This window comes from Camelus dromedarius, chromosome 29 (genome assembly GCF_036321535.1).
Source record: "Camelus dromedarius isolate mCamDro1 chromosome 29, mCamDro1.pat, whole genome shotgun sequence".
NCBI classification, from domain to species: Eukaryota; Metazoa; Chordata; class Mammalia; order Artiodactyla; family Camelidae; genus Camelus; species Camelus dromedarius.
In genome coordinates, this window is record NC_087464.1 from 3550477 (window position 1) to 3838834 (window position 288358).

At 40.9% G+C, this 288358-nt stretch overlaps 1 protein-coding gene, 1 non-coding gene and 1 pseudogene across 2 annotated transcripts; 2 read left to right on the plus strand and 1 right to left on the minus strand.

The window, feature by feature from the left end:
* Positions 1-123514: 123514 nt before the first annotated feature.
* LOC105104257 (neuronal acetylcholine receptor subunit alpha-7) lies at positions 123515-228619 on the minus strand. The gene is made up of 10 exons (XM_064480498.1): positions 228518-228619; positions 228120-228259; positions 186034-186078; positions 175894-176003; positions 142848-142927; positions 138120-138287; positions 136947-137141; positions 135796-135882; positions 131994-132103; positions 123515-126929 (listed from the first exon to the last, which is right to left on the minus strand). The coding sequence occupies exons 1-10, from the start codon at positions 228561-228563 to the stop codon at positions 126408-126410; spliced, it is 1503 nt and encodes a 500-aa protein (XP_064336568.1). The 5' UTR covers positions 228564-228619; the 3' UTR covers positions 123515-126407.
* Positions 159394-159503, plus strand: LOC116149429 (U6 spliceosomal RNA). Its single transcript, XR_004133042.1, has one exon. It is a non-coding gene; the product is annotated as a U6 spliceosomal RNA (small nuclear RNA).
* Positions 164121-165520, plus strand: LOC105104256 (hsc70-interacting protein-like; annotated as a pseudogene).
* Positions 228620-288358: the final 59739 nt, after the last annotated feature.

Here is a 288358-nt window from a genome sequence, read left to right on the forward strand (position 1 = left end):
AAATGAAGCTATAAAGGAGAGCCAAGTAGAGTGGGTAAACTCATTGGCTGAAATGAGAACTGATCTAAAGGCCGTACAAAGCAGGCTAGATAATGCAGAGGAAAGAATAAGTGACCTAGAAGACAGGACAACAGAAAGCATCCAATCAGAACAGCTGAGAGAAAAACAAATCAGAAACAATGAAAACAATATATGGGACCTATGGGATAATGACAATCATGCCAATCTATGCATAATAGGGATTCTAGAAGGGGAAGAACAACCAAGGGGATTGAAAAGATATTGGAAGAAATCATAACTGAAAGATTCCCAAACCTAAAAAAGGAATCAGATATCCAAGTACAGGAAGCTCAGAGGGTCCCTAACAGGAAGAACCTAAATAGACACACACCAAGACATATTATAATCAAGATGGCTAGAGTCAAGGATAAAGAAATGATCCTAAAGGCAGCAAGAGAAAAACAAAGACTGAATTACAAAGGAACCCCCATAAAGCTCTCAGCTGATTTCTCTACACAAATACTACAGGCCAGAAGGGAGTGGCAAGATATATTCAAAGTCCTGGATGAAAAAAGATGAGCCTAGGATACTCTATCCAGCAAGGCTATCCTTTAGGATGGAAGGAGAGATAAAGAATTTCACAGACAAGAAAAAACTACAAGAGTTTAGCAACACTAAACCCATGCTAAAACAAATATGAAAGGTCTACTCTAAATAGAAAAGAAGGAGGATGCTACAAAAATGAGAAACTCATAACTGGAAAGGTGATAACTACCATGAATTATAAACAGAATAAACACAAAATTGTAAAAGAAGACATCTAAATCATTAAGACTGGGAGAGGGAAGCAAGAAAATATAGAGTATTTTTTTCTTTCTTTTTATTTTAATTTTTTTCTTCTCAGTAGGATGGGTTTGAGATTACATTACTATCAGTTTAGTACAAACAGTTATGGTAATACGTTAATAGACTTACAAAAAAGGGTAACCACAAGCCAAAAACTTACAAGGGAGTCACAAAAACTAAATAAAATTCATGATAATACAAAGGAAAATGACCAAGCCACAAAAGAAGAAAGAAAGCAAGAAAGAGGAAATTTTCAAATAAATGGTAAATATAAGTTCAAAATGGCAATAAACACAAATCTATCATTAATTACCATAAGTGTTAATGGACTGAAGGCTCCCGACAACAGACATTGACTGGCAGACTGGATGATAAAGCAAGAACCTTCAATATGCTGCATACAAGAGAGCCACTTTAGGGAGAAAGACACATATAGATTGAGAGTGAAAGGGTGCAAAAGAATATTCCATGCAAATGGAAAAGCCAAAAACGCAGATGTTGCAGTACTGATTTCAGACAAAATAGACTTTAAAACAAGGGCCAAATAGAAAGATAAAGAAGGACATTTTATAAGTATTAAAGGAGTGATATAAGATGAGGCTATTACACTCGTTAATATATATGCACCCAATATAGGAGCACCTAAGTACATAAAACAGTTACTAACAGAGATAAAGGGAGTTATTGATGGGAATACAATCATAGTTGGAGATTTTAAAACCACATTAACATCACTAGACAGATGTTTCAGACAGAAAATCAATAAGGCAACAGAGAAATTAAATAATACAATAGAAAAAGCAGATTTGTTGGATATTTTCAGAGCATTACACCCCCCAAAATATAGGATATACATTCTTTTCAAGTGCACATGGAACATTTTCTAGGATTGATCATGTACTTGGGCACAAAGAAACCTCAACAATTTTAAGAAGGTAGAAATTATCTCAAGCATCTTTACTGACCACAATGCCATGAATCTAGAAATCAACTACAGAGAAACAAAGGAGAAAAAAAAAAAAAGAAATCATGGAGATTAAACAATATGTTATTAAAAAAACCATTGGGTAAATGAGGAAATCAAAGCCGAATTGAGAAATACCTTGAGAAAAGATGAAACTGACCACTTGAAAAAACTGATCACTAGAAAAGAAATCGAATTAGCAATTAAAAAAAACCCTCCCTACAAATAAAAGTCCAGGACTGGACGGCATCACCAGGGAATTCTACCAAATATATAAAGAACTCATACCAGTCCTTCTGAAACTCTTCCAGAAGTTTGAAGAGAGGGACACTCCCAAACTCATTCTATGAAGCTACCATCACCCTGATACCAAAACCAGGCAAAGACACTACCAAAAAAGGGAATTACAGACCAATATCACTGATGAACTTAGACGCAAAAATCCACATCAAAATATTAGCAAATAGAATCCAGCAACACATAAAAAAGATTATACATCATGACCAAGTGGGGTTCATCCTAGGGACACAAGAGTGGTTCAATATATGGAAATCAATCAATGTAATTCATCCTATCAACAAGAGAAAGAACAAAAACCACATGATCATCTCAATAGATGCAGAAAAAGCATTCGATAAAATTCAACACCCATTTATGATAAAAACTCTCACCAACGTGGTTATAGAGGGAACATATCTCAAAATAATAAAAGCCATATATGACAAACCTACAGCCAGCATAGTACTCAATGGTGAAAAACTCAAAAGCTTCCCACTAAAATCTGGGACAAGACAAAGATGCCCACTATGACCACTCCAATTCAACATTCTCCTGTAATTCCTAGCCACAGCAATCAGGCAATAGAGAGAAATAAACGGGATACAAATTAGAAAAGAAGAGATAAAATTGTCATTATATGCCGATGACATGTTACTATATATAGAAAACCCTAAAAGGTCCACACAAAAACTACCAGACCTGATCGAAGAATTCAGCAATGTAGCAGCTTACAAGTTTAATGTTCCCAAATCAGTTGCATTTTTTTTTACACTGACAATGAATCAACAGAAAAAGAATGTAAGGAAACAATCCCCTTTAATATAGCACTGAAAATAATAAAATATCTAGGAATAAATCTAACCAAGGACGTGAAAGAATTATACACAGAAAACTGTAAACCACTGATGAAGGAAATTAAAGAAAACTTTGAAAAATGGAAAGATATTCCATGCTCTTGTATTGGAAGAATCAATATTGTTAAAATGGTCACACTGCCCAAGGCAATCTACAGATTTAATGCAATCCCTATCAAATGACCCAGGACATATTTCACAGAACTAGAACAAATCATAGTAAAATTTATATGGAACCATCAAAGACCTGGAATTGCCAAAGCGTTACTGAAGAGAAAGAAAGAAAGAGGCTGGAGGAATAACTCTCCCAGACTTCAGACAATACTATAGAGCTACAGTCATCAAGACAGCATGGTATTGGTACAAAAACAGACATATAGACCAATGGAACAGAATAGACAGCCCAGAAATGAACCCACCAACTTTTGGTCAACTCATCTTTGACAAAGGAGGCAAGAATATACAATGGAATAAAGACAGTCTCTTCAGCAAATGGTGTTGGGAAAACTGGACAGCAGCATGTAAAGCAATGAGGCTAGAACACTCCCTTACACCATACACAAAAATCAACTCAGAATGGATCAAAGACTTAAACATAAGAAAAGATACAATAAATCTCCTAGAAGAAAATATAGGCGAAACATTATCTGACATACATCTCAAAAATTTTCTCCTAGAAGAAATAATATCAAGAATAAACAAATGGGGCCTAATGAAACTTACAAGCTTCTGCACAGCAAAGGAAACCATAAGTAAAACAAAAAGACAACCTATGGAATGGGAAATATTTTTTGCAAATGAAACCGACAAAGTCTTTATCTCCAGAATATATAAGCAGCTCATATGACTCAACAAGAAATAAACAAACAACCCAATCCAAAAATGGGCAGAAGACATAAACGAGCAATTCTCCAAGGAAGACATACTAATGATCAATAGGCATATGAAAAAAAAGTTCAATATCACTATCAGAGAAATGCAAATCAAAACTACAATGAGGTATCACCTCACACCAGTCAGAATGGCCATCATTCAAAAATCCACAAATGACAAATGCTGGAGAGGCTGTGGAGAAAAGGATATCTACCTACACTGCTGGTGGGAATGCAGTTTGGTGCAACCACTGTGGGAAACTGTATGGAGATTCCTCAATAGACTAGGAATAGACTTACCGTATGAGCCAGGAATCCTACTCCTGTGTATATATCCAGAAGGAACCCTACTTCAAAAAGACAGCTGCACCCATATGTTCATAGCAGCACTATTTAAAATAGCCAAGACATGGAAACAGCCTAAATGTCTATCAACAGATGGCTGGATAAAGAAGCAGTGGTATACTTATACAATGGAATACTATTCAGCCATAAAAATGACAACATAATGCCATTTCCAGCAACATGGATGCTCCTGGAGAATGTCATTCTAAGTGAAGTAAGCCATAAAAAGAAAGAAAAATACCATATGAGATGGCTCATATTGGAATCTAAAAATAAATAAATAAATAAATAAATAAATAAATAAATAAATAAATAAATACAATACAATACAGAAACAAAGTCATAGACATAGAATACAAACTTGTGGTTGCCAGCGGTGCAGGGTGTGGGAAGGGACAGAGTGGGATTTCAAAATTGGTAGATAATGACATTCATATACATGATAGATAACAAGATTATACTGTATAGCACAGGGAAATGTATACAAGATATTGTGGTAGCTCACAGCAGAAAAGAAATGTGACAATGGATATATATATATGTATATATATACATATGTATATATATACATATGTTCATGTATAACTGAAAAATATTGCTCTACACTGGAATCTAACACAAGATTGTAAAATGACTATAACCAAATAAAAAAATGAAAAAAAATCTGACAGGTTCGAAGGAATACAATATGGGGAGAATTTCAGAGGAAATGGAATGTTTGGTGAGATACTTACCATGGAAGAACTGAGGGTATAGAGGTGGTGAAGGAGTAAGGGGAGAGGGAGTATTTTAGTGCTGGAAGTGAAGTCTGAGACAAACAAGCCACGGAAGGAGAGCCTGAGGCTTCAGAAACCCAGTTTTCTTTCCTTAGTCTGTGTTTGCTTCAGTCAATCTTATGACCCTATTTTATGACACATAATGTAAGCCTCCTAAATATATTTCAAAGGCTCATAATAATAAGAGAAATAGGTGTTCCATTCAGTTTTGGAGATTTTATATAGTTCTCCAATTTGGTTTCAAGAAAAGTAAGTTTGAGGATTTCAAATGATCTTCATAATGGCCATTATATATATATATATGAATTGTTTTTGGCCAGGTCTGTCCATTTCATTACAAATTTCCATGAGGAAGGTCCCTGGTTTTAAAACACAATATCAACTGTGGTTCCTGTTGCAGAGGTGTCCTCAGAACAGTTAGATAACTGGGACCCTATTTCTCAAAGGGTTTTCTGGAGAGTAAATGAATAATTTCCAAGCAGCTTAAAGGGTCAAACAGCTCAAATAGTTGAAAAATATATATTTCTCAAAGAAAACAGAGGAAAATATCTTTATGAGTTTAGAGCAAGGAGATTTCTTAAATAGGACATAACACCACCAACTATAAAAAATAAATAATAAATCTGACTTTATCAAAATCAAGAATTTCCATTTAGCAAAGCACAATATTGCAAGAATGAAAAAGGCAAGCCACATACAGGGATAAAATCAACAAAGCACTCTTACCTAAACTATAACAAGAAATTTTACAAATCATTATGAAAATGTTAACAATCTAATATAAAGTGAGCAAAATATGAGTCCAATATACTTGAACAGATACCTTACTGTCTAATCACCATAATGGCTAAAATCTATGTATTGCTGGTGGATGTGTGAATGGGGACACCATGTTGGTAATAAGTGCCCAGTACCAATCATGTACACCAACCGTATAGATACATTATTACAGGAGGTGCCAAATAGATAGATGATAGATAGGTAAGCAGGTAGAAAAATGATACAATCCATCAGTTTGAGGGTTATATAACCAGAATTGAAAGTGCTTACGCTTACCAAATGACATGTACAAAAATGATTGTAGCTGCATTATTCATAAGAGCCCCAAATGGAAATAACACAAGGGTTGATTAATAGAATAGTTAAATAGGTATATTAACAACATGAAGTACAACAAAATTATAAGCATTAAACCCTGAAACACACAACATTGTGGATGAATATCACAGATGTAAATTTGATTGAAAAAGGCCATACTCAAAAAGATACATCCTGTGTGCTTCCATTTATACAAAATTCAAAAAACAATGGCATCTCTGCTGGTGGATGTGAGAATAGTGGTTACCTTTGTGTGGGTATCAACTAGGAAGGAGCTCAAAAGTTCTACCGGGGTGCTGAAAGTATCTTACAGCCTGTTCTAAATGGTGATTACATATGTACATGGATATCTGAAAACTAATCCAGTTGTACAATTCAGATTTGTGGACCCTACTCTGTTAGTTATATTTCAATAAAACAGAAAAGAGAAAGAAAAGAAAGATGTGCAAGAAAACTGCATGGAGAGCTCAATAACATTACTGAAAAAGACTTAAATCATTACAGAAATAAACCATGGACTGAAATTGGATGACACAGTGCTGTAAAGATGTCAGTTCTCCCTAAGCTGATCTATAGATTCAATTAAAGTGTCAAAATCCTAGCAGGCCATTTGTGGAAATTTATAAGCTGAATCTTGTAAGGACATAAGAAAAACCAAGAACATCTTCAACAAAGTTGGGGAGTTTATCCATTGGATATAGAGTCTTATATAAAAGCTATAAGTATTAACAAAATACAATTTTGGCACAAAAATGGACAAAAAGATTGAAGTAAGAAAAGAGATTTAAAAAAGAAACAATATCTATCTATCTATCATCTATCTATCTATCTATCTATCTATCTATCTATCTATCTATCTATCTATCTATCTATCTATCTTCTATCTACCTATCTATCCATCATCTATCCATCCATCCATCATCTTCGTCACCATAGTATAATGGGGGAAAGATTGTCTATGCAGTAAATTGCACTGAATCCACTGAGTATCCAAATGGATAAAAAAGGAATCTTGAACCTAACCACAAACTATACACAGAAATCAATTCCAGATGGTTTATAGAGCAAAACATGAAAGTTAAAACTAGTTCCTAGAAGGTATCATAGAATAATATCTCACACACAAAAACAATTATGCCAAAAAGAAAGGATTGATAATGTTCAATTCAAGAAAATAAATAATTTCTGTAGCAGAAGACACCATTACAAGAGAGACAAGGGCGAGCCACAGATTGATAGAACATACCTGAAATCAAAATACCCAGACAAATTAAAGCAAGCTTCATTTTTCTTATTCAGCCACATAGTAACAATTACAAAAATAATTATGATAATGGTAACATGAGTAAAGGGACTGACATTTCTTGAAAATATGTTTCAGACTCTAAGTATTTTGCATGGGCTATTTCTTATAACTTTCCTAAAAACCTTAAAAAAATGGTATTATTTTTATTCCCAGTATACCAGTGAGGAAACCAAAGTAGAGTAGACTAAGAGATTTGTCCAAGATCACACAAAATGGTGGGACCTGAATGTATTCCTCTCTGGCTCTCACTGGAGAACCCTCTTCTGCTCTGAGACCCACCCACATCTGGATATATTTAGACCATTTACTATGGGGATCAGCGCAATATCCCCAATAGTTTTATCTTTCCTCCAAAATTCAAAGATGCCCACAAATGAGGGGCTTATTTCTTAGAAGTCAGGAACTTAAAACAAAATTTGTTTTCCATTTTGGGAAGTTTATCCTAATTTGCTTGGGTATCCAGTAGGCTATCCAGAACTTCCAAGATTGTAGGCTCCTGAATTTTATCAGGATTTATCTTAATTTTATTAACATCTACATGACATACCTACAGGGCATCACATGAGGAAAACTGAAGTCAAAACTGTATTTGCCACCTGGTCCCCAAGAATACTCACTCTGACCAGTGGAGACAAATGGTATTTGGAGATCCCAGGAAGTGCCACTAACTCTGTGTCAATATCCAGTCATTGAAAGGGGTTTTGGATATTCCCATCCAAGGCACAGGACTTCTTGGGATATTGATGGGATAAAAATTCAGAGGAAGAACTTGTGTTTCCTCAATATGCTTGCATTCCTCAATGTATTTGTGTTCTCTTTCCTTATATAACCTCTGAGTCTCTAGGACGGACCCTAATTTAGAAAACGGAAAGAGGCCATCAGTGCCAGATATCTCTTTGTCAGACCCAGGGACTTTATTCTTATTTTAAAAATTGGAGCAGAGAAACTCAGGGCTTTGGTTTGACTCATCTCTCTCTGCTCCTCCCAATAAGAGCAATTATAAACATTGGAAATAATAAAAGGAACAAATAAATTAGAACTCTGCAAGGTGGTCAAATAAAGGAAGAATGGTCAGGGACCCCCAGTCTTGAGGAACAAACTATAAAGTAAACCCTATCCAACAAGAGAGATGATCCAGACCCAGAGTTTCCCAATCCTCAGTGTAGCAACATAAGGAAGCCCAGGTAGGCTTATTCCTCCTCAGGATCAAATGGGAGTCCTGCCACTCACACCAGGTGAGCCCAGGGGAGCTAACAAGGTGGTAAGGAGGTCAATTGATTAGAAACTTTGTTAACAGCAGGTTATCTAGGATAAGAGCCCTCCTTTTCCAGCAACACTGAGACCCCTTCCCACCTCTCGACCCATTTCTTCTCTCCCCAAATACATGGTCCCGGGGCACTAACAGGGGGAATTGTTACAACAAGCAAACCAACCTGGAAAGTGCATGCCTCTCAATCAAGGTCTGACAGTCCCCTCCCCCACCAGGAGAGCCCTTTCAGCCTGGGGCACAGGAAAGGGGGCTCATCACACCACCACTTTGTCCCTGCATACCAGAGTTTCCCTTCAACCACTGAGAGACACCAGGCAACCCAGGTGAGGAGGTCCCTTCTTCATCCTCAAGCAGAACTACTGGGGCCCAGGACAGCTCTAGTGGAATGAGATAACACCAAAGAAACCAAAATGGCACTGCAAAGACTGAAGATTAGATTGTCATTGAAACTAAATCCCCCAAATTGGGGCAGGACTGCCATGATAAGCCTAAAATGGTGAATGCCTACTAAAAAAAAAAAAAAAAATCCAGATCTTTTAAATTAATATCGAAAAATGAACAAGAAACAAACAGAAACTTAAAGGACAAAAACTCAACTGATGCCAACACAGAAATGAATCAGATGTTAGAATTATCAGACAATTATTTTAAAGCAACCAGCATTAAATGATTCAACAAGAAATTAAAAAACATTGAAACAAATACAAAAATAGAAAATCCCAGCAAAAAAATAGAAGTTATGAAAAACGAATAAGAAGAATGGAAGAATGGAACAGAAAAAAAAAAAAAGCAATAAAATCTTGTTGGGTGAGCTCACTAGTAGAGTGGAGGTGACCGAGGTTATAATCAGTGGATGTGAGAACTGAATTCATCTAACCCACACAATAGAGTAAACAGACCAAAAATAATGAAAAGAAACTCAGGGACCTGCAGGACAATAATACAACATTCAACATTGATATTTTCAGAGGAGGAGTAAACCTGAAAGAGTATTTGAAAAAATAATGGCTAAAAGTCACACAAAATTGGTGAAAGAAATAAACTCACACAAACTTGGTGAAAGAAATAAACTCACAGATTCAAGAAGTTTATTACATTCCAAATAGAATAAATAGAAAGAAATCTGTACCAGGACACATCATAATTAAACTTGTGGAAACTCAAGACTAATATTGTATATATATATATAATATTTAAAGTAGGCAGAGAGAACTGACACATTACCTGTAAGTAATTTGAATGACAGTGGAATTCTCATCTGAAACCATGGAGACAGGAAAGAAAGGACACAACATTTTATCAAGTCCTAAAGAAAAGAATTGTTAATCATATCAAGTGTAACTATCTTTCAGGAAATGTATACTACTCATTGATAAAAAGAAACAAACTTGATTCACACAACAATCATAATGGATCTTAAAGAGATTATGCTAGTTGAAGAAGGTAGTCTCAAAAGATGATACACTGTCTGATTGCATTTATGTGACATTTGAGAGAAGACAAAACACAGTGTTATATAGAGGAGGTAGGTGGCCATTAAGAGGAGAATGGGGCTATAAAGAGATAAGGTGAGGTTATTTGGGGCAGTGATGACACTGTTCTTTATCCTGGTTGTTGTGTGATTACATAAATCTATACTTTTGTTAAAAGCCATAGGCTTGATAGAACTGTTCATCAAAAAGAACATTCATATTCACTCCTATAATAATTTACAGAATAATTTTTAAAGTCACATTTATGCATTTGACAAGCCATAATTATAAAGTTAAATTAAGATTTTAGAATGAAATGTTGACATACCAAACATGGATTTACATAAAGCCAGTTACCTTTTAACCTAGATAATTTTACATGAGCTGTCTAAAGTTTTTTTTTTTTGGTTCTTTTTTAAAAAATACTTCATTTTTTTGGAGCAGTTTTAGGTTTACAACAAAACTAAGAAGGAAGTATAGAGAATTCCCATATACCTCTTTGCCCCTACACAAGAATACCCTTCCCCGTTGTCAACATTACTCACCAGAATGAAATTTTTATTTTTTAACCAAGGATGAACCTACATTGACAAATTATAATCACCTAAAGTCCACAGTTTACCTTAAGATTCATTCTTGATGTTGCATATTCTATAGGTTTGGGCAAATGTATGACATGTATCCATCACTATAATATTATTCAGAGTATTCTCACAGCCCTATAAATCCTCTGTGCTATGCATATTTACCCCTCCCCCCACTCTCTCAGAAACCACTAACCCTTTTACTGTTTCCATGGTTTTGCCTTTCCACAATGCCATCGAGTTGGAATCTCACAGTACAGAGCCTTTTCAGATTGGCTTCTTTCATTTAATTATATGTATTTAAGATTCCCCCATGTCTTTGCATGGCTTGAGACCTCTTTTTTCTTTTTTTGCACTGAATAAAATTTCATTGTCTGGATGTACAGTAGTTTATTTATTCATTCACTTACTGATGGACATTTGGTTGTTTCCAAGTTTTAGCAATTATGAATAAAGCTGCTGTGAAATCCATGTCTAGGTTTCTGTGTGGACATAAATTTTCAACTTTTGAGGGTAAACACCAAGGAGTGTGATTGCTGGATCCTATGATCAGAGTATCTTTAGTTTTGTAGGAAATGACCAAATTGTCTTCCAAAGAGGCTATACCATTTTTTGGAGTTCCTGTTGCTCCACATCCTTGCCAGCATTTGGTGTTGTCACTGTTGTGGATGTTGACCATCTAATAGGTGTGTGGTGGTATCTGGTTGTTTTAATTTGCAATTCCCTAATAACATAGGATGTGGGGCACCTTTTCATATGCTTATTTGCCATCTGTGTATCTTCTTTGGTGAGGTGCCTATTAAAGTCTTTGGCCCATTTTTCAATCAGGTTGTTTGTTTTCTTATTGGTGGGGTTTAAGTGTTCTTTCTATATTTTGGCTAACAGTGATTTACCAGTTATGTCTTTTTCAAACATTTTCTCCCAGTCTGTGGCTTGTCTTCTCATTCTCTTGACACTGTCCTTGTCAGTGTTGAAGTTTTTAAATTTTAATGAAACCCAGCTTATCAATAATTTCTTTCATGGATTATGTCTTTGGTGTTGTATCTAAAAATGCATCACCATACCTAACGTCCCTTAGATTTTCTCCTATGTTATCTTCCGGGAATTTTATGGTTTTGCATTTTACATTTAGTTCAATGGTCCATTTTGAGTTACTGTTTATGAGAGATGTAAGGTCTGTGTCTATATTCTTTTAATTTTCTTTACGTGTTTGAATGTCCAGTTGTCCCAGCACCATTATTGAAGAGACTGTCTTTGTTTCATGGCATGTCCTTTGTCTCTTTGTCAGAGATCAGTTGATCTGTTTATGGGGACCTCTTTCTGGGCTTTCTGTTCTGTTCCATTGATCTATGTGTCTGTTCTTTCACCAGCACCACACCATCTGGGTTACTGCTGCTACACAGGTTTGAAGTCAGGCCCCATTGGTCTTCTGACTTTGTTCTTCTCCTTCAATACTGTGTTGACAATTCTGGATCTTCACCTCTCTGTATAATCCTTAGAAATAGTTTGTTGATATCCATAAAATAATGTGATGATCTTTTTTATTGGGATTATATGGAATCTATATATCAATCTGGGAAGAACTGACATCTTTACATTATTTAGTCTCCCTATCCATGAGCATAGGATATCCCTCCATTTTTTTTAGTTCTTCAATTTCATTCATCAGAGTTCAGTAGTTTTCCTCATATAGATATTTCACATATTCTGTTAGATGTATACTCAAGTATTTTATCTTTGCAAGTGTCTAGGCATTTTTACATTTCATTTTTATTTTATCTAATTTTAATCATTTTATTATTAACATGTATTTAAGATGTAAGTGCTTGGCCATACTGCTCAAGGTAATCTACATATTTGTCAGCCGAGGGAGGCTGATGTGGGGTTCTAGGAGGTGAGCGGCCCAAACAAAAATATGCACAAGGAGTTGCCATACTGCCAGACAGACTTTAGCCAGAGACACTATGGGATTAACAACACTTTATTGCCACAGGGAGGTGTGCTCACCTATGATGCATCTGTCCTGCTTTTTATCTGTTCTCTGCCAGCACATGCGCAATGTGAGTTTCTTTGTTCATTAGGCTTACAGAATATCTCTAGCGCATGCGTACTTCTATTTTCTTTGTTCTAAACCTTATATAATTGATGCATGCATACAGCAATTATATACTGCATACTACAAACATGCTCTGATCATGGCCTTGGGTCCCACAACCTTAACTCATCTCAAGGCCAGCTCACATTCCATCCCCTAGGTCATGGGGACCCTGGCCCACAGGGTGGAGCTTTGTGCTCAAAGACCACAACAACATTACAGAGTACAGCATCCTGCCAATACACTGGCAGCTACAATAGCCAGGACAGTTAGGCTCCATCTCCAGGAGGAAGACAAGGATGACCACCAATTCTTAAGAGAGTCTTGAGTTACATGATCTATGAGATCCAATTCCTGATCTATTTCATGCAATACCTTAGCTACTTCCTTCTGGTTGTCTGGTGTGTACATATATATATATATATACACCCACACATACACACAACATTCAATATGCAACATAGCACATGTGCCACCCTGGCTTGCAATGAGAATATCTAATGCCATTCTATTTTGTAAGAACACCTTTTACATCTGGGTAGTCTCATCTAATTCCTCTATATTTCTTCTAGTAACATTCAGTACAGCTGATATGTGCTGAGCCAAAGCTTTTACCTGCAATTCAACACTGATGGTCCAAGCACCAGGCAGGAACAGGACCATGGGATAAAACCACCAGGCTGCACGCTTCCCCCAGTGCCACCGGCTGTGCAGTGGGCCCCAGCTTGTGGGGCATTCTGTTAAAGTGGGCCGGATATCTCTGGGCAAGTAAGCTCTACCCCAAGTACAGTGCCCTGTTCATTTAGCTGGGAGTTAAGACCATCCATGGGTGCCACATACCCACAGGTACCCTGGTGGCAAGAAATCAGTGGGTTTTGTGCCAATTAGAGGTCGTCCATCCCACCAGGTGGAGGCATTTATGTTAATTATAAGTAATTTTGGCACATAGTTCTTCTGGGAGCCACCCTACTGTGAGGTTTTGAGCCTCGTGTTCAAACCACTGCTCAGTACAGAGAGGGCTTAAATTTCTCTCTTTTACATAAACACTATTCATCCATCCCCACCAATTCCATACAGTCCTTCCAATTGAGGGGGGGGGCATTGCCCCACTCACATCGGAGTATCTCTTCAATAGTCTGCCACCGCAAGTCCCAGGGCGATCTCACTATCCTGTTGGTGTTTCATCAAACCAATGTGCTCCATTTAGCTCTGAACACAGGGTGGAGGTGCCACGGCAGTCCACCTCCTGCATCTATGGGAAGTTCAGTACAGATCCAACAGTGAGAGACGTTGTGGACTCGTGCAAATGTGTGTGCCCAGGAGAACATATTTGCTGTTAGTCTGGATGGAAGGACAGAGCAGAGGTGGACACCACGATTGGCAAATCCCTCCCTTCTGGAAGGATACAAGTCACTTTCTCATCTTGTGAGAGTACAGTGGCAGGAAGAGCTGTTCTCCCTGGGTGGTGGTACCACACCAATCTGCTCACACTAGGTTGGTTACAATCTGGGAGAGCTTCAGGAGCTATCAGTGGAATTGCCCAAAGCCATAGGGCTTCTGCTCCTTTAAGTAGGGACACTCCTGTTTTCCCTAGGGTAACCTGTACATCAAACGGCCATTCCCCGACTCGTGGGGTTACTTGCAGGGCTTTCTTTAGCCTGTTGCCCCATGGTTCCAAAAGGGCTAGCCAGCAGCCTTCAGTCTGGACCTCATTCTTTCATGTCCAGGTGTCCTGTTGTCCCTAGTTCAACACCCTGGGGGCATGTAATATTAACACGTGTCCCACTATTGAGACATCGGAAGCATCCTGCATGGGCCCAATTCTGAAACTCTGAATAGTCCCTTGCAATAACTTTTCCAGTGGGCTCATACCTGTATGGCAAGGTTGTTTATTCAAAAGATGTACCACCTGTGGCAAGACATTGTTCCAGCCTCACCCTTGTGGTTTGACAGCCCTCAGTTTGTCCTTTAATAGGCCATGCACCATTCAATCATTCCCACTGCTTGAGGACGGTAAGACACATGCAATTAATATCATTTTCCTTGGCCCATTCCTGGGTCTGTTGGGCAGTAAAAGGGGTCCCTGTATCATGAAGTGGGGCAGGTTCCCCTGCCTTTTAAGCACTGTTACAGAGTCAGGGCGTGGATTTATACATTAATGCCATCCATATTTCCCATAACTCAGCCCATTGGCTGGATTGTCCTTCTCCTGTCTCATACCAGAAGGCCTCAGTGGCCAGGTGCAGTGCTACTGCAACCCAAGTTGGCAGATCACCCTTACAAGATCCATCTGTATACCAAGAAGTTCCTGGGGATGGCTCTTTTCCTTCACAAAAGGGACTGGGCACAGGGTCCACCCATTGTTGTGGGAATATCTCATGGCAGGTGCAGCAAATCTCACAGGCCCTAACACCTGCTACAACTCTGCAGTCAAGGGGCTAGCAGTGTACTTGGCTCTCTGTTACAAATAAGTACCCCACTTCATCAGAGTTGGGGTTTGGGCAGTTCCTGATCAGGGTTGCTTTGCCCATGTCTGTGCCCATCCTGCAATAGGGTATGTGGTCTTCACTTGTACCTCTTGCCTCCCCATCAGGAGTTCAGTGGCAATCAATGATGTATAAGTTGCTAGCAATTATTTCTCAAAGAATAACAATATCCAGCCCCTTTCCCCAACTGAAACCAGAATCCTACAGGCACTTTCCATTTCCCATGTTTTTGCCTGAAGCCCCAGCCATATCCATCATTGACCACACAGACTGTTAACCAGAAAGGGAGGCCTGGATCTACAGTATGCAGCACTTGCACTTGGGCCACCACCCTCTTAGTTTCAATAAATGCACATTTGGTTTCATCAGAGCAATTCCAGATTTCTCCCTTTTTAATCAGTTTATATAGGGGTTTGGCAATTTGGGTCAAATGAGGAATAAACATCTGTCAGTATCCCAGAAGACTTAAATAAGTCCATAACTGTTTAACTGTTTCAGGGCGGGAATACACCTGGATTTTGTCTATTACTGCTTTAGGCAGCACTTTTGTCTTACCCAACCAGACAACACCCAAGAATTTGACGGAATATCCTGGTCCTTGCACTCTGTCCTCGTTCACAGCCCAACCCCAGCCCACCAGGGCTTCTCACAGTGCTGTGGCACTGGCTTCCAAATCTGAAAGAGAATCAGAGGTTAGCATTATGTCATCTAAATAGTGGAACAAGTGAACAGTATTCAGTTTGCTCCATGTAGCCAGGTCCTGGGCCACCAGACCGTGGCACAGTGTGGGCCTGTGCAGATATCCCTGTGGCAACACAACAAATGTCCATTGTCTGCCTTCCCAGGTGAAGGCAAACTGTTCTTGGCTCTCAGGGGCTGTATCTATAGAGAATGCACTAGCCAGGTCAACCACATAGTGACAAGTACCCAGTTCATGGGACAGCTGGTCCATCAAATATGCTATATTTGGCACAGCTGCGTGCATGGGGGGAGTGACTTTGTTCAGTTCCCGAAAGTCCACTGTCATCCTCTGGCAGCCATTCAGCTTCCGCACTGGCCACACTGGAGAGTTATATGGGCTATGAGTAGCCCGAATTATACCGGCTTCCTCAAGCTTCAGAATAGTCTGTTCTATTTCCTCATGGCCTCTGGGCAATTGATATTGCCAGACATTCACCACATGTGGCCTGTGGCAAAATCAAAGGTGCATGATGAGGATGCCCCTATGTAACTGTTTTCACCACGTGAACTCTCAAGCGAAATTCCCCTTGAGTCATCTGTATTTGCAATCCTTGCAAAATGTCTATCCCCAGAATGTACTCAGCCACTGGGGATATATGCACTTCATATGCAGCAGGGGGCAGATGGCCAATGCCCCAAATCAGAGTCACTCATTTAACACATATTTGCTTGTTTCCATATCCTTCTATATCAACCCATGGTCCCCCCAAACACTCCATATTTCCATGCACAAATGTAATTTCAGCTCCTGTGTCTACTAGTGCCAGTACTCGCTGTTTATTCATGGGGGACCAGTGGATAGTCAGTTCAACATGTGGCCTCCAGTTGTCAGGGTGCCCCACGTCCTGAACACCTTGGCCTTCCTCCTAGTCTGGGAGGAAATCAGCAAAGGTCACCTCTCGGGCCTGATGGGAGGTTGGCAGTGGAGTATATTGTTGCTTAGGCTGTAATTTCTTCCATAAGGCCATCAGCACTTCCAGTGGCTGGCCATCTAATTTTACACAGTCTAACCCAGCTGCCAGTAAATCACACCATATCTGCTGGCAATCTAGCTTTTGGGGTCTTCCTAAAATTGGGGCAGTCTCCTTTTTCCTCCTCTGTGTGGACTTCCGTTTCTGAATCACGGCATGGGAGGAGGGTGTCTTGGACTCACCTTGAGTCTTGGCAGTATGCACCCCCTTTCAGCACACCTCTATGTCCCTGAGATGAGCCAGAGCCTCAGTTACTTCATGTATGGGGTGGTCTACATATGGTGTTAGTAGTGCCACCATAGTCCCAAACGTTCCCATTAGGCCATTAGCCAAAATCAAATCTTTCATTTGAGCTGTAAGGAGCTCATCATCTGGACTATGGAAATGCAAAACAAACATCATCTGGTGTGCACATTTCTCAGACAACTTGCACTAAGTCCAAATACATGGTCCATTTATTCACGTGTTCAGGCAAATCCCCTCCACTTTCCCACACAGTGAGTACAGCAGCCATTAACCAGCTTATCCGCATATGGTTGCCAGCATCAACATTAGACTGGGGAATAGTTTGCAGCCTCTGCTGCAGTGAGGGGATGGTTGTTATGCTGGTCAGCTGACCCATCTCCTTTGGAGATAGCTCAGTCTGGTCAGCCCCATCATCCCAAAGCCGCAGTAGCCATGTGGAGATTGACTCACCCATATGCTGCTTGCATTGCTTTGCCAGGTCTCTCAACTCCATTGATGTGTAAGACGTATAGATGGTTTGTCATGTCACTTGCCGTGGTTCCGTAGGAACTACCCCCCCCCCGAGCCATGGGCTCCTCCATTTCCACCAGCTGCCTCACCACGGGCCGTAGACACAGTGGAATGGAGGGAGGGGTGGGCTTACTGCTCTAAGGGGCAGTGGGACCAGAGCTATGCAGGCATAGCTGCTCTCAGAGGCAGCGGAGCTAGGACCATTCAGACACCTTTCTGCCATGCTGGGTCTCTGCTTGAGCTCCTCTTCTCTGCACTGCAACTCCTCCACTTGCATCTGTAAATCTCTCATGTCTTGGCTAGCATGCCATAAAACAGATAAGAACATCCAGGCCACCCTCCAGGCTGCCTATCGGTGGGCTAGTGGGACATTATTTTTTAACAGCTCCAACACCCTCCAGACATCATCTGGCCAGGGTGCCACTGTGTCCCAATCCTCAGGCTGAGCCCACGTCAGCAAATAGGCTGCCACCAGCTACCATACAGAGGTAGGGGGCCACTTTGCTTCCATTAGAGCAACCCCGTCAGGGGCAAGGTGTTCAGAGGGGGCACTCACCTCATCCTGCTCACAGCGCCAAGTGTCAACAGAGGGAGGCTTATGTGGGGTCCTAGGAGACAAGCAGCCCAAATGAAAAAATGCACAAGGAGTTGCCATATCGCCGGACAGACTTCAGCCAGAAACACTATGGGGTTAACAACACTTTATTGCCACAGGGAGGTATGCACACATATGATGCACCTGTCCTGCTTTTTATCTCTGCCAGCACATGCACAATGTGAATTTCTTACTTCATTAGGCTAACAGATTATCTCTAGCATATGTGTACTTCTGTTTTCTTTGTTCTAAATCTTATATAATTGACACATGCATACAGCAATTATACACTGCATACTACAAACATGCTCTGATCATGGCCTTGGATCTCACAGCCTTAACTCATCTCAAAGCCAGCTCACAATAATGTGATCCCCATCAAATTACTGAGGACATATTTTACAGAACTAGAACAAGCAGTCCTAAAATTTATATGGAATCACAAAAGACCCAGAATTGCCAAAGCAATATTGAAGAAAAAGAATGAAGCTGAAGGAATAACTCTCCCAGACTTCAAACAATATGACAGAACTACAGAAATCAAAGCAGCATGGTATTGGCATAAAAACAGACATAAGACATGGATCAATGGAACAGAATAGAGAGCCCAGAAATAAACCCACGGGCCTATGGTCAATTAATCTTCGACAAAGGAGACAAGAATATACAATGGATAAAAGACAGTCTCTTTAGCAAGCGGTGTTGGAAAAACTGGATAGTAGCATGTAAATCAATGAACTTAGAGAACTCCCTCACATCATACACAAAAGTAGACTCAAAATGGCTTAAAGACTTAAATATAAGACAAGACACAATAAATCTCCTAGAAGAAAACCTAGGCAAAACATACTCTGACATAAATCTTATCAATGGTCTTCTAGAGCAGTCTACTCAGGCAATAGAAATAGGAGCAAAAATAAACAAATGGGACCTAATTAAACTTATAAGCTTTTGCACAGCAAAAGGAACCATAAGCAAAACAAATGACAACTTATAGAATGGGAGAAAATATTTGCAAATGATGTGACTGACAAAGGCTTAATTTCCAGAATATATAAATAGCTCATACAACTTAATAAGAAAAAAACAAACAACCCAATCCAAAAATGGGCAGAAGACCTAAACAAGCAATTCTCCAATGAAGACATACAAATGATCAATAGGCACATGAAAAAATGCTCAGTATCACTAATTATCAGAGAAATGGAAATCAAAACTACAATGAGGTATCACTGCATATCAGTCAGAATGGCCATCATTCAAAAGTCTACAAATAATAAATGATGGAGAGGATGTGGAGAAAAGGAAGCCCTTCTACACTGCAATAGGAATGTAGTTTGGTGCAGCCCTTATGGAAAACAGTACGGAGATTCCTCAAAAAACTAAAAATAGACTTACCGTATGATTCAGCAATCCCCCCCTCCTGGGCATATATCCAGAGGAAATTCTAATTTGAAAAGATACTTGCACCCCAGTGCTCACAGCAGCACTATTTACACTAGCCAAGACATGGAAACAACCTAAATGTCCTTCAACAGATAACTGGATAAAGATGTGTTATATTTATACAACAGAATACTACTTGGCCATAAAAAAGAATATAATAATGCCATTTGCAGCAACATGAATGGACATAGAGATCGTCATTCTAAGTGAAGTAAGCCAGAAAGAAAAAGAAAAATACCATATGATATCACTCATATGTGGAATCTGAAAGAATAAAGAAAAATAAAGGACACTATGAACTCATCTACAAAACAGGAATAGACTTGCAGACATGGTAAACAATCTTATGGTTACTGGGAAAACGGTGTAGGAAGAGATAAATTTGGGAGTTTGAGATTTATAAATGTTAGCCATTATATATAAAAATAGATTTTAAAGTTTCTTCTGTATAGCATAGGGAATTATGTTCAATATCTTGTAATAACATTTAATGAAAAAGAATATGAAAATGAATTTTTATGTATATGCATGACTGGAACATTGTGCTGTATATCAGAAATTGACACATTGTAACCAACTGTACTTCAATTAAAACAAAAAAATATATAAGTGCTGAATGAACAGAGTAAATGCCAAAAATCTCTCTTTACTTCCAGACCTGAAATGAAAACTTCATTGATGTAGGTGAAATTATAACCCTTAAACAATAACTGACATTTTCAGAAGACTTTGCTGACAGAGGAAGGGAAAAATCTTGAACCTAGGATTGGTTTGTGCAATACATAGTGTGTCCAAAGAATAATAATTAGAATTAATAGATTCCAACAGCAATTTATGTAAAATAGTACATTATTTTGCACAACAAAAAGTGGTTATAAAAAAAAGAAGTCTCAGCCATTAGGCTAGGACACATTGGGAGATTGTAGTGGGCAGTGGGGTAAGATTGAGGACTGAGGACTGCTCTACATTGAGCTAAAATGGACAGATTAAATTTATCCAAGATAACAGAAGACTGGTTATCTATCTATCTATCTATCTATCTATCTATCTATCTATCTATCTATCTATCTATCTATCTATCATCTACCTATCTATCTATCATTGTTCATATATTAATCATCTGTCATCTATCTGCTTTTATATAAGGACAAACAAGAAATAGCACTGATCTAAAGGATTACAACATTAAAGTGATCAAGCAGTTGGCAAAAAAAGAAAGAGCAATGAAAACCTTGGAGATAATCAAGAAACTAGATCCATGGACCATTAGTATGGGATAGGAGACTGTTTGTCATGGAGTTTGGTGTGTGTTATTCCTCATGGCAGAGAATGTTTAGCAGGTCATAGGCCATGATATAATTAATCATCAAAATTTGTGACCCTTCATCAGACTCTTCCTTAACACCTTATGACTGGAACATGAAATGTGTAAGTCAAATATATTACAGAGAATGCATGACCATTTGAGGGCAATGCCACAAACAGAATTCAACTATCAGATGTTGTGTTTTCAATCTCTCTCTCTCTCTCTCTTCTCTCTCTCTCTTCTCTCACTCTCTCTCTCTCTCTCTCTCTCTCTCTCTTCTTTCTCTCTCTCTCTCCCTCTCTCTCTCTCTCTCCCTCTCTCTCTCTCTCTCACCTTCTCTCTCCCTCCCTCCCTCTCATGCTTGGCTACAGCTTTAACAATTTCACTGATGCATGTGAAGAACCAATTTTTGGTTTTGTTGAATTTCTATTGTTTTCCTAATTTAAATTGTATTGATTTATATTCTAATTTGTGTTATTTTCTTTCCTGGGCTTTCTTTAGGCTTATTTTTTTTTAACATTTTTATTGATATACAATCATTTTAAATGTTGTGTCAAATTCCAGTGTAGAGCACAATTATTCAATTATACATGAACACGTATACATTCATTTTCACATTCCTTTCTCTGTGAGCTACCATATGATCTTGTATATATTTCCCTGTGCTATACAGTATAATCTTGTTTATCTATTCTACAATTTTGAAATCCCAGCATATCTCTTCCCACCCCCCACCCACTTGGCAACCAAAGTCTGTATTCTGTCTATGAGTCTATTTCTGTTCTATATTTATGCTTTGTTTTTTGTTTTGTTTTATTTTGTTTTGTTTAAGATTCCACATATAAGCAATCTCATATGGTATTTTTCTTTCTCTTTCTGGCTTACTTCACTTAGAATGACATTCTCCAGGAGCATCTATGTTGCTGCAAATGGCATTATGTTATCAGTTTCTATGGTTGAGTAGTATTCCATTGTATAAATATACCACTTCTTCTTCATCCAGTCATCCACTGATGGACATTTAGGCTGTCTCCATGTCTTGGCTATTGGAAATAATGCTGCTATGAACACTGGGGTGCAGGTGTCATCCTGAAGTAGGGTTCCTTCTGGATATAAGCCCAGAAGTGGGATTCCTGGGTCGTATGGTAGGTATATTCCTAGTCTTTTGAGGAATGCCCATAGTGTTTTCCACAGTGGCTTTACCAAACTGCATTCCGACCAGCAGTGTAGGAGGGTTCCCTTTTCTCCATAGCCTCTCTGGCATTTGTCAATTGTGGATTTTTGAATGATGGCCATTCTGACTGGTGTGAGATGATACCTCATTGTAGTTTAGATTTGCATTTCTCTGATAATTAGTGATATTGAGCATTTTTTTCATGTGTCTATTGATCATTTGTATGTCTTCCTTGGAGAATTGCTTCTTTATGTCTTCTGCCCATTTTTGGATTGGGTTGTTTCTTTTCTTCTTATTGACTCATATGAGCTGCTTATATATTCTGGAGATCAAGGCTTTGTCAGTTTCATTTGCAAAAATTATTTCCCATTCCATAGGTTGTCTCTTTGTTTTACTTCTGGTTTCCTTTGCTGTGCAGAAGCTTGTAAGTTTCATTACATCCCATTTGTTTATTCTTGCTTTTATTTCTTCAAGGAGAAAATTTTTGAGATGTATGACAGGTAATGTTTTGCCTATATTTTCCTCTAGGAGGTTTATTGTATCTTGTCTTATGTTTAAGTCTTTGATCCATTTTGAGTTGATTTTTGTGTATGGTGTAAGGGAGTGTTCTAGCCTCATTGCTTTACATGCTGCTGTCCAGTTTTCCCAAAACCAATTGCTGAAGAGACTGTCTTTATTCCATTGTATATTCTTGCCTCCTTTGTCAAAGATGAGTTGACCAAAACTTTGTGGGTTCATTTCTGGGCTCTCTGTTCTATTCCATTGGTCTATATGTCTGTTTTTGTACAAATACCATGCTGTCTTGATGACTGTAGCTCTATAGTATTGTCTGAAGTCTGGGAGAGTTATTCCTCCAGACTTTTTCTTTCTCTTCAGTACTGCTTTGGCAATTCCAGGTCTTTGATGGTTCCATATAAATTTTACTATGATTTGTTCTAGTTCTGTGAAACATGTCCTGGGTCATTTGATAGGGATTGCATTAAATCTGTAGATTGCCTTGGGCAGTGTGACCATTTTAACCATATTGATTCTTCCAATCCAAGAGCATGGGATATCTTTCTATTTTTTAAAGTCTTCTTTAATTTCCTTCATCAGTGGTTTACAGTTTTCTGTGTATAATTCTTTCACGTCCTTGGTTAGATTTATTCCTAGATATTTTATTATTTTCAGTGCTATTTTAAAGGGGATTGTTTCCTTACATTCTTTTTCTGTTGATTCATTGTCAGTGTAAAAAAAAATGCAACTGATTTGGGAACATTAAACTTGTAACCTGCTACCTTGCTGAATTCTTCGATCAGCTCTAGGAGTTTTTGTGTGGATATTTTAGGGTTTTCTGTATATAGTAACATGTCATCTGCATATAGTGATTCCTTTACCTCTTATTTTCCAATTTGGATCCCTTTTATTTCTCTCTCTTCTCTGATTGCTGTGGCTAGGACTTACAGGACTATGTTGAATTGGAGTGGTGATAGTGGGCATCTTTGTCTTGTCCCAGATTTTAGTGGGAAGCTTTTGAGTTTTTCACCATTGAGTACTATGCTGGCTGTAGGTTTGTCATATATAGCTTTTATTATTTTGAGATATGTTCCCTCTATAACCACATTGGTGAGAGTTTTTATCATAAATGGGTGTTGAAATTTATCGAATGCTTTTTCTGCATCTATTGAGATGATCATGTGGTTTTTGTTCTTTCTCTTGTTGATAGGATGAATTACATTGATTGATTTCCATATATTGAACCACCCTTGTGTCACTTGGATGAACCACACTTGATCACGATGTATAATCTTTTTTATGTGTTGTTGGATTCTATTTGCTAATATTTTGGTGCGGATTTTTGCGTCTATGTTCATCAGTGATATTGGTCTGTAATTCTCTTTTTTGGCAGTGTCTTTGTATGGTTTTGGTATCAGGGTGATGGTAGATTCATAGAATGAGTTTGGGAGTGTCCCTGTCTTCAAACTTCTGGAAGAGTTTCAGAAGGACTGGTATGAATTCTTCTTCATATATTTGGAAGAATTCCCTGGTGATGCCGTCCAGTCCTGGACTTTTATTTGTAGGGAGGGTTTTTTTTTTTTAATTGCTAATTCGATTTCTTTTCTAGTGATCAGTTTTTTCAAGTGGTCAGTTTCATCTTTTCTCAAGGTATTTCTTAATTTCGGCTTTGATTTCCTCATTTACCCATTGTTTTTTTAAATAACATATTGTTTAATCTCCATACTTTCTTTTTTTTTCTCCTTTCTTTCTCTGTAGTTGATTTCTAGATTCATGGCATTGTGGTCAGTAAAGATGCTTGAGATAATTTCTATCTTCTTAAAATTGTTGAGGTTTCTTCTGTGCCCAATACATGATCAATCTTAGAAAATGTTCCATGTGCACTTGAAAAGAATGTATATCCTATTTTTTGGGGGGGTGGTTGTGTGTAATGCTCTGAAAAATCCAACAAATGTACTTTTTCTATTGTATTATTTAATTTCTCTGTTGCCTTATTGATTTTCTGTCTGAAACATTTGTCTAGTGATGTTAATGTGCTTTTAAAATCTCCAACTATGATTGTATTCCCATCAATAACTCCCTTTATCTCTGTTAGTAATTTTTTATGTACTTAGGTACTCCTATATTGGGTGCATATATATTAACGAGTGTAATAGCCTCATCTTATATCACTCCTTTAATACTTATAAAAAGTCTTTATTTATATTTCTATATGGCCCTTGTTTTAAAGTCTATTTTGTCTGAAATCAGTACTGCAACATCTGCGTCTTTGGCTATTCCATTTGCATGGAATATTCTTTTGCACCCTTTCACTCTCAATCTATATGTGTCCTTCTCCCTAAAGTGGCTCTCTTGTATGCAGCAAACTGAAGGTTCTTGCTTTATTATCCAGTATGCCAGTCAATGTCTGTTGACGGGAGTCTTCAGTCCATTAACACTTATGGTAATTAATGATAGATTTGTGTTTATTGCCATTTTGAACTTATATTTACCATTTATTTGAAAATTTCCTCTTTCTTGCTTTCTTTCTTCTTTTGTGGCTTGGTCATTTTCCTTTGTATTATCATGAATTTTATTTAGTTTTTGTGACTCCCTTGTAAGTTTTTGGCTTGTGGTTACCCTTTTTTGTAAGTCTATTAACGTATTACCATAACTGTTTGTACTAAACTGATAGTAATGTAATCTCAAACCCATCCTACTGAGAAGAAAAAAATTAAAATAAAAAGAAAGAAAAAAATACTCTATATTTTCTTGCTTCCCTCTCCCAGTCTTAATGATTTAGATGTCTTCTTTTACAATTTTGTGTTTATTCTGTTTATAATTCATGGTAGTTATCACCTTTCCAGTTATGAGTTTCTCATTTTTGTAGCATCCTCCTTCTTTTCTATTTAGAGTAGACCTTTCATATTTGTTTTAGCATGGGTTTAGTGTTGCTAAACTCTTGTAGTTTTTTCTTGTCTGTGAAATTCTTTATCTCTCCTTCCATCCTAAAGGATAGCCTTGCTGGATAGAGTATCCTAGGCTCATCTTTTTTCATCCAGGACTTTGAATATATCTTGCCACTCCCTTCTGGCCTGTAGTATTTGTGTAGAGAAATCAGCTGAGAGCTTTATGGGGGTTCCTTTGTAATTCAGTCTTTGTTTTTCTCTTGCTGCCTTTAGGATCATTTCTTTATCCTTGACTCTAGCCATCTTGATTATAATATGTCTTGGTGTGTGTCTATTTAGGTTCTTCCTGTTAGGGACCCTCTGAGCTTCCTGTACTTGGATATCTGATTCCTTTTTTAGGTTTGGGAATCTTTCAGTTATGATTTCTTCCAATATCTTTTCAATCCCCTTGGTTGTTCTTCCCCTTCTAGAATCCCTATTATGCATAGATTGGCATGATTGTCATTATCCCATAGGTCCCATATATTGTTTTCATTGTTTCTGATTTGTTTTTCTCTCAGCTGTTCTGATTGGATGCTTTCTGTTGTCCTGTCTTCTAGGTCACTTATTCTTTCCTCTGCATTATCTAGCCTGCTTTGTACGGCCTTTAGATCAGTTCTCATTTCAGCCAATGAGTTTACCCACTCTACTTGGCTCTCCTTTATAGCTTCATTTTCATTTTTGACAGATTTTATATGTCTAAACACTATCACTTTTTGTTCCTTCAGTACTTTGATCACTCTTTTTTTTGAAATCTTTATCTTGCAGGACTTCAACGTCTATTTCATTGATCATACTCTCAGAGGATTTCTCTTGCTCTTTTAACTGGGAGTGGTTCCTCTGCTTCGTCATCTTGCTCATATCTCTCTGGCACTGTGGCTTATGAACTATCAGTTATCTATTGTGGTGCTTAAAGAGTTTATTTATTTATCTATCTAAAGCCTATGCAGGAATAAAACTTAAAACAAGAGAGAGAGAGAATTTTAAAGGAAAGGAGACAAAAAGATTTGAAAACAGTGTGTAATCAATAATAGAAGATCATGTTGAAGCAGAAAAGCAATTGAGTTGAATGTCTTTTAAAAACCTTAAAAAAAAAAGGAGAAAAGATCAGAAAACAACATTTGAGACCTGTGAATATTCAATAACAGGAGATCAAAACTAAGAGAATTAAAAATGAAATGAGGTGGATTTTTTAAAATAATAATAATAAAAAGATTTTAAAAGAAAAATTTTAAAGGGATTAAAACTGTAAACATATACAACTTTTTAAAAAGTGAAGATTAAAAGGTAATAGAAAATAAAACAGATATAAAAAAGATTTAAAAAAAAAATGTTCTCCTGGAGACTGTACACTCTTAATGGTTTTATTGAGAAGCCTTTCTGTCTTCACCCTGTTTCCTGAACTGCACTTGCTGTTTTCAGAGGCCCTCCATTGGTGCCCTCGTCTGTGCTACTCCCAGTGCTTGTCGGCAAGAAGATCACGTCCCCTCCCAATACTGGGTCAGGTGCTGCTCTCTGCGGTGGGCAGGCAGGTCACTCCCCTTCCTGATGCCACAGGCAGATGCTGTGCTCAGGGGAGGCAGGCGGGTGGAACGTGCCCCCTCCCAGCACCACGGTCTGGTGCTGCGTTCCTGCCAGGAAGGCGGGTGGCCACCAGCACTCTCCCAGAGCCTGTCGCTCTGCTGCTCTGTGCAGATGCCTGCTCTGCCTCGGGTTGGCCCTCTATAGGTGGGCTCGGGGAAGACCGCAGAACTGCCCCGTCCCTGCTCCGATCCAAAACTCAGCTTCTTGCTTGTCTTGGCAGCGCATGTTCTCTGAGGTACCAGGGCAGAAATATCCTATCTGCCTTGGGCTGTAAACAAGTCTCAGTCCTGCCTAGGAGGCTGCAGAGCCCCCAGGTGCTGATTCAGGTCTCAGCCCCGCCCCCTCCCAGGCGCTAAGCACAAGAGTGTACAGTGGCTGTAGCTGCACCCCGCCTCTCTTCCCCTGAGAAGCACCAGTAATGGCACCGTGGGTCTGAGGAGACAAAGGCTACGGCGCCCCTCACCCCAGGGCACATCAGCAGTGTTGCTTTGCTGTTTTTTTACCATAATTTATGGGAAGCCCATGTTGTTCTGCTCTGTATCCCCTCCCAGTCATGATGCGCAGCACACTGCAGTCCCCCGGGCACCCTCAGTGCAGCCACCCCAGTCCTCCACCTGGCTCTGGCAGCCTGTCCTGGCCCCCAGCTGCCGGCTCGCATCTTGGGCTGGGTGTCATAGGGAGCCTTTGTGTCTGTTTAACTTGGTTCTGTCAGTCAAGCTGTGCTTCAGGCAGATCTGTGCCTTGGAGGCTCTTCCTCTGTCCCGCTGGCTTCTCCATTGGAGAGGGGGAAGTTCAGCAAACGAGTGCTGGCCCTCCTTTGTGGCTCTCTCCCCATGGGACCGGTCCCGCACTGTTTAGCTTTTCCTTCTTTCTTTCTTCCTTTTCTCTTACCAGATTTTTGGCGTCTTTGTCTTTTGAACAGTGTGATGTTCTGTCAGAGTTCAGCAGGTGTTCTGGTTGGCTGAGTGGGTCTGTAAATGTGAGTTTTGTTGCATTTGTGGGAGGTGGTGAGCTATGAGTATCCTTCTACTCCTCCCCCTTGCTTACATCTTGGTCAGTTTCTTCTTGATTCAATCTTGGTGGACTGTATGTGTCCAGAAACTTGTCCATCTCATCTAGGTTATCCAGTTTGTTTCCATATAGTTTTTCATAAAAATCTCATATGATAATCTGTATTTCTATGTTATTTGTTGTAATTTCTCCATTCTCCTTTCTTATTTTGCTAATTGTGCTCTCTTTTTTCTTCTTTGTGAGTTTGGCCAGAGGTTTGTCGATTTTATTTACTTTTTCAAAAAACCAGCTTTTGGCTTGATTGAGTTTTTCTGTTTTTTTAAATCTGTATTTTATTTATTTCTTCCCTAATCTTTATAATTTCCTTCCTTCTGCTGCCTTTTGGGATTTTTGTTCTTGTTTTGTAGTTCATTCAGCTGGTTGGTTAAATTGTTTGTTCGAGATTGTTCTTCATTGTTGAGGAAGGCCTGTATCACTATAAACTTCCCTCTTAGCACTGCCTTTGCTGTGTCCCATAAATTTTGTGAGGTTGTGCTTTCATTTTCAATGTCTCAAGGTATTTTTTAATTTCAGCTTTGATTTCCACATTGACCCATGGAGTTTTTTAATGAAATGTTGTTTAATCTCCATGCTTTCCTTTGTTTTTCTCCTTTGTTTCTCTGTTGTTGGTTTGTAGTTTTATGGCATTGTGGTCAGTAAAGATGCTTGAGACAATTTCTATCTTCCTAAAATTGTTGAGGTTTCTTTTGTGCCCAAGTACATGATCAATCCTAGAAAATATTCCATGTGCACTGAAAAGAATATATATCCTATTTTGGGGGGGTGTAATGCTCTGAAAATATCCACAAAATCTAATGCTTCTATTGTATTATTTAATTTCTCTGTTGCCTCATTTATTTTCTGTCAGAAAGATCTGTCTAGTGATGTTACTGTGTTTTTAAAATCTCCAACAATGATTGTATTCCCATCAACATCCCCCTTTATCTCTGTTAGTAATTGATTTATGTACTTAGGTGCTCCTATGTTGGGTGCATATACATTAACGAGTGTAATATCCTCGTCTTGTATCACTCGTTTAATCATTATAAAATATCCTTCTTTATCTTACTTTCTTTATGGCTTTTGTTTTAAAGTCTATTTTGTCTGAGATCAGTGCTGCTACACCTGCTTTTTTGGCTTTTCCATTTGCATGGAATATCCTTTTAATTCCGTTCACTTTCAATCTAGATGTGTCCTTCTCCCTAAAGTGGATCTCTTGTGTGCAGCATACTGAAGGTTCTTGCTTTATTATCCAGTCTGCCACTCTATGTCTTTTGACTGGGGCATTTAGTCCATTAACATTTACAGTAATTAATGTCATATGTGTGTTTATTGCCATTTTGAACTTACTTTTGCAGTTGATTTGGTATTTCCTCTCTGTTCCTTTCTTCTTTATTTTGTGGTTTGGTAATTTTCCTTAGTGTTATCGTGGATTTTATTTAGTTTTTGTGACTCCCTTGTAAGTTTTTGGCTTGTGGTTACCCTTTTTTTGTAAGTCGATCAACCCATTACTATAACTTTTTGTATGAAACAGATAGTAATATAAGCCCAAATGCATCCTACCAAAAACAAAATATTTAAAAAAGAAAGAAATACTCTATATTTTCTTGCTCCCCTCTCCCACTCTTTGTATTTAGATGTCTTTTGTTTACAATTTTGTTTTTACTCTATTTGTAATTCATGGTAGTTATCACCTTTCCAGTTATGAGTTTCTCATTTCTGTAGCATCCTGCTGCTTTTCTGTTTAGAGTAGATCTTTCAATATTTGTTTTAGCATGGGTTCAGTGTTGCTAAACTCTTCTAGTTTTTGCTTGTATGTGAAATTCTTCTTTTTTCAATTTTTAATTGATCTATAATCATTTTACAATGTTGTGTCAAATTCCATTGTAGAGCACAATTTTTCAGCCATACAGGAACATATATATATTCATTGTCACATTTTTTTCTCTGTGAGCTACCAGAAGATCTTGTGAATATTTCCCTGTGCTATACAGTATAATCTTGTTTATCTATTCTACAATTTTAAAAACCCAGTCTATCCTTTCCCACCCTCTGTTCCCTTGGCAACTACAAGCTTGTATTCTATGTCTATGGGTCTATTTCTGTTTTGTATTTATGCTTAGTTTTTCTTGTTCTTTTTTTTTTTAGATTCCACATATGAGCGATCTCATATGGTATTTTTCTTTCTCTTTCTAGCTTACTTCACTCAGAATGACATTCTCCAGGAGCATCCATGTTGCTGGAAATGGCATTATGTTGTCGGTTTTTATGGCTGAGTAGTATTCCGTTGTATATATATACCACTGCTTCTTTATCCAGTCATCCGTTGTTGGACATTTAGGCTGTTTACAGGTCTTGGCTATTGTAACAGCGCTGCAATAAACATTGGGGTGCAGGTGTCATACTGAAGTAGGGTCCCTTCTGGATATATGCCCAGAAGTGGGAGTCCTGGTCATATGGTAAGTCTATTCCTAGTTTTTTAAGGAATCTCCACACTGTTTTCCACAGTGGTTGCACCAAGCTGCATTCCCACCAGCATTGTAGGAGTGTTCCCCTTTCTCCACAGCCTCTCCAGCATTTGTCATTTGTGAATTTTTGAACGATGGCCATTCTGACTGGTGTGAGGTGATACCTCATTGTAGTTTTGATTTGCATTTCTCTGATAATTAGTGATATTGAGCATTTTTCCATGTGCCTATTGATCATTTGCATGTCTTCCTTGGAGAATTGCTTGTTTAAGTCTTTTGCCCATTTTTGGATTGAGTTGTTTGGTAATTTCTTATTAAGTCATATGAGCTGCTGAATATTCTGGAGATGAAGGCTTTGTCAGTTTCATTTGCAAAATTTTTCTCCGATTCCATAGGTTGTCTTTTTGTTTTACTTATGGTTTCCTTTGCTGTGCAGATGGTTGTAAGTTTCATATGTCCCATTTGTTGATTCTTGCTTTTATTTCTATTGCTTGAGTAGACTGTTCTAGGAGAACATTTTTGAGATGTATGTGAGATAATGTTTTGCCTATATTTTCCTCTATGAGGTTTATTGTACTTTGTCTTATGTTTAAGTCTTTGATCCACCTTGAGCTGATTTTTGTGTATAGTGTAAGGGAGTGTTCTAGCCTCATTGCTTTACATGCTGCTGTCCAGTTTTCCCAACACCATTTGCTGAAGAGACTGTCTTTATTCCATTGTATATTCTTGCCTCCTTTGTCAAAGATGAGTTGACCAAAAGTTGGTGGGTTCATTTCTGGGCTGTCTATTCTGTTCCATTGGTCTATATGTCTGTTTTTGTACCAATACCATGCTGTCTTGATGACTGTAGCTCTATAGTATTGTCTGAAGTCTGGGAGAGTTATTCCTCCAGCCTCTTTCTTTCTCTTCAGTAATGCTTTGGCAATTCTAAGTCTTTGATGGCCCATATAAAGTTTATTATGATTTGTTTTAGTTCTGTGAAACATGTCCTGGGTCATTTGATAGGGATTGCATTAAATCTGTAGATTGCCTTGGGCAGTGTGACCATTTTAACAATATTGATTCTTCCAATCCAAGAGCATGGGATACCTTTCCATTTTTTAAAGACTTCTTTTATTTCCTTCATCAATGTTTTATAGTTTTCTGTGTATAATTCTTTCACCTCCTTGGTTAGAATTACTCCTAGGTATTTTATTACTTTGGGTGCTATTTTAAAGGGGATTGTTTCTTTACTTTCTTTTTCTGTTGATTCATCGTTAGTGTAGAGACATGCAACTGATTTTTGAACATTAATCTTGTAACCTGCTACCTTGCTGAATTCTTCGATCAGCTCTAGGAGTTTTTGTGTGGACCTTTTAGGGTTTTCTGTATATAGTAACATGTCGTCTGCATATAGTGACTCCTTTACCTCTTCTTTTCCAACTTGGATCCCTTTTATTTCTCTCTCTTGCCTGATTGCTGTGGCTAGGACTTCCAAGTCTATGTTGAATAGGAGTGGCGATAGTGAGTATCCTTGTCTTGTCCCAGATTTTAGTGGGAAGCTTTTGAGTTTTTCACCGTTGAGTACTATGCTGGCTGTAGGTTTGTCATATATAGCTTTTATCATTTTGAGATATGTTCCCTCCATATGCACTTTGGTGAGAGTTTTTATCATAAATGGGTGTTGAATTTTATCAAATGCTTTCTCTGCATCTATTGGGATGATCATGTGGTTTTTGTCCTTTCTCTTGTTGATGTGATGTATTACATTGATTGATTTGCGTATGTTGCACCACCCTTGTGTCCCTGGGATGAACCCCACTTGGTCATGAAGTATAATCTTTTTTATGTGATGTTGGATTCTATTTGCTAGTATTTTGGCGAGGAATTTGGCGTCTATGTTCATCACTGATATTGGCCTATTATTCTCTTTTTTGGCAGTGCCTTTGCTTGGTTTTGGTATCAGGGTGATGGTGGCTTCATAGAATGGGTTTGGGAGTATTCCTTCCTTTTCAATCTTCTGGAAGAGTTTGAGAAAGACTGGTATGATTTCTTCTTTGTATGTTTGGTAGAATTCCCCAGTGAAGCCATCCGGTCCTGGACTTTTAGTTGTAGGGAGGTTTTTGATTGCTATTTCGATTTCATTTCTAGTGATCGGTTTGTTCAAGTGGTCAGTTTCTTCTTGATTCAGTCTTGGTGGACAGTATGTTTCCAGAAACTTGTCCATCTCCTCTCGGTTATCCAGTTTGATTCCATATACTTTTTCATCATATTCTCATATGATATTCTGTATTTCTTTTTTATTTTTTGTAATTTCTCCATTTTCTTTTCTTATTTTGCTAATTTGTTCTCTCTCTTTTTTCTTCTTTGTGAGTTTGGCCAGAGGTTTGTCGATTTTATTTACTTTTTCAAAAAACTAGCTTTTGGCTTGATTGATTTTTTCTGTTTTTTTAAATGTGTATTTTATTTTTTCCTCCCTAATCTTTATAATTTCCTTCCTTCTGCTGCCTTTTGGGATTTTTGTTCTTTTTTTTGTAGTTCATTCAGCTGGTTGGTTAAATTGTTTGTTTGAGGTTGTTCTTTTTTGAGGAAGGCCTGTATCGCTATAAACTTCCCTCTTAGCACTGCCTTTGCTGTGTCCCATAAATTTTGTGTGGTTGTGCTTTCATCATCAATGTCTCAAGGTATTTTTTTTTTTTTTAATTTCAGCTTTGATTTCCACATTGACCCATGGGGTTTTTTAATGAAATGTTGTTTAATCTCCATGCTTTCCTTTGTTTTTCTCCTTTGTTTCTCTGTTGTTGGTTTGTAGTTTTATGGCATTGTGGTCAGTAAAGATGCTTGAGACAATTTCTATCTTCCTGAAATTTTTGAGGTTTCTTTTGTGCCCAAGTACATGATCAATCCTAGAAAATATTCCATGTGCACTGAAAAGAATATATATCCTATTTTGGGGGGGTGTAATGCTCTGAAAATATCCACCAAATCTAATGCTTCTATTGTATTATTTAATTTCTCTGTTGCCTCATTTATTTTCTGTCAGAAAGATCTGTCTAGCGATGTTACTGTGTTTTTAAAATCTCCAACAATGATTGTATTCCCATCAATATCCACCTTTATCTCTGTTAGTAATTGATTGATGTACTTAGGTGCTCCTTCGTTGGGTGCATATATATTAACGTGTGTAATAACCTCATCTTGTATCAGTCCTTTAATTATCATAGAATGTCCTTCTTTATCTTACTTTATGGCCCTTGTTTTAAAGTCTATTTTGTCTGAAATCAGTACTGCAACCCTTGCTTCTTTGGCTTTTCCTTTGCCTAGAATATCCTTTTCCATCCATTCACTCTCAATCCATATGTGTCCTTCTCCCTAAAGTGGATCTCTTGCATGCAGCATACTGAAGATTCTTGCTTTATTATGCAGTCTGCCACACTATGTCTTTTGACTCAAGCATTTAGTCCATTAGCATTTACAGAAATTAATGATAGATATGTGTTTATTGCCATTTTGAACTTGCTTTTGCAGTTGATTTGGTATTTCCTCTCTGTTCCTTTCTCCTTCCTTTTGTGGTTTGGTAATTTTCCTTTGTATCATCATGGATTTTATTTAGTTTTTGTGACTCCCTTGTAAGTTTTTGGCTTGTGGTTACCCTTTTTAAAGTCTATTAGCCCAATAGTATAAGTGTTTTTATTAAACTGATAGTAACATTATCTCCAACCCATCCTACTGAGAACAAAAAATTTTGAAAAGAAAGAAAAAAAAAAAAAAAGGATTCTATTTTTCCCTGCCTCACTCTCCCAATGATTAAGATGTCTTGTTTTATAATTTAGTGTTTATTTTTAATTCGTGAGTTATCACGTTTCCAGTTGTGAGTTTCTCATTTCTGTTGCATCCTGCTGCTTTTCTATTTAGACTAGATCTTTCAATATTTCTTGTAGCATGGGTTTAGTGTTGCTAAACTCTTGTACTTTTTGCTTGTCTGTGAAATTCTTTATGTCTCCTTCTATCCTAAAAGATAGCCTTGCTGTATTAAGTATTCTTGGCTGCATCTTTTTTTCATTCAGGACTTTGAATATATCTTGCCACTCCCTTCTGGCCTGTAGTGTTTGTGTAGAGAAATCAGCTGAGAGCCTTATGGGGGTTCCCTTGTAACTCACTCTTTGCTTTTCTCTTGCTCCCTTTAGGATCATTTCTTTATCCTTGACTCTGGCCATCTTGATTTTGTTATGTCTTGGTGTGGGTCTATTTCGGTTCTTCCTGTTTGGGACCCTCTGAGCTTCCTGTCCTTGTATATCTGATTCCTTCTTGAAGTTTTGGAAGTTTTCAGTCATGATTTGTTCAAAAACCTTTTCAACCCCCTTTAATCTTTCTTCCCCTTCTGGGACCCCTATTATGCGAAGGTTGGCATGCTTTATATTATCCCATAGGTCCCTTATGCTATTTTCATTTGTTTTTATTTGTTTATCTTGTAGTTATTCTGATTGGGTGCTTTCTGTTGTCCTGTCTTCTAGGTCACTTATTCATTACTCTACTTTATCGAGTCGGCTTTGCACAGCCTTTAGATCATTTCTCATCTCAGCCAATGAGTTTGCCAGTTCTACTTGTCTCTTCTTTATAGCTTCAATTTCATTTTTGACATATTTTATTTCTCTAAACTCTGTGTCTTTTAGTTCCTTCAGTACTTTGATCACTCCTTTTTTGAAATCTTGATCTAGTAGGCTATCAATGTCTATTTCACTGATCTTTCTTTCAGGGGATTTTTTTTTATTCTTTTAATTGGGAATGATTTCTCTGCTTCTTCATCTTGCTCATACCTCTCTGGCACTGTGGTTTATGGAGTATCAGTTATCTACTGTCCTTAAGGAATTTATCTATCTAATGCGTATGTAGGAATAAGACTTAGGAGAAAAAGGAAAAAAGAAAGAGAGAGAGAAAATTTTAAAAGAATGGAGTAAAAAGGTTTGAAAACAGTTTATAATGGGTAATAGAAGAGCAAATTGAAGCAGAATACCAGTTGGATCGACACGTCCTTTTAAAACCTTTTACAAAAGTGGAAAAGATGAAAAGATGTATTTGAAACCTGTGTATAATCAATAACAGGACATCAAAACACAAGAGAAATTAAAATGAATTAAGAAGTAAAAATTAAGAGGGTAATAGAAAATAGAACAGATAAAAACAGATTTTAAAAAACGGGGGGGTTGGTGTCAGTGTTTTCCTGGAGACTGTGTGCTTTTAATGTGAAGTCTTTCTGTCTTCATCCTGTTTTGGAAGCTCAGCTTGCTGTTTTCAGAGGCCCTCCATTGACACCCTCGTCTGTGCTGCTCCCAGTGCCTGTCGGCAAGCAGATCACGCCTCCTCGCAACACTGGGTCAGGTGAAGCCCTCCTTTGCTGTGGGCGGGGGGGGGGGGTTACTGCCCCTCCCTATGAGGCAGTCAGATGTTGCAGACTGGCCAGGTAGGAGGGCAGGTCTCGCCCCCTCCCAGCACTGTGGTCAGGGGTTGCATTCCTGCCTAAAAAGCGGGGGGGGCCACCAGCCCTCTCCTGGTGCTGGTCGCTCTGCTGCTCTGTGCCACTGCATGCTCCGCCTCAGGTTGACGCTCTGCAGGTCAGCTCAGGGAAGACCGAGGAACAGCCTTGTCCCTGCTCCGGGCCAGAACCCAGCTCCTTGTTTGTCTTGGAGGAGAAAGTTCTCTGAGGGAACAGGATGGTAGGATCCTATCTGCCTCAGGTTGTAGACAAGCGTCTGTCTGGCTCTTGAGGCTGTTAAGCCCTTAGGTGCAGCTGCAGACTTTGCCCCCGCCCCAGCCTGGATGCTAAGCGGCGGAGGATATGGCAGCTGTGCCTGAGCCCCTCCTCTCTTCCCCTGAAAACTTTCTGCTGGTTTTCAGAGATGGGGGTATGCACCCTTCCCCCCAGGGCATATCAACCGTGTTGCTTTATGGAGGGCCCAGGTTGTTCTGCTCTGTGTACCCACAGCCATGGCACGCAGCCCCCTGCAGTCCCCTGGGGCTGCCTCAGTGCAGCTGCCCCCACCCTCCACCCAGCTTGAGCAGCCTGGCCCTACCCCTAGCTGCCGGCCCATGTCTTGGGCTGGGTATCGCGGGGACCCTCTGTGCCCATTTAACTTAGTTCTGTCAGTCAAGGGCTGGTCTGTACAGATCCGAGCCTCGGAGGCTCCCCCTCCATCCTGCTGGCCTCTCAGTTAGAGAAGGGAGACCCAGCGAATGAGCGCCAGTCCTCCTTTGCCACTCCCTCCTTGTGGGACCAGTCCCGCTCTGCTTTGCCTTTTCTTCTTTCTTTTTTCCTTTTCTCTTACCAGATTTTTGGCATCTCTATCTTTTGAAGAGGGTGATGTTCTGTTGGAGTTCTGTAGGTGCTCTGGTTGGCTGAGTGGGTCTGTGGATGTGAGTCCTGGTGCATTTGTGGGAGAGGGTGAGCTACGAGCGTCCTTCTACTTGGCCATCTTCTCTCTTCCACTTTAGGTTTAAATTGCTTTTCTTTCTCAAGTTCTGTTGTGGAAGCTTACTTTATTTTTATTCATTGTTATTTCCTAATATAATCATATATTCACTGAATGTTACAAATTTCCTCATAAGCACTGCTTTAGCTACATCTCACAATTTTAATGTATTGCATTTTTATTTTCATTTAATCTGAAACTTTTTTTGAGAATTCTTCTTTGGCTCATAGGTTATTGAGAAGTTTTCATTTTGTGATTCTCTTTATCTTTTACATTGTCTACTTTTTTTTCTGTTGAGTTCTTAACACTTTTATTATAATTACTTTAAATGTCCTCTATTGTACTCCTACATCTGTGTCATGATTGAGTCTGATTCTGATGGTTACTTTGTCCCTTCAATATCTGTTTTTCCTCTCTTTGCCTTTGACATGTTTAGTAATCTTTGGTTGAAAACCAGTTATTTGTATTAGGCACTAGGAACTGAGGTAAATAGTCCTTAAGTGTGAGAATTGATGTTAACATGGCTAGATGTTGGGCTGTGTTTAATGATTGTTGTACCTATAAGCATCAGAGGTTTCATATACCTTAAGTGTCTTTGTTTTCTCTTCTTTTGGCTTTTGTGACTTTTCCATATACTGTGTCTTTCAGCTTTTCAGCTGTAATTATTGTTTTTAAATGTGAGTCTTGTTGGTTCGATGAGAGGATGTGAGGAAAGACACATTCTATAACCTCCTAATTGTCAGTCTTTCCATAGGGCAGTATCTCACTGGGGCTGTCCCAAGTGTTTCCATCCCTCCCCAGGGGTGTGCTTCCCCCCCTGCCCCCCTACTCTGTTCCCTGGTTCCAGAGTTCGCAGTGTATTTCCGTGAAAACCTCTCTTCTGCTGACTATGATTTTTTTCTTCCCTAGGTGAAATAGGAAGGCTTACAGGGCTGAAGGGAGGAAGAATTCCTTTCTCCAAGCTTGGACTAGTTTTCAGAATGGAACTCTGCTGAAGACCTTCCCCTGGAGAGTAGGGCTTCTAGTGAAGCCTCTGGTTGTGTTTCTGAACGGGTTAGTCTTATCCTCTCTCTTTCAGAGCTGGGAGCTCACCTTTTCATAGTTCTCACCAGGAGGACACAGCAGGGTTCCTGGAGGGAATCCCCCTGAAACACTGAGTGTCCAACACTTTGTTAAAATTGTCCTTTTAGTGTTCCTACCAGTATATGACTCAGGAAAGTGTTGCACTTATGATTACAGTTTTAAAATATAGGCCATGAATCAGGACCAGACAAAAGAAGAAGTACTAAGGATGAGGTCCGGGAGGGACTCAAAAGCAAAACTTCCATTTCCTCAGTACATGTGATCTTCCTGGCACATTGATGTGTGACCAACCAAGATAACATACCTGAGCTCCAGGACTCTGAGTTTTTATCAGAGTGTAATTGCATGACTGAATCTTTGGCCACATTACTGAGCTCAGCCTCCAGCTTCTTTATGTGGACTCCCAGCAGATCAAGCCAATTGCACATCCAGCAAAGTCACAGCCTTCTGATCCCATGGTTGGTCTTCCTGCCACAACCACAGGTGAACTTCTAGCATTGTGTGGTGGCCTTGCTAGGAGCACTGGTTACTTTGCAATGCCCTTTTTTTGTCTGTATATCCATCTTTCTCACAATCCTGTGGCTTTTTCATCTTGACATCCTTACTGCCTGACCCCACAGGTGTTGGCTAACCATTTCCTAGAATAAAATGTTAGTAAATTCTGAGTTGCTTATTCAAAACTATCTCTTCGTGGAAGTCGTACCAGCGTGGCTCTGCTTTGCTTGTAAGAGAAATATGACTGTGCTGAAATGAAGTTTCTGAGGGGCAAGGCCTTTGTCATGCTCTGATCCTGTTCAGTGTTGACATCTGCTATTCTGAATCCTTCTTATTGCATATGGGATTCATAAAGACCTGTGGATATATCCCACTTTTCTGGGGTAAACCGTCATTCTTTAAGGAAGGCTTTATCAGCTGCAGAATAACCATGAGGAATAATACATTTGCTGTCCTTCTTGAACCCAAATGAGAAAATCATCTCAACTCTGTGGCCTATTACTATGGAAATCTTTGCAAAGGCAGTAAGGATGTTATGACATGAACAACAAGCAAGATAAATATCCAAATTAGTGGTTGTGACATCAAGCAGGAACATGACCTTTTTATTGAAATAGCAAATATAAATAAAGCTTGTCTAAAGTGTTCAACCCTTCTAAATTGGAAATCACACAGGGAATTATTTATTAGTAAACATAAATACATCTATTGCCTTTTGAAGGGTTTGGTAGCCACTTTTGCTTGTACAGAATTCTATGTATCTTGTCAATTGCTTAACCCCTCTTGGAATTAAATGCTCAGGTGTATTGGGACTATTATAGACTAGCATAATTTAGCATAGCACTGCATAGCACATAATAGAATAGAAAGATCTTCTTACATCAGAAAGTCAAAATATGTTCATTTTTATGTAAATACACATGTATCAATTAATATGTCTAAATAATGATATAAAAAGAACCAGCTAACTTATTTTTCCCATCTTTGTTATAAGGTTCCAGACAGTGTGATTTAGAGTTACTTTGCACAGGGCTCCCTCTGTGGCAATTTTGGGTGCAGTGGTTCCCAAAGTGGTGGGGTCTACACCTTATTTACTGTAGCATCACGCCCACAAGTGGACTCTCAGCTTTTGCCTTGACATTGGGGACTGATTCAGAACTGAAAACAGGGCATCCAATTTCCTGACCATGAGCTCCCAGAGGATGGGGTTACTCCTGTCCTCATCCCTGGACTCCTTCCCACTTCTCAATAACACAGAGACCAGTGACCACTTTGTAGCAGTCACTCGATAGAAGGCTGTTTAGTTAATCCAAATTTCCTATACACGTGAGGGGACTGGGGCCCATAACAATAGAGTATTTTGTTTTTGATTACATAGCACCTGACCTCTCGTGAAGTGTCAAAGGAATTACATATAGCTGAATAGAGATGAAAGTACAACATATCAAAGTATGTGGGATTCAGTTAAAGAATTGGTAAAGGGACATTTAAGGCACTAAATGCTTATACTAGAAAAGAGTAAAGGTCTCAGATCATTCATGAATCTTTCTTCCTCAAGAAATTTTTAAAAAGAAAAACGAAACACAACAGAAGAAATCTTAAGGAAAAATGAGATGAAAAAATCATTAAAATTTAAAACAAGAAAACAACAGAAAAATAAATAAAACAAAAAGGTGGCCTTTCAAAAAAAATTTTTTAATGATAAACCTCTTGCAAGACTGACAAAAATAAAAATAGAACGACACAGCACCAAAATTAGAAATGGAATAAGGATGTTACCATAGACCCTAAAGCCATTAAAAGGGAAATAACTGAATACTGAGGAAATACTGTTAATGATTTAATGCTTATAAATTCAACAACTTCAAAGAAATGGACTGATTCCTAAAGACCCCAAACTACCAAAACTCAACCAAAATGAGACAGAAAATCTTAATAACCCTAAAGATTATATAGAAATTTAATTTATAATTTAAAATCTCGTAAGAAATCTCCAAGCCCAGATGTTTTCACTAATGATTTCTACCAAACATTTAAAGAAGCATTAACACCAATTTTCCGCAAACTCTTTCAGAAAACAGGAAAGGTGGGACAACTTCCTAAAACCCTTCATGTGACCTGTGTTACTCTAATAGCACAACCAGAGAAGGACAGGATGAAAACAGAAAACTCAACATCCATATCCATCATGAAACTAGATATAAAAACTCTTAACCAATTATTAGCAATCTGAATCCAGCAATGAGTAACATGAATTCTACCCTGTGACCATGTGGGATCAGTTCCAGATATGCAAGACTGTTTCAACATCTGAAAATCAGTTAATGTAATCCATTATACCATCAAGCTAAAAAAGAAAAATCATATGATTGTTTGGATTGATGCAGAAAAAGCTTTTGACAAGATGTCACACTCATTCATGATAAAAAGTTTGGTAAGTAAAGGGTAGAAGAGAATTATCTCAAGTTGATAAAAATCATTAATCAGGAGACATTTTCAAGGGGCTATTACATATCCCAGAAGTGCTGGGTGGTAAACACACACAGCTTTCATGCTATTTACTTAGAGCTTTTACAAGTGTAATCTAAACTGAGCTATATAATAACACTATAAATTAAGCTATTTGAACCCCATATTATGAGAAACCAAGAGTGAATGTAGAAAACACCTTGCCCCACAGGGAATGAACAACAGCAGGGAAGTCAAAGCCAGTTCCTTGTTTCTGCATATCCACTGCTGTCTTGGCCCTATTCTTAACCAGAGTCTAATACCCAGTCTTAAAGTTAATGTTAGCCTTCTTTCTTCTGTAGGAAAAAAAAAATGTATCATTTACGATACTGGCGAAAGTGCAGAGATTTCTTTTCCACTACCCCAACACACAATGCCACCCGCTTGTGCTGTCGATGCTGTGAACACTAAACTCAAGCCAGAGAGTTGCATGTCCTCTACATCACAGCTACAGAGACACCTTTGTCCAGGTTTTTGGACAATTCCAAGAGTCAAAGCTCCACATGTGCCATACTGAAGTTTTCCTCCTTGTAATTTCGACCTGTGGGTCCTTGTCCCAGCCTCTGGAGATGCCAGAAGAAACAGAACTGCTTTTCCCATGATAGCTCTTCACACATTTCCAGACAGCATCCTAGGAGAAGTGGCTGGTACTGCAGGGGAACCTGTAGGCAGAAGATTCTGGGAGAAGATTTTGGTGCACTGGGACATGGAGGTGACAGCCTGGGGGGGTGTCTGGGTTCTGCTAGCAGCTGTCACATGACAAAAAGGAGACAGACTCACATTTGGAGAAGGGTGGTGAAATCACAGAAATGACAGTCTAGGAAACCATTTTTTTGTAATATTTGGGAAAATATCTACACTGGAAGTAATATGAGCACTTTGTTTTGAAGAACCTTTTTTCTATGTCTCCTGTGGTCCTGCCCACAGCCACGTAACGTGAGCAAGGCAGAGGTGGGAATGAGACCCCCACATCCAATGCTTCTTCCACACTTGCTTCAGCTCCCTAACTTAATTTCCTCTGGCTGCCCTGTCTGTGTCCCAGGCACAGACCAATTTAGGGCTGTCTACCTGGTGGACAGTTTATCATGTGGTAAAGATCACCATAGTGTTAAGGTTTCTTTCTCCTGCCTCCCCACCCCACCTGTCATTTCTACATCACTCTCCTTCCTTCCTTCCCTTTCCTAGCACCTGTCCCATCCCTGTTCCAGAGCTGCATGCCCCAGACCTCTTCGCCTAGAATCTGTTTTCTTTTTCTCCTGTTGCCCTTTCTCCTCGTCCCTCCTTTCCTTTCTTCTTCCCCTCCTAGCTATCAATTCCTTTGATCAATTTCCCAGTTCACTCAGCCACAGAATGATTGGTCGCTGCCACCAGAGGGCACTCTCTGACTGCCGCTCCAGTCTGCAAAGCTTAATAACCCCAACCAAGTGTTCCTGAAACCTGTTTCTGTCTGGTCCAGAGGAGGTTCTCGGAACTGCTGAAGGAGCAAAAACACCAAAAAGGGAACAGATTTCCCAGTAAGGATGGGGTTGCTGTGGTTTCACTCTATTGATCTATCTGTTTATTTTAACTCAAACAATACCATCTGTCAGAGAAACGACCTCAACTATGTAATTGTGTTTACTTCGATTGCTTTAAAGGATTGTTTCAGGGCTAACTTGGACAGAGATGCCCCCACCTCCAACTTCCTCCCTTTGGTCAAGAAGGAGCTTAGCTCTAGTCACTGTGGGATCATGCTTGCTTTTTCTAACAGTGCATTCTCCTAAAACAACGTATTTGGTAATCAAGATACCCTCCCAATGGCATTCCTTTAAAATCCCATAAGATTCTTAGTTTTCTCATCACCAGAGGGACAGTAAACTTATCAGCCATCCATCAAAGGTACAAGATTTGCCAAAAATGTGAGAACAGACTTATGAAAATCAAGTGACATTTGGTTAGTTGGTGTTGAAAGACCTGTGGCTGAAAGAAGTGAGAAAGAACATTTCAAGTTCTATATGGATTTTGAAAAGTCGAATTTAAAAATCTGCATCTCTGACTCGTGTGGGAGAGCCTCTTTCTTATTTTTCCATTTTGAATTTGGTTAGTTTGCTGTGAGGTTGATTGAGCGGATTTAGAAACTCACTCACAGATTATTACTTTTTTGTTCCCATCTTCCCTGGATTGAATGAATGAATTGGAGGTTTGTAAATGCTGAAGGAAATTGCTTAAAAAAAAAAAAAAAACTTTACACCCGGTTTCAGCCAAATTGTGAGACCCAAAGGATGGCTCATTTCCTACTAGGGATCATCAATTATTACATTTCAGAAGTTGGAGAGGGTACAGCTCCATGGTAGAGCGTCTGCTTAGCATGCACGAGGCCCTGGGTTCATCCCCAGGACCCCCATTAAATCAATAAATAAACTGAATTACCTCCCTCCTAAACAAATTAAAAAAAAAAAAAAGGCAGAAGGGAAGGGCTGAGTGTGCTCTTCTAAGGAAATGTGGGCCTCACCTCAGGGTCTCTGGGATCCTAGAAAAAGAGTTATTTCCTTGCTGCAGGGTTCGTGTTCAGCTGTCTGGGAAGTGTGAGGGGTTGCTATTCTCCAAGGTCACAGGTGGAATTTTCAAGGTTCTGTCTCTCCTGGCTTAAACCTCACCTCTCTCTGAATATGACCTTCAAATCAATTTTTCTGCTTCACACCGGTCTCTCCTAATCCGTTTCAATGACCCTGTTTGCACTCTGTGCTTGCAGAATGTTCTGCGTGAGAACAGTAACCACTTCTGCATGTAATTGGAAGGTCTGTTTGCAGTATGTAGTTTGCATAGTGAACATCTAGGCAGCCTCCCAGCCCACCCCCTTCATAATTTTACTCCAGTATGTCTCTAAAATGACAGGTTTACCATGACAACCCAGCATCCACACTGCACAGCAAGGGCCCAATGTGGCCCCTCCCTGCTGCCTCTTCTGTTAAGCCCCCAGGGATCCATCTGACTTGTCACTGAAGTGCTGGCACATTGGTCCCCGTTGATATTTGTTAAATTTCTCTGCTCAGAGTCAGATCTCAAAGATCATTTTCACTAAATTACAAAACAGCTCCTCTGACATGTCCCTGGAAACTGCAGCTTCCTGGCCCACGTGGAGGATGTGACAGGACCTCTGCGGATGTCACTAGGACGGCAGACAGAGCCAGTCTTGTTAGGCCAGCCTGCAGCACCCCCGTTTCCTTTCCTGTCATTATTAGCAATCCTGACAAGCTGTCACCTTGACATGCAAAGATCCTCTTCCCACGAGCGCTCTGACATCCTGTCTTCCTGAGCCTCTGTGCAGGTGCTAAGCCTGCAGCAGAGAAGGGTTGGCCCTTTGCAGACACCTGCCATCAGGTTCCACTCATTCTTGTAACAGGTGCTGATCGGGCACTTATCTGACGGCAGGCATTGGACCAGCATCGCAGGTACAGGGGCTTATAGCCAGAAATAACTCCCTGTCTGCAATCTCGCTGCAGTAGAGAACATTCAACAAATAATTGCATAAGTCACTTGTATTACAGGTGCTCAGGCCTAGCAGGTCACGGATTTGAGCAGACAGAAGAACACTCGTGGAGCCGTAGGTACCTGTGACGCGCCTTTACTGTGGGGCAGGGTGCACAGGCTTCAGTGGCAGTGGCGGTGGCAGCAAACAGTCCTGTCCACCTTATACAGCAAAGCACACCACCTTATACAACAAAGCTGGCATCCCGCTAATTACGTGAACCACGTGGCCTAACCATTGCACTCGTGCAGCCCAAAGTCATCATTACATAACAATACAGGGGTACTGTGCATGTGGGACAATATTGCTCAGTCACTGGGCACCAGACATCTGGTGAGGGAGCCTGGCTGACTCCATGTTCCCTGCATTCCACCCTTTCAGGGTCACTTGCCGTACAATCTACACGTAGGTGTCTTCCGCAGAAGTCCCTTGGTGAGGAAAGTGGACACTAGCATCCATAATCCACAGCAGCAATAGTCACCACAACAGCAGGCCACTTACACACAAGCAGATCCTCCTGAATGGCTACTGCCAAACATTCAGAGGTCAGTGATCCCCACAACTCTTGTAGGGGGTCTCCAGTCAGGTGTTCAGTAGCTGTTGTCTCTTTCCCCAAGGCTGTCAGAGCCTGGCTGATGCTATGGTGAGCATGTGGAATATAAACACAGCAACCTAACCCTGCAAGGTCACACATCCCGCCCTCTGAGGCTGTCAACATATCCAGTGCCACAGGATTTTGTAAGGCCAGCTTTCGTAGCTGGTACACCTCATCATTAAGAGGGCCCAGGGCCTTATGGGCCTCACTGAATGCCCTGGCCGTGTGCACTGCTAAAGTAGTGATTTCTGCTTTTGTCACTATGGTGGCCCCTTGCGGGGAAAAAGGGCTAACGGGTAACACCACCAAGGGGCACACCGTACTCTGTGGCGTGCCTTAAATGTTCTCCAATTACTTGGGCGGGTTTGTAAGGTAGGCAATACTTATGCAGGGAGAAATGGCCACCCTCATGTGCATTGGCCAGTCCAGTTGTGGGGAAGGTACAGCCAGCCATTCTGCCCACAGACCCAAAGGCTCCCATAAGGGACAGGCCAGGCCAAGCTACCACTCCTCTTTCCCTATCTCCCCCTCTGCATCACTCGGGTAACATTATTGCATAGCTTAGATGGGGTCCATCCGACATGGGCTCTTCCCTCTAAACTCTCAATGCAGAGGGGGATGGGTGCAACAGGTCCTACCATCTTGGCTGTCAACTAGCTGAGACCGTCCTATATTGACTATCCTACCCAGGGGTGAGTGCAATTTACACGCTGTCTCACCCCAGAAAACACCTTCTTTTTGGTTAAGTTCCATTGCTGGGTCAGTGTCATTCCACACCCTTAAGCAAGTCCAATTAGCCACAGTGGCTGATTTAACTATCTATGGGAGCCCATAACAGGCCATGTGGCCAACACAAAAGTCCCTTTTAGTATAGCAGCTCAGTCTGCCTGCCACCCCTGGTTAGGTTACCAGTACCCTGGGAGGCCACTGTCCTGTAACCCATGGGGTTACTTGTAAGTTAGCTTCCAAACCAGGCCCCCATGGTGTTATAAGGGCTACCCAATGCATGTGGGGGGCGCTGAATAGTCCAAGGCCAGGTCCACATTAGGGTCTGCCCCTTCTCAAGTCTGGTCTGTGCCGGTAGAAATATATTGCCTTGTGGTCTGAATCCAGGTTTCAGCAAAATATCCTTCATCTGGACTTGGAGCTGGACAGGTGCAGCAGTGTGATGGAGCAGTGCTGGAGCTAGGCCACTTCATCAGCTGCATTCATTAAGGGCTCACAGGACATCCCATAAACTTTTATAGTCTGTCCCCCCAGATTTGGCATTGTTGCTCTAGCCTGTAGTCCTTGCTTCAATAGGCCGTTGTACTGTCCTATAACACCTGCAGCCTTTGGGTTACAAGGGGCATGAAACCTCCACTCAATATTCATGTCCCACACACCTTTGCGCTTGGGGTCCAGTAAAATGAGTTCCCTGGTCACTTTCACTCACCAGAGGACGTCCATACACTGCACAAAGGCATGCTAGCACATGAAACATAGCCCCTTGATCTGGGTTTCCAGCCAGGGAGGCAGCTAACAGGTCTTCAGCACTGTCTACACAAGTGACAGCATAACAGCAGCCTTCAGAGCAGGGTAGCAGGCCAGTAATGTCCACTTGCCAGAGTTAGGGGGATTTGCTCCTGCAATATCTGGCCTGAAGTGCCTGGGGGTCACCTGGGGTGCTCTTTAGAGCATGTCACACACTGTTCACAGGCATCTGTACCTCTGTAAGGTCACTGGCAGACCCCAGGCATGCACAGTGGCCTACATTGTCTTCTGCTGCATGTGTAGCAGGCATCCGCGCAGCCATTGAGCCACATTGCTTCCAAAAGCTTTATCTCCTGGGACAGTTTCTAGCCATCGCACCTTTCCCAAGGTGTTGGCCTCGTCATTTCCCAGTTAGGCCAAAGGTGCATGTCCAGTCACATGGAACACAGTCACCTGCTTCTGGTGACCCAACTCCCATAGGTCCTGACACAAGGGCCTATGCATAATGGATCATTTATTCAAATGCAGGGTAGAGAGCCATAGGGTCGGTCCTCCATAGACCACCCAGCTGTCAGCACAGGCAGCAATAGGTGACAGTTCACTGGCTACAACCGACCATCCTGCATGGCTCTGCCCACTGACCACTCTGGCCAGTCCCAGTATCACACCAAATAGATCAGACTCAGGCTGGATGGCAACCGCCATCCCAGTCAGAGGCTGCCTTCAACTGGAACCACCTGTGTACCATGCACCTGCCAGCATGAGGGCCCTACCTTCTTAGTAGAGACTAACCTCCAGCTCTGTCTCCGAAGGGGACTTGGCAGAGGACGTACTGTCCACGTATGTCACTGGTCCCAGGACCTCCTGGAGCTCCACATGTAAAGGGCTAGTGGAAAATGTGCTCCGCTGTTGTAAGTATGCCTCCCATTTGCTAGTGTAGGCATTTGGGCTGTCCCACCTCAGAGCCTTGAGGTCCACCCTCTTACCCAGCCCACTGTGGGGTTGGTGGTTTGTTCCATCACCAGCATCATGCCAGTTATACTCAGCAGCCAGTAATGCCTCGTGTACAGCAGCCAATTGTTTCTCCACGAGGCAGCACCGGCTTTCTGCTCTCTCCCATAGTTGGGACCAAAACCATATGGGTTGTCGCAAACACTCTGAATGCTGCCACAGACCCCAGCCAAATCCCTCAGGAGTAACATGCAAAGGGCCGGGGCAGGATCAAAAACATGTAAGGTTTGAGCCACCTTGATTGTTCTCTTGGCATCAGCAAAGTCCCGTTCTGCCCCTGGGGTCCAAGCCCAAGTGGCTCCCTTACACATCAGGGTGTGCAAAGGCCATATCAACTGGACTAAGATGGGGACAGAAGCTCTCCGGTCCCCCAGCAAACCCAGGAAGGTTTGTAACTGCTTCACTGCAGTTGGGGTAGGATAGGCCTGTATCTTATGAATAACTGCATCAGGAATAACTTTAGTCTTACCTGCCCACATGACCCCAAAACCTGACAAACAATCCAGGCCCTTGCAATTTGTTCTCATTGAGTGCCCAGCCACATGTTTTCAGACATGAAGCAGAAAGGAGACAGCCTTCTCCAAGTCTGCAAGAGAATCACTGGTTAACAGAATAGCATCAATATAATGGTACCTGGACACTGTAGGTGGCCATCCCAGCAGGCTAGGTCAGAGGTTACCAAACCATGGCTGTAGGGCTATGTAAATATCCATGGGGTAGGACTGTGAACATCCACTGTTGTCCTCCCCAGGTGAAGGCAAATTGATCTTGACTCTCAGGGGCCATGGTCAGTCCAAAAAAAAAAAAAAATGCATTGGCCACATCGGCAATGAAATGGTAATTGCCCAGCTCACGGCTTAGCCCATCCATCAATTCGGCCACCAAGGGCACTGCAGCATGCAACGGGGGACCACCTTATTTAACTCTTGGTAGTCCACAGTCATTCTCCAACTACCATCAGGCTTATGCACTGGCCATACAGGAGAATTGAATGGACTGTGGGCCGGCTGTACAATACCCACCTTTTCTAATCCTGCAATGGTGCCTGTAATTTTGTCATGACCCCCCTGGCAGTCTATGTTGTTTGGTACTGGTGACCCGCTGGGAAACAGGCAACTGCATTGGAGGGTGTTTCGCATGTTGCTGCTCTACCACCTTCACCAGCCATACTCGCGGGTGGAGCTCACTAGTGGCTGTCTGTAGTCACAGGCCTTGGAGCACACCTATGCCCAGTATATATTCTGGTGCTGGGGAAACATGAACTTTGTATTCTGTAGGGGGAAATCACCCTATTCCAAGGGGCAATTGTAAAGCTTTCACCCAGATGCTTTTCCCCACATAGCCATCTATATACATGTATATATATATATGACACTGGGTATTGAAATTTATCCAGGTTGCTGTATAATAGGGTGCACTCAGCTCCCATGTCCACCAAGGCCAACACCCGCTGTACATTGTTCAGGGACCAGCAAACGGCAAGCTCCACATGCGGCTTCTGGTCCCCACCTGCCCCCTGTAGACAGGTTCCTCCACCTTCATCCGATTCAGAGGTAAATAAACTATCTCCTCTCCTGGGTATCTCCTGGGTAAGATATGGTCCTCAAGGTGCACTATTCATGTCCCCTGGGACTCCCTGGTGCCCTTCACAGGGGCATCCCTTTCCATGGGGATGAACCTCTGGTCCTCCCTCAGCCATTTGCATGACTCTAGTAGATAAGCATTAGGGTTTCTATCTATTTTGGCTTGATCTGCACCAGCCCTTACAAGGCCCACCCACATCTGAATGCCTGTGACCTTGATGGGTTTCCCGGTCTTCTTGGCTAACTTCCCCAGCTGTTGGGTGACGGCCCGTATGCCTCTTTGCAGATGATGGTACTTTGCTTCACCCAGACTTGCCACCATCGTGGTGACTTCACTAACCCTGTGCCCCACATGTAGCCATAAGGGACCCGAAAGATGTCAGGGGAGCATTCTGCAACACCAAATCCCTTGTTTCTGCTTCAAATCTCCCCTCGTCAGGACCACATGTATCTATACTGAGCATGGCCTGCCACATTCTCGGAGCACTTGCACCAACTCCCCATAGGGTTGCCATTTACTTACAGTCTCGGGCACATTCCCCGCATTGGCCCACACCATCTGCACCGTGGCCAGTATCCAATCCAATAAGGAACGGTTACCCTGGCTATTGCATCAGCTATTCTGCAGCCTTTGCTGAAAGGACGATGCAGGGTCGCTGAGGCATATTTCTCCATTTCCAGGGGAGTATGCATAATCTCTTCCACCCCTAAATCCCACAGGCATAACAGCCAGGCTGATAATGGCTCCCCAGGCTTTTGGTAAAGTTGCTTGCCCAATGCCACCAGCTCTGCCTGGGTATACAGGTGGCTCATAGGGAATTCAGTCATCTGCAGTGGGCCAGCAGCCTGCCCTCCCGGGGCCGTCAGCTGCTGCTGGTTCATCTTCTGTGTTAGCACTGCTCAGGCCCGCGATTGCAGCTCCTCTCCTTCTCCTCCTCCTCCTTTTCCTTCTTCCTCTTCCTCTTCCTCTACTCTTCCTCTCCCTCTCCTCTTCCTCTTCCTCTCCTTCTCCTCCTCCTCTTCCTCCCCCTTCTCAGGAGATATGAATCCAAGTGGGAAGAGGTGAGACAGTTAACAAGCTGATCAGAAAGTTATTCTGACACAGCCTAGAGCATATGATGCCAGTGATATGAAGAAAGCCCGATTACTTTAGAGATCTTAAATCTATAGTCACTGAAGTTATCGCCATGCCCATCAAAGAATTTGGACATCATGGCCACGATAAAAAAAAATAATTACTGCCACTTCGTCTCAGAGGGCCCAAATCAAGCTTGAGTTTTAAAGTACAAGGGAAAAAAAATGAAGATTGAATATAATTCCAGTGTTTTCAAGAGAGAGCTAGCATCACTGGCCCTTTGCAAGATGTTGGCTAGAAATCCCCAATATAAGTATGTTTCTCGTTGTGCCAGTGGAGAAGTCACAGAAAACCCGTTGTGAGAATGGATTGGTTTTTCTGAAGTGGTGAAGTCTGTTGGCCAAGAACCAGTTAATCCTCTTGAGAATGGCCAAGTCTTGTGCTTCTTTAACTCTTCTACTGCCTGCTTTTCATTTTGTGCCACTAGTTCTTCTTCCAAATGTGACTTTTTAGCACACCTAAAGCAAGCATAAAAGCAAGGCATCACAGAGCTTTGCAAGTTTACTTAATTAGGCTTTTAAAGAGTGAGTATGCAAAGTTACACTAAAGGAAAAGACCGGTACCAGGCAAGAACAAGACACAATTGCACCCTAGTTGATAGTGTCAATCCACTGAAGGGATAACGTGTCACTTACAAGGAAAGAGTCAGCATGGATTTTCCACTTTCACTATAAGACTTTCAGATTATCTTTGACTTTCCTTAAGTCAATATAAATGTACAATTCTGTCTACTCACAATCAATAGCCAAGACATGGAAGCAACCTATGTGTCCATCAACAGATGAATGGATAAAGAAGATGTTATATATACACACACACACACACACACAAATCTATATATATAAGAATATTATATATATATGAATGATATATATTGTAATATTACTCAACCATAAAAAAGAATGAAATAATGCCATTTTCAGCAACATGGATGGACATAGAGATCATCATACTAAGTGAAATAAATCAGACAGAGATAGACAAATATATGACATCACTTATATGTGGAATCTAAAAAAGGACATAAATGAATTTATTTACAAAACAGAAACACAGACATAGAAAACGAACTCATGGTTACCAAAGGGGAAGGCAGAGTGAGAGATAAATTAGGAACATGGGATTAGCAGATACAAATTACTATATATAAAATAGATAAACAGCAAGGTACTACTGGACAGCACAGGGAATTATGTTCAGTACCTTCAATACCTTGTAGTGATCTATAATAAAAGAGAATGTGGAAAAGGACATATATATATATGTATAACAATCACTTTGCTGTACATCAGAAACTAATACAACATTGTAAACAACTCTACTTCAATAAAAAATAAACAAATGTTCAGTTCTGAGGCAGTTAATTTTTTATTATAAAATGAATAATTATTTTGCTTTATAAATTGGTTTCCTGTCAGTGTGTTTTTGTGGATTCTCTTCAGTGATGAAACCAATTTTGGAGAAAATCAAGTTTTGATGTGGCAAATGAGGTGGAAGCCCTTGCAATGCTTGATGCAACTCAGCACCCCCGGGGACAGTGCCAGTCTGGGACAGGTGCCCACACGTCCCTCTGGCAGCATCCTCTCACCTGATGCCAGCCTGCTATCCACAACAGTAAGTTTTGGTGGGGGAGGGGAACTGCTGTCTGGGGGACGTGGGGAGTTCATGTGGTTTCTAACTGTGTCTGTGTTTGTGGAAGCAAAAACAAACAGACAGGCAAACAACAGTGGTGATAACACCAAATTCTGGCAAGAATGCAGAGTAACTGGCTCACTCATACACTGCTGGTGGAAATGGACAAGGGCACCAGTGCACAGTCCCTTTGAAAAAGAGCATAGCAGCTTCTTACAAACCGTTTGAAGTATACTTATGACACAATCCACCAGTGACAATGTAGGACACTTATCCCAGAGAAATAAAAAAATACGTTCACAGAAAAACCTGTACATAAATGTTCATAGTAGTTTATTAATGATCAGTAACGATGATTCACATGTCCCTCAGTAGGTGAATGGTTAAATTATGATCCATCCATACCATGGGATACTTTCAGCAATAAAGTGGAACAAACTATTCTTATACTAAAAACTTGCATGAATCTCAAGGAAATTGTATTGAATGAACAACAACAAAAACAAAAAGAAACAATCTCAAAAGGCTGTCTACTGTATGATTCCATTAGTCTAGCATCCTTGAAATGACAAAGTTATAGAGAACAGATTAGTGGTTGACATGGACTAGGGACAGAGAGAGAGGGCTGTGGCTACAAAGGCTATTAAAGGATGCACCTCTTTCATATCTTGACTGCGGTTGTAGTCACACCAATCTATAAATAAGATAAATAAGGTAAAATTATGTAGAACTAAATATCCCCACACAGACAAGTCAGTGCATTTAAAATAGATAAAATGTGAAGAAGGTTGCTGGATTGCTTAAATGCCAGTCTCCTGCTTGTGACATCGTAACTACAATTATAGGTTACAAATGGGTGAAGAGTACATGGGATCACTATTATTTTTTCACACCTGCACGTGACTCTGTAATTATCTCAAACTAAGAAGTTAAAAAATATATAAATTCATCACATTCTGGGCTCAAGCCTACCACTAAAATTTGGTGGTGACTTAGAGGTTGTCTCTGGAACCAAGGCTTAGAAGAATAGCCAGAGACTCTGAACAGAGCTATGGGTTTATGGGGATGGGTTATTCCATAAACTCATGGTTAGGGTGCAGAAGAGCAAACTTGAGTGTGGGTTTAAAATATTTCTATAGTTGATGTTTTAATAGATGCATTTCAGTAGTCATTATAAGGAGGAGGGAAAAAGAAGGAAAGGGAAAAAAGAAGGAAAGGAAGAAAGAGAAAGAAAAAGAAAAGGAAGAAAGAAAGGTGGGAAGAAAGAGAGAAGACATTAGAAAAATCACCATTTTGTAAACTTCAATAAAATAACTGATTCAGACAAGGATCATCAAGGGAGGCTGAAAAGCACTAGAGGAAATGTGGTGAGGAATGATGTATTCCTGCAGTTCCATAATATCACCCCATAGAGTGCTTGCTAATTAGAAAGGGAAAAACATACCTTCATGTTGGAACTTGCAGATTGTTGTTGTTATCAAATTAGCATCACTAACAGAGACTTCTTAACATTATGTGCCTCCTGATGTGATGTGATATAAAATACACAGAAGCTCTATTCTTGCCAAAAACCTTTAGTCTAAATCTAAACAAGTTTTGAATCTGATTTCCAAATTGCATGAGATAAGGAAAACAGAAGAATCAACCACCCGAATCCAGAATATGGAATACTGCATAAGCTCAGTTTCTTCAGTAAATGAACTTCATGAAAAAAGAAAAAAGGGAGAGGGAGAATGATATCAGAAAGATGGCAGAACAGTAGTTCTCTGCCATCATCCTCACAGAAATCTCCATGGATAAGAAGACCTTTGTGTAGCCCAAGCGTCCAGCAGAGAAGTTCTAGCGCAATGTTGTAGGAGAAACGTCCAAGAATGGATTAACTGAAGAGAGTAAGAGAAACGGATTCACTTCGCCTGCATCCCCCATCCCCCAAGGTGGCAGAGTTCAGTGCAAGAGAGGCCCCCTCAGCCAGCAGTTTCTCTCATAGAGGAAAGTGAGAGCATATGAATGAGTGACCAACTTCCCCAGCCATGAAGGATGGCTCCCCGGAAGACCACTTTGTTATGTCTTACCCACGCCAAGGTGACCTGCCAGGCTGAGGGGTGGAGGGAGGAGGCTGGGAGCACAATGGCCAGGGATGCTACTAACTTCTTTACAGTTCTTCCTATTAACCAATTCATGGACTCCATCAGGAAGCCCACTCATGAGCCACTGTGAATGCCTATGTGCAGATCCCCCCAGCTGGCCCACAGGAACCCCCAATATGACACACACACTTGACCGACACACCCATGCCCCTCCTGGCTGGCTTCCAGCACATGCTCCCGTGGATGGCAAGTGCAAGCCTATTTCAGATGGCTAGCAATCAACCCCAACTTTATGGAGTTGGAAGATGGCTCAAAACTTGAACATTTCAGGACGCTGCCCTAAAGGGGGAAAATGAGAGATTCTCAGCACCTGGCATGGCTTTGTGGTATTGAAAGAATGCATATAATCTCATCAATTTCCCTACAAGAGGCAACAAGCTGGAGTGGGCATATCCACAGAAAAGTTCTGAGAAAGCCTCAAAGTCCTTAGCTGGACTGGCCAGTGAAAGTATATCTTGAAGCCAGGCAGTAAAGACTAGAGGAGGTAATTGTTTTTGGAATGCAAAGACAGCAATGCAAGACTGCAAAGAACACACACACACACACATCAAGAAAATGTGACACTACCAAATAACACAATAATTTTTCAGTAACTGACCTCAAAGAAACAAATGCCTATGAATTTCCAGACAAAATTCAAAACGTTTGTTTTAAGGAAGCTCAGGGAACTACAAGAAAACATAAACAACTCAATGAAATTAAAAAAAAACACATGAATAAAATGAGAATTTCAACAAAAAGGCAGAAATCACTAAAAACCAGAAAATCTGGAGCTGAAGAACAGAATGAACAAAATGAAAACAAAAACAAAAACAAAAACATGGAATGGAGCATCAACAACAGACTTGACGAAGCAGAAGAAAGAATCCATTAATTTGAAGATAGGTCATTTGAAATTATTCTGCCAGAGAGAAAAAAGGAAAAATAAATTTTAAAAAGTGAAGAAAGACTATGTGAAAAAATTATGGGACAGTATCAGCAGAAAAAATTATAGGACAGTATCAGCAGAAAAAACATTTGCATTTTAGGGGTCCTAGGAGGAGAAGGGAGAGAAAGGGGCAGAAAACTTATTTAAAGAAATAATAGAGGTGGCAGTTCAAGACGGCAATGTAGGAAGAGCTTGAACTCACCTCCTCTCACAGACACACCAAATCTACACTTGCAAAAGGAGCAATTTCCTCTGAAATTGCCTGAAAACTGGCTAAACAGCTGCTTCACATCGTCAAGAGCCCCAGTGAGGCAGGTAGGAGAGGCTGAGACAGGTCTCACCATTAACCCCACCCCAAGGCAGCCACCCACAACTGGGAGGAAACTCACAGCTGGAACCTTCTCCCTGAGGATCAAAGGGTCCATAACCAATCAGGCACCCCAGCGTTTAAGACCTGCACTTGGAAGATGTATCACCAAAATACCTGCCTTAGAAAACCAAAGGGGGGAGCCCACACAAGGCCCAGAGCACTGCCTCACACTGAGAAATGCCTCGTAAAGGGCTCACACGCAGTCACTCATCCCATGGCCCAGACTTTACGTCAAAGAGTGTCTCCTGTTAACCTTAAAGTGTCAGCCAGAAGGGCCAGGACCTGTTGGGAGAGTCTCCAGGGATGGAGGCACTAACCGGGGTCACTGTTACACTCTCCTTCCACCTCGTAAAAGCCAGTGAGGGGACTTTTTTTTTTTTTTCTTAACAGGTGCCATTTTTACTCTTGAACCTGCAGAAGCCATCTTTGTACCCTACCTGCATCTTACTGAAGCCAGGTAGACACTCTTTTCCCCCCTTCAAGGATGCCATCTTCATGAGCTCCCTCTGACATGATCACTTCTGGAAGGGAGATTTTACAAGCATCTGCTACCCTGGTTTATGTATTTAGTGCCCCAGTTTTTCAGTCTGCAGCCCAGGGGGCCATTGCTTGACTGCCTGGGTCTGAACACCAGGGGGCTGGGGGCAGCTTGTGTCCCTGGGACCCATGAAACTGTACCAATTAGAGAGACAGATCCTGGCAGACTACCACTCCCAGGGCACTGCACAGATAACAGAATGAAACACCCCGTTTCCAGAGAAAGAGGCCTATTTGCTTGTCCAGGAGGTTTGGCCTGAGGGGCAGGCTTCTGGTCTGGCTCTTCTAGGGACCCACTGAGTGACTCTCAGAGAACAGAGGCCACTGGACACAACCTTTGGGTGCTCCCTTTGACTCGCTCCAGCTCACTCGCTGGTATTCACCAGAATGGAGCTTATAACCTTGTCTGATGCCCTGATTTTTGCAGCAACTATATGGGGACACCCGTACATTGCCTGGTTCTAGTGCCCAGAAAGACTTACACTTGTAGGGCCCACAAAACTGCAACCAACAGAGGAGCATTCTCAAACAGCTACCACCCCCAGGGCACAGCAAGAGGGAACAGATCCAGAACTCAGTCTTCTGGGGAAAGGGGTCTATTGGCTTATCATCATAGCTGCAGCCTGAGGGAAAGACTTCTAGTCAAACATATGTTTAAGGGCTGCCTGTAAGCCCCACCAGAGACCTCAGAAGGCAGGTGCTATCTTCATTCTGTCCCTCTGCAGTGGTCCAGAGCACCAGCATCTCTCAGAGGGCACATTTTACATGAGTCTGGTGCCCTGGTTTTTATGTCTGGTGTCCTGGTTTTGGCAGGTGTCACCCAGGGGATGCCATTTGAACACCTGGCTCTGGTGGCCAGTGGGACTTCTGTTCCCAATTTCCACAGGATTGTAACAATCAGAGAAACAGTTCTCAGCAGGCAACCACACCACAGGCACTGCACACCTCTAGACAGCAGGTACACCTGCACATTTGCTGTGGAAGAGGCCTGTCTGCTTGTCCTGGAGCTTCAGCCTGAGACGTAGGATTCATATTTGGCACATACTAGAGGCCCACGGAGATGCTCTCAGGGAACCTCGGCCAGAGGATGCCATCTTCACACTCTCTCTCTGCCTCACTAGGCTCACTGGTATCTCCCAGAAAGGAGATTATACACTCATTTGGAGCCTTGATATTTATGAATGCTCCCCAGGGGACAACTTCAGACTGCCTGGTCTGGTGCCCAGCAGAGCTTATGCCTGCAGTCCCACAGGACCATATAATATTTGCATACTTTAAAAGCTGCTGCCTGTGGGTCTGGCTTCCAGTCAACCAGAATCTAGGTGCTGACTGAGATATGCCTCTTTGGGACACTGACAAGCCTTGGCACACCCTTTATTGTTTGGATATATTAAAAATATAATAAGCTGCTTGGACAATCACAAAGGTCCAAGATACTACCAAGAGGTAGGGCAGGGATGAATGATAAGGGTCACCTCCAATATGAGGTTACTCCTTCAAGACTAGGAGAGGTGGCATTTCACCCAATACATAGAGTCAGACACAGAGTCAAGCAAAGTGAAGAAATAGATTAAGAAGTACCAACTGAAAGAACAAGATAAAAGCCTCAGGGAAAAACCCTTGATGAAACGAAGAGAAGTAATTTACCTGATAAAGAGTCCAAAGTGAGGGTCACAAAAATGCTCACCAACCTTGGGAGAAGAATGGACAAACAGAGTGAGAACTTCAAGATGAAGAAAAAATAAGAAAGTTCCAAATAGACGTCATAAGGCTGAGTTATTCAATTACTTAATAGAAAAATACACTCTAGGCATTCAACGGCGGGCTGGATGAAGAGAAGAAAGGGTCAGTGAACTCAGAGACAGATCAGTGGAACTCACCAATCACAGCAGAGAAAGAAGGGGGGGTGGAGAGACAGAAAAGGGGAGGGAGGAAAGGCAGGAAGGAAGAAAAGATAACTTAAGACACTTATGGAATGACACCAAACGGAGTAATATTTGCATTTGAGAATTCCCAAAAGGAGAAGAGAAAAAGAGGCAGAACACTTGCATAGCCTGGGGAAGGAAACAGACCTGTAGATCCAGGAAGCCCAGAGAGTTTCATGTAAGATGAACTCAAAGAGACACACACCAAGACACATTATAATTAAAATGTTGAAAGTTAAAGACAAGGAAAGAATCTTTTTTTTTTTGCATTTTTTATTGAGTTATAGTCATTGTACAATGTTGTGTCAAATTCCAGTGTAGAGCAGAATTTTTTAATTATACATAAACATACATACATTCATTGTCACATTCTCTTTCGCTGTGAGCCACCATAAGATCCTGTATATATTTCCTTGTGCTACACAGTACAATCTTGTTTATCTAGTCTACATTTTGAAATCACAGTCCGTTCCCAACCTGCATCCCCCTGGCAACCACAAGTTTGTATTCTATGTCTATGAGTCTGTTTCTGTTTTGTATTTTTGTTTTTAGTTGTTTTGTTGTTTTTTTTTTAAGATTCCGCATATGAGCGATCTCATATGGTATTTTTCTTTCTCTTTCTGGCTTACTTCACTTAGAATGATATTCTCCAGAAACATCCATGTTGCTGCAAATGGCATTATGTTGTCAGTTTTAATGGCTGAATAGTATTCCATTGTATAAATATACCACATCTTACTTATCCACTCATCTGTTGAAGGACATTTAGGCTGTTTCCATGTCTTGGCTATTGTAAATAGTGCTGCTATGAACATTGGGGTGCAGGTGTCATTTAGTAATAGGGTTCCTTCTGGATATATGCCCAGGAGTGGGATTCCTGGGTCATATGGTAAGTCTATTAAAGGTAAGGAAAGAATCTTCACAGCAGCAAATGAAAAGTAACTTGTTATGTACAAGGAAACCCCCATAAGGATATCAGCAGGTTTTTTTCAGCAGAAACTTTGCAGACAGAAAGGAGTGGCATGATACACTCAAAGTGTTGAAAGAAATAAAAATTCCAAGCAAGAATAGTCTACCCAGCAAAGTTATTACTCAGAATTAAAGGAGAGATAGGGTTTTTCAGACAAGCTAAAGCTAAAGGAGTTCATCCCCACCAAACTGACCTTACAAGAAATATTAAAGGGACTTCTTTAGGCTGAAAGAAAAGGACAGTAATTAGTAACAAGAAATTATACAAAAGAATAAATCTCACTGGCAAAGATAAATAGATAGGAAAGGTAGTGGATTAATCACTTTAAAAGCAAGCATGAAGGTTAAGACAAACGTAGTAACTGAAGTATATCTACAATAATTAGTCAAGAGATACACAAGATAAAATGAAGAAAAATTTGACATCACAAACAAAAAATGTGGAGGGGGAGAGTATAAATGTAGACCTTTAGAAAGTGTTCAAACTCAAATTGCTACCAGCATAAAAAAGATGGTTACATATACAGGCTGTTGTATGTGAGTCTCATGGTGAGCACAAAACAAAAACCTAAAGGAGATACACAAAAGATAGTGAGAAAGGACTCTAAGCATAAAATAGGGAACATCATCAAACTATGAAGAAAGAGAACAGGAGAGAAGAAAGGAGCAGGGGAACTACAGAACAGCTGGAAAACAATGAACGAAATGGCAACAAACACACACCTATCAATAACTGCTCTGAATGTAAATGGACTAAATTCTCCAATCAAAAGACAAAGTGACTGAATGGATTAAAAAAAAACAAAAAGCAAGACCATTACATGTTGCCTATGAGAGACTCACTCCAGATGTAAGAATACACAGACTGACACCAAAGAGATGGAAAAAGATATTCCATGCAAACAGATACCAAAAGAAAACTGGGGTAGCTATATTTGTATCAGACAAATAGACTTTGAAACAAAGACGAATAAGAGACAAAGAAGAGCATTACGTAATGATAAAGGGGTCAATTGTACCAGATTGTAACTATTATTGTCTGGGATTGCTCTCCTGTGAGAGCCACTCTCTGTCCCAGTTCCAAAATCTTTTTGTTTACAAACTTAATTTGGCTAAGTATTGAAATGTTTGGGCAAATTCTGTGTTCCTTGCTATCAGTGCAACTTTGGAATGTGTGAAGGAGGCTTCTGGCAATGTCTTAGATTCTGTTTCCCTTGATGTATATGGATACGTCCCTATTTCGGCAACAGTAAATTTGCTTTGTGGGAAATAACCAGACTTGGGAGCACTCACTGAAAAAAAGAGCAGAGTGTATCCAGTAATTAGTGTGCTTTTTTTCTTCCCATAATGAATTATATTTTCAATGAATAGGGTAGTCAAGGGTAGTCAAGTTACCACCACTTCTTTATTTGTTTTTATCAGATTTGAACTACTCAGTTTCTGCCATTCATCTTTATTTGGTCAAAAATAATTTTAATAAAACCCTGACAGTATCCCAAGGAAAGTATGTTATTTAGAGTCAGTTTCATATTACAGGCTCAGAGAGCAATAGAGTCCTCATGGTCCAAAAGAGCTTGGGAACAAAGTTGAGAGAATTTTCCCACAAAAAAAAAAAATAATAATTGTAGGACCTAGTAGACTGTATGTGCCCCTAAAAAGCCTATGGCATAACTCCCTATAACACAAGACCTCCAAGCAAGGAGGAGGTTGGTATCACTAGAACTCAAGGAGGGAGACTTTCTCCTTCCAACCAGGCAGATCAAAGTCTTTATCAAAGATAATGCCATTGGATCTGGCACTGAAAGAATAGGAAGCAACTGGAATATAAAAATGGAATAAACCATCAGCATGGGTATGTAATATACCCAGATACAAAGCAGATAGGAAACTAGAGTATTCCCAAGGGTGTGGGAGAGCCACCTCAGGAAAACATTACCAATATAAAAATCAACTGTGAGACTAAGTTGCATTTGCAACTGAAGAAATAGAAATTGAGTGGTAAGATTTGCCAGTGTTCTTGTTCTCTGGACCCACATGGGTCTGTGATAATTTTGCAGATTTTTATGACCCATGTGAAATGCACTAAAGGGCACACAATTCCCTGGGGACCCCACTGTGTCCTGGCCTCTCCTCCCCTCCACCCTCCTCTCCAGGTCACCTGCCCCCCACCCTCCACCGCAGGCTCCAGGTTTCCTTGCATTTTCAGGGCAGTTCTGTTTGGGGCAGCTAAACCTGCTCATTTAAGAATTCAGCGTCCTGCTCCTCAGCTCCATGGGAGTTGACGACCACAAAACCTGGGTGCCTTACATCAACAGACAGTAACTCCCCATTCGTGTCTATGACGTCTGCATGTTGGCTGTGTGTCTGACTCATGGGTCGTGTCTCTTTTGCTCCAGGGTCCAGGGAAGGAGACCCCATGCTAGCTGGAGAGGGAGATCTCTGCGTGGACCTGGCACCTGGCCCTTCTCTCCTGCTTCATCAGAAAGGCAGACACCTTGGGGTGGGCACATGTCCTCATGTGTAAGGAGATGCTGCCCTGATGTGGGAATGTAGAGGAGCACTGGGAGTGATGGCACAGTCCACCACACACTTGAGGCCACTTTCCCTGCTGGACAAATCCTCCCTCAGTGTTCCCAGTTTGAAAGATGTGGCCAAATTTCTCTCTTGGAATCCAAATTCCTCTCTGATAGATCCGGCTGTGCTCTTGCCAGGTTCCTGTCAAGAGGACTGAAACTCTGAACTTAAGCTCTGTGATTCCAACCCCTCCTCCACAGCGTCTCTTTTGCCCAACATCCCTGACAATGCAGACATCTGCCCAGAGTGCTGAGCTTTCAGACATCCTGATTGCTTATCCCATAGGTTTGGCTGGTTTCAGAGAAACCCTGTGAGTGGTGTCAGGTCCTCTCCACATCTCAGCACTCCATCACACTGTTGGGCTATTGTGTATTGATTTCTCTCTGGATACGGGATGTTCTGCTCAGCACTGGACTTCCTCCAGCAGTGACAGCTGCACTGCTGTTCTTGTGCCCTCATATCTGCCCCTCTCAGCTGCTGGCCAACTGGCCTCATCCTCCAGAGGCAACTGGGCTGTGGCAGCTGAGTAATGAGAAATGACACACTGCTTTGCATCAAGACTTGTCAAGAAACTTTCTGACTACTAATTCTGTGTAGCAGGTTTGAATTTTAATACACATCCTTAGGTGCATATGAAATAAAACTCATATATGGCTTTTGGTACCTTATGTGCTGGTGCCATACATAAGAGTGACACTGCCAGGTCACAGGGATGTACTTTTGCTCAAACTTGGCATACTGCAAAATAGCCTTCCAAAGGGATGGTGCCAATTTATACTTGCACCAGCAATATGATGCACTCCTTGACAGCCTTGAAATTTTAACCATCATTTTGGGTATGTAGTGTGATCTCTTGGTGGTTTCAATTTGCATTTCCTGATGACTAGCAATGTTGAGCAATTTTTGATAGGAACATCTATCATTTTAATAGCCTCATTTTGAGAAATGCTTTCTCAAATGTCTTCCGAATTTTTTAATTGAGTCTTTTTCTTACTGATTTGTAGAAGCATGCTGTGTAATCTAGATAGGGAGCCTTTCTCTGTTATGTGTGCCTGAAGTATTTTCTCCCACACTGTGATTTACTTACATTTTCATTATTTTAATGCTATATTTCAGTGAAGATATGTTCACCATTTTAGTGTAGTCTGATTTTTCAATCTTTTTTATGTTTAAAGATTTCTGTATAATGTTTAAGAAATCTTTTTTCTACACCAATGTCATTATATACTGTGTCAGAATATATTCTAAAATGTTTATTGTTTACCTTTCACATGTAGATTTAAAATCCATCTGGGAATTGTGTGTGTGTGTGTGCATGTGTGTGTAAGGCATGAAATAAGGATCAATTTTCATTTTTTCCATGAATCTGCAATTGACTCATCACTATTATTAAAATGACTATTCTTTATGCATTTATATACACTAATAACAAACTATCAGAAAGAGAAATCAAGAAAACAAATGTCACTAATAATTTCATTAAAAAAATAAAATGCCTAAAAATAAATTAACTAAGGAGGTAAAAGGCCTGTACAATGAAAATTATAAGACACTGCTGGAAGGAATTGAAGAAGGTACAAATAAATGGAAACATATTCTGTACTCATGGGCTGGAAGAATTAATATTGTTAAAATGTCCATACTACTCAAAGCAATCTAGATTCATTGCAATACCTGTCAAAATTCCAGTGACACTTTTTCATGGAAATAGGAAAAAACAATCCTAAAATTTACATGGAACTACAAAAGCCAAAAGAGTCTTGAGAAAGAAGAGCAGAACTAGATACATCCCACATCCCTTTTCAAATTATATTACAAAGTTGTAGTAATCAAAACAATATGGTACTGGCATAAAAACAGACACATAGATAAATGGAACAGAATAAAGTGCTCAGAGATAAGCCCACACATGCAGAGCCAACTATTCTTTGACAAGAACACATATTCTTTCACAGTGGAATAGAATCAAATGATGTCAGGAAAATGATATGCACGTGCAAATGATCTAAAGCCATAAAACTCCTAGAAGAAAGCATAGTGAAAATGCTCTTTAACATTGGTCTTGCTTATGATTTTTTTACCTATAATGAAGAAGAACAGACAACAAAATCAAAAATCAACAGTGTGACTACAACAAACTAAAGAGTTTCTATACAGCAAAGGAAACAATCAACAAAAAAAATGAAAAGGCAACATATGGAATGGGAATTATTTGATAACCGTATATCTGACAAAGGGTCAATGTCTAAAATGTATAAGGAAACCATACAACACAATTGGAAAAAATGCCCAGATAATCCAATCCAATTAAAACGGGTAAAGGACATGAACAGACATTTTTCCAGAGAAGACATGCAAATTCCTAACAGGTACATGAAAAGGGTCTCAACAGCACTAACTATGAAGGAAATGCAAATCAAAACCACAATGAGATGTCACCTCACACCTGTCGGAAAGGCTACCAACAAAAGGCAAGAAATAACAAGTGCTGGTAAGGATTTGGAGAAAAGGGAACCCTTGTATACTGTTGATGAGAATGAACATTGTTGCAGCCACAATGGAAAATAGTATGGAGGTTCATAAAAAAACAAATATAGAACTCACATATGATTTAGCAAGCCCACTTCTGGGCATACAACTGAAAGAAATGAAATCAGTATCTTAAACAGATATCTTCACTCCCATGTTCATTGCAGCATTATTTATAGTAGCCAAGATACAGAAACAACCTAAGTGTCTCCAGAGAGATGAATGGATTTAAAGAAATCTGATACATATTTTATACAGCATTACTCTGTATGTTTCATGGAATAATGAAATATTGTTCAGCCACACAAAAGAAGGAAATCCCACCATTTGTAACATGGATGAATCTGGAGGTCATTATGCTGAGTGAAATATGCCAGATAAAGACAAATATATGTGGTATCAGTTATACATGGAATCTGAAAAAAAAATTCAAACTCACAGAACCAGAATATTGAATATTCATTGTCAGGGATTGGATGGTGGGAGAAATAGTAGGATTGTGGTCAAGAAGTACAAACTTTCAGAATTAGTTCTGAGGATCTTATGCACAGCATGGTGACTATAATTAATAATACTGTATTGTATAATCAAAATTTGCTAAGAGCGTGGATCTTAAGCATTCTCATCACATGAAAAAGTAAGAAAAAAAGAAAGTAATTATGTGAAGTGATGGATATGTTAACTTGATTGTGGTGATTATTTCACAATGTATTCGTCTATCAAATAATGACAGTGTGTTCTTTAAATATATACAATTTTATTGGTCACATATATCTCAAGAAAGCTAGAACAAATTTAAACAGAAGAAAGAAAGAAAATTGAAAACAGAGAAGAGGAGAGAACATTCTAGATTAAAGAGATGTAATGACAAAATGTAATACATGAATGTAGATTTTCTGATTTTTTTCATAAAGGCGCATCTGGCCGATGGTTACCATATTGGACAGTGCATTTCTAGAAGGTGGTGAGAGATATGACACAGCGCATTTAGTTAAGAAGTCCTAACACTGGGGGATTATAAAGAAATGTAAACCTGTATTCTTTCAGGTACATCTTCAACATGAAACATCAGAAGTAAGAAAGGAGAAGCATTTTGGGTTTGGGAAGTCAGAATGCCAAAGAGAAGAAAATATCTTGGGGGAAGTCCTTATTAGAAGACTGCAAGCTCCAAGGAAGTCATCCTGCCAGTGATGAGGACGCAACCACCACTGGTCCTTCTGAAACCAAGTGTGGACGAGACAGAATCAGTCAGCCTGAGTCTCAGAGGTGTTTTCTGACCTGGATCCGGGTAGAGCGTGCTGGATGCTTTCCAATTGTAATTTCACAGGGAACAGAGCGGGTGCTTACTAAGTACCAGGGCTTGTGCAAGGCATTTTTTCCATGGATTACCTCATTTAATCTTTGCAACAATCCTCTGAGTTGAAAATGCAATGGATTTTCTATTAGGATTGTATGAAAGAAAAATCATCTCAAAGAGCTTAGGTGTTTAGACATAGAAAACAAACTTGTGGTCACCAAAGGGGGAAGGGGGGAAGGGATAAATTAGGAGTTTGGGGTTTGCAGATATTAAATACCATATATATAAAATAGATAAACAACAAGGTCCTACTATATAGCACAGGAAACTATATTCAATATCTTGTAATAGCCTATAATAAAAATATAAAAAGGAATATATATATATATATGTACAAATAAATCACTATGCTGTACACCAGAAACTCACACACATTGTAAACTTTAATTTAAAAATACATAAATTGCTTAGATGCTTTAGAGAAGCAAGAAGTTACAGCCAGAAATGAAAGAATGAGAGGCATTTTTCTTAAGAAGAGAGTGAAGATTCAAAAATGGATTCCTTTTTGGACATGTTGCCAACTGAAGAACTGGAGTCCTTAATGCCACATGCCTTTAAGACACTGAACTCTTCTGATGATCACCTAGACCCCTTTTTTGCCTTTATGAGATGGTAATAATTTAAGGGATCCATGTGAGCTTGGAAGTATTATGACTCCTAGTCTTTCTACATAAAATATGGATTTGAACAATGAAAATTTAGAAAATTCTGGCCTCTACATCAAAGTTACAGTTCTTAACTTCACATTCAGTTTTGAATGAATAACACTAATATGTGTATAGCCGACCTGTGATGCAGAGAGGGAAAACTCAGAGCAGGCAGAAGTAACAGCTGTTAACTCCTGAAAAATCGGAATGAATAGCGCGTTTGTTCTCTGATGCTGTTGTAGCTCTAGAACACCACTGTTAGTAAAGTGCATGAACAAACCACTTCCTGAAAGTTAGACAGGACTGTAGAGCATCAAGCAATCTTTCCAAGGTATCTGAAAGTGACAACTCCTAAAGACAAGTACGAAATGGAGGGAAAAAAAATCTAGTATCTCCAGACACTGGAGATGGTGTATAATCTTCAAATTTGACTGATATTTGGAAACTCTGTATGGAATACTGAACATCTTGTATTCAACGAGAGAATTAATTTTTCTGACCCTTTTTAAATGAAGAAAAATGAAACTCTTCCAAAGGATTATGTGACATTTCAGATAAACACAGAATAATTTATAAATGAAGGTGGGACGTGAAGCAGAGAATAGTCTAATGACCTGGAGTACTTTGTCATCTGGAGTCAGAAAAAAAAAAGCATAAAGCTGTGATGGTGACTGTCATGCCAGGAGTGGCTGAATCTCTCATCAGGGACTGTCTGGAATCACCATTACCCACTGAAATGGCTTCTCAGCACAATGAAGTATTTGGCCCTGTTGGTATTGATTCAGCGTCCTTAACAGCTGAGACAAATGTGCTTCATATAGATCTGAGCCTGGGGAAAGTGATTCATAAAAAATTAAAAGAATCTGTGATAGTCAGCAGGCTTCTTTTTACAAAGAACTCCTTTTGTGTCCACTTTGTCACCTTTCAGCTGCAAGACAATCTGCCACATTAAATATAATAATTTCACTGAATCTTGATTTTGAAAAATAACTTACTGGTTAATAGGTTGCTGATTTTTCCTCCTCTTTCCAGCTTTTTCATTGTCTTTCTTCCAGTTTTATTGAGATATAAGTGACATACAGCACTGTATAAGTTTAAGGCAGGCAGCATAATGATGCGACTTATGTCCTGAAATGATTATCACGGTAAGTTTAGTGAGCACCCATCATCTCAGATAGACACAAAATTGGAGAAACAAACAAATTTTTCCTTGTGATGAGAATTCTTAGGATTTACTCCCTCAACTACTTTCAAACATAACACACAGCAGTGTTAATTATTTCTCATGTTGTACACGACACCCCTAGTATTTATTTATCTTATAACTGGAAGCTTTGTACCTTTTGACTGCCTTCTTCCAATCCCCCCTCCCCCAACCCCCACCTCTGGTAACCACAAATCTGATCTCTTTTTCTATGAGTTTGTTTGTTTTTGAAGTATAATTGACCTATAACTCGGTATTAGCTCCTGTTCCAGCTTTTTAGGTTATTTCCAGACTGGTCAAGTTGTATAATTAGTGATAGAATCCAATGTGGTTGTTCATATTTTTTGAGGCTAAAAACAAAAACAGCGATTTTTTCTATCCCCAAGTTTAAGACGGCAATGTTAAGTTTTAAAAGAAGTTTTTGAAAGATGCAGCAGCCAATTCCATATTTGTGTTTAAAGTCTTCAAGGACAGGACGTGTCCTGTAACAAGCTTATCTGAGATCCTTCCCTGGTTGGGGATATTGACCTTGATAATCCTAAACAAATATTATCTCAGAGAATAGACAACAAAAAAAATAGTGAAGATTTTAGCAGCCCCTGATAAGACGTTACTCTTATGAGATCTTTGGAATACTCAAACTTTAAAGGTATCACTCAGAGAAGTAACATCAGAAGAAATTGCCTCACCAAAAAAAAAAAAAATGACTTGTACAGGAAGCCACTTAATATTTGTACAAGATGGTTTTACTGAACTAAAGAAGCAGCAGTTTTCCAAGATATTCCCAGACATTAACCAAAATTCCCTGGTGGACATTTCCGAGGACCACAGTCATCTCTTGGGACCCACATTTAAACTGCATTATTAAAGGAGACCCCACAGAAGCTGTTGTAGCACCAGTTTGTCACCAGAATGTGAGCATCACTTCTACTGCACGGAAGCCTAAGGAGAAAAAGGGAAGACTGAAGACAGACACACCAAGTGGTCCACTTCCCTGCGTAGGAGGGCTACAGGCACCTGCAGGAGAGGATGGAAGGCTGCAGGAAGCAAAAGGAGCTCGTCAAACTGGGGTGTGGGAGTGCTGCCCTGTTTTGTGCACCAGCCCCCACCCCGAGAAGTGTCCGTGAACAGATGAGCGTCTTGATGCAGAGAATCTTTGAGAAAACCTGCCTCCTTGCTACCGTGGAATGTTCCAGACCTCCATGGGCTGCTTGGCAACAAAGTTAGAGAACATTGGATGATAGGGTCACAGCGCAACCTGAAGAATTTGAAGAACAGTGGTTTTACGGGGGAGGATATAGCTCAGTGATAGAGCACATGCTTGGCATGCATGAGGTCATGGGTTCAATCCCGAGTCCCTCCATTAAACAAAATAATAAATAAATCTAATTACCTCTACCCAAAAAATAAATAAATAAAAATGAAATAAAGACGGCAGTATGTCTTGCCTCTCTGTGATTATGGGTGAGGAGAACTGGAAGGTGGCCAGCCGCTGTTCAATACTTGCTTCAGGCTCTCTGAAATTAGACCAGGACTCCAGAAAGTGACGCTCAAGTTAAAGGAACATCCTTGACTTAGGAGTGTGAAGAATTTAATAAAGAAACAAGGCTGGACTACGTCTGCCTCTGAGCCAGCCGTTTAGGACTTCATGTTCTTCAGGACAGATTTTATTATCATTTTCTTTAACCTGAGCAATTGATTCTTATGGTTCCAACGGTGAACCTGTTTTTAATAAATGATTGAATTAACTGTGAGACTGTTCATTAAAATGTAATAGTGCAGCTGTCACTTGGAGAATATATTACAAAACTTTCAGACAGTATGTGAGAAACAAAGTGTTTTTATTTGTACTATAAAGAAAGTAATTTTGCTGTCAGCTGTGTTCATTTTTACTGAGAACTTCCTATAACTCTGCTTTTAAGTGTTCTTATAAAACTGTTCACAAATTATATACATTGTTTAATAAAATACTTTAGCTACCCCCTCAGAAAAACAATTGGGTATTTATTTGTATTTCAAACAGGTGTTAAATTGCTCTTAAACATAGTAAGTTTGCTCGGCCAGTCAGTCTGCCTCCTTAAGTTCTGCTGACTTTGAGGTTTCTTTCAGCAGAGCTTTCCTCCATCACTCCTGAAAGGACTTGGGGGTGTGTACTGGTTTCCTAGCATTGTCGAACCACAGACTGGGAGGCTTAACCACCAAACATGCGTTGTGTCCCAGCTCTGGAGGCTGGACGTCTGAGAGTGAGGTGTCAGCAGGTGTGGTGCTTTCTAAGGGCCGTGATTCTCCTTGCCTGGATGGCCATCTTCTCTCTACATGTCCTCGCCTTGTCTCCCCTCCATGTATGTTTCTCTGTGTCCAAATCTCCCCCTTGTCTAAGGACAACAACCCTGTTGGATTCTGTCCATCCTGATGACCTCATTTTTCAGTCCCATCTCCAAATAACCAAAGTCCCATTCTGAGGCACTGGGGTTAGGAAGCTAACATGTAAACTTGTTACATGTTAACCTATAACAGGGTGTCAGCCTATAACAGGGTGGATTCCCTTCTGAGAGCTGTGATCTCCATAACCATCCCTGGAAGGGTACTGGGGCCAAGGGAGCTGAGGAATCATGGACCTTGTTTGCCAGGCTTGGGGTTTCTCTCTATCTCTCTTTTTTGGGGGGGGGGGTTGTTTTGTTTTGTTTTGGAGGGGAGGTAATTTGGTTTGTTTGTTTGTTTGCTTGTTTGTTATTTAACAGAGGTACTAGGGCTTGAACCCATGACTTCACGCATGCTAAGCATGCACTCTACCACTGAGCTATACCCTCCCCCCCAGTGTTTCTCTCCTGCAATTCAATACCCCCAAAAGCCCTACTGGCTGCCAGTTGAATTCATTAGGGACCTCCAGTACCCAATGACAGAGGCCAGTCTTTCTGCATGGGGATCTTTAAATGTGCACCAGTCCTTACAGTATCTCCAGCTGTGGGCAGGCATCTTTGGCCATTCCCCATGCCCACGTGAATGAGTTCTGCCTTACCCCCTGCCTCTAACTGCAAGGGAAGAAGTGGCACCCTCCATGTGCTGGGCACTCACAATGCAACAGCCTGTGTGCTAAGCTCTACACAGACTTTGTCTCTTTTGAACGTCCTCCCAATCCTTGGAAGCAGGTGATGGCATATCTGTTGTACAGATGAGAACACTACCTTATAAATAAATTAAGTGCTGTGCCCAAGGTTTGTGTTTATTATTCCATTAAATGAAATGCCATATCTGCCATACATTCTCATCTAGTAGAGACAAAATACTGCTCCAGGGATGGACAGAGAAAGGGATGAGTGCTAGAAGAACAGAAGGAAGAAGGATTTTATGGGTCCCCAGAATGAGGATCAACAACCCCATCTAAAAAGGAAGGGGAGTCCTCCTTCACAGCAATCAAAAGGAGGAAGCAGCCCAAGTGTTCATCAATGGATGGATGGATCAGCAAAGTGTGGGAATGTGGTCTACCCATACAATGGAACATTATTCAGTCTTAAAGAAGAAGGACATTCTGACACCTGCTACAACATGGATGAACCTTGAGGACATCACACTAAGTGAAATAAGCCATTCACAAAAAGACAAATACTGTATGAATCCACTTATATGAGTTTTTAAATAGTATAACTCGTTGGGACAGAAAGTAGAACGGTGGCCCCCAAGGGGTTGGCGAGGGGGAATTACTATTTAATGAGTCCAGAGTTTCAGTTTGAGAGGATAATGGGGTTTTAGAGACAGATGGTAGCAAGGGTTGCTTAACAAGGTGAATGTCCTTAATGCTGCAGAACCAGGCACTTATATTTGTTAATGTAAGTTAAGACGTCAAATTTTATGTTATGTGTATTCCACCACAGCTAAAAATGATTTTTGAAAAAGAAAAATAAAAGAAAGGGCATTGATGCCAAAGCCCATGCACTTAAAACAGGTTTGAATTCAGATTTCCCCACAATATTATAAAAAGATCTTTTGATCCATCACTCAGAAATGTTTAAAGGGAACTCTGAATTTTTATAGAAAAGAATAGCCTTGAGACAGAAGCAGGGTTTACATGCTGTGTGTGTGTTTTCAGTAGACACTTGGGTAATAAATCCTCATTTCACCTAAGACAGAGTCCCCAGGGTCCAGTAGTAGATGTGGGGTTGGCACCAGTGTGCACGTACCAGCAGAGAGGCTTTAGGTGTGGGCTCTGGGCCTTCTAACTAAGGGTAAGTTTACCTTTTCACCAGTGTCTGCGCAGGTGAATCTAAGCAAGGCAGGCGGGGATAGGGAAGGTAACGGAACTGACTTAACCCTGATTACAAAATGAGAGGGTGTCTGAGTTAAGGAGATGTCTGGTCCTCATAGACTCACTGTCCCTGACCAAAGATGGGGGGCAGAGGAGTAACCTAGGCACACCTAGATAAAGGCTCCCTTTCAACTACTTCTTTCTCTCCCAGCCTCTCTGTGGTGACATCATAAACTTTTATCTGGCATACTCCTCACAGGTCTTCTTTCAGTCTTCAAATATTGCAATCCTTCTGCTAATTGCAGTCAGGGTGATTATGTTAAAGTGCAAATCAAATTACACAATTCCTCAACTTGAATTCCTCCCTATTTCTCTTTTCCCTGCGAGACACCACGGAAACCCAAAAGTGTATGCCAAGGAGTGTTTGCCCATTTATCCAGCCTCGGGTCTTACCAGCTGTCACCCCGACACAGACTCACAGAGGACATCTAGTCTGCAGCTGGCTCTCCAGCCTCAGCTCACGGAGCTCTGCCAGCCTGCACCCAGCTCCCTCTTCTCACCCAACCTGCCTCCTGATTTCAGCTCAGCTTCAGATCTCTCCTCAGCTGTGAGCCTCCAGGAAGGACTCCAGTAAGTTCCACTACTTACCGTGGTCCTAGACGTTTACTTGTTGGTTTTGACTCCCACTGCCCATCTCTGGGAGGACAGCCCCTGGAGGGTTGGTCTAAGCCTTTGTTTCTAAACTACCCACCCCTGGAAGGGTGCCCATTCCTTCACAGGATCCAGTAAACATTGCATGTGGAAAGCATCTGGCCAAGTGTTTTTGCCTCTTATTTAACACTGACAAAGCTCTGTTGGTTTGTCAATGCACATGTCCGCTGAAAGTGGACTCGCTTTCCAAAGTCAGGTTCAAATCCATCCTTCCAGGTGGGAGGTGTCACCTTGGTGCAGGACACAGCCCTGCCCATGTGGCCACTGGCATCGGATCAAGGTCTCAGCTTCTCTAAAATGAACTGACTTCACTAAACGAAGTGAGAAAAAACATAAACTACTATCACTCACTTCTAGAATGATTCTTGAAATGTGAAAAAGACATAGAGTCTTGTAGACAATCATTTTGGCTCTCTTCCCCCTTGAATAATCAAATTCTTAAAAAGCTAGCTCTGCAGGGAGAAAGAAAACCAAATTCAGAGGGAAGGCATAGTTCAGTGGTAGAGTGCATGCCTAGCATGCATGAGGTCCTGGATTCAACTCCCAGCACCTCCATTAAAAATTAAATAAATAAGCCTAATTATCTCCCTCCCAACAAAATTTTTTAAAAAAATACATAAAATAAAAATAAATTTAAAAAAAAATCAGATTCACATCTTTAAGACTGATAGCACAATACAGAAGTTAGTTGGTGTTGAATAATTGAGAATCTATCCTGGAAATTTTCAGGCTCACCCTCGTTGCAAAGACCTTCGAGCCCAAAGACGTGGGTGTGAGTACACGCTATTAAAATTTCTATCAGGCTGTCAGCCTCATGTATCTTCTCCAAAAATGCACAGCCCATAAAAATGTGCTTCAGTTCTGTGCAGCTGGTTTGATGCAATTTCCTCCAATGCTGTTTGGCTATACTTAATGTCTTTTTTACACTTATGTCCAAAAAGTAGGGAAAATAATGCAGAGCTAGCCATATTCTAAAAGAGAAAGCAGTAAAGGGGAAAGTAATTGATGTCCTGGATCCTCACCATCAAAAAAAAAAAAAAAAAAAAAAAAAAAAGCAAAGCAGGGTGAACCTCACGTTATGCAGTATCTGAAGCGTTTTATTTCTAAACTTTACACGGCAATAGGAAACTTGTTAACTTTTATAGCTAGACAAAAAGATAATAGCAATTGTAGCTATGGAGATGTAATTGGGCTTTTATTTAAATGTGGCAGAGAGTTTGTGCTCATTATAGGAAACAAATGAACAACAAATCATCTGTGGAATTCATCATCCGTGAAGTGCCGGTGGAACATCTACCATGCTGTAATTGAACTAAGGAGCCAGGGCTTGAATAAAACCAGCCCTCTGTAGACCTGAATAGTAATAGTAATTGTACAGTAATTGGTCATCATCATGACAAAATATCCCCTGTCCCCACTGTTGTGTTTAAGTAGAAAAAGTAAAGAAAGCTTGCAGATCGTAAATGCAATTCTCAACTTTTCCAGTGGAAAACGCTGAATTCGATCATCTTCTTGTCTCTGCTAAGTTCCTTTCCTGAACTCTAATTCCCATTTCTCTCCTGATCTGACAATTTCCTTCTGTCTTTATTATCTCCCTGCCCAGTTAGGTAGCCTAAGAGGAACATGGGGTAAAACTATCTGAAAAGTCTCCCCGTGGATTCACTCAGATTCCTAATAGATAATGAATGTTTAGCTAAAGGTCCTTGACATGTTCTAGATTCTTCCAAATACAGATAATGTCTTTAAAAATAAGCTTTATATTCTCTTTTAAAAGTAGGTAAGACTAATTGAGTGTTTTTGACTTCTTCCAATCTTATCCCCCCTTTCACTTCATGGAAGGAAAATTCAAGGATGAAGTTAAGAATTTACTAATTAAAAAGCATAAATTGACTTCTGTTTAAAGATGACTTTCCTTGATCTCACTCTACATCTAATCAGCAACAACAACAAAAGTAAAACAGAGAAAAGGATATATCCATCCTAAATAGGGGGAAAGATTTATCCGTCCTATCAAACAAGATAATGGCCACTGTCTCAAAGGAAAAGCTGTGGCATCTGGACAGGATGTAAGGATCCCATAAAAAGATAACCTCTGCCACCTGGACCTCAGGCCAGCCCAGAGGTGCTCCTAGAAGGTAAAGTCCATGGTCCACGGTCCATCTACGCCTTCCTGCCTCAGCCGTTTTCACCATTGGAAGAGTGTCAGAGGTGTACAGGGCACAAAGGTGGTGACAGCAATTGCCACTGTCAGGTGGAGAGCATGGGAAGGGCGTGGGAGGATGTGCCTAGGGGGAGGAAGATCCTCAGGGCAAAGAAAAGTAGATTTTATGGGAGAACTTTGAAGGATGAACACAAGTGAAAGTGGTAGACAGGTTCCCTAACCCACTTCCTGCCACATTCCCACTCCCACCGCATATGAGCACTAGCTGAATGGGGCTACTGACTGTCCCCTTCTAAGGTAAGTCACACAGAGATGAACAGCCTGGCCCTCGGTGTAAACTGTCTTCACACAGTCAAGTGGCTGCAGCCGATGACGGCGGGAAGACAAGACAAAAGCACAGCAAGGGCATACATCACAAGAGGCACTATTCAAGGAGACGGGAATGGTGACCAGTCATTCTTCATTGCTGCCAAAAGATATGCATGGCAGACAGCACACTCCGTCCTTGAAACAAGAGCTTATGTAAGAGTTAGGATGTTCAGATACGATGGTCCATAACGATGGGAGATGATGTAAACAGAGCTGCCAGGGTCCAGTGGAAACTGGAAAAGCAGAAGAATACTGCAGAATTTAAAAATCTGTATAAAGGGGCAAAAGATGGATGATACAACTAGATCTTAACAGATAGATCTGGCGGAATCTCTTAACTAAATAGTAAGAGGAACTAGGGGATTAAAAGCATGTGCTTATAAAAATGGATGGTTCAATAAAGAAGATGTGGTATATTTATACGATGGAATACATTCAGCCATAAAAAAGAATGAAATAATGCCATTTGCAGCAAGATGGTTGGACCTGGAGATCATCATTCTAAGTGAAGTAAGCCAGAAAGAGAAAAAAAAAATACCACATGATATCACTAATATGTGGAATCTTAAAAAAAAAAAAAGACACAAGTGAACTTATTTACAAAACAGAAACAGACTCTCAGACATAGGAAACAAATATGGCTACCGGGAGAAAAGGGGGTAGGAAGGGATAAATTGGGATTTTTAGATTTGCAGATACTAACTAGTATATATAAGATAGGTAAACAACAATTTTGTACTGTAGAGTACAAGGAACTATATTCAATATCTTGTAGAAACCTATAATGAAAAAGAATATGAAAAGGAATATATGCATGTATATGTATGACTGAAACATGCTGTACACCAGAAATTGACACAACATTGTAAACTGACTATACTTCAATTTAAAAACAAATTTTAAATATGTTTAGAAAAATGATGGCAGAGAGGCAAGTGTGAAAGGGTGACACAACCCTCACCTTGCTTTTTAACTCTCCCAGCCTAACCATCCACACTGCTGGCCTTAGCAGGGCCAGGAATGCTCTGGTCCATCTCCATCACTTTGTACCTCTCCTTGGGTTGAGCTGTTGAACTACAATCATCCTCCCTGCTCTTCCTGCCAGGTAATACCCTTTGCTTTATCCAAATATTTCTTGCATAGGTTTCCTCTGTGAAACCGTCCCTGTGAATTCTCATGCCTGCAGGGCCTACAGGGACAACGGCTCATCTCTAAATTTCCTTCCCCTTTAAATCTCACGGTTGAGAGGTCATTGGTAGAGTCCCTTTGACCCCGTGCCTGCCCTCACTGACCACAGAGCACGTGGAAGGCGTTCCCCAGGAAAGCCCAGTGTTCTTGGCTCTGACACTTCCATGACCCACTTCCTCTCTCAGCACCAGGCTCCTTCCATGCAGATCAACACCCTGGCTGCTTCCATCTAAGAGGAAACAAGTTCAATTTCATCAGACCCAAAGGGCGGCTTCTTAAAATGGAAAAGGATATAATTTTCAGTGAAGTCTACCAGTCATGAAAGCCGGCACCTAGTTACATAATATCAACACCTAAACACCAAAAACTACAGAAAATATAGTATAGGAAAGAGTGGCGGGAGACCTGAATGCACTTGGTCCTTGAGAGGGCAGTGTTGCCACCAAAGAGAACAGGAAACATTAAGTCACATAATTGACCAGGTGAATCATTATTACTGCTGATCAACGTGGAGTTTGGGGAGTGGTGAATATAAACTATCACTATGTATGTATATGTCGATGCATTATACATAAATGTGTGTATATGACATGCTTATATACATATAAATATGTATACATATGTGCGTATAATTCACCTGACACATATACATGTATAATCACTTGATTAATATACACACACACACACACGTATATATGGAGTGAATTATATATATATCAGCTCCACACTTAGACTATAGACAATATGCCATCACTATTTCAGGGGACCAAGAAACATACACAAAACTTAACCATGTATTAAGTCACTGAGTAAACCTCAATAAATTCTAAAAACTAAAATAGAAGAATCATTTTCTCATCCCATTCCTGTAAAAATAAAATCTTAACAGAAAAATATCAAATACAAAAATTAAAAAAAGAAATAAAAAAAGTCTTGGGTTAAAAAGTAAATTATATCCAATATGACATCATATAAAGAAAATAATGGTAATGAAAAGATATATCTCAGGTCCAGTCTCATGCAGCTAAAACAATGCTCAGGGTAAGATGTGTGAAACTCAGCAAAATAAATTGGAGCAGAAAGAAGACATTAGTAAGAATGAATTTTTTTAATGAACTAGAAATATAAAAATTGTAGAACCAATAATTCTATAATCAGATTTTTAAAAATAAAATTCAAAACCACTAACATAATTAAAAGGGAAGAAGGTTTTTAAATACCAAAAAAGATAACATTAATAAACAAGACTAATTTGCTCAATTTTATGAAAAACATGTGAAAGAACCTGAATGAGCCGGTTGATTTCTCAGGAAATTCTCAGGGAAAAAAATACCAAAAATGACCTCAGGGAAAATTAAAAATTCAAACAGAATGATTTTCCTAGAAAATTCAGAAAAAAAATGTCAGTAAGCAAGTTACTTAAACACCAGGCCCACACACTTTCACATAGAAAAGTTTATCAGATCTTTAAGGACTGCATAAATGTTACGTTTAAGCCTCAGAGCGCAGTAAAAGAAGGACATTTTCCAAAGCAATTTAATGAAACAAACAAAAGCTATAATAATCTCAACTGAGATAGTACTGAGAGATACAGATCAGTCTTTATTATGAATATTAACTTAAATGTTATAAATAAAAGATTAGAAACAGAAGGCGGCGGTATGGCATCATCCCAGTCATATCAGGGTGGTTTAATATTGCAGAACCCATTTATCTAGCTCATTGTATATTCACATGATGCATTATATTAAATAAAAAGTAGAAAAAATAGAATGACTTTTATGAATGACAGAAAGATGTTTTAATAATCTTCAGTATCCACTCTTGGTTTGAAATGTAGACTTCTTAAAATTGTGACTGATGGAATAAATAAATAAATAAATATATAACATGTATGTGTGTGTGTATGTATGTATGTATCTCAACCCCAAATCCATTATTATGCTTAATGGAAGAACACCAGAAGTATTACCATTAAAGGCAGGAGCCAGGCTAGGGTATCAAGCATCATTACTACTGTTGAGCACTGCTATGCAGTACTAGCTGAAAAATTTAGGAAGAAATAAGACTTATGGACCTGGGGAGGGATGAGGTGAAAGTTATCTTTAATTGCAGTTAATATGATTGTATACCCAGATAAATCAAGAGAATCAACTGATGTAAGACAAGTAAAAGAACTCAGTAAAAAGACTGGGTAAAAAAGATGATAATAATATATAAAAGCCATTAATCTGAACACAGCAATCAGAAGTGAAAGCAGCAAGAACAAAAAAATTATCCTGGATTTCATTAAGAAATCTGTAAGGCCTTTATGAGGAAAACTATCAAATGTTATTGAGAGATTTTTATTAAAAGAAATCTTAAACAGATAGAAAACCACGTAAAATTCTTGGATTGAATGAGAGTAATTATATGTCAATTGCATTAACCTGTATTTGAGATCCAATAAAAGTACCAATAGGACTTTTCTTTTCTTTTCCTTTGGGACCAGGTAAATTGATTCTAGGTTTTAAAGAGAAAAACACAAAAGGAAAGTAGTTAGGAAAATCCTGCTTGTGAAGAATAATGAGGTGGAAAGGCCATTCAGATATTAAACTATAATATACACTGAATAAAAGACTGAGGCTGGTATGAAATCGAGAAATCAACAAAACAGAATGAAAAGCCCCTAAATAGGACACAATATATAAAAGCATTTAGTCATATTTAAGACAAAAACAAACGGAGACCAACCTTAAAAATTCCCTGAGTAGATAAAATCAGTTTAGTCACACAAGCAAAGCTTAATTTAGTTGATTTTGAAAGAGTAACTTGACCTGGGTCATTTCTTCTTTACTCCCCTGGAAATCATAAGCAAAACTTAAACTGTTTCCCAAAATTGGCATGAGAAAACCATTAACCTATTCCCCATCACTTAGGAAAGTTCTGATATGGTAACAACTGTAAAAAATAAACAGTCACTGCTTTCTCACTATATAAAAGCCACTTTGTAACAGTGCTCCCCTGGGTCCATGTTTTAGTTTGAGTGCTCCTGATCTGTCTTTTTGGTGTGTGTGCACAATAAACTTTTACTAATTACTCCTTCAGTGATTTGTTTTATTTCCAGCACTTCTGAACTTTTATTTGTTTGGGGGGGTAATTAGGTTTATTAATTATTATTATTATTATTTATGTAATGGAAGTACTGGGGATTGAACCATGACTTTGTGCATGCTGAGCATGCGCTCTACCACTGAGCTATACCTTGTCCCCAGTAATTTCCGAACTTTTGACAGTCAGTTATTTTGGCAACATTTTAGATTATTCACAATATGATCTTGACAATTTGCGTCCATCTGGGAAAAAAGTGTTGGAATATGAGCTAATATGGCACAGAAAATAAATCCTAAATAATCTAAATCTCAAACTCTAAGAAAGAAAACATAAAAATACTAGAAAAGCAATGACATTTTTATTAACAAGTGGAATGGGGAAGGTTTCATTTTAAACTATTATACAAAACCCAAAGCCATGAAGATATTGGTTAATTAGCTATACGAATAGGATAAATTCTGCTTGAAAAAATGGATAAAATCAAAAGAGAAATGAGAAACAGGAACAAAACATTTGCAACTTCTATGACTGTAAAAGAGTGATATATATTCCCATAATATATAAAGGGTATCTATAATTTAATGATAACAAAGACCAAACAACCAATAAAAATGGGCAAAGGATAACATTTCAATGAGTAGGAAAAGAACATAAGAACAACCCAAGTGCCCCTTTCTTCTTTTAAAATGCAGACTAAATCCGTTGGCATGCAGTTTTTACTTATCAGATTTGACAAGTGAATGGAGAAGATTATGGTTCATATATCATGGGTGGAAGTGCACTTGGGTAAGAAACAATAAGGTCCCATCTTATCAGAAATTAAAAACTCACATACTTTTTGTCTACTTTCCATAAACTCACATGTAAGTGAGGTGTGAGCACAATTACTTATAGCAACTTTGTTTGTAATAGCAATACATTAGAAATGCATAAATATCCATCAATGGGGAGCTGTTGACTTGAATTGCAAAGGACCCATGAATTTCAATATTATGCAGCAAATGAGGAGAAATGTCTATCTACACCACAGAAGAATGAAACAGGTGAAAAACACAAAGTGATAACAGTGGAAGACAATGCATCTGATGTAAGCACACACAAGCCTGTAGGCTTAAAGACCCACAAAACCAATCACTGAGGTTGCCTCCCAGGAAAAGAAATGCCTGGGACAGAGGAGGAAGGATGCCTTTCTTTTTGCTACAGACTCTCGATTCTTTGAATCTTGTACCATGCACATATGTTTTCAGTTTAAAATGAATACATTAAATGTCTACTAGAAAATTCAGTGGAGAAAAATGTAAGAAACATGATAAACTCCCACAATGCTTGGGTTTAGGACCATCTTTGATTAGCTCTGCTGCAACTGCTACTGTTTATTCCTCACTGTGTGGGCATGAGTCTTTCATGGTAAAGCATGAAGAAAAGTGAATCTCCAGCAGGAGGCTCCAAGATGGAAGAATTCAGTAAGCGAAGGAGCAGAGGAGGCTGGTAGGAACGTGGGAAGAAGTGAGGACAGAAGGAGCCAGAGATAATAAGGGAGCCCATGCAGGAGACACAACTACAACAAAGATTTTGAAATTCGCTTAAAAAGTCACTAGCATGTTCTAAACAGCACAGTGACAATGTCAGATTTAAAATTTTTAAAGAGCATTCTTTTTTTAAATTATTGAAGTATAATCAGTTATAATGTGTCAATTTCTGGTGTACAGCATGATTTCCCAGTCATGCATATATAGACATATATTCCTTTTCATATTGTTTTTCATTAAAGGTTATTACAAGATTTTGAATATCGTTCCCTGTACTATACAGAAGAAATTTGGTTTTTCATCTATTTTTATATGTAGTGGCTAACATTTGCAAATCTCAAACTCCCAAGTTTATCCCTTCCCACTATCTTTCCCCCAGTAACCATGAGATTGTTTACTATGTCTGCGAGTCTGTTTCTGTTTTGTAGATGACTTCATTAATGTCTCCCTTTTTCCTTTTTTCTCTTTCTTTCTTTCTTTCATTTTTAGATTCCACATATAATTGTATCATATGGTATTTTTCTTTCTCTTTCTGGCTTACTTCACTGAAAATGACGATCTCTAGGTCAATCTATGTTGCAGTAAATGGCATTATTTTATTCTTTTTTATGGTTGAGTAGTATTCCATTGAATAAATATACCACTACTTCTTCATCCAGTCATCTGTTGATGGACATTTAGGTTGCTTCCATGTCTTGGCTATTGTCAATAGTGCTGCTATGAACATTGCAGTGCATGTATCTTTTCTTAATGAAACAAGCAGGAGATGGGGCAAAAATATTTGGAATATGAGTAACAAAAAAGAGAATTGATAAGCAGATAATTTAAAAAATAATGAAAACAACACAAATAAAATTGGTTAGAAAATATAAATATGCAGTTCAGAGAAAATATGATATAATTGACTGACAAACATTGAAAAGGTGGTCACTATGCTGTAAGCCCTAAAACTGAATGTGCCATTTTGACATCTTCAAGCCTCACAGACCCCAAGGTCTAACCAGGAGTTCTCCTGTTCTCCAGATGCTCCCTACTCAGTGAGAATGTCTCCCCACCTGGCTGGTATCCTATCAGCTGGACCAGCTGCACTCTACCTGGTCCTCACCCTAAGGAACTTGACCTCCCTGCCAGCCCATGCAATTTTTCAAACAAGCCAATCACATCTTCCAGTGGGGATAAGAGGTATCTCAACTTCTTTTTTTTTTAAACATTTTTTTATTGAGTTATAGTCAGTTTACAATGTTGTGTCAAATTCCAGTGTAGAGCACAATTTTTCAATTATACATGAACATACGTATATACATTGTCACATTTTTTTCACTGTGAGCTACCACAAGATCTTATATATATTTCCCTGTGCTATACAGTATAATCTTGTTTATCTAGTCTACATATGCCTGTCAGTATACAAATTTTGAACTCCCAGTCTGCCCCTTCCCACCCCCTTCCCCCTTGGCAACCACAAGTTTGTATTCTATGTCTGTGAGTCTGTTTCTGTTTGTATTTATGTACCCCAACTTCTTGATACTGCAGAGCTTGCCTCCCACAGCTCCTGCTTGTCCTCTGGTTCCAACCACAACCCCTGTGTGGACCTGTGTGTGCAGTGTCCTTCCCCAATACTATGAGCATAGGTGACATAAATTGCTACAAATCTTGTCTTCCCAGTGTCAGGTGTCACGTGTCTCATCACATTCAGGGCAGGGGATCTCTCCCTCACCAACAGGGTGACTTGGAGGTGACCAGAACCATCATTTCATTGGAAATCAGAGAAATAGTAACTGAAACAACCATTACATGCAATATTTTTACCCAACAGACTCACAAAAGTATGAATAACATATAATAACCAGTGTTGGCAAAACTTTGGGTGAGAATAAAAAATCAATGGTTTGTGTGTGGGGGGAGGGTGATAACTACTCATGACCTGTGACTTCTAATTTGCCTCCCATTTACTTTCTAGAAACCTTTACTTAGATGCACTGTTGACAACAGAGAAAGACTGGAGAGGACGCAGAGGTCCAGCAACAAGGGCATGGTTACTGAATGTCGATACAGCCATTGAAGTCATTCTTACGGACGTGCTAACTGAGCACATTCCCACCCTTCCTCTTATGTGTCTTTCTGTATTGCAGAGGCTGGAAAGCTGGAAACTGCATTGTGCTAGGCTCCTTTGGTTGCAAGCACGACTTAGTTGCCAGTTAGAAGTATCTATGTATGATTTTGGCTTTAGGCTATTGGTTACGTGAACTAGAGGCAGCATAACACATCAAGCATCAGGTTTTAAATAAAGCATTTTAATTTTTAGAACAGAATACTGTTCTAAGAAATCTACATTTCAGAAATACATTTAAAGAAAAATTTAGAAGACAGTACAGAGAGCTCCCATAATACTCACTCAGTTTTCCCTATTACTAACATCTCACATTTGTTAAAATGAACAAGCCACTATTGATTTTTTATTATTATTAACTAAAACCCATAGTTTACTTAGATTTTTCTTAGTTTTTACAGGCTGTCTTTTCCTGTTCCAAGATCCCATCCAAAGTCCCATTATATTTACTTTTTATGTCTCCTCAGGCTCCTCTTGGCTGTGACAGATGCCTGATTTTTCACAATCTTGACAGATGTGAGGAGTAGAGGTCAAGAATTTGTAGGCTGCCTCTCAAATTGAATTTGTCTGCAATTGTTCTCAGGATGAGAGTAGGGCTGTAGGTTTGGGGGATGAAGGCCAAAGAGGTAAAATGCTGTTTTCACCACATCATATCAAGGCTAAACTCTACCAACATCACTTAATCACTGTTGACGGTGACTTGACCTCCTGGCTGGGGTAGTGCTTGTCAGGTTTCTCCACCGTAAAGTTACTCTTTGCTCCTGTTTCCCATACTCTACTTTTTGGAATGAGGTCACTATGCTCGTCTCAGTCTTAAGGAGTGAGGACTTAGGCACACCAGAAGGGTTTCACCGCTCTGAAACTCCCCCGCGCCTTCCCTATTCAACCTTCCCACAATCCCAAGCCCCTGACGACCACCGATCTTTTTCCCCACTCTGATTTTGCATTTTTCAGCATGTCACACAATTGGGATCACACAATATTTAGCCTTCTCAAATTGACTTCTTTCACATAGCAATATGCATTTACAGTTCACCTATGTCTTTTCCTAGTTTGATAGCTCATTTCTTTTGTTGTCAAAATAATATTCCATTGTCTGGAAGTTCCACAGTTCCTTTATCCATTCACCTATTGAAGGACATCTGGGTTGCTTCCAGGTTTTTGTGTTTGTAAGTAAAGCTGCTAAAAACAGTTGCATGCAAGGCTTTTGTGTGAGCATAAGTTTTCAAATCAGTTATTACCTAGGGGTGTGATTGCTGGATTATATGGTGAGACTGTGTTTCGCTTTGTAAGAAAATGTCAAACTGACTTCCAAAGTAGCTGAACCATTTCTCCTTCTCACTAGCAATGAAGGAGAGTTCCTGTTGTTCCACATTCTCTCTAGCAACTGGTAGAGTCACTTGCATAAATCTTATAATGTAGGTCTAGTAGTATCTCATTGTTTTAATTTGCAATTTCTGATTGACAAAGTATTTTGGAAATTATTTTGTATTGCCATCAGTATATTTTCTTTGCTGAAATTTCTGTTCACATCTTTCGTTCAATTTTTTGTGTCATTGGGTTGATTGATTTCTCATTTTTGTGTTATAAGATGTTCATTGTATATTTTGCATATAAGCCCTTTATCACATATGTTTTGCAAACATTTTCTCCCAGTCTGTGGCTTGTCTTCTCATTCTCTGAACAATGTATTTTGCAAAGCAGATTGTTTAACTTTAATAAAGTCCAATTTATCCACTTTTCTTTTAAGGATCATTTATTCATGATTCAGTCTTGGAAGTCTACATGATGCTAAGGATTTATTCATTTCTTCTAAGTTATCCAATTTGTGGATGTGTCGTTTTTCATAGTATTTATTCCCTTATGATCCTTTGCGTTTCTGTGGTATCCACTGTTATTTCTCCTCTTTCGCTTGTGATTTTATCTGAGCCTTGTTTCTTTATTTCTTAGTTGAGTCTAGCGAAAGGTTTGTCAATTTTATCTTTTCAAAGAACCAGCTCTTCGTTTCATTGATCTTTTCTATTGTGTTTTTAGTCTCTATTTTATTTATTTTCTGCTCTGATCTTTATTATTTCCTTCCTTCTACTGATTGTGGACTTTTTCTAGTTCCTTTACATGTAAGATTAGACTGTTTGAGATTTTTCTTGTTCCTTGAGGTAGGCCTGTATTGCTATAAACTTCCCTCTAAGTAAGTACTGCTTTTGCTGCATCCCATAGGTTTTAGTATGTTGTGTTTTCATTTTCATTTACTTTCAGGTGTTTTTAAATGTGTCCTTTGCTTTCTTTGTTGACTTTGTTCAGTAGTATGTTGTTCAGTCTCCACTTATTTGTGATTTTTCAAACTTTTTTCTTGTTAATTTCTAGTTTCATACCATTAAGATTGGAAAAGATGCTTGATATGACTTTAATCTTCTTAAATTTAGTGAGATTCGTTTTGTATTCCAACATATGATCTATCCTTGAGAAAGTTCCTTGTGCACTTGTGAAGAACGTATATTCTGCTGTACAAATCTATCAACTCCAGTCGGTCTAATGTTTCATGTAAGACCACTGTTCCTTGTTGGCTTTCAGTCTAGACTGTCAATCTCCTGATGTCAGTGGGCACTCAAGTCTGCTACTACTATTGGCTGCTGCCACTTTCTCCCTTTTAGGTTTGTTAATAACTGGTTTATATATTTTGGTGCTCCTATGTTAGGTATATAAGTATTAAAAACTGTTATGTCTTCTTGATGAATTATCCCCTTTATTATCATCTAACGCCTCTCTTTCTCTCTTGTTACCTTTGTCGACTTGAAGTCTACTTTGTCTGCTATGATTATGACTACACCCACTTTCTTTTGTCTGCCATTTGCTTAGAAAATCATCTTCCGTCCCTTCACTTGGAGACGACGTTTGTCTTTAGAGCTGAGGTGAGTCTCCCAGAGGCAGCATATAGTTGGGTCTTGTTTTTTCAATCCATCCAGCCACTCTGTGTCTTTTGACTGGCAAATCCAATCCATTTACACTTAGGGCGATTATTGATAGGTGAGGACTGAGTACTGCCATTGTATCTTTTGTTTTCCAGTGGCTTTGTATCTCCATTTTTTTTTTCTTTGTGTTTCTGCCTGCCATTTTGGCTTGGTGGTTTTCTATGATGTTTTCCTAAATTTCCCCCTTCTTTTTGTACATTGTGTCTCTGCTCTAGATTTATGTTTTGTGGTTATCACGAAGTTTGTGCAAAGCATCTCACAGATAAAATAGCCCTTTCTTCTGAGACAGCATTTTATCCTCACTTACCTATAGGATTCTGTCCTTTTCCTCTTCCCCTTTTGTGTTTTTATTGTTTCAAGTTCTCCTTTTTCATGTTGTGAATTTGTTACCAAATTGAAGTAACTATTTTTCTGTTTTTTTATCTTTATTCTATAATAAAGTGTGTAAAAAGTATTCTGATGTTGAGTTGCAATTCTATGCTTCTGTCCATGCATCTCCTTATTCAAAGTGTTGTGTACTGTTGCCTTTTTATGTCTGGTAGAAGAGCTCCTTTCAATACTTTTTATAAGACACGTTTAGTGTCAATGAACTTCAACTTTAGATTTTCTGAGAAAGCCTTTATTTCTCTTTCATATCTGAATGATAACTTTGCTGAATAGAGAATTCTTTGATGACAGTTTTTATCTTTCAGTATTTTGAGAATGTCACTCCCCTCCCTCCTGACCTGTATGTAGAGTTCCTGCTGGGAAATCTGCTGATAGCCTAATGGGAGTTCCTTTGTAGGTTACCAAATATTTCCCCCTGGCTGTCTTTAAAATTTGTTCTTTGTCATTGATTCTTCACAGTTTTAATATAATATTTTGGAGAAGATCTTCTTACATTGAGGTAATTAGGTGTTCTCTTAGCATCATGGACTTGTATATCCAGTTCCTTCCCTAGGTTTGAGGCACTCTCAGTTATCTCAAATATTTCTTTAAATGATCTCACTGCTCCCTTCACCTTCTCTTCTCCTTCTGGGGTACCCATCCCCTGATGTTGCCCTTCCTATGAGAGTCAGATATCTCCCATAGAATTCCCTCTTTTTCTTTTTTAGATCTTAGCTTCTCTTTCTTCTTCTACCCTCATCATTCTAGATTGCTTATCTTTGAGCTCTCTAGTTCTTTCTTCCAAATGGTCTGTTCTATTTCCAATGCTTTCTAATGCATTCTTCATCTTCTTTATTGAGTTCTTCAGCTCCAGGATTTCTGTCTGGTTCTTTTTTAGAGTTTCAACCTCTTTGGTAAACTATTCCTTCTGTTCATTAATTTTATCCCTGAGCTCATTGAACTGCTTTTCTGAGTTTTTTTAAGCTCGTGCAGTTTCTTCATGACAGCTGTTTTGAATTCTCTATCAGTTAGATCACAATGTTCTGTGACTTTAAGTTTTGTTCCTGGAGGATTGTCATTTTATTTTTGTGACACAGCATTACTGGTTTTACCATGATTCTTCATGATGCTTGATGAGTTGCTCCCCTGCTGGTACAAAGTCGCTAACACCTTTCTTCTTTAGGTAAAGTTGTGGGCTGGGTTTTTTTTAAAAAACAAAAATTATTCTAACGATTCAACAGGTAAGAAATTAGAGGTCTTTCTTTTGTTTTCCAGTAGGTGGCCCTATAGCACACGTTTTTGGGTTTTGTTACCTGAGTTGCCTCTGGTCATACTTGGGAGTAGCACTTTGCATTCTCCACCTCCTCTGTCAGAGGCATTGCTCAGTACCATTGTCACTGCTCTGTGCCTCCAGGGGTGTTGGTGCCTTGCTGCTGCCAGTGTTGCTGGCTTCTACCACATCCAGAATCTTCTGAGTTGCAGGCTCTGCTGCCATTAGGGAGTGGGAGAGGGGAAAGAGAAGATAGGGGAGGAGCTGGGGCCATGGGCACCTCCACCACGTCCAATGCTGTCAAGTTCTTGAGCTCCAATGCTGTGGGTTGGGGGCAGAAGGCTACAGTCATGGGCACCACCATGGCTGGAGAGAGGTGGTCCCAGGTCACACTGCTGCTGTTGCCCAGTTACCAGTGGCCACAGATACCTCTGTGGCCAGAAGGCCCGCATTATACACACCGCCTTCCCTGCACCTTCTGAGTTCTCTGGGGCTGCATGGCTGGAGGTGCAGGATTACAGGCACTATCTCTGCTGTTCCCTCAGCTCTGCCGCTTCTATGTGTTCCAGTCTACTCATATTTAGAAATGCAGATAAATGGAATTCTCCTGTGTCCTCTGGTGTGTTGGGCAGAGGCATTTTTACTGGGTTCTGGATGTTTTACTGGTTGTAGATTGAAGGGGAGAGACAAAGAAAGCATCTCACTTCACCATGATGCTGATATCATTTCTTCCTCTGGAAATGTTTAACAATATTACATTTAATATTTAGTATTGTATCGCATTTTGTGTTACTTTTTGTGTAAGGTGTAAAGTCTGTGTCCTGATTTTTTTAAAAATTTCATATAGATATCCAGGTGTTCCAGCACCATTTGTTTAAAATACTATGCGTTCCCAATTGAGTTGCCTTGGCTCCCTTGGCAAAGATCAGTAGATTATATTTATGTGGGTCTATTCCAGGTTCTCTGTTATGTCCCATTCACTTGTGTGTCTATTCTTTCAACAATCCCACACTGTCTTGATTACTGTAACTTTACAGCAAGTCTTGAACTCTTGCAGTGTCAGCCCTTCAGCTTTGCTCTCCCTCAGTATTGTGTTAACTGTTCTGGGACTTATGCCTTCCCTTACGAACTTTAGAATCAGCTTGTCGATACCTAACCATGTCTTTTTAGCGTTTTCATTGGGATTACATTCAATCTACAGATGCACTTTGGGAGAATTGACATCTTAACAATATTGAGTCTTCTAGTCCATGAACATGGAATGCCTTTCCATTTATTTACATATTCTTTGATTTCTTTTGTAAGTGTTTTGTTATTTTCTGCATATAAATTCTGAACATATTTCGTTAACTTTCTACCTAAGACTGTCAGTTTGGAAATCTAATGTAAATGTTACTGTGCTTTTAATTTTCAGTTTCAGATTTCATAGCTGGTATATGGGGATGCAATTGACTTTTGTGTATTGACCTTTTATCTTGCAATTATATTATAATGACTTATTAATGCCAGGAGGTTAGTTGTTGTTAATGCTCTGGCATTTTCTACATAGATAATCATGTCATCTGTAAATGTCATAACCTGAATAACGGTCACCAAAGATAACTAAAGCATAATATATGGAACCTGGGAATATTAACTTACATGAAAAAGGGAAATGGAAGATGTGGTTCAGTTAAGAATCTCAAGAGGAGATTATCTTAGATGATCATGTTGGACCCTAAATACAATCACAATTGTTCTTATAAAAGGGAAGCAGAAGAATATTTGATGACGGGAAAAGAGAAGACAATGTGATGATAGAAGCAGAGATTAATGTAATGTGGTCACAAGCCAGTAAATGCAAGTCGCCACCAGAAGCTAGAAGGGGCAAGTGTCAGATTCTCCTCTGGAGCCTTTAAAATGTACTAGCTCTTTTTTTTTTTTTTTTTCCCCTGTAAGGTTTACTGTCAACCTCTAGCCTCCAGAACTGTAATAGAATTAACAATGTGTTGTTTAAGCTACTAACACTGTGATAGTTATAGCAGCAATAGGGAACTAACACAATGAATAAGAAAAGTTTATTTCTTCTTCTGAATCTATACAATTTTTCTTTTTTTCTTTTCTTTTCTATTGTACAAGCTACCACTTCTATTATAATGTTGAACAAGAGGCAGGAGAGAGGACCTCCTTGCCTTGTTCATAAACTTAAGGGGAAAGTTTTTAATTTCTTACCAAAGAGTGTTGTTAGTTGTACGGGTTTTATAGATTTTCTTTATCAAGGTGAGGCATTTTCCCTATGTTCCTATTTGTTGACAGTTTATATCAGGAATAAGTTTTGGATTTTGTATTGATTTTCTATATCAATTGATATGATGATACGAATTTTCTTTTTTAGTCTGTTGATGTGGGAGATGACATTAATTGTTTTTCCAATGTTGAAGCCTGGCATGTATGAAATAAATCTCATTGGTTGTGGGGTATAATTTTTTTTCACATGGGTGGATTCAAGTTGCTACTTTTTTTTGAAGATTTTTGCATTTACATTTATAAAAGATCTATAGTTTTCCTTACTAATAATGTCTTTACCTGGTTTGGTATTAGGATAATGCTGGTCTCATAGAAGGAGTTAAGAAATAGAAAATCTTTCATTGTCAAGGGAAATGTGGAGAATTGATATCTTCTTAAAAATTTGATAGACTTCATCAGTGAAACTGGTTCTGGTGCTGTATTTTTTGGAAGATTATTAATTAGTATTTAGTTTTTAATATATATGTAGACTTTGATATATATGTAATTTTTAATATATATGTATATACATAATAGACTATATAGACTTAATCAATGAGTTTTGATAGTTGATACATTTCATCTAACTTATCAAATTGGTGGCCATAGTGTTGTTTATTATATTTATTTACTAGACTTTTAATGTCCAAGAGATCAGTACTTATGACTCAACTTTAATCACTGATATTAGTAACTTTTGTCTTTTATTCATTTCTTGGTTTGTCTGAATGGGGTTTATCACTTATTTTGAACTTTTCAAAGACCCAGCTTTTTACTTTGTTGGTTTTTTCTATTGTTTTCCTGTTTTCACATTTAGTGACCTCGGCTCCAATTCTGTTTCTTTTCTTCTGTTTGTTTTAGGCTTAAATTTTCTTTCTGTCTGTAATTTCCTATGCAGGAAGTTTGGCTTACTGTTTTTAGACCTTATTCTTTTCTAACATATGTTTAAAGCCACAACATTTCCTCTAAGCACCATTTTCACTGTCTCTCTCACATTTTGATAATTTGTATTTTTATTATTACTTAGGAAAAAATCTTTTTAAAAATTTTTCTTGAGGCTCATTCTTCACCTATGTGTTAATCTAGAAATTTTCAGGATTTTTAAACTATATTTATAGAATTTCTAGTTTAATTCCAGTGTCATCTGAGTTCATATTTTATATAATTTGTATTTGTTTAAATATATTACAGTATATTTTATGACCCAGATATGGTCTAACTTGGTGAATGTTCCTTGGGAGCTTGAGAAGAATGTATTCTATTGATGTTCAATTAAGTAGCTATAAATGTTAACTGGATTCAGTTGGTTGATGGTATTCTTTAGTTCAACTGTACACTTACTGATTTTCTGCCTGTTGAATCTGTCAGTCATTGATAGAGGGGTATTAATGGTCCCCAACTATCAGTATTGATTTGCCTATTTCTCCTTGCAGTTCCAGCCATCTTTACCTCATGTATCTTGACACACTGTTGTAAGTACATACACTTTTACTATTGTCACATCTTCTTGGAGAACTGACCTCTTTTACCACAATACAACTCTTCACCGCTTTACCACTAATCTTTTTCCTTGTGACATCTGCTTTGTCTTAAATCAATATAGCTACCCCAGATTTCTTTTAATTACTGTTGGTATGGGATGTCTTTCTTTTTCCATTTAGTTTTATTTTCCCTTTTTTAAAAATTGTGGTAAAATATACATAACATAAAATTTACCATCTTAACCATTTATAAATGCACAGTTCAGGAGCATTAAATGCATTCATAAATGTGTTCAATCACCATCCACCCTTATTACTCTTTTCATTTTGTTAAATTTTAATTTTATACCCAGTAAAAAGTATCCCCAATTTCTCTCTCCCTGAACTCCTGGCAATCACCATTATTCCTTCTGTCTCTATGATTTTAGACTAGTCTCAGTACCTCCTGTAAGTGAAATCACACAACATTTGTCTTTTTGTGGCTGACTTACTTCACTTAAGATAGTGTGTTCAAGCTTCATCCATGTTGCACCATATGTTAGAACTTCATTCTGCTTTAGGCTGAATAATATTTCACTATATGCATAAACCCATTTTGCTCACCCATTCATCCTTCAGTGGACACTTGGGTGGTTCTATGTTTCAGCTATTGTGAAGCAACGTGATGCTGCTATGCGCATGGGCATACAAATATCTCTTCACACCCTGTTTTTTAATTCTTTTGGTACATACTCAGAAGTAAAATTGCTGGATAATATGGTAAGATTCTCCTTGTCTTTTGAACATTTGATTATAATGTGCCTCAGGGTGATGTCTCTTTGAGTTCATCTCAGATTGTGTTTGTTGAGCTTCTTAGATGTTTATATTCATGTCTTTTATGAAATTTGGGAAGTTTTCAGTCACTATTTCTTCAAATAACTTCTCAGCCCCTTTAACTCTCTTTTGTCCTTCTGGGACTTCCTCAACGCATATGCTGATCTGATTTATGGTGTCCCACATATCCCTTAGGCTCTGTTCACTTTTCTTCAGTTACTTCCTTTTTTCTGGATAATTCCCAATGTCCTGACTGCTAAGTTACTGATTCCTTCTTCTGCCTGCTCAGATCTGCCTTTGAACATATCTAGTGATTTTTTTCATTTCATTTATTGTACTTTGCAGCTCCAGGATTTTTTTTAAATTGTCTATCTAGTGGTATTTCCATTTTGTTCATATCTTTTTTTTAATCTTTCTCCACATTTTTCTTTAGTGCTTTGAGCATCTTTCATACAGTTATTTTAAATTCTTTGTCTAGTACATTTGCCATTAGGTCTATTGAGCTAATTAAACAGAAAACCACTCTTACCACTCTTAACTACTTCTTACTTGATCCCTTCATTGGCATTTTAGAATGCTGCATTGTTAATCAATATAAATATATATAAATGTTAACAGTTGAGATTTGATGAAATCTTCAGAAATCTCTTTAGGGAGAATGCCTGATAGTGATTTGTTCTGTATTCATCATTTTCCTAAAGTCGTATGTAATGTAGTATAGGAGGGAAGGATTCTGAATATTGAGTGTTTCTTTTATTCGGAAAATGAATAAATTGTACCACACTTGAATCTCATGCTATAAATTGACTCCCTTCTCAAATCCCTTTGTACACAGATTGTGTTTGTTCTTGATTCTATATTCTCAATGCCTAAAGTTTTATTTGATGCCAGATATCCTGAGGTCATTAAATGAATGATAGCAGAAGGGACACATTTAGATGCCAAATCCACCTTCAGTGATAGAAATTGCAGCTTCTCCAGCTCTGAATGGGTTTGAAGGCATAAAATAAGAATCACAAGATCATCAAGAAAGAAATAAAGCCACTGTGGATTTTCCTTACTCCTGTTTGACTTCCTTGGAGAAGAGATGGCACTTACAGACTTGGCACTTGTTCTTTGTTCCCAGAGACATCCTGGAGCTTCTGTTCTGTTCTCAAAGTGCACTGTGGATAATATGAAAATGCCTTTCTGGGGAACTCTCCCAGTGGCTACAACTTTCCTGGATGACCTGGTGCCGTATTAATAAAATTTTAAACCCCCAAACTCCCCAGGAGTCAATAAATAATGCAGGCTGAAATCACTGAATATTATGCCTCTGAGAGCTGTTTCACTGAAATTCACTGATTCAACGTTCTTCCTAGGAAGTTCTGCCTCCTTCAGCATTCTCACTATGAAGCTGGCCAGCCCAAATGTCAAGGTCCTTAAAAGCCCTTCTTGCAGATGTCACCCCTTCTCTGCACACAAGTGATGGGGACATAAAGCTGATTCTCAGAGAATATCAACTGCATCGCATCTCCAAAGGCTGGTTCATTTCTTCTCAGTTTCCAAGTCTGTGGAAGGAAATCAGATATCCTCACTCTGCCTGTTTAGCAGCTTTTGCACCTCTCCACCCCACCATAAAATCCAAAGAACAAATTGAAAAGCCTTTTAAAGGCTGACTCAAAGCCTTTCCCTTCTGTTATCAATCCCTTAGTGTCTCAGGTTTGGAAGACTTGGCTTCCTAATTGTATCAGTGCTCTTATTCTGGAATTTCCAGAGCCAATTCTTCACAAATCATGTGCTATTGAGGGGGCGGTGGCTATAGCTCAGTGGTAGAGCACGTGCTTAGCATGCGTGAGGTCCTGGGTTCAATCCCCAGTACCTCCATTTAAATAATTAATTAATTAAAAACTAAAACAACAGAAAAGGAACAAATTGTGTGTGTGCTATTGATACGTGTACTAACAACAAAAGTAAAACAAGCTGCCATCCTTTTCAAGTTCTCTTCCAGAGGGAGGGAGGATGGCACACGCATGGCAATTGCTGATGGAAAACAAAGGCTGCTTTAGGGAAAGCACCTTGACTGCTTCACTTTCAGGTGCAGTGTGTCCACAGGCACAGAAATGCTGGTATACCGCCCTTGCCTCTGTCCTCCCCAAGCTGTCCGTGGCTCACGAGCAAGGAGAGAGCGCCAGGGCAGGTTTATACACTCAGGGCAGGTTTGAGTCCCCATAAGTCTGTGCACGCCTTTCTTTCCACTCTAACAGTCAATGGTGATATATAAGCATCCTTCTGAATGCACTTGTGGTGGCAGGGACAGACCTAAGAACATTATAATTTGCAAATGATAACCACTATATATAAAAATAGATAAAAAAACAAATTTCTTCTGTATAGCACAGGGAACTATATTCAATATCTTGTAATAACTTTAATGAAAAAGAATATGAAAATAAATATGTGTGTGTGTGTATATACATACATACATACATACACACGTGACTGGGACATTATGCTGTACACCAAAAATTGACACACTGTAAGTGACTTTAATTTTTAAAAAATAGGGATCTAAGTAAAACCTGAACCTTTTTTGGTTAGTCATGAGCTTTAGGGCTGTTCTCCCCTTCGTATGCTACGCTCCCTCACCCCCGAAATGGAGCCACTGATACCTACCACACACGAATGTGGTCAAAGGAGATAATGGGTATTTGGAAATAATTGAAAATATTAGCAGATGGAAGGACCCCTAAATTAGGAGGCCCACCAAAGTGTGGGTTCTTGTCGCCGGCTGTGAAAGAATTCACTCGTCAGAGGCAGAGGGACAGAGTGATAGCCGCTGTATTGCTCAGAAGGGGAAATGGAAGGGAAGTGCTGGAGCAGGGAGAAGGGAAGAGAAGCACTGGATGGAGGAAGAGGTGCTTGAGCTGGGAGCCATCAGACAAGACGGGCGGTAGGGACAGCTTCTGCCCCAGGCGGGCCACGTGGACTTTTATGAGAGGCTTCTGCCATCATGGCCTCCTTCCAGGTGTGCTAGAGTCAATCAGTCCTTGTAAGGGCTTTTCAGTCCTTGTACAGGCCTTTCCTGGTGTTGGCATGGCAATCATCAGCTGTCATGGCGCTGGTGGCTATGTCACTTAGCAGCTAATACATTACAGTGAGCGTGTAATAAGGCTCAAGGTCCACTGGAGGTCAGATCCTCCATCATCTTGGACTGGGTGGGTTCTAATTGGTTCTCATTTCTTCATTGTAGCTGCTTCCTGAGACTTAGATAAGAGTAATTGGTTTCAAATGTGCAGTATATTGTATATATGTATTTACATGCAATATAATGTGTATGTGCAGTTGAACTATAATAATTCTACCTAAAAAAACTGAGAAAGAAAAAAAAAGGAGTAATTAGCTTCTATTTGAGGGAAGGCCAGAGGTATGATCCTGGTGGCAACAGCCTTGGTAACAAAAAGGAAAGCTGCTTTTAATCAGAATGCCTGCAATCTAGTAGACTCAGCATCCCCCTACACCCCCAAAAAACATCTCCAAATATTGTTTAGCCATGAAAGTTTTCTAGTGAAATGAAGGAATGATCTCAGTTAACCCTTGAGATAGGTGGTCAGAGTCATTGCCGTCCCCCAGTGCCTGCTGGCTTGTCCTGGTCAACTGCATGAGCTGCTCTTCTAAGACTCAGGGAGGCCTGGGAGACATCAGCTTTTCTATAAACAAGAGGCAGGGGTTAGGGGAATGCATGGGGTCCTGCTCCTTTTCAAAAACATCAAGGAAAGTGTAATCTACATCCACTACACCTTCCCCTGGCTTTCCACTGTACATTTTTTATAACTTTAGTTAGGCGTGCTGCAAAGGATGAAGCTTCCTACAAGTCAGTTCAATGACTGGCTTTTGGTAGGGAATTTTATAGGAAAAAATGGTGAGATGGTTGTAGGTGTGGATACAAAACGCAGCACAGCTGCTGAAGGCAGAGTGGAGTGAGTCCAGGGAGTGGTCAGCCTCTCTCAAGGCCGACAGTAGGCAGAGCAGGTGTGCAGCTGGTGTCTAGAATTCTTAGTCTATTAAAATCCTTTGTAAAAATGCTAACACATTTATCTTCCTAGGATAAATTTCATACATTACATCACACAAAAAGTTCTGTTCCAGATCAGGACTGGAACAGGGGTTTTGTTTGTTTGTTTTTTTGTTTTTCTTTTCTTTTTGTTGTTGTTTTAATATATGTTTGTAAAGTACAGAAATCTGTTAGTAATCTGCTACAAAGAAGGCTGCATTAGCCTTTTAATTTGTGTTTGCTCTTTGAGTCTCGTCAACTGAAAAAAAATGCACAACCTGAAAGGTGAGAATCATGTTTTATTGAAGGACATTACTGAAAATTGTAGCCCAGGAAGGCAGCCTCTCAGATTGCTTTGAGGGACTGCTCCAAAGAGGTAAGGTTGGGACCAGGACATATAGGAGTTTTGCTAAAAAAAAAAAATGTAGAAAATGTAGTCTAACATCAAAAGATTACTGCTAATCACCAAAAACAAACACAAAAACCAGACATCTCTTTAGTGCTTTTCTATGTAGGAGAAGATGCAAGAGTTCACAGGGGTCACTGAACTCAGCCAGAAATCAATGAACCAAACCTTAAAAATTATCCAGAGGATAAAAGGTGCATAATACGATCAAGACCCAGGACACCATGACCCCCAGGCTAGCTGAGGGTCAGCAGTAACGGCAGCACAAGCCCCCACCTGTCCCAGCAAGGGGGTTTGAGAAGTCACTGCATCCAGAGCAGCGTTGTGACCCAGTCCAGGCCAGGGGTCACTCCTCACTGGCTGAGCAGCTCTTGAGCCCCAGACTAACAGCCACAACCCAGCTTCAGGCCTGAAAAGCGTCACTCACTCCTACCCTCCAGAAGTTAACCACCCCTGGCCTTTGACAGAGAAGACCCCAGGGAGAAATCATCTGATCACAAGGGTGAAACTTTTTAATAGTTCTCATTAAATATTCATGTTTCTTTTGCTATAGATTTCATCTCTTTGACCCTCAGTTGTTTGTTTTTATTGTTTGTTGTCTTCTGTTACAGTGAGTAGGTAGTCCTAAGGTTGTGGACCTCAAAATATGTTTCTAAAGCATCAGAATGCTGTTTCCAAGTGAAAATTAACCCAGTGTATGCGCATTTACATATACACTTGAATATTCATATAAATGTACATTGACATATGCATGTCATTTAAATTTCATATGTAAGTGCATGTACCCATATACACCCATATCACGTGTATACATATGTGCAGATCACATCACATGCACACGTGTTTGCACACAGAGACACATGCACACACACATACAAAAGCACAGTTGTTCTAGATGAAGCTGAGGCTCTGCCTCCCTGCCTCCCAGTCCAGCCTTCATGGCGACACCCAGGCACCATCACAAAACTCCTGGGCTCCAGCCAATTCTGCTTTAAAACCACCAAGTTGTCAACAAGAAATTAATCTGTCAATCTAAGAAAGAAATGGAAAATTTTATTCGAGCCAAATTTGAGGATTACAACCCAGGAAGAGCATCTAAAAAAGCTCTGAGAACTGTTCTGCGCATTCAAAATCAAGGCACAATTACACGAGTGTTTTTAGACAGAGGGCTGTATATCAAATGACGTATTATTGACAGTTTACATTATCCAGATCTAAGTGCCATCCTGGTGGGTCATGTGACCCCTTACAAGTTCAAGAAGGAATGTTATCTGTAAGGAGCTGTCTTGCTGATGCTCAGAGAATGTTGCCCTTTGTCGTTGAGCAGGCATTTTTGCCAATGGGGGAGGTTTGGTTGATGCATAATGCAGATTCACAACCTAACCTCCTGCAACACAAGTAGCTCAGAGCTGAGGAATCATCTCATAATCCTCACCCAAATCTCATGGAGTAACTGTTGCCATTATTTTCATTTTACTTAGAAGGAAACTGAGACTCACGGAGGATAAGCAATTTGCCCGAAGTCACGTGGCATGGAAAACACTAATTCACTTGTGATAGAAAGTGCTTTAAGCAGAAGCCAGCCACACTGAAGATGTTTTGGGAGATCCAAAGGTCCTAACTAAGGGTTTGGAATGTCCAGGCTCACACAAACACACACACACACACACACACACACACACACACACATACCCATAAGGGAGAAAATAAATCAAGCTGCTACAGTCAATCAATCACAGGGTCACAGCTGATATCTGTCTCAACTAGTCAGGGTCTTTTCCTGTCAGATGACCCAAATTTTAGTTCTTCAAGGGTCAGAGTCCCTAGCTGTCCTGCCTGTATAACATTGCTGTTGTTGTTTGTATTTGTTTCCAAGGGCTGCTGGAACCAATTAACACAGACTGAGTGGCTTAAAAACAACAAAAATTTATTTTGTCAAGTTCTGAGACAGGAGGGAAGGGGGCAGGGCACAAGCATCAGAAGAATGACACGGCCATTTGCACCAAGATGACGGGAGACTCAACACCCAGTGGACCCAGAGCTTCAGGATATGCTCATTGTAACATGTCAGCTGCTGAATGACACACCCACAGGCATCATGGCAACAACCAGGCTGACTGTTAAAGGTCAAAAAGTGGGTGATGGCCCAATTCCTGGGAATCCCAGCCCTTTCCCTAAAGTGGCTGGAATGGTCCTCCTACTTGTTAGCATATGACGTTACCAAGTCCATAAAAACTAACAACCCCACATCCTGTGTGCTCTCTCTTTCTCCTTCTCTCACCTTCTGTGGAGTGTGTATCCACTTTTACCTTAAACTAAACACCCCACTCCTTGTGTCCTCTCTGGCCTTCTGAGATGCCTGCACTCTGGTCTATGGAGTGTGTCTCCCTGACTAAATCTACCTTCACTCTACTATGTCTTGCTCTTGAATTCTTTCCTGCGCAAAGCCAAGGACCCTCACTAGGACGCGCCTAAGACCTGGGACAAGACTATCCTCTTGGGCCCCATTTCCCTGTATCAGTTCTGAAAACCAGAAACCTGAAATCAATGTGCTGTCAGGGTCGGTTCCTTCTAGAAGTTCTGAGGAAGAATCTGTCCCATACCTCTCTGTTGATGTTGCCAGAACTGCTCCAGGTCTTTGCTCAAAACCCACCCACCCTCACCTTTAGAAAGAGTGAACGTAAACATTTAAGCCAAAGTGTCCAAAGATAACAAAGGAAGCTACAAACAAACAAACAAGCAGATGGAACCAGCCGGGACCAAGATAGTGACAAATCTGACCTCCAACAGACCTTGAGTCTCATTATACCAGGACTTTACTAATTAGCATATTAAATGACACAGCTATGGTGGAAATGACAGGCCATTAAGGGTCAAACAGGATTAAAGATGGAATGGCACCCCACTTCCTCAAAAAGGTCCTACCCCTCCACTCCATAGACTGAAGCACACACTTCCCCATCATTAGCCTCACTCCTCCTCCCCTTGTCTTTACTCTTTAAAATTAAGTCCCTCTCAGAAGGTGGGTGAGAAGTTGATCTGTGAACTTAGTTCCCGCTTCTCCACCCTTTGGCCACTGAATAAAGCTTGTGCTGTGTCGATGGACCTCAGCTTTGGTTTCGTTTTTTGGCTGCTCAAACCAGAAAGGAAAAAGGACTCTCCTCCACTGAGGCAGAGAGCCTGGGCAGGGCTAGGGACTGAGCAGTGTCCATCTGACTTAATCGGTAACACTAGCTTCTGGTGGTAGTTGGCAATCCTGGTCACTACTTGCTTTGTTCCTACATAACTCCAGTCTCTGCTCGATTGTCAGATGACAGTCTTTCTCTGTGTGTGTTCTGTCTCTTCTCCACTTCTTCTAAGAACACCTGTCATATTGAATCAGGGTCCATCTGAATCCACTATGACCTCATCTTAACTTGATTACATCTGCAAAGACTCTATTTCCAAATAAGGTCACATTCACAGGTACCAGAGTTTAGGACTTAAACATGTCTTTTGGGGGGACACAATTTAGCCCACAGAATTGTCCACTAACTCTTACTGTTGGGCATGGGAGAAGCTCTCCAGCACATCCTCCAGGAAAGTCCTCCCTACCTCCCTTGTGTGGCAGAAACCCAGTTTCCCTTTAGTAATCAGAATCATTGACTTCCAGCCAGGACAGGAACCCTCTTCTTTGGAATCCCTTGGGAACAGAGTCCCAAATGACAGGACTCAGCCTCTAATTCAATGGATACATCACTGTGTTCTCTGGCAGAAGCATTCCCTCCCTTCGGGACTAGGACCTCTAAACCGGCAAAGCACACAGTTCTAGGCATGGGAAGCAGAACTTCTGCAGAAGAGATGTTAGGCACAATAGTGAGGAAAACTGTTTCCAGTAATGCTTCTTTGATTCCTAGACTCATGTGTCCTGATCATTGCTTGCCGGTCCGAAGCATACACCACTTCCAGTGTGCTGTCTCCCAGTTGGTGCCCTAACGGGGTCTTCTCAGGCCATCCTGCCCTTACATTAGGGTGGTGGCTTCTGGGTGACAGGGAAAATGGTAGAAGATGTGAATTTCATGAGCCTATTACCCTGTTCCTTTGACTGTGAAGTGAGTGCCTTGATCAGAAGCAGTGCTGCATGACATAATGTGATGGTGAATGTGGCATTCAAACAAAGCGAAAAACTAAACATCAGCTTAAGGTTTCATCCACTTGGAGGACATCCCTCCCCCTGGTGTTTAGGGCCACCCTTGAGTGACGCTGTGGTGCTGCAGTGGTCCACTGACAGCTGGTATCAGCGTATCAGGCAGAAACATCTGTAAACCAGCCTGTCATCAGGAACTCCCAGCAAGGTCATAATGTAAGCTGTGGGGGAAAAAGATGGAGACGCAGAAGATGCCAGACGATTCTGAGCCACCCACTCATGAAATCTAGTTGTGCCTCCAGGACTTGTGCACACCCCTTCCACCCTGTGGCTCTGTGAGTCAGAGCACAGCCGATTCATGGCAATCAGCTTTCATCACAGAGTCACTGAGTCCCCATTTCTGTCTACAAAGTTCAGTAGCATAGCAAGATGGAAACTGATTCTTAAAATAATAACTGTTTGCAGCATAGAACATGTCTTTGCTCTCCAAATCTAGACATTAGATATTCACATTGTCAGTCTCTTATTTGAGTTGGCAAGAAGCTCCACACAGCGTCCCTGTTGGAAACAGACATTTCAAGTTCCACTATGCTGTTCCCTCAGGCCCAAGACACCTGCACCGGGCCCCACTCAACATCCAGAGTTTGGTAGTTTTTCAATAAAGGCATTGGGACAGCTCTTCCAAATAAAGTGTGTGCCGCCTCCAAGGAGGCCCACCCAGACTACTCATTTCTGAGCAGTAGGCAGCTGCAGAAGCAGCACCTTGTCTTTCACTTTGGAGGGACTGTCCCAAGATGCCTCAGACCACCTGGCCCTTAGAAACCTCTCCGTGGTCTGGGCCCCTGAGTTTCCTGGAGTTTACCACTCACCTTCTGCCATGCGTGTGTCTCATTGAGACATTTAAGGCTGTTGCTGTCCCGGCTCGTCAGGTTCAAACATCATCATATCATGGGAGTATCACAGAGGAGTGATGAGAGTGTTCCTCTGTAGGATCCAGAGATGTCTGGGCCATCATGGAGAGCAGAGATGGCCCCAGTAGATGTGGGCTATTGTCCAGTCCGGGTTTCACTCCACCAGCCAAGCAAGCTGAGAGCTACCTCATAGGAGCTCCGTTAACCCTTTCGGCTCGAATCCCTGTAAGCACCCTCACCTGGATGAAGTTAGCCTTGACAAGTGCTGAATTCTGCGTTTCATGGTTTAACACTCTTAGAACCCATGGCCATCTTACCCATGTGTCTGGTGGTTTGAATTAGCACATCTTTCTCTTTTTGTCTTTTCCCCTTCCCTTCCCTTCTCTCCTCGTTCTCTTCTACTCTCTCTCTCCCTCCCTCCCTCTTCCTCTTTCACCCCCTCCCTTCCCCTCTCAACACCCCCAAGTGTAAAACTCTCCTCATGTGTCAGATTTTGCATCAGCGTCTGTGAATCCTACTTGATAGATGGGACCCTAAATAGGAGTCTCAAGGCAGAACTCTCCCATAAAGATGACTGGAGGATAATCAGAAAGGGGAGGTTCTTCACACCTGGTGTGTGGGCTGCTTCTTCCCACAAGGGTGGATCAGAGAGTCTTGGGGAGCTCAAGAATCCCAGTTTTTTTGAAATCCACACATGGGTCCGAATTCCAAGCCTCAGAGAGCCACTGCACTGCAATCCAGCCTCACTGGTTCGCACATTATACCCTTGTAATTTGTATGCAAGTTACACTGTAATGAATTGTGAGTTACATTGTAATTATACCACCTCCTCGGTTAAGTTCTGAGTCTGTCTTACAGCCATTTCTGCCTTTTTTTCAAGAAAGAAAAATGTTTGATACTGTTTTGTTTTGAATCTCACTGCAGAAGCTGTCTGATTCTCTGATGATCACGATGAAAGCCAAGGGTTTCAAGTCCTGAGAGCATGTCAGTCATTCAAGCTGTCTTGTGACTGCTCTCCTGGGCAGTCACATGTGGCTTCCCCACACCCCGACCCCCACAGGCCTTGTCATCATCGTCACCACAGTGAATGTCAAGTACACCACCCAAGGCACTTGCTTCAATAGGCACCGCTTCCCTAGCAACTTGCAGTGGTAATTGAATCCTAATGCCACTGCACACTACAGATTAGTGGAATCCCATTTTCCACTCGACATTGCATTCAAGGTAAAGGACTTGACCAAATCAATCCTGAAATCCCACATCAGATGTTAATAATGGGGTCACACGGTCTGTACTTTATACATTTTTTCATTCTTAAAAAAGTCAATTTTGTTGGGGTATCTCTTGGGAGGAGACCCATTGTTCACCAAGTCCATGCTTACTTTTAAACTTAAAAACAATAGATGTTTAAACACTACTTTCTGGATACGGGTAGGGGTTTGTTTGGGTCATTGTAGATTTCGTGATAATAACTATTAACTACAGAACCATGCAAACTCATCATTAGCACTTACTATGCTCCTTTGACGTCATCTTCATCTCATGTCTTTGAAATATGCATCTTGGAAGTATCCCAGAGGGCTGGCTACACCACCCACACCACATCACCTGCAGGCTCGGGGCTGTGTGTGGGATACCTGCCTATGTCTAAACTCCAAGGTCCTTATTTAATGATACTGGCTGGATGCAACCTGTGGTCTGTGTGAGGCCTGAAAGGGCAAACCTGGTGAATGTGCTCATTTGGAGAAGCAATCTTAATTTGATAATGTGACTTGTAGCATCAAGGTTACTAAAATTCAAGGACTTAATAGATTTCTCTATTTGTTGCATCAATAGTAATTATAGGAATTAGCTGAAATGCGCTATCATTTAAATGCAACAGGAAAATACATTGTCTTTTAGGGAACTCATCCTCACCAACCCCCACTTCAAAAGAGTGAGAAAAAATATGTTACATATGGACCATTTTTGGTGTTTGTGTGTAATTATATATATAATTAAATTTGTTTGAAATACATAATATATATATTGCATATGTATGTAGGGGGAAAGCTTCATTTTTTTCAATGCTATGTGCTTCACCAGTGGTTCTGGTTTCTGGCTATTTCTGTAATGTTGGGACTACAGGTGTCATTCTATGCCCAGTAGACTTAATGGCTTTTCTTATTTGGGTTCAGTCCCTCTGTCCCCTCTGAAAGAAGCTTCCAGGGTCTGGAATTTGGTAGCCATGGCTAGGGGTGCTTAAACTGTCCACGCCATCTATCCATTTCATAATCATCAGGCTTTTCAGGCATCATCTTGATCCTTGATGCATCCACTTAACAGTCATGGCATATTCCACAGAGCTCTTAATCTGTCACATCTCAGTTACCTGAAGAAGGGGCTGTTGGGTGGGTCCAGGAACTGGGCCAGGAGACCCACAAAACCATGGAGGTGGTTTTGAGGGATTTACTGTCATTGGAAGGAAGTCTAGGCCAGCAAGCATGAAAAGTCACAGAGCAACACCTGCCTAAGAGCAGAGCATAGGAACAGAAAGTGAGTTTCTGAGAATCCCTGAAAAGCCAACACAGGAAAGCAGACAAGTACTCACTAAGTTTGGGTCTTGGGCTGGTCTGCAGTCCCTAGGGAGGCACCTGTCAGGAACAGAGCTGGGGACTGGGTTCCGTGACCTCTCTGGCAAAACCCTTCTACTCTATCCCTTGTTCATTCTGCTCCAGCCACCTTGGCCCCTTCTCTTTTTTGAACTTGCTGGTGATGCTCCTGCCTCAGGGCCTTTGCATTTGCTGTTCTTCCAATCTGGAAGGCACTTCCCCTGATACCCAGATGGTTCATTCCTTCATTTCCTTCATAGCTTCACTTAAAATGCATATTCTCAGTCAGCAGGCTTCCCTGACACAGGATCTGAAGGTTTATATTTCGTCTCCCTACAGACCAAATGTATGTCTCCTTTCTCTGTTTTTATTTTCCTCTTTTCCATGTATCACTAACTCTATGTTTTCCTAATTTTCCTCATTTAAGGTGTCTCCTCTAGTAGAATGTAAGCTCCCTGAGGGAATGGTGTTAGTTGGGGTGGTGGCTTTTGTTCATGGCTGATGGTCTAATGCTTAGAACAGAGCTTGGTACATAGTAAAGGCTACTCAGTATTTACCAAATAAATGCATAAAGTGACCATGCAAATCTCTTCCTGAGGAATAACTATTGTTAACACTTTAGTATATGTGGTAGATTGACATACTGGCCCCGGTCTCCACCCCTCTTGGCATGGACAGCTGGTCGCAGTGTCTTGACTTTGGACTGAGCTTCGGGACCTACTTCGGCCAAGGGCAGATGGCAGAAGCTATCGTGTGCCAGTTCCAAGACAAGCATCAAGGATCCTGGGTGTTTCTGATCAGCTTTTGAGTTTCTTCCACCAGTGTGAGACCCACATGTCATATTTAGCCTGCTGATCCAAGATCAGGAAAATGAGGAACACATGGGACAGACTAGAGCATGGCTTACGTGGTCAGGCAGAGCTGCTCTGGGACCCAGAGAGTCATCCTAATAAGAACTGGTTGTCCAGGTGCACTGTGTTTGTTACACAACAGAATTGTGGCAATCAATATCCAACCACTGCTGGAGGCAGTTTTCCCGTGATTTTATCATGCGCCTACAGAATCGATCACCTTATGCATTGTCTTTTTATATCCTCCAATACGTCAATACCTATACTCCAGCTGTATTTTTTTTTATTGGCTACATACTAATCTACAGGATGGATGTAGCACAATTTATTTAGCCAAACCCTGTTGACTAATATTCAACTTCCAGTCTTTCCTCAAATCAACAGTGCTGCAGCAAATATTTTTATATGTACATTGCAGTTCATATAGGGGAATATTTAAGATAGAGTCCTAGAGTAAAGGTCATGAATTAAAATTTAAAATAGATACACATTTTAAACTTTGACAAAAGCACCTCGTTTTTCTGAATGACTAGATAGAACTTTAGATTCCCACCAAAAATGAGTGAGAGCATCCATTACTCTGCATCCTTTAAGTTGTTAATTTCAACATAATAGAGGAGGGGAAAAAAGCCTTTTTATGGTCTTCGTTGGCTATGTCTTGATTAACACCTTTTCACACGTTTATTGGCTATGTTTCAGCCTTCTGTGAGAGTCATGTTCACAGTCTAAATTTTTCTATTGAAACGTTTTCCTTTCTTACTAGTTTTTAGACCTCCTTATATAGTCTAGATATTAACGCTTTGTGGATTAAACATGTTGCAATATCTTCCGCCAGTCTATTACTTGCCTTTTAACTTTTGGTGATTTTTTTTTCTAAAGAAGATTTCAGATTTCATGAAGGTAAACATTTCATTAGATTTATTCATGGATTCAGAGTTTTACACTTTGCTTAGAAATACTTTTATGCCACTCCAATACAAGGAAGCACCACCCTATATTTTCTTCTATTAAGTGTATGATTTTGATTTTTATTTGGCCTTTGCAACACCTCAGTATTACAAAAACACTCTAATATTTTTCTAAGTTTACAGCTCCTCTTTTAATCAGAAGTTTATTGTTTTTATAATGTAAGGGAACATTTTTTTCCATAAGGAAGTTATTTTTTTAAATGTGCTATTTATTTACCACTGATTGAAACATCCTTTTTAAATTTTTCAAAAACTACTATCCTATCAATATAAAAATATATTTATTTTTTAAAATTTAATACATTTTCCATTGTGGTTTAGAAACCATAGAATTTACTATTTTAGCTATTTTTACTACTCTTTCAGTTGTGTTTTTTAAACTTCATTTGTTTGGATTTTGTTTCTTTGTGGGTTAAAACTGATAATTTATAGAGTGTCTTCAAAAAGTGTCCATTTTTCCTAGATATTTAAATGTGTTAGTATAATTTTATAGAATATCTTCTTATATTTTCAATATTGTCTCTCTCCCCCTGCTCATTCTCTCTCTATCTATCCAAAGCATATGACTTTTTTTCACAGAACTAGGACAAATACTTCTAAAATTTGTATGGGAACACAAAAGACCCTAAATAGCCAAAACAGTCTTGAGAAAGAATAGAGTTGGAGGTTCACACTTTCTGACTTCAGACTGTAACTATAAAGCTGTGGTACTGCAAACAGTATGGTACTGGCACAAAAACAGACACATAGACCGTGGACCCAGAGGTGAACTCACACTTGTATGGTCAATTAATCTACCCCAAAGAAGGCAAGAATATACAATGGGAGGGAAAGATAGCCTCTTCAATAAATGCCATTGGTATTTTGATAAGGATTGCACTGAATCTGTAGATTGCCAGATAAAGGAAGCTTTAAGTATCTTGAAGCCAAGCTTAGTCCTGGCTCCCCCTCATCTCAGCCACCAGAGACTCATTGATTTGCTTGTCACTTTCCTAGCTCAAGACAACAGGTTCTGGACTGAGCCCCTGAGTCAAGAATTAGGATCTCACATGGCTAGTGAGCCACTGCTCTGAAGCAAGAGCTGGGGACCTACAAGAGCCCCACCTCCACCTCTATTCTACATGCTTGTCTTGATGCTGTCTTGAAGGCCAGAGCAATGATGCTACTTGTAGAAACCAGTGCTCCTGGGCATGTAGAGGAATTCTTCACTGTGTAAGGAAGTAGAGCTAAGCACAGGGGAGGGGGACCAAGCCCTAATTCTTGGGCACAGTGCAACTGAGGAAGGTGAGACATGGAGAAGGGATTTTCAGAACTAGAGGACAGCATGAGTGTCTCAGAATCCTAGGGCAGAAGAACAGCACATAATGGGAAAGAGAAAGATATGAGAGCTCCAAGGCAAAAGAGAGTTCTATTTTTAAAGTGTAGTTGATTTACAATATTGTGTTAATTTCAAGTGTGCAGCAAAGTGATTTATATATATATATACACATATATGTATATATATATATATATCAGATTATTTTCTACTATAGGTTATTACATGATATTGAATATTGTTCCCTGTGTTTTACAGTAAATCCTTATTGTTTATCTATTTTATATACAGTAGTGTGCATCTGTTAATCCCAAACTCCTAATTTATCCCTCCCCTGCCTTCCACTTTAGTAACCATAGTTTGTTTTCTATGTCTGTGAGTCTGTTTCTGTTTCTGAAGTAAATAGATATATTTATATTATTTTTTAGATTCCACATATAAGTGATATCATATAAAATTTGTTTCCTTCTCTGTCTGATTTACTGCACTTACTCTGATAATCTCTAGGTCCATCCATGTTGCTGCAAGTGGCAATATTTCATTCCTTTTATGGCTGAGTAATATTCCATTGTACATATATACCACATCTTCTTTATCCAATCATCTGTCGATGGACACAGGTTGTGTCCATATCTTGGCTATTGTAAATAGTGCTGCCATGAATATTGAGGGGCAATGTATCTTTCTGAATGAGAGTTTTCATCTTTTCCAGATGCATGACCAGGAGTGGGATTGCTGGATTATATGGAAGCTCCATTTTCAGGTTTTTTTTTTTTTTAAGGAACCTCCATATTGAAGGCAAAAAAGAGTTCTTAACTGTGCCCAGGACTAGCTCTTCCCCGTCTCTTTCCTACACATCAAGATATCACTCAACGGTAGTCACATTTCCTGGACTCGACACACAGCATCTATATTTTCTGTGATTAAGCAGGGATGATAACTTGTTTAATTAAAAGACAAAACCAAGGCATCCTCAGGCCAGTCTCAGGCAGCAGTCACAGTATGTTACTTCAGGCTGGTAATAGTTACGTGTGAATAGTTACGTGTGAAGAAAGGGGTGCAGTAAAAGTGTAAGAAGAGAGGCTGGGGGAAATCTTGATAATCAGATTTGCCCTGGAGCCCCCTACTTGCCTCAGTCATTCTAAATCACAAATTATCCATCAGAAACTTGGAGACTCTTAACTTTCTACTTCAATTTTTGGTTGTATTTCACCTTAGATCATTTTCTCAAATTGGATAACCTGGAGACTCATTTATTTGCTTGTCACTTTTCCATTAGCAGGTTGAATCCATTTCTGTTTTCATTATTGGTACACAGAGGCTGGTCCAAAATTGCCTTCACCCAAATCCCCCATGGATGAACATACAGCATTTTAATAAGCTGGCTCTTTGCTTTGGGAAGAATTTATAACGGGTAAAATAAATCTCCTTATCTTTGAAGCAATACCTCACTTGTGACAGCAGACACACACAATCATAAAGGTTGGGAGGTTAGCTTGAATGTGAGGCCAGTGCACGCAATAATCCAGGATCCCTTCTTTAAAAGTTCAGTACTGAGGCTGTTATGCAGCATTTTATTAGATGGTAAAGAGCTCCCTTTGTTCAAATACTATACTCCATGAACTGCTAAGTTGTCAAAGTGCTCCCTAAATAATGCGCACCTTTGACCATCATTAACAAAGATGCAGCTAAGTTGAGAAAATCCAATGATTCCCTTTTACAGAGATCATAGGGAGGACACGTACTGCAACAGAAAAGAACAAATCTGACTCCATACTAGATCTGTTCCTTTGGCTTTAACACTGTGTCTTGTTTTCTAGGCTTAATCTTGCTGGCTCTGCACCTTTTTAAAAAGAATGTTGCCTTTAGCCTGAAATATACAGGAGAGCCTATTCTCAAGGCTCTGACCTTTAAGGATGTTAACAGTTTTGCACTCCTGTAAAGATAACAAGTTTTGCAGAATAGAAAATAACATTTGTTATGTTGGAGATTTACAGGGGCACCATGATCTAACCCAGGTGGACAGCTGCAAGAACAAAGGATTCCAACAACAAAGAATTCCTACACCAAGAAGTTTGCAACAACCAAACCTCCCCTTTTTTAGTATAAAAGGAGCTTGAATTCTGACTTGGGAAAGATGGTTCTCCAAGGACATTAGCCTGCCATCTTCTCCGTCTGCCGGCTTTCTGAATAAGGTTGCTATTCCTTGCCCCAACACCTCGTCTCCTGATTTATTGGCCTGTCGTGTGGCGAGCAGAAGGAGTTTGGATTCAGTAACAATAGTTAGCACAATCTGCTGACCTCACCAATAAATGACACTGTCTGCAGAACCTGGGGCCTGGATCCTTTCACACTGTGAAATGGAAAGCTGCAGATTTTAAACGGAGACACCCGAACACTGGTGAAAACTCTAACATCACTTAAGAACTGATCCACTGAGTAATATTTGTAGCTATTGTTTCTCTTCTATTCAGAGCACGCCCTTCCAGTAAAGGCACGCTGAACCGGACATCTGAGCTCTTTCAAGAAATCAGCTTGCAGTAAGCCTGAGTGAACTGCAGAGTCAGAGCCCAGTGTGATAACTGTTCTGTTATCATCCGTGATAGGCGGTGAATCATCACTCATGTGTCCCGTTTGTCACGTGAAAAATACTACAGTCACACAGAGTAACAGGAGGCTTAGTAAATTTATAAATCCAAAGAAAGCAGGGGCCTTCAGGATAAATCTGCCAAAGGCCACCAGATGTCCAGTCACCTGGTCCAGGTATGCTCTCCCCCAGCTGATATCACATTCCAGTGCTCCATTTTTCAATATTCTAAGCAGTAACAAACCTCCATCTAGTCTGCGTGACCGTCTCAGGAGAATTCATACTGCTCATCTACTTCTGATTTGGAATATTTCTCAGTGGTCAGTCAATCCTATATCCTGGAAAGTGCTGTTAGACAGATGGTAATACAGATGTTGTAGTGACCACTCTGGATTTCTTTCTAGCAAATGCACATGCTAGACTCTAGGCCTCTCCAAATATCCCCTCCCACAGCATGGAATCCACCTCTCACTGCTTCTCTCAAATCAGAACCCAGACTGAGCCAAACTTCTTCACCTGATCAACTCTGCTTAAAGAACCAGAAAGCTGTTAAGAATCATGTGGCATTTTCTAGTGGCATGGCCCACCATGATGAGCCCCTATCACACACAGACTTGTCCTCCCAAAAGAAAGGCCAATGCTATAATAGGGAACGAACAAATCTGACTCCATATGAGATCTGTTCCTTTGGCTCTAACCCTGTGATCTGTTTTCCTGGGTTTAGTCATGCTAGTTCTGCACCTTTTGTAAAAGAATGTTGCCTAGAGCCTGAAATATACATGGTAGCCTATTCTCAAGGCTCTGACCTTTGAAGATATAACACTTTTCCATTTATATAGAGATAAAAAGTTGCAACAGGGAGTAAAATTTTTCTTGTTGGAGGTTTACAGGGACATTCATTATGACCTGACCTATGTGGACAGCTGCAAGAACAAAGGATTCTGACACCAAACTCCGACAGTTTGCAACAACTAACTGCTTTTTAGTATAAAAGGAGCCTGAATTCTGACTTGGGGAAGATGATTCTCCAGGACATTAGTCTGCCATCTTCTCAGTCTGTCGTTTTGCTGAATAAAGTTGTTATTCCTTGCCACAACATTTCAGTCTTCTGATTTACTGGCTTGTCATGCAGGGAGCAGAACAAGCCTGGACTCAGTAACAATGCTACAATCTAGAGAAACTGTTACCCCTTTCACTTAGGTGTCTTCCTTTTCTGTCCCATTGCATCAAATCAGCTTCTGGGCATGTTAAAAATTGGATCTGTGGTCTTTACCTCAGATCTGTTAAGTTAAAAGAATGGAGCTCAGGAACTTTTCCTTTTTAATGTCTCCAGATAGTTTACATATTGTACTTTGAGAATCACTTGGGGTAGGTTTTCACTAAGACTCACTTCTGCCCCAGTGTTCTGTGGCTCTGGTAACATTCAAAGATGTCAGCGTGTACCACAAAGGAGCACCCTGCAACCGTTGGCCACCCCATCCTCAAACCATTGCCACGGTTGTGCTCAGGAAAACACACAGGGCAGAATGGGATTGGGAAAGACGTGAAGACTGAACGTCATGGATGTGTGTCAAGTTCAGTGCCTTCACTTCTGACACTGCAGTCTTAGTTACAGCACTTAACCTCTCTAATTCCAGGTTCTCTACCTGCAAAAGGAGACTGAACACAGAAAAAAAGAAATGCTTCCCAGATTGCAAGAAGATTAAATGAACTGATGAAAGTGCAGGTTCTTGTACATGATGATGCTCAATTGACACTGGAATTTACTCAGTAAATGAACTATTAGTTTCCTTTCCAATTTCCCATCTGGAAAGTGATGCTGACAGCACCCTCTGGCTTGGGGGTTATTTTGAAGATCACGTTAAGAGACAAGATGGGACCTGGGGCTTGGGACCCTGTGCTGTTGTGCCGACACCTGGACTAACATCTCCTGGAGCGACAGAATAAAGGGAAACTATACGGAACTAAAAATAACTGCATGCATATGCAGCTCAGTTCAGGCAAATTATGAACAGTAAGATATAAAAAGACAAAAACCTAACTGCCACCTATGAGCTATCCAGAGCAAAAGCAGGGTACTGCACATGATCCTTGCACACAGCACCGCTAGCAGGTGGGCAGACCATTTAAGCCCCTCGTGTGGCCCACCAGTCGTCCCCTACTCTCACCCCATTTAAGGAACCAGCTCGCCCCCCCATCAGGAAGTGGACAGGAACGTGTTACTTATTCCCCCTCCCTCGTGCTGCGACACAAGTACTAAGAAACCCTTGCCTGAATTTCTCATCTGGCCTCTTATCAATTTCTATTAATTAAGGAGACCAAGAACCCTGGTTGATAACAGATGCAAGCGAGAGATATTCTCTACAGATACCATTGTGAAGGGTGGGGACCCCGAATTCCTTCCCCTACCTTGAAGGAGGAAGTGACAAGGTGACCAGGGAATCTGAGAGATGAGTTACGTGGCCGGCTGAAAAATGGACCTAAGATGCCCATGTCCTTACCCCTGGAATCTGTAAATATGTTACTTGACAGATGTGATTAAGTTAAGGACTTTGAGATGGGGAGATTATTTTGGATTATCCAGGTGGGCCCTAAATGTAATATAATTGTCCTTGTAAAAGAGATACAGAAGGAGATTTGGCTGTGAAGGGAAAGGGGCAATGTGACAAAGAAGCAGGAGGAGGAAGTGCCATGTGCTACAAGGAAGGGGCCATGATCCAGAAACTAAAAAAGGCAAGGAGACAGCATCTCCCTTAGGGCCTAAAGAAAGAACCTATCCTTTTTCTTCAAAACTATCATTTTCCTTTTTAAAATGTCTTCTTTGCTTTTGGTTTCTTGATATTCAAAGATGATGATTTAGTGAGTTAAACAGTCTAGATGCATTCATCTTTGAAAGAGAGATGGTTTCAAATTTGTAATTGCCATGAATATTTAAATTGTCTCAAATTATTGTATGGGTTTGTTTTTGTTTGTTATAAATGAATTTGTTCACTAAATTAAATATTCACTTGATAAGTAAGTGTAAGTCTAAAAAAAAAAGAAAAACCCAACCAACAACCTTGATGTTGTCCCCACAAGACTCATTTCAGAGTTCTGACCACCAGAACCTTATACATTTGTCTTGTTTTAAGCCACCAAATTGATAGTATTTTGTTACATCAGCCTTAGGAAACTAATACTGGTGGGTTTTTAAGTGAAAATATTTTTAAGAAAGTAAGGGCAGTATTTTAATAATTTATAGAGGAGAAGTAGCTGAAACTCTAAATAAGATGGTTTGAACTCATATACATTTACCTCCTAGCACTGACAGGGCATCCACTAAGTGCCTGGCACAGGGCAGCCTAGTGTCAGACTGACACAGTCTACAGCTGTGTGTATCCCTGTTCCCTTTGTGCCTCCCCCTGCCACACACACACCACCGGAAGCATCTCTTGGAAGGATGCTAAGTGCAAATCTAGGATAGAGACAGACTGGCACAATTTCCCCAGAATCGGGTTGCAGTGTCTCCAGAATCAGCTTCCTGGAATCTTTTCAGCCTTTGAGTTTCTCAGATCCCCTCCAGGGATCCCGTCCCCATAGAATCTGCCCAGGTCAGGAGACCCAACAGGAAGGGTAGAATTTTTTCCCTCCCCATCCCTACCAATGTTCTCTGCTAGCTGTCTCCATTTTATTTGTTTCCTTTTTGTCCCATTTTTTACATCCTCACTCTCTCTGCCAGAATCTTATTGCCGACTGATTGTAAAGCTAAGTTCTGTAGTTAAAACAAAACCCATGTAGCCAATGCACAGAGGCCCCTGAGCTAAGAATAGGATGATCGTATAATTTATCATCCACACAGGGCACTTCTGCATTCAAAGCAGCACTGAGACTGGGGATCTGCTGGAGCTGCCAAGCTCCAGCAGCAGATAGTGGCACAGCCACCCAAAGTGGGACCGCAGCAGAAGGGTCCTCCGTCAGCCAGGCCCCCTCTTCCCTTGTCCTCATTGACATGACAGGCTTGTGGGTGTGTTGGGTTTCTAGGAGAGCCCTCCAGAAGCCCCAAGGGCTGAGCAGAGTCACCTGGGATGGAGAAGAGAACACCACTTTCTTCACTCCCTTTCTCCAAGGACATCACCTGAACCAGAGCCAGTTGCTTTCCTAGGCAGGGAATGTGACTCAATAGGCCAGCGGGTAGCCCAGCCTCCTGGGTGCTGGTCCAGATTGTGGCCTCTCGCTGTGTAATAGAAAAGAACAAATCTGAATCCATATTATATCTGTTCCTTTGGCTTTAACTCTGTGCTCTGGTTCTGGGCTGGTTCTGTACCTCTTGTGAAAGAATGTTGCCTAGAGCCTGAAATATACAGGAGAGCCAATTCTCAAGGCTCTGACCTTTAAGGGTACAACATTTTTCCATTTATAGAAAGATAAAAAGTTGCAAAACAGAAAATTACACTTGTCTTGTTGAAAGTTTATAGGGACACCATGACCTGACCTACATGGACAGCTGCAAGGACAAAGGATTCTGACACCAAGAAGTTTGCAACAACAACGACACCCCCTCCCTTCTGTAGTGTAAAAGGAGCCTGAATTCTGATGTGGGGAAGATTGTTCTCCAGGACATTTACCATCTCCTCGGTCTGTCAGCTTTCCAAATAAGTCATTATTCCTTGCCCCAACACCTTATCTTCCAGTGTGTTGTCCTCTGGTGCAGCGAGCAGAACAAGTTTGGACTCAGTAACACCTAGTAGAATCATCAGGTTAATGAATGGGGAAAATATGATTTCCACCTGCATGAAGTTACTCCTAGTGTCTTTCAGACACCACTTTAAAAAATGCAAGGATGTTCTTAGCCCAGAGGTTAAAATCCTATGTTCCAAAATCCTAGGGTTTAGGAGGGAGGGTGTAGCTCAGTGGTGAGTGTGTGCTTAGCATGAATGGGGTCCTGAGTTCAATCCCCAGTACCTCCATTAAAAAATAACTAAATGTAAATAAATAATAAATAAACCTAATTGCCTACTCCCTCAAAAAAACAAAACACAAATGAAAGATGTATAAGACTGACACACAAAAAAATCTAGAAAATATTGAAAAACATTTTAGGAAAAACGAATAGAGTGATATGCTGTGTTTATAGATTAAAGGATTAAATATTGTAAAAATGTCAGTTCTCCCCAAATTGATCTGTATTTTCAATGCAACAACAACAACAAAACCAATATCCTAGGGTTTAGCAAAAATTATACTATCATGGAGTTGGTGGCCGGATGGGGGTGGAATATGTAAGCTGTTTTACATGTTTCAAATGTTCTCATGGAAATTAGCCCATGAATGCTATCCTAAATCTCTATATTGTAACTGGAAATGTCCTCCAACTGAAGACCCCCAGCAACATGCCTGCTGTTGAACAAGTGGGCTTATTATTCACTAGAGTTAGGAAGACCACACCCAAGGCCCCTGTGGGGAGCTGGGGGCCTCTCAGTAAGAGGGAGTCAGAAAAGACCCGTTGCAGGACTCGGGCTTGTGTTGGGTGATTTGGGGAGAGGGTTCTAGGAAGCAGGGATGTTGTGATGCTGTCAGGAAGAGGGTAATCCTATGCTTGGACATCTTCATAAACTGCATCTCGAAGAAAGGCAGACTAGACCAGGACAGCAGCCTTCTTTGTTAAGGAGCAGCACCCTCTCCCTCTACTGGGGACAAGGGTGTGTTTGGCCTGTTTTGTGGCTTCCTGCTTTGTTCATGTTCAGACATGATGACACAGCAATCTGACTCTCGTCCTGATCCATCACCCTCGCCAGGTGGCCTTGCCTGGTGATGCTCTGTGAGGTTGTCAGGAAGCATCCAGCCGTGAGTGCTGGACCAGCTCCTGCAGGTCAGGAGCAACTCTTCTCTTTCTCATAATAAAGCAGTAATAGCCACTGCAAAATATGACCAAGTTTAGCACTTGCTTTGTTCTTTTCTACGGAGGGCTTATCATTAAATAACATCTCATCATATTATTTTCTTTAGATAAACACTGGAATACAGTCCTTAATGGGATAGAGATGATATTTCAAATCATGGGCTGCATAAATGAAAAGTAATCAAAAGGCCTGTGGCTAAAGACAATCTCATCTTGCAACATACAAAGATGCAATGTCTGTCTGCAACTTTGAACCAAACCCCAGGAGACCACAGAAGGCTGTGTGTGTCCTCATCAGGCCAGGGACCTCCCTCCCCACAACGTGCCTTCCTCACAGCAGGCAGTTCCCTCACTTGTGCTGGCTTCCACCCACAGCCCCATGGATGTCTCTCCAACACCCTGACCTTTCCTCTACTCTGGAGAGTTTCCCAATAGCCCCTGCCAGTGTGTCCTCCCATCTCAAGGACAGTTGAGGATAAAGATGTAAAAGCTGCCTTCATCTCATGCTGGTCCATCCTGGCAGGATGGGGAGACCCCTGCCTGCTGCTCTAAGCACAGCCGGAAATCTAGAATAACACAAGTAGCAATCAGAGGACTCCAAAATCTGATCAGAGGGTGGAGGGCTAGTTTGAGAGCCTAGTGAAGGGAGGGACAGTGGCAGAGACACTTGTGTTCCCCTTGCCCAACAGTAGGGGGACTCCAGCCCAGTATCTGAAGGCGGCCAGGTGGGCTCCTTCCCCCTCTGGTGGCACAAGGTCCCTCTGACAGCCCAGGCCAGCCCGACACCACTAGCAAAGGGATGGATCTGACCCCCCACAATGGCACTGGCCTTTTATGCCAGTGGAGACACTGTTTCCTCACAGGCTGAGACCTCCCTTCCTACCCAGGGATACCAGGGCGTGGGCAGCCACGCCCGGAGACCCCTTTGTCCCACCTGATGAGAGAACCTCAGCACCCGGGCCTGCGAGAGCCCCTTCCTCCCCTCAGGCAGCCTCAGCAGGGGTGACAGGGACCCCAGACACCAGGCAAACCACACAGGAGAGCAGAGTGCGGCAAAGCCTTGGGGAACTACACCGTCATTGGAACCGGCAGGACCACAGGCCAACCAGGAGACTGTCTGCTATTAGAGAAGATTCAGAGAGGACCCAGAGTCCCCGTCACGACAGACAAAATGTCCACGATGGGGAAAACCACCAGCTGTACCAGGAACCAGGACAACCACAGCTCGACTGAGTAGGACGTTGGACTTATCTGACCCACCAGGCCTTTAAGGCAGTCATGCAGAAACCACGTCAACAATGACAAATCCTCTTGAAATAAATGAAACTCACAGAGACCCTGGTCCTTTCCCTCTGCCCCAGACTGGAGGCCGCTTTTTAGAGACGCTGCTTCTGTTACACCTTATTTGTTATTTTTCTTATCTGTACGAGGTCTTTTCTTTGTTGTCACGGCCAGTGATAAAAGAAACGTTCACATCTGGAGACACAGAGAGTCAATTCTGGCTTATACATGAGTTAACTTGAATTTGATGCTCACTGGAACAGTCCATTAGCTGCCGATTGAACATACATTGTACATTCACTGTCTTTAAAGAAAAGGGCACACTGACCAGAAGTAAAGACTGTCCATGTTAAAAATACAGGTTAAATGCCCGTCTTCTTGGGACACCAGTGCTGGTCCTCCTTGGATGCAAAGTCCCAGGTGCCAAGGCCATATTGTACGTGCTGGGTGTGTACGTGCTGGGCTGTTTTTTTTTTTTTTTTTTTTTTCTGCAAACTTGAAGAAATGTATCCCTGACTTACTTGTTTAATGTTCTTTGTTCTGACAAGATATAAAATTGTGCTGAAACCACGCTTCTCCAGAGCAGTTTCTCAGAGGACTTCTGGGCTAGTCCTCCGTTTGGCTCAAATAAAACTCTTTCCTATTCTTGCTCTTGATTTTTTATTAATTATTTTCATCGACCTTGGTTCGGGACATCTCAGCATCTGCATCCTACAAAGAGGGGTGATGGCCATGGGTTTTGGTCATGTTTGGGCGGGGGGACAGGGAAAGCCCCTCCCTCCTCCAGACACTGACACATTTGAAGGAAGCAGAGCAGTGAGGATCCAACACACGTGTGGGAAAGGGTTTCCCCCATGCGAGCAGGACAGTGGTCCTCACCTGGGTCTCTCTAGGACCCCCGCTGCCCACCCCTGAGGGCCAGCACCAGTGCCTCCCGTTCTCTCCCCAGTGAAGAGGGTGGACAACAGGAGCCAGAGCCGAGAGGGAGTAGGGGACACGTCCTCAGTTGAGCCAGTCGGATCTCCGGCAGCACATGCAGTCAAGGAAGATGGAGGAGTTGGGAGGTGGGGGTGGGTGACCCTGCCCTGGGTGCCAGGGCTCTGGGGCTGGTGGTCAGCCTCATTTCACACAGCCACAAACCTTCTGAGCACCTGCTTTGTTCACCAGCTGTCCCACCTGGGAGGGGCCTGGGCTGGATGACAAACTTCTCTTCTGTCTCTTTCCCCTTCTCTCCCTCTGGTTCTCTCTCTATCTCACACCCTGGGGTGGGGTGGGGGTCTCTTGACCTCCTGCTAGCCTTTGAAAGAGGACCCACTTGCAAAGCTTTGCAGTTAAGGGCACCTTTCAGGAGCTTCTAGACCTGGAGCGGAGGATGTCCATCACGCTTCTCAGTCACTGGCCACTCTTCACCCATCTGACCATTCTTCATCTGAAAGCTTCCGTGTGCATGTTTCTGGGGTGGTGTCTGCCCTCCATCTGCACCAGCTGTGTGAGGGGGCTATGCAGGGTTGGGAAAACATTCATTTGGAAGATGAAAAGAGGAGTTATATATCACACTCTCTTGGAAAATGCCTCAAAATCCTCTTTTGACTTTTTTTTCTAGGTCCCTCTGTCTCGGGTTTTGATCAGGGGTTATTCATTCATTGATCAAGTCTCATTAGCTGTGATCTTCTGTCCCTTATCTGGTCCACAAATCGCACCTCTAATTCACCTTAAAATTGGGGGGAATTCAGCTCACTCCTTCAGACGTGTTCAGCCTCCCAGCATAGTTCTCAACAAATGCTCTCTGGGGTGGACAGGGAATGAATACATGGTATTCCTCAATTCCTTCTTCAAGAATCTAAAGATAAATTGAATTATACCACTCTTCTGTTTACAAACTTCAGTGCCCCCTCCCTCATTGCTCTTAGAAAAAACAATTGGAAATCTGGACACAGTGACCCCCACTGCCAGCATAACCCCAGCCCTCCCAGCTCCTTGTCACAGCCTGACTCCTTGCCTGGTGCCACTGATGGGCGAGGCCCCCCACCATGCTGCTGCCCTCTCCCTTCCTAGTCCTCCCCCTGGGTAACTTCTTTTTTTTTTTTTTAATTGAAGTACAGTTGGTTTACAATGCTGTGTTAACTTCTGGTGTACAACAGCATAGTGATTCAGTTGTACATATATATATATATTCCTTTCATTTTCTTTTTCATTATAGACTATTATAAGGTATTGAATATAGTTCCCTGCGCTATGCAGTAGGACCTTGTGTATTTGTTTTATACATAGTAGTTTGTATCTGCAAATCTGGAGCTCTCAATTCATCCCTCCCCCTCCATCCTTCTTCCCCTGCCCATAAATGTACGTTTTCTAGTTCTGTGAGTCTGTTTCTGTTTTGTAAGTAAGTTCAGTTTTTTGGAAAAAATGAAAATCAAAACAATTTGTCGTTTTTTTTAGATTCCACATATAAGTGATAGCATATATCTGTCTTTGTCTGACTTACTTCACTTAGTATGATCATCTCTAGGTCCATCTATGTTGCTGCAAATGGCATTATTTTATTCTTTTTTATGCTGAGTAGTATTCCATTGTATAAATATACCACAGCTTCTTTATCCAGTCATCTGTCGATGGACATTTGGGTTGTTTCCATGTCTTGGTTGGTGTAAATAGTGCTTCTGTGAACAATGAGATGCATGTGACTTTTTGAAGTAGAGTCTTCTGCAGATATATGCCCAGGAGTGGGATTGCTGGATCATAGGGTAAGTCTAATTTTACTTTTTAAATGAATCTCCGTCCTGTTTTCCATAATGGCTGCACCAAACTATGTTCCTGCTAACAATGTAGGAGGGCTCCCTTTCCTCCACACCTTCTCCCTGCTGGGTAACTTCTAATCATGCTCTCACTGTCTGCTGCATATGGTTGCCTCTGGGGAGACTGGCCTGACCCCATTCCCCCTACTCCCAGGTCTTCACCCCATCACATTCATGCTGTTCCATTCCTGTCTGTGTCCGTTTTTTTGTTTATCACCCTGTCCATCAGACCTCCAGCTCCCTGTAGATAAGCTACCCACCTTCCATCTGGGAACATGCAGAACCCCTAGGAGGCATTCAACAGAAAGCTGTTCTGGGCAAGGTCTCTGCTGGTTTCTATGTGTAACAGCCCCTTCATAGGGACCTCACCAGGTTCTTCCAGGACTCGCTGCCAAAGCCCCTCTCTTCATTTTTGACTTCTGCTTTTCAGTTTGGAGTCCTAGAAAATATCACTAGAAAGAGACAGCTGGCACTGTCTCTCTAAAGTTTCCTTTTTCACACCAGAGAACAGGTTGCTGGATGTCAGTGCCAACAGGAGCGGGAGGAGTTGGTTAAACTTGGAAGGGATGCCTGTAGCAGGACTGGGCAGCCTGTTTGTCATAAAGTATTTTAAATCAAGAATCAGGTGTCCCTGTGTGGAAAGGCTGAGGTCTGATCGTGAAGCAGAGAAACTCAGTGGACATTTTCTGAGTTTCTCCCGTGTTCTGGGTTGTATCCAGCCTCCTACATCAGCAGTTACCAGTACTGATGATTTGCTCCCTAAAGACGGGGAGACTGAGGTTTGGATAAGGAGAGGAGGGTGCGGGAGATCAGCAGGGGCAGATCTGGGCTTGCAGGTGAGGCAGCCCACCTAGATTTCCTCTCTGCACCAGAGAAACGACAGAGGATGTGGAGCGAACAGACTTGCAAGTCCTAAAGTGCCTTGGAGAGGTTTTCTTCCCACTGCCCACCCAAGCTTATCCTTTGGTGGTGCGTTAACATAGCCCTAAAATGCTCCTCAGGGAGTTCTAAGTGCATAGCCATCAGGACATTCATTCTCCACTGCCTCAGCCCCATTGAGAAGCAGTTTTAGGGACCATGAGTGTCCCCCACAGTCATGGTACTGAACAGTTAACCTTTCAAAGGAAAATTGGTTCAGCAAAAATAAAGTTTATTCACAACAAATGAAGACAGCACATATGAGTGACAAAAAAATTCTTTACTTTTTTAAAAATTATAGTTGATTTACAATGTTGTATTCATTTCTCGTGTACTGCATAGTGATTCAGTTATAAATATATATATATACATATATTTCATATATATATATACACATATATTTCATATTCTTTTCCATTATAGGTTACTACAAGATATTGAATGTAGTTCCCTGTGCTATACAGTAGGTCTTTGTCATTTATATATTATAGATATAGCAGTTTGTATCTGCAAATCCCAAACTCCTAATTTATCCCTCCCCTTTTCCTTTTGGTAACCATAAGTTTGTTTTCTATGTCTGTGAGTCTGTTTTGTAAATAAGTTCACTTGTCTCATTATTTTAGATTCCACATGTAAGTGATATGTGGTATTTGTCATGTGATAATTGTCTTTCTTTGACTTACTTCACTTAGTATGATAATCTCCAGGTCCATCCATGTTGCTGCAAATGACATTATTTCATTCAAATTCATAGAAACAGACAGTAGAATGGTGGCCACCAGGGTCTGGGGGATGGCAAGTGGGGAATTTGTGTTTAATGGGGACAGGGTTTCAGCAAGATGAAAAGTGTTCTGTGGATGGACAGTGGTGACAGTTGTACAACAATGTGAATGTAGTTAATGCCACCACAATGTGTACTTCAAGATGGCCTGGTTTGACCCTCTGTTTCCTGCTGCCAAGTGAGGCTCCTGTCCTGGCTCCCAAGCCCCGCTGTGACTCCTGCTGTAGTCTTGCCTGCTGTCCCAGGAAGGGTCAGGTCAGCCTGGGGGCAACAGGGGGCTGCAGCCCGTTCCCCAACCTGAATAAATAAGTCTAAGGGTTCAGTGTCTGAACATACAGAAGAGTAAGACCCTTGGCAAGCCTAATCAATGAAAACAAAAGGAGAAATACACGCGATTAGAAATGAGTCATGGAGAAATTGTCATGTATAGAGAGGAAATTAAAAAATCCAAAGTTCTTGTATTGCAAAACTAGGTAAATATACTGAAAAATGGACTTAAATTCATTTTCTAAAAAAATATGTAAGTAAAATTGATTCTAGAAGTGTTCCAGTACCTAACTTGCCCAATGGGAAAAACCCAGAAGTACCCCAGTGGGTGCCCAGACACCCCCGACCCCAGTAAGACATTTTACCCTTAAGTAGAAGATGATTCTGAAGCCAAGTAAATGCTTGCAGAATAAAGAGCTTTTCTTTTTTTTTTTTTTTTTTTTTGGTTTCTTTCTGTTTGTTATGCACACAAAAGCAAGCTGCAGAATGATTCACCTCACATGTGAATATTGACAGCAAAAATCATAAGTAGAGGTTATCTCAGGAACATAATAGTAGTTTGGTCTGAAGGAATCTGCTAAAATAAGACCACGTACAACAGGGAACCCCTTCTGATCATCCCCAGGGATACTGAGGAGGCTGTGACCGATATGTACATTCTCCCCAGAAAGCCTTGGTAGTTTGAGAATACACAGACACTTTTTTTATTATGACAAGGAAAATACATGTCTTCATACAAGTTAAATGGTGAGACATTAAACCATCCCATTAAAGCCAGCAACAAGACAGACAGGCCACCCGAATCACTATCACTTAACACTGTTCTCAAATGCAGTTGGCTGAGAGGAAGAAACAACGGGAATTCTTGGAAAGGGAGAGGCAAAAGGAAATCTTAGAAACAGTAAGAAATCACAATTAAGGTGTCTGATGGTAACACTGATATACAAAATCAACCACTTTCCCGTACATCCGGTTAGAATATAAAATGGAAAAAAATCAGTCCATTGAAGATGGTAGCCAGATGATAAAATACCTAGAAACAGACAATAATGAGTTCATGGATCCTATCTGAACAAGACCGTAAAACTCAACAGACGACACAGAATTAGATTTGAATGCAAGCCTAGATTGTAGTATTCTTGAGATGAAGGACTCAATTAATCTATAAATTCATTGTGATCCCAATTTTAAAAAATGTATGTGTGTGTGAGAGAGAAAGAGTTAAAGAGAAAGAGAGAGCAAGAGAGTGTTGAAGGGAGACTTGACTTGAAAATATTTATATTAATATGAATATATTATACTAATAGGACTGAAGCCTCGGGAACAAAACGCATTCAAAGGGAGACAAATCAATAAAACAGAAGTAGACCAAAACAGAGGAATTTAGCTTACAAATAAGGCGACATTTTGGACAAATGAGGAATAGACTATAATTGTATGACAGAATATGCACTGTTACATATTTTGTTGGTTCAACTGACCGTTTGGAGGGAAAAAAACACATTTTTACTTCCATTTCCTGCAATAAATAAAATCCTGAAGATGTAAAGATAAACGAATGAAACCATAAGGATTTAGAAGAAAATATGAGTAGATTTATTTATAATCTCAGAATGGGAAAGGCCTTTTTAGGACTGGAAAAAAATTCCAGGATCTAACCAGGAGAATATGGATAAATTGCCAACATAAAACTTTAAACTTCATATATATGACAATACATAAGCAAATCAATAAATAACATCAAAAGACAAATAAGAATGTTTTGAAGACATAAGACAGAAAGGTTTCAAAATACACAGGCAAATTATTTAAGAAAAAGCCAAAATTGTGTAAAGGACATAAGTTTACCAAAAAAGAAAATTACCAGAAAACATTTGAAATGATGTTCAATTTCACTCATAACAAAGCGAACTAAATCCAAATAACACTGCAATATCATTTTTCACCAGACTGGAAAAACAGTTATTTGATAATACCCAGCTGCAAAAACTAAGAAATGGACCCTTTCATTATACTCTTGGTCAGTTTATCCAGTGATCAATCTTTGAAGAATAATCTGGCAATATCAACACAAATGTTAAATGCATGTAACCTTAACTTAACATTAACTCCATTTCCAAGTTGGAATTTATAAGATACAGTCACAAAAGGATGCTTGGATAGAAGTCCATCTGTGTATAAAAATAAAGACAGGAAATACTCTCTACTTTCACTAGTAAAAGACCAACCAAAGGAATTTCAGTACACGGGGACCACGGAAGCCTAAGTGGCTACTGGAAAGAGTTAAGAACAACTTTCTATGTCGTTACGGAAAGATCTCTTAAGAAAGCGAAGTGCAGGGTGCTGAGAAAGGATTGAAAAGGAAGGTCTCTCTCCATGCCCCCTGTCTCCCGTCCCTTCTTCCTTTCCTGGAAATGCCCGCCCTCCCCAGGAGATTACTGGTGGTCCCCTGTGAGAAGAGGAAACAGGGATGTGGGGGGCCCTCATTTTCACCCCTTTTCTTTTCATACTATGTGTGCATCTTCTCCTAATTACTACTACTTTCTTTTGAAGTATAGTCAGTTACAATGCATCAGTTTCTGGTGTTACAGCATAAGGTCCCAGTCATACATAGACATACATATATTCGTTTTTATATTCTTTTTCATTGAAGGTTATTAAATGGGCAGAGTCATTATTCAGGTGGCTGAAATAAGAGCTCATTTTGTTTGCTTTTTAAATATTTTGCTGTATAAAATACAAAACCAAAAAGTTTTTTTTTTTGAAGCAAAAGGTAGTAGGGATCAATTTCAAAGAGCAATAAGAAATGAAGCATTCTCTTTATATATAGAACACTTCTAGTTGTTTCTAAAGACAGTGTAATAGAATAAAAACACAAACAAAGAAAAAAGAAGATTATGTATCATTCATCCATCCCATCGAACCCTAAGGATGGCCCTGCTCTGAATGACATGATGCTGGAATTCCCTTATTGATCAACCTCCTTGTTGTAAACTAGGTGCCTTCTCTGAAGGTGCACACATAGCGCTCACACACACACACACACACACACACACACACACAGAGCATGCAAGTGCCTCCACCTTCCTCAGTGCAAATAAATCCACGGTGTTATCCAGAACGGAATAAAATAAATGACTGGAGACATGTATGCAATTTCTTTTGCTCTGAAAAATCTTATCTTCCCTCAGGATGTAGCCATTTTGGGCATTAGAAGCAAACTGAAGATGCCCAGGAGATTAGAAGCCTTCTGCAGTTTTGGGCTCTGAGAGTCCCTGGATGGAACAAGAGAACAAAGACACTGTCTTGTGTCTTCCTGTGATCTCATTAAACAGTAAGAGTGGAAGAGGCAAAGTAACTGTCATCAGCTAGACAATGTAAGTGGAGAACCGTGCCACAGCTTGGAGTTAAAATTAAGTTTCCCTTGGTTTCAAAACACACATCTCCAGTGAATCCACCCATTCAGCCAGCTTGCTGGGTGATGAGCTTGGGGGGAGCAGATCCCCGAAAACCAGAAACTGGAGCTACTGGCTGTGCAGCCCCTCCTGCTGACCAGCACTGGCCTGTCCCCCAGGAAAGCCATCAGTCACTCCATCCCCTTCCTAGATGCCACCCTGCAGGGAGCAAGAGAGGTCCCAGCCCCGCCCCCTGGCCCTGACACGTGGAGAAAATCATAGAACACTTTACTCTATGTTGGGCATTTGTATGGATCCCCAAATTTCTAAGATTAATCAAGTCCAATAGGTATGAAGCAGCCAATGCATTATTATTATTTTTTTAAGAAACACATAGACAGTTTAATCTAGCTTCAGCTATTATTACATTGGGCGGTAATTCTTACTGAACTCTATTTGCCCTTTGGGTTTTGCCAAGCAGAACAGACTCACTAAACTACCCTCAACCCTGGCCAGTGTCTGGGGCAGCACAGGAAGCTTGGGGGGGCCTGGGGTTGACAGAAAGCAACCTGACTTAACTGGGTCTGGTCCTGGTTCAGAGTCAACACACACCCGAGTCCTTCCTAATTCTCTTGACAGGGTAGGTTGGCCGAAATCAGACTGGTAAAAGCATAATGTACAAGACCAACTATGACTGCCTGGTTCCTAAAGTGTCAAAATAGCATAAAACTATTTCTCTCTACCAACAGTCTTTGGTAGAGAAAAATGAAGTCCGAATTGAAGGAAAACCAGCCATTGGGGCCATTGGGGTTTTCGTTTTAGTTTAGCTTCGTTTGTTTTCACCGGTCAATTACTGGATGGTTTAGCGAGGTGGTTTATTATTACTATTACTAACGTCAATCTAGGTTTGTACACAGCAAAAGCAGATGCTGGATTTTAGTGAGGACCTCACGGTGGGTGACGTGCAGGCGTGCAAAACCGACTGTCCAGGCCTCCCCAGGCAGTCAGTCCTGAGCTACCCGGACCTCTCTGCAGGGCTCTCCAGGCAGTAGGCAACGGGCCAAGTGACCTCTTGGTGGTACTGCTGACCATAAAGATGCTCCAAGGGTATCAGATGGCCCATGTGAGAGGGTTAAACAGAAACGTGCTGAGACTATTACTGAAAGTGACAAGGAAGTTGTAAGCCGTATGAGTGACAGCGATACGGTACATCGGACCCTAGGATTTAACGCTGCTGAGGGCTCAGCACCCCGAGTTCTCCCGAGGCACAACAACATCGCCCATCTGTGTGTTTCCGACATGCCGGGGACCGGGCCCAAGTTAAGCGAAGTCCTTGGACACAGCCTCGACGAAGTTGGGCGCAGACATGAGGATGCCGATGGTGCAGATGATGGTGAAGACGGAGAAGGCCATGAGGCACAGGCGGTCCACCACGCAGGCCGCGAACTTCCACTCGCTGCACACGGCCTCGCTCTCGTCCTGGCAGCGGAAGCGGTTGGCGATGTAGCGCACCTCCTCCAGGATCTTGGCCAGGTCCGGGTCCCCCTCGGGGGGTGGCCCGCCGCCGTGCAGGAGGTGCTCGTCGTGCGTCGGGGAGCAGGCCAGGCGGCCGCACACGACCCCCGAGTCGGGGGTCGGGGCGCAGTGCACGCCGTCCAGGCCGCGGAAGCCGATGTAGAGCAGGTTGCCGTTGGCGGCGGGCGGCCCGGCCACGGCGCTCATCTCCACGCTGGCCAGGCTGCAGCGGCGTTGCTTGTGCTGGCAGGCCGGCCGCACTCTGTCCTCCCCCGGCCTCTTCATGCGCAGGAACCATGCGCACCAGTTCAGGAGGATGACTCTGGTCTGCGGAGACAACGCAGCGTTAGGAGCAGCGGCTGGGAAGGGGGCAGCCGCTGATCCCGACGGCCAGGGTATCCTAGAACACCAGCTCTACCTCGAAGACCCTGGGAGTGATCCACTCCTAGATCCCCATGCCTTCCTGGGAGAGTTTACACATGTAAACGGTGCCAACGCATGACAATGGTTGAATCCAATGTGAGGCAATTATAAGGCAAGGCAGAAAATCACCCTGGCAAGGAGCCAGGGGCGTACTGCAATCTCGGGGGAGAGACGGACCTGTAGGGGGAAGGGGCTGTCTTCTAAGGGAGTCCTGAGCTAGGCAAGTCACCCTCTCTGATCCCTCCTCATCTGTAACCAGGGACCACCACCTCTAACTCCGTGTGAGTTACCCTACTGGGCCATGGCAAACTCCCAGGGGCACGCCCCTCCCGGAGATTTTAATTGTTCAAGGGCAACCTTGTAACAGGTGTCAGTTACCCCATGAACTCCCAGCTTGAAGCAGTTCAGACTGTCACGGTACATGGCTACATTCTTTGTATGAGGCCCCTTTGTCGCAAGCAGGTTTAGGAACTTGTCCTGAGAAAAGGCAAGTGCCAAGAAAGTCATGTGGAACAGAAAATGAGGGGAGCGTGCTCCCAAGATCTGAGAGGCGCTGTGCCAACAGGTGCTGAGCCGTCAAGGCATAAATATTTAGTAAGTGGTTTTGACCTGTCTAAATCACAGAACTGCTAGGTATTTCTTTTGTCCTAGGAGCTCTGTGAAAAAATCCAAAACAAACAAACAAAAAACTCCAAGACAAAGGTGTTGTGAACTAAGGGAATTTAGGACCCTCTGCCTAATCCACTAGGCTGCAGTGACGACTGAATGAGATGATTCTGGAGAAAGCGCTGTGAGAGCTGGGGTTGGCAGACTTTTTATAAAGGCCCAGATTGTAGTGTTTCAGCCTTGCTGTCCGTAAGGTCTCTGTCGCAACCACCCAGATCTGTTCTCAAATATGCAAAGGAACAAAGACGTTTCTTTTCTTTTTTTCCAAAAGAAAAATTTTTTTATATGGATTTACTGGGAACCAGGACCTTGGACAGGCTAAGTATGCCCTCTACCACTGAACTATTTCCCTCTCCCACCAACAGGGTTTCTTCTAATAAAATTTTATTTGCAAAAGCAGTTGGCAGGTTGGATTTGGCCAACAAGGTCGTAGTTTGCCAGCTTCTGGTCTAAAGTGTTTTATGAACATATATTGCCTACTTGCATAGATGATGCTAGAGAGAAATCACTGTGATTTCTTCTTTCTCCCTCCAATGGAAAGAAAGGAACCATGTGAAACCTCAATCCAGATTAAAAAAAAAAAAAAATCTTGCAAGCCTATTTAGACAAATGCATGAAAAGTGGGCCCTTTCCCTGAAGTTATCCGGATACTGACTAGAATTTGGGTTTTTGATGGTGGGTAAATTCCATCAGCAGGACAGCAGGCATGTGCCCCATCTGTAGGACAGGCAGCAAGTGGTGACCATTTTTATGACTTGGCATCAAAGATAAGGAGACTGGTCTTGGCGATGGTGATGAATAAGAACAAGTAAGAGCATTTTCACGGCTGCTGTGAGGACCACCCTCTGTCCACAGCAGAGTCTATCCTGCCCACACCCTACGGACAACACTCCAGAGCCCGGACCAGCCAGCCTGCAGATCCTGCAGGGTTTTGAAGGATCACAGACCTTCCACAGGTGGCTTGTAAGACCAGCCATCTCTCCCAGGCCTCTCAGGGCTCTGTGAGATGAGGATAATTTTCCCATTTTATAGATAAAGAAGCTGAGGCTCAAAGAGGCAAAAAAAAAAAAAAAAAAAAAAAAAGGGCTCAATGTCACACAGTGAGTCTGAGTCATCTAACACCTAACATGTTCTGACTTCTGCAGCCTCATCGGTCAAAAAGTCTGTTAAGTTCTCTTCAAGCCTCCTGGGACTTTAGCCCAAAACCCTCTCAGAAGGTACCAGAAAGACTGGACCATGGCTGGAGGGAGCACACTGCGCAGCCAGTGAGTCTGCCCAAACCCAGAGGTGGCCGCGCAGGGCATCACACCAGAGCTTCTCCTGGACCTGCTGCGTCCAGGTCTGCGCATCCCCGGGGCACATCTCAAGCTAAGTCTATTTTGAATTTCACGGCCTGAATCCTTAGCTTTCAAGGCTAAAGCATCTCAAAAGATGAGATTCTCCTCTTGGCACTGATCAGAGTGTGCCTGTGACCTCTTCAGAGGGCATGGTTTTGTTTCTGGCTGTGCAAATGTCACATAATGTCACCGCACTGGCAGGATCGTCTTTATAGCAACAGTCCATAATCAGTGGCCCTTGGAGGCTGTTTATGTCTCAGATACACGTGGAAAGAAAGAAAAACGCAGTGTGTTATATAAAGGGAGACGGAAACACAAGTTTCATATTTTCTTTGCACCATTGGCCTGAGCGTGCTCTTGAGCTGAAAGGTGCATTATTAGCATATGCTCTTAATTAAGATTTCTCTGGAGCAGGAAAGGGCTCCCAGATCATTAAAAATGATTTTCTATCTTAATGCCTTAATTCCTTTATCTTTATATCAGTCAAAACATCAGAAATAAGAATATGTGCTTATATTTTTCCATTTCCATAAATCCTGGAAGGAAAAAGAAATTAGTTGAAATGGTTCTCAGTTGCTGGTAGAAGTTGGGGGAGGGGCAGGAGTCTGAATAGGAGTAAATAAAAGTTAAAAAGTCCAATTTTACTTTGACTTTGACTTTTGGAACATGTAAATGTCCATTTCAAACAGATGGATGGATAGACAAAGTGTATCAGGTTTACAAGAAACTCAGACGAGAATGCAGATGAATGAGTGTTAATATGTCTCAGAGTTTTTTTCTCTGAGCGGGATGGACTTCTCAAGACAAGCCTGCAGACTGGTGATGTGACTGTGTGGGAGGTGGCACTACTTCCCGGAGCTCACTCTACCGCTGATGCAATGAGTTATTAAGTGTAAGGACTTGCTGTGGAAACGAATTCAAGGGCACACAGTCACTCTGTAAAGCCAACTTTTTAAAAAAATTGGTCCTTCCTAAGTTAAATTTAGGGAAACCATAAATGATCACACAACGGATATTTTTAGAAAGCCCTGGAACTCCCTGCTCACGGAGGTTAACAAAACACCTCTTACATCTTGCAGCTGCATTTAATGCCCTGGTGAGGCCCAGATTCCCTCTGAACTTGGACGCAAGGTTACAGGTCTGCAAAGACAGGCTCTTTTGGCATGAGAGGGCTTCTTTACTTTCCAACCGTCCCTAAGACGTGTTCTCTGGACAGGAAGACTAGAAGGTTTGTAGGATCCAAGTGAGAAGATGGAGGGGTGGGCAGAACTGATGTGCCTGGGCTCTGAGAGGTGGGGAGCACCAAGCTCACGCCCTGCGAGGCCCCCAACCAAGGGTGAGGGTGGGTATAGAGCTTTGGACACTGGTCTCTGAAGAAGCACCGCCCGTGGGTGGGGACGCATCAGCATGGGTCACAATGCAACAGCACCACTCAGGCGCTGGGAATCCATGCCACGTACTTGCTAAGACTCCAGACTGTTTTATTAAAACATTTATTTTCCATCCATTTCCTTTTATTCTCTCCCCCTCCCCGACTGTGAACGACTTAACCTTTATTTTATAGGCTCTCAGATTACTTTCCTATGTCTATTGAATGTGTGTGTTTGTACATTGCTTGTGCTGTTTCTCACTCCACTCCTCGTTCTGTTCGAAAGATCCAGCCAGTGGCTGTGCACTGATTTTGGCGTTGCTTCTAACCTCTGCATGGCTCTCCACAGTGTATGTGCAGAAAGCAGGTTTAGAAACACCGTCCAGTGAGAGGTGCAGGGTGGTCAGTATGAGCCCTGCTCTAGGGTGTCAGATTGTCAGGACGGCCCGTGGGGCCCTGAGAGCACGCTCAGCACACTGCCCGCCATGCAGAGACAGGGAGACAGGTGAGAAATGCAGCTCTTTGCTCAGGAATGTTAGCTGTTTGTGAGATTTTTTTTTTAATTGAAGTATAGTTGATTTACAATGTTGTGTTAGTTTCAGTTGTATAGCAAAGTGATTCAGTTATAGATCTCTATATATCTATATATTCTTTTTCTTATTCTTTTCCATTATAGGTTATTACAAGATATTGAATATAGTTCCCTGTGCTACACAGTAGGTCTTGGTTGTTTATCTATTTTATATGTAGTAATTAGTATCTATAAACCCCAAATTCCTAATTTATCCCTCCCTCCTCACCCTTTTTCCATTTGGTAACCATAGTTTGTTTTCTATGTCTATGAATCTATTTCTAGCTTGTAAATACATTCATTTGTGTCTTTTTTAAAGATTCCACAAGTAAGTGATATCATATCATATTTGTCTTTCTGTCTGATTTATTTCACCTAGTATGATAATCTCTAGGTCCATCTACATTGCTGTAAATGGCATTATTTTAGTCTTTTTATGGCTGAGTACTATTCCATTGCATATATAGACCACAACTTCTTTATCCAGTCGTCTGTCGATGGACATTTAGGCTGTGTCCATGTCTTGGCTACTGTGAATAGTGCTGCTGTGAACATTGGGGTGCAGGTGTCTTTTTGAGTTATAGTTTTCTCCAGATATATGCCCAGGAGTGGGATTGCTGGCCAGTATAGTAAGCCTATTTTCAGTTTTTTAAGGAACCTCCATACTGTTCTCCATAGTGGCTGCACCAATTTACATTCCCAGCTACAGTGCAGGAGGGTTCCTTTTTCTCCACACCCTCTCCAGCACTTATTATTTCTAGAAATTTAATGATAGCCATTGTGACTGGTGTGAGGTGATAGCTCATAGCAATTTTGATTTGCATTTCTTTAATAATTAGTGATGTTGAGCATCTTTTCACATGCCTGTTGGGCATCTAGATGCCTTCTTTGGAGAAATGGCTATTTAGGTCTTCTGCCCATTTGTCTGTGAGGTTTTTAAAATAGGTAAGTCATCCTTGATGCCTCCTGTAGGGAGTGTCTCTGACTTGCTCCACTTCCAGTGGAGGAGGGAAGGAGGAACTCACCCACTTGGGCATCTTGCCGCCGTCCGGGTCATGGTGGTGGTACTGCAGCACAATCACCGTGACCACCACAGAGAGGCCCACGATGATCATGGTGCTGGCAAAGTACTGGGCTGCAGAGAGAACAGACACAGGTGAGACCTGGGGCCTCAGGCATGGGGTGTCACAGTGTCACAGTGTGGGTGGGCCTAGACCGGGCGTTCTGACCATCACGGGCTGGGGAGCGATGCCTGAGAGCAGAGCAGGACTCCCTCCCAGCCTGCAGCCCACTGCCCACATTCCTGGTGGGCAGAGACCAGCCCAGGGCACAGAGCCCTGCCTCCTGTCCTGCTAACCACATTCCTGGGTGCTCTGTCTGCCTCCTCCTTCAGTGAGGAAGAACAGAGCCTCACAGGATGGAGAGTAGGTTGCTCCATGAGGAAGCACATGGACCATTATCAGAAACCTCACCACTGTGATGCCCGCAGGACACAGACCTGCTGTGGGGGTCTCACAGGGGAGACCTGGGCATCCCCCCCGGCTGTCTTATCAGACTTGGAAAATGACTACTTAGGCAGAGTCTGGCTCCATCGACCAAGAGCCATGGAGGGGTGGCGATGCCAGTTGCCCATCCTGAGCAAGAGGTCCGCTGCACTGTCTTTTTGAGACGGGGGGAAAGGGGCAGAACACAAAGGCTGGGTGAATGAAGACAGGGCGCAGCTGTTGGGATGTGATAAAGACTGCCTAGAACCAGGTGAAACAAAGGTGGCTCTGACACTAGTCCAGTGACCAACCTTTAGCTCATCATACCTTCCCTGTCATATTGAAAATCACTCGCCCTGATGCTGTGACAGTTCCAAGGCAGACCATAAAAGGCCAACAAGTGGGCAATGGTCCGATTCCTGGGAAACACCTATCCTTCTGTGAAATAGCAAGAAGGTTCCTCACACTCATTAGCCTGTGAAATTACTTAACCCATGCAAACCTCAAACCCCATGCCCCGGGGCTGCCCTCACTCTCCCAGATGCCCCCATGCCTCAGGGTGCTTGCACTTTCTGAGACGGTCCACATTCTGCCTATGGAGCTTGAATCTCTCTAAACAATCTCGTATTCACTTTTCTTTGACTAACTTTTGAATTCTTTCCTGTGCGAATCCAAGAACCCTCACTTGGCGGGTCCATCCTGAGGACTCCTGCAGGTCCCAGGACATGACGTTTCCCTCTCCTGCCACATTTTCAGGCTGAGAACACGAGCCTCAAGCTCTGCTGGGCAAGGAGGCGTTTCTCCACCATGGCCCAGGTGAGAAGCAGCATAGATCCCCTCTCCCCACCCACTCCAGCCACTGCCTGCCATCCGCGAGCCTGGACAGGCTGCTCGGCCTCTCCAGGCCTCTGGGTCTTCATGAGCAGAACAGGGATGGAAGTGCCTTCTCTGCACGGCCGGTGCAGGGATTAGTGATTCCATGGGCCAAGGGTGAAGGAGAACGTTGGCATGGGAGGCACTCCGTAATAGCCAATTCTGGTTACTAAACCTTCAGCGAGTGGTCTCCCAGGGGCTGAGCTCTACAGCAAAGCATCCTGGTTTAGAGGCTAAGTGTGCAGCAACACACTTGATTAAAAACGTCTCCTGCCCTCCAGGCTGGAAGCCACTCACTGCTCTCCCATGGAGACCAGGAGGAACCTGCAAGGAGCTGGCAGAGGTGGACATCTGAGACTTAAAGTCAGCATCAGGTACCTCCAGGAAGGGGAAGGGTGGGGGACCCCAAATGTGACTGTGATGGGCTCCATTGTGTCTCCTTAATATGTATATGTTGAAGCTCTGAGCCCCGAGTACCTTAGAATGTGACTGTATTTGGAGAGAGAGTCTTTAAAGAGGTGATTACATTTACATGAGATTGTTAGTGTGGTGCCTGTCCATATAAGAAGGGGAAATGTGGACACACAAAGGGGCCCAGGGGATGTGATGACACAGAGGAAAGACCACAAGAGGACACAGCAGAAGGTGCCTGTCTTGCTGCAAGACAAGGAGAGAGACCTCAGGAGAAACCAGCCCTGTTGGCACCTTGATCTTGGACTTCCAGCCTCCAGAACTGGGAGCCAATGAACTTCTCTTGTGTAAGCCACCCAGGTTGCGGAACTTTACTGCAGCACCCTTAGTAAACTAATACAGTGACCTAAGGAGGGATCCAGGGTCAAGGACACAGATCAAAGGCCAACAGCATCCCATCCTTCTAGACCTGAGCTATGCATCACCCAAGCCGGTTCCCATAGGTTCATCGGACAAGGCAGGGCCTGCCAACTGCCCTGTGAAGGGCAGCTTCTTTTGCAAGTTGCTGTTGAAAGCCCCCGTGTTGGAAGGTAGAAAGGGGGTCAGAATGTCAGATTGAAAGATGATTCCTGGCTCCCTGGATGGTCCTGAGAGAAATAACAAACACAGAGGTTTTTTTTATACCAACAGTCTCTCTGGTCAAAACATTATACATCCAGGAAGCTCCAAAAAGCAAGGCCTTGGCTTCTTAATTCATGAAGCCCAGGGTGTCCCTGTAAGGCCCCCCCTTGGTTAACCTACCTACCCCTGGCTACCCACACAGGGCTGCTGCCAGTATGGATGGCTTTCTTGTCTCTGACCTCCACCACCAAACGGGAGTGGGGATCTCATACCTGATATCTGCTGGCAGACTGTTTGCTTCTGGTCCTCACAACTGGCCTAGCAATCTCACTCTCTGACCAGGAACAGAACCATGGCTGCAGTGGCGAGGGTCCTGGATCCTAACCCCTAGACCACTGAGCACCCCTTCACACGCTCCTGCTTATTCCTACCCAGAGAGGTACATGGCAACAGGTGATGCTGCCTCTTGTTCCTGGCATCCTCTCCCAAGCAGAAGGTCATGCCAGACACCTGTTCTGGTGTGCGGTCAGGCCACCCAAGACGGCTGTTCTCTTGTTCTCCATACATCCCCTGCTAGACCGGTTCCTTCATCACTGACATCCTACTCACATCTATCCATCAGAAAGGCTCCCCTTTGATAGTTTAACAAAGGGAAGACCTCTGCCCCATGAAGGTACTTAGCCTGAGGGGCTGTGCCCCTCTGCTGGTTTCCCTGGTAACCGATGGACCAACGACATCAATCCCCCGCTAACTGGTCTCTCTCTTCCCCAGCGAGCGGAGGCTACTGCTCCCGTGCCCTGCCTGCCCTCTGCTGTCTGCCGTCCATGGTGGGGTGCTGCTCCAGGTCCCTTTTGCTTCAGATATGTAAGATCACCCATCTATTAAACTATTCATGTCTCTGTTTCTGACTCTGGGCTCTTTCTTTGGTCTTGAGGCTGGGCAAATACAGGGCTTGCAGGCCTGTGGGACACAGCCCAACCCTTGGCCGAAACACGTTTGTCCTGTTCACCTACCCTCACAAGCTTGAACTTTATACTGCAACATTGAGTCATCTCAGGAAACAGTGGCTAAGGCTTAAAGTGTGACAAAGAATTTGTGAAAAAACAGCAACTCAAGATAAAACAATGAATCTCTAATGGTAAAAATCTCCAGCTCCATAACAATTGGGAGAGGGAGGATTGTGGGAGGAAGGTGGGCCATTTCTGCATTGCAGAGCCACACCACAAAGCCAGACCCATCCTCCCCTTACATGTGCCCAGGTGAGCAGAGGCCATGGGTCACTCTGAGTAGCTATAGCAGATCATCACATGACAACAGGAAAAGGGGGCCAGGCAGCTCTCCAGAGCCCTGGAGGACGTGTTTCTGCTCTTTGCCTGTGCTAGGAAACCCCAGGCGCTCTCTAAGCTCCTGTCTTTAGAGGAGCCAGATGCCTGCTTACCTATCAAGGGGACTGAGTCAGACGTTGCAGGCATGATCTCAGCCACCAGCAGCATGAAGACGGTCAGGGAGAGCAAAACTGTGATCCCTGAAACACAGACACACAGGGACACCTGAGACAGAACAGACAATAAGGCCTGAATCCCATCCGGCCTGAGAGCCAAAGGAGGTGTTGGAGGAGGGGCAGTGGTAGACAGGACATTACTGAAACCCAGTGCCTGGTTTTCTCTCTTTATGGGAATGGGCATTTTTCTGGGGACAGTCCACGTCATTCACCAGAGTCCCAGAGGAGTTACTGGGGAGGTGAACTTAGGAGCCAGAACTTTAGAAGAACAATGCAAAATGGATTGTGAATCTGAGCACACAGATCTCACCTTTCCTTTATTACATTAGTGTTGAGACATAGTTTCATGTAGGGGGAAAAAGAAAATGTGGTTTGAAGGCCTGACTTTTGGTTTTGACTCTACTGTTTACTAGCTGTGTGCCCATGGACAAGTCATTTAATGTGCCCCAGCCTTGTGGTCAAGGTTGTGGGGCTGAGAATGATTTCTGGGAGGGAAGGTAGCAGCTCAGTGGTAGAGCATGTGCTTAGCATGCACAAGGTCCTGGGTTCATTCACAGTGCCACCACTAAAAGAAAAAAAAGCAAAAGAGAATGATTTCTACAGGCACCAAATATGATCTTTAGTAACCCTCTGAGCTGTTGAAGGACTAATTTTGCCAGTCTAAACTGTAGTTTTCTCACCTTTCTACTGGATGATCATAAGGAATTACCCACATACTGCGATATCTAAATGAAAGCTGGTACTGGATGAAACTAAACTGCATCCAGCCCACAACGGATGCTGGTTGGTTGGCATGGAGATGTGGGGTAGGGTGGCAGGAGCGTGGAAGGCACAGGGCCCTCCATGAAGAACTGGTACCTTCCTGGACATCCCCATCCTCTGTGCAGCATCAGAGGAGTCCGTGGACTCTCAGGAGGGCACGGCCATCCAGCACAGGGCTGTATCAGGGAGCCTCCCTGGGCTGAGATGCCCTGAACAGTGGTCCTGCGACCTCTCTGCACTAGAGCCCTGACCACTGCCTACAGGGAGCCCTCCAGAGCTGCCCTCAGGGTAGGTGCCTTCCAGCCCAGCTCCGACTCCATACTCACCAAGGGAGATTTTCTCCCCGGAGTCTGCAGGGAGCAAGAAGACAAGAAGGGCCAGGGCTGAGATGAGCACACAGGGGATGAGCAGGTTGAGACCATAGTAGAGGGTCCTGCGGCGGATGGTGACCGTGAACGTCACGTCGGGGTATGGCTCTTTGCAGCACTCGTAAAACTTCTCACTCCGCTTGCCTGGGATTCCTTTGTTTTGGGGGGAGGAAGGAACCACCACTGAACAAAATTACTCCATTTACTTTAAGGAGTTACAACACATACACAGAGCCATGGGATTTGCTAAGTGCGAAAACACTGGCTAATTGAGTAACAGCTTTTGGTTTACTATGTTTATTTAAGAGTATCTCAGTGATATTTGAACAAATTGGCAGTTTTTTAATGTATTGGAATTGCACGTGTTATAGACTGTGTCCCCAAAATTCATATGTTGAAATCCTAACCCCCTCCACCCAAGTGACGGTATCTGAAGGTGGGGCCTTGGGGAGGTGATGAGGTCATAAGAGTGGAGCCCCTATGAGTGGGATTAGCACCCTTATAAAAAGGACCCCAGAGAGCCCCCAGTCCCATCCACCAGGTGAAGACACAGCCTGAAGATGCCGTCTATGAACCAGGAAGCAGGTCCTCACCAGACACCGAATCTCCAGTGTCTTGACCCTGGACTCCCAGCCTCCAAACTATGAGAAATAAATCTCTGTTGTCTATAAGCCACCCGATCTACGATATTCTGTTATAGCTGCCCAGACGGACTAAGACACCGTGATTATACATAATACATTGTAAACTCAACCCCGTTATAAATGCAGTGCTTGTTTTTCTATTTAATACCATCCAGTGTAGACTCCCTGTGGTTTGCTGTCCCACCTAGTTTTTAGGGATGGTGCAGATTCCAGTAACACTGGGATGTCTATCCTGGCACTGACTTTTTTAAATGTGACCTTACCACAGCTGCAAGTTCCTCATGGAAAACTCGTAATTTTCTAATTGTTTTTTTTTTGTTTGTTTGTTTTTCACCCTAGAGTTCTCAGTAAATCACAGAGAATGCTACAGGGTTTAGTGCCTGCTCATGCTGAAAAGCAGAGTGGAAAATCCCAAACTTTTCAAGCTGGCCCAGGAATAAAGCAGCTTCCTTCTAGGCTGCTAGAGTCACGTCTCTGCGGGGCTTACCCACAAGGTCCCATTCTCCATTTGGGATATAGCCACTGATGTCTGCCTCCTGCATCTGTAGATCCAAGGACCACCCTCCGTAAGACCAGGACCCGAACTTCAGCTTGCACTGCTGCACGTCAAAGGGGAACCAGCGCACGTCGATGTAGCAGGAGCTCTTGAATATGCCTGTGCGGGCAACAGAAACAGACCGAAACGGGCGCTGGCTGAGACGTGCTTTAAATACACAGCAGTCTCACACTGTTGGTGGGAATGCAGACTGGCGCAGCCACTATGGAAACAAGTACGTGGGCTCCTCAAAAAATTAAAAATAGAACTACCATCTGATCCAGCAATCTCACTCCTGGGAATAGAGTCTAAGGAAAGAAAATCCGTACCTCAAAGAGATATTTGCACCCATGTCACTACTGTACCATATTGTCAGAAATGCACCCAGCATTACTCGTAATAGCTAAGACATGGTAGCAATCTGAGTGATTGTTGACAGATAAACAGATAAATATTTATTTATATGCATTATATGGAATATCACTCAGCCTTTAAAAGACGGAAATTCTGCCATTTGCAATGGCATGGGTAAGTCTGGAGGGCATTATGCTCAGTGAAATAAGCCAGACACAGAAAGACAGATACTGTAAAATATGACTTATAGGCAGGATTTGAAGAAAAAAAAAAGTTGAACTTGTAGAAACAGAGAGTAGAATGGTGGTTGCCAAGGGCTGGAGGGTGGAGGACATCGGAGACAGGTTGATCAAAGGGCATAAACTTTCAGTTCTAAGATGGATTCGTTTTGAGGATCTAATGACCAGCATGGTGACTGCAGTTAATAATATTGTATACTTGAAGTCTGCTAAGAGAATAGCAGGTAACTAGGTGAGATGCTGAATGTGTTAAATAACCTGATTGTGAAAAGAAATGATTTCACAATATATACGTATACATATATACATTACAGTTTTATTTGTCAACTTTATCTCCATGATGCTGGAAAAATTAAAAATAAAAAAATAAATGCACAGCAATCTCTTGGTCTCCATCTCATGCATTGTTCATCATACACAAAGCCTACTCTTCATGGAGAGAAAAGCTTGCTGGCCTGATAAAGGGCCGGCGGGTTAAACGCCGCCGTGCATCTGATGATCTGCACATCTCATGATCAGTGCTGGGCACACATCCTTCTGGCTCAGCCGTGCTCCTTTCAGGAATAGGCAGTGTGGACATCAGGGCCTCTCACCTGGTGTGACCTGAGAGGACTTCAGCCCTAGCCTTCAGCTAGACCTGCCCTGGACAAGCTGGGTATTTTTTGGAAAAATCTCTAGAGAAGTTCAGCAGAAGCATTACTGTCTTTTAAAATTCCCAGACTAAACCAACATTCTCTGTTCTGTGGGATTTCTGTGCAGAGAATCAGAAGTTCTGTAAACCTGCTCTGGCCTTGAACGTGCATCTTCAAATTCTAAATGATAAAAGTAAAGAACGTAAAAAAAATCCCAGAGAAGCTGATAAAAATGATAAAGAGCTTAGAAACAGAATCAGAAAGGGGTGTGTGTGTGTGTGTCTCTGTGTGTGTGTTTCTGTCTTTGGTGAAGAGTGGGGTGAGCATTTTCTTTAGGTTAAAAATTGAGAAAAATCCTTGGTTATCTAGAAATAAATGTGGAATATATTTTTAATTAGTTTCAATTCTATTTTGAAGTGTTTCTTTCTTTTTTTAAAACACTTTTCTTATTGTTATAGTCATTTTACAATGTTGTGTCACATTCCAGTGTAGAGCACAATTTTTCAGTGATACATGGACATACATATAGTCATTGTCACAATTCTTTTCACTGTGAGCTACCACAAGATCTTGTATATATTTCCCTGTGCTATACAGTATAATCTTACTTATCTATTCTGCATATGCCTGTCAGTATTTACAAATTTTGAACTCACAGTCCGTACCTTCCCACCCCCTGCCCCCTCTGGCAACCACAAGTTTGTATTCTATGTCTATGAGTCTGTTTCCGTTTTGTATTTATGTTCATTTCTTTTTTTTAGATTCCACATATGAGCAATCTCATATGGTATTTTTCTTTCTCTTTCTGGCTTACTTCACTTAGAATGACATTCTCCAGGGACATCCAATTGCTGCAAATGGCATTATGTTGTCAGTTTTTTATGGCTGAATAGTATCCCATTGTATAAATATACCACATCTTCTTTATCCAGTCATCTGTTGATGGACATTTAGGCTGTTTCCATGTCTTGGCTATTGTAAACAGTGCTGCTATGAACATTGGGGTGTAGGTGTCTAGGAACAGAACAAGGACTGATAAGTTTAAGTTGCAGAGATGGTGTCTGGGCAAAAGCTAGCATTTCTACTGAAAAGAGAGACAAGACAAGTGGGAGGTGAATTTCCCAGCTGGTCACTGGGAGGAGAACAGATAAGCCCACTGCAGCCATTTGTGTCCACGTGTACCTCTCTGCCCAGAGAAGGACCAGAAAGCAATGATGACATAAAACACTAAGGGTGCCAGTGCTCATGGGGACAGGGCAGGCACTCTGTCAATTTCTGCTACCAAATTTAAAAACATAAGTGGAGGAAGGACTCAATAGCATTGCAGACATGAACCCCTCACCCACAGCCAAATTGTGAAAGGATAATAAACTTCCTATCTCCTCAAGTTCCTTTAAACAGAATTTGCAGCATTATATCCAATGTCCACTGGACTCTGGACATCATTATAGACACTGCCTTCCCATTAATGGGTTGGATTTCCCCCAAACTCACACTGCTTGTAGAAAACACACCTCTATAACTGGATTATTCCATTTTAATGAGATGACCAGAGAAAGAGACTCTCTAGGGATAGAAAGCAGATCACTGGTTACCCAGGGCTGGCCTGAGGGTGGGGAGTAGCTGCAAAAAGGCAAAAGGGATCTTTGGCGGGTGATGGAAAATGCTTTAGACCTGGATGGTAGCCATGGTGGTGCAGCCCTGTGCCTTTACTAAAAATCATGGAATCCCGCACCTGAAATGGGTAAATTGTATGATACGGAACTTGTACCTCCATAAAGTTGTTAAAAATTTTAAAATATGAAAAGGGAAAAAAGTCATTTTGTGACCAAGCTTGCACCTGAAATGCCTTTTGCCTGTGTTTAGTTGTGCGAGCAGGGCCGCTTCCTAGACCAGGTCTGCACTGCCCGGGTACAGGCTGGCTGCTGGGAACCAGACGGCACTGTGCTCCCCCGACCAGGGGAGGGGAGACTCCCACAGTCAAAGCACAATGCCCCTCCCAGTGGAGGCTGGAGTGCAGGCATGGAGCCCTGAGGACTGCCGGACACAGGCAGCTCGGGGGTCAGGACTGCTGCTCCTGTGGCTGAAAATAGCCCCTGCCTGCAAAGCAACCCACAGCACCAGGTTCTCCTACACTGGTGACTACTGGAGGTCTTTGTCCTAAAGAGCTCTGGTGAGAGAAGCTGCAAATTTCGAGCCTGGGGACAAAAACGTGATTGTGGTGGAAGACTCCTCCTGGAGGATGTTAGGACGAAGACATGTGTGGCCATGGGAGGGGAGAAGGGCCAGGGGAGTAGCAAGGAAGCACAGGCTTTCAGACAAAAAAACCAAAAATCCAGAGACAAGAGCGGATGGTGTCTGCCTGTGCGGGTTTGATCACTCAGCACACGTTTATCCACACATGGGCCCGGCCCCAGGGTGAGGACCGGTGGTTCTAAGGTGAGTTACACACAGACCACCTGTGGGAGGCTCAGGGACCCCTAAGGAGGCAGAGCATGGAGGCAGGGTGTGATGTGTATAATGTGTGGTGTTGTGTGCGTATGTATGTGTCTGGTGGGTGATGTGTGTGTATGTGGGTGTACATGTGTGTTTGCATCTGTGTGTGGTGAGTGTGTGGATGTGGTGGGGAGATGTGTGTGGTGTGTGTGTGGTGTGTGTGGAGGTGGCGAGATGGGAGATGGCTGCAGGTTGCCTGAGAGCAGAAAGTTAAAGAAACAGTTGCAGTGGGGTAATCATCCTGGAAAAGAACACGTGAAAAATCATCTAAAAGATTGTTAAAACCCTCGAGGCCACGAAGCCCGATTTCCCATCGTGCAGGTTACTAAGTGAGCAGCCCAGCCTCCTGGGAACTGACCACAGTGACTGGGCTGGTGGGAAGAGATTCCGTCCCAGGAAGATCAGCCATCAGTGGTTTGGGAAGGAATGGTCTTTCAGCAAGAAATCACTGATGAGCCCCTTTGAAAACACTTGGTCTCACATCTAAAAGAAAGTGCTCTCCCAAGTACACACTCAGGAAGCCAGTCCACAGGTTCACCATCTCCCCAACCCCTGCACCTGGAGGGCAGCACCTGCCAAGGTACCCGGTGTGGCAGGAAGGGAAACGGGGACTGCGGTGCAGGATGTGGCCTGGAGGTTGTCAGGGGAGTGGAGATGACCTGACAAGGGAGATGCTTCAGTGGTGGCTGAACTTTAAGGAACACACAACAGACAATAAGGACACAGGACACCCGGTGGCAAAGACAGCTTGAGCTGGGATCCCAAGACGAAAAAGAGGAAGATGGCACTGTCATGTTCAGGGAAGATGTGCAGGCAGAGGAGGAGGAGTGGTAGGTGTGAAGGCGGCAAAGGATGCCCAGACCACAGAGCTGGCCCGCTGCTCCCGTGAGTGCCCTGGGGACAGCACCCCCACCCCCGCACTCCATCTAACTGCAGGAGACAAAGGGAGCGGACCTTACCTGGAGGGAGGTACTGGCAGTGCCCAGAAGAATTCACCAACACATTGGTGTGGAACGTGGCATCAAACCGCTCATCAGCACTAGAAACAGGACAAGGATCTCGTGAGCCACCGCTGCCAGGCAGTGGGCTTCCCAGTGCCCCTAGGGCTGTTGTGACTGCAGTCCGAGCAGCTCTGAGATGGGCTGCTGCTGGCAGATGGAACAGCCGGCCGTGGTCTGAGAGCCCCATCTGCAGCTGACCTGGAAGGTCTTCCCAGAGCACAGAGGGCAGGAATCAATGGCCATCCCCTTGTTTCATATGAACTCTGATTTTCCCCATATGGATATAAAGCTCTTAGCAGAAATGAGAGTTAAAAGACAACTTAGGAGGCCATCAGCCCCTGAGAAATTTCAATCTATCTGCAGGAGAGAGAGTGGGTGGAAGTCCAGCACCCCTCTCAGCCTGGGAGGGTGGAGTCTGAACCCTCTGTGTTCAAAGCTCTAGTTCCAGCCCTTTGAATGAGCACAAAGCTCGGTTGGTACTTGACAAATCCATCTTGAATGACTGACATGACAGGTGCAGGAGGGAGCTGGGCACCATGGTGGGGTACCAGGCTCCATGATTAGAGGAGGGCAGGTGGAGACAGCAGAATCAGATCCATCACATTTGGATGTACCCTATCCCCACTCCCTGCCCATAGTCAGGATCTCCTGTAGCCTGGAATTACCACCCTGGAAAAGGGGAAGGCCATAGAACAGGAAGAAAACACAATTAAGACCAACATCCCTTGTTATCCATGTCTTTGACATCTGGGACCTTGCTAACCCTGGAGGAACTGTCCCCACCCTGAACCCCTGCCCCAGGTCAGCCAATTCCTAAAGATAGCAAATGACTCATTCATAAGCATGTGTCCCAAATGCAAACCAACCAATCACCTCCTTCACGGGGCTCTCACCCTCCAGGCCACCATCCACTTGCCCTAATCACCCCAGGGCCAGGCGTCAGACAAGCAAGGACAGCCCATATGCACCAGAGCCTACCGAAAGTATTCCCAGTCCTAGTCCTGTTTACCCAGCCTCCCCAGTTCCATTCCATGGAAATGACAATAAAAGCTTTGGACTACGTTTCCCCCTCATGCCCTCTTCCTTCTGACCGACCCCCGTATTTCCCCATGTGGCCCTGCACAGTGAGCCCTGCTTCTGTTTCTAGGGAACTGTTGAGTATAAATTTCCTTCCTTCCTGACCATCATTTCTGTGTCTTCATCTTACCTGATTAAAACATATCCTTAAAACATCGCCCTGCACATAAATAAAAAAGTTCCCATGCCTCAAGAACAGGTAGGCAGCCAGCCAAGGTGGCAGCACCACAAGTTAGGTTCCCTTCATTCTGGGGACTGGAGGACCTCTGCTCAGGGCCACCCATGTCAATGGAGCCTCCACAGCCTTTCTGGCACCGATGTCCTCTAACTGGGACAATCACAACTGTAAGATGTTTGAAGACAGCCTTCCATGTGAGACGCACAACCAAGGACAGAGGCAGAAAGCATCCAAGAAGAAACAGTCAATGAAAGGAATGAAAAATTACCTCTTAAAAAAGCAATACCCTCACAAAAATTCAAGTGGATATTGCATTTAGAAAAACAAAGGACAACCTGGAAGTTAAAATATGGTCTCTGAAACACGTCTTTATAAGTGGGTGGGAAGTTTGGCTGTTAAGAATCACTGAGAAGAAAAAATGCAAGACAGAAAGGACAAAGACCTCAGAGTAAAGGCCAGGGGACCTCACTCAACAGAAGCAGAAGAGACATCAGGGAGAGGGGAGGGGAGAGGAGTTGTAACAGGGAAGAAAGAACAAATCTGACTCCACATTAGATCTGTCCCTTTGGCTCTAACCCTGTGTTCTGTTTCCTGGACTTAGTCCTGCTGGTTCTGCACCTTCTGTAAAAGTATGTTGCCTTGAGCCTGAAATAGACAGGAAAGACCATTCCCAAGGCTCTGATTTTGAAAGGTGTTACTTTTTGATTCATATAGAGATAAAAAGTTGTAGAACAGAGAGTAACATTTGTCTTGTTTGAGGTTTACAGAAACATTGTGACCTGACCTATGTGGACAGCTGCAACAACTAAGGATTCTAACACCAAGAAGTTTGCAACAACCAACAGCAACCCCTCCCCTTTTTAACATAAAAATAGCCTGAATTCTGACTTGGGGAAGATTGTTCTCCAGGACATTAGTCTGCCATCTTCTGACTCTAATGTCTTTCTGAATAAAGTTGCTATTCCTTGTTCCAACACCTCGTCTCCTGATTTATTGGATTTACTGGACTGTCACACAGTAAGCAGAATAAGTTTGGACTCGGTAACAGAATCACACAGAGAAATTCTAGAGCTGAAAGAAACCACTCCAGCATGGAGGCAATCAGAGGTATTTTCAAGAATGCGAAGGTGTCAGCTTGTTTTCCATGTATATTTTCTTGGTCATGGACTTGAGGATCAGCTCCAGAAAAACAAAGGGTGAATACTAAGAAAGAAGAAATAAGCTTTCAAACTAAACCTAAAGGTCTAGAGAAGGGATTTTCCTGATGAGCTGTGCAGTGGGTCTAGAAACAGGGGTGGTTTCCAAATTACAGCAAGATATGGGTGGTGTCTGAAGAGAGTGATGAGGATTCAGACCAGTGAAGAGAATAACAACCATGAAAAACACCATGGATTTGATTAAGGACACATGGCTTTTTAAAAAATCTTTAAAAAAAAAAAAAAAAAAAGCACTGGAAACTTCAGGGAAAAAAAAAAAACTGTACAAGAAAGTCATGGTTTGAATATGAAACTAAAATGTGATGAAGCTTAAAGACAGAGGGCATGGAGGGAGACTGAGACATCACAGATAGATAATCATCTGAGAGTAAAAAGGATATGAGCATCCCCTCACTTCCAAACACACTCAGGAGAGAGGATGAGGCAGGATGCAGTCTGGACCCGACTGTCTTAATGAGACTTAATGAGACATAAACAGTGACTGGGCACCAAATAGCTAAGAACGTGGACCTTCACAAACTCACCCTGGATTTTACTGTGATTTTTAAATTAGGATCTGTGGACCCCTGATACTCTGCAGAGATGCTTTGAGGTTCCTGCAAACATTTGATTCCAATATTTTCTTTCCTTGTGCTTCAAAATGCTAACAGCAGTTTCAAACATTCTCAAATGACTGCTCACAAAATTTTAACTCTTCAGACACTATCAGTGTATTAATTCATACACTGGTATTTTGACCTGTTTAACAACTACTCTGGTGAAAGTGAAGCTAAAACTCCTCTTGCCATGACTGCATGTATTTGAAACTCTTGGAAATGAGTCGCCTGGTAAGATTTCAGTTTTGCACTCCTCTTTTACAAAATTCACGTTCGATCCTACAATCCCAGCACAGAATCTGCATCTGACTTGGCCCCGTTCCCATCTCTGTAGCAGCAGCAGCAGCAGAAAGCACAGTGCAGTGCTTGCAGAGTTTTGCTTATTTTAAGCTTGGGTGTCTTGTCTGATTTTTACTTATAATAAAGACTGTGAGCATCTGTTAGTCATTCGATTCTGAAAGAAAAAAATTTCCTACAGCTCTTTCTCCATGGACTTGGATCAATTTAATTCGAGAGACTCTTGAGATCACAAGGCAAATGGGTAAAAACAAGATAAAAATCTGTTACCATAGCAACAGCTTACCTGTGTGACCCAGTGGTTTCTGAAGATGGTTCAACCTAAAAGGACTGTTGCAATAAGAGGAAGTGGACCACTGTCATCATTATAAAAATGTAAATCGTCATATTCATTATGGAAGTTTTAGGGTTCTTTCCCATTGGCAAATTGACTTCATATGTAAATGATATAAAAGTAAACTCTGGTAGTAATTATGAGCCAATACCACTTCATCTGTTTTGACCATCCATCAGGGTTGGAGATAAGGTTTGTTTGAAAAGGGGCTCTGTTGCTAAAAAGCTGAGTCTGAAAACAGGCAGGGGATGAAGTGCCTGAGAAACGTGAGTGACCAAAACCACTTCAAAGACCTGCCAGGTGACAACACCAGGCTGTTTACACGCAGTGATGTCCAGCGGGCCCCAGCTGACAGTGACCTTGAGGATGCACAGTAACGCAGCCTTGAGGCCAGCAGACACTGAGCACCTGGAGGCTGGGGTGGGTCACTCTTCTTTCTGCTCCAGTGTGCATCTGAGACTTTCTGCATTAAACTGTTAGAAAATGGTTGAATGTATATATTTTTTCTTGACTTCTGGAAGATGGATAAGCCTTCAGAGCTCAAGGACATGGGCACATGGCCCCTTCACTCCTCTCAAAAGCTCTTCTCTCTGGCTGCTTTGGTCCTTGTCCAGCTAGCAATGGATGAATGAGCTTGCACTTGGTGTGAGGGGAACTCTGGGCCCCCCACACCACAGATGGGGCAAAAGGGCAGCAGGAAAAGTGCCCATGCAGAGGAGGGATATTTAACCCCAATATTAAAAGTGCAGGTCCAACATTATGAGTTGGGTAGTCAGGAGTAGAGGACATCTGGATGGGCTCTAAGGATGGGCAGAGTGCTCACAGGTGGAGAGGAAGGTGGGTGGATGCATCCCCAGCAGAGGATGTAGTTGGATAACACACCTGGAGGCAAACTGGACTGAGGGAGGCTTTGTGAAGGTGGGATTTGCCTGGATCCAGGGTGAGTGAGATACTGCCCCAAGCAATACGGCTAGGACAGGGGCTGGAGAGCAAACCTCTGGTGGCTGTGTCTGCAGGACCCAATGACCCATCCTTAGGGGATTGTGAACTGTGCTTTCAGACTTTAGTAGTAGAACAGGCAGGAAGAGTCCAAGGCGCACACATGAACCCTGGGGGCCTGGGCAAAGATTGTTTCCTGCTCCCCATCCCTGGGGTCTCACAGAGCGCCTGGCCCTGCCCCTGGCAAGGGCTCCTGTCCCTAGGAGCACAGCCCTCCAGTCCCAGCACAGTGCAGCCCCTGCTCAGCTGGCCTTGCAGCATGGAACCCCACTGCTGAGCAGGGAGGGGCTCAACCTTAAGCCAGGAAAGAGAAAGTGACCATGCCATCCACAGAAATGGAGTCACCTGACTCCAGAGCCCAGTCTTCAGCGCCCTGAGAGAAAACAGGGCCACTAGCTGTCAAGGAAGCACAGAAAGACCAACCCCCAGCAGGACACCAGAATAAGACTCTGCGTCCAGGTAATGCTGAAGGATGAGGGGAAGGATTCCAGGTGCACCGTGCTGCTGCCAAGAGCACACCAGGTGGGCTATGAGGTGAGGACTGTAGTTAATACGGTTTCCTGCACCATCAGACCCATTCCCTCTGAGCACACATTGTCCTCGAAAGACAGAGAGAGGGAAGAGCAGAAGAGACAAGAATGATCTTAATTGTTCAACCACAAGAAAGAAATAGTGATTATGTGTGTCAGCTAATGCTACAGCGGTAATCATATTGCAATACATACATGTATCAATACATTATACAGGATAAACTTATACACTGTTTTATATATATCTATCTCATATACAGTGTTATATATATATATTTATGTATATATATATATATCAGTTATAGCTCAATAAAAATAATAAAATTAAATTTAAATTATTGGAACAAAAAAAGTAAATGAAAAAGAATGAGGAAACCCATCTACCTCAAAAGACAGTGGATCTAAGGAGTCATTTATTTTAAATTCTCTTAAGAAAGAAAAAAGAAGCTGCCAATTACATGTTAAGACACCACTGATGCCCAGATTTCAGGGGGGAAAAAGTCTGTAGAGAATAGATTAATTTGGTTTCAAAAGAAAGTAGTAAGTCCTTGCTCTGGATAGTTGGATTTAGTTTTGTATTTTCTTCTAAAGTGTTAAGGACAGGTTAAAAAGACAGCAATGTGGCTTGTCACAGACCATGACCAAAAAGTCTCCAGCAGAACTGAAATTTCATGGTCATCGCTACCATTCAGAAATCCCAGGAGGCAGACAGACATCTAGGCATCAGCAGGAGGTTTCTAGAAGAATCTATTCAAGATCCTTCCTTTATCCATCAATTTACATGTTAAATGGCATATAACATGGATGTGATTATAACAGTTAGATGTAACATTGGATGAATTATAACAATGTTATAAATAACATGGGATAATGTTATTATAGCATGTGTCAAGTTTCTGGGCTCCCAATTTTGTCCCCTGATTAATATGATTATTCCTGACCCAGTACATTGTCTTAATCACTATAACATAATGGAAATGTTGAAATGTTGGTATTTGGCAGGCAAGTCCCCAAATTTTGTCCTTTTGTTTAAAATTTATCTTACCTATCCTGGCTCTTTACTCATCACTATAAGTTCTAGGATCTACACTTCCAGTCCCATGAAGATCTTGTTGAGACTTAAGTTGGAATCACATTAAATTTACAGACTAGTTTGGGAAAATTTGACATTTTTATAATACAGAGTTTTCCCAGAAATTAATATATAACTCATTATTTGTTTTGGTCTTAAATTTTTTTATTGGTACTTTTAAACACCTGCAGATATTGGAAATAAAATTTGTTAAATTACATTTTCTAATTGTCTGTTGCAAAAGTAAAGAAATATATCCAATATTTTTGTACTTGTCTTGTATCCAACATATTTTGTATAGACAGTCTCTAAAGTTTTCTTTTTTAATGTGAAAGACTCATAAAGTCTGTGAATGATGGTAATTTAGTTTATTCTTTTCTGATCCTTAATATTTTTTTCTTTTACTTTTCTTATTATTTAAATTCATATCATTATTTAGATATTTTTAAAGAGAATACAATGGGTATTTTTATTTTGTTCCACATACAGACACTTGTAATGTTTCAGCATTAAATGAGCTTTTGGTAAAGACCTTACATCAGGTTAGATGATTTTTCTTCTATTTCATAAATAGGTATTAAATACTATCAATTGATTTTTCTCCAACTACCAAGATTATCATATAATTTTTCACCTTCATTCTGTTAATAAGATGAGTTATATGAATAAATTTTTCCAAAGTTAAACAAAACTTGTATATTTATTAGAAAACTATATTTGTTATGGTTTTTTTTAAATTATTGCTGGATTTAGTGAGTTAATAATTTAATTAAGACTTACATATACATGCTTATAAGTGATACTGTATGCTAGGTGAATCTTGCCTGCAAAACCCATTTTTTCAAATTTCTCTTTAGAAACATTATCAATTAAGAGAATGAAGAGGCAAGCTTCAGAATAGCAGGAAATCTTTGAGAGAAGACACGTGATAAAGACTGCTATCCAAAATGTACAAATAACCCTTAAGAATAAGAGAACAACCCAATGAAAAAAAAAAAAAGCCAAAAATTTGAAATAGACATCTCAACAAAGAAGATACAGAGATGGCAAATAAGCATAGGAAAAGATGCTACACATCCTATGTCATCAGGGAACTGAAAATTAAAACCACCAGATACTGCCGCATACCTACCAGATAGCCAAAATCCACAACACTGACAACACCAAATGCTGGCAAGGATGTGGAGCAAAAGGAATTCTCATCCAACACTGGCAAAATGGAACATCCACTTTGAAAGACAGTTTGGCAGCTTCTTACAAAACTAAACATCCTCTTACCATACAATCCAGGAGTTTACCCAGAGGAATCACACTCCTTGGAGTTTACCCAGAGGAATTGAAAACTTATGTCCAGACAAAAATACAGCAGCTTCATTCATAACTGCCAAAACTTGGAACCAATCAAGATGTTCCTGAGTAGGTGAATGAATAAACTGTGGTATATCTAGACAATGGAATGTTATCTAGTCCTAAAACAAGATGAGCTATAAAGTCATGAAAAGACCTGGAGGAAGCTTAAATGCATATTACTAAGTAGTGAAAAAAGCCAATGTGAGGGCTAAACACTGTGATTCCAACTGTATGACATTCTGGAACAGGCAAAACTATGGAGACAGTAAAGTTCTGAGGTTTCCAGGAGTTGGGGGAAGAAAGGAATGAAAAGATGGAGCACAGAGGATTTTCAGGGCAGTGAAACTCTTCTGTATGCTACTATGATGGTGGATACACCTTATTATACCTTTGTCTACACCCACAGAATGTACAACATCAAGAGTGAATTCCAGCATAAACTATGGACTTTCAGTGATAACTATATATATTTGCAAATGTGGGCTCATCAGTTGTAATAAACATACCACTCTGGTGGGGGTGTTCATAATGGGAGAGGCTGTGCATATTTAGGAGCAGGGGAGTGGGGGAAACTTCTGAACCCTCTCTACTATACTGTGAATCTAAAACTGCTCTAAAAAATAAAGTATATTTTAAAAGATACATTAATTCAATTTTCTTGTCTATTTTTTTCTGCTTTGTCTAAAACCAGCTTGCATTTTCCTAGAAAAAAATAAATTCTGGCCAACTTTCCAAATTTGTTGGCATAAAGTTGTCCATAATGCCCTCACTATTTTAAAAATGCCGTCTGTGGTTATAAACCTCTTTTATATCTAATAAACATATTTTATCTTCTTTAATTTCTTGATAATTATTCCTTGAGTTGTGTTCATTTTACTAGTTCTTTTTAAAACCATCTTGTTCCTTCTTGATTTCTACCTTCTTTTTCTCATTTAATTAATTTCAACACTTTTCTTTATTCTTCCTTCTATTTACTTAACGTTATTTTTTCCAACTTCTTGGGGCTGGTAATTCACAAATTTTACTTTTAAAATCATGTCTAATGTAAGCATTTAAGGTTATGTATTTCTCCCTACATACAGACACACATGCACTCACACACTTACAGTTCTTTTTTTAATTCGCATTTGGATACTTAGTTCTCCAAGTATGTATTTTTTCAATAGAACAAGGATACCTCTTTATCTGTGTCTATTCATATCTGTATCTCTACCTTAATAAGGCTTCTTAACCGTGTAGTTCTATATTCTTACACATTTTTCCCTTCTTGAACTATCAATTATTTTAAAAAAATTATAATCTACCATAATTATGGATTTATCCACCAACTGTCCTTCATTTGTTTCAAAGCTATTTTATTAGGTGCATGTATGTGAAATTTGTTACATATGCTCAGAAATTGTTTATTTTTTCATCTCACTTTGTTTTCACACCTGCAAGTTCATCATCATTATTATGTGTTCAAAACTGCTTATATTTACCCGAATTTTTACCAATTGCTTTGCTCACCACTCCTTCCTCTACCTTGTTCCTAAATGTATGTTCTGGTAGTTTCTTTAATACTTGTATTTCTGGTGGTTTCATTATGCCAGTTTACTCTGCATGGTACCTTCTTTACTCTTTCTTTTCCTGAAAATGTCCTGATCTTGCCCCCCCTGTAAAAAGAAGGATTTAGCCAGGACAGAATTATAGGTTGGCAATTATTTGCTCTCAAACTTTAAAGATACTCATATTTTCTGGATTGTACTACTGCTTCTAAAAGGCCTGTGGCCAGTCTGACACCCCTTTGTAGCAGACTATCTTTTTTTTCTTTCACTGTTTCCAGCATCTCCTTAGCTTTGGGCATTCTACAGCTTTTAGCACAAATGTCTAGGGGCACATTTCTTATTATTAATCTTTCCTCAGACTCCTGATATCTCCTGAATCTGAGCATTTAGGTTTTTCATCAATGATATTAAATTCTCAGCCATTCTTTTGGAACATGGCTTCTGTAGGAAAAAAGTCATATTTCACCAGAAAACTGCATCGTCTATAGGCACACAGTTCTGAACTGGCCACTTGAGGCTTCTTACCACGTCTGAGCTATTTGGAAGCTCTCTGTAAGCTGTAGGCAGCTGATAGACGTAAAAATTATGTGTGGTGTAGGAGTGATTTAACCGGTAATGATTTGACTTCCCTCGCCCCATAAACACATTTTCTGTCTGCTTACAATTCATCTCGACATCCCTTTATTTCATATGCATTTGTCCTGGTTTGACTTTTCCTTTAACTGGCTGTAACATTTGCCTGGTTCTCTCATGTCATGTGAGTTAAAATACATTCTTTAACGTGTGCTCATTTTTTATATCTGTGCATGAGACACGATTTCATCTTCCTTCTGAAAATCATCTCTTAACACCTCTCCCACATCCTTTCTCTCATTTCCTTGTCTGAGACCAGCTGCTGTGTCGGGGGCACCTATGTTTGATAGGAACTCATTTTCCACGTCTCACAGGGTTAAGAGTGGGGTCTCTCCTGGGTGGGATTCATCGTCCATCTCTGCTTTCTGTGTGACCTCAGACACACTGTGCTATTATTCTGACAATTCCTATATTCAACTTATTTGCAAAATAGGAATAACAACAGTACCCTTCTCAAAAAAGCTGTACATAAATGTGAACTGTTTTGATCAGGACCTGGTACACAGAGCACCTGAGAAGTCTGAGATGTTCCCGCAACTGTTCACTGTTCTTTCACATTTTCCACCTATTTAGCTGCCTAGGATTCACCCAGGAAATCACCTCTACTCTTTCGACTGTATCTCCTCTGACCCCTCCAATGCTTCCACTAAGTTTTAATTTTGATGGCTATGTTCCTCATCTCTATTCACTTTACTTGACTTTTTTTTTTTTTTTGGTCAAAGCTGCTTTTTAAAGGGCATTTTGCTCTCTTCTTGCGTTTTCAATTCTTAATTGTGTTTAACTATTTTAAGTGATTTATTTGCTTCTATTATCTAAAGTTCAGATCCAGATCTGCTGTTTGTGGTGTTTGCTGATATTTGTTCCAAGTGAGATGCTGTTTCTTTATATGTTCTTTTTAATTTTAATTTTCACCTCATCTTCAGCAGGGTTTCTGTGTTTGCGTGTGATTGTTTTTATTTGAGCTCCATCTTGCTGTATTTATGCCTTCATCCTTGACAGTCTCTGTCTGTAATGTTTTCTGTAAACTCTTATAAAAGGAGGCAAACAGGCAGCAACAGTGTTGGTGGAAGAAGGGGAGGGGGAGGAGGAGGGGAGAGCAGACCCCTGTGTCTCCCCTCAGCTTTCCAGCCCCCACTCCTGGGCACTGACCACCACAGCAGACTGTGCTGTTTGCCAGGTTGCAAAAAACTCAAACACTGACTGGCCACCCACGGAGCTCCAGCAGGGCACATCGAGGCTTCCAGATGCTACCCACTGGAATGAGTCTTGTCTCTGAGCCTCTGGTTGTGACCCTGAGCATCCCCTCACACAGCCTAAAACAAGCAAGCTTTATGTTCATCCTCCCACCCCGAGAAGAAGATGCTACTCTAGTCTCCCTTCTCAGAGAATGCGGCGTTCCCCCAGGCCACCAGCCTGGTCTGGGTGAGAGGGCAGGGCGCATTCTGCCTCCTGCCTCCTTGGGTGAGTGATTTTGTGACTCAGGACTGTTCCTAGAGCTCCCAGGGCTCCGTGGTGGGGAGAGCACTGGCCTCCATCCCTCTAACACAGACAGGGCAGCCCACTTAAGGGATGTGAACAAGTGCATGAAGTGAAAGCAAATGAGATTTGCAGACACTAACTACTATATACAAAATAGAAAACCAACAAGTTAATATTGCATAGCAGAGAGAACTATATTCAATATCTTTTAGTAACCTAAAATGAGAAAGAACATGAAAACAAATATATGTATGTATGACTGAAACATTATGCTGTACACTGGAAACTGACACAACATTGTAAAGTGACTATATGTCAATTTGAAAAAATGAATTATCCATTTCTAAGCCATGTAACTTGTGATGCCCCTTCTGTCCAGAACTATGAAAAAAAGGGGGCAAAAGGAGGTTAACCACCCCCACCCACAGAAGAAGGGGGAGCCTTCTGCCACTGGTGTTATTATTGCACCAAGACTGGCTCATGTGGGAATTCACACGTGACTTTGACAAGAAAACACAAAGGGGAAAGTGCCCAAGGTGTGCCCCAGTGACCTCTGATTTAGCACGAAGGCCACCTTGGGAACCTCTTACATAAATGGGGGGCTCAAAGTCTAAGCCTGAGGTTTCCCAGTCACTGGCTGAAAAGTGACCAGACTAGTTTTTTTTTAAGGGAGCTTTCCCCTTTAGACAGAAGATAGTAAAGAAATTGATCAACATTAATCTGAATAAACATGATATCTAAATAAAATAAGCATATGCATTCCAAAAATACCACTTGCTATGGCAATATAAATAAAACCTAAAAATTATAAAACGAAAATATTGTTTTTATCTTCAGGAAGTTAATCCAAAGATTTCCCGCCTAAAATTATACTAAGGATTTCAACCAAAAAAACCCAGAAAGGTTAACAATGAATTATAAACATTAAACTTGGCTTAGCTTTAATAGAATGTACCACAAAGGACCTAATTTTCTTTATGCGTAAACCAAGCTGGTATAACGTGTCTGGAAAGAAATTTCACAAAATGTGATAAGAGGATTTAAGAACCTTAAAGATTTCATGTTTTGCCTGGGGAAATATATGGTTAAAATTTTTATAGGCACAAATACGCTTATTACCATTTTTGATAGAATAAAAATTAGAGCTCACACTTTCCATTATGGCTAGAATAGACATGCTTTTTAAATTATTTGCATAGACTGAACTGTGTCCCCACAAAATCCATACGTTGAAGGCCTAACCTCCCCCTATCAACGTGACTATATTTGAAAATAGGGCCTTTAAGGGGGTAATTAAGGTTAAGTGTAATCACAAGGTTGAGGCCTTAATCCCATAGGACTGGTAGCTTTATAAGAATAGGAAGAAATTCATATTCATAGTCTCTCTTTCTTTCTCTGTCATATGAGGGCACACTGAGAAGGCAGCATCTACAAGCCAGGAAGAGAGCTCTCACCAGAAACTGAGCTGGCTGGCTCCTTGATATTGGGCTTCCAGCCTCCAGAAATGGGAGAAACAAAAGTCTCCATTTTTATGTATCCATTAAAGTCACTTTAAGAGCTTCCTGGAAACAACACAGTATATAAATAAATAAGAAATAAAATATAATGGCTAGGGGATTCTACCCTAAATAAATATCTACTTGGCGAAAAAAAACAAAAAGAAAAACAAACAAACAAAAAAGCCCAGTGCATGGTATTTTGTTGTGGCAGCTCAAGTTGAATAATACACTATTACCTCCATTCACTGTGACTAAGACAGAATATATAAAGAAACATAAGGAAATGGTGAAGATGCAGAGAAAAAGGCAGAAGGACTGTCATGAGGTCCCTGGGTTTTCCATTTGTCTCTTATGTTCCAAGCTGAGCACTGGAGAAACATCAACAGGTGCAGACAAAACACCACCAACAACAACAAACGTCCTGAGCAAAGGCTGCTCCACCCAGCAAATGACCAGGAAAGGGCAGCCAGAAAGAGAAAACTTCCAAGTAACAGTCCCACCTCAGCTAAACACCAAAGGAAAAAACCATTCTCTACCACCACCACCATCAGCAGAGACAAGTGAGGACTCCAGACTGACAACCAAATCACAGAGACCGAAAAAACATTATCAACAAAAGCAAATATTGTTTACAACAGCAAGACATGGAAGCAAGCTAAATGTCCATCGACAGATGACTGAATAAAGAAGTTGTGGTACACACATACACACACACAAAGGAATATTACTCAGTCATAAAAAATGAAAGAATGCCATTTGCAGCAACATGGATGGACATGGAGATTGTTATACTAAGTGAAGTAAGTCAGACAGAGAAAGACAAATATCATATGATATCACTTATACATGAAATCTAAAAAAATGGCACAAATGGACTTATTTACAAAACAGAAACAGACTCACAGGCATAGAGAACAAACTATGGTTACCAATGAGGACAGGGAGTAGGGAGGGATAAATTGTGAGTTTTGGATTAGCAGATAACAAACTACCATATATAAAACAGATAAACAAGATTCTACTGCAAGCTATATTCAATACCTCATAATAGAATATAATGAAAAAGAATATGAAAAAGAATATATACATGTATAACTGAATCACTATGCTGTACACCAGAAACTAGCACAACATTGTAAATCAAGTATATTTCAATAAAAAAGCAAGGATGACTATATTATCAGAAGAAGTAGGCTTTAGAGGAGAGAGAATGACAAAGGACAGATATAAATGCACATCTGATAGAGGCTCAATCTACCAAGAAGACACAACAACCATGCATTCTTTCCCAAACATACAAGCTGCAAAATATGTGAACCAAAAACAGTAGGAAGTAAGAAAAAAGAAATAGAAAAATCCACAGTCTTCAGCACATCTCTGTCAGACCTGATGAGAGGACAACTAGACAGAAAATCAAGAAAGACATAGAACTGAACACACCGTCAACCAGCAGGGCCTAACTGACAGAAAACGCTTTCCCCAACAACAGCAAAATCACATTCTTTTCAAGTTCCCATGGAACATATTCTAAGACAGACCACCCCCTGTGCCATAAAAACCTCAACAAATGTAAAAGAATTTAAACCATATGGAGTGTGATGTGTGTCCTCAATGGAATCAAGAACAAGGAACAGGGAGATAAATTTCCAAACACCTGGAATCTAAACACCAAATTTCTAAATAATCTATGAGCCAAAGAGAAAGCCTACAGGGAACTCAAAACACAAATCGAACTGAAGAAAGCTAAAACACAACATACCCAAATTTGTAAGATGCAGGTAAAGTGCTGACAGGTTAGTAAATGCTTACATCAGAAAAAAGTCTCAAGTCTATTTAAATCTATACTAACTCCTCAAGTAACTAGAAAAGAGAAGAGAAAAATAAATTCATGGCAAGTAAAAGGAAATAATAAACACAGGAGAAAAAATCAATGAAACAATAAATATAGGAGGAAAATCATTGAAAATGAGAAAAGAAAAACAATAGGGAAAATCAGGGAAACAACTCTGCTTCTTCAAAATTTGTACATACTGACAGGCTTATGCAGAATAGATAAACAATATTATACTGTGTAGCGCAGGGAAATATATATAAGATCTTGTGGTAGCTCACAGTGAAAAAAAGTGAGAATGAATACATGTATGTTCACGTATAATTGAAAAACTGCTCTACACTGGAATTTGACTCAACATTGTAAAATGACTATAACTCAATAAAAAATGTTAAAAAAAAAACTCCTTATCTTTGAAAAGATCTATTACATTGACAAGCCACTATCAGGGCTGAATTTGAGTGTATCTCCACAAGCCCTGTACACAATCAAAAGAATGATAAAGGAATGCCACAAACAACTCTTCACATATGAATTTGACAGGTTAGATGAAATACAAAATTCCTTGGAAAGTACAAACTACTAAAACTTAAATAAGAGACAATAAATAAGCTGAATAGCTATAAAATTATTAACAAATTGAATGAATAATTTGAAAATTCTTAAAAAGAATTCTCTATATTCTGACAATTTCACTAGAAAATGCTACCAATTAAAGGATTAATACCAATCCCTAACTCTCTCTCAGAAAGCAAAGGGTAAGAGAATAGCTATCAACTCATTTTAAGAAGCTAATATTATTCTGAAACCAAAACCACAAAGATGATACCAAAAAAAGAATGAGAAAAAAATAGCAACTTATAGACAACATTGCCTCATAAACAGACACAAAAATCCTTCGCAAGATGTCAGCAAACACGATTCAGCAGCAGATATAAAGAATTACACACAATAACCAAGTGGGTTTATTCCATGGGTGCAAGGCTGGTTGAGCATTCAAAATTGATGAGTGGAATCAACCAAATTAAAAGATTAAAGAATAAAAAGCATGTACTTATATCAATTGATGCAGGAAAAAAAAAAAAAAAAGACTGGTAATATTCAACACTCATCCAGAATAGAAACTGTCAGAAAACTGGAGTAGAGAGGAACTTTCTCAGCCTGATAAAGAACATTTACCAAAAACCTATAACTGGTATCCTACACAGCGGTGAAAAGGCTGAGTGCCTTCCCACTAAGATCAGGAGCAAGGCAAAGGTGTCTGCTTTCAACACTCTAATCCAACACAACATTGGAAGTCTTCACTAGGGGAGTAAAGGAAAAAGAGGCATAGAGATCAGAAGGAAGACTGTCTTATTTACTGTTGATGTAATGATAGATGTCATTTACATGACTGCGTAGAAAACCCCCAGAAATCTCTTAACACCCCCCACAGCAACTCCCAAAACTAATACAGGGGTTCAGCAAGGTCAGAGGATACAAGATCAACATTTAAAAAAATTGTGGAGGGGGGTTCAAGAGGATGGCACAGGGTGACTCTGAACTCACCTCCTCCCACAGACATAGCAGATCTACAACCACATATGGAACAACTCCCTCAGAAATGGACCTGAAAACTGGATGAATAGAATTGCCACAACAAAGGGTGAAAACAGCACTGAGATAAGGAGGAGAGTCAGAGAGATGTCTCACCAAGGAAGAAACCACACCCTGGCTGTGCTGATCCACAGTCAGGTGGGACCCCAAAGGCACAGATCTTTTCCCTGAGCAGCAAGGGATTCAAACTCCATGTCAGAGACACCAACCTCTAGATCCTGCACGGGAGACAAGCCCCCGGAACACCTAATTTTAAAAATCAAAAAGGATTCCTCATTTTGGCAGCATGTATACTAAAACTGGAATGGCACAGAGAGGATCAGCATGGCACTTGCCCAAGGGATGACATGCAAATTTGTGAAGCCTTCTGTACACTTTTTGAACTTGTTTCACCTCCTTGGTTAGATTTAGTCCTAGGTATCCACATTATACAAGCCAGCAATTGTACTCTCGTGTAATTTATACCACAGAAATAAAAACTTATGTGCACATAAAAACCTGCACACAAATGTTCAGAGTAGTTGTAATAGCTAACAACTGTAAACACCCCAAATATCCCTCCATGGATGAATAAACAAATGCACAGCTGTACCACAGAATGTCATTCAGCCAGTCTCAAAAGGTTACATACTGTATGAGTCCATATAATATTACTGAACTGCCATAATTCTAGAGATGGGTGTCCTACCTGTGGGTGCCAGAGGTTAGGGGCAAGGAGGAAGTAGTTTTAAAGGGGTAATAAGAGGGATCTTTGCAGTGATGGAGCAGTTCTTTATCTTAATTGTGGGAGGAGTTACACAGATCTACACACAAAATTGCTTAGAATTATGCACACTTACACACATGCAAATGCACATATGTGAAGGGGGAGGGTATAGCTCAGTGGTAGTGTGTGCTTAGCGTGTACGAGGTCCTGGGTTCAATCCTCAGTACCTCTATTAAAAAAATCAAATAAACAAATAAACCTAACTACATCCCCCCTTAAAAAACCCTCAAAGAACAACAACAAAAAAAATAGCAAAGAAAAGCAAAACAGCAAAACCAAACAAATGCACGTATGTGAAATGGGTGAAATCTGAATACTCTGTAGATTGTACCAATGTCAATTTCTTGGTTGTGACACTGTAGTGGAGTTACTTAACATGTTACCTTTGGGGAAATTTGGGAAGGACAGGAAAATGTGCCTCCCTGTACATTTTTTCCTGATTTCTTGTGAATCTATTATTATTCAAAATAAAACATAAAATTATTTTTTTACATAGAAACTTACCAAATATCCAACACTGGTCAATTAAAACACATCATCCCAATAGAATCTTATGTTACTATTAGAACAATGATTAGAAAATTCCCAGAGACACGTAGAAAATGTTTATAATGACTGAAAAATGCAGTCATTATAACCACATCAATGTATTAAATGGTGGACTGAGGGAAAATACATAAAATGACACTTAGCTGTTTAAGGAAGGAGGGTTGGAAATGAAGCAATATGAGTTCGTAACAGCAATCAGTACGAGTCTTTTGAACTATGAAGACTTTTTTCTTTCTTTCTTTCTTTCTTTAAACTTGCCCTTAATCTGAAACTGGTTTCACAATAAATGAGGTAAGGGACAGCAAAGCCAAGATAAAAAGAATGTGACAATGTCCACTGGAAGGTCAGGGAAAGCAGCAACTTTCAAATCCAGATGCCACCTGCCATGAGTCTTTTGAGGCATCAGCTGGAGGTCCATAAGATGGAACCCATCCTATGTTCTGCTTGCTAAGAACATCAAAGGAACTCTGTCATAGTCAGAACGCATCTTGCCTTTGATCACAAAATACATAAGGAATCCTGTAGTAATTCACTGAAGTTCTCCAGCATTAGCACATGTTGGGAAATGAGAAGCAATACCTAGGGAAGTACCAGGGAGAAGCACTCAGACAGCAAGTTTCCGTTGGTTCTTCTGCTACAAGCCAACAATGACGTGAGCATCCATCATCATTCAGTTGGTCTCTCTCTGGACAGTAAGAGGGTGACAGGATGTAACTGAGGTTAGTGTATGGGCTGAAATTCATAACAGCCAACCCCCAAATATCTCCTAGTTTCCACCTAATTAAAGGAATGCAAGTTGGTATTCATGCCCAGCAGGTCAGAGTCTTTCCAAGTTTGGTCCATGGACCACTTTTAACACATTCTTGAGCTGTACTCCACACCTGCTGTATCACACCCTGGGGGTGGTAGAGATGAAGTCCCCATTGCTAACAAGTATTTGGGAGCTTCTCTGGCAGAGCAGAAGCCAGAAAATCAAATTGGAAAAGTCAAAATGAGCAGCAGGATCCACATGGGCTGCAAGGACACAAAGGACCACCAAAGAAACATCTGAGCCACCTGGGGTTGTGGACCCTCTGACTTGATGCAGACGGACTGCAGATGTGGCTTGCATAGGGGCAGAGCAGTTCTAGATCCTGGCCCTGGATCCTCCCACAGCAATGCCACTGGGGGAAGAGGGCTGGAAAGAACGCGTATGCTGCTTCCAGCTGGTTGCAGTCTGTAAGACACTTTGGCAGTTTTTTTTTATCCCAGATAGGCAAAGATGGCTTAACTTTGTAGACTTACCACATATCTACGTTAAACAGGGAAACAGAGACATAATCTTAAAAGAGGCAGAATCATTATTTAAGTTCAGCTCCAGTGGGCTGGTGCACGTGTACCAGATTAATCCCTCAGTCTTGCACAGTTATCCTCACTATTGGAAATGAGATCTTGTTTTCCACTTTGCTTCACTGCTATTCACTGATGTGTCACTCAGCTATTATCCTGTCTTCCTTGCTCAATTCTATGAGCTCGAAGTTTGCCAGCTGATTCTATTTTTAAGTCAATATACAGCCAGAAGTCCTGGAAGCATTATGTCTTCCTCTGTTATATTCAGATCTCTTATTTTTAATTTTTAATTCTCATTCTCTGGCTACACCCTACAGCAGACAGCTGACAGAGGGATACCCCGAAGTTTGCCTTGCGTCTAACTTGGAAGGGGATCTCACTTCTCAACTATTTATGCTTGTTGCAGCTCTCCTGTGGGTACTAGCTATCCAATTATGAAAGTTTTCTCCTAGTCTAGAATTAGAGCTGAATTTAATCATTTTTCTGTCTTTTAATTTGTTTCCTTGTTTAGCATGGGTATGCAGTGAATTGCATTAGGAAATCTACAAGTTAATCCATCTTTGCCTACCTAGGATAAAAATTATTTTGTATTTTTCACTTTGTGCACTGCTAGAATCCATCTGCCAGTATTCTTTTAGGAAATCTGCATTCATATTCATGTATAATATTTGTCAATAGTTTTCTACTGAGATGTGTTTGCCATAGTATAATTGTTAGATTTATAAATTTTTCATCTTTTATATGTGTTCTAGAATAATTTATACATTTATTTATTCTTTGACGATAAAATTCAAATGTAAACATGCATCTTTTAATATGTAAATTTTGCCTACCTTTTCCAGTTTTAATATATTTGAAGTCTGTTCTGATTTTCTATTTTTAAGTATATTTAATAACTTTTATTTTCCTAGAAAATCACCTCCTTTCAACCAGATGTTCAATTTATTATATACATTCTTTAATTCATTCACTTTTTTGATGTTTCAAAGAATGAAATTTTAGTTTTAAATCTTCTGGTTTTTGAATGACTTTTTTTTATGCCTTTAAAAACTCATTTCTCTTGTATCTCTGCTAATTCCTTCTAGTTTCTTCTGATACGCATTTCCTAACTTTTTGAGGTATAGGATTAATTAATCAAATTTCAAACTTCCTAGTTTTCTCATCTTTAGGCACTACTTTTACTCTCCCTGGTATAAGCAAAGGTTGATTTGAGAACTTTTTAAACAACAAATTAAGTGGAGATTATATACACACATACATACACATTACGGTGTTACTATCCCCTTGTTGCTAAATTCTACTTTTAGAGCACTGTCATTACAGAATATAAGCTATGTCAAATCTACATTTTGGAAAACACTAGATATTATCTGTGGTTCAAAGACAGTTTTTGTGAATATTTCAAGTATATTTAAAAGCAGTATTTTTTGTCTTTTGGGTACAAATCTCTCTATTTCTTGGTTCTGTCTTAGCAACTGTTTTATTCCATCCTATTAACCATACTTATCTTTCCTGAGATTCTGATTTTGTCCATTTCTTCTGTGTTTTCCATCAGTATTGGTTGCATGTATTTTGAAGCCACATTGTTCGCCACATAACTGTTCATGACCACATTGCTGTCTCAGTAAATCTGCCACTGTGTCTCTTTCCATGCCCCTTGTCTTTTGTGTTTATTTGCTGAATAAGAACCCTGCTAAATCGGATTTCCTTCTATGGCATTTTACAGACAACATTTTCAATGGCTTTATTTTCATTCTGATGGATCATTTTGATTAAAAATCTATCTTTACGACATATATGTCATAGACTTGGTTGTTTTTGTTTGCTTTCAACCAATTAGAAAGTCTATTTTGTTTTAGGACTTGTTATGGGGTTTAAACCTGTTTGTATTTTTGTGATTAGTTATTGTTTTATTTCTGCTGTTCTGTTAGTTGTCTTTTTACCATACTTTCTATTCCTGCATTAAGTGTACTGACAGAATTTTTTCACTCATTATTTACTTTGTGTCTAGTGGTTTGGAAGTTATATTACCACTTCTTTTTCTCTATTAGCTACTCAAATGTTTAACCCATAAAATCACTTGTACTTTTTAAATCTGTGTACCTTTGTGCATTTAATGAAGGTGCATCTATCATACATGGACCATAGAATTCCCACAGCAACTGTCCACTGTTATTCCTCTGTTTCTCAATCTCCTGCCAACTCAAACCTCTAAGTTATTATTTACATTTAAAACATTATCAAATATTTAAATGTAACCATGACTTCCAGTGGTTTCTTTGCCAACAACTGCCGACCGTATCTGAGTCAGGATGTGAACCAAGACCACTCTCTCCCTCCCCAGTCTTGACCATGCACCCAGCACGGCCAGGACTCCCTCTTCCTCCAGCTCCACCTGGAGAGTTCTGTTCCCAGGGGGCAGGACTTCAGCAATTCCTAAACCTCCCCAGCTACCTCGGGTAACGTTAAGAAATCTTCCTCGGTTTAATCTCATTTTGCTGGAATAGATCCTTGAGTAACTCTTTTAGACATGATGTAAATGATTTGCGTCGTTATAAACTTGAAACTTGGATTTTAAATAAAGGATTTTATTTTTAAAAAAGAATTCATCTCTAATATTTGAAAGTAACACTTTATTCACCAAGGCAAATTTATTTCTTGTTACTATAATTTTTCACTTTGAGCACTTCCAAAGGTTTTCTCAATATCCTGGATATTTTAAAATTTCAGCATGATATTCAAGATACATGTGTCTTTTTGTCTATTCTCCTTAGCACGGAGTATGCTACTGATACAGGAATAGATGAATACAACCATCCCACTTCAGTTTAGCAGGAAAAGAATGGACTGTTTCATAAATCATGTTAGAACCATTTCCTATCCTTCAAAGAAAAGTAAAGTTAGACCCTTACCATATACCATTAAAAAATTAGGGGAAAAAACCCACAAAATAAAAAGCAAACCATTTGGCTTATTAAAAAGTATTAGAAAATGATTAGAAAATGATTTTGAAAGAGTGGCTGCCATTGATGCCCTAAATGATGGTGAACTTCAGAAAGCCACTGACTTGTTCACAGATGCCATCAAGCTAAACCCTCACTTAGCCATTCTCTATGCCAAGAGAGCCAGTGCCTTCATCAAATTACAGAGGCCAGATGCTGCCATGCAAGATGGTGACAGAGCTATTGAAATAAATCCTGATTCAGCTCAGCCATACAAGTGGCGAAGGGAAAGCACACAGGCTTCTGGGCCACTGGGAAGATGCAGCCCTTGCTCCTGCCCCCATCTCATAAATGGATTATGATGAAGACGCTAGTGAATGCTCAAAGAAGTTCAACCGAGGGCCCAGAAAACTGCTGAACGTCAGAGAAAGTGTGAGTGAAAACGTGAAGGGCGAGAAATCCAAGAAAGACTAGAAAGAGTTAAGAAGGCTCAGGAAGAACATGAGAGAGCCCAGAGGGAGGGAGAAGCTAGGTGACATCAGGAGCTCAGTGTGGTTCTTTTCCGGGTGGTTTTTCTGGGGGAACGCTGGGAATGGGAGGGGGCATGCATGAAACGAAATGGCAGGAATGCCTGGGCTCAATGAAATTCTCAGAGATCCAGAAGTTCTTGCAGCCATCCAGGGTCCAAAAGTGAGGGTGGCCTCCCTGGATGTGGCCCAGAACCCGGCCAACGTGTCAAAATATTAGGGCAACCCAAAGGTTATGAATCTCATCAGTAAACTGTCAGCCAAGTTTGGCAGTCAAGCATAAAGCCCTTTCACATTCATTTTCATAAAGAAATGAATAAAAAGAATAATGGAAGGATCTGATTTATTAAGAATGTATAATTCATTTTCAATAAAAGACCATCAGTCATGCTAAAAGATAACTGGAGTAGTTTAAATTGGATGGTCCTTCATGGCAGGCTGGTGTGGGACGTGAAGGAGAAAAGAGAAAGATAAACTTGGTATTTGCTTCTCAGGCTCAAACTCTCGGTATTTGCATTTTATGACCAAAACCTTACACCCCTGTCCCAAAGAACCAGACTGCACTGATTTTTTTATTTACTGGTGTTGGGCATGAATCCATCAATACAGAACCAGTGGGTGCCAAGTGCTAAGGCCTCCAGCAATTCCCTGCTGCACCAGGGTAATGGTCCTTAGTACCGCATCCACTTACTCCAGCTGGATGCTTTCCACGTGCTGTTTGCCATGTGAACTCTGGGGACTAAAAGATGTGACTAGAACACGGCCCCTTGGACAGACCTCCCTGGCCAGCGGGGAGGGGCATGAGCGTTAACCGGGACTTGTCACGTGACGCGATGCTGAGAAGCAGAGTCCTGGGAGGCATCCGGTAGCCCAGAGGCAGCGGCTGAGCAGCAGCACATCAGGGGCAAAGTCCCAGAGGAGCAGCCGGCTGGACAAGTCTGAAGTCCTTACTGAACTTCATCCTGGTCGACTACCCTGTTCTCCACCCTTCCTTGAATCAGAAGCAATGCTTTTGGGGTCCTGCAACATGTGTTCCCTTCCCAGACTGTCTCCCACCGTCCACTCTAAGAGCCCCGGCCTGTGGCCTCTCTTAGTGCTTTCCCCAGGTGCTATTACAGTGGCAGCCAGACTGCCGCAGGTAGACAGGTCTCATCTGGCCACCCGACCAGGAACAACTTCTCCCTCCTCCCACTGGCTGCAGACCTCTCTCTTCCTGATCTTTCTAAGATGCTGGACCTCTCACTCCCATCACCTGCCCTGTAAGATGATCTTCTGAGCCCTGGTCTCATACCCATGAAGAGGCTGTCAGGTGTCAGAAAGGTCAAAGGTTTTGGAGTCCTGTGTCTCAGAAACAGTTCCCTTATTTGTGAGTGGAGGATGGTAATCCTACATGACTTCACTGTGGTCCTGAATCAGACCAGATGAGACCACTAGGATGAAGTGAAGTGTAACTGATTACAGACACCTCAAGGGCAGCGTCCTCCTCTTAGAAGCATGGTATCTCACACACAGCAGGTCCGCAGAAGCGTCCCCTGAGCTGAACAGACAGCATCAGCTACACGCCGGCCCGGTGGCCCCGCCCCACAGTCCGGTTCCTCTACATATTGGTGCAGCCATGAGCACACTCAGCTTGACCCGGCCCCTGCAGAGCTGAGGCCCTGGGGGCCCAGCAACCTCACATGTCTTGTCCCTCTGTGGGCTCCTTCCTCTGTGCAGGCGGCCAGTGAGTGCAGCCTGGGGAGGCAGCGGAAATTCCGCAGGGAGCCCCACAGCAGGCTGGGGAGGGGGCAGGGTGAGAGCTGCCCTTGACCCCCACCAGGGCACTGCCCACCCCTCCCATCCCTCAGAAGGCTCATGATGGTGACTGAACGTCCCATCGAATTCCTGTCTCACGTATTTATTCCACAGACCGTTATGGCCATGTTGGCTCTGGGTCTGATTGTCACCGGGATCAATACACTCACCTCCACAAGCCAGGCTCTTGGGCTGGACCGCAGCCCTCAGGGTGCAGGGGACGGGGGCCCAGGGGCTGGCCCAGCACCACATGTGCAAAGTCACACAGCCATCCCTAGAAAACTCTGCTCGCTGCAGCGCCTGGCCCTCTGTTTGAAATTCTGCTCAAACTCTGGTGCAGTGGTTTGCATTTTGTCATCCCACACTGGCTGGCAAGGGATTTGGTCAAGGAAAAATCAGTTGTCGGATGCTGAGGGGAGATCATCAGGAAGTGGCGGTATGAAAACCCCCAGCAGCTCTGAAACTGGGAGGAGACAGGCTCACCCTCTCCAAAGTGAAAGAAAAAAGGCTGAGGTAGATGGGCCAGAAAAGACCTGAAGGTGGATTTGATTCTGAAGGAGGGAGAGAGGAGTCATTCCACTCTGCCTAACTTCTAGGAAAACAAGACATAAGAGTTCTAAAATCACAACCAGAGGCAAATATGTCGCTCTCTGGAGCCAGGCAGACCCTGCTGGTTGACCTCGGGCAAGTGGCCTAACCTCTCTGAGCACCAGTTTCCTGCCCTGAGAGATGTGGATGTTAACACAGACTTCAGAGCCATCCAGCCCTTTGCAGAAAGAGTGGAACCCAGCAGGGGCGCTCAAGGTCCACCAGTGACAGTTCCTGCCATGCAGACAGGCTGGGATCTGAGGCAGTGTGAGGCTGACAGGTCTCTGGGCTCCCAGTGCCTGAATGGGGACACAGGTCCACGTGTCCCTCCTCCCCTGATTTTACCAAGATGCTGGAGGAAATGACAGAAGCAAAATACATCCACTACCCTCAGATGGGAGGAGTGTATAAGCAGAGAAGAGCAGATGATAACTTTCAGACAAAATAATCAGTTGATAGCAAAGCAGAAGGAGAATATGAATTAGTATTTTGACTGTTATTCAGAGCAAAAAAGAAAGGAAACTCAAATTCAAAGAGGATCAGAGCCCCTTCTGTAAAAGCCAAGCTCTGGGAGACTTGGGCACCATCCCCCAGGGTCTCTGAGCCACTCCCCTCACTCACTCAGGGTACTCTGGCCCCTTTGGTTCCAAGGACTGAGCTAGATGATATGTTCCCGCCTCACAGTGATTAAAAAAAAAAATACAGTTTAAAAAGTAAAATCATGACACTTGCACAAATATAAAATGAACGTGTTTCAAAGATTTTTTTTAAGTCATTAACTAATGAAGGAAACAGCAAGGTGGCCAAAACCAGTTGGAGGCAGATCCAAAGGGCAGACATGAACGCAGGCAACCAGGACCACCTATCCAGTCTGATCTCAGACGAGTCAGCACACTGCACAAAATCCATCTGCCTCTCTATGGTCTGGAATCATCTGCATGACTGCCAGTTCTAGAACTTACAGAGTTGAAAGATAGTTCAAAAACCACGACCAGCTGAGTCTGCCAGAGGATCTGACACCCAGCCGGTGCACGTGACCACCAACACGCAGCACACACCCCCGATGCCCGCTCACCTTTCCCTCCTTCTCCATTTATTGTTATTATTATTTGCATTTCAAAGGTTTTCACATCCTTTCCTGATAGGCTGGTGCACCTGATCTCTCTGCCAACAGCACTTGCCCCCTTGATGCTCTGACTTCTTCCGTGGCCTCCCTCTAGCCACTCAGTTGGTCTCACACCCCAGCTCTGGCTCCAGCACCTACTAGGCTCTCCCCCGATCCTTGGAGCCCCAGGAATTCGCTTAGCATTCTCCTCTCCTCTCTCTCCCTCTCTCTAGAGGGCATGGCTTTCTGTTTGTCTTGATCGTGGCTGTTACATCCTCAGATGCTAGAACAGTGTGTGATAACAGCGTGTAACCCTTCACTAAATACCGGATGAGTGAAAGGACAAACTAAGAACATCAAACAACAAGGACCTACTGTAGAGCATAGGGAACTATATTCAATAACTTGTAGTAACTTATAATGAAAAATACTATATATCTATGTAAGAATATATATCTATGTATGTATAACTGAATCACCTGAAACTAACACAACATTGCAAATCAACTGTGCTTCAATAAAAACAAACAAACAAACATCAACAGTGGCAGCAGTGAGAAAGCGGAGGTGTGGACGGACAGCTTAGAGAAGGATTTTGGAGATGTGAGCACAGGCTGGCTATTTCTTCTCACTTCCTAAAAACCTACTCCATCCACTTTACTCTACACCTTTAGAAACAGCCTCCCCCAAGAGTAGGTCTGAAGATTTGATAATGCAGATGTGATAACAGCACATCCTAAAAACTCCTTCTTTAAGATCCAGGGCTGAAAAACTACCTTTACTCCACTGGAGGCTCCTGCCATATCCGATATCCTTTCAGTGATGCCTCTGCCCTGATTCCCCAGCTCTGAACCCCCAGACCAGCCATGGCTGTGCCATGGGCTGCAAGCACCAACCCCTCACCTTCTTCTGCAGCCTTAGCAGTAATGGCACTGAGTCTAAGAGATTCACTCCCTAAGATCCCACCCCACACGTGGACTGATGTGGTACCCTGATAACGCATGCAGCCCATGGGGGAGCAACTGCCACTCATGAGGATGCAGGTCCAGACTCGTCTTGGTGACCTTTGCTACCTGCCTGCCTTCTCTGTGTTGGCTGAGAAATCCCGAGTCCTAGGATGCCCCCCACCACACACATCACGCCTATCCTCCCACCAGGAGCCGAGATTGGATCTTCAATCAGAACAAAGTGAAAATTATTGGAACTTGAGTGGGCTGCTTACCTGCGCTGTAGCCGACCACGTGGACAGCCATCCTGCCCGTGCCCCAGGCCCTGACTGCCGCCCACGTCAAGTATGAGCAGCCAGCTCAAGGCTCTGCACAGAGCACACGTGGTCCGTGTGCGGGACAGCTAAGAATGACAACCCCAGAATCAGCTGTCAACCTCTGGCAGATAAACCCCCGACAGGTCCCTGTGGGGCCGGGCGCCTCTGCCCACAGCAGCAGCTTTTTAACACATCTTGGATTCCCTCCCTCCCATCTCACTTCCTCTCTCAAATAAACTCTGCGCACTCAAATCCTTGTCTTGGGCTTATTTCTAAGGAAACCTAAGATACTTGGGAAGAAAATTAATTCAATTTCATTGGCGACTCATTGATTAGCACAATCACAAGCCCCCACTGGGTGAACCACACTGCGTCTGGGTGTGTCCTGCGTGTACTGCCCTCTCCCCAGGCTCTGCCACCAGCCACAAGGTCCTGGGAACATGTGACAGAAAGAAGGCTGTAGCCAGAGGCCTGTAGCCTCAGAGCCAGACAGTAGCAGCCTGCATATGTGCAAATGTGGTTTTGTAGAGGCTATAAGAAAGGGACGGCAGACACCCCTTGCTGTCCAAAAATCCAGAGCCAACAAAAACATCACCAAATTACATTCATCAACAAGAATTCAATTATTGTCATGGGATTTTCTAACTAAACGGTGCAAGAAGTGAGAAGCCCAGAGAGGCTGAGGCAGCTGCCCACGGCTGCACAGCACAGAGGCAGCTAAGATGACTTCAGGGTTCAGGCTTTCCTCTGTAAGGCCTTTCATCCCACCCAAAAGGCACTGTAGCTCCTCCTATGGCTTCTGGATGACTCATTCTGAGGGAAGCCAGCCACCACATCATGAGGTAATTTAACTCATAAAGACTCCCATGATAAGAATTAAGTCCCCGAACTAAGGGCCAACATCAGTTTTCCAGCTATCTGATGAGTCACCTTGTTAAGATGCCCCAGGCATGCTCCCAGTTGACTGCAGCCCCAGCTGACACTGGGCTGAAACAGCATGAGAGACCTGGAGTCAGACACCCAGTGAACCATTCCCCAGACCCCTGACCCCCAGGAACCAGGAGAGGCCACAGACACCCCTTGTTTTAAATCCTCGGGTGATTTCTTCTGCATACATATGACCTACAGTAAATACCGTCTGTCCCAGTTAGGACTGGTCAGGGTTCCTTTACCTGATGATTGGTGTTTTTTAAAAATAATTTCTGGAAAATTCCCAGCCACTATTTCTTTAAATACTGCTTTTCCCTCATTTTCTCTCTTCTTTCTACCTTGGACATCAATTAAACATTTTAAGATCTGCTCACTCTATTCCCCAAGTCACCGCGTTTCTCTTATTTTTCATCTTTCTGAGTCTCTAGGCTGTATTTCTGTGTAAATTACTTCAATGTGTCTTTCAGGTCACTGACTCTCTCTTGATTTGTGAATCATCTGCTATTTAACCTCTGACACTTTTTGAATTGATGTGTAATTGACAAGCAAAAAAGCACAGATCTGGGGTGTATGGTTCAGTGAATTTTGATGCAGATTATACTCAGGGACCCAGAACCAACACAGAGTCAGACACAGAAACCGCTATCATCTCGAAAAGCTCCCTCATGCCCCTTTCCAGCCCGAAGCCCCTCCCAGAGGCTATCGTTTTATGGATTTGTATCCCCTCTTCTAGAACAGCAATAAACGTAGTCAGACAGAAGACAGCACTCAAAAAAGTGCGGAAGAAGGGAAATCGTGACAAGCCACCCACAGTTGCTACTCACTTTGAGCAAGATGACTGTGTTCAGGCAAATCTTGGAACTGCAGGCTTAACACAAAGCAGAATGAAGCAACCAAGAAACTACCAAAATCAGCATCCAACAGGAATGCTTTTATCAGCTCCCAGCCTCTCCTCGGAGCAACCCAGCCAGCTGGCTGGCGGTCCTAACTTGTCCACCATCCATCAGGGAAAGTATAAAACAGCCCAGCCCAGAAATGCTGCAGAGACAGCCGTTTAACACTGACCCAGCCTCTCTGAAACACCGAGATACATATATATATATATATATATATATAGATATAGATATAGATATAGATATAGATATAGATATAAATATAAAATATATATTCGAATCCTAAAGATTTTTTAATGCTTGCATAATACAAAACCAAGTCAGAATTACAAATACTATGCCAAGTATTACTATAGCTTCTGATTACCAAAATTACTTCATTAAAAACGTTTTAAATAAATGTAATTTTTCCTAATGTATGGCATTGAATGAGATTAAGACTTTTGGGGTAGAAGTAATTTATTTTCTTTATATGTGTGTGTGTGTGTATATATACATATATTTTTTAAGCCCAATATTTTATCTTTTTTTGGGGGGGATTAGGTTTATTTGCTTATTTTTTTAATGAAGGTAGTGGGGATTGATCCCAGGACCTTGTGCATGTGAAGCATGCAGTCTACCACTGAGCTGTACCCTCCCCCTTATTTTCATACATACCACTACTCCACAGAGGTTTATCTAATTTATAGACAGACAACGTACTGTATCTCAAAAATCATTTGTGGCTCATACTAGGACTCCGATATCTAGCTGGAATGGAAGGAGTAATGTGATACACATGCTGGTGTTTCCCCTGACCTGAATCCATGCTCCTTCCTAAACCACGACTCACACAGAAGGATGGCATGTCCCCTCCTTAAGGAAACACACACACACCCACACACACATAATGAACCATCACACGTGTCCACAGAGAGAACACATCATTGTTTGTGCCTCGGGCTGGTGGTAAGCATTAAACACAGCATCTCTCAAAATCCCCGGTAACAGAGTATCAGAAGGTCAGGACCTTATTAAATTCAGGGCCTGTTTTTGCTCCTTCCTGTGTCAATGTTTTGACTCAGTCCCATGGTTTCGGATTTTCCAGGCTGCCAATGTGATTCCCCTCCTCTTTCTTCTTGCGCTGCCCTGAGCAGCACTGGCATCACAGGGAATCACCCCCTTCCCTCCTCCTAGCGCAGGCATCCCCCTTCCTCCTTCCACCTCGTCTGTGCACAGACATTTATCAGGTGTCTCTAGATGCCCAGGAGAGGTGGCAGGACCCACATACCATGGGGCACAAGAAACTCTTTCTAGGAGGTTCTGTGATAGAGAGATGCATATGGAGTCCAGAAGCCAACTGAGGTCTGGGATGCGGAGGGTGGGCATCCCACGCTGAGAGGGGGCAGTTGTAAATGGCTGGGGAGAGTCAAGGTACATCAGTGAGGTGACGGACAAATGTCGAGGTGGTGAACCGCAGGTGAGAGGAGACTGCACGGGGAAGGCTGGTCCACACCCACCTCGGGACTTGGATCCAGAGACCAGAGAGAGGCCAGCCCTCAGAGGCAGGGATAATGAGGTCATTTTGTGTCTCCTCATCCTGCGGGCTCCCCGGGGCACCCTCAGCTGAGTGCTCCTTTCAGCCATACCTTCATTATGTACATCTGCTTTGGTCCTTTCTCTCCTCCCGTCTTTCCTCTGACTTCCCTGTCACCACTTCCCTGTCTCAGCCTGGGATGCCTGGTCTCCCCAGGGCTTGTCTTCGTCGCCTCTCTCCCTCCGCCCCTGCCCTGGAGAGCTGGGGATCACTTCTCCTCCCTCACCAAGGCTGGGCCCCTCCCGACTCTGCCCACCAGAGTGAGGTGAACAGGCTGTTCTGGGTGCCTACACTCAGTCCCCAGGGGATCCAGCAGCCCCCACCTCCTTCCTCTCCCCCTCCCCCCACCAGAGTTGCCCACATCATGTGGAAAAGTCTCCTGGAGGGAGGAGGCAGCCAGGTGGCCCAGGTGCAGCCCCAGCTGAGGCCCTGCCCACAGTCACTGTCACTGCCAGCCCTGGGGATGCGCCCCCCACATCCCAGCTCATCTGAGCCCCAGCCCACTGCCTTCCACCAGCATCTCACGAAACAGACAGGCAGCTACAAGACCTAGTCAGCCCACAGCATGACGAGAAATCACACATTTTTTTAAGCCACTAAATTCAGGGTAGTTTGTTTGCTGCAAGATGCCCAACAATGTGTCTATGACTGGTTTAATATCTTCTGTACCCTGCTTATTCCACACTGCATTCATGTGGACCTGAGTGCCATGTACTTCGCAGTTACTTCAGATTCAAGGTCCCATATCTTGTTTCTCAGAAAAAAACTAAGGCAGAAAAGGAAGCAGCTTGGATAGACCCCATGATGGAGGCTGTGGACACATCAATAGGGATACGGGAGGGAAAGGAAGGAGGAGGACGGTTACCTGGAGCTTCAGGGGAAAGACGAGGGGAAAGGAGGGGCGTGCATCATTCCTGGGGGCACCTGTCAGACAGAGACGGCTGGATCTTTGCTCCTTGAAACTCAGTTATGTGTAGAACACTTAGTAATTCATTAGTCAGAATATTAGAAACTCTGAACATTTTATTTATTGGGGTTCAGGGTCTGACAGATAAGCCATAAGAACCATCTCTTATAGCCTCATTATTAAGATTCTATCATATTATATTTATTCTTGATTCCAGATGAAAAAAAAAAACTGAATTGAGAACAGTGAAAAACCTGATTGGCATTTCTTTTTAAATCGCCAGACCATCTTACTTGAAGCAGAAATCCTCCTCATCATGCCTGTAGACACACAACTATGTTACTATTTACTCTCTGCCGAGTACTACCCTAAGCATGCTGTGTACACCCGCAATCATCCTTCCAAACTTTGGGAAGATGGCATTTCCCCCGTTGTGCAAAGGAAGCATCTAAGATTTAGAGACATAGTAAATATCATGGCCAAGATTTACACCCAGACTTGTTCGATTGTAACACTTTCCCTTCAGCAGTCAACTGCAATGCCCCTCTTATAGGCTGAACTGGCCCCTCAAAGTCACAGGTCAAAGTCCTAATTCACATGCTGCAGTACCTCCGAGCGTAACTGTATTTGGACATAGAGTTGTTTTGTTTTTTTTTTTTTAATTGAAGTATAGTCAGTTACAATGTGTCAATTTCTGGTGTACAACATAATGTTTCAGTCAAAGAGGTAACTAAGTTAAAAGGAGGTCACCAGAGTGAGCCCGAATCCCATATGACTAATGTCTTTATAAGAAGAAATCATGAAGGCACCCGGCATCTTTCTCCTCTAGGAGGGACCAAGGCAGCAGTCATCCCTGAGAAATCCCTCTCCTGTCTCCCAAGTTGGTTATCACATTCTAAACCTTATTGGAAAGAAGAGATTCTGGGTTCCCTTATTGGACTATGCAGTTTGGCAAATCATTTCAGTGCTTCAAGAAACTTAGCCTGGATACCCGCCTTGTGGGCTTCTGCTCTACAAATCAGATGGCCTTGGATGACTGCTGAGTTGTTCCTCTCCAGACTTGAGGAGGACAATCAGAACACGTCTGCTCTCCGCCCTTCTTCTGTCAGGTATGTCTTTCCGAGGGTGACTAGAGAAGACAGTCTCCCACACCCAGCAGCCCCGTAGAGGACGCTCTCAATGTGCATCGGGCAGCACATCAAATGAGGACCTGGGTCCAAACTGTGGACTTCAGCCAGGCACCCCACTGACCAGACACTTTTCATGCTGTGGCTGTAACTGCCGTCATTCAGGGGCAAAGGGACTGCCACATGCAAAATGTCTCAGTGCCAGTACGCCCACAGGTACCTACACTGCTGTAACCACAGCCCTACAGACACAGCCATCAGGGGCAGCGTGCTGAGACATGCAGGCTTGTGTGCCAGGGCAGAGAACACTGGACACAAGACAGGGCTGCTTCTTACAAAGCCTTGTGGGGCTCAACAGTCCCAAAGTATAGATAACATATCCAGCATTTCTATAAACGACTCAAATATCCTTCATTGTTAACAGGCGCAAGAATGAAATAATTCTTTTTCCTTTTTTGTCCACTGTCCTTACCTGTTATAGAGGAGAATGTCTGGCTTCCAAATCTGGCCATCTGGGAAACGAACTGTCTTCACTCCCGGGTACTCTGACATGTTCCATTGTAAATAGTGATCTGTCCAAGACTGACAAACACAGGCGGCAGCATTAGTCTGTAGCACTTGGCTCCCTTGCTTACTAAGAGATCTTATGAGAGATTATTAGATAAGTTCAAACTAAAAAGAGTGCTAGACACTTATTTACATAATTGAGTTGCTATCTGTAAAATATATGGAAACTGGAAATTAAATAACCCTTTACAAAATGACTGTGAACAGCATAAAAATCCCATTTAAGATCCTGTTGTCACCATGACCACAGTCAGAGGGTAGCATCAGAGTTAATTCCAGTCCCCTGCCTGCCCCCAAGCCTTCCCCTACCACAGCAGACAGGTTTTTTTTTTTCTTTTTTTCCTAGCCAAATGAATAACTATTTTGCTTTCAAAGTTTTCCACTGTAAGGACACTTTAGAAAAATAAATGCATTCTTTCAATTAGAATAAGAACCAGGAAGGAAAAAAAATGGAGAATATTTATTGCCATGAAAGAGCTTCATGCAGCTGCAGGAGTACCTCTCCCACATCTCTAAGGATGTTATTTTGGACTTGAATTATTTTTTTTCATGGAGGAATAGTGCTTCTGACACCACAACTCAAAAATGCCAACAACTGCCTTGGTGGTAACACACTGAATCAGGACACCAGGGTACAGGTGAAGACGCAGGAAATAGTCATAAACACGTGAACATGGGTTCATCTCTCTGGCACCAGGCCTGATGTTGGTTCTTGAGGGACCTTTGCAAAAGGAAGGCCCACATCTAGGGTCCTCTGTCCCAGGACCATGCACACCGGTGCTACCTGGGGTCAACTGACCGTGTAAAGACTGCTCAGGTAGGATCCCACCTGCACTGCTGTACAACCAGCGTCACCCACAGGGTCACGGGGCTGCCAGGGTTGGGCCCAGCAGCTCCTCCAGGTGTTCCATCATCAGAGAAGACCCCAGTAAAGGCCCCCATCCTGTACCCAGGACCCCTGGGATCACCTGCTCTGGAGCTCAGACTTTCTTAGGCTTAAAAAGGTATGTGACGTAACAGCCTCGGCTGGGACTGGGGCATCTCCCCATAATCAAACATATCGTTATTGCAAATATATTTGCAAACATGCGATTATTGCAGCAAACGTGCATATTTATGCTGAGAAAATAAGTGTCTCAATTGCGTATCCATTTCAGTTTGACTTTAGACCCAAAGAATTTGATGTAAAGTTATAAAAACATCAAAGGAAAACAATAAAAACAAACAAAATCCTTGTCATCTTCAGAGCTGTTGAGATCTGGGGATCCCAGCCAAGGGATTGTGGGCCTAGACCTATTGAAACTGGCAATAGGGGTCAGAGGGCATGTCCTGGAGATCCCACGATCCTCTGCAGAGGACAGGGGAGCACCCTCGCTCTGGGACTACCCGAAGTCCACAAGAGGTGGAGTAACAGCATTTACAGCCACGGACCTCTGAGACTGATGATGCGTTGTGGTGTACTGTGCTGATGCAACACCTGGGGCATTGAGGATAGAGACCCACCCCTCTCAGCTTTCTGATTAGACGTGTGTGGTTGGGAAGAGGAGACGGCCCAGGAAGGGCCAGTCTTGCTCTGGTTGTTTTGCATAAGCCCTTCCACACTGAGCACCTGTGCTTCCCTTACCACATTTTCAGGTCCCGCCCTGGGATGCTTCTCTGGGTTGGGAGCCGATTATCACGGAGCCTGACCCTGTCACTATCACCACCACATGCAGAGCAGGGCTTTAGGGCCCCCAGAACTGCCCAGGAAGGTAGGTGTGGCCGGCAGACACCCTGCCTGCTGACATGATGGGAGAGCTTGGTCCCTCAAACATAAACCTCTCCTGATGGCACCATATCTGAGCAGCAGGAAGCCTCCCTGGCAATTCCTCATCCCCTCTCATCTTTCCTCCTTGAGCTGCTATTCAGCTGCATGTGCCCCATGGGCATGCATCCCAGCCATCTTGCTTGCTCAGTGTCGTGCGTGTGTGAGCTGTGCTCACCAGGATGCAGGGATATCAGCGTGATTACTATTCCTATTTACAAGAGAAAACCGGAGCAGCGAGAAGCAACATCTTTTTCGCCAGTCACAGAGTAAGGGCTCAGAACTTCATTATCTGACTTCAAGGGAGGTGACCCCTCAGGCTCTACCATGTATGGTGGGTTCCTCTCACCCAATGTGTTTGCATGGGCAGATTATGCACCACAACAAGGGAGGCTGCATCTTCCCTGGAGGTGCCACCCTCCTGCTCACACTGCTCTCCCTTAATCCAAAGTCAAGTTGGGTCTCTCCCACCCTCACAGCAGAAAGCGGGGCTGCAGGGAGCTTTGGCATCAGACAGACTTGGGTTTGTAACCAAGACTCCAGCAGGGAAGAGCTGCGTGGGCTGGAGCAAGTGAATCACCCTCTCTGAGCTGCAGTTCCCTCACATGTGCCCCACACCATCAGGCGCTGTAAAGATGAAATAAGATAACGTGTAGTGGCAGGTGAGTCACACGGCCCTGGGAGGCATGTGATACAGAATGGCTTTAAAAGGAGGAAAGTTCCCCCTATCTCACAAAATCCTAGAGGATGTGAGTGCTGTAGTAACTGAGTTGCAGCCAAAGATGGAGAGAGTGAGGGCCAACTCAAGGTTGGGAAGCAGAGTGGGGACCTTGGTGCCAAGAGTCCTGGGAGCAGGAGCAGAGCTCAGGGGGCCCCCTGAAATCTTTACAGATTTCCTAAGAATGGATGTGGGAAACAGCCGGGAAACCATCACATTCCACAGGGAGATTGTCTCTCTTATCAAAGCACTCACTGCTCATTTAGCTTGTAGGGCCCCGGAGGGCAGAGGCACTGAGCAAAATCTTTGTACAGACAGCAGCTGGCATGGTTTCCACACAGGGGACACCTGGAAACAAGCACAGACCCAGAAAGGCCAGTGCTCCCAGAGTTTCACATCAGAAGAGACTGTGCTGTGCCTTCTCTCCCGATTTCTGTGTGATCTCTTCTCCTTGAGTGTTCAAGATAAGATTATGCAGGGTGGTTAAGGGAACACACAAGGGACGAAGGGGCCCTTGATCTAAAATGCACAGTAGGCAATGTTCACAGCAGCACTATTCACAACAGCCAAGACATGGAAGCAACCTGGACGTCCATCGACAGATGCCTGGATAAAGAAGATGTGGTACATTTATACAATGGAATACTATGTAGCCTTGAGAAGAATGAAATAATACCATTTGCAGCAACACGGATGGACCTAGAGATAATCATACTAAGTGAAATAAGTCAGACAGAGAAAGACAAATATCATATGATATCACTTGTATGTGGAATCTAAAAAATGATACCCAAATGAATTTATTTACAAAACAGAAACAGACTCACAGACATACCAAACAAACTTATGGTTACCAGGGGGGAGGGGGTGGAGGGATAAATCGGGAGTTAGGGATTTGCAGATACATACTGCTATATATAAAATAAACAACAAGGACTTTCTGTACAGCACAGGGAGCTATATTCAATATTTGTAATAACCTATAATGGAAAAGAATCTCAAAAAGAATACATGTATATATATATATATATATATATATATATATATATATATATATTTATACACATGTGTATAACTGAATCACTTTGCTATGCACCTGAAACGAATATGATATTTAAATCAACTATACTTCAATAAAAGAAAAAAAATTTTAAATAAAATGCAAGTAGAAATCTCGATTCTTTCATGGGTCTGAGAACTGGCCCTATTAGAACCTGCCTGGGGCCCACAGGAAACCCTTTTTAAGCACGTATACACATATATGCATGGGGATATTTAGAGCAAGAGAGAAAGAAAAAAAAAAGAGCAGAGAGTGAGAGCAAATGAATGAAGCAGAAGAAAGGGAACGTTTCCTTTGTTTACAAAAAGTACATTATGGTATAATAAGAAATGTATTTGGGGGGGTTATAGCTCAGTGGTAGAGTGTGTGTTTAGCATGCACAAGGTCCTGGGCTCAATACCCAGCACCTCCATGAAAAAATAAATAAATAAATAAACCTAATTAACTCCTCCCCAGATTTAATTTAAAAAAATAAAAGGGAATTGTTTGAAAAAAAGAAAGAAAGAAAGAAATATATTTGGTCTTTTTTCTTGGTTCCTAGCAAAGAGCTCCTAAAACCCTTGGAACTTCCTAAGTGATGGGAGTGTCTTTCGAGGAGCACATCTTTTATTCTACTGAGCTGACTTCAGGTGGCGCCCCCACAGGGCTTCAGGCTGGCCGGATGTAGCAGGTCACCAGAAAGACCAGCCCTGGGATAGAGGCTGGGTACTTTCAGCCCTGCCCCATCCCTATCTCAGAGAAGAGGAGCAAGGCTGCAGATGGGGTTATGAAACTCTCGAACCATGAGGTTCAGAGAGCTCCCAGGCTGGTGAACGTATCACGGTGCCAGGATGCAGATGGCGTGGAAGCTCCCCTCCTCCCTGCACACCTGTACTGCATCTCTTCCATTCAGCTGTTTCTGAGTGGGATCCTTTATAATAAACAGTCAACAGAGGTCAAGTGGGTTCTTGAGTTCCAGGAGCTGTTCTAGAAAATGACTAAATGTCTGAATTCAACCTCAGCTGGACAGTCTGAAGTGGGGGCAGGTATGGGACTGAGCCCTTACTTTATAGGATCTGATGCTAACTCTCAGAACAGAACCGAATTGCTGGATACTGTGTCCGAAGCATCGGAGAGCTGGCTGTGGGTGGCCAACACCAAGTACTTGGTGTAGGTTGACACCTCACATACACACACTCCCAACCTTCTTCCCGTCAACTATTTCAATCTCCGAGGAAGGGAGTGGCCCCCTTCTTCCTTCTGCCATAAAACTTTCTTCTCTCAGTGGGACATAATGATTGAAACACCATCCTTAACTGTGGGTTACTCTTGTGGCTCTCGGCAAGCCACTGATCTCTTACCTATGAGCACAGTGTCTGGCATTTCTGTTTATCAGAGAGGAGAAACCAACAGGGTCTCCTCCTTTTCTGGGTCCCCCTCACATGGCCTGGTTCAACGCCTTCCACAGAGCAGATGTTTGGAAAGAAGACTCAAATAGGTAAATGAAATTAAAAAGGTAAATGAGACTAAAAGAAGTGAAGCTGCAGATGCTCCTTGCAAATGCACATCTTAATTGGAAATAAGCTGGGCTTGGGAGAAATGTAGAGGTCCCTGGCGACATCTTCCCAAGCAAGGATGTTTATCTGTGGAGCATCTGAACTTGAGGCAGTAAGTAATATTCCAGCTACATCTTCCCTGGAAACCAACACTCTTTAAGAAATGCCAAATCGGTGGGGAGGGTATAGCTCAGTGGTAGAGTGTGTGCTTAGCACACACGAGGTCCTGGGTTCAATCCCCAGTACTTTAATTAAATAAATAAATAAAATCTAATTACCCTCCCCCCAAAAAACATTAAAAAATAAGTTTAAAAGAAAATAATTCAGGGGGAGGGTACCCCCCTCAAAAAAAAAACCCCAAAAAACCAGAACAAAAATGCCAAATCATATACCTTGCTGAAGATCAATCACTTATTGGAGGCTGAAAAATAGAGGCCACGGGAGACAGACCTGTCCATGACCTGACATCATCCTAGGAGCAAATTCATTATCTCTCTCTATAAGAAAAATGTCCACATTTTAGAAGGATGCTTTTAGAGGGCATGAGAAAGGGGGAGTTTTATGTAAAAAGGAAAGGATTTGCATCAGCCCCCAGAATTCCCAGAGCTTTCCCTTACCCAACAGTGTTCAAATGTTCTGTGGGAACTGGTTTTATTTTGTATCATGGTATCTCAGCCGTTCCTAGGTTCACCATTAGGCTGTGTTTCACTCTATTCCACAGAGGCATTCAGTGCCTGCTGTGGTCAACAGCTGGGGGTGAGAGTCGTGGGGATATTAGGAGTCCGGCCCTCCTGGTACAGAAGTGCCAGTGTGGGTGGGAGATCTGCAGCCCAGATAAACAGTGCAGAGGGTCACATGGTGACAAGTGCTTTGGAAGCAAACCGAAGCAGGCTGTTATGGACTGCGTGTTTCTGTTCCCCCTGAAATCCCCATGTTGAAACCCTAGTGGAGGTGGAACTCAGAGGGGGTGATTAGGTCATGAGAGTGGAGCCCCCATGAAAGAGATTAGTGCCCTTTTATGAAAAGGCCAGAGCTAGCTCACTCTGTCCATAATGTGAGGACATGACATAAAGGATGCTGCCTACAACCCAGAAAAGGGCCCTCAGCAGAACCTTGGCAGCCACACTGGCAACCATGATGTGGACTTCCCGCACCAGAACTGTGAGACATGACTGTCGGTTGCTGATAGGTCACCAGTTTATGGTATTTTGTTGCAGCAGCCAGAGCTAAGATACAAGGTGAAGAGTAGAGTGGGCTGGGGAGGGCAGGGCTTGGGACAGCACATAGGAACTCAGAAAGACCTCAGTGGAAAGGTGGTCTCTAGGAAGAGGAGGGAAGAAGTGGGAGAGAAATCCAGTGGTTCTTGGGAAAACAGCCTTCCAGACAAGGGAGCAAGTGCAAAGGTCCTGAGGCAGGTGTGCCCTGAGAGATGTGTCAGGACATCATGGAGGGGATGCAGAGGTCAGGCAGGCAGGGAGTCAAAAGCCACTTCAAGGACTTCAGCTCATATGCCATCAATGGAGACAGGGTCCCGGGGGGGGGGGATCTGAGTCAAGGATGATCAAGGCTTAAACTTCACCTTCTTTTACTAGGACCACACTATCTGCTACACTGAGAACAGACACCACCAGGGCAGGTAAGGGCTGCCCCAGGAAGCCTGGCTAGGAGGCTCTGTAATCACACTGGTAAGAAATGATCCTGCTTTGACTAGGATGGAAGCCATGGGGTGGATGCACAGTGGTTAGTTCCTGGGTCAATTTTGAAGGTAGGGCTTCCAGAATTTGCTGCCCGATCAGATGCAAATGTGAAAGATAAAAGTTATGGGTGACTCTGAGGCTTTCAGTCTGAGCAAACAGAACCATTTATTTATTTATTCAGATGGAGAAGCCTGTGGAAGGGGCACAGGTGAAAGCGTGAGGAGGGGTGGTTTGTAGCACAGTGGTTTTAAGAGTCTATTAAACACCCACGTGGAGACTTCGGGGAGGCAGTCAGGCTGGTGCTGTTGCACCACAGACATTGCTGCAAACCAGAAGACTGGGTCCTCCAACTCCTGGGATGATGACTCACAGGAAAGATATAAAGGCACAGCAGAAGGGACTCAGGAGTCACCAGTGAGTCAGCAGGAAACTCTAACAGAGAGATATCCTGATACTAAGTGAGGAAGAATTTCAAGGAAGGGCTCCACCCAATGCTCCTGAGAAGGAAGGTAAAGGGAGAAAGTCAATTACTGGAAAAACCAGAACAAGAGGCATTCCACCCAAAGAGGGGTCAGGGTAAGTAGGGCAGGTATTGGCAGATAAGGGACACTAGATTATCATCCTGGTGATGCTGCAGTTCTGCTCCTGACTGCAGGGGACACTGCAGAGCTGAAGGCATTCCTGGTAATTGATGGACTGATAGACTTAGGGTCTGTGCATTGCATTGTATGCAAATAATTTTTACCTTGGGGGAAAAAAAGTTAAAAAAAAAAACCCTCTGAACTCTAAGATCGACATGAAATATGTGGGTGAAAGTGCACCGATGCCCACTATTCTACTTTGAACTGCATTGATTAAAAAATAGACTAGATGACTGAAACATTATGCTGTACACCAGGAAATGATGCACTGTAGTTAACTGTACTTCAATAAAGTTTTAAAATGCTACCATAAACAAACAAACAAACAAACCAGATGGAGAGAAGGCCAGATAGGGAATAAAGAAAGTAGAGTAAAATGCTAATGAAAGAAACCAGGAGGCAGGTACAGGAATGCTCACTATAAATTCAGCTTTCTGGTATATTTGAAAATGCTCACCAAAAAAATTGGGGAAAAGTATTATTCATAATATTTAGCAACTTGGAGGTTTGTGATTTGCTCAGACAAAGCCAGATAAAGGTGAATTTAAGTGAGAAGCATGGGGTGGGGGGGAAACTTTCTGCAAAGGTGAGAGGAAACCAGGGAGTCATAGGGTGGGGGCAGGTTTGCGAGGACAGACTGCCTGTCTGCTCACGAGAATTACCCACAGACATGATGATGGTGCTCAAGGCAACAGGAAGAGTTGTGAAAGACCAGCTCTCAGCCTGGCTCCTGGGAAACGCAGATCCTGCACCCCTGACAAAAGGAGGGAAGCCGGAGTAAGTGGGCACAGGTGTGGAGATACACGGAAGAATGTTGCTTTAAATCCTGCAGGGAAACTCTCAAAGATGTCTACTTCATTCATTACAGGGAGATTCTGCAAGGGGTCCCAGGCATAGCTAAGCGTACCTCTGGGACACAGAGCAGATGGTGTTACATAAATTCATTTTCTCATGCCCCTCAACTTCCACCTGTATTCCAGCTAAAACTCACCTGCCCAAGAACTGCCTGGGAGCATCCTTTGCCTCTACGTTTTAGCCTCTCCCTCCCATTTCACCAAGAAAGACTTGTTTGCTTTATCTTAACTCTTATCTTGGGACACTGACCCAAGAGCCAAGAAAAAGTCAATTCAAAATACCAACTGTCTATGTCAATATTGTTAAAAATTTGGTGACAAATATTTTCACAGATCAGATGGGTTCTAATCCCTTTAATTATTTGCTTGCAGCAAAAGTGAAGGAGAAACTAAGTTGGCAGCTGAAACACCTTGATGGAAACTATGATATTCAGCATGTAACTGGGAAGAAGTTCAAGGAACTGACTGGTATCACTGTCACAAAGTGCTTTTCATTCTAAACTATACATGTTACTACATCTATTTTTAAAGGTTATAGAATTGATGGTTAAATCTGTGTCAATGTCTCCATTTTAGCAATAAAAAATAATCATCTATGAATACATAAATGAATTTAAAGACAAAGCCCCATCTCCGGTAGAAAGGTAGATTTCCAATTTTTAATATTTATTATTTATTTAAACCTTGTAACGAGTGTCACTTTGATGAATTATGCACCAATAATCACTGTAATCCTAAATCAATCCAGGAGAAAAATTCTTAACGCTTACTTCCTGAAGGAATGATTTTTATGTAAATATTTACATTTGAGAGAATTAAGACAGAATGATTAACAAAAGACTTTCAAACATCAAGTTACATCACATTAGGATAGGATTCTGTGTGGACCGTAGAATAGAAATATAAGTGAAGAGAGAAAAAGGGACTATGTAAACTATCCAACAGTTAAAGAAAGACTTGTTTGTATTTTTTTTAATTAATGATATGGGCATTAAATTATATGACATTTAAATAGATTCAATTTAAACTAGAGACTGACTTTTATTTTTAAATGTCAGTATTTACACTTGGATGGAAGTGACATAATCCACAGTTAATTAAATTTGGGTTAGAACTTTAGATGTCAAGACAAAAATACATGAATGCAAAAGCAGAGCATCTCAGAATTCTCGCAGGGGTCACTGGAGCAGGACGTGCGAGGTACCTCTGGCTGAGGTAACGCTCTGTTGCAATCAAACACGCACGACTGGTGGGGAGGGTATAGCTCAGTGGTAGAGCACATGTTTAGCATGCTTGAGGTCCTGGGCTCAATTCCCAGTACCTCCATTAAAAAAACAATTAAATAAATAAATCTAATTATGCCTCCCCGAAAAGCAAACAAGCATGCATGTCTGGAGGCAGGAAGTGCGAGGCAGGTGCTCTGAGCTCCGGGGACCAGTGACAGTGCTGGCTGTGGACATGAACATGCATCTTAGGACTTGTCGTGTATATTTCTGCTTTTGAAATCTCCCCAGGTCACCCCATAGTGAGATGTGAGCATGCACTGAGCCTTGCAGAATGCAGCATGGTGCATGCAAAGGCGGGACGCTCTGCCTCATTGTTGGCTTGTGTGAAGTCAGGGAGGACAGTCCTGGCTCTTCTCACGGGACGCCTCAGCCCCCTGAGATTCCAGCACAGGCATCTCAAAGTCAGAGCAGGAAGATCCACGGGTGGGGACTGCCGCCATCTCAACTTACCATTTGCAGCCAAATGTTGGTTGTTAAGACTTGGTTTTTCTCATCCTTTAAAGGAAAAAAAAAAGAATAAAAAATATGTTTGTATGGTTTACAGAAGAGGAAATGATATCATTATTCACGTACGAATCAGACTGTTGGGACTGTGGCGAGTGTGTGGAAATTAGAATGCACCAAGCACTTCCAAATGTACTCAAGAAGCCTTTCCCCAGAGTGAAGCTTTTCTATTTATTTTGAAGTAACACGCATTCATTATAGAGCACTTAGAAAGGATGGAAAAGCACAGAGAGGAAAATTAAAACCCTGCAGCCCCACCCCCCAGAGATGACATCTACTAATGGTTTAGCTTATTTCCCTTCATACATTTTTAGTAATTTATATAAAATTAAAATTTGTGATATAAATTTTAATTTATAACAATAGAAAATTTTAACAACTTGCATAAAGTTATAAAACTGTTAAAAAAAAAAACAAAACTTAGTGCAAAGGCCAATTTTTGAAAGTCAAGTTTATTGCCAGCATGTATAGAGTTCTAAGTAAATGTAAGTATTTTATGCTTCCCTCCCTGGGAAAAGGAGCCTGACCCGTGACAGCTGCCACGCCATGTGCCAACTGGGCTGCATGGACCGCATTTCCCACAAGCCCTGTGGGTCTGCCTGCCTTTCCTTCCAGAGTCCATCCACTGGGCAGCATGTCAGCCTGTGACACCCACCTGCAAGATACACCCTGTCCAGGTGAGCCAACTAAGGGTCAGAAAGGTGAGGTAAATTTAGGAAGGAGCCACTGGCACTTGGACCTGACTGGAGAGCCCCCTTTGCCTATTTCTAAACTAAGTGTGGGCTCCTGCAGGGCACCAACTCCGCATGCTATCCAGGCAGCTCGGGAGACGTACTGACTGTGGCTTTGACCCAACACCAGGCACCTAAACAAGATGCTGGTCAACATCCAGCCTTTCCGACTGGGATGCCACCAGCTTTTTATCACGGCTGGCAAAGGCCACGACGGCCCAGCAAAAGCCAGGGTGTGCATGGAGACAGAGGAGCAGGTTTCCTGTGATTGTTCTACTGAGAACGCAGTTACTCAGTATTCCGTGTTCAATTCCCACCTAAAAGATGTTGTGAAATTAGCACTTTCCACCTTTTCCAGGAGAAAGCACTTATTAATGACCCCATGCCGAGATGCCCAGTGGCTGAGGCCACCCTGAGCTCCTCCAACAGGAATTGCCTGTCCTGGTTCACTGGTGGCATTCGTAAAAACAGAGCCAGCAGCAAAAAGAACACCATCTGTGGGGGCGTGGTCATATGCAGGGATGCAAATGAGACACCAAGGCCACTTCTCATTAAAATAAAAAGGTGCTGAACATGTATGGAGTTGGTGGAGATTCTCTGATGCGTCAGTGCCCCTACCCCACAGCTCACCCCAGGCACGTCTGAGAGGTGAGACTGGGTGGCAGGAAAGGGCGAGTGTAAATCCTGTAGAGAGGATCAGGCTGCCTTGGGAATTACAGGGCTGGGTGGGTCCCAGGCCAGGGGCTGTGTCCAGAAGAAGCTGCCAATTCAGTTACAGGAAATGTATACCCCATTTCACAAAATAACACATGCCAGGGGTTTTGGCAGAAAAAGTTGTGGAGCCAACCTTTCTCCGTACTGTGCGCAGGGCGAGCAGTCCCCGACAGAGCGTGCATTTGAACTGCACGAGTGCTCAGTTCCAGTCCAATCTACAGCGTTATTCGAAAGCACTGATAAACTCTTTCAGGACATATGTCCCCTGCTTCGACTTATTAAGGAACTGTTGTTTTTAATGGACTTAAAATTAGCCAGCATTCCATTCAGGAGGCTTCCCTTCTCTTAATGGCATCCGCGTCTTTATCTTCCAAGAGAAAGGCTTCTGTGGTTTGGGAGCTCAATGACGACCAATCTAATTAAAAGGCTTTCTTCCTTCCAACATGCTGGCTGAAACCTCATTAGAGTGAAACGGGATTTCTGTGCTGTGCAGCAGCATGGGGCTGAGCGAGGCATTTCAAACTGTAATTAACACAGAAGAGCAACCAGCCTCCACCAGAAGGTGCGGCAGTGGAGAGCCTCCACCAGCAGAGAGGCTGCTGTCTGTGTCCCCAAGATGGGCCTCCCTTTCTCTCAGTTTGTGCAGTGACTGGCTCCCCTGGCTCCTTCCCACCCCTGTGTGAGGTATGTGTCCCCAAACCCCCAAACCCCCCACCACCCTCAAAGACTGAATGTGAAACTTACCCCCACTGTGATGGTGTGAGGGGGTGGGGCTTCTGGACCCTGTTTAGGTCATGAGGGTGGGCTCACTCTCAGGACCAGGACCACCAGAGAGCTCCCCACCCCTTTTGCCTAGTGAAGCCCCAGCTAGAAGTCTATGACCTGGGAAGCGGGCTCTCACCAGGCATCAGATCTGCAGGCGCCTTGGTCTGGGATTCCCCAGCCTCCAGAATTGTGAAACATAAATGGGTGTTGTTAAGCTCGCGGGTCCGGGGTACTTTTGTCACAGCAGCCGTGCTCATGGGAGGCAGAGCCCCCACACCGTCTGACCTCCAGGCAGGCTCCCTGCCCTCGTCTGTCTGGCTGCACCGATGGAAGAGTCCACTCTAAGTCCTGCAGGCAGCACAAAGCCCCTTCACAAGCCCTGGTGCAGCCAAGTGTGCATTCACTCGTTCATTCATTCGACAAGTATTTGTGGAGTTCGTCCTGTGTCAGGCATCACGCCAGTGGGAACATAAAGTGTGGGTGGAGGGTGGGATTTCACAGTTCAACAATGACACACCTCTAATTACATATAGTGACAACGCACAGAGGAAAGGGCAGTTCACTTTCAGACAGGATGACAGGGACGTGGACTTTACCAGAGTGTCAAGGGTGGGGCCCTGAGGTCGAGACTTTACCTTGACTCCCTGTGACCTGCGACCTGTGACAAAAGCCAGGACCCCTCCCACCCACTGTGTGTGCCCCTTACCCTTGAGACCTTGCAGCTCCTTGACTCCTGGGGCCTGCTCTGCCCAACACCCTCCTCCTCCCTCCTAAGCAAGCCCAGGGACTCCGGGAGCAGCAAGGGGAGGCACTGGGGAGGCAGAGTGCTGTTTAACCCAGCGGGGAGCCTTCCTGCCCTTTGTCCAGTTGCTCAGAAGGAACCAAGCAACAGTTTCTGGGGCTGTAAGTACAGAGGATGGCTTACAACCCCAGCCTCCAAGGATGTGGCCAGGGGACCAGGGCCGGCACGGTCTGCACAGCTAGGTCTCCCCCACACCCCACACCCACAGTGCCCTGTGTCCTGAGTCCGCTGCAGGATTTCACCTCTGCCTTCAACTGCCCTGCCCCAGGGTCTGCACATCCTGCATACACTGAAGTCAGGTGGGAACCTGGGAACTGGGACAAGTTGGCAGGTGCATCTGCAGCTCTGGAAGGCCCTTCAGCCTCAGGCACGCCGGCTCCACTCCCACTGCCCAGAATCTGCTTTGCAGCAAATCAGTTCCTCCCCCCACCTCGCCGAGGGAAGCTTTCTCCTCTCTCACCTGTTCCTCCCCCACCAACACCTCAGCCACCAGCTTCCCCTGTGGCACTTGAGCTTGTCTGAAACCATGAATCAGCCAGTTAAGCTGAAGTCAGCAGTTCCATCCCACACAGGCTGCAGGCACACTGGTCCCACACTGGGCATTCCAACCCTGACCCCAGACCCCGGCCCAGGGTCTCTGCATAATAACCAGGCATAAGTCCCTGGAGAACAAAGAGCACAGAAGCCGGGCCTGGGTTCCAGAGATTCTGGACCCCCAGCAGTCACCTGCAGGTAGGCACAGGGGAGCAGAGCCCACATCCGCCAGGGGAAAACCCTCCTTCCATACGGGTTCCAACCAGCTCTGGCATTCACTGTATGTGGGTTTCAATATTCTCTTCTGGGAAATGGGGAAAGAACAGCTACCCCTACTACCTACCAGTGGGGGGGGGGCACAGGGGCAGTGGGGACACGAGGGCAGCGGGGGGCCCCAGCAGTAGTGGCTGTCCCTGTGTGGTCATTTGCGTGCACACGCACACACACATGCACACTGCTCCCCTCCAAGACTCACGCTCCTTCCCGACCCTGGGATATCATGGGAGGACACAGGACCCAGGCTGCCATGGAATCACACCAGACCAGTGCACAGAGCACCCCTAAAACCAACCGCTCCTTTGTTTTCAATCTGAGCGCCTCAGAATAGTATTCAGCCTCAAAAAAGAAGACAATCCTGCTGTTTGCGACAGCATGCAAAGTGAAAGAAACCAGACACAGGAAGACAGCTACTACATGATTCCACCTGCATGAAGATGCTAAAATAATCAAACCCGCAGAAGCACAGAGCAGAACGGGGGCTGCCTGGTGCCACGGGCCCAGGATGGGACAGGCGGTTTTAGTCCACGAATACAAGGTCTCAGTTCTGCAAGATGAACAAGCCTGGAGACCTCCCGTGCGGCATCGCTAATAAGCCTCTGTGGGAGACTTGACAGTGGCTAAGAGGGTAGATCCTCTGTTAGGTGTTCTTATCCCAGAAATAATATCTGTAATAATAAAGAAAGAAAGAGTGCAGGAGGACCCTTCAGGAGGGGATGGCTGGGGACGGCGTGGATCGTAGGGAGTTTCACGGGTGTGTGCTCACCTCCTAAGTCGTCAGACTGTGCACAGGAAATCTGGACAGCTTTTTGTATGTCAATCATCCCTCAAAAGAGTGTTTTTTTTAAAGCACACTTTGATTTCAGTAGTCATGCTTTTAAAAATAAATCTCCTGGAACGCTCGTGCGTCTGCTTTAGAGCACAACGATTCTCGTGGTGTGTGATGTGCCGTCTTTCACTTTTACAGCCACTACTCTCCCGGAAGTTATGAGGTGACATTATCCAACATTCTGCAGTGCTCCCAATACTTTCTCTTTGCTTTTGTGTAGATGCTGAGGGAAAAAAAAAAGGTTGGGGGAGGAGGCAACAATAAACCTGCGTCTAAATTCTTGTTTGCAGGGAAAGTGGCTGGATAATATAAATTCTTACTTGTGTCATACTCTGTAGTTTGTAACTTGGATTACTTCTTTTATCTAATTTCATCCTTCCACCAACCACATTTTTGTCCTGTTTTCACAGAAAAATAAGTGGAGACTCTGTCATTTTCCCTGAGTCAGCAAGATACCAGGGCTGAGGAAAAGACTCCTGATCCAGAATAAGGAATCAAGTCCCACAAATCAATAAGAAAAGGGCAGACAGTTCAACAGAAAAATGGGCAAAAGATGATGAACAAGCACCCGGTCTTCAAGGAGGAGGCTGCCAGGAAGTGGAATCCAGAAATCACACAGCTAAAGCTTCAATTAAGTTGGCAGCCTTCTAAATGTCATGCACACACACACTTTTAAAAAACTCATTTCAAGTGGGGAGGGTAGAGCTCAGTGGCAGAGTGTGCGCTTAGCACGCACGAGGACCTGGGTTCAATCCCCAGTGCCTCCATTAAAAATTAAATGAGTGAATAAATTAATTAATTTTAAAAACCTAATTACCTTCCCCCAAAACAAACAAAAAAATAATAAAACTCATTTCAGCCTTGTGACAAGCCCTCCCCAGTACTATTATTATTCAGTGTCCAAGTGTGCCCTTCCCAAATGCAGCACACGTAACAAGGTGTCTGAGGCAGGACTAAAAGCAGGCACAGCTGGACCCCAGAGATGCCTGAGCCGCAGACTTTCCCAGTGAACTCTATCGGAAACCTGGTCAGGACATCTCCCATCAAAGCAAGGTCGTCCAAAAATGTGAGCTAGAGAAGGGGGCTCCCAACAGACCCTTCTGTGTGGAACTGGTGCAACGGTGGGCTTTTTTTATGGTTATTGGACATTTATTTCTAGTATGTCTACAAGCAATGAAGATTAACTGGTTTAGTAAATTAAGCAGCAATAAATAAGGACCACACATTAGGAAAGGATAATATGAAAAAAAAAAAAGCCTACCACCATTATAGAGCAGAAAATTAAAAATTATGAGGAGACACATCCTCATAAGACATGGACAAGACGAAAAAAATTAGAATGACGGATTCATAAACATAGCTTGGCTAAGAATGAATGAATGAATGGGTGAATGAAAGCATGAATAATTTAAAATAGCAAATGCAAGAAAGAAAGGAAAGCAAGCAGGCGAGCAAAAAACACCAAGGGTAACCTGGAAAAAAGCCCCAAACAAGAAGAACATGAGTTCTTTCTGACGTATATGTAACTCAATGAAGCCTTGGATCCAATTAAACATGACTTCAAAGATGAGATTATGAAATTCCCAAATGAAAGAAAAAGGAAGACTGCGGAGCTAAACAAATAAAATGAGAACCAAAACAACACGGGAATGTGGCTGATAAATCAGACAGAGAAAGGAGCAAAACAGACTTCGATGAAAATCGAGTTACCGGCACGAAGGCAAGGCATGAGATAATGGCTGTGTGTGCGGAGGAAAAACACAGACATGCAGTCAGCTCAGGACAAGGAGGTGGAGGTGCCACGAGGAAGACACAAGTAGAAGTGAGATGGAGAACACGCACTCCGGGAACAGGAAGAGTCCTGGGGTAACGCACAGGGGGCACACTTCTGGTTTTAGCAGAACAGCTGACTCCACAACCTGATCACCGTCTGCCTGCAAATCGCCTAGATGTGCTGGAGGAAATCACAGAAACGCCTTCTTCAGTGCAAACAGAGGCTCACAAAATAAGGAAGCGAGATCCTCAGAAACCAAAAATACAAGAGGAAACTAAAAAGAACACCGTCAGCATATGAGATGCGTGGGAGCAGTGGTCAGTTATGTCCACAAAGAGGGTGAAGGCAAGGCTCCACTCCACAGGAAAGGGGAGCTGAGCCAAACCCCTCCACATCCATCCATAGGACACAGGGGTCCTGAAGAGCCCACTGCCAGAAGGAAACGGAAGGAAGTCTGTCTGTCTCCGGCTGGGTTGACAGCAGAGGGAAAAAGGCTGTACTGCCAATTCCTAAGAAAGTGTGGAAATCTTCAGTCGGATGGGGAAGTCAAAGATAAACAATCCACAATGCCTGGGGACTCTGCAGATGGAGAAAGTAGCATCAGAGCTGTTCCACGACAGTGCAGTTTGAGGCACCAGGCAAAAGCAGAGAGAACAAACAAAAGAGCAAACCAAATAAAAAAAGGCAAAAACCAAAAACCATTTTGTTCAGAGACCACAATCATGATTATGCCCCCCTGACACAAACTATAAAACATCTTAAAGTGAAAAATCCCCGATGACCAAGACAGAGAAAACCAAGCCAGCAGGAATAAATCCCCAAAAATTCAGATAAGAGAAGTATCAGAGGGAAACACAGAACATGTCTGTTTAAGATGATTAAATACATAAAGATACCAAGAGCACAATAAAAGACTAAGATACTCTGGGCGGAAACAAGACCAAACAAAAGTACAAGTTTCACAAAACTTAAAATGTAGTCGCTGAAATCAATACTCAATGGATGGGTTACAGCCTAGAAAGATATGAAATTATAATTAGGAAAGTGAAGACAGATCTGAATGTATGACCTAAAATATAGGAAAGAATGATAAAGAAATGGAAAACATGAATGCTTAAAAAACACAAAAGAGCCAATGAAAGCACCCGAGATGCATCTAAAAAGGCTTCAGAAGGAGAAAATATAAAGAAATAATGACTGAGAAATTTCCAGAATTGCTGAACTAATCTTCAGACTAAGGAAGCACCATGAGCTCCTCAAGAAGATAAGAATGACTCAAAGGTTAATCGAAGTTTAATCATATTTTCATCTCTGATATGTAAGGAGCTTAGAATTAACCACTCCCACGCTTACAGCAAGAAAAAAAAAATGAAGATACTGAAAATCAGGGACTTTGGCTGGACACTGGGCAAAGTGCCACACGGAAACCCGGAGACACAGGCAAATTCAGAGTCACGACAGGAAGACCTGATTACCTGGTCAGAGACCACTGCAACCATAAACTGGCAGGAGCACCTCCATGGGAATTCTGCTGAGTCTCTGGTTGCTGAGGGTGAACCTGAATGAGAATAAGAAACCTCCAGGGGCCACAACCTTGTGGACTCCCTACACTCTCATGGATTCTATCTCCAGGAACTCCACCAAGTTCTTACAGTGAATATGCAAGAAAGACACCCTCGTAGCTCTGACATGGGGAGGGAAGGAGTAACTCGGGAAACAGGCCATCCAGCGCCTTCTCCATAGCCAAGGCCCACTGTCCAAGCTCTGCAGAGTTTTCCCTGCCATTTCTCCCACACCAGCACCCTGCAGCCTTTCTTTCTCACATGACGGCAGGGGACGGTAGGCCTACTGGGAGGGAAACACCTGTGAAGGCCACAGCCCAGGAGCACAGCCCCACCGAAAGCCTAAGATGTAAACCTAAGACGGCAGAACACCTACCCTCCGCCACATCTTCCCACCACACCAACATGCCAGTGTGACCATGAGCTCCAGATGAAAGACGGCAGACCCTCTCTGAGGAGGGTACGGAAGGAAACCCAAAGTCAAGACGGGAGGCAAAAAGAGGCGCTAGAAGGATTTCAAACCTCCGGCCCCTAACACTACAGCAAACATTATGTCCTTACTACTAGCCAAACTACCAGGGGGGTCACACACTAATGTATTTACTTAAGTTTCTATGACATTATAGGACATTTCTGGTTTATGATAGAAACACCATGAAGCAACTGAAAGACAAGAAGTCTGAAGAGATGAAGCAAGCATCAGAAAAAGACTCTGATATGACGCAGATGTTGAGATTATCAGACAAGAAATTTAAAATAGGGGAGGGTATAGCTCAATGTTAAAGTAGGCATTAAGCATGCATGAGGTCCTGGGTTCACTCCCCAGCACCTCCATTAAGTAAATGTACAAATAAGCAAACCTAGTTACTTACCCCAAAACAAAACAAAACAAAAAGAAATTTAAAATAATACAATCACTATGTTAAAGAACTCTAAAGGAGAAATAAACAGCATGTGAGAACAGACAGGCGATGTCAGCAGGAATATGAAGACGCTAAGAAAGAATCTAAAGGAAATACTTGAAATCAGAAATGCGGCAACAGAAATAAAGAATGTCTGTCTGCAATTTGAGTATATTTTGTCAAAAATGTACAGATTCCATTAAATGGAAACATTTTGGAAGAAAGAAAAGAAAGAAAGAAAAGAAAAGAAAAGAAAGGAAGGAAGGAAGGAAGGAAGGAAAGAAGGAAGGAAGGAAGAAAGAAAGAAGGAAAGAAAGAAAGAAAGAAAGAAAGAAAGAAAGAAAGAAAGAAAGAAAGAAAGAAAGAAAGAAAGAAAGAAAGAAAGAAAGAAAGAAAGAAAGAAAGAAAGAAAGGAAGGAAGGAAGGAAGGGATGGAGGGAGGAAGAAAGGAAGGAAGGAAGGAAGGGATGGAGGGAGGAAGGAAGGAAGGGAGGAAAGAAAGAAAAGAAAGGAAGGAAGGAAGGGGGAAAAGGAAACAGAAAAAGAAAGAAAGAAGGAAAGAAAGAAAAGAAAGAAAGAAAAGAAAGAAAGAAAGAAAGAAAGAAAGAAAGAAAGAAAGAAAGAAAGAAAGAAAGAAAGAAAGAAAGAAAGAAAGAAAGAAAGAAAGAAAGAAAGAAAGAAAGAAAGAAAGAAAGAAAGAAAGAAAGAAAGAAAGAAAAGAAAGAAAGAAAGAAAGAAAGAAAGAAAGAAAGAAAGAAAGAAAGAAAGAAAAGAAAGAAAGAAAGAAAGAAAGAAAGAAAGAAAGAAAGAAAGAAAGAAAGAAAGAAAGGAAGGAAGGAAGGAAGGAAGGAAGGAAGGAAGGAAGGAAGGAAGGAAGGAAGGAAGAAAAGGAAGGAAAGAAAAGAAAAGAAAAGAAAAGAAAAGAAAAGAAAAGAAAAGAAAAGAAAAGAAAAGGAAAGGAAAGAAAAGAAAGGAAAGACCGATGGTCTCACGAATAGACTGGACACAACCAAGGTCTAACTTTAAGTAATTGGGTTACCAGAAAAAAAAAAAGAGCAGAGCAGAAATAATAATCAAAGCAATAATGGCTGAGAATGTTCCAAAATTAATGACAGACACAAATCATATACCCAGCAAAATGAGGGAACACCAAGCACAATAAATGCCTAACAAAATAGACAGGGACCGTAAACATACCACAGAAATGGAATCAAAATGGATCATAAGCCTAAATACAAACTGTGAAGCTATAAAACCAGAAGAAAATCTTAGGTTAAATATATGGGCTCTTAGGTTTTGTGACGAGTTTTTGGCTACAGCACCAAATGATGATCCATGCAAAAAAATAAAATAATTAAAATGGCTAAGTTGGACTTGACTAAAATTTAAAAGTGCTCTGTGAAAGACGCCGTTACCAGAACAAAAAGACAAACTGCAGATTAGGAGAAAATTTCTCAGAATCCGTCTCTGATAAAGGACTTGTATCCAAAATATAGGAAAAAAGAAGAGTCAACAGTAAGAAAACAAATAACCTAACTAAAAAACAGGCACTAAAAGATGTGAACAGACACCGCAATGATGAAGACAGACAGAAAGCAAACAAGCATCCATTCTGAAATGACGATTGACGTGTGTCATTGAGGAATGACAGATAACAATGAGATCCTGCCACACACCCAGTAAATGACTCAAATCTTAAAAACTGACACCACCAATTGCTGGGAGGATGTGGAGCCAAGGCAACTCTCATTTACTGCTGGTGGGAATGCAAAATGGTACAACCTGTCTGGAAGACAGTTTGGCGGTTTCTTACAAAACTAAATCTAGTGTCACCAGATTACCCAACAGCTGCATTCCTAGATATTTACCCTCTGATTTGAACTTTTATCCACACAAAACCTTTATTGTGGAGGTTTATGGCAACTTCATAATTGCCAAAACTTGGAAGCAACCAAGATGTCCTACAGTAGGTGAATGGATAAACAGACTTTAGTACATCTGTACAATATATTATTATTCAGGGATAAAATGAAATGAGCTGTCAAACCATGAAAAATAGCAATCAACCTTAAATGTATATTGCTAAGTGTGAGTAGCCAGGCTGAAAAGGCTATAGACTATATGATTTCAATTATAAGACATTCTAAAAAAAGGCAAAACTAGAGCTGGTAAACAGATCATCGGTGGGGTGAGTGTGACGGGGCTGGGATGACTAGAGGGAGCACACGGGATTTTTAGAGCAGAAAAACAATTTTGTAGGATATTACAGTAGTGAACACAAGACAGAAAGCATTTGTCAAAACCCATAGAAATTTACAGCACAAAGAGTAAACCTTAATGTACGCAGATTTAAAAGTAAATCATTTAGGAAGTTGGGGGATCCAGGAGGAAATGCAAAATGTGACAAATGGATCTAAATACACTGCAGAAGTATGAATCTCCCTGATGGATCTGAGGGAACAGGGTGCTGACCTAAGTATGTTCCAAAATGAGTGGTGCCTGTAAGGAACTTACATAAGTACTGCATGCTGGTTGATGAAACTATTCTTCATTGAAGTATGGGTTAACAATTCTAAAACCACTGCGTGTGAGCTGGAATTTAACAGTTCAGTGAATGGATGGAAGACAGTGAGAGTCAGATTTCTCACTGTTGGGGTGGGAGGAAATTAGAATTACCTACTTGGTAATGGATTAGCATTGGAGATAGAAGCGTGCACTCATGTTTAGCTTAACATGGGTTCCAATGTTACACCCAGAAATATCCACTGATACGTGTAGATATGTGGGTTAGTATACAGACACTTATCTCCTTACTGTCAACTTTGAGGGCCTAGAAATCATGACGCCCCAGTAGCCATGAACTCACACACTGACCGCCAAGATTTTATTTCTTAATTATTCCCCAATGGAAAGAACCAGGGGTCCTTGAGAAACAGCTAACTCCAGGTGTCAGCCAGGAAATATACAAGATGACTGGGAGCATCATTTAGTGCCAAGAAGTCAGAAAGTGATCAGACAAGAAGTACATAAAGTCACACTGATGAGGCACATCAAAGAGACCCAGGAACAAATCATAAAAATACCCAGCTGGCCAAAGCTGGGACAATTTGAGAAACAAAATGAATAATGCAGGATTGAATTATAACCAGGGTATAAGATAAATATCCCCGAGTCCACACTGCCAGAATAATTGAACGAATAAATAAATGGTTGAAAGCAGACAAATCTTTCATGCAGAGGAACTCCAAATAATTTATGTGGATACGCCACCTTTTCAGGAGGTGGAGCTTAACCCCCCATTACATTTAACATAGGCTGCATACAGAGACGTCCTGGCAAAGACTACAGTATAGAAAGGGAGGGAAAAAAAGAGTAACTGTACAGTGGGGAGACCCACATACCTTAAGCCAGATGACCAAGGTCAACATCAACAAGGGTGAGTCATAGTGACAGACGTGCCCTTGATATGCCATGATGAGAAGGATACTTGAACGCTGTGGTCTTCCTCCCCCAGACACATCACCCCAGTTTAACCATGAGAAAAACATCCAACAAATTCCAACTGAGAGCCATTCTACAAAACACCTGACCAGAACTCTTCAAAACAGTTGAAATCATCCAAATCAAGGAAAAGTCTGGGAAACTGTCACAACCAAGAGGGGCCTTAGGAGACGACTAACTGGAACATGCTGTCGTGGATGGGGTCCCAGGGCAGAAAAAGGACAGTAACTTAAAAAACTAAGAAAAATCCTAACAAAGCATGGACCTGAGTTTAAAATAATCTGTCAATACGTGTGCATTAATTAGAATGAAAATGTACTATACAAATGTACAATGGGACACTTCAACAAAAAAATAATAAATTTTTTAAATGTACAATGACTGTAACAGGGGAAACGGGGTACATCTTCATAAGTTTCCTCTAAACCTAAAGCGGTTCTACACAGGGAACCCTATTTGGTACCTTGTAGTAACACAATGAAAAAGAATATGAAAGGGAAGGTATGTATGGGCACGTATGACTGAAACATGGTGCTGTATGCCAGAAATTGACAACATTGTAAACTGACTATACTTCAGTAAAAATAAAACAAGATAATTTTTAAAATTAAAAAAAATAAAACTGTTCCAAAATAAAACGTGTATTTAAAAAAAATCACACTGCAGGGAAATTGTAGTATATGAAAAAAAGTCCTAGAAGCACACAGGGTCAAAGTCAGTTTATCTACAGGGAATGAAGGCTGCCCTACCAGCAGGTGGCCAAGTGCAGCAACCAACAGCCAGAAGTCAGTGAAGTCACATTTCCAAATTCCAAAGCATTATTGCGGAATTCGACTTAGAATTCTAGGCCCAGCTAAACTGTAATCCAAGAGTCAGATTAGAATAAAGATTTTTTTCAGACAAACAAATTGTGTATTACTGACACCACGTCATAGACGGTATTACTATCAGGTGTATTCCTGGCAGAAGAATAAACTGGATTCAGAAGAAAAGGAGGGGTGTAAAAATTTAACTCATGGTAGTTGACACTCCGAAAATACTTTTAAAGATAAATGCGAACTCTTTTTAGGTTATTTTTGACTTCTGAGTTTATGGATAAAACCAATTTCATTGTTTACCCTCCAACAAAATGTTTCTTCTACTTTCATTCTGCAACTGAGTTTATGGATAAAATCAATTTCATTGTTTATTCTCCAACTAAATATTCCTTCTAGTTTCATCTTGCATCAAATCTAAGACACCATTCAATTGTAAGACATCTATTTTCAAAAAGAAAAAGTTAAAATGTGAAAAAAATGCACATCTTAGAATTGATGGACCATGGCACAAACTTTACAGATAATGAGTATTGAAAAAGGTACTTGATGCAGGAGAGACTTCTAACGATCTGTTTCAATGTCATTCACTCTAATGTTTGAAAAACAACCAGGGGTTGGGAGTCTGACCTAAAACCTAAATGAAGGTTTCTTCCAGAATCAACACTGAGATTTTTATAAATTATCAGAATGGTAGAAAAAATGTCTAAGCTTGCAGAAGCTCCTAAACTCATTTCAACAGAGAAAATTAACAGGAATCACCTACAGGAACATGCTACTAACTACAAGAACTAGAGAAGAAAAATAATGAACTTCATTGTAGTGACATCAGGGCACTGACAACTTCAACTCAGGCAAAGAAGCTGAGTCACTGTCAACCATTTCCAAGCATCCAGGCTTCATTCACATTACCCTGCACACCTTAATCAGGAAGGAGATGAAGCTGTTTCTGCTTTGTAAATAAGTTCATTTGAGTCTTTGTTTAAAATCAGATTCCACATTTAAGTGACATCAAATGGTATTTTTCTTTCCCTTTCTGGCTTACTTCACTTAGAATGATGATGCTATATACAGCACAGGGAACTATATTGAATATTTTGTAGTAACCTATAATGAAAAAGAATATGAAAAGGAATATGTGTATGTACATGTATGACTGAAACATGATGCTGTACACCAGAAATTGACACATTGTAACTGACTATACCTCAATTAAAAAAAAAAAAAAAAAAAAGATGAGGAACCAAATGGGACATTTCCCTTTTCAAATATTTCAACAAGACCACAGAAAAAGAAAAAGACAGGTATTTAAAGCAACCAAAGGGGCAGTAAGGAAGAGGAAGACAGGTCAATATCCTGAGACCCCTTTGGAGGGTTAGGGGTCAGGCAATGGCTGGGTATGGGTGCAGCCTCCGCAGCCCATGCCTGAGGCAGGCACACAATCGGTCACTGGTGCTGAACTCAAGTAACCAGAGGAGTGTCCCACAGCAGCAGAACTTGAGTGTCTTCCTCTCTAAGCTGATACTGGGATCGAACGCCCACACCTGGTGATTCCCTTTTCCTGAGGACCTGCTCTCTGCGATGCAGATACATGTGGAACGGGCAGGAGCTCTGAGGGTCCTATACCAACACGCACCCTCCACAGAGCCTCCACAGGTCCCACCCGTGACCCAGGAAAGAAGCTCTTCCCAAGGCCCAACATGGCTGCCCTCATGTTGCCCAGCCTGCACCAACTCCAAACCTGGGAACACAGCAGCAGAGCAATCTGACCATAACGTCCTCCCCTCGCAACACCAGGCAGGGCCACCTTGGACACCTGTAGGCTAAGAGGATCGCTGGAATGATCGACATCTGCCAAGAGAAAGCACTGTGATGCCTTCTCTCAGACTCCCAGTGCACACTTTATCATGGGGGTCTAAGACGTCCTGAATAACCTGATTAAGCTTGGGTTCCCCAAACGGATTTATAGAACTCTTTTCGTTTTTCTGTGAAATCGATAAATATTGAGCCCCCGTGGATCTTCAGGCTCTAATTCTTTTCTTCCAGACTGGTAGAGAGCTAATAAATTACTGGTAGCCAGAAATACTTTGGCAATTCATTCTAACTTAATCACTGCGCAGTTCGAACACTCAGAAAGGCACCTCTCCCTCCCCCAGCCCGAAAGTCCATTTCCCATATAATCCAGAGGATAATCAGACGCCCTGATCTCCACGAACAATGAGGAGCTGAATAAACCAAATTCTGACTATTCACAGACCTCTTTTCTTCCGAGAAGCACAATGAAGTGACTCAAGCCATAAAGCACCCGGCACCAATTACCAAGAAAAACGTTCCTCTGACCAAATCAGAAGGGAATTACTTGGGAACTTTTTCATAATTCGGGTGATTCAACAGTTTGCATCAAGTTCCAAGGTAATGCCTTCTTTCATAAATGACCTTTTGTTAAGCATGAGCCACTTAATATGTCAGGGAAAATTTTTTCATCCTAAACTCTGGACTGGCCAGGAAGAAAGTGTTCAGTGCAGGGAAGGCCTGAGTTTGTATCTACACAATGTCTACAACTGGATGTCTATCCCCGCCACCTCCTAACCCCATGCTATCTATGACCATACCCTCACTGGTAGATCAAAATCAATCTGCTCCTACTTTTACATTCATTATCATCTAGAACAACAATTGGTTTCTGCTCAGTTGAAAGAAGCAGTGACCTGATCCTAGCTGGATTCCACAGAGAGGTTATTTCAGAGAATGATGAAGTAAGGAGAGACTCCCAGGGAAGGAGGGACCCCTCAACATTTCATGATGGGGCCCACGAACTCTCCTGAGCTGCCAGGATGAGTCGGTCTAGCCTCTTCTCACCTGCCAAAGACACTTCCTAATGGCCCTGACCAACCACACGCCATGATACTCACCTACCCCTCTGCCCCCACGAGGAGTTCCCCAAGATCCCACCTAAGCTGCTCCACCAGGAGTCAGAGGTCATCCCTCTGTTCTCACACATTCCCCGTATCTCTGATAGTGGCTGGTTCCATCAGAGAGGCTCCGGGGAAGGACGTGAAAACAACAGAAGAACACGGCTTGCCTTCTGGCTCTTGCTAACTGAATATAACCCGCTAATAAGAATGAAAATCTTGCCCAAGAAACTCACAGATGAAGAGAAAAGACGTGTTACTACCAAGGCTATGAATACATACGGCTGCTCTGGCGGGAAGGGGAGATTCAGGCTTCCCAAAGATGCAACCAGGAAACAAGTGACAGACTGCTTCTCAATACGGGTGTCTTCCCTCACTTCACTGGACTAATTCTCACATCACATTTATAAATGAGGCACACAACTGCCAACGACTGCTGCGTATCCACAGTCTGGACTCTACCTCCTCTGGGTGTGGGCTTGTGGACTTTCCACCACAGAGAATAGGAGATGATCCCAAGGAAACAAAGGAAGTGTCTCGCCTAATGGTGGCCCTTTTCCTTAAATCTGTACTCAGCCAGAGGTGTGTGTCTGGACAATAAGCCAAGTCACTTGTTAAGTATTTTATTTGTTTGTTCTGTTTTTGGTGAGAGGGAGGTGATTAGGTTTATTTACTTTTAGAAGAGGCACTGGGGATTGAACCCAGGACCTGGAGCATGCTAAGCATGTGCTCTGCCACTTGAGCTATACCCTCCCCACTGTCTGTTAAGTATTTTAAAATGATGAGGGCAGAGTGAAACTCACAGTCTCTAACACTTTGAGTCGATGTAAAATTGTACGTACTTTCTTTAGGGCAACCTTTAAGTTACCTTCAAGTCAAGATACTTTAAAGAAAATATATTAATATTTTGGGGTAATTCCATATCTAAGAAGTGACCCTAAAGAAAAAATCAGGCATCAGGATAAACATGGAAGTCCAAAGATACTATGAATAGTGCCAACAATATTATCCACAAGCTAACTGCCCAATAATAAACTATTCCATATCCACAAAAAGGAATACTTTGCAATTATCAAAACATTTTCCAAGGAACAGAATCATGGGGAAAATATAATAAAATATAAAATGGGAGAAAACTGTACTTATATCCTCACCCAATGTTTTAAAGAATTGCTTCAGTTCTATTCATGATCCTCATATTTCTCATCCCCTGTTTAGACATGAATATGATCTATTTCAATACTGAACTTCCCTGTGAAATGTTCCCTTATGCCCAGCCGGCTTTACTAAGAATTACTCAACTTCACTAAGTAAAATATATGCAGGATGTGATATGGGCCTTAACATACACATAACTGTAGGAGTTATGATTTTAAATACATTATTTCATTTTGTGTGGATAAGATATATTTTGATCTATCATACAATTTTAAGTGCTCATTTCAAGAGCAATAAAAGTATGAGTTCCAGGAAGACAGAGGAGATATAATTTTTCCTATCCTATCATTAAATCTGACTAAAAGCAGTTAACTCCACCCCCCCAGACATTGCATATAAAGCAAACATAAGAAGACTCGGGAAAGGTATAAAGGAGACCTCTTGTCCCAAGGGACAGCACTGCTGTGAACTTCCTGGGTTTTCTTTTTGATGTATACATTCCAGACTTAGAGACAAAGAAACTCTCTCACACACATACACAAATATATATATAGTGCCCCCCAAAAGCCTGCTATCTCTAATCAAAGAGCCAGGAAACAAGCACCCTAGCAAGGTGTATTTTTATACAACAAATACTCTATCCAACCACCACAGGGAAAAAAGGTAGCCCTGTGATCACCCAGGTCCACAAGCAGCAGACTTGTCCCCCCTCCAGGCTGTAACAAGGCATCCTTACACCCCCACCAGGGCTGTGTCAGAGGCGGCCAGTTTGGGAGCCATGACTTTGAGTTCACAAGCTATGTCCAGCCATGCTGTGAATACCATGTTTTATGGAGCCTGGATTTCTACCCCCACCTGGCAGTAGAGAGACAGGAAACTTCTCCCCAACCCCCATTTCCCCTTCCCCCATTCTTCTTCACTGGAATGATGTCACTGGACATCTAACAGAGGGTGAGGATTTTAACCACCGCCCAGCAGTAATGAGGGGACATACACACACACAGTGTCAGTGAAGACCATGTGGAGAACAGTAATGAGGTCCAGGGTGGTAGCAGGAGACGTAATGGGGAGCAGGAGGAACCCCATCTTGACCCAGAAGTAAGGAAGAGCCTGTCCCTTCCCCTCCCAACATGGAAACAGAAGCTCAGTAGGGAATCTGGACTTCCACCCTCAGATGAAAGTAACAAGGCAGTGCCCCCCTCTTCCTCTGCTGGAGCCGTGTCAGAGAAAGCAGCTACACCGAAAGTTCAACAAAGACCCAGAGCCTCAGAACAAAGTACGTAAAGTGTTTAGGTTCCTACTGAAAGTCACTCAGGAAGATCTCAAACCAAATTTAAAAAGACAATCCATAGATGTCAACAAGATGACAACCCAAAGATGTTACAATTATCTGATAAAAGTTTGAAGGCAGACATCAAACACATGCTTCAAAAAGCAACCACAAACATGATCAAAATAACTGGAAAAACAGAAAGTCTCTGCAGAGAAGCAGAAGCGATAAAGGAGACTCAAATGGAAGTTCTAGGGCTGAAAAACAAAACAAACTAAATAAAAACTAAGCAGAAGGGCCCCGCAGCAGAACGGGGACAGAATGATGGAACTGTGAGATGGAACAATAGAAATTTCCCAATTTGAAAAACAGAGAGGAAAAAAAAAACTGAAAAAAGAAAAAAATGAACAGAGCCTCAGGGACCTATGGGAATAAAATAAAATATCTAATAATTGTATAACTGGAGTCTTGGGTGAAAAAGAAGGTGGAACTAAAAAAGTGCATGAAGAAATAATGGCTGACACTTTCAAAATTTGACAAGAGGAGCGATCTATAGATTTAAGAAAGAGAAAGAAAATTACGACATGAGATCACTCATATGTGGAATCTTAAAGAAAAAGAAAAGAACATAAATACAAAACAGAAATAGACTCACAGACATAGAATATAAACTTGTGGTTGCCAAGGTGGGGGGGGTGGGAAGGGACAGACTGGGAGTTCGAAATTTGTATACTGACAGGCATATGCAGAATAGATAAACAAGATTATACTGTATTGCACAGGGAAATATATACAACATCTTGTAGAAGCTCACAGCGAAAAAAAATGTGACAATGAATATACGTATGTTCATGTATAACTGAAAAACTGTGCCTTACACTGGAAATTGACACAACATTGTAAAATGACTAGAACTCAATAAAAAAAAAAAAGTTTAAAAAAAGAAAGTGACCAAGCCCCAAACAAGATAAATCTAAAGAAATCCCTACTAAGACACATCACAAATTTCCAAAAGCTAAAAAAAATGAAAAAAAAACTTTACAGCAAGAGAAAAATAATACTTTATCTATAAGACAAAAGCAATTCAAATGACAGCATATTTACATCTCGGAATCTAAAGAGTGTCTCTTACAGACACGTACAGTCAGATCTTTTTTTTTTTTTCACTCTTCTGTCAATCTCTGTCTTTCAATTGGAATGTTTAACTATTTAAATTTAACATAATTTCTGGTAAAAGTAGGATTTATATCTGCCATTTGGCTATTTGTTTTCAATATATCTTGTGTGGGTCCCTCTACCTTAATCCTTCTTTCACTGTCTTCTGATTTGTTAAATCAAAACTTTCTAATGTCCTTGTCATTCCATTTATTATATTTTTTGAGCTATTTTTCCTGGGGATTACAATTAACAACTTCCTGTCTGGATTGATATGCTACAAAACTTTGCCCCTCTCCCCTTTCTTTATGCCGTACAAACTTCATTACTGCAAGCACATCAACACATGTTTACAATGACTGCTTTACACAGTTGTCTTTCAAATCAAATAGGAAGGAAAAAGTGATAAACAAAATTTTGAGATTTGCAAATACTAACTACTATATATAAAACAGATAAACAGCAAGGTCCCACTGTACAGCACAGGGAACTACGTTCAGTACCTTGTAATAGCCTTTAATGAAAAAGAACATGAAAAGGAATATATATATGTATGTGTGTGTATATATATATGTGTATGACTGAATCACAGTGCTGTACACCAGAAATTAACACAATATTGTAAACCAACTACACTTCAATTAAAAAATAAAAAAAGAATTTTTTTTTTCTTTGTCCTAGGTTCCTGACATGACAGGAAGCTTCAAAAATGCTTGGAATTTACTGATAAAAAGGTCTTCATTATACTAATAAAGTAACTCATGGCAGGGATTACCCTGACTAGCTCCAGGATGGGTGGTGGTCATCAGAAAAACCCTCAGTGAGATCAGAGGGCTGGAACTTCCAGCTCAGCCTCCAGGGAGGGGAGGGAGTTCAATAATGTGGCCAATAATCTAATAATCAGTCATGTCTACAAAATGGAATTTCAATAAAAACTCTAGACAGCAAAGGTTGGGAGAGCTTCCTGGCTGCAGAATACAGCCATATACCAGGAGGTTGCACATCCCAGGCTCCCGTGCTTGGACCCTCCTTGACCTTGCCCTACATGCCTCTTCATCTCACTGCTCATTTGTACCCTTTATAAAAATGATAATTGTAAGTATAGAATTTTTGTAAGTTGTGTGAGTTGCCTGGGGTTTGGGAAAGCCTCAAATTTGCAGTCAGCCAGACAGAAGTGCAGACAACCAGACAGAAGTGCAGACAGACAGATGGGCAGACAGCCTGAAGACCCCATTTGGCTGGCGTCTGAAGCAAGAGTGTCTTGCTGGGAATCGTGCTCTTAACCTCATAGGGTCTGATGCTAACACAGAGCAGTTAATGTCAGAACTGAGTTGTAGGACACCCAATTGGTGTCAGAGGTTTGCTGACAGCATCCAAGAGGGAAAGAAAATGCCAGTTCAACAGCTGAGCAGCAGACCCAGGGATCAGCCAATTTAGTTACAAGCAGGAAGACAAAATGCTTCAAAAGGTATGATTCTAAAAACATGGACGATACAAAACCACGTGTGTCTGAACAGAAGGAGAGTAATGTACACTTCTGCTGAAAAGCTTGGGGACAAAACAAGGATTGTTACATGAAAAAAGTCAACAACTGGGAAAAGATCATAGCATTAATTCTGAGGAAAAAGAAAAAGTTATTCTAGAAAATAAATATAGCCCGCTACTTGGCTCCTATGAATAGGAACTTCCTAACTATTTTAATATACACACGGCATATTAATTTAACCAAAAAAGATGATGTAATTTCATGGGGAGAATGTGGCAAGAAAATAGACGGTGTGTTATTTATCTGGTGGTGGTGTGGCAAATGGAGAACAAAATCCTCACCTTCAGTATTGGGAAGTTGTTAACCATTAAAAAGCCATCAGCATTTTATTTACTTTTACTATAAGCACTTTATTTAGAGATATAGAGGTAGATCTCAAAGACACAGATAAGAGCTGGAATCAGTTGATTCTGGGAAAAGTAAACAGAGGCAGAGACATAAATAAGCCTTACAGAACTACATCAGTGTTTAACCTCTGTGCAAGAATGACACTCACAAGAATGCAGATTTTTAGAAAGTACCACCACTCAAATAGCACCGTGACGTTGTCACAGGAAGCACAAATTCATAGTTCAAGGGACAGGATTCGAGAAGTGTGGTGGTGTCCTTGAGCTCACACAACTGTGGAGGGTTGGACCTCAGTCTCTTATGATTCCAAGTCTTGTGTCTCTTTCTCAATCTTCCTAGTAGCAACTTGTAATAAGGAAAGTGTTTAGATATGACAGAAGTGAAAAAGATTAAGTCTGATTGGAGGGGATTGGGAAATCTCTCTACAGAAAGTGTCATTTGAGGGATGGGTGTAGCTCAGTGGTACAGAATGTGCTTAGTATGTACAAGGTCCAGGGTTCAATCCCCAGTACCTTCATTAAAAAAAAAAAAAAGTACCATTTGAACTCAGCTCTGAACCATTTCAGGCTGCTCCCCACATGCAGGGAAAGTGCCTGGACCATATCCCTTCTTCCTCTCCTGCCCATCACCTGGCTTCTGGTCTGCGATGGGTGAAGGATGGGGTGAAGGATGGAGGTAACTCAGTCTACCCGCCGCACAATCCAGACGGCGGTCAGCTGAGCTCACGAGAGTCTGCTGCCATCTGCGGTTTCTCAGTGCCCAGTGACTCCACTACGACAGCACCATGAACTGCACCAACTCTGGTGTGCAAACAACAGAATATGGGTGAATAACAGTACCTTCCGCAGGGCTTCAGCAAGGATGGATTTGATCACATGCTTATAGCAGAGCCGGGTGTCAGTGTTGTCCACGGCCGTCACCCCTCAGATCTCACGATCCGTGCTGAGCATCCAGAGTCAGAGTTCCACAGCACCCCTCAGGATGCCCAGCACTGCCCATCACCTCCTGACATGTGTGCTCCATCCTCCCACTGGGCTCTGATGCCTCATTCAATACATTCTCGGCTCCGTGAAGCCACCCTTCCTCCCAGGCCAGCTGCAGGTGGCTTTCCGTGATGAGTGTGTAAGTCAGGGTTCTCCAGAGAAACAGAACCAAGTGGATGTATATAAATACATAAAGAAGAAGAAGTTTACCATAAGAATTGGCTCACACAGTCGCGGAAGCCGCAAAGGTCTACGGTCTGCCATCCGCCAGCTGGAAAGTCAGGAAAGCTGGTGGTGTAGTTCAGCCTGAGCCCAGAAGCCAACAGTGGGAGTCCCCCCAGGACTGTGAACCTGGAAGGCCCAAGAACCAGCAGCTCTGATGTCCGAGGGCAGGAGAAGATGGATGTCCCAGCTCAAGAAGAGGGAGCAAACTCACCCTTCCTCTGCCTTTTTGTTCTACTCAGGCCCTCGGTGAACTGACGCAGCCCACCAGCAAGAGTAAAGGAAATCTTTACTCAGTCTACCAGTTCAAATGCTCATCTTTTCCAGAAACTCCCTAACAGGTACACCCAGAATTGGTGTTCTACCAGCTTTCTGGGCATCTCCCAGCCCAGGCAAGTGGACACACAGAATTAAGCATCACCGTGAGCCTCTATTGGGGTAAAGTACAGTGCTGTGTCCATTGTTAACATCCACCTGCTGGAGCTATTCCCCATCTGTTTATCTGTTTGTCTATTTTTGCCTTTCTGAGTTCCCCCTTTTTTTTAATGCCATGTAAACTCTAGCTCAAATTTTACTTAAAAAAAATTTTTTATTGAAGTATAGTCAATTTAAGTTCTTATAAGTCTTCTCTTGAAAAGTGGCACATGGCTAGGACTTTTAAAACTGAATCTGGATTGCTGTTTTTAAATAGGCACATGTACCCAGTTCATGACAGTGATTATGAATGAGAGAATGGGGCTTGTTTCCGTCATCGTCCTGTGCTGCTGTTTCCCCCAGTATTCTGTTGTGTTTCTTAAAACTGTTTCTAAATATTACTGGAGTGTTCAAGTTTCTTAGCTTTGATTTCAAGACCTGAAACTTTTATTACCTCATTCCACTCTTATAGAAGTTTTGTAAAATTTTTGAAAACACATATTCTCATATATACATATATATTATATATATATATATATATATATATATATATATACACACACACACACACACATACACAAAGACAGAGAGAGAGAGAGAGAAATATACATATTTGGGCTAATGGTTGCTATTAACATTTCAGGGAGGGTTGTTGTTTGATGGTTAATTAGGCTTGATGGAAATTTCCTATGATCTCTGACTAGTTCTTCTTACACCCCACTTACTTTGCTTAAGGTTTGTTTTTCTTTTTGCGTATCTGGAATACATTACCTAGCAATTCTTTCGGATAATCTGCAGGTGGTAAATTCTGGATCCTTGCATAATTGAAAACTTTGTTTTTCTACTTGACTTTGAGGAGATTTGGGAGATGATAGTTTCTCAGACTCACAGACAGTAAACAAACCTGTGGGCATCAGGGGAGAGAGGGGGTGGGAAGGGATAAATCAGGAGTTCGAGAATTGCTAATATTAACTACTAAATATAAAATAGATGAAAACCAGATTTCTTCTGTACGGCACAGGGAACTATACGCAGTACCTTACAGTATCTAATGAAAAAGAGTATTAAAATGAATATCTGTAAGTATATGTATGACTGAAACATGATGCTGCTCACCAGAAATTGACACATTATAAACTGACTATACTACAATAAATAAAATAAAATAAAATAAAATAAAATAAAATAAAATAATCAGTTTCTCATCTGAGCTCTGACATTATAGCCCACTCTCTTCTCAAATCCAGATTTCCTAATAAGACCACAGATGTCATTTTGGTAATTATTCTATGGCAAATGATTTTCCTCTGTTGTAGGTGAATTTAAGATTTTTTTTCTTATCCTTAGTACACTGAAATTGAAATACTCAGTGTGTCTTTTACATCTAAGTTTTCAGGTCTTCCTTGACCTCAACATTCTTCTAAAAAGACGATTTCTTTATATTTTTACTTTCCCATCTGCTCAGTTATCTCTTTCTGAGATAACTACTAGAGTCAAGTCAGAACTTATTACAATGCCTACTGTCAATCAGCGGTTTCCAAAGCTAGTTTCCCACTGAAGGATTTCTTGATAAAGCAGATTCAGGCCTGGAGTGGGAGGTACAGGACAGACTTGGGACCTCGTTTTATTTTCTTCTGGAAAACAGAGCATCTATCAAAGATCAAGGGGACCATACCAAAGGGACACAGGAATCAACTTGATAATCTGAGCATCAGAAACAATAACTTGAATGAAATAAGACATGTGTGGGAGAAGGGTAACAGCTCAGTGGTAGAGCACATGCTTAGCATGCAGGAGGTCCTGGGTTCAATCCGCAGTACCACCATCAAAGTAAATAAATTTAAAAAAAAAACACTAATTACTTCCCCTTCAAAAAAAAAACCCAAAATGAATAAGTATTTTTTTTTTTTAATCTTTAAACTGCTTTTAAAAGAGGAGGGGAAGGGAGGTATAGCTCAGTGGTAGAGCGTGTGCTTAGCATGCACTAGGTCCTGGGTTCAATCCCCAGGATCTCCATTAAAAAAAAGACACATCAAATATCCAAACCCTGCAAATAATTCAAAATAATAATTAAATCGCATTGGTCATCTATTCAAGTATCTTGGACACTGCATAATATATTTAAAAATTGAAAAACAAACAAGCAAAATACCGCCAAACAAAAAATATGAGGAAAGCCTGGAATCAAGTCCCCAAATCTTCTCTGCCTAGACAAGAATGGTCATGATAATATAACACCTAGTTCATGTGATCAAAGAAGCAGCAAAAAGCAGGTGTATGAACGTGTCTGAAAACTTTAAAGTTATGCACATCTTAGATGATGCCATTTGAGGGCTCTTTTCAATAACAGACATTGACATACACCTAAAAAGCTACCTATCGACAAGGGAGAGAGGCCCTGAACCACGCCCAGCCCAGGTCCACACCCACAGCCCTTTCCAGGTCTCCTGCAGATGTGATGGCAAACCCAGAAGGAGACCCATTTTCCTCCAGAAGCGTATCATTTCTGAAACAGGTGTAACCTTTCCAATCCAGACCAAGCTACACCGTGTAGCCCATCATTCTGTTCATTGCCTCTATCTGAGATGAAGTTTCAAGCACTGTAAAAGCACTTCTCTTTAATTCTGTGTAATTTTTAAGTGATATCTGAAAAAGCAAAATGCGGGGAGCCAGTGGAAAGCTGGTGTGTGATGAGATGTCAATGACCTGCTGCTCCGTGGATACAAACCACCTCCAGGAAGGAAACACATTTCCTGTCATGAATATTCCCTTTCGGTTTTTAATTTAATCCACTGCCTGTAATTTTCCCTGTCCTGAACAATGCAGGTGCCATCTGCACAGTGTTGATTTCATTCACACTCAATGGTTATTGACAGAGGATCGTCCTGGGCCACGGCCATCACACGAAATGCTCCACACATGGAACAAGAGGAAGGAGGGGACCAACTGGCATGCTGCCCTCCCTCCAAGGGAGAGGAGGTGAGGGGGGATGCCCTGCAGCTGGGGGCCGCCCCCGGTCCAATTCCAGGTACCCAAAGCTGCCTTCAATGCCTCTCATCTCTGAGACCATGTGTCAATATAGACCCCCTCTCTGGAGTAAGGACTTTGAGAGAAAAGCCTTTCCTGCAGTTGCCGTTGCCTCTGGAGCTATAACCACAGGACCACTAACACAAAGGACAGGGACGCCTCAAAGCCAGATTCCCAGAGATTCTCCTGCTTTAAATATCTACACTGCATGCAATTTACCTAACTTAAAAATAAGAAAAGTATCTCCTGACAGCCAACTGTCTATAGGATGTGCCCCTGAAGACCAGCCAGCAGCATGTGTATGTCCCCAAGTACCAGGATTCTATGGGCTTTGTCTATTTTTATCAATACCTGTTATTCTTTAGTTTTCATCGAGGAATTTTGTTGGTCATCAATCTACAGATATTTCAGGCAAATACAAAACATCGTCCTAAGTGATTCAGGCACCATTTGTTGAGTAACTAAAACATTTAATAAAAAAATCCAAAAGTAATGTTTTTGGCTTTAAAAAAAAAAGCTTGTAAAGAAGTTTTTAAAATGTTTTGTTCTTCAGTATGGAGATTCCTCAAAAGACTAGGAATAGACTTACCGTATGACCCAGGAATCCTGCTCCTGGGCTTATATCCAGAAGGAACTCTACTTCAGGATGACACCTGCACCCCAATGTTCATAGCAGCATTATTTACAATAGCCAAGACATGGAAACAGCCTAAATGTCCATCAATGGATGACTGGATAAAGAAGAAGTGGTATATTTATACAATGGAATACTATTCAGCCATAAAAACCGACAACATAACGCCATTTACAGCAACATGGGTGCTCCTGGAGAATGTCATTCTAAGTGAAGTAAGCCAGAAAGAGAAAGAAAAATACCATATGAGATCGTTCATGTGTGGAATCTAAAAAACAAAAACAAAAACACAAAGCATAAATACAAAGCAGAAATAGACTCATAGACATAGAATACAAACTTGTGGTTGGCAAGGGGGCAGAGGGTGGGAAGGGATAGACGGGATTTCAAAATTGTAGAATAGATAAACAAGATTATACTGTATAGCACAGGGAAATATACACAAGATCTTATAGCAGCTCACAGAGAAAAAAATGTGACAATGAATATATATATGTTCTTGTATAACTGAAAAATTGTGCTCTACACTGGAATTTGACACAACATTGTAAAATGATTAAAAATCAATAAAAAATGTTAAAAAAAATAAAATGTTTTGTTCTTAAGTGTTTTAAAACTTTTGATCAATTAATTTTTTTTTAATAGAGGTACTGGAAATTGAACCCAGGACCTCGCACATGTTAACCATGTGCTCTACCACGGAGCTGTACCCACCCTCCTCCAACTGATTTTTAAAACCCATAAAATGTTTCATTTACTACATAAGATATAAATATAAAGTCAAGATTTCTTAAGCTAACATACCAAAAAGTGCCTTACCTCATTAAGGCTGTCTTTGTAAATGGTATAGAACTGTTTTAAGTTGCTTAGGACAATTTGGGGCATTTTTATTCTTCTCCAGGGTCATATTATAAGCAGCCAAAAGAAAAACAGAAAATCCGTCTCCATCTCATTTGTGAGCCACCAACATTCATCATGAGACCCTGCTTTGAGCTAGTCCTGTCAGTCTTAGTAAAGAAACTCATCTGAAAATAAGAGTATCTCTACCAAAAATTTTCAAATAACAAGAGTCCAAAAGTATTGATATTTTAATAGCTTTACTAGTGTAACTGCATCACCTTCTACAGGGGCTACATTAAAAGAAAACATTCATTTACATTTAAATAAATCATAAACATAAGAAGTATGTGAAAATGTTTATTCTCTCATTCTTGCTTAAGTTAAAGGTGCAAACACAGAATAGGAAACGGTATTATTTAGATAATACCTCGTAGGCATATACTCAGTAGGTCACTAAAGACCATCTCAAGGACAGGCTCAGACGCTCTTCTTAGGAACTGCATTAACTTAAGAAAGTGGCAGGCACAACTCTGCCCAAGTGTTCACTGCTCAGTAAGTTTAAAGGGACCCATTAAATATTAAAATGATACTATGGAAGTATCAACATGGATTTGTAAATCACATAATGGATGGAAACTACAAAATAACATATTTTGACCATTGGCTTAGTTGCTGATAAGAGTATCCTATAAGTTTCTAGTTCAAGATGCCAGCTTATACCCATCTGTGTCCCCTTCCCCTCCAAGACCACCGAAATTAACATACAGGAGGGAAACAGTATAAACACCCCAAAACAAACAGAATGACAGATACAAACTAATATATATAAAAGAGATTAACAACAAGGTTCTAATGTGTAGCACAGGGAATTATGTTCACTATCTTGTAATAACTTATAACGAAAAAGAATGTGAAGATGAATATATATATATATATAACTGAATCACTATGCTGTACACCAGAAACTAATACAACATCGTAAATCAACTATACTTAAAGAAAAAATAGCTAAACTGAAAAAAAAAAAAAAAGGAACAGGGCCATAAAAAGACAAGATATTTCAATACATGACAAGCAGAGAGCACACGCACATACGGAGGCTTGGTGACTGTAAAAGCAGACAGAGGAAGTCATGTGCTAAATATCGGTGGCAGGTTTCAGGGTGGAGGGAGCAGGTCTGCTTTGTAGAAGCCCACAGAGCTTAGAAGAGCCCTGAGTCTGGAGGAGGGCAGGAGAGAGTAAGGACCGAGTGGAGCTGTCCCAGGTGAATGCACAGAAAGCTTTGTCAACTCCCTTCTGAGAATAACCAGCATCCTGGGTTTCTCCTCACTCCATGGGGTCAACACTCAAACAAATGGATCTGACTGGTTAGGGCTGTACCGTACAACATGGTGGCCACTGCAAAATGTGGCTGAAGTCCCTGATGCCCGGCCAGTGCTAACTGAGAGCCTAACACACATGGATTCCCAAGACTTAGTTCTACCCTCCCCTAAAAGTATAAACTATCTCATTAACATGTTTATGTTCATTACATATTGCAATTTTAATAATTTAAAAATATTGAGTTAAGCAAGCTATCTTATTAAAAATAAATGCTGTCCTCTACGACAGCACTTCCACCAATGTTCCTGCTCCCTAATTAAAAAATACAAAGAGCATTTTTTAAGACTCAGAAGGCATTTTAGGAAGTCTTGGCAAACAAACAGAAAAAATAAATAGAAAGACAAATAAGTAAAATTAGAAGAAGCAGGGGAATGGGGAGTAACCCTAGAAGAAATAATGTCATTTGGTTTAAAATAAAGGAACTACAAAAATGAAGAAGGAAAGGACAACCCTCCAACTGGCACCCTTGGACAATGAAGGGCAAGTGGAGCAGAACAGAGAACAGAGGAGGACCCAGGGGACAGACAGAGTGACTGAGGACTTAGAGAAAGGAAGGTAAGAGAAGGCTTAGCGAAGGGGGTAGAAAAGGAGAGCATCCGAGCTTGACACCAGGCCCAGATGACATGGACACTCAACCCCACAGAACAGCATGGAACCCACAGCACCAGACCCACAGAGAAGGAAATGTGGGCTCCAAAAAGCGGCTTTGCAGAGAACACTGCTAACACGGTCACCAAATCCTGATGGTGGCTTTTTTGTTTTAAGTATAATCAAGCTAACATCAAAATTATAAATAACAAATGCTGGAGACAGTGTGGAGAAAAAGGAATCCTCTTACACTGTTGGTGGGAATATAATTTGGTGCAGCCACTATGGAGAACAGCATGGAGGTTCATTAAAAAACTAAAAATAGACTTACCATATCATCCAGCAATCCCACTCCTGGGCATGTATCTGGAGAAAACTCTAACTCAAAAAGTGCACCCAACGTTCATAGCAGCACTATTTACAACAGCCAAGACATGGAAACAACCTAAATGCCCATAGACAGATGAATGGATAAAGAAGTTGCAGTATATATACACAATGGAATACTACTCAGCTATAAAAATGAAATAATGTCATTTGCAACAACGTGAATGGACCTAAAGGTTATCATATTAATTAAAGTAAGTCAGACAGAGAGGGAAAAATACCACATGACATCACTTATATGTGGAATCTAAAAAAAATGATACAAATGAACTTATTTACAAAACAGAAACAGACTCACAGACATAGAAAACAAACTCATGGTTACCAAAGGGGAAAGAGGAGGATAAATTAGGAATTTAGGATTAGCAGATGCACACTACTATATATAAAATAGATAAACAACAAGGCCCTACTGCATAGCACAGGAAACTATATTCAATAACTTGTAATAACTTATAATGGGAAAGAATCTGAAAAAGAATATATATTATATGTGTGTGTGTGTATAACTGAACCACTTTGCTGTACACCTGAAACTAACACAAGATTGTAAATCAGCTATACTTCAATTAAAGAAAGGATAGAGAAATTAAATATGGCTGCAGAACAAAATGTGAATGTTACCAAAGTTGAGATGGAAGGACATAAAGAGAAGTAGGAGCAGAACAGGAGTGATTACAGAGACTGGAAACTGAACTACAGTTAACAAAAGTTACAAATTTTGAGACTGTCTTTTTTTTCCAGCAAGTTAGTTCATAGATACAGTAAAGATTATTCTGATTTTTCATTGAGGTATCATTGGTTTACAACATATAAGTTTCATGTGTACGACATTGTATTTTCACTCCTGTACATACCCCAGCGTGCTCACCATCCAAAGTTTAATTTCCATCACTACACCTGTTGACCCACTTTACTGGTTTCACCCTTTTGAAGGTAAAAAAGTGACCAGTGGAAGAAGTGAGAACAGAGGTGTGAGAGGGGTTGGGGCAAGCTGTGAATAAGCCAAGTCATAGAAATGGGTAGAGTTGACCATCAAGGAATAGAAATATAAACAGAGTATTAAAATAGGAGTCACATGGGGGAGGGCAGAGCTCAGGGGTAGAGCCTGTGCTTAGCATACTTGAGGTCCTGGATTCAATCCAAGTGCTTCCATATAAATGAATAAATTAATAACCTAAGTAGTCATCCACCTCCCCTCCCCAAAAAAGAATAAAAAGTAAAAAAAATAAAATAAAATAGGAGTCATAACCAGAAACAGAGGCTGCAGAAGGTTTTGAGAGATGAACAGCAATGAGAAACATGGAGCAGGGTCAGGCTTTTTGTAAACCCTTTACTGTTGGCTCTGTAAATGTTGTGTGTCTTGTTGACATTTTTAAATATTAAAAAATGCCCTAGCTTCTACATTTTTTCCATATTATAGACATACTAAATAACTGGAACATCCATTTGTGGGCAGACGTAGTGGATAATACAACGTCTACATGCGATAAAGTTCACCAACCATGTAGTCATTACACTAAGAATCCTTTAATTATCCTTGAAAAACAAAATAATCATCAATTTCCATGTGAAAGGTAAAACAACAACAGCAAAAAGCCTTTAAAAGCAAATGTATAGGAAAATACCTTCATGAGCTTGAAGAAGGGAAAGGCTTCTTAAACATAACAAACTAAGCAGTAAACACAGAAGAAAGGAATTATAAAATTAAGCCCATTAAGAATTTCCATTCATCAAAAGATACTGTTTATCTGTAAGCATATTCTACTTCAATTAAAAGTTTACAAATGAGAGAAAGAAAGGACATTAAAAGACAAACCAGAGAGTCTTAGAAAATATTTGCGAAAACATTTATGTCGGGGCTTATGTCCACAATATAGAAAAACTTACACAAATCCCAATAAGGGGAAAAAAAAAACAGCACACACACAAAAGGCAAGATTAAAAATAGGCAAGAGACATGAATAAACACTCACAAAAGAAGACACCAATACCAAGTGGAAAATTAAGAAATGGTTATGTCCTCGACTTTATTTGTAATCAGGAAACTGCTAATTAAAGTCACAAGGAAGTATCACTCCCCACCCACTGGAATGGTAAATTTAAAAGACTAAAATATAAAGCGTCAGTGAGTATGCAGAACAACAAGAATTTTTCAGATACTGCTGATGAGAGTGTTAATTGCTACAATCATTTTGAAAAGTGTTTGGCTTCATCTGGAAAAGTCAGCAACATGCCATCCTCTGGCCTGGCAAGTCCCCATGTGTGTATCTACACACATGACAGACAGAAATACAAAAACATGTGTGTCAAAACACACACACCCCAATGTTCATAGCAGCACTATTTACAACAGCCAAGACATGGAAGCAACCTAAATGTCCACAGACAGATGAATGGATAAAGAAGTTGTGATATATACATATAAATATATAAACAAAATGGAATACTACTCAGCCATAAAAAAAGAGTGAAATAATGCCATTTGCAGCAACATGGATGGACCTAGAGATTATCATACTTAGTGAAGTAATTCAGACAGAGAAAAACAAATGCCATATAATATCACTGTTTTGTGGAACCTAAAACAAATGATACAAATGAACTATTTACAAAACAAGAATAGACTCACAGACAGAGAAAACAAACTTATGGTTGCCAAAGGGGGAAGGAAGAAAGGGATAAATTAGGGATTTGGGATTAATATTTATAGACTACTATGTACAAAACAGATAAACAACAAGGAACTACTATATAGCACAGGGAAAAGTATTCAATATCTCATAATAATCTATAATGGAAAAAAAAACCAAAAGAATATATATGTGTATGTATAGCTGAATCACTATGCTGTACACCAGAAACTAACACATTGTAAATCAAATATATGTCAATTTAAAAAAAGACATGTGTAAGAATACTCATGGCAGTGTTCTTCATAATAGAAAAAAGCAGGAAACAACTTTGATCTCCATTAAGAGAAGGACAAATCATGTTACAGTCACACAATAAAAATGAATAATCTGCAGCAACAGGCAACAGCTGGGGTGACTCTCATAAAAATAAAAGTGAGCAAAAGAAAATAAGACAACACATACTGTGTACTTGTGTGATTCCACTTATGTTAAGTTCTGGAGAAGGGCAAAACTAAATCCTGGTGCTTGACATCAGGCTAACAGTTTTCCAGTGGGAAGAAAGGGAGGAAGAGCTATGTTGGGTCGTGATGACCCACGTGGGTTCCCTGTGATAACCCACTGAGTTGGCTTTGATATTGTAAAACTGAGTTGGTTTTGATACTGCGCCGCACTGTGGATATATGTAACACTACAATTCAAACTTCGACACATAATTAAAGTATGACTTTCAAAATGAAACATGTCTCTCTAAGAGCTAGCTAGGGTATTAAAGAGGTTACTTCAAATGTCAGTAAAACATCTTAATAGAAAACAGTGAAGGAAGAAATGTTTCCAGACCAGTGATTTTCACTGTAAATGTTACTAGTTTGAGCTTAATCAACCAGTGGGCAGTCTTAGCTAAATTTGCTGAATCCAAGCCCCCCAATATGATACACTGTATGTGTGAGCTTCTTAAAACAGATACATTAGATCAAAAAAAATTGTACAATTCTGAAGTTTTGAAACACCTGGAGCTTTACCTAAGCATCTGCTTTCTCTTCACCAAAGGGAGAGAGAGAGAGAGAGAGAGATAGAGAGAGAGAGAGAGAGAGAGAGAGAGAGAGAGAGAGGGAGAGAGAGAGAGAGAGAGAAGCTGTTTCTTGCTCAACACCACCTCTTTTACCCCAAGACAGGAATCTTTGCTGATGATTTGCCCTCAGTGATCCCACAATAAATTTCCCACTCTGGGAATCATCTCACAGGTGCCACTCATTAACCATGATAACCACAATGTCCCCCACTTTGTCCACTGGCTCCTGCACTGGTGACAGGTCAGCTCCTTTTTCTACCACCTGACTCCGAGCCTGGAGTCAGCCCCATGTCCAGTTCCCAAAGCCAGCTCCCTGGCAGCGACTTTTAACCCATAAAGCAGGATTTTAAACAATTCTTTACTCAATTTCAAGTTAGTTTCAATCATTTGGCTTTCTGGGAGTTGTGACTCCAAGCCCTTTACTGTAACCTCTAGCTTTTACTCTTGGAAACTTAATAAGCATATTATGTGATGTCTCATCTTGTGATAACAAAAAAAAAATCAGCAAAGAGAGATAAGACTAACAGGTCTGGGTGTATGTGTGCTTACACACATAAATACACACATGCAAACTTTCTTTTTAATTGTTTTTATTTAGAGGGCTCTTTCTGTGAAAACCATTGATAGCTGATGTTGAAAATGAACAAAGAAACCACTGAAATAAAGAACATAGGAGTTACAAAGTCCAAATTACTTTCTTCTTCTCCAAGGAATAAAACACTACCTAATCTTGATGAATCCATAGAGGAGGAGAGATTTTCACTGGCATCCCTCCATGACAAGATTATTTCTCTCCCTTTAACAGCAAGTCAGGGATGAATCGAGAGCTCTGAGAGAACTGAGCCTTTGGGGAGCCACTTCAGTGGTAGACTTGAAAAGCAGCATTTGCAAGCAAGCTTCCTTCATAAAAGTGCCCATAATCCTCAGTCTATAAAGCTAAAAGAATTTTGTACCTTATGTCCCAGAGCCATAAAGAGGTTTAAGAGGGATACAATTTCTACCATAATAAATCTGGATCAATTATGAAAGATGCATTGTAGAGTAAACAAGTCTTAATTTAGAATTTCACTCCTGCTGCCAACCATGATGAACTAGGTGGTTCTCATCAACCCTCCGGAGACAACAATTGGAAAAATGCAACAATCCTGTGCGTGAAGGCTCCAAAAAACTATGAGGGCAATGAGGGGCAGCAGGACCCATGAAAGGGAGAGAAGCTTAGGAGAATAAAAAGATCTGGGGCCACTTTTCCAGAACCACCAGAAACCATGATTCTATAGCAATGCCTAAGAGGCCAAAAGTTGAAGCAGATCTTGACAGACTCGAGAGTTAGCAGGACAAGTGGGAGCCCAGGGTCCACAGAACAGAGGGAAGATCCTGGTAAGTTCTCCATATTCACACCCTAGAATGGATCTGCAAAATTCAGAAATAAACCAGCCCTCGCAGGAATGGAAGACCAGGTCCACATCTTTGCAACTACTAACTGAATTAAGGTGATTTGTGCTTGCTGGTACCTACATCTGGCTTGTCAGGAGCAACCATGAAATTGGAGTGAGGGTGTGTCCTGGGGATCTTCAAATTAACTCTGCAATTTTTCACACACAATGTCTGGGACAAAATAAAAAAGCAACCAGGCTTAGAAGTAACATCAAGAATCATTTTGTAACTTAATAAGTAACATTGTGAATCATTTCAACAAGTATTTTCTAAACAACTTCTAATATAAAAATAAGAATAAGACATTATGCTATACACCAGAAACTGAAACATTGTAACTGGCTATACTTCCATTAAAAAAAAATAAGAATAGGGATGGAATATGGAGTGATGGTGAGCATTATGGAATAGTAAGGAAAGAACACAATTTTATTTTATTTATTTTTTTAATTGAAATATAGTCAGTTACAATGTCAATTTCTGGTGTGCAGCATAATGTTTCAGTCATACATATATGTACATATTTGTTTTCATATTCTTTTTCTTTATAGGATATTATAAGATATTGAATATATAATTTTATTCTAAAATTCATATTAGTTTACTACTTGGCCTATTTGTGTCACTTTAAAAGTAATGTATACTAATATTGTTTAAGGTGCCATAAGAATGTCATGCCATTTTAATTTTTCAATATTTCTCTATATATCCTATAAATATGAGAAAAGATAGCCTAAACTGCACCAAATGCCTTGAGTAATGGTGATTTGGGTAATTTTATTCCCCTGCAGTCCTTCTTATGTTTAATTTGATTTCTTGCAAAGAATACATATTACATTTGTGGTTATAAGAAATATCACTTATAAAAACATTATTAGTGTAGTCTGGTGCAGTCATTATGGAAAACAGCATGGAGATTCCTTAAAAAGCTAAAAATGGATTTACCATTTGATCCAGCAACCCCACTCCTGGGCATATACCTGGAGAAAACTATAATTCAAAAAGACACATGCACCCCAATGTTCACAGCAGCACTACTTATAATAGCTAAGACATGGAAGCAAACTAAATGTCCATTGACAGATGACTGGATAAAGTAGTTGTGGTGTGTGTGAGTTTATATGTGTGTGTGTGTTCATGTATGTGTATGTGTATGTATATGTGTGTATATGTGTGTGTGTGTGTGTGTGTGTGTATATATATATAATGGAATACTACTTAGCCATAAAAAAGAATAAAATAATGCCATTTGCAGCAACATGGATGGACCTGGAGATCATCATACTAAGTGAAGTAAGTCAGAAAGAGAAAGAAAATACCATATGATATCACTCATATGTGGAATCTTAAAAAAAAAAGAAAAGACACAAATGAACTTATTTACAAAACAGAAACAGACTCACAGACATAGAAAACAAGCTCATGGTTACCAGCAGCGGAAGAGGTGGAAAAGGATAAACTGGGAGTTCAGGATCAGCAGATACAAACTACTATATATAAAACAGAAAAACAACAAGGTCCTACTGTACAGCACAAGGAACTGTATTTAATATCTTGTAGTAAACTATAATGAAAAAGAATATGAAAAGGAACATATATATGTATACGTATAACTGAATCACTGAGCTGTACATCAGAAACTGACACAATACTTTAAATAGACTATACTCCAATTTTTTAAAAAGGGAAAAAAACATTATTAGGATAATTACATAATGGTACTGTGGATTTTCTTCACAGACTGTATTCAAGATGTATCATTTTTACAACACCTATTTGGTTATATTAAATTAGAGTTGTAGCATTTTAAATCCCCCAAGGGATTTCAAATAACACACATGGGCTTAAGTGCTGAGCTCCACACCCATGCCTGCCCTTTGCGGTACCAAACCCTAAATGCACGACCACCGGGTTCTACTGTCTTGTGACTAAAGCTGCTAGAAAGTTGAATCTACAATCCAAAATCTATATAACAGCAAAAATCATCCATGCATAATTATGTGCCATACATTTCTGAATAATCATGTGCTGATCCATATTATTCATTTTAAATACCTTGCCTTCCAGACACACTTTCGTAACTGTACACATTTATTTTATGTAAAGCAACACATGGAATGGTCTTTAGATGTGTGTGTACAGGTGAACGACCCGATGGCAGACATAAAGAAGAAATATTATAGACACCGTTTGTAGTTTAGAACCTCACATTTGCATCATTTCAAAATGATTTCTTATGCCTCATCTCATTACCACCCCAGTTACAAGCCCACAAAGTAAATTAATAATCACCATAAGTCAAAGTGTGCATTTAGGAATAATTTAGGTAGTTTCCTTTATCAAATTTATCTATGTACCTACATGAAGTTCACGTCCATGGTTATATACAATAGACAATATGCCCAAAATGTCTCGGAGTCTGTCCACCGCTCCACATCCCCACAGTGACCATTCTAGCTCCGACCTCTTCATCCCTTGCCTACAGTTCCTCTTCTCTCTAATCGGTCCCACACACACACTGCCCTCTGCACCCTCCATCTAAACAGAGATCTAGCAACATTTTTATCCAATTAATATTACACCACCCCTTCCCACTCCCCACCCCATGCCTCACCAAGGGGGCCTGGTGGATAGCTAAAGCAGGTCACAGCAGGGAAAACTAGTCCTCTGAAAGCACACACTCTGTCTTTAAAGTGTATGCACATTTTTTTCATTCTAATCTATAATTTATATTTGTTGGATTTAATATAAATATCATGATTTGGACTGTTCCCATTTCTAGGAAAATATGCCATGGCAAGCTGGTCTTGCAGCTTCACAAAACCTCTGGCACAATGCCTCCACTGCCTCATGTCCTGGTAGATGCCCTGCAGAACCATGCAACACATCTCACACTCTACCCTTCTCCTGTCTATGGTCTGAATGCCCCTCAGCTCTCCCACCAGAAGACAACCCAATCCTTCACCCTGCAAGGTGCGTTTCTAGAATCTAATGCTTTCAAAAGTGTATGTAAGGAAAAGTGAGTAGTTTGGTCAATATGATATCCCTGTTTGAGAAATTCTCAATAAATATAGGCACACTGAATTTTCTGAAGAGTTCAGCAGCAAAATACGCAGCCAAGATCAACCAGAAGCCAGTGTTCTGTAAACACACCTTGTTGAAGGTGTGCTGTCCTCACCTCTCTCTCAGTCTTTCCTCACACTGATCGCCTTACCTGTTAAGCCTTTCTGGTTTTCTCCAACTGGCAAAGTCCTACTCACCTTTAGAAATCTAATTCCTAGCCACTCTTGCTGGAGGGAAATATGTCCTCCTGTGTGTATCTGCACCACTCTGGACAGACATTAGTGGTCAATTACACATGAGGTAATCTGAGATTTACATGTCAGTCTCCCTAGATAAACTGTGAATTCCAGAAGTAGAAATAATCCCTTAACCAGGTATAAATTCCCAGAATCTAAGAAAGTCCACAAGAAGGGTTCAGTAAGTATGTGCGGAATAAGCTGATAAACAGGTAAATGACCTTCCATGAAAACAAGAAATGTAGAATCATATGTTATCTCCCTATTACCCCAGCCAGGAAATCTCTGCTGGCAGAAAGAGAGCAAGAACAAGATCTGGGGAGAAAAATGGCCTCTAGAACAGCCCAGTCAGGGTGAGCACAGGACCCCCAGAACTGAATTTGTAAGGAAAACCTGACACAAACAGTTAAGACTTTGCCACGTGGATCCCTAATGAGTCACCGTGTCTCTGTCCAGGGTTCTGAAAGTCCTCTGGAAAGCCCTGGCTTTGCTTCAGCACCAGACACAGCCACGTCGGGCTGGAATACAAATGTTTGCATGTTTCATTATTTCTGATATAGAGACCTCCTCTTTGCCCAGGATCGAAGGACAGTCACATTCAATCAGTTGCCCTCAGCCAGGTTAAATAAATGAAGCTGACTTTGCTCTTCAAAAGAAGTTACAGATTCTAAAGGAGGCAGGAGATGCAAAGGACTTGCAAGACAGATGTGGGTTTTCCTCACAGCGTTGCCTCTAACCAATGAGCAACCTCGGGCAAGTGACCATTCCTTCCTGGGCACTGACGTCCGGACCTTTGAGTTGCGTGGCTACATAATGAAGATCAAGCAAACCTTTGGTGAATCACCGCTGCGTGTCAAGCACTTTCTCTTATTTAACCCTCTCAAAACCCTGTGAAGTGGGTATTATTGTTCTCATTTTACACCTGAGGAAACAAGGCTTAGAAAGGTAAAGTAATTTGCTCGAGGCACTCCATGAGCTCAAAGCATTGCCTGGTTGGGAAGTTCAACGTATTCATGGCTAGACCCTTGATCAAGGTGAGACCCAGGCTTTCTCCCCACCCACCCCACCATGACTTCTGACTGTTGACAGCCGTCTTCACAAGGGCTTCCCTAATACTAGAATGTATTAGAGACACACTGTGCTTATACTTTTGTTATTTAAAAATTTTCTAACTTGACAAATGACAAAATGTTTCTTATTTTTTCCCTTCTTAATCATCACATCATGAAACTATAGCTTATGCTTAAATTTTTCATAAAAGCCAAAAATCCCTCATGTCACCTGATTCCTCAAGGGTCTCTTAAAGAGTCAGAGGTACCAAGGAAGAAACCCACAGCTTCATAGTGAGCAGTCTTCTCTCCAAGAGAAACTGCCACAGTCCTGGGAGTCCTGCTCCACTTGGTTACTGCTTCTGCTCCTTGGCTGATACGCCACTGCACCTCCACACCCCATCCAGCCAGCACAAGGCAGGGGTGGGGCTGTGGGAGGGTGTTTTGTTTTGATGAAAATAATCATAGTCTTAATCATGTGGTCTAACTTTGTGGTCCCTCAAAGTTGCCTCCACATTCTCTGGGTCTTCACAATGACCAATGAAGTGCTAACACGTCCAGTTTCTTAACAGGAAAGTACAGACTTGGGATGTTTAAGAAACTTACCTAACAATGGATTACTATTCAGTCAAGAAAAAGAATAAAATAATGCCATTTGCAGCAACATGGATGGACCTGGAGATCATCATACAAAGTAAAGTCAGTCAGAAAGAGAAAGAAAATACCATGTGGTATCACTCATATGTGGAATTTAAAAAAAAAAAAGATACAAATGAACTTATTTACAAAACAGAAACAGACTCACAAACAGAAAACAAACTCATGGTTACCATGGGGAAAGGGGGTGGGAAGAGATAAATTGGGAGTTTGAAATTTGCACTTCATGAGGAGTGACAGAAATGTTAGGTATCTTGATTGAGGTGGTGGTTTCATAGGTACAATTCATCAAATTGTACATCTGAAATATATATAGTTTACTATACAGAAATTATACCACAATAAAGTTGCTAAAAAAAATTACCTAAGACCAACCATTCAAAACAAAGCCAGAACCTACCCAGGCTCCCAAATACAAATCCTGAGCTCCCTAAGTAACAGCAAAAGTGCTCCATAAAAGTGCTTGCCCCCCACACCAAATGCCACCGAGCCTGTTCCCCTCCAAAGCCCCTGCACCTCCATTTCTCTGCCCTGGCTCAGCTCAACACCAGGGCTCCTTTCCCCTAACCCCAAATTTCCATCCTTTCCCCTTTCCTGCAGTCTGAGCTCTGCAAACAGCAGTTTCTGCCCTTGTAACCCACGGGACAGCACTGTGATAACCTGTCCACATCACCACACACACACAAGGAATATTCTGAAGCATTGGTCTATCTACAGAAAGATGTACACATTTAACACAGGCATAGTGTGAGAGAGGAAGCCATTCATCATGGCAGTTTTAACTAGGTTTGTGATGCAACGGGGCAGCAGTAGTAGAGTGGGTCCTCTCTATTGCAGGACCAGGAAATATGACCTGTCTTCTTACATCTTTCTTGTGAATGTCTCTGGGGGCTCTTAGCACTTTCTACCTGTGTGGTTATCCTCACATCTCTTTCCTACCGCATTCTTCCTTCCCTGGAACATCATTATCCCTGTACGCTGCTCCAGAGCTGAGTCCAAAGCCTTGTTCAGGCTAGACACTGAAACTCATTTACAAGAACTTAACACACTTTTGTAAAAGATTTGTTTTGTACGAAGGATATGCCAATGAAATTTAAATACCCAAAGTAGTTTCAAAGAGTGAAAGAACAAACTTGCACAGATATCACACAGATGTGCTAACTGAAGTGAGCACAAATAAGTAAGCAAGAAGCCCATGAGGCTGGAAGCGGCTGCCTCAAGGAGCAGACAAGTGTATCCTGGCTGTGGATCCTGGCTCATCCTTGGAGCAAGACGACCTGCACCACCCTTATCAGGAAGGCAAAAGATGCCCGTAACTGGAACTGAGAAGGGTGGTCTACAGGCTCACAGCTGGCCCTCTGCCTGCACGGATGAACCAGCGACAAAGCAGAAGGCCAGGCTCCTCCCCAGAGAAGTTACATACCACGGGCAGCAGAAAAGTCTAGAAATGCCTAAACTGACACCAATTTGTCGGACTGTATGCCAATACTTATACCATAAGGGGTACTAATATGTGACCATTCGGACCTGTTCTTGAGGATTCCCGGCTCGGGACAGATACTTTCTCCCTGAGTTTCTAAGCTGATGGAAAGGCGAGTCTGAAGCACCCACACACAGGTGGCCGGGGTGTGCCAGGTTCCTTCACTGGCAGGTAGGGAAACCGAGGCACGCGGCGGCGGGCATTGGGGTGAGAGCGAGGGACCGCCCGGCCCAGGGCCAGCGAGAGTGTCCTGGCTAAGTCATTCCGCCTCTCCGCCCGACGCTTCCACGACCCCCTGGAGAGGAGAGGGCGACCCGGAGCCCGGCTGGGACTCACCACGTCCATGATCTGCAGAAGGCTCAGGGAGAAGTAAACGGTGAGCGGTTGCGAGTCGTTGGCCACGGGCCTCTCCAAAGGATTGTAGTTCTTGACCAGATCCTTGTAGAGCTTCCTCTGGAACTCTCCTTGCAGGGACACTTAAGGAGAAGAGAGGCCGGGGGGCTGCTCAAAGGCGGCCAGTGGGGGTGCCTCCCACGCGCCCTGCCCACGACCCCGCCGCCCAAACTGCGCAGCCCAGACACGCGGGGCTCGCCTCCCCCGGCAGCGCCCCTCGCTGCCCGTCTTGGGCTGGAACCCCCAAACCTGGACCCGGCGCGGGGCGCCCGGAGCCTCCCAGGATGTGCCCGGGATCCCGCGGACGAGGAGTGGAGGGCGAGGACCTCCGGCGGCTTTACCGTGCAGGAGCGACGCGACCAGCGCCAGACACACCGAGCCGCGCATGTTGGGTCCCGGGCTGCCGCGGGCAAGCGCGCCCTCTACTCCGCTACCGGCCCCGGCCTGCGCCTGCGGCCGCGGAGCCGCCTCTCCCGGCTCGGCTCGCGCGCCTTAAAAGAGCTGAGCGCGCGCCCCCGCCCGGCCCGCCCCCGCGCTCCTCTTCACGTGATGAGCCCCGCTCCCGCCGCCCAACCCAGTGCCCCACCCCTCCCCCTCTCCCATGCCACCTCCTCCCTGTCCCCACTCCCTCCCGCCCGGCCCGGGGCTGCTCGGCGGCCGCCTGGGTAACTGCAGCCCGGGTAACTGCGGCCCGCGCGCGCCAGGGGACGTGCGCCCCCTCCCCGCCTCCGTCTCCACCGAGTGGTCCTTGCGTGCCGGAGGCTGTCCACCGCCAGGCTCTGCTGGTCCTTTCTGTCCTTTGTTGCCACTCCGCTCCCTCCCGCTGGCAGACAGAAGCGGCGCTGGGCCGCTGGGAGAGCGCCGGGACCATTCAGGGTCCGGTTCTCTATGGCCATCTCTCCCCTACGCCCGGCGGCGGGGTAAAGCAGGCTTCCACAGGTTCGCTCCAAGGAGAGCAGACAGACCTGAGGCAAGCCCCTCCTACCTCCCGCCAGAGGTGGATGTTCTTTGAGCAACCATTTGCTGGGCAAACACCAGCCTGATTCTCAGCTAGGTCCTGGAAGTGCCAAGAGAAGCCAAGTCGGCCAGGGAGGCATCTTACAGAGAGGAGGCGCTGCAAAAGTGTGTGATAGGACTCCCAGTGTGTATCCTCTTTATGACTTGTTCTGTTTTAAGGAGATTCAAAAGGTTGAAAAGTTAACTCCCAACCCTTTCCCAAAAAGACAGTCTAAACACCAGACACCAGTCAACGGGGTCAGGAGCTTAGTCATGTCTGGGATGTTGAAGAGGGGGCGTGGTTCCGAAAGAGGATAGGGGAGAGGGTGCTGGGGAGGTCTTTCAAGAGTGGTGAGAAAGCTCTGTCCATTTGCTCACAGTGTGCATGATGCAGAAAGCTGAGTGCAGAGGGGTTCCCTGCGCCCACTAGAAGGGACTCTGCTGCTCACCCTTCTCAGGCCCCAGAGAATCTGAGCTACACCTGGAGCTGGGTCACTGTGGATCAGCAGAGGCAGTGCCCAAGTTTCTGAGCCACGTAAGGCACGGGATTCTTGGATGGCACCAAAAACTAGGGAAAGGCTCACCAAAATGTGACAGCCCTTGAATTTACCCAGGCAACTAAACCAGTTGTTCAATTTGGAAAAACAAAGAAATATGCCAACCTTCCAATGAAGTGTCTTGTAGTAAATTCACACCCGTTAACTGATGCATGTGAAAACCAATAATCAGTACAGGTTCTGATGAATTTCATAAGACCCCAGAAGAAGGATGGATTCATTCTTTCTGGGGAAGGATTTATAGAAGAGGTGACAGCTGACCTGGGCTTGCCTCAAAGGAGGTGTTCATCAGGAGACTGGGACACCAGGGCAGGGATTCCTGGTAAGCAGACAGGCGTGCTTTTAGCTTCATCTGGCTCCTGAGTTCCACGCCATCTGCGGCAGTCTGGATACACACAGAGCTGGCATGTAGTGAAGGAATGAGCTGCATGGTGTTGGCTGCTGGCAAAAAGGGAAATAAAAATAAAACCCAACAACAAAATAGAAGCGACATAAGAAGCATCAGTTACAAGATTCTCACTGACACACCACCTCCACTGATCATGTAAATACAGCACTCGCACTCCTACACATGTCCTGAAAAATGCCTAAAAGCCCTACCTTCCATCCTAGACAGATATGAGCCCCGAGGGGACAAGGGATTTTGTATATGTGGAGTGTGGTCATAAGGATCACGTTCCTGAAAGCATAACTGTTACCCTACTCAGGTTCGCTGCTCATTGCACAAGAATCCAATACTGAGAGACACGTGTTGGGTAAAGGATATTTAGCTTTATTGAGGAAGCCAGCAATTCCTAAGGAGAAGGTGGACTCATGTCCCAAAGAACCAACTCCCCCTTGCTGATCAGAGGCAAGAGCTATTAAAGAGGAGTTTCAGGGGTATATAGGAGGAAAGAAGGAGCAGCACAATCAACTCTGACAATCGTCTTGAAATTGGTCATGCGATGGTCTGATCAGCATCATCTTGATTGTTTTAGATACAGTTAATCTTTAACTCCAGGGTCAGTTTGTTCCCATTTCCTTGAGGCCATTTCTCTGAATTGTGTAAGACAGAGCAGCTTATGTCATGGCTACAGTCTGGTCATCATGTAGTTAATTTCCTTCACCTGGTGGTCAGTATCTCCAAAACAGCTCAAAGGATATGGCTCAGAATATTACCTATAGCCTTTGAAGAGGAACTATAGGTCCTTGTCTTTGTTTAATGGCTAAACTATTATTATTTTGTTTTGCTTGACTGCCTCCCTTTGCTTTTGCATTTCCTCATTTATCTGATTAAATTTATTCTTTGGCTACAGTTTTTGTACGACAAGAGGCAGGTGGAGGACATGGCGGGGTTTGTCCTGGGAAGACCCCAGGGGTCCTGCTCCATTATATAACTACTTTCTTGCCTCCCTTTATCCCCTAATATCAGAAATTTCAAAGTAAGCCAAAGTAATTGAAGGAAGTTAGACGTGCTGCTCCAGTAAACACACGAATGATAAGAAAGTGAAACAGCCTTCTCACTAGTATGAAGAAGTCTTAGTGGTCTGAATAAAAGATGAAACCAGCCACAGCATTCCCTTCAGCCAAAGCCTCATCCAGTGCAAGGCCCTAGCTCTCTTCAATTCTACGAAGGCTGAGAGAGGTGAGGAAGCTGCAGGAGAAAATTTGAAGCTAGCAGAGATTGGTTCTGAGGTTTAAGAAAAGAAGCTGTCTCCATAATATAAAAGTACAAGATGAATCAGAACGTGCTAATCTAGAAGCTACAGCAGTTTCTCCAAAAGGTCTAGCTCAGATAATGACTACAGGTGGCTTCTCTGAACATCAGATTTTCAATGCAGACAAAACACCTTCTATTGGAAGAGGCCATCAGAGAAGTCAATGCCTGGCTTCCAAGCTTCAAGGGACAGGCTGATTCTTTTGTTAGCAGCTAATGCAGCTGGTGACTTCAAGTTGGAGCCAACACTCACTTACCATTCTGCAAATCCTAGGGCCATTAAGAATTATGCTAAGCCTACTCTGCTCGTTTTCTCTAAGTGGAACAACAAAGCCTGGATGACAGCACATCTGTTTATAGCATGATTGACTAAATATTTGAAGCCCACTGTTGAGTCCTACTGCTCAGAAAAAAAAAAAAAAAAGTCTCCTTCCAAAATATTACTTCTCATTGACAATGTACCTGGTCACCCAGGAGCTCTGCTGGAGATGTACAATGAGATGAATGCTATTCTCAGTCCTGCTAACAGAACATCCACTCTACAGCCCATGGATCCAGGAGTCATTTCAACTTTCAAGTCTTACTCTTTAAGAAATACCTTTCATAACACTATATCTGCCAGCGATAGTGATTCCTCTGATGGATTTGGGCAAAGTAAATTGAAAATCTTCTGGAAAAGATTCACCATTCTAGCTGCCATTAAGAACATTCATGATTCATGAGAAGAGGTCAAAATATCAACATTAAAAGGAGTTTGACAGAAGCTCATGAATAAGGATTTCAACTTCAGTGGAGGAAGTCACTGCAGATGTAGTGGAAATAGCAAGAGAACTAAAATTATAAGAAGTGGAGCCTGAAGGTGTGACTGAATTGCTGCAATCTTATCATAAAACTTTAATAGATAAGGAGTTGCTTCTTATTTATGAGTAAGCACAGAAAGTGGTTTCTTGAGATGGGATCTATTCCTTAGTGACTAATATCAGCTGCAGTAATAACCCACAAATCCCATTGTCTTAACGCTATCAAAGTTCATCTCTTCCTCACACCATAATCAAAATGCTCAAGTGACTTTCCTGGGTGGCTACCCTCCCCAGGTCCTTCAAGGATACAAGATCTTTTCTTCAAACAGATTGACTGTCTTCTGAGGGTTGGGGGTGGCCCAACCAAAGGTCTTTTCTGGAGCCTCTGCACTCATACAGCCTGAAAGCAAGTAGGAGTGAACCTGCTGAGCCAAGCCTGGAAGAGGCTTGAATCAATTCTGCCCACATTCTTTTGGCCAAAACCCAGTCATTGGGTCCTAACCTCAAGCAACGGAAGCTGGAAAACAGTCTTCCTCCCTGGGTCTGGGAAGATAATATAGAAGCAAATAGTATCAGTAACATGGTGTACTGGGCATTAAAGTAGGAATTAACCCCCAGGATAAAGAACAAAACACAGAGGGAAAGAAACAGACAGAAAGTAAAACATGAGCTTCTAGGGGAAAAAAAACAACCTATAGCAATCAGAATGGAAAACTTAGCAAATGTGCTAAAGAGAAGATAAGATAATGATGAGGAGAAAATTGGTACTCTGGTTGAAAGAGCTGAAAAAGTTACCCAGAAAACAGCACAGATAAGAGAAGGGAAGGGTAAAGAAGAAGCGAATAAGAATTAATCTCATAGGAATTCTAGGAAATATCAGCAAAGAAAATGAATGAGAATTTATTTAAAGGAAAAATGACTCAGAATTTTTCAGCACTCAAAATATGTAAATCTCAAATTGAGAAAATACAATAAGCATCATTAATGTTTAAATTTTCTTCTTGTCTAATAGAAAAACAGACCGAAGTACTAAGGCTAGTATGATGCTAAGAGAAGAAAAAAAATTAGGGAAGTGCAACTTATAGAATTAGATGCAAAAATTACACTCCAATTAGCAAAACAAATTTTTTAAAGCATAAAAATTTGTAATTATTGAGTAGATAATTATCAACTCAGGCTGCCAAGACAAAATACCCCAGAGTGGGTGGCTTAAAAATCAGAAATTAATTTTCTGACAGTTTTAGAAGCTGGACATACAAAATCAAGGTGCCATTATGTTTCTGGTGAGGCCTCTCTTCCTGGCTTATAGACAGCCACCTTCTCACTATATTCTCACATGGCCTTTTTTTTTTTTTTTCATGCACGCACGAGGGTACAGAGAGAAAGAGCTCTGATATCTTTTCCCCTTCTTACAAGGACACTAAGTTCTATTGGATTAGCCCCCACACTGTGACCTCATTTAACCTTAATTACTTTCTAAAAGGCTCTGTTTCCAAATACAGTCACACCAGGAGAGGTTAGGGCTTCAAAATATAAATTGGAGAGAGGGGCACAATTCAGGTCTCAACAAGAATTTATCCCACGAAGGCAAAATACTTATCACCACATTAAAAGGCTGACAAAATGTATCATCATGTCAATAAAATATATTGACATAATACAATTCAACATGTTGAAAAAAACCCAATGCCCACTCAGGATTAAAAACAATCAAATCAACCTAGGTTTGAAGGAATCAATCTTAAGCTTATCAAGTGTACCTTCTAAAAGCCTACAGCAAATGTCTTGCTTTTGTTTTTATGTTTGAATAAACTTTAAAAAGTTTTTTTTTATTTCTTTAATGATTTTATTTGTTTAGGAGGGAGGTAATTAGTTTTAATTTTTAATGATGGTACTGGGGGTTGAACCCAGGACCTCATGCATGCTATGCATGCACTTTACCAGTTGAGCTGTACCATCCCCCTGAAAAAATCTTTTAAATTTGTAATAGTTTTAGTGTTACAAAAAAAAAAAAAGTTGTGGAAATAGTACAGCGAACTCTTACATACTCAATACCCGGTAGCCACTATTGTTAACATGTAACACCAGTACGGTAGGTTTTTCCAAATAAAGAATATGAATACACTATTATTAACTAAAGACCACAGTCTATTCAGATTTTCTTAGTTTTTACCCACTGTCTTTCTGTATCAGGATCCCCCCCAGAACACCACATCGCATTAGATGTCATGTCTCCTTGGGCTCCTCTTGGCTGTGACAGCTTCTCCGTGTTGCCTGTGTTTTGATAACCTTGATAGCTTTGTATTTTGTAGAATGTCCTTCAATTTGGGGTTCTCTGATGTTGACTCATACATAGACTGAGGTTGTGGGTTTGGGGGAAGAAGACCACAAAGGTGGAGCAGCGTTCTCATTACATCACGCTAAGTGTCATACTGTCAACATGACTTACCCTGCTGATATTGACTTGGCCACCTGGGTAGATGCAGTGTTTGTCAGATTTCTCCTTTGCGAAGTTACTGTTTTTCACCTCCCTCTCTGTATGGTGCTGTTTGTAAGGATGCCTATATGTGCAGCCCACATTTAAGGAGTGGGAATTATGCTCCGCCTACTTAAAGTATTTACGTATGTTTTAAATACTCCTTAAAGTATTTACATGAATTATCTTAAATTATTCTGCTTGGGACAGTCATCTCCCCTTCCACACTTATTTATGTACTCAATCACTTGTTTCTGTCAGTGTAGATATGTGGCTATTTCCTGTCTACTTTGGGTGATAGTCCAATACAACTATTTGGTTGCTCAAATTTTTCCAGCTTTGAGAGCTCTTTTATTGGGCTCCTCTGTTGCTTTGATATCCTCCCTGTGAGTTTTCTTTGAGCACTTGCATTCTTTTTAGCTCTACAAGGTTCTCCAGACTTGTCTTGCAGTTTTTCTGGCCACAGTCCTGGAATCAGCCATTTCTCCAGGGATCACTAGTTCCTTTTGTTTGAAAATGGTATTAGAAATGAAGATCTGAGTACTAGGTATGCCTGTTGCTACTTGGTGAGTTTGCTTCTAGGACCTAGGGAGCTGTCCGAGGAAGGAGATATATGTTTATCTAACCCATGTATACACACAAACCCATCTAAATCCATATTAATCCAGATATAAGTTCACACTGACGGCTCCCACTTCTAATACCACCTGATGATCCTAACTTTCTTCCCCTTGCTTGTGGGTAACCTCCAGCTCCTACAGTGAGAAACCTGTCTCATACCACTACATCTATATATTGGTTGAATTTCAGTCTATATCTATCAAAGTTCCAGAATACTTAACCCATACCCCTGGGAGGGTGTGTATGTGCTTTACCAACTGGAGTACAGGAATTATGGAGTCCTCTTTGCTTTTAGTCTTAAAGTCCCATGCATTTCCAAAATTAATCAGGTCAGGATATTTTACCCCAACCTCATCACTGAAGATATTTTAGATATTTTTGATACTATTTAATATATTTGACACAGTCAACATTCCATCATGGGATTCCCCTGAACTCCTAAATAATTTTTTTCATCAACTGAGGTTCATTCTTTCTGCTATAAAAATTCTATGGATGTTGAAAAGTGCATAATGTCATATCTCTACCATGAAAGTATTATACAGAATAGTTTCTCTGTCCTATAAACTCCCCCATGCTTCACCTATTTATCTCTCTGGCAACAACTGATACATTTACCATCTTTATAGTTTTGCCTTTTCCACCATGTTGTATAAAGGGAATCATACAGTATGTAGCCTTTTAAGACTGGCTTCTTTCCTGTAGTAATACTCACTTAAGATTCAACCATGTTTTCACATGGCTTGATAGCTTATTTCTTTCTATTGCTGAATACTACTCCAATACATATATGTAACATAGTTTGTTTACCCATTCATCTGTTGAAAGATATCTTGATTGCTTCCAGTTTTAGGTAGTTATTAATAAAGCTGTAATTAACACTGAAGTTTTATAAGTTTTCAAATGAATGTATGTATGTATTATGTATGAAGTGCATAAGGTTTCAAATCATTGGAATGTGATTGAGTATCATATGATCAGACTATTTTGAGTGTGTAAGTTTCCTTATGTTGCTATAACAAAGATCCACAAACAGGGTTGCTTAAACAGCAAACATGTACAGTCTCACAATTCTGGAGGCTAGATGTCTGATTATCAAGGTGTTGGCAAGGGTTGCTTCCTTCGGAGGGCTGTGAAGGGGAATCTATTCCATATGTCTCTCCTATCTTCTGGTGGTTTGCTGGCCATCTTTGGCATTCCTGGTTTGTAGATGCAACACCCCATCTCTGCTTTCACCTCTGCATGGTGGTGTCTCTCTGTGTATATGTCTCCAAATTTCCTTTTCATAAGGATACTTGTCATGTTGGATGAGGGGCCCATCCTATTGCAGTATAACTACTGTTGGGGTATTGTAACTCCAGTATACAACTCCAGAGTAACTACACATCTGCAATGACTCTATCTCCAAATTATGTCATAATCTAAGGTTCTGGGGCTTTAGGACTTCAACATGAGATTAGGGGGCGTGTCACAATTCAATCCATAACATTCAGCTTTTTTAAGAAATTACCAGATTATCTCCCAAAGTGTCTAGACCACTTTGCCTTCTTATCAGAAATTGGAAGAGTCCCTTGTTGCATTATATCTCTGCCAGCAATTGACATTAGTTTTTATAATTTTGCCATTCTAAGGGTGACATGGTTGTTTTAATTTATCTTTCTCTAATGACAGATGATGTTAGACCTCTTTTCATTTGTCTGTTTTCCATCTATATTTCTTCTTTGGCAAGGTATCTATTCAGATCTTTTGCCCACTTTAAAATTCAGGTTTTTTTGTTTTCTTATTGTTGAGTTTTAAACAGTCTTTGTATATTTTGGACAGATGTCCTTTATCAGACATGTGATTTGTAAATGTTTTCTTTCCTAATGGTGAATTGTCTTTTCATTCTCTTAACAATTTTCATTGCACAGCAAGGTTTTTCATTTTAATAAAATCCACACTATCATTTTTTTTCATGGGTTGTGCTTTTGGTACTTTATCTAAAAGGGACCATACCCAAGGTGACATGGCTTTCCCTGCATAGTTTTATAGTTTTCTCCTATAGCTTGCTGGGATTTTAATTAGGATTATGTTGAATCTATAGATTCAATTGGAAAGAACTGGCAACTTGACAATATTGATTCTTCCAATTCATGAACATAGAGTATTTCTCCATTTATTTAAACCTTCTTTGATTTCTCTTTCTCTCATTGTTTTGTAGCTTTCTGCATAACATATCTTGTATATATTTTGTTACTTGTACACAAAAGCACATCATTTCTTCTGGTGCTATTGTAAATGGAATTGCTTTTTGAATTTTAAATTTCAGTAGCTGGTGTATAGGAGAGCCATTTGCTTTGGTTTGCAGACTACATCCTGCACTCCTGCTGTACTCATTTTATTAGTTAACAAGTTTTGTGGGGGTGTTCTTGTGTGTATAGATTCTTTGTTGTTTTCTATTTACCCTTTCCAATCTGTATACCATTTTGTCTTTTTCTTGTATTCTAGGGTGATAATGAATATGAATGGTGAGAGAGGACATCATTGCCTTCTTACTCATCTTACAGGGAAAGAGTTTAGTCCTCACCATTAAATATGACGTTAATTGTAGGTTTTTCATCTGTTCACTTGATTTGTGCAAAGCCATTCTCTTCTACTCTCAGTTGTTTTTTTTTAAGAGCTGATACTATGAATAGGTATCTAATTTCATGAAACACTTTTTCTGCACCTATTGATATTTTTTAATTTCTCTATTGCCTTTTAAATTATACTGTTTTGCATTAATTAAGTGTTTGTGCTAGGAATTGCAATATGTTCCATTAACTTACGAGTGTCTGCTACGGTTACTATTGTACTACTCCCATAAAATATAAAATCTTGTAACAGTGGAATTTAATTTACTTCTCCTATCCTTTGTACAACCATTATCATATATTTTACAACTACATGGGTAATAAACCCCACATGCCAATGTTACTAATTTTATATTGAAAGAGAGTTGAATTTTTTAATAAGATTAGTATCCATAAAAGTACTGAATCACTATGCTGTACACCTGAAACTAATATAATATTGTAAATCAATTATACTTACATTTTAAAAAATAAGATTAGGAAAAAGGTCATCTTTTTACCATTAATATTAACTATTTGTGGCACTCTTCATAGTTTTGAATCCAAGTTTCCATCTCATACCCCTGCACCCTGTAGAACTTCCTTTGGGTAGTTCCTTTGGAACAGGTCTGCTAGCAGTAAATGTGCTCATATATGTTAGATTGCTTCCCACCATTCTACATGTCACTGTGGGCTCTGTTTATTTTGTTTCCAATCTGTTTTCTCTCTGTTCTTCAGGTTGGATTGTTTCTACTCAACTGTCCTTAAATCCCATAATCGTTTCCTCTGAAGACTCCAATCTAGTGTTAAGTCTATCCAGTGAAATTTACATGTACTTTTACTGCTAGATTTTGTATTTGTTTATTTTTTGTGGTTTTAATTTCACTCTCGATGTTCCCAGTCTGATCATTCCTTATGAAAATATTTTTATTTATGTTTTTAAAAACCTCAAAAAAGTTGCTTTAATGTCTGTCTATTAATTCCAACATCTGGGTCACCTTGGATTCTGTTTCTATTGACTGTCTTCTTTTTTTCAAACCATGGACTTCATTCTTTTTCCTGCTTCTTCTTGTGTCTAGTCATTTTTTAATGTATGCTGTACACTGTAGACGGTACATGGTAGGAAGTGCTTTAAAGAGTATACAGTTGTGTTCTGGTTATTAATAGGTACTGTTCCAGTCCTGGCCAGCTTGGCTTTATACTTTGCTCTGGCGTACCTCACTCAGCACAGAACAATATCTAGCATCTCTATTCAGGTGTTATCCCCTTAACTGGCAGTCTGTCTCCTGCTTCATGAATTTTTTCCTCTACATGTGCAGCCCAGTTCTTTGCCAAAAGCTCATGGTTAACTCATAAATTTCTGGACCACCACCCTCTGCATTACATCCTCTCCTTGGGTATGCTAACACAAATTACAGCCACTATTTTCAGCCTAGAAATCCCATCTTTGCCTCTTCAGCTCAGCAACACCACTTTGCTCTGCTTAACTTCCATCTCTCCACCTAAGGTCCCCAAATACCTTTTTTTGTGAAGTGATTTTTCAGAGCATAGGGGAGTGTGGACTCCCTTTTTTCTCTTTGTTGTGGGATCACAGTCCTATACTGCCTGCCATCCAACATCTGAAAGCAGTTGGATATATTTTACCCAGCTCCACAGTTGTCTATGATGGCAGGTACTACTTCATGACGTGAAGCAGAGAGCTTCCCTACCATAGCATTAAAAGTACACATTTAACATACCATAGTTTTAGGGTAAGCATTATATTTGCCTCCTTTCAACACCAAACAAGGAGCTTACGGCACCTTAAATGTGATTGACCCTTTGAGTGTTGTATGTTATTATCATTGGAAGTTCTGTTTCTTTCTTGCCATTTGACCCCTACATGTAAGCATCATTATTATTGTTTAGATATTATTTTCATTGTTATTGTTTTAGTCAGTAAATGGTTGTTTATGTTTCTCCCTCATTTACTCTTTGTTTTAAACCTGATGTTTCTTTTTGCATGCCAGGCTCTTCTCTAGGATTATTTCACTTTCTTAGAAACCATCCTGTGATATTCCCACACTTAAGATCTGATAATTTAAAAATCATTTGGCTTTTAGTTTCTAAATGTACTTTATTTTGGCTCCATTTTTAAGATAAATTTTTTGAGGGAAAACATCATAAAGAAAAGGCACAAGTCTTAAAAGTACAGCTCAATGAATACACAGAATTAAAACGCTTTGACATTAGATCAGGGTACAGAATATTAGCTGCAACTAGGAAGATCCTCTCCAGAGTCTAGCCCTTCCCCACCAAAGTAATAATTAATATGACTTTAAGAAAATACTGAATTTATTCATCCTGCAGAAACCACAAGTGCTTTTTGTTGTTGTTGTTGTTGTTGTTGTTGTTGTTGTTGTTGTTGTTGGGGGGTGGTAATTAGGGTTATCTATTTTTTTAATGGAGGGGCTGGGGATGGAACCCAGGACCTCGTGGATGCCAGGCACACACCCTACCACTGAGCTATACCCTCCCACACAACCTGATTTCTAATACTAGAGATTAGATTTGAATGTTTTTTGTTCTCATTTGAATGGAAATCTTGCAGGATGCATTCTTTTGGGTCTGGGTCTTTCACTTGACAGTGTGTTTGAGATCCACCAGTGTTGTTGAATGTAGTTCTAGTCTGTTCATCCTAATTGTCATGTAGTGTCTGACTGTAGCAATACACCATGGTATCCGCTATTGATGAAAACTCGGTTGTTCCATTGTGAAGCTATTATGAATAATACTGCCATGAATATTCCTGAGCATGTCTTTTGGGGAAAATGTGTACACAATTCCATTGGACGTTGTGATAGTTCATTTTATGTGTCAACTATACCAGGCCACAGACACTGAGAGTTTTGATATATATCAAACATCATTCTGGGTATTTCTATGGGGGTGTCTTCTGATGGTATTAACATCCTACCTGACTGCCTTCAAACTGGGACATTGGCTACTGGCTTTTTCCTGCCTTTGGATTGGAACTTGCCATGGGGTCTCCTGGTTCTCAGGCCTTTGGACCACAGCTAACCCATTGGCTGTCCTGGGTCTCCAGTTTGCTAGATCACTCTGCAGATCTTGGAACCTGCTGGTCCATAATCATGTGAGCCAATTCCTTAGATGGACAGACATACATGATACATATACAAGCTCACATGATATAGATATAGACAGAGACATAGATACAGATGTAGATATCTCCTACTGATTCTGATTCTCTGGTAAGCTCTGCTGTGTCCTAGAATTTGCAAATGTTCAGCTTTAGGAGGCACTGTCAATTTCCCAAAGTGCTTATTCTAATTACACTCCCATCACAGCATATGACAGCTCTGCATATTCATCCACTTGTCTTTGATTTAATTTCAAACATTTTGGCTTATGGATAATTTGATCTCATTGTGGCTTTTAATTTACATTTCCTTGATGACTAATGAAGTTGGACAGCTTTTCATGTGTTTATTGGTATTCTGAATATCCTTTTTTGTGAAGTGACTTTTCAGACTGGCTCATTTTTCTATTGGGTCATCTGCCTTTTTTTTAGTTCCTTGTAGGAATTTATTCTTTGTTCGGAATATGAGTCCTTTGTTAGACATATATACTGCAAACATTTTTTTACCACTCTGTGGCTTCATTTTTACTTTCTTAATGTTATCCTTTGAGGAACAGATGTTCTCAATCTTACAGTGTTCCAATTTATCAACATTTCCAACCGCAGTTTGAATTTTTTTGTGTCCTGCGTTAGTTTTCTTTGCTATCCCAAGGTCATGAAGATATCCCTATGTTTTCTTCTAAAAGATTTATGATTTTACCTTTCACATTGAGATTTTTCACCCATTTGGAATTAACTTTTGTGTATGCTATAAGTAAAGTAGAAATCGAGATTCATTAATTTATATGGATATTCAATTGACCCAGTACCATTTAACGAAAGGGTAATTTTTTTCTTCCTATATCATCACATCACCTTTGTGCATCAGATGACGGTATATATGTGTGGGTCTGATCTGTTTGTTTATCCTTGCACCAATATCACACTTTCTTAACTACTGTAACACTTAACTAGGTTTATGTACTTGGTAGTGTACAGTTTCTAAGTTTCAAAATATTCCTTCAGATTGTCTTGGCTCTTCTTGCCTTTTTTTATCTTAATATAATTGTGATTCATTTTATAATTTGGGTGATTCTATGGACTCTTTAGACTAATTTGGGGTCTTACCACACTGCATTCTTTAATGTGTGAACATGGTGTTTTCGCCCATTTATTTAGATCTTCTCTATTTTTTTTCCAATAATACAGTGGGCCCTTGAACAGCATGGGGGTTAGGGGTGCCAACCCTCCTCACAGTCGAAAATCCATATATAACTTTACAGTCATCCTTTGCTATTCACAGTTCCCCTTCTGCAGAGTCAACCAACCACAGATTGTGTAGAACTCTAGTACCTCCTTCTGTGTCTTGGTGAGCTGCACAGTTCAAAGCCATGTTGTTCAAGGGTCATATTTTATAATTTTTCAATGAAGAAATGTTGGGAAACTTTGTAAGAACCATTCATAGATATTGATGTTTTTATGATGTTATTAAAAATTCATTTTTTTAACTGTTGCATGTGATATTTGCTTATTGGTCTCTTTTTTGGTGAAATTCTAAGCTAATTTATTAATTCTTAATAGTTTGGCTGCAGATTTTTTCAAACATACATAGTCATAACAATTGCCAAATCAAACAATTTTCAACTTTTCTTTCCAATCCCTATTCTTGTGTTTCATTTTCTTGACCTATTTCGCTAAGTAGGACCATCAAATTCAATATTTAATGGGAGTGGTAGCACACCGTGTCATCTCATTCCTGATTTTAGGCAGAAGACCTTCAATAATTTACCACTGCACTCGTTTTCTGGGACTTTCATAATAAAGCACCCAAAACCGGGTGACTTTTAACACAGAAATTGTCTCACAGTTCTGGAGGTTAGAACACTGAAATCAAGGTGTCAGCATGTTCCCTCCGAAATTCTGCATGGAATCCTCCTTGCACCCTCTTGGTTCTGGTGGTGGCTGGCAATACTTGGTGTCCCTTGGCTTGCAGCTACATCACTCCAGTCTCTGTCCACATCACATGGTGCTCCCTGTGTGTGTCTGGATTTCCCTTTTCTTATAAGGATAACAGTAATATTGGCTTAAGGCCTAACTTAATGTTCTCATCTTAACTTTGCTACACCTGTAAAGACTCTATTTCCAAATAAGATCACATTCGCAGATACTGGAAGGTGGGAGGGCGGTGATTAGGATTTTATCATATCTTTTTGATGGACAAAATTCAGCTCACAGCAACCACGAAGGAAAATATTAGCTGTGTTTTGTCTTGTTTCTTCTTTTTCACACATATATCATTCTTGCCAAAGCAAGAAAATTCCCATCTATTCCTATTCAGATAAGATTTTTTAAAAATAACAAATGGGTATGGAAATCATGCCATTTCTTAGTATTTATTAAGATGATGGTTTTCTTTTATTCTAGTATTTTGAAGTACACTGACTTTTTAATTGTTGAATTAATGCTGTGCATAATTCAAAACCCACACTATTTTTGTTTGTTTTGAGGAGGGAAAGTAATTAGGTTTCTTTCTTTCTTTCGTTTTAAGGGAGGTACTGGGGATTGAGCCCAGGACCTCGTGCATGGTAGGCATGCCCTCCACTGCTGAGCTACACCCTCCCCCCTTAAAGCCCACCTTATTGATCAGACCCACGTGAAATTGAAGTCTCATCCAGCATCAAGTTTATTAATGATTAGCAGGACACACAAAGCAAGAACTATGCTATATGCTGCAGGAGTAGCTGGGAGGCCCCGACTCCTTAACTCTCAGGATTCTGAGCTCCTTTTACCTACATAGCGTGAAATTCTGGCTTCAGATTGATGAATGGTGCTAACTGCATAGGGACAAGTTAGCACCAGAAAACAGCTGTGTTTGATTATCACTCAGCTTTTATATCCTGCAACTCACGTAGCCTTGCTCTGGCTATGTGACTAGTTTCAGTTGTTCACTGCAGATGCAGCCCACTAATTGCAGATTTACTTATAATAATCATGATAGACAAACCAGGTACATCACACTGACAGGGCTCCTAGAATGGTAATCAGTCCCCTCTGTAGCATTCCCTGAGGAATAATTCTTAGTCACCTTACAGTTGGTACATTTCATCAGCCTTTCTTTGATAAGAGTTTTGGACAGAATTAAACCAGCCCTAAGAAAAGAAAGGAAAGAAAGAAAGAAAGAAAGAAAGAAAGAAAGAAAGAAAGAAAGAAAGAAAGAAAGAAAGAAAGAAAGAAAGAAAGAAAGAAAGAAAGAAAGAAAGAAAGAAAGAAAGAAGACACTAATGACCTTATCTATAAAACAGAAACAGACTTGCAGACATAGTAAACAATCTCATGGTTCTGAGGGGAAAGGGGGTGGGAAGGGATAAATTTGGGATTTTGAGAATTGCAAATGATAACCACTATATTAAAATTAGGTTAAAATTTTTTTTGTCTGTATAGCACAGGGAACTATATTCAATAACTTGTAATAACCTTTAATGTAAAAGAATATGAAAATGAACACATGTATGTATATACATGACTGGGACATTATGCTGTACACCAGAAATTGACACATTGTAACTGACTATATTTGAATAAAATTTTTTTAAAGTAGGAGGGTCTGGCTTATAAACACACTGTCAGCCTGTTCCTTCCCACCTTCTAGTCCTGAAAAATAACCCACTTGATTGTCATTACTATTATTTTTAAACATATTGTTGAATTTGTATAGTGAATATTTTCTTGAGGATTTCGCATACATGTTTATCAACAGAACGTACTTGAGATTTTCTTGTTTTAGTGAGCAGCCTTACTAGTTTTGGCATCTAGATTACATCAGCTTCATAAAATGGGTCCAGAATTATTCCCCATTTTCTATATTGTGAAAGTTTGTGTAAGCCCTGTGTTATTTTCTCCCTGAATCATTAGAAAAATTAGCTGGTGAAACCATCTAATATTGCGTTTCCCTTCTCAGAAGAATTTTATTTTGTAATTTGTTACAGAAGCACAAATTACAAACAGAAAAGGTCATGTCTGTGAAACTTGCATCAAGGTCAAGAAAAGGAATACTGCCATACCGAAAAGCACTTTTTTCTGCTGCATTCCAGTTTCTATCCCTCAAAAGGTAATATGATCTTGATTTCTAACATTACAGATAGTTTTGACTAATATTGAACTTTGTGTAAATGCAATAATGCAGTGTAGTCTCTTTTTATCTGGCAATTTTTGCTCAAATTTAACATTTTGTTTGTAACATTCGTCCCTATTTTTTGGTATGCAGTTGTTTCTCATTGATTCTTTTTACTGTGTAGTATTCCATTAAGAGACTAAAGGAAATATCCCACTACTGTTGATGGGCATCTGAGTATTTTCCCATTTGGAGCAATTAAAAATAATGCTTCTGTGAACATTCTTATTACTGATCTTTCAGTGAAAGGGTGTACGTCTAATGAATATGGTTTTTCCACTTTCTGTGAACATTTTTTTAAACATTTTTTTAAACATTTTGGATGGTATTTGTGGCATTAATTATCAGTTTCTCTGCTAACTAACAAGGCTTAGGACCTTTTAATCTGTTTGTTGACCATTTAAATATCTTCTTTCATGAAGCACCTGTTGAGAGCTTTTTTGCTCGTTTTTATTGAGTAGACTTACTTTTCCTGTTTATTTGAAGAAGTCTTATTTATTCTGGGTAGGAATCCTTGGTCCAAAAATGTACTAAAATTATCTTCTTCCTCTCTGTGTCTTCTTTTTCACTCTCTGAAGACATATTTTGACAAATAAAATTTACTGATCTTCATATAATCCGATTTATGCATTTTTCATTTATCGTTAGTGTTTTTAATGTCCTATGAAAGAAATATATTCCAACTCTAAGTCAGAAAGATACTCTTCTAAGTTTTCTTCTAAAAGTTTGCCATGTTGTCTCTTATATTTAGAGCTATAATCCATCTGTAATTTTTTTTTTTTGTGGATGATCCAAGGGAAGATAGGGTTCAAGGTTATTTTTGATGTATTAGTGTACAATTGTGTTGGTACCATTTATGGAAAAGATGATCTTCGTTGGCTGAATTACAATTTCATTCTGTCCTACATGGAATGGCAGTGCATGTGAGGGTCTGTCTCTGCTCTATACTCCACACTGTCTTCCATTTCTCCTCACTCCTTCACCTTGGTTATCTTTGCGTTTATCTATAAATTTTAGAATCCACTTTTTCATTTCCACAAAATAATCTACTGGTCTAGGTTTCTGTTTTGTGTCTTATTTTTTAATTGAGATATAAATCACATATGATAAACTGTACATAATAGAAAAGAACAAATCTGACTCCACATTAGATCTGTTCCTTTGGCTCTAACCCTGTGCTCTGTTTCCTGGGCTTAGTCATGCTGGTTCCTTACCTTTTGTAAAAGAATGTTGCCTAGAGCCTGAAATAGACAGGAGAGCCCATTCTTGAGGCTGTGACCTTTAAGGGTGTAACACTTTCCCATTTATATAGAGATAAAAATTTGCAGAATAGAAAATAATATTTATCTTGTTGGAGGTTTACAGGGACACCATGACCTGACCCACATGGACAACTGCAAGAACAAAGGATTCTGACACCAATAAGTTTGTAACAACCAATCTCACCCCCTCCACTTTTTAGTGTAAAAGGAGCCTGAATTCTGACCTGGGGAAGATGATTCTCCAGGACATTAGTCCCCCATCTTCTCAGGCTGCTGGCTTTGCTGATAAAGTTGCTATTCTTTGCCCCAACACTTTGTCTCCCAACTTACTGGCCTGTTGTGCAGCAAGCAGAATGAATTTGGACTTGGTAGCACATATACATATTACATGGAAACTCTAAGAGAGGACTAGTCTACAGTCTACTGACAAAAAGTAAATGTAAGTCAATGACTCTACATCCAGTGAAGAAATAACTCACTTTCAGCATAAAAGGAAATCATTCTTTGTCATGTATTTATATTTGAAAAATATTTCATTGGCTATAGAATTGTTGACAACTCTAAGTTGACAGTTCCTTCTTTTGATACTTTAAAAACTGCCACTTTCTTGCCCTACCATCCACCCTCATGGTTTCTCATGAAAAATATGCTGTCATTCAAACCATTGTGTCTTTACAAGTATGTGTCATTTTTCTGCGGCTGTTGTCAACATTGCTTTCTTTGTGTTTAGTTTTTAGAAGTTTGACTATGACATGTCTGGACATGGACTGCTTTTAGTTTATCCTTTCTGGGTTTGTTGAACTTCTGGAATTTATAGGTTTTTTTTTTTTTTTCATTCTGCTTTGTTCTTCACAAACTGAGGACTTTTTCAACCATTACTTCTTCAATATTATTTTAGCCTCACATCTTTTCTCCTCTCTTTCTTGGACTCTAATGACATATATTTGAGCGTGTTATTGCCTCACTGGTCCTTTAGGCTGTGTTGTGTGTGTGTGTGTGTGTGTGTGTGTGTGTCTGTGTGTGTCTGTGTGTTTCTGCGTGTTGTTCAAGTTGGATAATTTCTATTGATCAATTTTCAAGTTCACTCATTATTTCCTTTGTCATTTCCACTCTACTATTGAGTCATCACAGTAAATTTATTTCATTGTTGAATTTTTCCATTCTAAAATTCCTGTTTGAAACTCTAATTTAAAAAAATACATGAACCCCAATGTTCATAGCAGCACTATTTACAATAGCCAAGACGTGGAAACAAGCTAAATGTCCATCGACAGATGACTGGATAAAAAAGCTGTAATATATTTATGCAACAGAATACTACTCAGCCATAAAAAAGAGTAAAATAATGCCATTTGTAGCAACATGGATGGACCTGGAGATTATCATTCTAAGTGAAGTAAGTAGGAAGAGAAAGAAAAAATATCATATGATATCACTCATATGTGGAATCTAAAAATAAAAAAGGACATAAATCAACTTATTTACAAAACAGACAGCCTTACAGAAGTAGAAAACAAACTTATAGTTACCAGGGTGGGAAGGGGATCAAAAGGAATAAAATGGGAGCTCAAGATTTGCAGATACTAACTACGACATGTAAAATAAACAACAAATTTCTTCTGTACAGCACAGGGAACTATATTCAGTATCTTGTAGTAACCTATAATGAAAAAGAATATGAAAATGAAAAAAAATTCCATTTGACTCTTCTTCCTATTATATTTATTTTCTAAAATTTTCTATTTTAACTTGTTTCAAGAGGACTCATGATTGCTCATCAGAGTCTTTTTTTAGTACTTGCTTTGAAGACTTGTTAGATAATGCCAATACCTCATCATTGTTGTCTATTGACTGCCCTTTCTTTCTTTCTTTCTTTCTTTCTTTCTTTCTTTCTTTCTTTCTTTCTTTCTTTCTTTCTTTTAATGGAGGTACTGGAGTTTGAACCTAGGACCTTGTGTATGCTCAGAATGTGCCCTATGACTGAGCTATACCTATCCCCATGTTGATTATCTTTTCTAATGCAAGTTGAGTTGTGTGTGTGGTTCTTCGCATGCTGAATAATTTTGGATGTTATCCTGCACGCTTTGAATGCTTTATGAGGCCCTGGGTCTTGTTTAAGTCCTAGGAGGAATGATGACATGTATCTTTTAGCCTTCTGTAGGCTGTGGTTCCAATACCAGGTCAGTTTTCCAAGCCTTTGAGTGCTATTCAAATCTGTCCTGGATCTGTGCTGTCCAGGTCCATCAAGGACCTGGACATAGGTCAGTTGGTTATATCAGTTCTCAGTCTTTGGTGTGCTGATTGAGATCAGATCCATGACTGTGCAGGTAGGAGGTGAGTCCAAGATGTTACAAAAATCTTGGTGGATTCACTTTCCCAAGCTCATCTCTCTGCTATCTCTGCAGTACTTTCTGGTCTCTGAATCCCCTTTTTCAGTTCCTTGGCTAGGAACTGCCCAGTTCCATGACTGTGCCATACACAAGGCCCATGTAACACAGGACAGGGAGAAAAACAACAACAACCTGGGACTGACCCAGCCTTTTTGGAGGTGTAGCTACAACCAATGTGAGAGGACGCTTCCTTCCCACAGGCTTAGCTCCTGCAGTTTTCCATTGCTTTCTGCTACTTTGGCTACTGTCCAGCCCCCATTTCACAGTTGCCTGGGGACTAAAGTGTAAGAACCCAGAAAATAGAGTGAAAAAATGGGGAATTTCCCTGCATTTTCATTTTCTGGCCTTGAGCCCAGCTAGAGAGTTTCTCCTGGAGCTCTCTGTGTCTGAATGACGGTATTCATGCCTCGTTTTCTAACTGTATCCAATTCAAGCTGGGGACTATGCAGGAAAAAGATGGCAAACTCACTGCCAGTTTATTGGTATTTTGAATTTTGTAGGTTTCCTTTGCTCCACCTGCTGCTATTTACTTTTCAGAGTTCTCAGATTGCCACTTAGTCATTCTGTTCAGGTTGTGTAATTGTGTTCAGTGAGATACAAAGATGGGCCCGTGTTTACTCCCTCTTGCCTGGAGCTGAATCTGGAAAGTTACTTTTCACACCTACTGTTTAGTTAAGGTTAGCAATATAATTTATGTAGGCAATATTTTGTTAATTTTATGAACATGTTGTTTCTTAGTTCAATTGCTTTCTCTCCGTGATTACTATTCTTACGGATACACATCTTAGTACTTTTTTTAGTGAGTGTCTTTATAAGGTAAGCTCCTATCATTATGCATAAATGTCTCTGTTTTCCATCAAATTTTTTAAATTAAAATAACACAAATACAGAAAACAGCTTAGAGCAAATGTGCCATTTAAAGAGTTTTTATTTATTTATTTTTTTTTAGAAGATGAGTGTCCTTTGAATCCCACCCATAAATCAGGCAGAACTTGGAGGGAGCCCCAGAAGCCTCATGCGTCTTCTCCATGATGAGCACCAGCTTCCCATAACAAGAGTAACTACTGTTCTGGATTTTATGGGAATGCTCTTATTACTTTTCATTGTAGTTTTATTTACCTAGCTGAGGAGCTCTAAACTCTGTAGTGTAGCTTAGCCTGATTTTCAAAAATATGTCTCTTACGTCTCTGTATATTTTTCACCTTGAACACTTTTTGCTGAAGAAAGCATTCCTGTGGCATGAAGATTTTGCTGATTGCATTCCTATAGTTTCATGTGACATTTTTATTTGTTTTCCAGATTTCCTGCAAAATAGTAATTAAATATAAACTTTTTTTAAACAGTTTTTATTGAGTTACAGTCATTTTACAATGTTGTGTCAAATTCCAGTGTAGAGCACAAATTTTCAGTTATACATGAACATACATATATTCATTGTCACATTCTCTTTTGCTGTGAGCCACCACAAGATCCTGTATATATTTTCCTGTGCTACACAGTACAATCTTGTTTATCTATTCTACTTTTTGAAATCCCAGTCTGTCCCTTCCCACCCCCCATCCCCCTGGCAACCACAGTTTCTATTCTACGTCTATGAGAGTCTGTTTCTGTTTTGTATTTCTGTTTTGTTTTTTTTTTTTTTTTTTTTTTTTAGATTCCACACATGAGCGATCTCATATGGTATTTTTCTTTCTCTTTCTGGCTTACTTCACAAAGAATGACATTCTCCAGGAAAATCCATATTGCTGCAAATGGCATTATGTTGTCGGTTTTTATGGCTGAATAGTATGCCATTGTATAAACATACCACATCTTCTTTATCTAGTCATCTGTTGATGGACATTAAGGCCGTTTCCATGTCTTGGCTAGTGTAAATAGTGCTGCTATAAACATTGGGGTGCAGGTGTCATTTTGAAGTAGGGTTCCTTCTGGATATATGCCCAGGAGCAGGATTTCTGGGTCATAAGACATAACTTTTTTGAATCTGCTTTTCATTCATTCTCTCCTAATGATTTAATAATAGCCCCTCTTGGAAGAGTTGTGAATTGCCAAACATTAATGCAATTTCTTTCTTTTTGTTCTTTCTTTGGAATATTAGGCTCTTTCCTGTCTCTTTCTGGATATGTGTTGCAAAATGTTGATGCTCTAATGCCATCGTTCCTTCTTTGTTTAAACATAGTCCCACATCTGACATTGAGTTTCCTAGAGGTAGTTTGCATAGGAAAGGCAGGATAGATGTTTCAGTCTTTCCATTTTTGTGAGTTTTCAAAACAAAGAACTGGTGTCTTTCATATTCTATAATTAATTAGGTGAGAGAGAATGAAACTGAGAGCCAGAGAGATTGAGAGAGAGAAGAGAGAGAGAACCTCCAGTGCTCCAACTTTAGGTAGCTTAGTTCACCAAGGGTTCTAGCTACAAGAGCTGTGAACTCCATCTCCCTGCCTGTGCTGAAGACATGCTCTGACAGGCTGTTCCTTGTTCCTGGGAGACACTGAACGCCTATGACAACCAGCTTTGGCTTGAGGTCTCCCAGTGGCCTTGCTGAACCTTCCTGAATGTCAGTCTAGGACTCTGCCACTCAGCCACACAGCCTTTCCTCCTTTCTCCCCACACTTGGGGTCAGACTTACACTGCAGTTTGACAGCTCTCCCATTCTTTTCTTTCAGTCCGTATTTTCTCTCACTTGGTCATTTCCTCCAATAAAATCCTTGCACTTCTCATTCTACCTCAGCACATGCTTCTTGGAGGACCTGGATGAATGCTCTGCATCATTCTAAGCTCAGAGATTTACACTCCTTTGATGTGTTTCTATCCATCTAAGGCATCACCCTTACCAATGCTCAAACTGTCCTATCTTTGGTGAGTGGGAGGTTCTCCAGCTTGACCCCTAAGTCTTTTTAACAGCACCCCAACCAGTCTTTGACAATGCCCTTGCTCCTTGTTCCAACAAGGTATTCTAAGCTTATCTGCTCATCTTCTACTTTTCCTGCCCCAGACCTAGAATTAACCATTTCTATAAGAAACCCTGGTATCTTTTAGTTGTAAATGTTATTTTTAGGCTTATTCAATGAACATATTTAGGATATCTATCTATTGACCTACCTATCTATCCATCTATCGATAGCTATCATAAAATGCCTCGAGCTCAAATTCAAGGTCACAGGATGTTTACTTAGGACTTTGTCTTACATTTGCAGTTCCTAGGAAACCTGGTTCTCAAAAGCACTGGAGATAATCAAATTAGAATATCAGATATGTACTCGAAAGAAATATTGACAAGAGCAATACCAACACTGTCACCAAGATGATTACAGAAAACATTTTAAAAATTGCTTTTTTGTGTATGTTTTTTCCATTTTCTCTTCCCCTTTAAAAAGTTCTACTGCATGTACATTGTCAAAGTCTATAGCTATAATATGTTATACTTCCTCCCTGGAATCTCATATTTAATCTTAGTTCTACATGTAATAATAATAATGCATGTCACCAGGATTTATGCCAATATCTCTCTAGCAACATTCACTATCTAAAGATCATTCTCTGGTACATTCCTAGGAAAGGACTCATGGAAAATATTTCTTAGGTTTTTGCATATTGATGACAGTTTGTTCCCTGTATACTTGAAAGTCAGTTTATAATGTATATAAGATCATTGGCTGATTTTTTGAGTATCTTTAAATATGTTATTCCTTCATTCCTGGCATAAGGTGCTAATCTTGAAAGGTCTGGTAATAATCTAACTTTCTTTCTGTTTTATGTCACTTTTTTTTTTCTATCTTCGTTTTCTCCTGGCTACCCAAAGGATATTTCTTTTTCTCTAAAGTCTAAAACGTTATCTATATGCTGATTGGTTGTTCTCGGTTGGCTTTCCCAGGTAGGCAGTATATCCTTTCATTCTACAGTTTTAAATCTTATATTAAAAATGTGTTTTAAGTACAGTCCTTGGTATTTGTTTTTTGTCCCTTATTTCAGTTTTTCTTCTTGGATCCGCACGTCGTGTTTTTTGTGGTGGTGGTAGTGGTCTTTTATATTATCACTTTAACTCAAATGCTTTTCATATTTTCTTTTAAAAATTTTTAAACCATCCTCTTCTCTTTCCATTCCTTCTAAGACAAAACCTGTTATGTTTATTTGTGCTGTGTCTATTTATGCGATGGGGTTTCAAAAACATTTTTACACAGAGACTTACGAATTTAAGGAAGAATATATGCCCTTTCATCCTTTGTAGTATTGTCTTAATCATTTAAAAAAAATTAGGATATAGATTTCATCACTTTTTATCTTTTTGGTCCTTTTATCAAAATGTCTTTCTGGTAAGCTTTTGATTTCTTTTCTCTATATAAACTGTATGACTTTAGTCCTTTCCTGTTACTGCGTGTACATGAAATTTAGTTCTTCTAAACTTTCACAGTGGAGGCATGATTTAAAATGTTGTCTCATATCATGGCTCCCAAATACTGTGGTGGCTTTTCACATGTTTACTTGACAAGGCCAGACTGTCTTTCCTAGAATTCCCCTCACTGTATTATTCTGGTTAGAGTGAGGGGAGTCTGGGCGGAGACTGGGAAGTAGGAAAAGATTCAAGAACCAAACAGTGGCATACACGTGTTGTTGCCGATGTGACATCTCACCTCGCTCCGGGTGAAGCTGAGGCCAAGGCCTCTTCTCCCCTGGATGCTCCTTCAGTTTCAACTCTTGCTCCGTGACAAAGGGCCCTGGCTTCTGCAGGACCCCTGACCACCAGTTTCAAAGGCAACGAGGTCTGCACAGGTCTCAGCCCCTCCCGGCCAGGGTCCAGCATGTCTTGTGAGTTCCAGCCAGTGCTTTCTCTCTCCGACTACACATGCATCCTCCCTCCCTGACTGCCTGCCCGGCAAACCTCAGACCTGACTTACAAAGGCTGCTTAACCAGCTCCCAGCATTTATCTCACACAACTACACACACACACACACCCTAGTGGTTGTGCTTCTTTTGCGGAATCTTGACTGCTGATGCAAGTAACCCCTTTGGTGGTTTCTGAGAAGAGTTAGAAAGTGTAGCATTGGGTGTCCTGCTTCTAACTGTTCCCCTGCCCCATCTATATCTGGACTCATTTTCCTTTTCTGCTTTGTCTCTGTTTAACTCAATTTGGATTCTGTTCTTAGCCGTTTCCTCTCAGTGGTGCTTTGTCTTGGAAGGGAGGTTTGCTTATTATTCCTGGGAGTTTGTAGGACCCAGTCTGCCCTGACCCCTTTAGACCTTACTGAGACCCTCTTGCCCTCACTAAGAAAAGCCCTCCCTATTCAGCTGCTTTCAAAAGGTGGCCTGCTGGAATTTCCAGAAAACAACCCCGTTAGCAAGGCTTGCCACATAATTTAGAGTCTCAGTACAGAATGAAGATGTAGGACCCTTTACTCCAAAAACAATTGTTTTAAGTTTCTTTTTCCTTCTGTAGTGTCTCTCCCAATTCATCATGGTGGTTTTTATCAGATATTTTATGTTGCACTTGCTTGAGCACAAGGGTACTCGGAGGGGAGTGAGACCCTCACAAGTACCTGGGGCCCAAGTCCATGATTCACTAGTGCACACACCCAACCCCAGACTCCCTTGTGCCAGGTCCCTACTGGGGTAGAGGGTAGTTGCAGTCTTGGGGCAGACATGGAGAAGCAGACCTCTGAGAACCGTTACTGGGGAGGCAGGGAGGAGGTGAGAAGCAGGACCACACGTGAGCTGAGTCTCCAAGCCCCCATTGCGCACTCCCTTGTCTCATGGTAAAAATTCAAAAAGTCTTACGCATTTTGAGATGGCAACCGTGGATCATTAACCTCCAAATGTGAGCCCCTTCCTGAGTGTGGGACCCTGTATGACAGCACTGGTCACTTGCCCATGAGGTTAGCCCTGCCTGGTGGCTACACTGAAGGTCTCAGCCTCACAGGCACCCAGTGTTTCCTTCTGCTGAAGCTACAGTTGTCTTTTGGAAGCCAATGGTTCACTGCACCTCCTTGTATTCTGGGGTTCTTAGGAATCCCAGGTTATCTAGCTTCATTATAGAAGTTATCTATGGAATTTGGAATTTACTATCTCCATTTCTGTGCATTCATCAGGGATTTGGAGAGATTCAGAAATAATACTGTGAGGGTATAATAGGGAAGAACAAAACTGACTCCATATTAGATCTGTTCCTTAGGCTTTAGCCCTGTGCTCTGTCTCCTGCGCTGAGTCAGGCTGGTTCTGCACCTTTTGTAAAAGAATGTTTCCTAGGGCCTGAAATAGACAGGAAAGCCCATTCTCAAGGCTCTGACCTTTAAGGGTATAACAATTTCCCATTCATATCGAGATAAAAAAAATTGCAGAACAGAGAGAAACATTTGTCTTGGAGGTTTACAGGAACATCGTGACCTGACCTACGTGGACAGATGCAAGAACAAAGGATTCTGAAGCAAGAAGTTTCTAACAACCTACCACACCTCCTCCCCCTTTTTAGTATAAAAGTAGCCTGAATTCTGGCTTGAGTAAGATGGTTCTCTAGAACATTAGTCCGTCATCTTCTCAGTTTACTGGCATTCCAAACAAAGTCACTATTCCTTGCCCCAACACCCAGTCTTCCAATTTATTGGTCTGTCATGTGGCTAGCAGAACAAGTTTGGACTCAGTAACAGGGGATGGATATAGCTCAGTGGTAGAATGCATGCTTAGCATGCATGAGGTCCTGGGTTCAATCCCCAGTACTTTTACTTAAATAAATAAATAAACAGATAGATAAATAAATAAGTAAACCTAATTACCTAATTACCTACCCACCTCCAAAACAAAACAAGAACAGAAACAATACCACTACATGCAGAAATTTAACTGCATGTAAAATTTATTATCATAGTTGCTTACATTCAACCCTTCTGAAAACATTTTCCATAGGGTTCTACTGGACGGAGGTGGGATACAATTCCCACTAGGCCTTCATTGGCTCCACCCTGGCCTGGAGCAGGAAGGGCACTCTGGGACTGTCAGGTGGGTGATGCCCGCTACTGCTGCATGGGGGTGGAAGTCCAGGACCCCCACATGGCCCCCACTGACACTGTGAAATGAGGGATATCAGTGCCATAAGTGGGAATGAAAGCCCCAACTCCCTACTTCTATGGTTTGGCGGGAAGGAGGCAATGGACTCCAGCAGCACCCAGGCACAGTCAGAGCAGAAGTTGAGGCTCCCCTAGCCCTTGCTGATGAGATGGGTACAGGGAAGTTATTCTCTATAAGTTTCCTGTCTGACTAGGTTGCTTCTTTCCTGGTCCATTGTCTAGAGAGAGCAGGCCTTTATGGAGACTTTTCTGTCTGCACCTGCTGGCGGTCCTCAAATGCTGGCTGCTCCAGTATCCAGTCTGGGATGTGTGAGGCAGGAAGAAAGCCTAGGGACATCACTTCTGCACTCCTTTTCTGTCCCAGGGTCCCCAGCTGACCTGCTTTTTGCTCTCTGCCTTTCAGAACCTTGTCTGCTTTGTGTGTTACATTCGGGGCTTTAGCTGTACTTAGTTGGAGGAACAGGGGATAGTGCATCTATTCCATTTTGGTCCAAAACAGATTGTCCGTCCCACTTATTTTCATGATGCAATTATTTTGTTTTCAGTGAATATATGTTCCATTTATTGATATTTTGTGAGAAGAGGGTTGACCTTCCTAGTGTTAGAATTTCTTATATGTTTTGACATTTTGTTTTGAAAAACTTCCCCCCTCCCTTATACTATTAACCCTAACAATTTTGCAATTTCCAATCCCTACATCTTTGGAACCATCAATCTAAAACTACATCTTACTTAGTGAGACCCATTTCATGTTTCTCAGTGAAACTGGGGGCTTTGCACATGCTTCCCAATGTCAGCAGAAAGCTAAGCCTAAGTTAGGGTCCTCTGGCTGGATCTGTGCTCCCCAGTTGTCCCAGGCAGAGCCTCCTTCCCCCATCCTTCATAAGCAGGGAGGTTGTAGGCAGATTCTCATTTTAAATGAAAGGATGGCTCACTTCCCACTTTCCCTGGGAGCCAGAGGCTTCTCTAGGTGCTCCAGCTTCTGTTTTTCTAAGTTTCTGAGCCACGAGTATGGTTTTCCTATCTTGCAGCATAGTTGCACATTTTTAGGCTTTTATTTCCATGTGTATTTTATCTATATGAGTAGAGAAAAGGAAGACTTCAAAACAAGGGCTTTCAATGCTGTTATAGATAGTCAGATTGATATTGAGATTCCACAGTTAGCCTACCAAATCAGTGATGACTAAGAATTCTGGTGAAATCAAAGTCTGGTGGGGAGGAGTTTTGGAAAAGTTGCGCTCCCATATGCTATTGTTGGGAGTATAAATGGTACAGCTGTTTAGGAGAGCAATTTGGAAATACCTCTCAAAGTTTTAATTAGCATCCTATTTAATATAATAATTTCATAATTTATCTTACAGGATATAGTGTGCAATATATACGTTTAAAATATTTGTTACAGAATTGTTTATATTAACAAAAAATAACTACAAATTCCTTAAAAGCCAATCATCGAGAGACAGGTTGAATAGAGGATGACCTACCCACAAACTAGAGTACTAAGCAGCCTTAAAAAGAATGGGATAGAGATGTGCTTAAAGATGAAGGAATATTTACAAAAGAGCTACACAGTAGAAGTGACTAGTTGATATAATATGACCTCATTTGGGTAAGACAGTTCTGGAAGCCAGTCAGGTGACTGACAGCAAGCATTAATGAGGATCATATAAGACCATATATGTATGAATATATATATATATAAAACCATATAAGGTCAATAAGATGGATTTTCACATTTGTATCCTTCCATACTGTTTGCAGTTTTATTGACAGATCCTTAATGATACTTTTATTTTTAGAAACTAGACCTTATTTCTGGTGGGAATGTAAAATGGTACCACTACTCTAGAAAGTAGTTTGGCAGTTCCTTATAAAACTAAGCATATGATTAGCACATGATCCAGCAACTGCACTCGGGCATTTATCCCAGAGGAATAAAAACTCATGTTCACACAAAAACCTTACATGCATGTTGGTAGTAACTTTATTTTCAAAGCCCAAAACTAGAAACCACACAGATACCCTTCAGCGAATAAACAGTTAAATAAACTGTGGTACATCCATTCCATGGACGACCACGCAGCAATAGAAAGGAACAACCCATTGGTAAACTTGCAACAGCCTGGATAGATCCCAAGGGGATTATGCTAAGTCTTAAAAAGCCAATCCCCAAAGGCTACATGCTGCATTGTTCTATTTATAATTCATTCTTTAAGTGACAAAACTGTGGAAATGGAAAACATACTTAGTGCCAGGGATCAGGGATGGGGGTACAAAAGGGCAACTTGAATGACCCTTGCAATGCAGGAACTGTTCTGTATCTTGACTGTAGTGGTGGATGCATGAATCTACACGTAATAAAACTGCATACAACTAAACATAAACACACATAAATGAGTGCACGTGTATGATGGGGAATTATGAGTAAGGTAGGCGGACGATATCAACGTCTGCTTGTGATGATGTAGTTTAGCTTTTCTAGATGTTACCATTTGGGGAAACTGGGCAAAAGATATGCAGGATCTCTCTCTATTATTTCTTACAATGCATGTGAATATTCAATCTCAAAATAAAAAGATTAATTAGAAACAAACAGTCCTTAGAGTGATTCTTTTTCTCTATATATATATCTCATGAGTTGTTTTGATTAGGTTGTCTTAAATATACTCCAGACTTTGTTTCTGTTGTAAATTGAATAGTACTGTCTGTTTCATTTTCTTAATAGTTATTGTTTAGAGGAATATAATTCATTTTTATGTGCTGATCTCCTACCTGGGAATTTTGCTGTCTTCTTTTATTTATTCTTCTAGCCTATTTGGTCATCTCTCTATGAGTTTTCAGCTTTTTGGTAATATATTGAGAAGACCATGTGATTTTCTTCTTTACTGCCTTATAGTTGTAAATTGCACTGGTAGATTTTCTGACAATGACATAATCTGATGTTGAATCTTTTCTGACAGCGTTCTTGCTTTCCTGGGATAATGACAGAATCATTTTGTTTTGATTTATTAATTTAAAAATGCACTCAAGTTTAATTAGCTAACATTCTATTTCTCATTTCTGAATGAATGTTCACCCATGAAATCAGTCTGTCATTTTCCTTCCTTGAAATTTGTTTGCTCTATTGGTACCAAGGTTATTAAATGACTTTGTAAATGAGTTTGGAAGCTTATCTTCAAGTTCCATTTTCTGCAACAGATTGTGTAAAATAGGGGTTACATATATTTTGAGAGTTTGGACAATTTTCCTATGTAATAAGTCTCAGTCTACAAGGAGAGAATTTGATCACCATTTCAATATTTTTATTTGTTATTGGTCTTCACATTTTTTCTCTCTTCTGACCCCAAACTTTAAAGCTTTTTCAGAAAATTTCCCACTCCATCTAGGTTTTTATATTTAGTCCGCTATAGTTTTCATAGTATTCTTGCCAATGAATTTGAAATTAAATTGCTTTTTAAATTTATATCAAGCAAATACTTCACTCTCTAGTAAAGAAGGGTAAGTCTCCCAATACTTTATAACCCCCAGTAATTTCCCATTTTCCCCCAAGGCTCTTCCCATGGTATCTTCAGTCTGATTTAGTCATGTTCTTATCCCATTGTCATCCTGGAGTCTTCTCTTATTGTCATACTAAGAATTCTTTTTGCTTGTTTTCTGAATTAGTGAAGTTTTCTTAAATTTCATACTTTCTTCCTTCTTTTATTCCTGCTACATTTTAGAATAAACCCTTCTAAGAAAGAGTACATGGCAATCACACTGTGAGACCTTACTTTCTGAAAGTATCTTTGCTATTTCCTTATCTGAAGTTAACTGACCAGCGTGCATAGAAGTCTGGATTGGAAGTCATTTTTCTTTAGGAAGGTGGTGGTATTGTTTATTGTCTGAGATAATTTTGATGACTCATCCCCTATACTCATCATTTTGTGTCCATATTGTTGTCATCTTCCCACAATGCTCTGAAATATCAGTAGTTAGTTTCTTGTGATTGCTTTTCCTACATTGTGTCCAGTGTATAGTGGGACCTTTCCATCTGGAGACTCAGACCCTAAAATTCTGAGATGTCTTGTATTATTTCATTGTTATTGCTCTTTTTTCCTTTTCATCTGTTCCCATTTTTTGCAACTCCAATTATTTGCATGTTGGCCTTCCCAGATGGATATTTTTCCTTCTTGCAGTTCATCTGTTTGTTGTTTTGCTCTACATTCTTGCAGAGTAACTCCACTTCATCTTTCAGTCTTTTTATTGAATATATTGTTTTTCCCATCATAGTTTTGGTTTCCAAGAATGTTTATTTTCTGGCAGGAGCTTGTTTTTATTTCATGCATGCAGTATCTCCTGTCATATTCATTGGCTTCACTCCTCATAGGCACTTAGCTTCCACTGGACTGGTAACTCTGACACCATTAGTCTTTCTACCTTGCCACTTTTAAAGGTTTCTAACATCTATTAATTGATGTCATCTCATTTGCTTTGTCCTTCTGCACATGTTTTTGCTCTTTATTCTGATTTCAGTAGAATTTTGAATGTAAACTCAATCTGCCATGTTTAAAAGAAAATTCCTTTAATTAAAAAAAAACCCTCTAGTATATTTATGTTAATTTTCCCTCATTTGATGTTCTATTTATCTGCCTATTTAGTTTTTTTGGAATAAACCAGAAATTAGTCTATACAATCAGCTTCTTTCTAATAGCCAGGCTTTATGGTATAATCATCTTCTTAAGGAAAATCAATAAACTGGTTTTAGAAGTGCATAACCTACTAAACCAATTCTGAAAATGAATCCCAATTCTCCTACCTTAAAATAACACACATTTTTAAAATTCTTTAATAAAAAATAATGTGCTACTAGCACAGAAGCAGTGAAACAGCCTAGACAGTCCAGACAGAGCCGCATATGTATTTAGGGATATGGAATAGGATGCTGGTTACATACCCACCAGTGAGGATGTGTTTTCACTTAGTAAATGGTGTTGGGTAAACAAGCTATAAAGAGAAAGAAAGCTGGATTCCTACCTTACACCATACACACACACACACACACACACACACACACACACACAAAATAGCACTTAATGGGTTAAAGTTCTATTTTTAAAAAGTAAGTTTATTAAGCTAACAGGAGAAGATACAGAATGCTTCTGTAAACTCAGATGTAGAAGTCTCTCTTATCTAAGACCCAAAAATCACACATAGAAACAGACTAATGGACTTGACCCATTCAGAATTTGTGATTTCTGTTTAGCAAAGATAAACTTAACATATAAGAGGCAGGTGGAATTCTACTCTTTCCTAGAATATATCTAGAATCTGCAATCTAAAATATACAAAGTCTCTAGAATATACAAGAACTCCTACAAATCATCATGGAAAGGACCAAAAATACAGCTGGTGAAAAAAAAAAATGGGCAAGACATATGAAGAAGCTTTTCAAGTGGAACATCAGACAGAATACCTGCAGAATACTGAGTGAGTATATGCTTAACCTCACTAATATTATGAGATATTCATATTTAAACATCATATTACTGCCTTTATACCAGACTGGCAAAAAATTAGAAAATTTGATAGTGTTAAACGATATCGAAGACTTGGGGGAAATGGGAACCGTTGTTTACTTTGGGAACTGAAAACTGGTGGAATTATTCTGGAGGGCAATCGGGTAAAATTAGTATGCGGACAGCTTCTGAACCAGCAATCTTTTTTCCAGAGTATGCACCCTGAAGAAAGTCTCAGCGGTGTGCACAAAGAGACTGATACAAGGTAATCCATCCTTGGTTATGAGAGCAAGCAGCTGGAGATCATCTGCAATGAGCCCTCCTTAAAGAAATTGATGGCAATGTGTGTGTACAATTGTAGAACTCTCAGCAGCAGTCAAAATTAGATGTACATATATCAACATGTATGGTTAATTAAAAAACACACTCTGCATTAATCACATACACACAAATTACACCGCATGTATTTTTAAGTGAATGAATGGACTTCAGGTACAATGTGTATACATTGTGAAGGTTAGGATTGGGAGTGGAATGACAGTGGGGTTGACGAATGAAGGGGAACACCAATAACTGACATAAATAAAGAATGAATGAATGAAGTAACACAAAAGGGACTTTGCAGAGAAGACTGATGGTGAGTGGTGAGTGTGCAATAGGATAAAGAATATGGTTGGAATAATTTTGTGTGTCTGTGGTCTAAAAAGTAAAACTAATTAAAAATTAAGATGCCAGTAATTGAAAAGTCATCTCAAGAGAAAGTCACAGTGGGGAGTTGGGGGAAATAGTTACAGAGGTGACTGTTATTTTCAGGACAGTAATCTTGCCACCCTACTGAACATTACTATATAATAAATATGACAGAAAATCTATCAGGGGGAAACAAGGCTGTGACCTTTTAGTGATCTTCCAGGGAAAAACGTTTTTCTATATTCCATTAGCACTGAGATTGATGATTCAGGTTTAAAGTATAGGATCTTTGATCATGTGCATGGGTTACATAAGGGACTTGAGATTGATGGCGGATGACTGGGTGCCCAGCTCCAACCAGCTTGTGCTCCACCTACAGCAGAACCGGTTGCTGATTGAAGAGCCCTTATTGTGCTGTGTCACATTGCAGTGTCACAGCTGAGGACAAAGACACAGGAAAATGAAGTGCCTGACTAAGTCCATGTTGGAAATAATACGGTGAAGCCCTGGTGTGTGCCAGGGGCTTAGGTGGGCTTTGTTAATTAGTCTTCATGACAAACACAATAGGCACATATTCTTTTTTATTTTACAGATGAGATCAAGAGAGGTGATGTAAATTGCACAAGGTTGACTGGTGAAAGCTAGCTGAGGTTCAAACCCAGACATGTCTGACTCTTTTCAAAATACAGCACTTTACCTTCATCTTTAAAATGTTAGCATTGCATTTCATTGTCCACATGGATTCACCCAACACTAAGAGTTTATCATCTTACTAGATATGTTGATTGTAGGGTTTCTCATTGCTTCTAAGATAAACTGTTATGATCATAGACCCTTCAGAGAGACAACCTCAGGTAGTCCATACCATGACCCCCACTCCCAGCCCACACCTGTTGGGACTTGTGATGACCGGAAGGTAAAACCATTCTGAAAGTCAGTGGCCTAAGGTGACTGAAGGTTATGCAGAGATCTTCCCTGGCAGATATTATTGGCATCGATTGAGCAGGGCAGAGTCTTCTCTGGAATTCAAAGTAAGAGGCTTGGTAGCAATGAGCACCTTGGCGGGCAATGGGAAACTTATCCACATAGAGAGGAAGGCACAAACAGCACCCACCTGAGTGATGGACCAGCAGAGCCCTGGTGTGGTCCCTGGATTCCTGCAGCTGAGGCTGGAGCTGCCTTGGATTTGGGAAACCCTTCTGTTCAAGACTTCCTGGCAGCTAGCCTGAAGTTTCTGACCTTGATGGGAGGCACAGTTGTTCAGTTTTCCCTGGCTTCTTGTGAAGACCCACCTCATAGCTAAGATTCCTGCTTCCCAATTCCCTCATTGGGTTTTTTAAGATATTCTCCCATTTCTGTGAGGTGGTGTGAGCAAATCTGTTTGATAAAGGACAAGAGCCCAACTCAGTCATTGTTTTGCTTTCTTAACTTCCTAGAAAGCGGCCTTCAAGTTTGACAAAGGAGACCCAGTCAAGTGTGAGAAGAGATATCAAGAAAGTGGGCTTCAAGCTTCAGTTTCCAATAGCTTAAGCCATACATTGAGGGAGAGCCACATGGCCCTAATGTGATATATGGAGGTAAAGTTTGGAAGAGTGTGGTTCTGCCATAGAGGTGTCAGTGAATCAGGGTCCAGGGGTTGTGTTGGGTAGGGGACAGAAGTGGAGAGGGGAGCTGTGTGACAAGAATGGGAGCCAGTGAAGGCTGGGATGACCCCTCAGGGTCTATGTGGGGAATGTACTCCGAGATCCACGTGGTTCAGATCAATTATGGTGGTGGCTCACACAGTTAGGAGGGTGAAAAGAGGTCATTCCAAGAGATCCAGCAGGAAATTAGATTAGCCAGAATGCTGCTTTGATTGCAAGTGGATAACCAGCCACTCTGGCTTGCCTATGACTGCAGAGTTTCCTGGGAAGTAGAATTTTCAGGGCTAAAACCAGGAGAGTCCTGAGCAGACTGGGATACTTGGTCAACTCCAAAACTTGCAAAAGATAGAAAGTCACTAGTTAAGCCAAAATAGATAATGTGTTGACTCACAAGGTCAAACCATGGGGTGGAGAGCTCTAAAACTGGATTTGAGAAGTCTCAGGAAAGGATTTTGCAGTTCAGGGATCTCCTGCCTTAAGCTTCCAGGATATCACCTCTCTCAGCATGAGAAGATTTTTTAAAAACCCATGCCCAGACTTCTCCCAGAGTTTCTGTTCTCATTCATCTGAGTTTGGACTTCGGCTTCAGCAATTTTTTTTAAAAAACCTCCTTTATTTTTATTTTATTGACGCATCAATGTGTCAAATTCTGAGGTATGGCACAATGTCTCAGTCACGCATATACATATATTCATTTTCATATTCTTTTTCATTAAAGGTTATCACAAGATATTGAACATAGTTCCCTATGCTATACAGCAGAAACTTAGAGAAAAAAAAAACTTCCTTTATTTGGCTCTTATTTAAAACCACTACTTTCCATGGATAACAGAATAAGCCCAAGGTTCTCAAACTTGTCTTTCCATTGTAATCATCTGTTGGGCTTTTAAAAAATACCAACACTGGTGTCCCACCTCTCAGCAGATGTATCTAATCTGTAGACAAATTTGGAATCCATCCTTAGATCCTCCCCCAGAACAGCACTGAGATTTGAGCACCGGCTGAGTGAGGATTTACAGGTACATGGATCTACGGATAAGTCAATAGGAGACCATTGGCAAACCCTGTGAGTTAGCTGATTGTCTGCTTTTGTTATTCTGCCAGGAGTGAGGGTGAGAGGGTGCAGGTGATTAGGACCTAGGAGATTTTGCAGGCTACTGGGATGCAACACTGACCAGATAGAGACTGAGTCGTCCATGATCCCCGTGCTGTCATGACCATCTATCAAGGCTTCTGACAGATGAGCAGTTAATCTCCTGGATCTGCCATGTATCAACTGACCTTTAAGGATAATACTGTATACTGAAGACAATCTGTATACAGCAGCTGGTATGTGGCTAATGCAAAATAAAACATTAGTGTTTCCCTCCTTCTCAACATCTTGAATATCTGAGTCCTCCCAGGGACTTCCTTTACTAATGGGATATTTCTATTGCAGCAGACAAATAAATGCTCTCAATCTGTACCTTCCCAGCTTGCTGTAGCATTCCCATACACACTTGTAAGACACGAGGACTCCGTAGTCCTCATTTCTCAGAATTTGTGGGTTGGCAGTCACAGAATGTCTGAATCAAGGCTGACGTTTTCAGAGAGAATGACTATGGGATTCCGCAGTTGTGATTCTGATATTCTGCAATTGCAAATCCAAGCCTGTCAGTGAACATAGTTTTCAAATGTCATGACTCAGCATATTTCATATTACACAACTCATAGATATTCAGGGATTCTCTGATATTAAGACACCACTGACTTTCTATGTTTGTGATCCATACACAGAAAACATAAACCTAAGTCTATAGCAGCTACGTAAAGAATGTTTACCCTCAAATCTGTGCCTAAAGCTAGTCTTAATTTGAGCACAAAATGGCAAGGCTGTTTCTGGAACTGGGAGACTCAAGTAGATGGGGTTTCTTTCTACAGAATGTTTGGTCCTGAAATGTCATCTTACTGAAGAAATGGCAACTACCAGATGGTTGAAATTGACAGTAATTCTTTAATTGTCCTCTTTAAAGAGAATGGTATACTCCAGGTAATAGTATAGCCAAGTGTTTGGACAGGGAACACAGAATAAGGATATGATAAGGGTGATCATCAGATTGATCCAGGGGTCCTATGATTTTATGACTTGATGGTTTTTAGATTGCTTGACTTGGCAATTCTTATTCACAAATAATAAGACACTAAAAAGAGAGAAAAAATGAATTCAGCAATATGGAGAAAAAACCCAGAATCTCACAAGATGAGAAGACCACAAAACATACTTAGCAAGAGACACAGGCCATGCTGGAAACGACCAGAACTCTCTCCCTGTTCCCTCTGTTTTTCTCATGGACTCTGCCCCACAGACAGTGAGAAGGGGGAAGCAGGGCTGTATGAGGCCTCCATTCTTTGCTCAGCCTCTGGACCCCAAATCCTGGGAGAAACACAGTGCCTGGCTGTCTGACCTCAAACAGAGTCTCTCTCTTGCCATCTGTCCTGGGGTGACAGCGATGGTTAATATTAGAGCTGGACAGTCAGACAAGCCAGACATTTAAATACATTATAAAATGGTCACCACAAATCTGGAAATCATCTGTCACCATACCCAATTATTACAGTATTACAGTATTATTACATATGGCATAAATTCCTTATGCTGCACATTACATCCTCATGGCTTATTTATTCTATGACTGGAGGTTTGTACCTCTTAATCCCCTTCACGTAATTCACCCATCCACCCCACTCTGGCAACCACCAGTTTATTCCCTGTATCTATAAGTCTGTTCTTGGTTTGTTTATAGATGCCACATGTAAGTGAAATCATAGTTATTTGCCCCTCTCTGTCTGACTTATCTCATTTAGCATAATACCCATCCACATTGTTGCAAATGGCAGGATTCCATTCTTTTCATGGCTAAGTAATATTCTATTGTGTATATATAAACATATATATATATATATATGTATATATATACACACACACACACACACACACACAGTGTGTCTTCTTTATCCATTCATCTATTGATAGACACTTAAGTTGCTTCTATATCTTGGCTATTGTAAATTATGTTTCAGTGAACATAAGGATGCATTAGTGGGCTTTTTTCTCTTTGGTTAAGTACCCAGAAGTGGAATTGCTGGATGATATGGTACTTCTATTTTTAATTTTTAGAGAACCTCCAACTGTTATCCATAGTGTCTGCACCAATTTACATTTCCACCAACAGCATACAATCTCACCAACATTTGTAATTTCTTGTCTGTTTTATAAGATCCATTATGACAGGTGGGAGGTGATATCTCATTGTGGTTTTGATTTGCGTTTTCCTCATGATTTGTGATGTTGGGAGCATCTTTTCATATGCCTGTTGGCCATTTGTATGTCTTCTTTGGAGAACTGTCTATTCAGGCCCTCTGCCCAATTTTCAATCCGATTGTTTGTTTTTTGGTTATTGAATTGTATGATTTTTAACACACTTTGGATATTAACCCCTTGTTGGATATATCATTTGCAAATGTCTTCTCCCACTCAGTAGGTTGCCCTTTTTTTGTTGATGGTTTCTTTTACTGTATTATATGGTGATTTTTTCTTATATTCCTCAATTTCTTCTGCATTTAGTAATTGGAATTCTTATGTAAGTAGGAGTTATTTCTTTCCTATTGATTAATTACACATTTATATCAGCACAGATTTATGGGTATTTATTTTATCAAAGGGGTTATAGTCTAATACTATCATTATTTTTGTAGCCCAAGTTGTTCCTTGAGCACTCTTTGGTCATTATTTTTTGGACATTTATAGCTTTTTCAGGTTTGCACATGTGCTCTTTTGCTACACCTGCATCCATTTTGTTTTCGTTTTGTTTGCTTATTTGGTTTTATTTGATCACTTACTTACTTATTGGCACTGTAAGATGTTCCAGGCTCGTCATGTATTTTCTCTCCCAAAGGTTTGGAGTCAACCACATCTCCAGAAACTAACAGCCTCCGTTTGTTGGAGAACAAAACTGATTTAGAAACCAAGACAGGGAGATGGGAGGGTATATCTCAGTGGTAGAGTGCACGCTTAGCATGCACAAGGTCCTGGGTTCAATCCCCAGTACCCCCATCAAATAAATAAACAAGTAAATTAACTTAATTACCCCCTTCCCCCCAAAAAAAGAGAAACCAAGACCTCCTGGACACAAGGTATTCTCATTGCTACTGGGTCATATAGCATCCATTTCCTCTCAGTGGGTAAGACTAGGAAATATATGCATATATGTTACCTCATGTGTATACACATCTACATACCTATATGTATCTATTTATATTTATATATACATGAGTATATATGTGTCTGTCTGTCTATCTATCTATCTATCTATCTATCTATCTATCTATCTATCTATACACCATGTGTCCACATTGAGCCTGCAACTTCAATGCAGCATCATGGAACTCATTCCACACTTCCCCCTTTCCTTTCCTTATTTGTAACTTCTTTCTCCCTCAGTGAGAAACTTGGTTCTCATTCTCTACAACGTATTTACTTATTTGTTCAATGCTAGAACATAAATAAAGTAGTTTCAAGATTCTTAATCCAGCCCTTCTGGAAACAAATATATCAACAAAAGTACCATGTTTGTTCCCTGCTCTTTTTGTATTTAGCTTTATATTATGCAGTCAGTACTGGATTTTTTAACTTAATTTAGCTATACTCTTTTCTTCCATCTTCCCTCAGTGTGCTTATGTGATTCATTGGCAATATAGTTTGATCCATTCATCACAGTCAAGATTCAACCTGTCTCCTGCAACCTGCTTGATTTTAAAATATTACATCAATAAAACTCACTTTTGTGGTAAAAAGGTCTATGGATTTTGACAGATGAATAGAGTCTTGTATCAACCACTGCTGTTTCACATCAGCCACTTCCCATCAAATATTTCTATCATCCCAAAAGCTCCCCTGTGCTCCCCTTTTACATACAACCCTCTTCCAATGCAAAGCAACCTCTGATCTGCTTTCCTTTCTAGAATTTTGCTGTATCCAGTGTTACATAAATTGAATTACACAATAGGTCATCTTTCGGATCTTTTTTTATTTCATTTAGCAAAATGCTTTCAAGAGTGATCCATAATTTTGCAGGCATGAGTAATTTGCTTCTTTTTGTTGCTGAAAAGCAGTCCATTTAGATGGATGTATCATACATTAACTATCCATTCATCATGTCAAGGACATTCACATATAGGCTTTTGTGTAAATAGACATTTTTAATTTCTTAGATAAATACATAAGAGTAGGACTCTGGGTCATAGAATAGGTGTATGATTATCTTTATACAAAATGGCCCAGTTCTCCTCCCCAATCCCAGACCAAGGGCCCATAGGCAGAAAAAGTAAACACAGCCCAGTTTCAGCAAGTTGTCCTGCCCTGGAAGCCTCCTTGTCCCTGGGGACCCAAGACTGTGTCCCTTACCTAGAGACCAAGGAAGTACAGATGGCATGTAAATGCGGAACCACCCTCCCTCACCAAGAAATACCTCTGTGTCCCGCCTTGGGAAACCTCTTCTGCTCCTCAGGCAGCACCAGCAGACAACACTGGGATCCTCAGGGCACCAGAGTAACCAAACAGAGGAAAATAACACTGCAAAGTCTCTAACATTAAACTGCAATTGGAGCCATTGCCCACAAAATTTGGATAAGACCCACACACTAAACCTACAAAGGGTAACAGCATGCAAAATTAAAAGATTTAAACAGGACTAAGAGCCTCCTGATCTAATAGACAATATAACCAGGATACAGTTGAAAGTCACCTGTCATACTAAGAATCACCGTGAATGAGAAAAGACAATCAACAGACACCAACAAAAAGATGAAGCAGAGTTGGAATTATCTGACAAGGATTTTTAAAACAATAGTCATAAAAATGCATCAATAATCAATTACAAATTCTCTTGCAACAAATGGAAAAAAATAGAATTTTTTTAGAATAGCAATGAAACAAAAGCTATAAAAACAACCAAGTGGAAATTATAGAACTAAAAATACAAGTAAGAGAAAAAAATAACTCACTGGATGAGCTCAATTGTAGAACAGTAATTACAGAGGATAGAACCAGTGAACTTGAAAACATCAAAAAAAAATTCACCCAATCTGAGCAAAGAGAAAATACATGGAAAGAAATGAACAGAGCCTCAGAGATATGTGGGGAGTAACATAGGGTCCAACAATCATATCATCAAAGTTGCAGAAAGAGGAGGGAAAGATAGTGGGGCAAAAGGAGTATTTGAAAAAATAACGGCTGAAAATGTCTCCAATTTGGCAAAAGACACAAACCTACAGCCTCAAAAAGGCTAAGAAAAGCCAAATAAGGTAAAATCAAAAAAATCATTTCAAAATACATCATGATGAAGTTTCGTAAACTAAAGACAAAAAAAAATTTTGAAAGCAACCAAAAAGAAATAATGCCAATAAGAAAATGCCAACTCAAATATCAAGAGAATTCTTATCAGAAATGAAGTCATGGAGGCAGAAGGAAATGGCACAATATTTTTCAAGTGCTGAAAGAAAAGATCTGTCAACAAAGAGCTCTGTATCTAGTGAAGCTACTATTCAAGAATAAAGAGAAAATGAAAGCATGGTCTGATGAGGGAAAGCAATAAGAATTTGGTGCCAGCAGACCTGTCCTTAAAGGGTGGTGAAAGGAAGTTCTCCAAAAGGAGGGAAATGATAAAGGAAGGAGTAATAGTAAAAAGAAAAATATAGATATGTTTTTCCCTTTCCTAATGAGCTTTGTAAGTCATATTTAATGATTGAGGCAAAAACTGTGACTCCAGACAATGATTTTTTTAAATGGGGCAGTTAAAAATGTAGCTAAATAGAACTGAGGTCTCCACACTTAACAGTCAGTGGTAAAATGGTGATACCAGCAGATCCACAATAACTCACATGTCTATATTGTAATACCTACCCGGAGCAACTGGAATGAAAAATGTATGAAATGGTACACCCAAAAGCACTACAAATACAACTAGGTGGAATCCTAAAAAGTGTTTAGATAATCTATTGAAAGGCAGGAAAAGGAAGAGAAATGTGAACTGGAAGAAACAGAAAACATTTTTTTAAAGGCAAGGTGGTATCTAACATATCAATAAGTACCTTATATAGAAATGGTCTAAATGTACCAATGAAAAGACAGAGATTGATAGAGTAGATTAAAAATTAAAAAGCTGAGCTAACTATAAACTTTATATAAGAAATTCACTTTAAATTCAATGATGTAGCAAATCAAAACTACAGTGAGGTATCACCCCAACCAGTCAGAATAGCCACCATTCAAAATTCCACAAACAATAAATGCTGGAGAGGGTATGGAGGAAAGGGACCCCTCCTATACTGTTGGTGGGAATACAGTTTGGTGCAGCCATTATAGAGAGTATACAGAGTCTTCAAAAGACTAAACATGAACTTACCGTATGAACCAGCAATCCTACTCCTGCACATATATAAAGAAGGAACCTTAATTCAGAAAGATACATGTGACAGAGGCCAAGGTGGCGGAGTAGAAGGATGCTCATAGCTCACCTTCTCCCACAAATACACCAAGACTTACATCCACGGACCCATTCAGGCAACCAGAGCACCTGCAGAACTCCAACAGAACATCACCCTCTTCAAAAGACAAAGAAGCCAAAAATCTGGTAGGAGAAAAGGAAAAAAGAAAGAAGAAAAGGCAAAATAGTGTGGGACTGGTCCCACTGGGAGGGAGTGGCAAAGGAGAACTAGCTCTTGTTTGCTGGGTCTCCCCTCTCCAACAGAGAGGCCAGTGGGACAGAGAGGCAGCCTCTGAGGCTCAGATCTGCATGAGCACCCTTTGACCGACAGAATTAAGTTAAAAGGGCATAGAGGGTTCCTGTGACACCCATCCCAATATGTGAGCCAGCAGCTAGGGGCTGGAACAGGCTGCCCGAGCCTGACGGAGGACTGGGGTGGCTGCACTGAGGCAGCCCTGGGGGACTACAGGGTGCTGCATGCCATGGATAAGTGGGTATACTCATTTTTTTTGTCTTTTCTCCTTTTTTTAAAGGGTTTTAAAAGATGTCTCAACCCGATTGCTATTCTGCTTCAACTTGCTCTTCTATTATTCATTATACACTGTTTTCAAACTTTTTTCTCTCCCTTTTTTAAAAATTCTATCTTTATTTTATCTTTTTTATCTGTTCTATTTTCGATTACCTTTTTAATTTCTACTTTCTAAACAATTGCATATGCTTCTAGTTTTACTTTTTTTAATTTTTCTTTTGAAGTATTTTCATTATTATTATTTTTAAAAATCCACCTGATTTTATTTTCATTTCTTTTGGTTTTGATCTCCTGTTATTGTATATACACAGGTTTCAAATACTGTTTTTTGATCTTTTTTCCTTTTTCTTTAAGGGTTTTTAAAAAACAATCTCAACTGGATTGCTAGTCTGATTCAAATTGCTCTTCTATTATTGATTATATGCTGTTTTCAAACCTTTTTTTTTCTCCCTTCTTTTAAAATTCTCTTTCTCTCTCGCTCTCGCTCTTTTTTTTTATTTCTACATAGGTTTTAGATAGATAAATAAATAAACTGCTTAAGGACCACAATAGATAACTGATACTCCATAATCCACAGTGCCAGAGAGAAATGAGCAATATGAAGAAGCAGAGGAAAAATTCCCAATTAAAAGAGCAAGAGAAATCCCCTGAAAGAACAATCAATGAAATAGACATTGATAACCAACCAGATCAACATTTAAAAAAAAAGTGCTCAAAGTACTGAAGGAATTAAAAGAGATAGTGTTTAGAGATATAAAATATGTCAAAAATGAAATTGAAGCTATAAAGAAGAGCCAAGTAGAATTGGTAAACTCATTGGCTGAAATGAGAACTGATCTAAAGGCTGTGCAAAGAGCCTAGATGCAGAGGAATGAATAAGTGACCTAGAAGAAGACAGGACAACAGAAAGCACACGATCAGAACAGCTGAGAGAAAAACAAATAAAATCTAATGAAAACAGCATAAGGGACCTATGGGATAATATAAAGCATGCCAATCTTTGCATAATAGGGGTTCCAGAATCATAAGAAAGATCAAAGGGGATTAAAAAGGTATTTGAAGAAGTCATGACTAAAAACTTCCCAAACCTAGAAAATGAATCAGATATCCAACAGGAAGCTCAGAGGATCCCAAACAGGAAGAACCCAAACAAACCCACACCAAGACATATCATAATCAAGATGGCCAGAGTCAAGGATAAAGCAATGATCCTAAAGGCAGCAAGAGAAAAGCAAAGAGTGAGTTACAAGGGAACCCCCATAAGGCTCTCAGCTGAATTCTCTACACAAACACTACAGGCCAGAAGGGAGTGGCAAGATATACTCAAAGCCCTAAATGAAAAAAAAAGATGCAGCCTAGGATACTCTATCCAGCAAGGCTATCCTTTAGAATAGAAGGAGTGACAAAGAATTTCACAGACAAGCAAAAACTGAAAGAGTTTAACAACACTAAATCCATGCTAAAAGAGATATTGAAAGTTCTACTCTAAATAGAAAAGAAGCAGGATGCTACAGAAATGAGAAACTTATAACTGAAAAGGTGATAACTCATGAATTACAAATAAAATAAACACGAAGTTGTAAAAGAAGACATCTAAATCATTAAGAGTAGGAGAGGGAGGCAAAAAAAATATAGAGTATTTTTTTTATTTCTTGTTTAATTTTTTGTTCTCAGTAGGATGAGTTTGAGATTATATTACTATAAGTTTAATAAAAACAATTATAGTAATGGGTTAATAGACTTACAAAAAAGGTAACCACAAGCCAAAAACTTACAAGTTAGTCACAAAACTAAATACAATCCATGATAATGCAAAGTAAAATTACCAAACCACAAAGGGAAGAAGAAAGGAACAAAGAGGAAATACCAAATCAACTGCAAAAATAAGTTCAAAATGGCAATAAATACACATCTATCACTAATTACTGTAATGTTAATGGACTAAATGCTCCAGTCAAAAGACATAGATTGGAAGGCTGGATAATAAAGCAAGAACCTTCAATATGGTGCATACAAGAGACCTACTTTAGGGAGAAGGACACATATAGATTGAGAGTGAAAGGATGGAAAAAGATATTCCATGCAAATAGAAAAGCCAAAAAAGCAGGTGTTGCAGTACTGATTTCAGACAAAATAGACTTTAAAACAAAGGCCATAAAGAAAGGTAAAGAAGGACATTTTATAATGATTAAAGGAGTGATACAAGATGAGAATATTACACTCATTAATATATATGCACCCAATATATGAGCACCTAAGTCCATAAAACAATTGCTAACAGAGATAAAGGGGGATATTGATGGGATTACAATAATTGTTAGAGATTTTAACACCACATTAACATCACGAGACAGATCTTCCAGACAGAAAATAAATAAGACAACAGAGAAATTACATAATACAATAGAAAAATTAGATTTGGCAGATGTTTTCAGAGCATTACACCCCCAAAAAGAGGATATACATTCTTTTCAAGTGCACATGGAACATTTTCTAGGATTGATCATGTACTTGGGGCCTCAACAATTTTAAGAAGATAGAAATTATCTCAAGCATCTTTACTGACCACAATGCCATGAAACTGGAAATCAACTACAGAGAAACAAAAGAGACAAAAAGGAAAGCATGGATATTAAACAACATGCTATTAAAACACCAATGGGTCAATGAGGAAATCAAAGTTGAAATTAAAAATACCTTGAGACAAATGAAAATGAAAACACAATCACACAAAATTAATGGGACACAGCAAAGGCAGTGCTAAGAGGGAAGTTTAAAGGATATAGGACTTCCTCAAAAAAGAAGAACAATCTCAAATAAACAATCTAACCCACCAGCTAAAATAATTAGAAAAAGAAGAGCAAAAAACCCCAAAAGGCAACAGAAGGAAGGAAATAAATAAAATACAGATTTTAAAAAACATAGAAAATATCAATCAAACCAAAAGCTAGCTTTTTGAAAAAGGAAATAACATCAACAAGCCTCTGGCCAAACTCACAAAGAAGAAAAAAGAGAGAGCACAAATAAGCAAAATAAGAAAGGAAAATGGGGAAGTTACAATGAATAACATAGAAATACAAAATATCATATGAGAATATTATGAAAAACTATATGGAACCAAGCTGGATAACCTAGAGGAGATGGATCAGTTTCTGGAAACATACTGTCCACCAAGACTGAATCAAGAAGAAACTGACCACTTAAACAAACCAATCACTAGAAATGAAATTGAATTAACAATAAAAAACCTCCCTACAAATAACAGTCCAGGACCAGACGGCTTCACTGGGGAATTCTACCAAACATACAAAGAAGAACTCATACCAGTACTTCTCAAACTCTTCCAGACGATTGAAAAAGATGGAATACTCCCAAACTCATTCTATGAAGCCATCATCACCCTGATACCAAAACCAGGCAAAGACACTACCAAAAAAGAGAATTATAGGTCAATATCACTGATGAACATAGACGTCAAAATCCTCACCAAAATATTAGCAAATAGAATCCAACAGCACATAGAAAAGATTATACATCATGACCAAGTGGGGTTCATCCCAGGGACATAAGGGTGCTTCAACATACGCAAATCAATCAATGTAATACATCACATCAACAAGAATAAGGACAAAAACCACACGATCATCTCAATAGATGCAGAAAAGGCATTTGATAAAATTCAACACCCATTTATGATAAAAACTCTTATCAAAGTGGGTATAGACACAACATATCTCAACCTAATAAGAGCTATATATGACAAACCTACAGCCACCATAGTACTCAACGGTGAAAAACTCAAAAGCTTCCCACTAAAATCTGGGACAAGACAAGGATGACCACTATCACCACTCCTATTCAACATAGTCCTGGAAGTCCTAGCCACAGCAATCAGACAAGAGAGAGAAATAAAAGGGATCCAAATTGGAAAAGAAGACGTAAAAGTGTCACTATATGCCAACGACATGTTACTATATATAGAAAACCCTTAAAGGTGCACACAAAAACTATCAGAGCTGATCGAAGAATTCAGCAAGGTAGCAGGTTACAAGATTAATGTTCAAAAATCAGTTGAATTTCTTTACACTAATGATGAATCAACAGAAAAAGAAAGTAAAGAAACAATCCCCTTTAAAATAGCACCCAAAGTAATAAAATACCTGGGAATAAATCTAACCAAGGAGGTGAAAGAATTACATACAGAAAACTATAAACCATTGATGAGGGAAATTAAAGAAGACTTTAAAAAATGGAAAGATATCCCATGCTCTTGGGGAAGAATCAATATTGTTAAAATGGTCACACTGCCCAAGGCAATCTACAGATTTAATGCAATCCCTATCCAATTACCCAGGACATATTTCACAGAACTAGAAAAATTCATAATAAAATTTATATGGAGCCATCAAAGACCTGGAATTGCCAAAGCATTACTGAAGAGAAAGAAAGAGGCTGGAGGAATAACTCTCCCAGACTTCAGGCAATACTATAGAGCTACAGTCATCAAGACAGCATAGGATTGGTACAAAAACAGAGTATAGACCAATGGAACAGAATAGAGAGCCCAGAAACGAACCCACAAAACTTTGGTCAACTCATCTTCGACAAAGGTGGCAAGAATATACAATGGAATAAAGACAGTCTCTTCAGCAAATGATGTTGGGAGAACTGGACAGCAGAATGTAAATCAATGAAGCTAGAACACTCTCTTCCACCATACACAAAAATAAATTCAAAACAGATCAAAGACTTAAACACAAGGCAAGATACAATAAACCTCCTAGAGGAAAACATAGGCAAAACATTATCTCACATACATCTCAAAAATGTTCTCCTAGGGAAGTCTACCCAAGTAATAGAAATAAAAGCAAGAATAAACAAATGGGGCCTAATGAAACTTACAAGCTACTGCACAGCAAAGGAAACCAGAAGTAAAACAAAAAGACAACCTACAGAATGGGAGAAAAATTTTGCAAATGAAACTGACAAAGGCTTGATCTCCAGAATATATAAGCAGCTCATGCAACTTAATAAGAAACAACCAAACAACCCAATCCAAAAATGGGCAGAAGACCTAAACAAGCGATTCTCCAAGGAAGAAATACAAATGATCAATAGACACATGAAAAAATGCTCAATATCACTAATTATCAGAGAAATGTAAATCAAAACTACAATGAAGTATCACCTCACACCAGTCAGAATGAACATCATTCAAAAATCCACAAATGACCAATGCTGGAGAGGCTGTGGAGAAAAGGAAACACTCCTACAGTGCTGGTGGGAATGCAGTTTGGTGCAGACACTGTGGAAAACAGTTTGGAGATGCCTCACAAGACTAGAAGTAATCTTACCATCTGACCCAGGACTCCCACTTCTGGGCATATATCCAGAAGGAACCCTACTTCAGGATGACACCTGCACCCCAATGTTCATAGCAGCACTATTTACAATAGCCAAGAGATGGAAATAGCCTAAATGTCCATCAACAGATGACTGGTTAAAGAAGAAGTGGTGTATTTATACAATGGAATACTATTCAGCCATAAAGATTGATAACATAACGCCATTTGCAGCAACATGATTGTTCCTGGAGAATGTTATTCTATGTGAAGTAAGCCAGAAAGAGAAAGAAAAATACCATATGAGATCGCTCATGTGTGGAATCTAAAAAAAAAAAAAAAAAACCAACAACAAAAACATAAGTTCAAATCAGAAACAGACCCATAGACATAGAATACAAACTTGTGGTTGCCAAGGGGACAGGGGGTAGGAAGAGACAGATTGGTATTTCAAAATGTAGAATAGATAATGAAGATTATACTGTATAGCACAAGGAAATATATACAAGATCTTATGGTAGCTCACAGAGAAAAAACTGTGAGACAATGAATATATATATGTTCATATATAACTGAAAAATTGTGCTTTTCACTGGAATTTGACACAACATTGTAAGATGATTATAAATCAATAAAAAATATTAATAAAAAAATACATGCACCCCATTGTTCATAGTAGAACTATATACAATAGCCAAGACATGGAAACAACCTAATTGTCCATGGACAGATGACTGGATAAAGAAGTTGTGGTATATATACAATGGACTACTACTTAGCCATAAAAAAGGAATAGAATAATGTCATTTGTAGCAACATGGATGGACCTGGAGAATGTCATTGTCAGTCAAGTAAGCCAGAAAGGGAAAGAAAAATACCATATGATATCACTTATATGTGACTTAAAAAAAAAAAGACAAATGAATTTATTTACAAAACAGAAACAGACTTAGAGACATAGTAAACAAACTTTGTTTACCAAGGGGAAGGGGATAGGAAGGGATAAATTGGGAGTTTGAGATTTGCAGATACTAACTACTATATATGAAAAAGATAAACAAGAATTTCATACTGTATAGCACAGGGAACCAAATTCAATAGGGATATGAAAAGGAATATGAAAACGAATATATGTATGTTCACGTATGACTGAAGCATCATGCTGTGCACCAGAAACTGACACAACATTGTAAACTGACTATACTTCAATTATATATATATATATATATACACACACGCAAACACTAAAATTAAAAATAAATTCAATGATGTAGGTAGTCTGAAAGGAAAGAAAAAGATATGCCATGTAAACATTATTTTTTAAAAGCAGAACTGGCTAGGTTAATATCCAATAAAGGAGAATCTAGAGTGAAGGAAATTGCCAGAGACAGAGGAGAACACCCCATAAAAATGATAAAAGGATCAATCCACCAGAAAGACAGAATGATCCTAAATGTGTACTAGACAAACCAGAGAGCTTCACAGTGGATGAAGCATAAAACTGAGAGAAATGACAAGAGAAATACCCAAATCTACAATTACAATTGGAGATTAACACCCACCCCAACGACAATGAAATCAGCAAGGACATACAACATCTGAGCAACACAAGCAAACGGATGTAAGGGACACACAGAACATTCCACTAAATAAGAGAAGAATACACAATTTTCCCCAAGAACCCTTGGAAGTTGCACCAAGATAAACCTTATCCTGGACCCAAAATCGAACTCACCAAATATAAAAGAGCCAAAATCATACCAAATGTGTGTTCCAAAACCACAATAGTCTCAAACTAGAGGTTAATGATAGAAAGACAGCAGGAAAATCTCTGTACATGTGGAAAGTAAACAGCACTCTAAATAATTCGTGAGTCAAACGGGAAGTCTCAAAGAAAATTTGAAAACACGTAGAACTGAATGAAAGCAAGAAAATATACTAAAATATGTGGGATTCAGCCAATGCAATGTTGACAGAGAAATTTACACCGCTAAATGTTTACATTAGAAATGAGGAACAGTCTGAATAAATAACTTAAATTCCTGCCTCAAGAGCTATGAAAATAAGATCAAAATAAATCCAAGCAGGAAGAAAGAAGGACATAATAAAGATAAGAACAGAAATCAATGAAATGGCAAACAGAAGAGGATAGGGAAAATAAACGAAACGAATACATTGTTCTTTGGGGGAAAAATCAATAAAATTGATGAAACTCAAACAAGTCTAACAAAAATGCAGAGAGAGAAAAAGCAAATCACCAATATCAGGAAGGAAACTGGGGATAATACTACATATTCTACAGCTATTAAAAAGATAACAGCAGGATTTGAGCAATTACTCATAAATTAAAAAACAGAAGAAATAGACCAATTCCAAAATAAAATTCACTAACCACAAAATCTCATGCAAGATGAAATCAATAATTTGAATATTAAAAGGATTGAATTTGCCATTTAGATCATCTGAAAAAATAAATCTCCAAGTTTGTATAATTCTACTGAAGAGTTATAAAAGTCATTTGAAGACAAATAAACCAACTTTATGCAATCTATTTCAGAAAACAGCAGAGGAAGGAGCACTTTTCATCTCATTTTATGAAGCCAGTATTACCCGGAGTTCAAAACAAGACAAAAATGGTATAAAAAGAAAAGAAGACTACAGACCATTACCCTCCATAAATTTGTATGCAAAAATCCTCAAAAAAATTAGCAAATGAATCTATCAGAGTGTAAAAAGAGTTATACACCATGACCAAGTTGAATTTATTCCAGGATGCAATGATAGTACAACATTTGAAATCAGTGCAATCCAGCGTGGCAACAAGCTAAAGGGAAAAAAATCATATGATCTTATCAATTGATATGCAGAAAATATATTGACAAAATCTATCTCTCATTCATGATTTAAAAAAAAAATTAAGCAAGTTGAGAACTGGGAGGAACTGTCTGAACCTGAAAAAGAGCATTTGCAGAAAACACAACAACAACAACAACAATAGGTAACATTATACTTAATGCTTCTCCACTCTCCTAGGATCAGGAACAGGAGAAGGATGCCAGGTCTCCCCACTCATTTAACTGAAAGTTCTAGCCATTTTAAAAGGTGATAAAAAAAATAAGAAGCATACAGAACAGAAAGCAAGATATAAAATTATTCCTATTTGTAAATGATCTGATTAGGTAAAAATCCCAAGGATCCTACAAGAAAACTCCTAGAACTAAGAAATAAGTTCACTGAGGTCCCAGTTTATAAGGCCGACAGACAAACATCAATCACATTTTTATATACTAACAACTACAGGAACCACAATAACCAAATAAAATGAAAGGTTAGGCATGCACTTAACAAAACCTGTGTAACATCTAGGTGCCTAAGAATGACAAAATGCCTATGAAAGAAACAGAGAAGACCTAAATAAATGCAGAGATGTATCATGTTTATGGTGCGAAAAACTCAACATAGTAAAAATGTCAATTTCCCAAAATTGATCTATGAATTTAATATAATTCCTATAAAAACCCTAGTAAGAATTTTTGTAGACATAAAGAGGCTTATTCTAAAATTTATGTGGAAAGGCACAGGCCTTAGAGTAGCTTAAACAATCTCAAAAAAGAAGAAGAAAGTGAGAGTGATATTAAGGTTCATTATAGAGCTGCAGTAATCAAGACATTGTGTGCTAGGGGAGAGATGAGCATAGATCAATGGAACCGAGTAGAGAACCAGAGACTGACCCAAACAAATATGCCCAGCTGACTTTTGACAACAGTGCAAAAGCAACTAAATGGAAGAAGGGTAGCCTTTTCAACAAATGGTGTTGGAGCAGCTGGACCTCCATGGGGGAAAATGAGCCTGAACCTAAACCCGGACCTAATACCTACTATCAAAATTAACTCAAAATTCTTCATAGCCTTAAATGTAAAATGTTAACTATGAAGCTTTGGGAAGAACATAGGAGAAAAATCTTCAGAATCTAGTCCTAGGCTAACTTTTCTTAGACTTGACACCAAAAATAAAATAATAATAATAATTCAAAATTTATCAAAATTAAAAACCTTTGCTCTGCAAATATCCTTGTGAAGAGAATGAATACACAAGCAACAGACTGTAAGAAAATACTTCCATATCACATAACTATCAAAGGATTAGTCGCTGCAAGATGTAACTTAGCAGTAAAAAAAAAAAATCCAATTAGAGAATTGGCAAACTATATGCACAGACATTTCCCCCCAGAGGATATATAATACATACAGCAAATAAGCACATAAAAAGATGTTCAGCATTGCCAGCCATCAGGGAAATGCCAATTAAAACTACAATGAGATACACTTTGAAACTAGAAGAATGGCTAAAATTAAATATATATATATAATATTATGTATATATAATTAAAAATATTATATATATATATATATATAAAACCACCATTGAATGCCTTTGAGAATGCAAAGAAACTGCTTCTCTCATCCTTTGCTGGTGGGAATGTAAATAAATGGTACAGCCACTCTGGAAAACCATTTATTTGGCAGTTTCTCAGAATGCTAGACATGCAATTTCCAAATAACCAGCAATTGCACTCTTGGGCATTTATCCTGGAGAAATGGAAACATGTTCACACAAAAACCTGACCACACTAATGGTCAGAGCATCTCTATTTATGGTAGCCACAACTGGAATCAGCTAAGATGCCCTTCAACAGGTGAATGGTCTAACAAACTGTGCTACAAACATACCAGAGAATACTACTCACCAGTAAAGAGGAATTGACTATTGACACATGCAACAATCTAGAAATGCTAGGAAATTGTGCTGAGTGTAAATAACCAATCCCCAAAATTTATATATGTGTTGCACAGTTACATTTATTTAACTTTTTTGATATGACACATTTTAGAAGTGGAAGACCCATTAGTTGTTGCCAGAATTTAGGGATGGAAGTGGGGTATGAGGAAGTAGGTGGATTTTAAAAGATGGACAGGAGACATCTTTGTTTTGTTATCATTCCTCAGTGTATTGACTATTGTGGAGGATACAGGAACAGGAGTGATAAAATTCCATCAAATTTAATACACACTTACATACAAATAAGTACAAGTAAGATGCGAAATCTAAATAATATCAGTGGTTTGTACCAAGGTCAGTATCCTAGTTGTGATACCATACTACAGTTTCCTTTTAATTATTATTGAAGTACAGTCAGTTACAATGTGTCAATTTCTGGTGTACAGCAAAATGTCCCAGTCATGCATATATATACACATATGTATTCATTTTCATATTCTTTTTTATTAAAGGTTATTACAAAATATTGAATATGGTTCCCTGTGCTATACAGAAGAAACTTGTTTTTTAATGTATTTTTATATATAGTAGCTGACATTTGCAAATCTCAAACTCCCAAATTTATCCCTTTCCACCCACTTTCCCTGGTAACCATAGGATTGTTTACTATGTCTGTGAGCCTATTTCTGTTTTGTAGATGAGTTCATAGTGTCTTTTTTTTCTCTTTCTTTTTTCAGATTCTACATATGAGTGATATCATGTGGTATTTTTCTCTTTCTGGCTCACTTTATTTAGAATGACGATCTCTAGGTCCATCCATGTTGCTGCAAATGGCATTATTTTATTCTTTTTATGGCTGAGTTGTATTCCATTGTATAAATATACCACAACTTCTTTATCCATTCATTTGTTGATGGACATTTAGATTGTTTCCATGTCTTGGCTATTGTATATAGTGCTGCTATAAACATTGGAGTGCACCATACTATAGTTTTGAAAATGTTACCATTGTTGTAAACTCTTACAAATATATAAGGAGCATCTCTATATTATTACTTACTACTGCACACAAATCCACATTTTTCTCAATGAAAATTTCAATAAAAATAATTTGACAGATGTGTTACAATTTTTCCAAAGTGGCTGTACCATTTTGCCTTTCTTTCCACAATGTATATGGGTCTCAGTTGCTCCACATTTTGTTAGCACATAATATAGCCATGATTTTTATATGTGATTTTACAGACCTCCCTAGGTATCCATGGGAGATTGGTTCCAGGACCCCCCAAGGATAACAATAACCCAGTGAGCTCAAATCCCTTACAGTTAGCGCTCAGTATCAATGGATTCTGCATTCACGGATTCAACCGAACACAGATTGTGCAGTATTTTCCATTCACGATTGCTTAAACCCATGGATATAGAGGGCTTATTGTAATTTGAATTTCACTAGTGGATAAAAATATTAAGCATCATATCTGTCTATATGTTTACCTGCCACCCTCACATCTTCTTTGGTGAAATATCTCTTCAGAACTTTTGTCAACTTACATTAGGTTGTTTGTTTTCTTACTGAGTTTTCAGAGTTCTTTCTATTCTGAATACAAGCCTGTTGTCAGAAATGTGATTGGAAAAATGTTTTCTCATACTCTGTGCTTTTATTTTCACTATTTGAACAGCATATTTAACACAGCAAGATTTTAAAAAATAAAGTCCAATTTATCATTTTTTAATTTTATGAACCATGCTTTTTGTGCTATGTCTAAAATCTCTATGCTAAACCTACAATTTTTTCCTTTGCTTTCTTCTAGAATTTTTATACTTTTATGATTTATGTATGTTTCTGGTGCATTTGGAGTTAATTTTTATTTAAGATGTTAGATATTGGTCAAGATATTGGTTCATAAGCATTTTTCAGCATATGAACATAAATTTTTTCTAAAACCATATATGGATGACTATCTTTTCTACATTGAATTGATCTTGCATTTTTAAGAATCAGGTGACTATATTTGTCTGGGTTTATTTCTAGTATCTTTATCCTCATTCATCTATCTACATATCTATCCTTTTACTAATATCCACTATTTTGAATACTGTACTTTTATAGTAATCCTTAAAATATGGTAGTATGAGTAGTCCAACTACGTACTTTTTTTCCAAAATTGAATTAACTACTTTAATTCCTTTGCTTTTTATATAAAGTTGATAATAAGCTTATTAAAATGACCAAAAAATGCTATAATTTTGCATAAAATTGCACTGATTATATGGATCAAATTGGGAAAATTGATATCTAAATAAGATTAAGTTTTTAATCCATGAACATGGTATATTTTTTCAGCTGTTGGTCTCAATTGATTGATTTCATTACCATTTTGTAGTTTTTAAACTGCAGACCCTGCATATATTTTGTTAGATTCATATTAAAGTATTTCATTTTTTGTGCTATTGCACATGGTATTAATTTTTAAATTTCAAATTCCAATCATTCATTGCTATTATAGAGAAACACAACTGATTTTTTGTGGGTCGACTTTTTGTACTGTGATCTTGGTAAGCTCATTTATTACTTTTAGGTGCTTTCTTCTAGAAATCCTTGGGATTTTCCTATGCATATTCATGTCATCTATGAAAAGGGAGAGTTTTATTCCTCTTCTCTGACCTATATCCCTTGCTTGATTTTAATACAGCCACTCTGGCTCTCTCATGGCCTTAGTGTTTGCCCTGAACAGAACAACTTGTATGTATTTCTACATTCTTTTAGTTTTAACCTACCTGTATAGTTATTTTTTTAACATTTTTTATTGATTTATAATCATTTTACAATGTTGTGTCAAATTCCAGTGTTCAGCACAATTTTTCAGTTATTCATGGACTTATACACACTCATTGTCACATTTTTTTCTCTGTGAGTTATCATAACATTTTGTGTATATTTCCCTGTGCTATACAGTGTAGTCTATTCTACAATTTTGAAATCCCAGTCTATCCCTTCCCACCCTCCACCACCCTGGTAACCACAAGTCTGTATTCTCTGTCTGTGAGTCTATTTCTGTCCTTTATTTACGCTTTGTTTTTGTTTGTTTGTTTGTTTTTGTTTTTGTATTTTAGATTCCACATATGAGCGATCTCATATGGTATTTTTCTTTCTCTTTCTGGCTTACTTCACTTAGAATGACATTCTCCAGGAGCATCCATGTTGCTGCAAATGGCATTATGTTGTCGGGTTTTATGGCTGAGTAGTATTCCATTGTATAAATATACCACATCTTCTTTATCCAGTCACCTGTTGATGGACATTTAGGCTGTTTCCATGTTTTGGCTATTGTAAATAGTGCTGCTATGAACATTGGGGTGCAGGTGTCATCCTAAAGTAGATTTCCTTCTGGATACAAGCCCAGGAGTGGGATTCCTGGGTCATATGGTAAGTCTATTCCTAGTCTTTTGAGGAATCTCCATACTGTTTTCCGTAGTGGCTGCACCAAACTGCATTCCCACCAGCAGTGTAGGAGGGTTCCCCTTTCTCCACAGCCTCTCCAGCGTTTGTCATTTGTGGATTTTTGAATGACGGCCATTATGACTGGTGTGAGGTGATACCTCATTGTAGTTTTGATTTGCATTTCTCTGATAATTAGTGATACTGAGCATTTTTTCATGTGCTTTTTGATCATTTGTATGTCTTCCTTGGAGAATTGCTTGTTTAGGTCTTCTGCCCATTTTTGGATTGGGTTGTTTATTTTTTTCTTATTGAGTCATATGAGCTGCTTATATATTCTGGAGATCAAGCCTTTGTCGGTTTCACTTGCAAAAATTTTCTCCCATTCCGTAGGTTTTCTTCTTGTTTTACTTCTGGTTTCCTTTGCTATGCAGAAGCTTGTAAGTTTCATTAGGTCCCATTTCTTTATTCTTGCTTTTATTTTTTCTAGGAGAAAATTTTTGAGATGTATGTCAGATAATGTTTTGCCTATATTTTCCTCTAGGAGGTTTATTTTATCTTGTCTTATGTTTAGGTCTTTAATCCATTTTGAGTTGATTTTTGTATATGGTGTAAGGGAGTGTTCTAGCTTCATTGTTTTACATGCTGCTGCCCAGTTTTCCCAACACCATTTGCTGAAGAGACTGTCTTTATTCCAATGTATATTTTTGCCTCCTTTGTCAAAGATGAGTTGACCAAAAGTTTATGGGTTCATTTCTGGGCTCTCTATTCTGTTCCACTGGTCTATATGTCTGTTTTGGTACCAATACCATGCTGTCTTGATGACTGTAGCTCTATAGTATTGTCTGAAGTCTGGGAGAGTTATTCCTCCAGCCTCTTTCTTTCTCTTCAGTAATGCTTTGGCAATTCTAGGTCTTTGATGGTTCCATATGAATTTTATTATGATTTTTTCTAGTTCTGTGAAATATGTCCTGGGTAATTGGATAGGGATTGCATTAAATCTGCAGTGTGACTGCCTTGGGCAGTGTGACCATTTTAACAATATTGATTCTTCCAATCCAAGAGCATGGGATATCTTTCCATTTTTTAAAGACTTCTTTAATTTCCTTCATCAATGGTTTATAGTTTTCTGTGTATAATTCTTTCACTTCCTTGGTTAGATTTATTCCCAGGTATTTTATTACTTTGGGTGCTATTTTAAAGGGGATTGTTTCTTTACTTTCTTCTTCTGTTGATTTATTGTTAGTGTAAAGAAATGCAACTGATTTTTGAACATTAATTTTGTAACCTGCTACCTTGCTGAATTCTTCAATCAGCTCTAGTAGCTTTTGTGTGGACCTTTTAGGGTTTTCTATATATAGTAACATGTCATCAGCATATAGTGACACTTTTACCTCTTCTTTTCCAATTTGGATCCCTTTTATTTCTCTCTCTTGTCTGATTGCTGTGGCTAGGACTTCCAGGACTATGTTGAATAGGAGTGGTGATAGTGGGCATCCTTGTCTTGTCCCAGATTTTAGTGGGAAGCTTTTGAGTTTTTCACCGTTGAGTACTATGGTGGCTGTAGGTTTGTCATATATAGCTTTTATTATGTTGAGATATGTTCCCTCTATACCCACTTTGGCGAGAGTTTTTATCATAAATGGGTCTTGAATTTTATCAAATGCCTTTTCTGCATCTATTGAGATGATCGTGTGGTTTTTGTCCTTATTCTTGTTGATGTGATGTATTACACTGATTGATTTGCGTATGTTGAACCAGCCTTGTGTCCCTGGGATGAACCCCACTTGGTCATGATGTATAATCTTTTTTATGTGTTGTTGGATTCTATTTGCTAAAATTTTGGTGAGGATTTTGGTGTCTATGTTCATCAGTGATATTGACCTATAATTCTCTTTTTTTGTAGTGTCTTTGCCTGGTTTTGGTATCAGGGAGATGGTGGCTTCATAGAATGAGTTTGGGAGTATTCCTTCCTTTTCAATTGTCTGGAAGAGTTTGAGAAGTACTGGTATGAGTTCTTCTTTGTATGTTTGGTAGAATTCCCCAGTGAAGCCGTCTGGTCCTGGACTGTTATTTGTAGGGAGGTTTTTTATTGCTATTTCTATTTCCTTTCTAGTGATCGGATTGTTCAAGTGTTCAGATTCTTCTTGATTCAGTTTTGGTGGACAGTATGTTTCCAGAAACTTGTCCATCTCCTCTAGGTTATCCAGTTTGGTTCCATATAGTTTTTCATAATATTCTCATATGATATTCTGTATTTCTATTTTGTTTGTTGTAATTTCTCCATTTTCCTTTCTTATTTTGCTAATTTGTGCTCTCTCTTTTTTCTTCTTTGTGAGTTTGGCCAGAGGTTTGTCGATTTTATTTACTTTTTCAAAATACCAGCTTTTGGTTTGGTTGATTTTTTCTATGGTCTTGTTAATCTCTATTGTATTTAATTCCTCTCTGATCTTTATTATTTCCTTCCTTCTGCTGCTTTTTGGGGCTTTTTGTTCTTCTTTTTCTAATTCATCCAGGTGGTGGGTTAAATTGTTTATTTGAGATTGTTCTTTTTTGAGGAAGGCCTGTATCGCTATAAACTTCCCTCTTAGCACTGCCTTTGCTGTGTCCCATAGGTTTTGAGTGGTTGTGCTTTCATTATCATTTGTCTCAAGGTATTTTTTAATTTCAGCTTTGATTTCCTCGTTGATCCATTGTTTTTTCAATAACATATTGTTTAATCTCCATGTTTTCCTTTTTTTCTCCTTTGTTTCTCTGTTGTTGATTTCCAGTTTCATGGCATTGTGGTCAGTAAAGATGCTTGAGATAATTTCTATCTTCTTAAAATTGTTGAGGTTTCTTTTGTGCCCAAGTACATGATCGATCCTGGAAAATGTTCCATGTGCACTTGAAAAGAATGTATATACTATTTTTGGGGGGTGTAAAGCTCTGAAAATATCCACCAAATCTAGTTTTTCTACTGTAGTATTTAATTTCTCAGTTGCCTTGTTTATTTTCTGTCAGAAAGA

Bases quoted from the DNA above. Each gene is read 5' to 3' on its own strand.
- LOC105104257 (XM_064480498.1), bottom strand. From the start codon at position 228,563: ATGCGCGGCTCGGTGTGTCTGGCGCTGGTCGCGTCGCTCCTGCACG. The intron at 176,004-186,033 runs GTAAGTTGAGAT...TGTGTTTGTCAG, and splicing joins CCAACATTTGGCTGCAAATG to TCTTGGACAGATCACTATTT. The intron at 142,928-175,893 runs GTAAGGACAGTG...TCCTGTTTCTAG, and splicing joins GACATTCTCCTCTATAACAG to TGCTGATGAGCGGTTTGATG.